The sequence below is a fragment of the Telopea speciosissima genome, chromosome 7 (genome assembly GCF_018873765.1).
Source record: "Telopea speciosissima isolate NSW1024214 ecotype Mountain lineage chromosome 7, Tspe_v1, whole genome shotgun sequence".
NCBI lineage: Eukaryota > Viridiplantae > Streptophyta > Magnoliopsida > Proteales > Proteaceae > Telopea > Telopea speciosissima.
The window spans coordinates 46,752,371-47,040,728 of NC_057922.1; the positions used below are offsets into that span (position 1 = coordinate 46,752,371).

Here is a 288,358-nt window from a genome sequence, read left to right on the forward strand (position 1 = left end):
TGAGAGTTTTTTATAGAACCTGGCAGAGTTCTTGTTTGCAAAAGAAACCACGGTGAGTTTCTCCTTCAATCTCGACGAATTGAGGGTTATTTTTGATCGATTTCATCGATCATTCTTCTAGTGTGCTTGATCAGTCGCTCCATAATTGTTTCTTTGATCAGCGCTTCCAACAAGGCTGCTTTTCCTCCCTCATTCCTTTTATTTTTATAAATATTTTTTCTATTTTAAACATATTTTCTCAATTCCTTCCCCAAAATTCCTAATATGACATTTGGTAAAATAGGTACCCTAACTCTTTCTCTTTCAAGGACCATTCTGCTTTTAAGGAAGATGCTTTCCCCCAAAAATCTTTAAAGGAATCCAATTGTGATTTGGATTCTAAATCCGAAATCTAGAATTGAAGAATTCGATGCAAATATTTAGAAGATTCTGAAAAACAACTAACGCTAAATAGAAGTAATGAGCGAACAGCAACTGAAACCAAGTAACAGGAAAGAAATCAGGAAATCCAAAAAAACATTGATGTATATATATGATCCGTTATAATATTCCCTCAAATTTGTTTCATTCTATTCAAAATTTAAATATCTATCTTTTAACTATATAGAATGAGATCAATATTTATTTTTATAATAGTATTCAACAAATCATTAAATTTCAGGTGATGTGTCAATTTATTTCCAATTTTATTATTGTATCTGCCATGAACTATTCTTTGTTTTTCAATTATAGATAGAATAGAGTTTCCAGACATGTTTCTCTACCTCCAATATTTTATCAAGCACAATAATTGAGTTTGGTATATAAGGCCTTCCTTCTCCATAAACTATTCATAAACATTTTGGATTTCAATGAAGAATTCTTGACATTAGATTCTTTAGGTAACAATTCATGTCACTCTTTTTTTTTATTTTCCTCCAATTTTTTATATTAGTAAATAGTTACTTTTATTGCTCTTTATAATGTTCTATCAAATGCGTAAGTATAAGAGAAATTGCTTATTTGTAAATCAAGAAAATGCATATGATAGTTGGGACCTATTTCATTGATATTTCATAAAAATATTTACATGGGTATATTATTTCTCTTCTCATTTTTTATTTTATTAGTAAGAAAGATATTCATTAAGCGAACAAATATAGAAACAAGCTAAGTTATTATTAGGTGTACAATAACCAAAAAGGAAGATGTTTCGTCAACAAAAACAATCTACCCAAATTAAAAACAAACCATAACCACCTACTTATAGCGGCGGTAAAAAATTACCGGTTCTTATAGCAGCTGTAAAACGTTACCACTGCTAAATTACTTAGCAAAAAAATAAAAATCACTGGGAAGAGATTTATATGTAGAATATTTTTGAGGCGGTAAATATTACCGCTGCTATAACATATTAAAGCGATAATAGTAGAACCACTGGGACTGTTTGGTGGTTGTAGAATATTACCCCCATGATTGAGGAATCAGTATCGGATCAGCTGATTCATATTGATATTGGTACAGGCTGATACCGATTCTTGGCCGATCCCAAATCAGTGGATAGGTAAGGACCAAGGGTCAAAAGGATAATAAACTCCATTTTTAATGAAAATCAGTGGTAAATCCATCTGATCTTGACCAATCCAGATTGGTATCAAACGAGACCAACACCGATTCAAATTAGTAATGGCTGAGACTAAGACCGATAATGGTAACTAAATCCCTTATTACCACCCTTACATGTTCCCAGCAGCAGCGGTAAAAACAAACTTCCCTTAAAACTTTCATATTATAATTTTAGTATATGAGTTTTGGAGGCGGTAAAAAATTATCACCGCTAAATTTCATACTCAGTAGTTGTAATATCATATGGCTTCGTTATCGTCTGATATCTTGCTTCTTTTGTCTGTTGTGAGTGTTTCTCTCCCCTACTGATGGCTATGACAAAGGTGTGGGAAAGTAACTGGCTTTTTTGTTGATGTTTCTGGCTTTCCAGTCTGTAATTGTATGTTTCTGTTTCTTCTTTTTATACAAATGATCTTTTAGCGAAAAATATCATGTGGCCTCTACCATTTTTAGCCATGTGGAGGTCTCATTTCTAAAACTGAGCCATGGTTGGGTATGCACTCCTGTTTATTAACCACATGTTAAAGTCATGGTCATATCCCTATCATGCCATCAAGCAAGTTGAGACTTTTATGCTTGTATTTTTAATAGCCGAAGTGAAGTTACCTTAAAACTTTCAAAGCTGAGATGCCCATCATTTTTCAACATTGATATATCTATGTAAGAGAATTCGATAGGAAATATCTAGTAAGATTTAAGACAAAAACTACTCTCTAGCTAGAGATTTTTATGTATAAAATGAGATTTAACATTCCTAAATTATAACACATTTTTCAAGTCAAGTAGTTATTTAGAGATGCATCACATTATCAGAGGCATCTTGGCCTAAGTAATGAATGCTCATAATTAGCCTATCAAGTAGCCTGATTCAATACTGCAAGATAGCTTTGTAGGTGTAGCCCACTGTGAAGAAGATATACAAGCAATGGTTGGATACTCTCTAGAGCTAGACCACACTATACTAGGTGAAATGTCGTATTAAAGTTTAGGCATCACACTAACCACCAAAACCCATCATAGCCCTCAGTTTTTTTGGGTTCGGTCAAAGAATGGCCCTCTTATTACAAAACAGGCCTAACAATGGGCTGGGTTTGCCCATGAACCTCATGATGTAAAACATGTGTTATTAATATGAAATGGACTAATTCATGCTATTCATCTTATTTGTGGCATTTTTTTTTTGTTAACTATTTGAAGCATTTAATCATCATCCTATGTAGTGTACAATTAGTGCATGATGGTCTTTCATTTTGCCTACTACCTTGATAAAGAGTCTTTCTTTATTCTCATTCAATATATTTTTATTCAGGAATTTATTGTAAGAGTAGAAATGTTCCAAAACATGGCAAATGCATTACTAGAGAAGAGATGGAGGATTACTATTTCCAAAGGGTTAAGAAGCACGAATAAAAAAAATGGAAAGCTATACAATCGGATCAATGATTTACCAGGTGTGTTACATGAGTTTCACTCATGTAACATAGGATTTGAATGGGGCAGTGTGGTGGTTACGCCATGTATGTCATGGTAAGTATTGTCTTAAAATTCCTACCTTTATTGTTTGTGAATCAGGTCTACCTTTGGATATATTCAAGTGTCGGCATTTATATTATGTGGTAGTCTAGAGTAAAACTTAATTTAATTGGTTTCTCATTTATAATTTCTGGTTTGTTTGACAAATGGATTATTAGTTTATATGATAGATTGTTCAAAATTTCTTCCTTAAAACCATGTTATTGACTTTTGTCTCTTCCATCCAATTTAGTTTTCTAAATACATGATTTTTGTTCATTGTAAGTCAACCAAAGAGCCACTTGTTTAGCAGTGGTTGGAGTACATTAATTTGTCAGCTCCAAGAGGCTTGTTACAGGAGATTCTTTTATTTTTATTAGGTTCTCTATCAAGCAGCTTGATTGTTTCAAAAGTCACAAGGAATTTGCTTGGGTTTTCATAATGTCTTAGTACATACTATGTTGGTCCATGGTTGGATTCATGTTTCTTGCTTGTTTTGCAGAGGTGAAAATGAGGAACTTCGGGTTGGGGTTCGTGGGGCTCACAAAAGCGTGTACAATGTGTCTGGATCTATAATTAATGTCTGTACACAGCATGCAACTGGGTGTACTAGCCACTGCTTCTCAGACCATGTTCACTGTCTATTACCGACCTAGGTAAGTAATAACTATGCTATGATTGGACTTTGATTTTTTTAGCATGCAGTTTTACTTTCAAGCTCATATGTATTAGATATTATCTGACTAATACACTTTTATTCATATTTTCAACAGGACAAGTCCTTTTGAATTCATAATTCCTTATGATCAATGCATGAAATCAAGCAAAGCCCCCTATTCAGTGGGCATGAGGTTCTGAATGAAGTTTGAAGGTGAAGAAGATAGTTCAGAATAGAGGTGAGGAAAACTATTTCATTATGGATATGAATAAAAAAAGTTAGAAGGTCGTGGAATCCGAACTCGACACTGAAGAAGGTGGAAGTGGAATCTGTCCCCATATGGGTGTGCCTCCTTGGGCTTCCTTTTCATCTCTGGACCCCTTCTGGATTAAGTTTGATCCGCAATGCGTTAAGAGTTCTATTGCACTCCAATGGTATTACACTGCCAAAAGACCGCCTATCTTATACACGTATGTGTGTGGTGATTAAAGCATCAATGGTGCTTCCAGAATCTATCGCCGTTTGTCCTGAAGGGTGTTTTAGTTTTGAGCAAGAAATCAATCATGAGTGGGTGCCTTCAAAGTGTGATACTCGTTGTTCCTTCAGGCACACTAAGTTGCAGACTTGCAGTGAAGCAAGGCCTCTACTGCTCCTCTGCCTCACCGCCCATCTCCTAGATATGTTAGGAGAAAGCCATCCGGACCCTCTCCACCCCCTAATGCTTCTGGTGACTACATTGCAGGTGGGAGCTGGGCGGTGACTTTTTTTCATTTCTCATTTATAATTTAGTTTATATGATAGATAAATCACTATTTCTTGTTTAAAACCTTGTTATTGACTTCTGACTCTTCCATCCGCCTTGGTCTTCTAAATATATGCTTTCTATTCATTTGTAGGTCAACCGAAGCGCCACTTGTTTACCACTGGTTGGAGTACATTTCTCAGCCCATAGAGGCTTCTTACAAGGATGCTTTTATTTTTATGAGGTTCTCTATCAAGCAGCTTGATTACTTCAAAGATAAATACCCAAATAGACCTTTCTATTTGAAAGCATTCCTGTTTTCTCCTCACAATCATTTCTTCATTTTACATTCCTCACATTAATCTATTGTTGGGGGTAAGATGTCTTTTATTCCGTCGCTTGGAATTACAGGTTGATTCTGAAGGGCCATTAAGAGGCCTACGGCCTTGAGGAAATTTTTTTTTGAGAGCTATATGGATATTTCAGTAAAATTCCTGTATAAGGTTTCGCTATTAATTTGTAACGAGGGTTCTTTCTCTATAATGCAATCTGAGAAAGGTGTGAGGATGAGAGGCTGTAACCCTATTCTCCATTGATGGTGAAATAGATATCATCTCACCGTGGATGTAGGCAATCTTGTCGAACCACGTAAATCCGTGTTTACTATTGTCTGATTGTTGTTTGCGATTTCCATTCTTTTCTGTATCGTGTTAGGTTCTTGTTTTCTACATCGATTATTGGTGGCATCGAAAATGGCCTAATGAATATTTCTTTTTCATAATCTATCATTTCTTTTGTTGTTCCTTTTTGTAAGCTTTTAAATTCTGATCCAGTTAGATGCCAACCTACCCGCCCGTTGGAGGAAATTAGCATCTACACCTTTTATAGCTAGAAATTTGTCCTAGTAGTTGTTACATTTCTTAGCTTGTCCTCACTTTCCAAAAAATTCCTTATCTAAGTGAGACAATTATGCCTTGTGGCCATTTACTGCCCTCTTATGACAGAGATTTCTTAATCATAAATTCATGAGGATACATGTTGAGGTGGCACAATTGGATCTACTCCATGCGCACAAACAATCCACCTAGCTATTGCATAAGCAGGAACAAGCCAAACTGTTAAACCTACCCCAAACTGACTGGAACTTTGCTTGAAAGATATGAGCCTGAGACCAACCACCCAAGCACATTGTGATGTGTCATCCATGTGGTTGAATTCAGTGGAGAACTTCCAAGTATGTCATCCATCATACCTGTGAAGAGATGGGTTGCAGACCCATGCAGCTGCTCAACCCACAGCCTGATGTACAGCTCTAACTCCAGGAAATCTCTCTCTCTGACAAGTACATGGGGGCCATGCCCATTCAAATGTTCATTTTACCTTGGAGATGGTATTGGTGAGGTGCCCAAGTGGAAGCCTTAACCCATTGTGCAAGGCCACAGCAAAATCAACAAGGATCCATTCTTTGGGCGATGCACTGGGCGATTGACCCAAACACCCAGAGTATCTGAAACTTGTATTTTGGACTCCAAACAACTGGTAACAATGCATACAGCTTGTAAACACCCCCTAGAGGTAGATGGGAATTTTAGAAACCATTACCCATCTCTGGAACCAAGTGGACCCTACCTATGCAGCTGGAATGGTCCAGAATGCAGTTAAAAATGCATTTTTTAAGGAGGGACAGCATGGCCAAATAGGCCTTAAGACCATAAGGACTATAAATAGGAGGGCCCAGCCTCTTATTTCATTCCTACTGTTCCTACAGCAAAGAGAAAGAAAGAAAGAGAGAGAGAAGGAAGAAAGGAGTAGAGGATTGGAATTGGGAGTAGATTTTAACACCTCCATAGCTTGAAGGTAATATGATGTAGCTCATATCACTGCTGTCCATTTAATGCTACACTTGATTCATATGGCTATAAGTGGAGTTTCTAGCTAGTAATGCTAAGAACAACATCTAGCTACTTAGGGGAGCTTTGGATCATGCATGCATGTACATTGCATGCATGATCTTGCCATTAAAATGGGATTTGGAAGCTGTTACTGTGTAGGAAATAGAAGTCAGTCTTAGAGATGAGCTAAACCATAGAGTTATACTTAGATCATCCAGTGTAAGCTTGGATCTTTGCATGCATATGATTTTCTTCATGTCTTAGCTTAAAACCAAGCCTGTTTTAGGTGAACACATGTGATCCATGCTTTACATGGAGTAAATTTTGAATTCAGAGCCTGAGCATAGCCATGGCAGGACATTCTTTGGATGTCAGAATCCAACCCAACTCCCAAATGGATAACCAAACCTTGAAACCCTTAAACCTAGTTCATTTAGCTCCATTTTAGGGTCATAATCCCCTTGAGGACATCCATGATCGAAATCTTGGCCAAACCAACAGCCAAATCCAAGTTTTGGAGCCAAAACTCGTGTTTAACAAGCACTGGGCGATTGACCCAAACACCCAGTCAAACGCCCAGTGGTGTTGATTGGGCTCAGATCTATTTCCAGCCTTTTGGACCTTCACCAACAGGTCTAGAACAGTTTGGAGAGAATGAAAATGACCTGTAAACCCTACCCCATTGGTCCTTGCTGTTATCCACACCTTGGATGCTCAAGTGGAACCCACAGAGCCAGGAACCCACGCAGAGACTAGCCCAACATGAACAGGGAACCTCGGTGTTATTTTATGGGATTGATGGGGCCATGCATAGGCAAACCTCGCTGTAAAAATACATAAGAAATGAACTCTGCATCTCTGGATGATGCACTGGGAGTTTGACCTGAAGGCCCAGTGTAAGTCCCAGAGAATTATAAATAATACTTGTGTGTTCAAGCTGAGTCCAACTAAACCTAGACCAACCCTAGGACATTAATATACTTTTGAACTTTGTTTGACATACTTTAATAATCTGATTAACTTAGGTTTTGACCGCGAGCTCGAGGTGCAGTGTCAGATACTGGCCAGGACTGAGCTGGCTGCAGTTCAAGCGGGACCAGTGCAAGGTGAGTGGAATTACACCATGTGTGTAAATATAACATGACCAATAAGTCATGAAAATTACAACAACAATGTTTATTGTCTTCAATTACTTAAATTGCTTTATGTTCTGTCTAAATGTTGAATTCTTGTCTGATGAACATTGAGAATGGATAATGATGCTTGTACGTGGAACTTCTAGATTAAATGTCGTAGCCGGCTTAGAAATGAGGCATGTGATAACTCGTAGAATTGGGCTAGAGTATCATCACCTGTGCTACGAACCCTTGCCAACAGAGGTTAAGGTGTTGGATGTCTGTGGGAGTACCTATATAAAAGAGAAAAAGAAATAGAATTATGTTACACCGAAAAGGTGATTTTGTGGCTGAATGCCAGAAAAAGAAAATGTTATACCGGAATGGTGATGGGTGACTTCACAGACTAATCCCAGAGGGCTGGTCGGGCTGACCTTGGTAATTGATGCGGGAGCTGACTGGTCCTCTCTGACAACTCAATGGGTGTATCGTGGGAAGGGGTTAAAAGCCCGCACTAGGGATACATGTATTGGGGACTGTAGTAGTACTTTTGCCTGCCTTAGTTGTGATGTTAGATGGGTAATTAATAAAATGGACTGCATTGCATGTAGGACTCATTTGGTTGTGCTTGCATGTGCATGCATGGTTATATTTCATTCACAGGCTCGGTGGAGCTCACACTCTTGTATATGTCTTTTAGTTAGATGATCTTGCAGGTGGATGTTTCGATAGCGGGGAGGCTCATCTCGAGCAGGAGGCCCATGCTTATTATGACTGTGTGGATTTGGACCCGGTCAGAGGTCATTCCTCTGGTGCGGGTGTTTTCAATGATTGTGGATGATGACCCATGATGGGCGGGTAGCTAACTTTTCTTCTAACCTTGGGATTCTTTTGTTGTAGATAGGAATCTACTAACCAATCCCCTTTTATATATTTTTAAATGGGGCTCAGGTTATCTTGCCCTTTTGTTATTTTTGTAGAGCTTTGGTTGGAAGAGTTGGGACTGCAGGTGTATGTTAAGAGAGAGAGAGAGAGTAGGAACAAAAACACTATTGTAAATATTTATTTTGATGTTTAATGTAAATATTAGCTTCTGCAACACTCTGTGTTTCTATCTTATTCATTGTTGTCGGTGTGTGTGTGTTCGTGAATGGTATTAACAGCTTCTGGATCCTTAGGATTTGGCAGATTGCTACTGTGCAATTCGGGTCACCTACCTAATCCTCCCAGGGGATGGTTTGGGGTGTGACACAAACCCATCAATAATAGCCATGAAATAGTTGTGTGGGAGGGCTAGTTACATGGTTTAATGGGTGTCTATCGGATTGAGGCAATGAATCTGTTGTTGGGTAACCTAGAGGGGGGTGAATAGGTTACCACTAGTGGATTTTGCCTCTTTTTCGATTGGTTGCACACTTATATTAAATATAAAAAGCAGAAGTAAATGAGGCACAAGATTTATAGTGGTTCGGCTAACTTAGCCTACATCCACTCCTCTCAACCTTGAGAGAATTCCACTAGTATTTCCCTTTCAATACAATAGGTGGGGAAATGACACCTTTACAACTCTTTTTAACAGGATAAGAGGATCCTTACAATCTTAGTTCCAGGACAAGAGTATCCTTTCAATCTCTTAAGGATGAGAGGGTCCTTGTACTAATCTAAGTACAGTCTAGATTAATACAACAATGCTTTATCAAATCAAAAGCATAAACAAGTAAATACAATAGAGGTTTGGTATAAATACCTATCAAAGAGTAGTGACACTTTTACCCTTTGAGTGATGGTGCTCAATGATATGAATGAGAGTGATGCACCTTGAGTCTCCTAGATAACTCTCCTTGATGGCATGAGTTGGAGAGAGTGGAGAGTTAAGAGCTTGGTAATATCTCTTTGAAGAGCTTGAATTGAATAACTTAGCTCAATGACAAATTCTCACTTTTGTACTTTCTCAAATGTACAATGCACTTTTTCTATCAAAGGATGTATTTTGTTCCTTGTTTGGATGGGTTTTATAAAGCCAAAAGTTGGAGTTTGTTTGTTCTCCAACGGATATAAAACGGCCATATTTTTAGACTGTCGGTCGACCTATAAAAGTTGTCGGTCGACCATCAAAGAACTAGCCGTTGAAAACTAGCCGTTAAGGCCAAGTTTGGGCTGTAGGTCGATTGTCGGTCGACCTATGGATCGACCTACAAGTGTCGGTCGACCGATAGATCTGTCGGTTGCAACCGACAGACTACTGGAAACAGGTCTGTGTCTTTTATATTCTGTAGGTCGACCGACAGAGTCTGTAGGTCGACCGATAGACATTTCTCCTATTTTTTGATTGTCTGTCAAGGGAATTTTTGGTCCAGCTTGCTTGGGGACTTCATAGGTTTTTCTCTAACACTTTAATGGCCATGTTTCTTGAGTCTAGGGCATGGGAATGAGTCCCTCCTAGGGTCTCTTACATGTGAATGCAATGTGTGTGTAATGTGATATGCACATGTAATGAAATGTGTTCTAATGCACTTGAATCTTCTTGGAGAGTCTTTGTCTTGGCTTCCTTTAGAAGATGTTCCTCAATCTTCAAATTTCTTCTTTTCCTTAACTCTTCTGTTGTGAGCTCCGTTGATCAAGTCTTTCCTGGATGCTTGATGCTCCCAACGTCTGACTATGAAGTTTGCTTAAAGATTGGAATATTAGTATTAATCTTAATGTTTGTTATCATCAAAATTAGTTTATGGAGGAATGTGTTTTTCAACAATCTCCCCCTTTTTGATGATGACAAACATGTGATTCAAAATATGCAATTTAAGATAAATATATGCATTATTCATGTGGGCATGTAACTCAAGATGAATTTGTATTATCATACATCATGATTCAAGGTATGCATTATCACATAATATGAATATTTGAATCATAATAACTTCTCCCCCTTTTGTCAACACAAAAAGGAGGTGTAGAGCATGAACAAGCACAAACAATCTTAGGGTGGCTCCCCTAAGCGATCTTGTAACCATGAGCAAACAAAAACAATCTTAGGGTGGCTCCCCCTAAGAAAATGACTTCCTGCATGGTTAGAAGAACAGAGAGCAAATAATATGAAGCCCAATAAAGTGTTAATTGTAAAAGCATCACATACTTCAAAATAGAAGTTCCATGGTTTAAAAGTATGCCATAAAAGTACATATCAAAAGTTCTAATAGAAAGTCAACTATCTCTACTGGGGAGGAGGAGGAAAGAAATGCAGATTGAGACGCTGTAAGATCACTTGGTTCTCCTGTTGGATGCGAAGAATCTCTGCTTGATCTTTGTGGAGAGAGGTGAAGTGATCATCAAAGCCCTTCAGGCGGGTGTCAAGTTGTTGGCGAAAACTTGAAAATTCTTCTCTGGTGACATAGTCCCTCGAGGGTTCACCAACATAGTCTTCATCCTCACCGTCGTCCTCTTCTTGTGTACTCGTCACACTGTGACATGTTGGGTAGCTCGCTTCCTTCGGGCTTGGTGTGAGGGAGGAGCCGCAAAAAATCCCAGCTTCATCTTCTTGATGGTGGATGAGTCGATGTCAATCATCTTTGGGTCAATGAATTCCCCAGAGAGATCCACTTCATGGAACTTAAGGATGGCGCTTATGAGTCTCGCCATATGGAAGGTTTCCCCTATAATGAGGTCTCGCACAGTATTCCATGGTCTTCATAATCACATATGGAAGATTGATAGGATTGGCAGTGACAAGACACCAAGTAATGTAGGCTTGAAAGGGATTGACTTGGTCTCTATGGCCTCCTTTGGGCAAGATGTTGTAGCTGACAATGAAGCTGATCATCCTGGGTAGTTCATGAAGTTTTATAGCTTTAACAGTTGGTTAAAACCCAACATAGTCTTTCATGATGGCACCATAAACTTCATCAACATTCATAAAGGTTTTGGCATCCCCTTTGGGAGGAAGATAGCTCATATCTCCTACAGTGGGAATTCCCATGATCTCTCCTAGATCTTCATAAGTGAACATGATGGGAACACCCTTTACTAGGGATGTGATGGCAAGCCTATCATCCACCATTTGGGTTCTCAGATTACAGTAAAAGTGTCTAGCAAGGTCAGGATAGCAGGGATCAACATAAACTAAAGTATTTTCCCAACCCAAATAGTTGAAATATTCTTCAATGTCATATTCAAGAAATTGAGAAACTCTTATGTTCTTTCCTTGTCAACCTTTCTCTTCTCAAATCTTCCCCGAGAATGGAAGCTTCTTCCGAGATGAAGAGAGACTTGTCATATGCTCGCGAGCTCTCTCCAACTTTGGCTTTCTTCTTTGGTTGCTTGCCCTTGCTTTGTTTTGGAGCCATTTGAAACCTAGGGCTTTAGAGAATAGAGAGAAATGGAGATTTTTGGGTTGGAAGTGGGTAGATTGTGTAGGAAGAGTGATTTGGGGCTTGGATTTGGTGAAATCTCAAGGGTTTTTTGCAGGGTTTTGCCTTGGAGTTCAGAGAAAAAGGGTTTTGGAGAGGAGAGGTCTCGAACATAAGAGGAGAGAAATGAAAAAATTCTCTCGGTTTATGTTTAAAAACGAAATTTTTCCGTGTCGGTCGACCTACACGAGTCTCGTGTCGACCGACAGTCAAAAACAGGATTAATGGGATTTTAGCCTGAATTCTCTAACAACCTGATTTTTGGGCTTTTTGAGGATTTCACTTTACTCAAAAGGGTTGCAAATCCCGAGTTCTCTCCTCAAATAGCAGAATCTCTCTTCACTTAATGGCTTGGTGAGTATGTCTGCAAGTTGTTTTTCAGTTTCAATGTATTTTAGAACAATTTCCCCTTTTTGAACTGTGTCTCTAAGAAAGTGATGCCTAATATCAATATGTTTGGCTCTTGAATGGAGAATGGGATTTTTGCTTAAATTGATTGCACTTGTATTGTCGCAATTAATTGGAGATGAACTAAAATGTATCCCATAGTCCATGAGAGTTTGCCTCATCCAAAGGACTTGGGCACAACACCGCCGCCGCAATGTACTGGCCAGTGAGTGGAAAGAGCAACAGAGTTTTGTTTCTTGCTAAACCATGAAACTAAGCAAGATCCTAAGAAGTGACATGTGCCACTTGTACTCTTGCGATCAAGATGGCACCCTGCAAAGTCGGCATCCGAAAAGCTTATTAAATCAAAATTTTGGTTCATTGGGTACCATAATCCTACATTTGTAGTACCTTTAAGATATTTAAAGATCCTTTTAACGGCACTAAAGTGGGATTGCATTGGGTTGGCTTAGAATCTAGCACAAGCACACACGCTAAACATGATGTCTGGCCTACTAGCGGTGAGATATAGAAGGCTGCCAATCATGCCTCTATAGCGTGTAGGGTCTATGGGAGTACCTTCCTCATCTTTAGATAGCTTTAGAGAGGTGCTCATGGGGGTGCTAGATGACTTTTGACCATCAAAATCAAATTTCTTGAGAAGTTCTTTAGTGTATTTAGTTTGACATATAAAGATTCCATTTTTGGTTTGCTTAATTTGAAGTCCTAAGAAAAAATTAAGTTCACCCATCAAACTCATTTCAAATTCATCACTCATGCATTTGCTAAATTCAACACAAAGATTTTCATTTGTGGATCCAAATATAATATCATCAACATATATTTGCACGATAATAGAGTCTTTTCCTTTATGTTTCACAAACAAGGTTGTATCAACCTTACCCATTTGAAATCCACTTTGGATTAGGAATTCACTCAATCTCTCATACCAAGCTCTAGGAGCTTGTTTGAGTCCATAGAGAGCTTTGTTAAGTTTGAAGACATGATCCGGATATTGTGTATCCTCAAATCCGGGAGGTTGTGCAACATATACTTCCTCCATGATAAAGCCATTTAAAAAAGCACTTTTGACATCCATTTGACATAGCTTAAAATTTTTATGACATGCAAAAGCAAGTAGCATTCTAATAGATTCCAGTCTTGCTACCGGTGCATAAGTTTCATCAAAATCTATCCCTTCTTGTTGATTATATCCTTTGGCAACTAATCTAGCCTTGTTTCTAATGATTGATCCATCTTCATCAAGTTTGTTTCTAAACACCCATTTGGCTCCTATAATAGAATGATTCTTGGGTTTTGGGACAAGCTCCCAAACATTGTTTCTTTCAAATTGATGGAGCTCTTCTTGCATAGCTACTATCCAATCACTATCTTCCAATGCTTCTTTTATATTTTTAGGTTCAATTTTGGATATGAAAGCAACATTGTTGCAAATGTCTTGAGTTTTAGATCTAGTTTGGATTCCTTTGTTTAAGTCTCCAATGACATGATCCAAGGGATGGTCTTTCCAAGGTCTAACCTCTTTGGGTAGATCCTTTGGTTGGTTTTCGGGTTCTCTTAGAGAGAGATTTTCTATGTTCTCCCTAATCTCAACAAGTGTATCATCATCATCAACCAATGGCTTGTTTCTATCTTTAGGAAGAGATTCATCAAATTTTATATTCATTGATTCTTCAATAATCAAGCTTTTCTTATTGAAGACTCTATAGGCTCGACTATTTGAAGAGTATCCAAGGAAAATGCCATCATCGGCTTTAGCATCAAATTTTCCTAAGTTATCCTTAGTATTCAATATAGCATATACACCCAAACACTTTAAAGTAATCAACTTTAGGTAGTTTATTATGATAGAGTTCATAGGGTGTTTTGAGTAATATAGGTCTAATTAATACACGATTGAACACATAGCAAGCCGTATTGACCGCTTCGGCCCAAAAATATTTTGGAAGAGAGTATTCATTTATCATTGTTCTAGCGGTCTCTTGGAGTGATCTATTCTTTCTTTCAACCACCCCATTGGATTGAGGTGTTCTAGGAGCGGAGAAGTTGTGGGTTATGCCTTGTTTACTGCAATAACTCCCAAATTGATTGAGATTGTCAAATTCTCCTCCATGATCACTTCTAATGGTTGTTATGAGATATCCCTTTTGGTTTTGTATTCTCTTACATAGAGATGCAAATTCATCAAAGGCTTCATTTTTATGTTTTAAAAATAGAGTCCATGTGAAGCGAGAGAAATCATCAACTATTACAAAGGTGTATCTTGAACCGCCTAGGCTAGGTGTAGTAATAGGTCCAAACAAGTCCAAGTGTAGTAGTTCTAAGGGTCTAGTGGTAGACACTTCATTTTTTGATTTATGAGATACCTTGGTTTGTTTTCCTCTTTGACAAGCATCACATACATGGTCTTTTCCAAATTTGAGTTTGGGTAAGTTTCTAACTAAATTCTTAGATGCAATGGTCTTAATCACTTTTACATTCACATGTCCTAGTTTCCTATGCCATAGGTAGGGATCAACATCATTTGTCACAAGACATGTATTACTAGAATTTGCTTCATCCAATAAGCAGATATAGATATTATGTTTCCTAATTCCCTTCAAGATAGTCTTATTATTTGAATTTTTTACTAAGCAATGAGAGGTTTTGAAAATGACACTATATCCTATATTACACAGTTGACTCACACTAAGCAAATTATACTTTAAATTGTCAACTAGGCATACATTGGATATGATTGTACCTCCAATGGTGATTTCACCGATGCCAATGATTTTTCCTTTGCTATTGTCCCCAAATGTCACCATTCCTCCATTGTACTTGTTTAGCTTGGTGAATAGATTGGGGTTGGCCGTCATATGCTTGGAGCATCCACTATCAATATACCATTCAATTGCTTCACTGCTCTTCAAGCATACCTACAAAAGCAATCAATTATATGTTGGTCCCCATAATCTCATGGGTCCATTGAGGTTAGGATCGATCATACCCTTAGGTATCCAAGCTCTTCTGAAATTTTGACTTTGTATTGTAGGTGTGATAGATGTAGGTTTTCGATGTCCATATGATCTTTGGGTTCTTCTTGGCCCTTGAAATTCATAGTGTCTATATGGAATATAGTAATTTTGTGATGTGTAAGACTTATTGTTGATGTAGGCCCTTTGGTGATCATAGGGCCTAGTGTATGTGTTTGGTCTATAGTGATTTTGAGGTCTTTGGGGTGCATATGGCATATATGAAGCATTTTGCCTATATGGTTGAAATGGCTTAGGCTTGGGATATTGTCTTTACGGCCGTTGGGGCACAAATTCTCTTTGAGGTTTGTTGGTCCTCTTTTGAGAAGTATAGTAGAATGCATGATGCTTCCTTTTTGTATCCGGTTCTTTATATATCACCTTACCATCAATATAAGCACCGATGCAAGTTTCATGTCCGGGTAAATGACATTTTTCACATACAATGGGATGTGAGGTTTGGCCTTGGTTTGATTTTCTCCATCTTGGAGTTCTCATCTTTTCCTTTCCTTTGGCTTGATGTGGTCTTTTACCATCATAGCCTAGACCTTCTTTATTATGAGGTCCCTTTTGTGGATTTCCTAATAATGTATCTAAGGTCTTTTGGCCCTTAGTAAAGGTGTGCAATGTGGAAGTTAGATTCTTATTTTCTTCTTCTAGGTTGTGTGCATGTGACGTCAACTCATCAATTTTGTGTAGAAGATTGGCTACTTCTTTTTCTAAGGCCTTTTTAGAAGCTTCCTCTTGGAGACTTACATTATAAAGTTCTTCAAAGGCCTCTTGAAGTTCTTCATATTCTAAATCATCATTGCAAATTGACAATGAGCTATGATAGGGAGAGTTTACCTCGTCATCATCATTATTGTGAGCCATTAGTGCCAAGTTGACGGTCTCTTCATCGGATTCATTATTTTCTTCTTCACTATCACTTGAATCCCATGATATCTCGGCGGTGCAAGCCTTTTTCTTTCTGCTTTCCTTTCCTTTTAGCTTAGGGCACTCGGTTTTGAAGTGTCCAGGCTTTCTACATTCATAACACACAATGTCCTTGTTAGTATTGAAGGGTTTTGTGTATGTTTTACCTTTGTTTTCTTTTGATGGTTGTCCTTTGTAGAATCTTCCTCCTCTCTTTCTTAGGAATTTTTGGAACTTCCTTGTGATTAGAGAGATTTCTTTCTCTATATCCTCTTCATCGCTTTCTTCTTCTTCGGATTCGCAAGAGGTCTTGAGTGCGATGGGCTTTCTCCTTGGTTCTTTTACTTCTATGACTTTATCATCTTCAAGGAGTTCAACTTCATGGGTTTGTAGAGTTCCCATCAATTCATCCATGTGTAGAGCCTCTAGATCTTTTGCTTGTTTGATGGCGGTCACCATTGGTCTCCACTTGGAGGGTAGCGATCTCAAGATCTTCCTTACATTCTCCGCTTTGGTGTATTCCTTTCCTAAGCTTTTCAACTTGTTAACAATGTTAGTAAATCTAGTAAACATGTTAGAAATACTTTCATCATCAAGCATTTTAAACAATTCATATTCATGAACAAGTTTGTCAATCTTGAGTTGTTTAACTTGTGATGTTCCTTCATAGGTAACCACAAGAGTATCAAACATCTCCTTAGCTGTGTTACACATACTAGTTCTATTGAACTCTTTTTCACTAAGGGCACATTGTAGAAATGCAATAGCTTTGTAGTTTTGTTGTATGTGTGTTTTATCCGATGGTGTCCATTCGGATTTCTCCTTAGGTACAATTCTTCCTCCTACTTCTTTTGTGATTTGGAAGGGACCTTCCTCAATCACAGTCCACACATCAATATCATGAGCACACACATAATTTTTGAACCTACACTTCCAGTAGGCAAATCCTTCACCATCAAAGTATGGTGGCCTAGAAGTGTTGAGCCCCTCAATTTGGTGTGTAGATGATGATGATGCCATTGATCGTTTTTAGCACAATATAAAGACAATATGGTCTTAGTTTTGAGCTCCCGCTCTGATACCAATTGTTGGGTAACCTAGAGGGGGGTGAATAGGTTACCACTAGTGGATTTTGCCTCTTTTTTGATTGGTTGCACACTTATATTAAATATAAAAAGCAGAAGTAAATGAGGCACAAGATTTATAGTGGTTCGGCTAACTTAGCCTACATCCACTCCTCTCAACCTTGAGAGAATTCCACTAGTATTTCCCTTTCAATACAATAGGTGGGGAAATGACACCTTTACAACTCTTTTTAACAGGATAAGAGGATCCTTACAATCTTAGTTCCAGGACAAGAGTATCCTTTCAATCTCTTAAGGATGAGAGGGTCCTTGTACTAATCTAAGTACAGTCTAGATTAATACAACAATGCTTTATCAAATCAAAAGCATAAACAAGTAAATACAATAGAGGTTTGGTATAAATACCTATCAAAGAGTAGTGACACTTTTACCCTTTGAGTGATGGTGCTCAATGATATGAATGAGAGTGATGCACCTTGAGTCTCCTAGATAACTCTCCTTGATGGCATGAGTTGGAGAGAGTGGAGAGTTAAGAGCTTGGTAATATCTCTTTGAAGAGCTTGAATTGAATAACTTAGCTCAATGACAAATTCTCACTTTTGTACTTTCTCAAATGTACAATGCACTTTTTCTATCAAAGGATGTATTTTGTTCCTTGTTTGGATGGGTTTTATAAAGCCAAAAGTTGGAGTTTGTTTGTTCTCCAACGGATATAAAACGGCCATATTTTTAGACTGTCGGTCGACCTATAAAAGTTGTCGGTCGACCATCAAAGAACTAGCCGTTGAAAACTAGCCGTTAAGGCCAAGTTTGGGCTGTAGGTCGATTGTCGGTCGACCTATGGATCGACCTACAAGTGTCGGTCGACCGATAGATCTGTCGGTTGCAACCGACAGACTACTGGAAACAGGTCTGTGTCTTTTATATTCTGTAGGTCGACCGACAGAGTCTGTAGGTCGACCGATAGACATTTCTCCTATTTTCTGATTGTCTGTCAAGGGAATTTTTGGTCCAGCTTGCTTGGGGACTTCATAGGTTTTTCTCTAACACTTTAATGGCCATGTTTCTTGAGTCTAGGGCATGGGAATGAGTCCCTCCTAGGGTCTCTTACATGTGAATGCAATGTGTGTGTAATGTGATATGCACATGTAATGAAATGTGTTCTAATGCACTTGAATCTTCTTGGAGAGTCTTTGTCTTGGCTTCCTTTAGAAGATGTTCCTCAATCTTCAAATTTCTTCTTTTCCTTAACTCTTCTGTTGTGAGCTCCGTTGATCAAGTCTTTCCTGGATGCTTGATGCTCCCAACGTCTGACTATGAAGTTTGCTTAAAGATTGGAATATTAGTATTAATCTTAATGTTTGTTATCATCAAAATTAGTTTATGGAGGAATATGTTTTCCAACATCTGTTCTTCACTCCCTCAATGTCAAGAAGTTGGTTTTAATTTCAGCCTTTAAGAAAATTGATTATTAGACAAAACGTTTGGGTATCACAAACACAAGTGAAAGTACAAAGAAAATACATAATTATGGTTCACAAATTTAATAATGTTTATGGATTTGGTCTATTGTTGATGATCCCCTAGGTAAACTTGTTCAAATAAATGAAGGTCAAAACAGATAACTTAGGCCAGTTTAGACAAAATGTTTTGGTATCACAAACACTAGTGAAAGCACAAAGAAAAGACATGATTGTGGTTTTTTTAATTTAATAATGTTTATGGATTTGGTATATTTTTTATGATCCCCTAAGCAAACTTGTTCAAATAAATCAAGGACAAACAAATAACTTAGGCCAGTTTACTTTTGTTGTTGCATGTGTCATTAACTCTTTTACAATAGTAACTCTAAATATATACCTCAATGGAACAATAATTTATCTCTGATTTTCACTTAACTTGAAGCATGTTGTGAAAAGCTTACTAACTCACATGGGATCATTGCGCCAAAGCACTGTGTTGTGCCATTATGGATTTTGGTTTCAAAAAGAATTGGCTAGTCGGAAATTAAATCTGTTTTCCTTTCACGTGAGGTGAGTGTATGGTTTCAGCCAAGCTGCTTCGTCAAGATAACACGGGCGTGGGGGCAGTGAGAATAGGAAGAAGGTATCGGGACTCTCTATAGGCAACTCTCCAACCTCCCCCCCCCCAGGGGACACGTCTGAGGATGGGACCCTCTGCAAGTGGTAGGCCAGCTTTTGTGCAACCCCAACCCATTATTGTTGAGGGTTCTCTGGCTGTGGAGGGAGGTGTGTTCCCAGAACCCACAGTGGGGGTAAATGTTCAGCATCTAGAGGGCTCGCCCGGGGCAGCTTGTCAGTCTTTGACTCTTTAGTCTGCTGGTTTGGGTGACGGGGGTCAACCACGTACTTGGACGTCTCTCTTCGGGGTCCCTCCATCTGCTCAGGAGGGTATGCCTCTCCACTTTTCTCAACCAGCCCCTGAGGATGGACTCCCGATCGTCCACTGCTCTGCTAGTGTTATTAATGAAGAACTACATGTTAGTGGCGGCGAAAGCGATGGGATTCTCATGTAATCACAAAATTTTATGAGCATGCAAAGATCTCAATACACACATTAATGTACTAACCTCAAGGGGAGAGCAAGATCACCTAGAACACTCAAATGGTGTGTTCCTCCAAAGGAATGCAACACTTGAAGAAGATCTCCCAAGCTTACTTCACCTCCAATGGCCAATAGTGCTTGAGGAAGAAGAAGACTCTCTTTTTCTCTCTCTAAGCTCTCTCACAATTTTGTGCAAATTGTTCTAATGATTTTTTCTCTATCATCATCAATCATCTTTGGCCTTATGTCTCCTTATATATAGAGAGACCTAATTGAGGAGATGGCAAACCCATGGTCTAGATCTAACCAAGTGGTGTGATCCTACAGGGTATAGCCCATAAGATTATCCTATATTGCACATAAGGACAAAACTTATCCAAAATTATAGTAAAGGTCGATCCTCCCAGGGCGTAACCTGAAAAACCCCTTGCGGTAGGTAATTTTATTACATTTTCTCCCCACACTACTAACACCTATAATGGGCCATTGCAACCATGGAATAAATGTCACCGCCACAATTCCGGTCCATTATAATTTATCACGAGAGTATGGAGGACTTTGATTGGCCATAAAACTCTTTGAAAACTCTTTTCCAAAATACATTTAATTTAGTATTAATAAAATAAAATACTCTTTGCAAACACTTTACAAAATACAAAGGCCTTGGATTTGGCACAATCAAATCCGTTCACTCTCTTTTTGGTGTTCTCCCTTTACGGGTAGTGGAAACTTTATTGAGCATCACATCCATAACTATTTACATTGTGCACACCGAGCAGTCGATACATAGTCAATCCTTTCGGTAGACATCAACCATTGACACACCACAAATGTATAGAACATAAATAAAATGCCAAGTGTCTCTCAAGTACAGAGAAATTAACTACCGGAGATATCCGTTGCAACTACAACTTGACGGTGAATAATTCGGGAATCCCCGTGGATCATGTTCAACATGAAATGTGCCTATATTTACATTTTGGTCCAATCACTATTATACGAATGTAAAATATAGCAACCATAGAACAGATTGCCCAAATCTATCCGTAGTTGTGAACAAAAACGGTTTGAATTGGGCAGATGCAATATACAGTTATAATAAGCACATAATTAAACAAAACTAAATTAATTAATTTAATCAAATTAAATTGGGTTTGATGGACACATAAACGTTACATCCAACACTACACTACTGGAGCAATGCTTGTGTAGGTTTCTTTGTGGAACGAAGGCCAAGCTTTGATTTCATCAAACCCTCTCTCCTTAGGATTTGTAAGGTTCAAAGGCACATTGATATTAAGCTTGTTGATTGCGGAATACTTGTTTTCTAGTTTTAAAATGAGAAAGATAAACTCTCAGTCTTAGAGGGGGGCCTTGGACCCTTGCGAGTAGGCTGCTCATAGTAAGGCCTTGGGATCCTTCTTTACCGATGAAGAAGGTGGAGTTCACTTGGGTTCCAGTTTGGGTGAGACTTCTGGCTCTACCTTCCCATTTTTGGACATCGACAGCCTTGACCTTGATTGGAAGCGCAATCGGCATCTCCAAATACTCAGATATATACACTCTGTCTATCTACCCGGAAGGAGGAACCAAGTTCGAGCAAGAAATATAGTATGAATGGATGCCCCTAAATGCACTGTGTGTTGCACCTTTGGTCATGGTTCCAACCAGTGTGCTAAATCAGCAGCAGCTTGGTCCCCCCATCATCATGCCATCACCTTGGGTGGACGGAGAGAGCTCAGCCATCCAAGGCCTTCCTCTAGCCACGATCATCAACTGGGTAGTATCCCTCCATTTTTGGTGATGAGAGATTCACAGGGAACTATTGGGGAAGGAGACTTGCCTGTTGGAGGAAACGCCCGCCAAACCTCCCCAGTCTCCCCTCTGACAGGCGCTAACCCCAATTCTTTCCTCCTTCATGATCCATCGTCAATAGCCAAGGACATGCCGCTGAAGTCTTTCCTTTCTAAGGGGGTAGTTGGTCTATCCGTTGCTTCAACCAACCAGGTTGCCCCCTTGAGTTCGTTGCATGGGAGTAGGTTGGCGACGTGTCGCACTATGATGTGGTTCAAAATATACCCATGTGCCCATGCCTCTTCCTCCAAGTGATCCATCTGCTTCTGGGAAAACAATCGAGAAGGTAAGCTTGCCTTTTTTCGGTCCTGAAATAGAACATGATCCTATAGGCAATTGTGGGGAAATCAACCTGATTGTTGACCTTGGGTCTGTGGGGCCCTCTGTGTTGGGTTCCCAGGGAGCTTCATATCCCGCCCCAGCTTCTATGATTATTGCGACCAGTGCAGCTCTCCCTCCATCATTTGAAACTGTCCAAAGTTATGTTCAAAGCACCATTGAAGGTGCTACCTTGAGCAACGATGACAATGCTGAGGGTACTGCTATGTGAGGTCTAGCAGGAAATTACAGTAAGTAGGTAAAGAAGAAGAAGGAAAAGAAAGGAAAGAAAAATGGGTCGGGTGTTTGTAGAAAAAGCTCGAGAGTACGCAAGCCTCATCCTCTGAGATGGGATCTAGGAGCTCCTGAGGTCGGGGTCAAAACTAGGGAAGTAAAAGACTCCTCTCGGCTGAATAATTTGGTGATCTTAGGTTATGTTTCGTCAATTGCAGAAGATCGAGATGTTGCCAGTCCGTTTCATAGAGACTTAGGTGATGAAGGAGATGTGGGATCTGAGGGTGGTTTTTTGGATTGTTGTTCTCCTGTGGGGGACCTAGGGTACGACCCTGTCATCGATACTCTGCAAGGAGATGGGTGGTTCCTCCCATTCCTCCCTACAATCCTAATGGGAACAAAGTCAACTTTAGAATTAGGTGAATGGCTAGTTGGGACTGACCTTGTCCTTTAGTTCCACTTTGGGTGGTTTTTCTTTAGTTTGATTTGGCTGTTAGTCCATTGTTTCATTGTGGAGCTTTCTCCTTGAATTTTTGTTTTCCACCTTGTTCTTTCTCTTTTTATTTTTGGGGGAGCAAGTTTCTTTGTTCTTCGTTTAATATAATTTTTATTACCAATAGAAAAAAGAATTGGCTAGTCTTTTATCGAAAGAGTTTCTAATTGAGGGCACTTAGTACTGATGCAGCCCAAGGGTATCATATTGCTACGCAAGAACCTTAAAGGAGGTCAGCCTGTATCAAGGCCCAAAGCTAAGTCAAGACCAAAAACCAACCCTATTCATGGCCGGCCCCCAACCAGCTCCAAATATCCAGTCCAAGCAAGCCTAGGCAACTCCCATGTATGTGGGTGGCTTTCTTCAACGTTTACACTTCCCCATGCCTTGCACCTTTTCCCATGTTTTCTTGCATGGAGTATTTTCTTTCTTCCTTGGGGATTGCATCAAGGTCCTAGAGATTGCATTTCTTCCTTGGGTATTGCATCAAGGTCTTAGATTGCATCTAGCCATTCAGGCTTGCAACAAGAAGCCTATTTTTAGTTTTCTATTTTGTTGGTTTATTTTTTTCTCTTTGTCATTAGTCCTCCACAAGTTTCTCACAAATCTAAAACATAGTATAGACCACTTAAACTACTACACTTAGACTTGTTAGGACCTATCACCACAGCTATTCTAAGTGGGAAGCATTAAATATTTGTGATTGTGGATGATTATTCATGATATACATGGACATTGTTCTTAAAACATAAAATGAGGCCTTTGATAAATATGTATCTCTTTACAAGAGGATAAAAAATAAAAAATGATATTTAATAACAACCTGAAGGAGTATTCATGAAGGTGAGTTTGACAACCTTAATAAATTGGAAAATATTGTAATGAACAATGCATAACTCACAACTTCTCCACTCCTAAATCTCCTCAATCTAATGGGATTGTTGAAAGAAAAAAAAGATCAATAAAAGAGATCGCTAGGACCATGTTTAATGAATATTCACTACCTAAATACTTTTGGGCCGAAGCGGTTAACATAGCCTGTTATGTTCTAAACCGTGTCTTGATTAGAAAATTTCTATTAAAGACACTGTATGAACTTTATCGTGGTAAAATACCTAAAGTTGATTACTTCCAAATATTTGGTTGTAAATATTCTATTCTTAAAGCATTGATTTCATGAAGTTAATATGGTGGTTGATACTCTCTCAAAACAAGGAGCAAGAATGCAAAGCCCTGCTAATTGGTTGTACTACCTGTAAGGTACAACACCGATGCGATGCAGATCGGTCTCCACCCCCTTTTGCGGGGGTGGACGTCCCGCAACTGGTCTCATCGGAGGTTGGTCTTCGTTTAGCGACTCAATGAGTAAGGGAGAGTGTGCAGGATGCACAATCTGACAAAGAAAGTAAAATAAATAAAAGGAAGGGAGTCGCCACCTAGGTTGTGAAGAGCTTAGAACCCTGAAAGGGTAGCCCAAATGCTGGTGAAAGGATAGGGATATGGTTGATTCCATATGATCTTGTCAGAGTATGGGTAAGAGGTCAGGATACAGAGATGGGAAGCTTTACGCATCCCACTCTGCCCTGGATGAGCCTTTCTTTGTGCTAGATGCTGGGACTCGTAGATTCTATCAAATTAAGGTACCATATAACAAACATGCAAGGTTGATCTATGACCAGAATATCATGCATCACAAAGAACACACTATATGGAAAACACACTTGAATTGGTTACTTTAATGGCCTAAAACATATTTGAACATCACCATTGATTAATAGATCACTAAATACGTTAGCAAAGTGCATATAAGATTTTCCAAATATCTCAAATGCAAACAGGAATGAAATGGCATTAATTACAAAAATGTCCTGGAGGGCAAAAGGATAGAAAATGTTTAAGTCATATTTGAACATCACCATTGACTAAAACATGACTAAATATATTAACAAAATGCGTTTTAGGTATTCCAAATAGCTAAAATGCACGCAAGCATGAAATGACTATAATTACCAGAATGCCCTAGAGGGCAAAGGGGTAGAAAATGTCAATAAGTCATATTTGAAAATCATCATTGATTAAAACATGACTAAATATATTAATAGTGTATGTAAGATATTCCAAATATCTAAAATGCACACAAGCATGAAATGACAATAATTATCTAAATGCCCTTGAGTGCAAAAGGGTAGAAAATGCCAATAAAGCCATATTTGAACATAACCATTGCTTAAAACATGACTACATTTATTAAAAGCATGTATGTGAGTTATTCCAATTATCTAAAAATGCAAACTAGCATGGAATGACAAAATTACCAAAATTACCCTAGAGGGCAGAATTGTAGAAAATTCCAATAAAGTCATATTTGAACATCTCCATTGATTAAAACATAACTAGATACATTAACAACATGTATGTGAGATATTCCAAATATCTAAAATAAAAACAAGCATGAAATGACGACAATTGCCAAAATGCCCCTGGAGGGCAAAAAGGTAGAAAATGCATGGAAATGAAGTCTTATGCCTCAAAATATGTTTATTAATTTCAAAAGAATTTGTTACAATTAGTAGGAGTCCCTACAGGGTCCTAAACAAATTTTGGCTACACAATAAGCAAAATGCCCTCTAAGGGAATAATGGTAAAAAGTGTTAATAAGGACACTCAGGGGTGTTGTTGGGATCAAAAGTGTTGTTGATCAACTTAATATGATCAGACATACCAAATAGTGTTACTGGAATGAGATTTTGGGCCTATACTTGGTAAATTATTGAAATGTACCTGAAGGGAAAAAATGCAACAAATGCAAACAAAACCATATTTGGACATCACCATTGATTAAAAACACGATTAGATGCATTAATTATATGCATGAAATGACGTTTCGGGCCTGGCAAAGGGGATCGAACGTATTTCTAGAAAATGGGTACCATGACGACACGGGGATCGACAGGGTTTTAGGAAAACATAACTGCGTAAGGGCCAAAAAACTGAAATTCTATAATCACTAGAATGTGTAAAATAAGGCAGTAAGATTTTGACGATGCTAGAGTCATTAATTCTACAACGCAATAATGGCTGAAGGTGGGCACAACCTACAACCATCAGTCAGATCGTTAGTTAAAATAATGTACACACACATCACTAAACCTCGGAAAGCAGTAATGCCCGATGGTAAACACCCTAAAATGACTAAATATGCCAAATAGTGATAATGGTTGGCCATTTTGGGTTCTTACTGAGTAATTTACCAAAAACACCCCTAAAAGGCAAGAATAATATTTTATGTGAAGTTATGAGGCATGACGAACACTTACATGCATGGAAACTACATGAAATATCTTAAGAAGCATCAACATATGCAATAACAAGGCCACTTTAATGACCTACATTATGCCAGACTTGAAATGAAGTAAGGAGATGGAAATACCTGGATACGAACTTTAACAAGTGTTAAAAAGGAGAACTTTCATCCAGAGATTTCGGTAGAGCTTCTGCTCTATCAGACAAGGTTCGCTGATAAAATCCGGGCAGAAACCTCGGTTTATCAAATGAAATTTTGTTGATGAAATTCGAGCAGAACCTCCGCATATCGATAGAACTTTGGTGATGATCCGGTAGAACCTTAGCTTTTCTGGTGCACCTTTTTTACGGCAATCGGACAGAAACCCAAATCGAGTGGAGGGGGAAGGACTATTTCTCTCTCTCTTGAACGACTAGACCTCCTAAAAATATAGGATTTAGAAGTGGATTATTCAACCACTTCAAATCTCTAATTTGGAATTTTCTATTTTCTGCAGATTTAGGACTACGAGGGACTAATCGAGGGACTTTTCAGAGAATAACGGGATATCGGGGTATCGAAAACATATCGATAGAAGTTACAACCACTAAGGGATAAAGGTTTTCGAAAACCTCACTGGAATCAAAGCTCTGGAGAAAGAAAACTTTTGTTTTCAAAAAGGAAATCCATCCGGAGAAAGAAAATCTAGGTTTTCAAAAGGAAAAAAACCTTTCTAGAGAGAAAAGTTTGATTTTCTAAAGAAAAAACACTTCTGGAGAAAGAATTTCGATTTTCTAAAATGGAGTCGTTCCCTGGAGAAGTGAACCTTTGAATTTATCAAAATCAATCCACCTTCAAAGGTGAAGAGGGGGTATTTATAGGGTAGAATTTTTAGGATTTTTTAGATTTCTTGAGATTTTTTTGAGATATTTTCACCTTGCATTAAATACAAAGTTCGGTGATGGTTCCACGGGTCGGTGGACTTTCAAAGAGAGCCCTGGGTCCCCCTTTAGGTCCCAAAATCCTCCAATGCAGCCCGAAAGTGCCGATTTTGACTGTTTTGGACCATTTCACACCCGAGTATCAGATTTTGACGTGTAATATACTGTTGAAATAGTATTCCTAGGCACTATCCAATGGTATAAGTATTGACCAAATTGTAGGTCAAAACAATATTTCTATTTTCAAAACAAAGACTAACCCTAATTTGGTGTCGGGGGAATTCCTAGTAGTCCTTTTAATCATTGTCACCCTTGGCTAGCACTGAATATATAGAACTTAGAAATACTTGTCAGAATCTTATCGGAGTCATAGTGGGTAGGTTAGGTGGTCAATTCTTTCTTGAGAGAGATATTTCGTGAATCCACATCCAGTTGTCATCATTGCCAGGGGATGAAAAAATTTGTGTTCGTCATGGGGAACTCTACCATGTCTTCTTCAACATACTTGGGAACAAGTTACACATCATTTCTCTAGTATTCTTTATTCTATACTATTCTAGGATTCTATGTGGTTTTCTTTTAAGGTTTCTGTCAAACCTGAAATGGATGTGAAATGATACTATTATCTTTATTGAAAAAAAGAATTATGCAATACTAGAAGGGCAAAAAAATAGAGTTACAAACTATTTAACACCTGGAGAGGTGTCAATGAGATATCACTTGATTAAACAAAGAATTTTTTATTAAAAAAAAACTGCACTATCTTTCGGGTTCAGTCATCACGCATTCCAAGTAATAAAGGGTTGGCTTCGCAGGTTCTGTGATCTCCACCGTTCCATCAAGCATCTTGGTCACTTTCCCCATTGATGGCCTCTGTTCGGGCTGATCTTGTAGGCACCACATTGCAGTCTTCACCATCCGATCCACCAACTCAAAGTGAACCTCACTCTCATAACAATGATTGATCCGTCTATCCAAAAGATCTACCACGTTCCTCTCTTCATACACCTTCTCAAATGCCCATCTCGGAAAATACCATTCCTCACTCCCATTCAATGACGATTGACGGAACTCAAAGTTCCTAATACCACTCACAATCTCTAATAACACCATTCCAAAGCTATACACATCAGCTTTTGCAGTGATTGGTTGCTCCCTTGTCACCCACTCTGGTGCCAAGTATCCCCGTGTGCCGTGAATTCGTGACATGGCCACCTTGTCTTCCTTCTTTGTCAGCTTCGATAGCCCAAAATCTGATACCTTGGGACAAAAATCATCTCCGAGAAGGATGTTCTCTGGTTTAATGTCACAATGGAGAACCCACTCAAGACATTCCTCGTGAAGATATGCAATCGCCCTTGCAATACCAAGGGCAATCCTGTATCTTACGTTCCAATCCAGTAATGGCCTCAATGGGGTATCCACTGTAAGATTACTATTGCTATTGCTGCTGCTCTTTCCCTGACCTGATGACTCTGTAATTGCAGGTGAGTAGGCAGGGAATAAGTATTTGGCAAGAGACCCATTTGGGATATACTCATATACCAACATTCTATGATCCTTCTCAACACAGAAACCCCAAATTCGGACTAGGTTGAGGTGGTGCATTCGAGCAATAATTATGATCTCACCCCAAAATTCTGTCTCTCCACCGGTGACTTTCTTAAGGCACTTCACAGCAATGCTCCGGTGATCGGATAGTTCGCCTTTATATACAATCCCAAATCCACCTTGCCCAATAATGTTAGAGAAGTTATTTGTGGCAGCTTTGAGCTCGGCATAGCTGAATCTTTTTGGGCCTCCAGAGGGTAGGAGTTCAAGGCCTAGCGTCCATGCCATGTCTTGGTATTTGAGGTATTTCTTAACGAAAGCCCAAACAGAGAGGCAAAGAACGATAAGCTCCATAGAGAAGACGGTGGAGAGGATGGCAATGTTCCTAGCTGTGGTTTTAGAGTGGTTAGGTGGTAGAGGAAGACTAATAAGAGTAGAACAGATTGTGTTCACCTTGGTTGTCATGCCTGTGAAGTTGCTGGAAATATTTGTTTCTGAATTGGAGATTCGAAGAAACGTTGTGAGCCTCGTCACTGGAGACCAATAGCCATACAGGAGACGTTCATGTTGGACACAGAATTTCTTTCCATTGAATTTGACTGAATAGGCAACGCAACTTGGGTTGGCTAAACATCCATTCTTGCAGGAAGTGAAATTGGGAGCTTGAAGGTCTCCCTCGTTTGGGCCACCAGTGAAGTTAACGAAATCCAGCCTTAGAAATTTGCTGTCCTTTTGCATTAGTGGAATTCTCCTTTCGCAGATTTGCTCACCACCAACCCCTGTTCGCACTTCAAATCCCAACGAGCAAACACAGAAAGTAGAATTGGAACCATCGGTCATACATATGTAATTTGGACCACAGGTGCCATGAATGCTACAAAGTTCTTGTATTGCTTGCCAAACAATCATCCAGTTTCCTGAACGAGAACGGAGACTATAAACTCTCAGGTTCCCATCGTTATCAAGAGTCAATCGGCGCAACCGAACCGATCCAAGATCAGCCATAATATATGAAGAGGCAATATTTTTCATGGTGAGAGTCCCACTAGAGTACAGAATGCCAATCGGAGTGATTGTGGTGTAAACATTGGATGAATTGAAAACTAAGTCTTGATTGTTTCTAAACATGTACTTTCCATTCTTTGAGACTAGGGTTGTGCCATCGATGGTCTGGTTGCATAGAATTGTATCGGTTGGATAGCTGAAGCTGCTCCAATTGCCAAACACCAAGTTACCATCTTCGCCGAGGACTAGTTTAGTCTGTTTAGGATCTCCGAACGCCGTCGGTTGCCATAGATTGTTTCCAGTTGAATCGTTGAGTTGGAGAATGCCGGCGGGTGTGATGACAAGACAGGAAGATTGGTTTACTGGTGAAGTACTAGTGCCATTAAGTGACCAGATAATGGTTTTATCAAGGCCTTTTAGGAACCAAATGGCGAAGATGTAGAGGTCTGGAGAGGTGGGTAATGGTCGGAATCCAGCAGCAAAGGTTGAGTTAGTGGATACAAGGGTTTGATTCATGGATGGTGACCATGGCAAGTCAAAGGTGGAAAAGGAAGAGAGCTTCTGTTCTTCTTTTTGTTTTTGAGCTGTTAATGGTGAGACGTAACAGATTAGAAGGGAGAGAAAGGAGAGAGACAACATGGCCACTGGTTTCTTCATTCTCTCTTTGTTAAGACTGAAGAATTACAACTGGAATTTGGGATTATATAAGCCGTGGATTGAGCAGAAAACCGTTGACTTCAGAAAGAAGTCCTGGCAAATCCATGGCCAAGTTCTTTGTTGCCTTGACCTTTTCACCAGATTGGACCGAGGACTGAGACCAAAAAGCCGTCAGTCATGGGTGTTTTTTCAGTGGAAATATGGTGAGAGTGAAGGGGGGAAAAATTTGGTTGCAGGCATGTTCCTACTGCCACCAATCATAGGGGTAAGTTTGAAATAATCCCTTTCACCTTTGGGTTCACAAATACCAGGAACATGGCGAATAATTATCAACTCCAATTGGCGGCCAACTCCAATTCCTCTAATAGGGGGGGAGTGGATCCCATCTTGGGCAGTGTTCTCAGGTTGGGGATAGAATGGTCATTTCCACCTCCATGTGAGGAATTGGAGGAATTGGAGGGGACAACGATTCGGAACATAGTTGCAACCCAGGCAACAGTCAATTTTTGTCTGAGTCAAGGGTATTTAATGTTAATGCATGCATGAAAGTGCGTGTTATGCATGTACTTGAACAGGTTTTTTTTTTTTTTTTTTTTTGGGTAAATAAAAACGTCTATTCATGAAAGCAAGCATAGCTCGTAGTTGCCTAATTATAAGATTCCATTAATCACAGCGTGGATAGAGGCCAAACCGTCTTACTCAAAATGTACAAGGTTTTCCTGGCTAAAGAATCAGCTAAAAAGTTGCTCTCTCAAGAAATAAAATGGAAACTACATTCCAAAAAATATGTGGAAATATGTGAACATGCTGAGATTATGTTGAATGTAGGAATGATGTAGGGATACTAAAAAATAGTAGTCATTGCTAATCTATCGTCAAACACGCCCCGATTATATATTGCATACATGAACGAGCTGAGAATGCATTGAAGGCAAGTACATGTAGATTTAAGTATACATACACACACATCCACAAATATATTCACATGCAAAAATATACATAAATGAATAGAAAAAAAAAATAACTAGTTTAGTATTTTTCCTTCCTATTCTAAGAATGTTTGGAGGTTTTATTAGTACTTATAAACATCTAACTGTGCTCGTCCGACCAACAAATGCTTGAGGCCACTGCAAAAGTTGTCTTGTTGTATACTATTCTTTTTGTACAACTAAACATTTTGTATGATATTTATCTTGCATATCATTTTATATATAAAGGCATGCTACCAGTCGTGTCTATCACCTTCATTTAATAACTAGTTTAGTATTTTTGATCTAGTTTTATATTTTTTTTTTTATCCTGGTTATTTCAAGTACTTGTGCCGCACATCGGCATGCCCAATCATTTCTCTCGTGTAATTCATATTTTCATTTGTGGTCATATGGCGGCAAGGCTGGGGAAGAGAGTCTAAAATCAAGGCAATACTAACAAGGTGGCAAGACGCTCACCTAGGTGTCCAAGGTGCCCAAGGCGATCAAGGAGCTTGGACACTTTGATGACGCTATGTTAGTGGCTATACTAATGAAATGACTAAAATTGGAAGGGTGATGCGTCAATTTTGATGGTTGGATAAATAGGGAATGGCGTAGAACTCTGGATTGTCCATATTTCATGACGGTCTGGCTTACCCAGAATTGAAGGATGGGAAGTAAAGCTAAGATAGAGAAAATTTAATAACTATATCAAAATAGATCAGATGGGGTTCAAAATGCAATCCCAAGGTTATTTTAACAAGTAAAGCAGGTCAGCAAAGTTTGGTTCAAATTCAACGGCTAGATCTCCAGATATGGAGCAATCTTACTTGAGCTAGGAGACTTGAAAGTAACTCAGAACAGTAGACTCGACCAGGGAGTTTCAGAACTCAGATCAGACATAAAATCGGGATCCAAACTAATGATTAATCAGTAAACAGTAATCAAATTCAGCAGAAGAATGATTCAGTTCAGAACAGAAAAAAATAAGATTTTGAAAGAAATAGAATTGAGCTAGGATACCAGAATTTGATTTGATTTTTAGAGTTCTAGAACAGAATTTAATTCTGAACCAAAAGATAATTTACAGGCAAACACCCATAGCTTTAGTCCATCCCTTGCATTTCTTATAATTAATATTTAATAATTACAACTGGCTCCTTGGAAGACTGTCCTGAATCAGCTGTAGTACCTTATTATTTTTTTTTTCCCTTAGTCCATCTCTTTCTTTTGACTATGAAAGTCCTTTCAAGAATTCTAGATGCTTACAGAGATATTGATCTCTTCAAAGGTGTAAAGGTTGCAAGACACGGTCCCAGAAATTTCTCATCTCTTTTTTGTAGAGAACACATTTATTTTTTCAGGGCAAGTGAAGAAGACTTTTTGACCATTAAATCAATTTTGGGTCTTTTCTCTGATATTACTGGTCAAGAAGTAAATTTTTCAAAAAGTGAGATGTTTTTTAACAAGAATGTGAACTATGCTCTATCCTCCAAATGAAGGAAATGACCTATGATTCTCTTTATTTGGGCACAAAATTATACCACTCACGATCAAAATGCAAAGATTTGAGCTTTCATTTTAATAGGGTAAGGTCTAAACTCTCTTTCTGGAAAGCTAATTTTCTCTCATTTGTTAGTCGTAGAATTTTAATACAATCTGTCTTAGCATCCACTCCATATTATCTTATGTCTTGTTTCCTTTTTCCTCTGAAAAATTGCAAAGATTTGGATTCTATTTATCTTAAATTTTGGAATAATGATTCAAAGGAAAATAAAAAATGCCACCTCATTGGATGGGACAAAATTTGTCAACCCATTCAATCTGGAGGACTTGGTCTTAGGAAATCGTTCACCCATAAAAAAGGTCCTTATCCTAAAATAGAATTGGAGACTCATCACCAAGACTTCATTTATCTGGGCTAAAGTTTAGAAAGCCAAATATTTTCCTATAACCTCAATTTATACTCTAAAACAATTTCTAAAAGAGGTTCTTAGACTTGGAACAGCATAGTTGCTGTCTTAACTGACTTGAAAAAAATGGTTATTCGACAAGTGGGAAATGGTAGGGGTACTTCTTGTTGGCATGACCCTTGGATTCCTTCTTTCCCAGGTAACATCCCCAAAATCACTAATCATGCTTTGTGTTTTAACACTATCAGTGATTTCGTGGTCAATGCTCATTGTAATTATGAAGCTCTTCTTTCATGCTTCTCTACTCTTACCATCAATGACATTCTTAAAATTCATATTTCAGAATCTAAGGAACTGTGGAGATGTTCCCTATCACAGAAGGGAACATTCTCAACCAAACTCGCAGCCAAGTTCATTACCACAACTAATCATCCCAGCCCCATAATATCCAAATGGTGGCAATTTTTTTGGAAAATTAATATTCATTTGAGATTTAAAATTTTCTTTTGGCGTGTCTTACATGTAGGAATTTCTGTCAGAGCTTCTATCTCAAACTAGATGCCCGTCAAGCCTACATGTGTTTTATGTGGTTCTAACATCATGTGATTGGACTAAGCGTATCTGGGCATCTGGTCCCCTCGGATTGAAAACTGAGCATCTCTCCAGCCCCTCATTTACTCATCTATGTGCCTCCATCCTTTGTTCTAAAGTCTTTGACAAACAATCTTTGATTTGTTCTTTTTCAGTTTTAATGGTTACGTGTTATTTCATATGGAATGTAAGAAAAAGGTTATTCTAGGTACTTTTAAGGCTAACCCGGTGCTGGTCCTCGGAGACGTTCTGAGATGGCTTCATGATATGAGCATTCATCCCCCTTCCAACTCATTTTTTGTACAAATATCACCAACTTGCACACACACCCCAATCTTACTTCAATATATACTAATCTTGATATGCAACTTCCTGGCTTAATTTGTGCAGGCATATGTGAACCAGACCTTAGAATAACAAGTTAAATTTTTTACATTTTGATAGATAACCAGAATGTTCTAATAGATGCAAATAGACTATCAACAACAGATGAAAAGGAGGCTGAGCTCTTTGGACTGATCCAAGGTTGGAATTGTGCTTTGAAGGAAAACATTAGCATCAAACAAATTTGGTGTTTCAGTAGAGAACTTTTTGATCTCCTTCATCGCCGTCTTTTACTTGCATACCCTGGAACATAATTAATAGTTATTTTGAACTAGTGGATGCAACTGCTACCTTTACTTCTGTGGATATTAAGTATTGCAACTATGAGGAATCTCCTCCATATCACAACTCTGTCAATCCTTTGTTTTAGTAATTTTTCTTTACCATCAAACCAAAAAAGTCAACACTTTACCAAAAAAACAAAAAACCAAAAAACAAAAATATCAAGGTGGAGATTGTTGGGGTTTGATATTTCTTGAATTTTTCGGATCCATATAATTAATATTGGACTTGTATTTGTAATTGGGTTGGGTTTTAAGTCCATTACATGTACAAGATTAGAATTATAATTGTATGGGGATTATGGTTTTTAAGTTTCCTTATATATTGTTTCCATGGGAAAAACCTAAATACAAGTAAGGGCATATCGCATTGGTGAGGTGAAGAGTGGTGTAGAGAAATTTTTTTGATTTAATGAAAAATCTTTGGTTCTCTCAGGTGGATGAAGGCATTCATGCCGAACCACATTAAATTCCCCATGTTGTATGTGATTAATTGCTTGGTTTCTTCCTTATGGTTGTGCATTCGTCCTTAACAGTATATCCAAGCAATGAATGTGATCTGAGCCCAAAATTTGTTGGGTTTGATGTCTTTCATCTAGACTAGTAGATGAGTTTGTTTTAATAGTCTGATTGATCGAGTGGTTCATTAGTGTCTTCTAATGAGAAGGTGGAGAGTTACCAATGTAGAGTCATCCAAGGAGGTGGACTCCCCCAAGTGAGTGAAGTCTTCTGAGAAAGCGGAAGAGAGTTTTCAAAGTGAGTTGGAGTCTCCAACAAAGTGGAAGAGGTAGAGTCTCCCAGGGAGTGGAATATATGAAGTCTTCAAAGTGATCGGAGTCTTCAAGAAGATGGAGTCTTCCAAGAGGCAAAATTTTCAAGAGATTGGAGTCTTCCAAGGGTGAAATAGGATTCTTATAAAAGGAGAGAAGTATCTACCGTGATGAGTAATGAGAATTCAAGAACTGAGGATCCAAGTGAGAGTTCAAGGGGTACACAAGGACGAAGTGAGGATCCAAATAATGATAAGCCAATGCAAAAAGAATGAGAGGAGACACAATGGTGTACAAGGGGTCTTAGGTTTGGGTATCAAGTAATGTTGCTTTCCCCAACAAAATCTGTCTCCTAAAAACATTATTAAGACATTTTAATTCAATGTATCAATTGTATTGGAGGGTCCAACCCAAAACCTCAAGGCATTAGGTAGAGAGAACTCCTTAAATATATGAAGGCACCAAGGATCTGAACGAATTGATGTAGGAATAACTCTGTAACTCCCAACATCTCAACAGGCTAGATAGGCAAGTTGCTTCAATTCCCAAACACCAAGTTACCATCTTCAACTAAGAATTAGTGCACTAGTGTTGTGATTTCCGAAGGTAGTGAGCTCCCATTCATGGAGATTTAGAAGAGAGCTTCTGCAGCCTTTTTTGTTGGACTATTCATGGAGAGGGATCTAGGGGTAGGAAAGACAAAATGAGTAAGAGGAGGATGGTGAAAGACTTAGCCAGATTCAAAAGTTTTCTCTCCTTTCTGTGGTTTAGAAGAAGCTGGAAATGAAGATGTGGTTGCCATCAGAGGGCTTTAGTCATAGCAAAAGTTGGTGTTGATGTACTCTCCCAAAATATGTTCAGAGTAATCACCTACCGAGGAAATAGAATCAAATGACGAGGCAGGGCATTTTGGTGCATCAAAGGACACGATTTAGGACTCCCATGCTAGTATGTCTGTCCTTGGATTCTAGAGTTCATTTTTGAGGTGGGAATGCAAATGGAGTTCAATTTTGTGATGGAATTGACCAAATAGCGTAGTGGATTAAGATTGGGTACGATAATTTTGCATTCGAATTCAAGGGGAATTAAACAAATAGCCATGGGAATAATAGGGTTACCTTACAACCGCAATTGAAGTTTCTCACTTCGTAATGATAGGGATTGATTCGTTTAACTCCTTGAACCTTCAATCCAATGCATATTGCAAAGTGCTCTTCACCAAGATAGGGATTTAAAAGACCCCCCACACACACAAAGGAGGGAAAGAGAGGAGAGAGAGCATTCGACCAAGGAGGGAGGAAGCTCCAAAGTTCGTTAGAGCCTCTCCTCCTCTCTTTCTTTTTATATGAAAGCCCTACTAGGGCTTGGCTTCTTCACGATGTTTAGTTTCCTAAACTGAACCTGACCTTGGTTGCTTCATAGCGTTTAGTTTCTAAACTGAACCTGCCACTTTAGTGAGAGATTGGATTCCGCAATAATGTATATGTTCACCTTTTCAGATTTTCTCAACCCTGCAACCCAACACCCACGCTTCATTCCCCTCCCCCCCTCCCCACCCCCACACACAAAAAAAAACATGTTTTCTTGTCCTACATGTAATGTAAAGGCAACCATAGTCTAACATGACAAATTTCTGAAAAAACTCAATCAAACACCAACATTTGATAAAATTTTCAAAATTTTCTGTCCCACAGCTCATGTGAAGGCAGCCAGAAAGCCCCACAGGACACAATTTTGAAAATCTAAGTATCTTTGTTTTCCAACTTGAGTATCTTCCCCCTTCAGAGGGATTCTGCTTCTTTTTTTTTTTTTTTTTTTTTTTGGGGGGGGGGGGGGTGTGGGGGGCTCCATACTATAATCTATAGTTTTTTCATGTAGTTTTGCCTTTGGGAAACCACTAATCTTAGAGTACCAACTGTTTGGGAAATGCATCGATGAGTACCAAGTAGTAAGGTACCATGGTATGAAATAGATCATTCCAACAAATTCACAAGATACTGTTATGATAGGTAATCCTGTGTCCATTGCTGGCAAAAGGATGGGGCTTTATTTTTTTAATATAATCTAGGAGTACAATTCATTAAATTAGGTCAGATCATGGATGTCAAATGCAAAATATTAAAGTTCCCTAACTCTGTATAATCCATATGCCCCTTTATAGAATGTTTTTTCCTTTCTAAGCATGCCCTCCAACCTCAAGAATAACTACTTTCTGATGAACAAAGCAATGTCTCTTATTTCAGGTACCAAAAAGAAACAAAGTTGTATATTAGCATACACTCAACTTGGACAATCAATATAACTACATCCAGAAAACCTAAGTGTACAAAAAAGGGTACTAATTCATACTTTTGTTTTGTTAGATCCTGGTGGCAAGAATGGCTCCCACCATCCAAACTCATACTTTGGATATGGTGCTACCCAATTTTCAGGCTTCTCAAACTCCAAATTAGCAGGGGTTGAGGCTAAAGCTTCTTCTAGACTATCAGCTTCATAACTTTCTGTTAATACTCTGTCCAGTCTCAACTTCATAAACCTGTCAATCTCAATAATACAAGAAGCTGCTTAGAATTATGCATGCTGGATGGGGTTCAAGTCCAAACATGAAATGTTACTCCAGTGATCTACTATACAGAGAAGATATTTTTTCATGGAATAGGTATTCCCAAAAGAGGCTCATTTACAGCCTTGTGGGTTTTAATAATGCATTAAATCCTCAATACACTTGACAATCAAATTGTTGTAAGGGGAAAAACATGCATTCAGTCATACATAACATTAACAAATTGAACACAGTAATCATGATGAGGATTGATCTCTATGGATGAGAGGAACTTGCCAACAAGTAAGTTGAAAAAGGGGAAGCTAAAAAATCTCTAGTGTTGGTACTGAAATTATGATCACTTTGTCACTCAGCAGGTTTCAATTTCTTATGAAATGAGTTTGAAGCAGCTGTATAAGAAATCGATAGACTAGAAATAAGATTCACTTCAAGAATAGTTTTTGTGAGAACACTGTTAAGGAGGGACTGGTAAATGGCTCCTTAAAGAATTTCCAGATCATGTAATGGCATTAGCTTGTTTTCTGCAGCTTTAAGTTGTCTATTCCTCTTATGTCAGGATACAAGCATATGAAAGGGCATTGAAAACTAGAATGCAAAAGTTAAGTTTCTTACGTGATCCATGGGCCATTGGTTGAAACCAGAGCAACAGCTGGTCTCTTCAGTCTCTTGCTGATATTTGGAAATTTATCTAAGAATTTTGGTTCAATCACAAGCCAAAAGTCTTGCTCCTTGTTGCGTTCACCATAGTAGCGAAGCCTCTCAAACAACAGCTCCTTGAAATGCTCTTCTTCATCAAGCATGAATTTTGCATTTGCAACAACAAAAAAATATTTCTTTGTTTGTTCCTGCAGAAAAAAGAGAAAAGTAAATGATGTGCACAAAATTTTTTTTTTTTTTTTTTTTTTTTTTGTGGGTACAGATGCACAAATTTACTGAAATCAAATGATGGTTAGTGATAAATTAGGAGAGGTGCTAATCTGACACCCTTATAATAAGATTTTATAAACTAATAACTCACACTATCTTTTAATATCTAAAAAACTGACATGGTATGATGCAACATGACTAATATTTTCTAATTCTTCACTAAATAATAATACCTTAAAGGAACTTGAATATTATATTAGACACCTGAATGCAACTTAACACTTTAATACAGCTATCTAACTTAACACTGTAAATACAACTATCTGCCTATGTCATATTTGGTTGTTTAAATACTTAAACCAAGGTATCTACAAACCCGCGCATGAAATACTTCACTTCTAGATATAGAAGGTGGATAAGAAATGAAAGCAATTCAATAAAACACAGCTTAATTCTCATATTCTTTTTGCTGATAAGCAGCCTGATCCCCCCATCACCTCTCACCCTTCATTCCAGTTGGTTCAAGTGGCTACAAATGTGATGGATTAGTTAGCATATATCTAATGGTCGTTCCAATCTAGAGTTGAAATTTCAATTTGAATTGGTGTCAACATTTCCAGAGAACATCAAATTTTTGCAAGTTGATAAATGTGCCTTCCAGTATTCAACTTGATGATTACACAGAGGGAACTGCTAGAGAGCATGAGAAAGGAGATACCTATAAAAGAAAAGATCACCATGATCTATAAACAATTTTAACTACAAAGGATTGAAACTTATCCAAGCCTGAAAGAAAGGGAAAGAGAAACACAGAAGCTTGACCTTTTTCAATAACCAGACTATGCAATTGTTTGACACTTAATTCTTGGTATGAAAAGCACAAGACTGGAGTTCTGGTGGTATCAGTTCTTTCCTTACAGAGTGATCTCTTGCAAAATTGCATATTCTGTTGGTATAAAAGATCTCTAACTACAGAGGAACTGCAAAATTACCCGAGTCCTTCCGACTTTCAAAGTTGTCCCTCCCTCAATTCATAATGCACCAAGTAAACATGACCTAACAATCATAACCTTCACCCGTAATACATTCACTGTGGGGAATTCAAGCTATTTATCTAGGTTCTGGATTGACAAATAAAATAGCCAGTACCCTGACAAAGAGATCAATAGTGAAAGCAAGTCATGTTTAGTATGAATATAATATTCACAAACTCATTGATGGACAAAGAATTTAATCCAGTGACTCTTTCTGGGTACGATATCAATCTCATGCTGTAATCTGGAAACAATATCTTAGTTGAAGATTAAGTTGGTTGCCCTGTAACATACATGTAAAGATATTAACTTAGACTACTTGAACTCAGGATCCAATACAGAGATATCATTTTTTTTTCTTGATTATTACTAAAACCCAGAAGGGTAAATAATTTGAAAAGGAATTCCACTGAACCAGTTCCATTTGGAAAATATGCAAATAAAGTTCAATGGTAAGAATTTCAATTGAAGAAGATCAACACATTTTGATAGTCAGATAGTAACAAATTCATCATTAAGGGAGTACAGAAATGGGCCACTCCAAAAAAACTAGAACATCTCTTCCTCATTTTATCTATAAAACAATATTTAGAAAGATAAGGGCACTGGGAAGGAATCCATCAAAAAACATGAAAGAACAATTATTAGACTAGAAAGAAGGCGGGTGGAAGTGTTTGAATACATACATCAGTTTTGCCTGCCTCTTGTTCAGTTAAGCCGGAGGTTGTCTGGGCCACAAGAGGGACTAGAGTCGCTGGAGAGAACTTGTTTGTGAGAGAAAACCAGGAAGGATGTGAAAAAGGCGAAGAAGAAAGGTGGAGTTTCGTGGGTTTCGAAGGAAGAGAGAGAAATGGGTATGACGTTTTAGGGGTGAAGAGGGTCGGGAAAGAAGTAAGGCAGCCCTCTGCCATTGATAGGGGCTTGAAGAGAGAGATCGCTACAATTGACATGGTTGGGGCCTTCGAGGGAAAAAGGAGAGCGAGATAAGAGGGTAGGAAAGGGGAGGGGTTTACACTTCCTTGAGATGCTTTTACTGTAATTGTTATTGGTTGACTACTGCCATTCCAGCATGACGTGTCGCAAAGGATACGATTTCTTATTTCTGCGCCACCTTATCCAATTATTGCCTCTGCATTAAACCCGGTGGGCATATGGCAGTCCATGGTTTGAAAAAACGGTATTGGATCAAGCGTATAAGGTAGATCCGTAACAATATCGGCCTTGGTACCTGCCCCGCTGCCCCATTTTGTGTCAGTGAAATGGTTCTATTGAAATTAAATACTCAACTCAAGTTAACTCAATCTTAACCCAACTAAATAATAGATCTCTACCCTCGAATTAATTCTATTCAAAGACATATTTTTGTTAGGGTAAATTACAGGTCATCCCCTAGTTTTTAAACGAAACTCAGATCACCCCTTAGTTTTTGAAAAAACTCAAATCACCCCCTGGTTTTTAAACGAAACTCAGATCACCCCCTGATTTTTGAAAAAACTCAAATGACCCCTGGTTTAGACCCCAATATGACAAATTAGTCCCTACCGTTAGTTTTATGCTGTTAATTGATGATATCAACTAGTTAAATAAATTTAAATCCCTAAACTATCCTCGACCAATGTTGAAGATGAAGGCAGGTTAGTATTGTAAATTTAATTCTAATGTTTTAGCACAAGGGTAAAATAGTCTTTTTACACCAATAACTAACAGCAGACTAACACCGTTACTGTAGAGGCCCTTTGATGGACTTCTGAGTGAAATATGTGATGTCAAATGATGAGAGCAAGAGCATAAGTTGCCACCTGGCAGTCCTTCCTGATAGTGTCGGCAAGGGGGGTTGTTCGCCTTAACTACTTAAGTACCAAAGGCTGCTTTCGGTTGGTTTCATAAGGGGGCTGTTCACTACAAGCTATCAGTGCTGTCTTAGATTGAACGACAATAAGATAAGTTGGGGTGATTTGAGTTTTTTCAAAAACCAGGGGGTGATCTGATTTTCATTTGAAAATCAGGGGGTGATGTGTAATTTATAAGGCCTAAGGTATGCATGTCTTTGCTCACCACTTTTTTTAAAGTTATTTTACGTCTATCCTGGCTTTTTAGCTCTTTTAATATAAATCAAATCATTACCCGGTACTAAAACATCTAAAGGCCTCTGTTGGACATTGTCATGCCAATTCAAACAATTTTCTCTCAACTTATTAGGGGTTCAAGTTTGGCCATGTCGGCCCAAGCCCGCCCTGAGCCCGAACAAGGCCTGGATTGTGATACCCTGGCCTTGAGGGTGAGTCAAGGTCGAAAATTTCTGGCGCTGATTCAAGGCCAAGCCGGGCCAGGGTTGTTCTTTCTTCTTCTTCTTCTCCTCGGCCTAACCCAATGGCCCCAACCCATGCATCTCCCTTTTCCTTTCCTTAAAAGAGTTGAACCAGAAATTCATATTTTATCCTCAAGTGCCCATGCATAAAGTTGAAGGTTAGGGATGTCAATTGGTTTGGTTCTGGGCTATCGATCTGGTTCCTTAACGGTTCTAGCCCTAAGGATTATGACCAAAATCGAACCAATAAGCTAATCGGTTCCAAACTTAAGATCCAGAACCATTAACTAATGGGTTGGCTGGTTCCGGTTCCTAAATGGTTCCAAGCAGTCCAACACTTAAAAAAATCTCCTAACACATCCTACATGTATTTAATAATATTATATAAGACATTAATTTCTATCACATGAGATATGTTCTTTTTTTTATTTTTTGTCTCAAATCAACTAGTCTATATTACTTCTTGTTTTGTATTAATTAATAAGTAGGAACACCACCACCCTCATAAGTTAGGATTATTTTAAGGTATGTTCTTAAGTTAGCATTCCCAAATGGACCATTAAATTTACTGTCAAATCTTTAGTAAAATAGTATATGAGACAAATAATACAAGCTAAAATTGAAAGACTAAAAAAATAAAGGGTTTGGCCTTAGCTCTCATGATCTTTTTTTATGAAAAAAAATAAGTTAATTAATGATGAAAAATATATCTACATTGTTCTCCTGAAAAACAAAAGAAGACCTTTTTTTCCAAGGCTAGATTAGCAATATTAGTAACTAAACCCGATAAAAATGAGTCTTTGTTTACACAAAATGAAATCCTTACACCAATATCAATTATCTTTAGAAAAAAGACAGACAAGAGGCTTCGACCATGCTGTTTGAGTTGGAGCGGTAAGAAAGTCTGGAAGCGCCGTGTCGATACACCAAACTTCTTTCACCGTCAATCCCAACTGATTAGCATGTTCGAGACCTCTCACTATGCTAATGACTTCAAGTTCCAAAAAATGGTGAGTAGTTAGGTATCGTACAACAACCAAAATGAATTTCCCACCTAACAAAATGCAATATGTCCAACTTGAAGAGTTTAATCCTATATTAAAAATTCCTGTGCAAATCAAAATAGGAAAATTTATCAATGGTAAACGTTTAAGGTAAGAAAAAGTCATAGCCTTTTAAAAGGCACAATTACAACACATTGGGATGAAATGGGGGGTGGGTGATACACAAATCACGAATCCAACATTCAATATTCATCTAAGTTTTGACTGGATCAGGTTTATTTAGCCTTCAAGCTACCTTGTTTACGATGTTCCAAATAAATTAGCAAGTAATAACCAAAAACATCAAAGAACCTAAACAGGTTTATTTTTAGCTCTCATGACCTTGAGTCTTAAGAATTATATAATATATAAGGTTAGGATGTGAATTTGTTCCAGTTACAGACTCAACGGCTCCTCATTGGTAGATCCAGAATCAGACCAATAAATTATCAATAGATCCAAAACCGAACCAATAAACTATTGGATGGGTTAATGGGCCGGTTCCTGTCCGGTTCCTGATTCTAGTCCAAAATTGATACCCTTACTGAAAGCTGAGGTTGACAATGAACTATATCACGGGTGTTCATCGTTTAGTAGCTTTTAATTTCAATTTTAACAGTTCCTATTGAATTCTAATATGATATCCCAAAACCTATGATATTCTATATGTATTTCTAGTCCCAAGAGTGGGCATGAGGTGCGTAGATCTTTTAAGCAAATGTTTGAGTGTCAATACTTTTTCACTTGTAATTAGTACATCCTTTATTTGAGTTAGTAGGTTTTAATCAACCAACAAATCTTGAGGCTTAGCCATTTCAGAAGGTCCACATAAGTGCTTTTTATGTCTAAGATTATTCACTGTTAGAGCTAATACGGATAAACCTGACCCCAACCCTGAAGGCGAGGTCAGAGTTAGATTTTCCAAGCCATGAGTCAGGGTTAGGTCAAGCCTCGGCCCAACTAAGGGGACTCAGGATTGAGCTGGGGTACGTTTTAAAAAACTCGGCCCAATCCGACCCCCCCTCCCTTTTTTGATGAAAATAACAATAATATATTACTTAAAAACAATATACCAATCCGACCCTTTACAGCTTTATAACTTGTCATGAAAGTTGTTTGAGGTGACATGATCATGTACAATGGAGACCTTTAGATGCTCCAATGTTGAGGATAAAGTTGTTTAAAAATGATTTATATTTTATTATTAAAATTAAAAGGCAAAACCATCCAATTCGGTATGCCGATGCATATCCCGATACCATTTTTAAAACCATGGTAAGTGCAGTGATTCCACTATGACTTCGCAGCATTAGGCATCATGGAATGCTAGAGGGAAAAAAAACAAACTATATTGATTTATTTATGAGAGTGAATTTCTAAATGATATAACCACTATGACTTTGCAGCATCAGGCATCATGTAACGCTAGGGGGAAAAAACAAACTATATTGATTTATTTATGAGAGTGAATTTCTAATTGATGTTTAAATATGGATTCTTTAAAAGGAACACGAAGTTTTCTCAAGTGGTAGGTTGGATTGGACTACAATTTCGGGAATAAGAAGAGCTCTCCGGCTCACATTCAAGCTTTGAAGTTTGAACCAAGACAAAGTCGGCCAAGTGATAAAGTAAAAATTTGAGAAATCCTAGATTATGTGAGGGTGGATTCTAATGCATAAGTGGCACAACAAACAACTTCGTCTTGGAAGGGAAATAAAGGAAGTGTGGTGAAATCATATTAATGCTAAAGTGATTTTTTTTTTTTTAAATCATTCTCTCATATGATTGTGTAACTAACTCAAATTTGATATTAAATTTTACTTTAATTTGTAATCAAATTTTTTTAAAAAAATTTGCATCTAACAATATAAATAAAAAGGGAGGGGATCGTTGGTAGACTACGTGACCCCTACACCAATGTGAGGGCTAATGAGTGTACGGGCATACAACAGAGGGGATTTTTCATTTCACCTTTCTTAAGTCTGGACGCAATCACCACGCAGCCTGTGTTAAGAAAACAACACCCAGAAATAGCGATTTGCAGAAGAAATACGAAAAACAGAGAAGAACAAAAACACACAAACACAGGATTTACTTGATTCACCCCCAAGATGGGAAGCTAAAAGTCCACGGTTGAGCAACAGAACGAATTTCACTATGTCTATGAAAATGTTACAAATAGGGGTGTCAATAAAGCCTGGCTAGCCCGAACCCGCCCTGAGCCCGGCCCGGGCCCGACCCTGATTTTTCAACCCCGAGGCCGGGTATTAATTATAAGTATATAATATTACATATATATATATATATATATATATATATATATATATATATATATATATATATATATATATATATATATTATACTTAATATAAGTATTTTCTTAACAAAAAAAAAAAAACAGAAGAGAATTGTAGAGAGATAACTACTTGCTTTGTCATCATCATGAAGTGGGAACCCATAAAAAGAGTAGATCATCTACTATTTTGATCAGGGCCATAAAAAGAGTCACTGACATGATTTTTATTTAGTTGTAGCCCATATAAGCTTCCAGGCCTATTGAGGGGACACTGTTACAATTGTAGAGAGAGAGAGTCTATACACGCGTCGTTTTTTTCAACATATTTATTAGCTATCCCATAGGTTGAGATCCTATGTTACAAAAACATGGTCTAATGAGACACGTGGACGGTGCCATAAATCAGGACCAACCCGACCCGGACCGACCCTGTCAGGGTCGGGTCAGGGTTGAGAGTTTCTTGACCCTGACAGGGTCGGGTTAGGGTCAGGGTCAGGGTTAAGGCCTCTAGGATCGGATCAGGGTTTAGGGCAGGCCCGGCCCAACCCGACCCATTGACACCCCTAGTTACAAACCCTCAGATTTCACTCTCACCCTCTCAAAGAGATAAGGACACTTTATAGAAGAGCCCTAACCCAAGAAAATACAGAAATACCCCTGGACCCAAAAATTGCCAAACCGAATAGGGTCGGACCAAAACATAACATATGTCAAAAGACATTGTTTCGAAGGTCTCGACGAGCACAACACAACTCAAAAAGGCAATGATGTAACCGCTTTTTAGGCAGTCCGAGCTCGTTTCGAAGCCGAAATGGCCCTCTGAAGATCCTCAAAATCACTTTCTGGACCGAAATCAGGCTTCACCAATAATAGTCTGGTAGCCAACAAGCGACCGGCACGTGGCAGGAACTTATCAAGTAACCCACTAGAAGAACAACCTGACACGTGTCACGAAGCTTGCCTTGGGGGGCAAGCAACCGATTTAGGGCACGACTCAAAGAGCAATTAAAACCAACAGCGCATAAGAGAAGATTTCGTTCCCCACTAGGGAACATCCCCCCTCATTAAGGGGGAATAACCAACTCCACTCCACCACGCGTCAGGCAATGGAGGGAAGGAAGACTCTCAACCACCTCGATAATTGTGCCAGGTATAAAAGGGAAGAGGATACCTAGGTGCGGGATTCTGAATTTTATATACTGCTCTCCGTTACCCCTTCTCTGACTATTCATCTGTGTGTCAGACTGACTTTGGCATCGGAGAGTCAATCTTCGGAGTCCGCTCTGAGTCTCTTCTTTGTCTTTTTCGACCTTGCAGGTCGAACATTTCACCAGGAAGCTTTTCGATGACAACAGATTGGCGCCCACCATGGGGTCCTGAGAGAGAGTAAGATGAACTGAACACAATGGTGAACACAAGGAACAAAGGAAAATCCACCCGCAGAAAGGACCTAGCCGAGCGAAGCCAACACAACCCGCGCTTGAAACCTAGGGTCTAGCGCACTAACTCACCAACGCGCAGAAAGGACCTAGTCGAGCGAAGCCAACACAACCCGCGATTGAAACCAAGTGTCCAGCACACTCGCTCACCAACGTCGCGTGACTTCAATCCGGCTAGAGGATCACAGAGCCACGCCTCTGCGCGACTAGGTAGAGATCAAGGTCGGGCTGGACAATAGCAGAATCAGCTCGACCTTTAGGCCCCTATTACTCAAGAGCAATTCCTGGCCCTCTAGGAAGAACTCTAAAAAATCGCCTAGGCACTCCAGCAGGCAGCCCTGATTAACGCTCGCAACAAAATCTTGGCCTCATCCAATGCCTATAGCACAAGATGACCCCAGTAAACACAATAGCTCGGGGGTTAGGCAATTCGGAGCAAGACCCTCATCATCGACAATGGCGCAAACGCCAAAAGCAGGATGATGGAAACCAGGAAGTACATTTGAAGTCGACTCCCGTCAACCCCCGAGGCAAAGCTCCCGCCAAGGATGACCTTGGTAAGCAGATGAAGGAACTACAAGAACAATTTAACAAGGTCTTGCTTAAGTAAGCTGAAGTCGAGAAACCTGTTTTCTTTGGTACGACGACGCTTAAAGATGAGATCATAAATGTTCGATTCCCCAAAGAGTTAAAGATGCCAATGTTGGACAACTACAACGGCACAACGGATCCGGTGCAGCACCTGGAGGGATTCAACTCCCTCATGGCCCTTTGTGGGGCTGCAGACCCCATCATGCGTAGAGCCTTACCCACGACCCTGAGGAAGGCAGCAAGGATGTGGTTCAATCATTTGGAAGCTAAGTTGATTAAGGTTTTGGAGAGCTCAACACGGCATTTATCACAACCTTCATCAGCAGTCGAAGCTACAAGAAAACACCAGTGAACTTAACCACGGTGAAGCAGAGGACTGGCGAGTCTCTCAGGTCATACCTCAATAGATTCAACCAGGTGAAACTAGAGGTTGAAGACTTAGACCAGGCGGTCGATCCGCTCTGTGGGAAAAGGCCAGATCATTATCCCCAAGGACACAGAGAGCTATGCTGGAGGGAATGTGATACAACTGACAAAGGGACAGCAGATCGGAGGAAGTCAAGGAGCTATGGTAACGTCTGATCCTAGTGGCCCCCGTAGTAGGGACAGATGTCCCGGAATCATTCTCATCGGAGTGACCATCTGAATCTAGGCTCGAGACAGAATGGAAGAGGCTGGTAGCTCCCTTTCCCTCATCACTGAGTATAGGTCTAGGGGAAGACAAAGGGGGGAGGGTATCCACATCCGACTCGGATGAAGATGACGTAGACCCGCTGACACCAGATCCTCCACAAGTATGGTCCAAATCAGAGCTACTCGACATAGCAATAGAAGGGGAAGACTTACTCGAATAAGAGCTCCCGAACACCAAGACACCCGGCAATGAATCGGACTACACATGCAAGGAAGAGCAAGTTTAAGTCAACATTCAAAAAAAAAAAAAAAAAGGGAAGATATAAAAGAGAGAAGAAGATAATCACCGAAAGCACGTGACGCGCGGGGAACACGAGGGGACGAGACGCGGGCGAGCATGAGCAAACTAGGCACGCGGGCGAACACAAGCGGGCGAGCAAGTGCGGGCAAGGCACTCGGGTAAGCACAAAGCACTCGGGCGAGCACCAACGGAAGAGACACAGGCGAGCATGTGCAGGTGAGCACGAAGTGGGCGAGCACGAAGTGGCGAGCACGAGCATGCAGGCAAACACGAGCGGGTGAGGCACGCAGGCGAGCACGAGGCACGCGGGCAAGCACGAAGTGAGAGAGCACGTGCAGGCGAACAAGAAGTGCACCGCACGCAGGCGGGCACAAGCAGGCGAGTGCGAGTGAACAAGCATGAGTGGGCAAGCATGCCACGAGCGAGCGAACATGCCCATGAGCACGCGGATGAGCGAACGAGTAGGCAATGCAGGGCGACAAGCCATGGAGACCAGCACAAGTTGAGCACCAAAGGCAACTAGGCAAAGCCCCAAGCATAGGCAAAAAAGAAAAGCAACTTCTCTCAAAGAAGAGAAAAGACAAACACTTGGGGGGCAAAGAAAAAAGACTTAGCAAAAAAGGGAAGATGGGTAGAGCTCCAAGGAAGAGAGAGAGTGAGGAATAAGTGAAAACCAAGAAAATGAGGGGAGAGAATGAGGAGAAGGGTAAAAGCAAAAAGTGGAGAGAAGAAAGAGAAAAGGTGGACAAAAAAAAAAAAAAGACTAAAAGGTATAGGTGGGGGGATTTGAACCCCTCACCTCTCCCACTTACTAAGAAGGGAAGAGGCCATCTACTCCCAAAAACAAAGTCCACCCAACGGTCACAGATGCTATTCTCTTGAGCAGTCCATTCCAAGAGAGTGGGGGGCAAGTGATAAACCAGAAATATAAGGGCCAATCCCGAGAGGACACGTGTCCTGACCCGAAGAGAAGGCCAGCTCAAGCCCAGCCACGACAGAACCAGTTCGGTAGACCAAGAGGAATAGGACCCAAGAGGCCACCCCAAAGGCCAAGTCTACCATGCATGCCACGGGGTCCAACCATGACATCATCGGCAAGATCTACATTATCCTATCACTAAATGATCGGGAGGTATACCAAAAGGAGTGTTATTCCCAAAGAAGTACAAATCTAATCAAACTCAACACGAGAAGAGGACGTTTAGGGAACCTCTTCCCTACTAGGACTTTACATCTTACAAGAAGCTATTTCAAGTACAACTCTACTATGAGATAGATCCTTCCGCAAAGGATAGTTATCATCAACTGAGACTCTCCACACCGCTATACACAATTATAAATACTCAGGTATTCCAATCCATTATTCATCTTGAATTCCAGTGATTCATCTGTTGCTGAGAGAGATCTAACTTATTCATCGGAGAGTCCTAGGCCGAAACCACACCGGTTCTCCATTGTCCCTGACGTCTTTTTACAGGTTGCGGCACCCAAAAAACCTACCGGAGATTTCTTGACGCAACAAGTGGTGCTACGTTTGTAGCAAAGGTGAGTGGTGGATAACAAGTACTACGAGTCCTGGTGACATTGGGTTGAAGAGACCGATAGCTGTCGGCAACAACGGAGGTGGCTGTGGATTGAAAAGGCAATTACGGTTGGCAGCAGCGGAGGTGGTTCCGCATGTTGGTACGTCGTCGATTCACATGGGAAGACAGGTGGTATGGAACATGATTTGCTGGCGGAGAAAGGGCGAGATTGGACATTTGGGCAATGAGTGGACTGGGGGAAAGTTGATTTACAGGCATCAAGTTATTAAGGGAAGGTATTCATTCCCCTCTCTTTAATCGGAAGTGTGAGGAGCATCTTAAAATCTTCATTGATTCTTGGAGAGGTTTTGAACTAGTTTAATCTGTGGGAGCAAGGTATTGAACCGGACATGCTAAACTATTTATTCCGCGGATCAAAAATCAACAGAATCAAGAAATGAGTGGAACCAAACATAGCATTACTGCCCTAATCCTAGGCCACATTTCATGGTCATAGCCAACCATGTAGTCATTAAAGTGACCCTTTTGACAAATGATTAGTTGTGAAATTCATCCTTGGCCATCAGAGAATCAGATGGCAACAGTTACAATTGACATTATACGCACCCACAATCACTCTATCCAAGACACTGCCATCATTTGAAATCCCCAGCATACTCTATATAAACCAGATAGTAATGGTGACGACCCTAGGTTGTGGTTTTACTCAGACCACTGCAACTCCTGAAGAAATGGAAAGATTTGGTTCGGATTGGCCAAGCCAACTTAAAAGACACGAGAATTGTTCCCAAATTATTAATCTTGCTGCAGGTTCAATTACAAAATCATGAACTTTGGCAGTAGATGCCAGACTCGTCACAATTTATACATCACAAAGAAAATTTTCTTTACAATGTGGGCAACCTTAAAAACTAGAGAGAGAGATTGCATAATTAAACAACCTCCCTGAATCATACATTACATTATACACCAAATCAGGAACTTGTGTCAATGGCTGCTCCGCTTACTTTAGGTAATTAACTACAAAATCTGGGGATAAGCCAGTACATTCCTGGACATTTGGGACCATAGAAATTAAGAGGAAAAAAAATATTTACTCAAGCAACTATGACAAAAAAAATGCCAAATGAACTATACCATAAGCAATTGTAAAAGGGATCAGGTCTTGTGATAAGACTGCACCAGTGGCACCCTTGGGGGATTCATAAATATATGAACCAGACAGAAAGCCCAGCACTGCAATTCCATGTTCATTTTCGATGCCTTCGTTTTGGTTCAGCTCTCTGCCTCTTCTCATCCTCCCACTCTCTTTCATAAATCCTAAAACAAGGTGGTTAAGGACAACTCAGGCTGTACATGATTAGCTGCAAAATGGAACTGAACAGGCAAATAACATAGGACTTCCATACGAATAAGAAGACACCACACAAAAACTCAACAGGAAAATAACAGCAAAATATAATTATCTTGAGGATACTGATCATCCCGACGGGTAATCTTGCTGGTAGCTTCTTTTCCATGAACCCTTGGCATTGGTTCCCCCAAGTAGCCTGACCTTGGGGCCATGGCCCCTTTCTTGTCTCCTCGTTCTCTTCCATCATATGACTGTGACATACCAAGAGCAAGAGGTGGTGGTGGAACGGCCAAAGGATAATCACCAGCTTCCCCAGATGATAGGTGATCCCTTTTAAGTTTCCGTCTTTTGGATGCTGCATTTGCATCCACGTCGTCCTTCATGAGGTTTACTTTGTCCTTCTCCCTCTCCTCCACCTAAAAATAACATAAAGAAAAGGGTCAGCTAATCCCCCTAATAGGAATCAAACCAAGATTAAGGGGCCCATTCAAAAGTCAAAATCAGTAGAAAGCTGTCTTAACACGACTCCCCATATCATGAACAGGTCTTTTTTTTCTTCCGGTATTTTAAGAAAGAAGTATTAATTGCTAGTATAACTATGAACAGTACCACATCAGTAGTCATGCAAATTACAAAATGGTATTTAACAAGCAAACAAAAACCTAATGCAGCTCAACAGCTGTACAAGACAAAAACCTAATGCAGCTCAACAGCTGTACAAGAAAGTAATCCGTCCAGTACATCTATCAAAATTGTATCCATCATACATCACATACCCAAGGACAAGGTGAAGGGCGACATTTTAAAAATTAAGATCATGTCATAAAGACAGCCAATTGTTATTAAAGTGCATAAAAAGCAGTAAAAATCCATATATCAGCATTGGTCCAAACTGTCCGAGAAGAAATGATATTCCAGTCTTTTAAATCTTTCTTGTCATCTGTCACACACACACACACACATTATAAAAACAAGCAATGTGTTGCTTTGGACAGGTTAAATTGCAGTTGCAGACAACCGGACAATAGAGGAAGTCAATCAAGACAACTAGTGATGCAAGGATATTTTAAGTCGGGTTTTAGTCAATATATTCCAACCAATTAATAATGCTGGAATGCATTTCACAGACCAGAAATGACAAATCTATTCAACAGTGTTTAAACCGCCCATGATTCCCTAGGTTCTGGTTTCCATTAGTCAACATGATCAATAGAAAGGTCATCTTCAGCCCAATTGAGAACTTGACCAATGACAGATTGCAAAGCTGAATCAATGCAATCCATTTCAGAAGTCCAATGGTTCAACCTATGATGAGCTATAATTTCCTTCCGCAGACTTCAGCAACCATTTTTCTGTCAAAACTTTCAAGATTGATACATTTCTTTATTTTACAACATTGGCCAGCACCTTTGATCTTCGGGTCTCTTGACAGTACGATCCTTGCTCAGACAGATAAGACCATTGCAGGACAATACAGTCCTTATTCACCTCCAGGATCACCACTGTCTACCTTTGCTGTCAAAACTTTCAAGATTGATACATTTTTTTTATTTTACAACATTTCCAATGCCTAACCAAGTAACCAATAATGGAACATAAATAAGAAACTTCTAATCAATATCGGGATACTTGCTAATGAGAATTATTTTTTTCTGATCCACTTGGATCTAAGAATTTTCCATAAGAGTATAGATGGGCTATTAACATATTCAATGTGCACACCCAGAATCACCAGCATGCAGCCAGAAATCAAGTGAGCAAAACAGTGAGGCATGTATCAATGACGAAGCAGGGAAAATAGATGACAAATAGGAATGTGTACAGGTTAAAACATACTGCATGAGTATATTCCACTCACCAATATAGTTCATTGTGATATTGATGTGATTCATCTCGAAGTGGGAGATTCATTCCTGAGGTATCAAAAAACCAGATTTTTTTTTACGTTTTTGCCATTGGTCTTTACCAATCCACCGATACGGGATTGTCCAGGAATCGGTATCGATCAATCTGGCCGATCCGATACGGATCCCAATACCGATTACTAAATCCCTGGATATGACTCCTTCGGTGCAGATGCATTTTTACCACGATAGGAACGAACAAGCATGTGATGAAATGCATGACAAATATTTCAGATTTTTCTTCTTTTTATTAGGTTTTTTGACAGGTGTTGTAATATGGGTTCGAGGGTATTTTTGTCATAGGGGTATTTCAGTCCTTGTACGTATTCTAGAATATTTCTACACTCATTATAAATAAAGTGGGGCTGTGATCATAAAGACACAAGCCATTATTCATATTCTCAACATGGCATCAAAGCTAGGATCCACATTGAGATCCTAACCCTAATGCCTACCATCACGAAACCCTAGCTTTTTTTGCTTTCTCCTTCCTCTTCTTGATTTTTGTGCAACCAGCCACCACCACAACCTCTCCCACCCCACGGTCTTGCCGTTAGCACCTCCAGCCACTGCCAGCTTCCGCCGCCCCTGTCTCTTCATCTCGGTCTTGCCGCCAGTGCCTCCAGCCACCGCCACCGCCACCACCATTGCTCCCTTTTTCTCTCGGTCGTGACTTTGGTTGCTGCCGCCTTCCTCTCTTCACCCTTGGTGGTGAGTTATCTCCCACCAAGGGATGTTATCCCTATCGGCATGTTTTAAATCCCTCTTTGTTGGGATTTGTTGATGTGTCTCTCAGGATCTCTTGGGAGTGTTGATGATCTGTTGAAGCTTTTACTTGACCAGCAACTATGATTGATTCTGACATCTTCACCGCATCTACTGGACATGAAGGGTCTACTCAGAGTGATTTCCTTCCATTCCCAGCCAGATCCATTAAATTAAATGTGAGCAATTATTTGATGTGGTCACGATCCTGCTTTCTGGCTATTGGTTTTTGTGGTCTCTCTGGTTATATCACAGGAACGGTTGTTAAGCCTACCGATGTTGGTCCTGCTCAAGATAAATGGATGACATATAATTTTCTCTTGATGTTCTACCTCAACTCCATGGATCCTGAAATTGCTAGGGGATATCTTCTTCTTGATACTGCTGCCAAAATTTGGATGACTGCCAAGGATACTTATTCCCAAGTTGGTAATGTTGTCTAATGCTATGAACTTTGCCAAAAAATAGATGCTACCAAGCAACAGGAATTATCTCTTTCTCAATATTATTCCAAGTTGTGTAGCATGTTATGGGTCCTTTACTGCTACCTACAATGTTGATGCTGGTGCATTCAAAAAATAGAAGATGGTCTTTGTGTATTCGATTTCCTTGCTGGTCTCAACATTGAGTTTGACCAGATTTGGGCTCATGTCCTGAATTGGGATCCATTCCCTAAACTTGAGCAGGCTTATGTCATGGTACAATCAGAGGACAATTGTCGCAATGCCATGGTCCACCCAGTTACTCAAGACCGATCAACACTCTTCTCTAGATCACAGAGTTCATCACATGGGGTTCCTTCTCGTGGTACTGGTAACCGCTCCATTCCTGATTGTGTTCCTGTGAAGTGTGATTTTTGTGGCAAGAAATGACACACCAAAGACAAGTGTTGGAAATTACATGGGCTTCCCACTGATACTCGGGGACGTGGGCAAGGTCATCCTTTTTCAGCCAGAGCTAATCAAACTTCTTTTGAGGACACTGCTTCGGACCAGTCTTTTTCTCAGGAGGAACTTCAGCATCTTCATTTGATGACTCAGCTTGACACCACTTCTTCAGCAACAACTTTTGCTGCCTCTGCTACCTCCGTTTCAGGGACTTCTACTCCTGCTTCATCTTTATCCACACCAGGTATTTCTTTTAGTGGCAAATGTACCTCAGTCATGTTCACCTCTTCGACAATTGACTCAAGTGCCACTGACCACATGATAGGTTCTTCTACTCTATTTAAAAACTTTCCGTTGTTAGGTAACAATAAAGTCCGTGTGGCTGATGGTTCTTTTTCCTCCGTTTCTGGGAAGGGCACCATTAAGTGCACTCCTTGTTGTGTCTTTTGTCTGTCTTGCATGTTCCAAAATTCTCTATTAATTTATTATCTATTAGTAGTCTTACTCGAGATTTGAACTACAAAGTATCATTCTTTGCTACCCATTGTATTTTTCAGGACTTGGAAACGGGTAGTACAATTGGCAAAGGTAAAGTGGTTGGTGGTCTCTACATGCTCGATTGTTTTCCATCAGCCCCATCAGCTTTGGTCTCTCAGGCTCCTCTCCCCGACTCTTCAGCATCAGCTTTGGCCGAACTAGACAGGTGCCATCGTGGTTTAGGCCATCCTCCTCTAGGAGTTTTATCTACCTTACTTCCTAGTTTAATAAAGAGTTGTAATCCAAACCATTTTTTCTTGTGATGCTTGCATTTTTGCAAAGAAAACGAGCCTTTTATCCGGTTTCAGATGGTAGAAGTTTAATTATATTTGGTTTAATTCACTCTAATAAGTGGGGCCCTGCCCGTTGTGTCTCTACCTCTGGTTACCGGTGGTTTGTCACCTTTATTGATTGTTTTAATCGTACTACTTGGGCTTACCTTATGCACCAAAAGAGTGATGTTTTTCCCTACTTCCAATTGTTTAACAAAATGGTTCAGACTCAGTTTGATGCTCAAGTAAAAATATTTCGGATGGACAATGGGAAGGAATACATGGACAGATCTTTTCAAACCTACTTGTCTATTCATGGGATAATACACCAGACATCTTGTGTGGACACTCTAGCCCAGAATGGTGTAGCCGAACGGAAGAATTGTCACGTCTTGGAAGTGGATAGATCTCTTATGTTCATAATGGCTGTTCCTCCTCGTTTTTGGGGTGATGCCGTACTTTCTGCTGCATCTCATAAATCGGCTGCCTTCCAGGATGCTCACAGCTCGCTGCCCTCTTGATGTTCTATTGGGCTCTTCTTCATTTGAGGTGCCTCCTAAGGTATGTGGTTGTGTTGTCTTCGCTCGCAATCATCATGTCCATGGGAAGTTTGATCCCAAGGGTCTTCACTGCATTTTTTTGGTATACTCTACTACCCAGAAAAGGTATAAGTGTTATCACACGCCTAAACGGAAGTTATTTTTCACCATGGATGTCAGTTTCAGGTGTCTGAGGCATATTTGTTCACCCTTGGACCTCTTCAGGGGGAGCCTGTGAGTGAAGAGGTGCCCCTTATTGCGCCATTGGTGGATGTGCATGTACCTACAGTGGAAGACCCATCCATAGAACTTGAGGACAGGGCAAGAGCAAGAGCAGCCTTTGATTCAAGGGAGCTTGGGGAGCCCAATACCTTGAAGACATTTTCTCGAGGAATGTGGCATAAAAGAACCATCACCATTGCCCCTACTCAATCGGCACAACCTGTTCCAAGTTCTCCTTCTGGTGAGCTTGCTTCTGATCCTAGTCTTGACTTACCAATTGCTATTTGCAAGCCAAGAAGAACCTGTACCCAACATCCCATCTCTCTCCAACGTTGTTTCATATAATTCTCTTTCTCCTTCTTTCTATGCCTTTGTTTCCTCCTTGACCTCTGTTTCTATTCCTAACACCTAGCAGGAGGCATTAGCTCTTTCGAGGTGAAAAGAAGCAATTAATGAAGAAATGAGTGCCTGGGAAAAAATGACACTTGGGAATTGGTGACACTTCCACCAAGAAAGAAACTTATAGGCTGTAAATGGGTTTTTGCTGTCAAATAGAAGGCTGATGGATCGGTGGAAAGATACAAGGCTAGGTTGGGTGCTAGAGGCTTTACCCATACCCATGGTACAAAATTTCGTGAAATTTCGCTGATATATCCGTGAATTTTGGAAATTTCGGTAGTGCCGAGACGAAATGTGAAAACGAAACGAAAAAAGTACATATTTCGACGATATTTCGAGACATTTCGAAACATTTCGGTATGTCACCGAAATATGGTGTATGCCACTTAAAGGGTCAAGTGACCCATGCTATAAATACTATATCTCACAAGTCTCGGAGACCTGCAGAGACCTCCATAACTCTATTTTGCTTCTGTTTTTGCTTTCTTCTACTCTTCCAACTTGGATCCAAGCATTATTCTTCTTCATTTTCGACGGATTGTCGCCGGAAACACGTCGGAGCTTCATACAAGCTCATCCTCCAAGGATTTTTCACTTCTTATGAGTTTTAATTAGTTTGTTTAAATTTCTTGTCTTTGACTGCCTAATCAATGTGTATTTAACTATTTATACATTAAGGTCAGCGACCGTATATTGTCAATCAAGGGTGCAAGCCCAAAACACCACTTTGAGTTCATTTTTTTGCAATATGAAGGTTTAAATGTGTTTATTTAGCTTAAATAAGGGTGTCCATGAAATATCAAGCCTAGATATGGCCAAAAACCCACCGAGATGGACTGCCGAAATATTGCAGAAAAAATGCAATATTTCGGCAAAATTTCGACATATTTCGGATATCTCGGAAGGCCCGAGATACCGAGATACCGATATATCGCGAAATTTTATACCTTGCCCATACCTATGGGAGTGATTATCAAGAAACATTGCCCCAATAGCAAAGATGAATACTATTAGGGTAATTATTTCCTATGTTGTTAACCAAGGATGGGATCTTCAACAACTTGATGTAAAAAATGCTTTCCTCCATGGGGAACTAGAAGATGAATTATACATGGAAAACCCTCACGGCTTTGCTGCCCCAGATACACAGGGAAAGGTGTGTCGCCTGAAGAAAGCTTTATATGGCCTGAAACAGTCTGCTAGAACATGGTTTGGTCGTTAGCCTTGGTGTCTTTTGGATATAAACAAAGCAATGTTGATCATCCTTTGTTTATCAAGAAGACGGGCCAACACATTAAAGTATTGATTGTCTATATGGCATAGTTATCAAGGCGTCACCCATGGCATCCAAGCGGAAATCTGGGGGTATGGCAATGGGGCGCCTTATGGTATGTAAGAAAGGCAACCGCCTTGGTCACCAAGGCGTCTCCTAGGCAACCAAGGCGGCGCCTTAGGACGCCTTGTGAGCAAGGCAGTCACTTTTTGGTGTTTTTTTTTTATATTTTTGTTTTTTAACCTTTTTTATGTACTTTAAGTTATTCTAATTGAAAATATGTCATTGGTTGTACATTTTTGGTTCCATGCTGTGAGAAGCATGGAATCATATGTTAAACTTAAAAAAAAAAAAACCAAAACCTAAATACCAATGCCAAACTCGATTCACCTAATCACCTTCATGGGACATTATACCAAAATCAAAAATAAAAAAACGAAAGAGAAAAGAAGAAGCATAGTGGCGACTTGCAGCGACTCCGACAGAGCTCAGCTCAGACCTTAGTCCTTCAAGGCTTCGACTCCTTCTCAGTCCTCTCTCTCAATCCCCATCCTCCACCGGCGTCCGGCGAGGCGGCAACTTGCAGCGACTCTATCAGAGCTCAAACCTCAGTCCTTCGACTCCTTCTCAAGTTCTCAGTCCTCCCTCTCAGTCTCCATCCTCCACCAGTGTCCGGTGAGGCTAATTATAAGTACCGTGTTTTTTTTTTCCCTTTTTCCTTCTAAAATCTAAACTCCTTTCCCCTTTTTAAGTTCTAACTTCTAACCTCTCCTCTCCACCGATACCCCCATCTCGAGCATCCACCCCCACCGGCGAGAGAAGCAGCCTCCACCCCCACTGGCGACATCTCCAGCCTTGTAAGTATTGTGCTTCTTCTTTTTTTCCCTTCTTTTTTCCTTTGAAACCTAAACCCCTTCTAACCGCTCCACCCTCTATCGACATCTCCAACCTTGTATGTTCTTTTGTTTGTTTCTAAAGAGGACTGTGGAGTAACAAACAGTTCCTTTAACTTCATTCAATCTTGTCTTTCTTTCTTTTCCTCCTTTTTCTTTACAGAATTGAATGATTTCTTTATTGGACTAAAATGAAGTAATCACAAGACCAGAACTTGTAAATATTTCATATTTATGAATGGTTTTGAACTTTTGATTGGGCCGCTCTCTTGGCTGCATTTGGATGGACTTAGGAGAGAGGTCTTTTCGTTTCGTTTTATCTTTCCCTCTTTTCCGCGTAGGTCTTTAAGGTGTTTGTAGATATACCCTACCCTTAGCCGACATGTCATGATTATGCTATTTTGCAATTCCTTGATTATGTACTTCAATTCTTTCATATTTATTTAGGATACAAGTAGAATTATATAAAAATTAATATGCTATTTATGCCTAATAAAATGGTTATATAAAAAAAAGAACACTAGAACGCCTTGTTCGCCAAGGTGACGCCTTGAGGCCGCCCTATCGCCAAGGCGCTTAGGAAGGCCCTCAAACGCCATGGTCGCCTTGCCGCCTTGATAACTATGCTATGTGGATGACATAGTAATCACTGGGAGCGATACTGATGAAATAGGCAAACTAAACTCTTGTTTGGGGACAGAATTTGAAGTTAAGGAACTAGGAAAGCTCGATATTTTCTTGGGATCGAAGTTGCTCATTCAACTCAAGGCACCTCTCTCTCTCAAAGAAATTATATTCTTGATCTATTGTCCGCCACTGAAATGTTGGGATGTAACCCTGCTAATACACCATTAAACCGAATACTCATTTAAGGAGCAAGAATGGAGAGCCAGTGGATAGGGGCAGCTATCAAAGACTGGTTGGGCGACTGATATATCTATCCCACACATGGCCAGATATAGCCTTTGCAGTGAGTGTAGTTAGCCAATATATGCATGATCCTTATTCTACTCATCTGCAGGCAGCGTATAGGATCTTGAGGTATTGGAAGTCTTCTCCTAAAAAGGGCATACTTTTTTTCCTCAGAATCATCTACGAGTTGAGGCTTTCGCTGATGCTAACTGGATAGGGTGTCCAGATGACAGGAGATCTACGTTAGGCTATTGCACTTTTGTTGGAGGTAACTTGGATACTTGACGCAGCAAGAAGCAAGCTCTTGTTGCTCGATCCAATGCTGAAGCAGAGTTTCGGGCCATGGCTATGGCCCATGGAATATGTGAACTTCTTTGGCTCCAAGGACTTCTTCAAGACTTATGTGTTACTGCTGATCTGCCTATGCACCTTTATTGTGATAGTAAATCAGCAATAAGTATTGCACATAATCCAGTTCAACTTGATCGCACCAAGCACACTGAGATTGATCTTCACTTCATCAAGGAGAAGTTAGAACAAGGAGTCATTTGTGTGCCTTTTATCCAGTCTATTGAGCAGTTATCTGAGGGTATTTTTGTCATAGGGGTATTTCAGTCCTTGTACCTATTCTAGAATGTTTCTTACATATTCTAGAATGTTTCCACACTCATTATAAATAAAGTGGGGCTATAATCATAAAGACACAAGCCATAATTCATATTCTCAACAATAACCAACATTGTAAGGAGGGCAGAACTTGAGTAAAATAAAGCCTGAAAGTCTGGCAGAACTTGAATGATCCCAAACCTTCAGTTGTGAAATACTTGAGGAACAATGTAGACACTCTGATACAAATAAAGTCGCAGGAAATCAAAAAGTTCAGCGATCAGGCATCACCAAAGCAAAAAAATACAAATGTACTGATTATTCTATGAACATCAGGAACTTAAAATGTCAAATTATTGTTACATGTTTACACAAGTAGGATAGCCAATTAACCAAAATAGAAAGTAAACTCGAACACTGAAGTTCATGAGCTTGCACTGAAATATCTATAGGAAAATTCCTAATTGGGAAGTGAGAACAACAAACGTTTCAATGTGACTGGTTCACACTATTCAAAGATGTCCCATTCACTTCCACAGGTTTGGGGAGTGAAACGCATGTAAATAATCCTAGATCTCAGAGAGAAGTGCTATAGATATCTCTTGTAGTGGGCGGCCTATAATACTTTCCCAACATATATATTAATAGAATTGCTGCTATCTATGCAAAACCACACACACACACAAAAAGTGGCAAAGTATCATAGCATACCTTCACTGATGGACCATCCCGTTCATCCCGTTTTCTCTCTCGAAATTCAACTTCTCTTCTATGCTTCGCATCATCCTGCGAAACCAACAAATTTTCCTCTGAGCGTCTCCGTTCTTTTTCTTCATGTCTAGGAGAGAGCCTCTGAATGTGTCTGGTATTACTGACCCTTCTGTCAGCATCTTCATCTCTTCGATTAGCATTAACAGATTGGGGAACTACATTAGGAGGTAGTGGTGGTGGTGGGGGCAAGCTTTGTCCATGAAAACGATCATCAGCATGTGACTTTTCAGAAGATGTCTCGCTGTACCGAGATTTACTACGGTCATCTTTAGTTCTGTCATCCTTACCTTTGTCAGGTATCCTATCAGAATTTCTTTCAGCCCCTCTGTCCTGTGCTCTTTCAACTGAACGCTCTCTCCCATATCTTTCCATTGACCTATCCCTTGACTTTTCGGCTAAAATATCATCTCCACGCAACTTATCAGGGCGTTCCAATCTTTCTCTGTGGTCTCTATCGTGCCTGTCACTTCCCTTATCTTTGGGTCTATCCAAAAGTTTATCTGTAGCCCTACCAAGAATTTGTTCATCAGTTCCAGTCTTGTCAACATCTGCAAGATGAGACTTGTCAGCTAACCGTACATCTCCAGACCTCTCTTTGTCAGAGAATCGAACATCAACCTCTAAGTCTTTCCCTTCTCCATCACCTTTCCTCCGCTTGTTTGTTCTCTCCTGTTCTTCAGCTGGACTAGGTCTTTTTTGTTGCTTCTCTGCAGACTTTGATGCAATGGAAGGATCATCACGGAGGGGAGAGTGAACAGGTCGAGTCGAGAAAGGCCTTGTTACTTCTGAAACTTCATTTTCGTCTGCATCTTTTCCAGAAGGCCCCCTCAAGTCAGAAGATTTAACAGAACCACTCTCTATCTTTGGCATATTACCATGCATATCCATGGACATTTTCCCAGATGCAGTTGAACCTTTAGCGGAAAGTGGAACAGTGGTACCATTGGTTGCAGCTGCAGAAGAAGCAATGGCCACACCAATTTGCCTAACTTCAGATGGATGCACAGAGAAATCTCTCTCACTAGTGGAAGAAGAACCAGCAATTCTGCCGACAGCTTTTCCAGATTTATTTTCATCTTTTGCAAGCTCCTGTTTTGGTTGCTTCGAAAGAGATCCAGCAGCTGCCCGTTTTAGTGTCGGTCTCAACTGCCAAGAGAGATAGATACACACTGTATTTTCAGATTGCCTCCAATACTTTGAAGCCGAGAGAAATTAAACATTCAATTATATGCAAGCTTATATGTAAAAGGATATGGTCCTTTGTGTATCATTCTCAAGTCCAAGCACTTTTACAAAAACATTCAAAGTCGCATAAAACAGAGAAACAAAAGGAGTTCATGCTGTCACCATAAAGTGGAAGAGTCCTGCAGGAGTTCAAATTAGTAATAACACCACAAAATGTTATTATATGCTTAAGAAAATATTCCTATTTTACAATAAACACAAGACAAACACATTAGGTAGAATCTACAAAATCTGAAGTTTTTAATAGACACAACAAATATTCGCAAAGAGTATGCAGTACAGTTCAGATGAAAGGGCATATTGACCAATACTTACAATACAGAGATAGGTCATTGATTTTTATGCTTGGGGCTCTGCAATTTCTGAATTCAGGCTGTCAGATGATAAAGCATAAAGACACACTCTGGTTAATTAAAGTCAGTTTGTCTGATATCACAAGGATCGGCAACAAGGTCGCACAGATCATCTATCTTTCATATACTTTCCTATACCATACAAGTGATTAGCATGCATCAGACATGTCTTTAGTCTGTCATGGACAACAATTACAAACGCCGTAAAGGCATTTAATTAGGCAGACTTATACTGCCCCATGAGAAATTCATGACACCAGCGACTGCTCATATTCCATTTGTAACAACTGTAAATCTGTAAATATGTATTTATCCCAATATTCCATTTTGTAACAACTATGAGTCTTCTCCCCTTGAAAGAGGTGGAACGCTAGTTTTGCTTTAGTAAAAGGAATGAATTGCAAATAATGAGAGGACCACAGAAAATCTACAGCTACAGTAAATCCTTTCCTTCGATGATATCATTGCCCACATCCCCACTTGCTCCATAAGACTTTTGGACAGCAAACGGTTAAAGCATTTCAAAAGGGATGTCAAACTGGTCACACTTTAAATGCCATCAAAGATAAAATAAGAATTATGATGCACTCAATTCAAGCTACAGCAAGTAGAATTTTCAGACAAAATTGAAAATCCAGGTCTTCAGGGTTCTAAACTTCCATATCATTAGTTCAAAGACCTTTCATATGCCAGTGTTTGGGCAGACATCAGGTAGGGTAGGTCGGGTAATGGACTAACAAACCAATATCCTCCTAGGCGGATAAGAACTCTTTAGCCTTTCCCTCTAGGGTTGGTATTCCACAACTTGGCAAGTAAACATGCAAGTTATTGTTTAATGATTTTTTCAATTATTTTCCTAACAAATATACAAATATTTACCAGTACATACAATACACTACACTATTCACTTCTAAAACTAAATAAACAGCAACAAAAAGAAACCCAAAATATACCACCTATAACACTATAACACTATCTACTAATTATAATATATATATATATCTGTGTGTGTGTGTGCGCGCGTGTGCATGCGTGTGTGTGTGTGTAGCACTATCTTACTATGCCCTACCTGTTTAAATAACCGGAATAAAATCATTACCCTTACCCTAGCCGTTTCGGTTAAACGGAATGAAACCATTACTCTTACCTCCAAATGAGGGTCAGGTAAACATGGCAGTGAGCTTTGATGAGCACAGACTCATTCATGCATAACAACTACACTAGTTACAGTTCATCATGAAATTTGGACTTTATTATATTACCTCATTCTAAAGCCAATTTTGAACTTGCTGCTTGAAAGCTTACAGAAACTTCACTTTGAGAGATGTTTGATCAGCCTCTGTGCATGTGCATAGATGCAAACTTCTTTTAAAGGAATGCTCCTACAATGGGAGCTCCCAGGACTTATTATGATCCTGCTGATTTTATCCACCCAAGAAGACAGGGAAGTTTCCTACTTTAAGGCAAGGGTATAAAGGAAGGAAATGGGTATTGGATTGGTAACCTACTGAAACTGACAATACTGAGCCAACTCGGCATGGTATCGTCCGGATTGGTCCAAACTCGGGTACAATTGTAACATTGCCTGCTTCAACCGAGTCTTGAGGATCTGAGTGTCAATTGGGATTGGTCCTTGCTGATACGGTCGATACCATACAAATCCTTCAATCCATGCTCCAAGCACTTTCCTATGGGAGAACAAACAGTGAATTCATACATAAAAAGTAAACTATGAACATCTCCTTGTTAAATTTGGAATACATGTTCCCTCATTTTAGCACCAGTTCTGGAACTTGCTCAAAACTCTAAAAAGCGTAGTTCGAGAACTCGTGAAATCTCGCCGAGTTTCTCGGTTTTTGGAAAAGCCGAGACGAGACTGCCTGCGAGACTCAAAAGTGCAATATCTCAGATCTCGGTTTCGACCCAGTATTTTAACCCACCTACCACTTAAATACCTTACCTAACTGGACAAAACTCGACATATCTCGGTGAGATCTCGGCGAGATCTCGGATCTCGGGTTGACCCAAAGTTGAGGCTTTGAGTTGGGAAAAAAATGCACCAACTCGGCGAGATCTCGACTCGTCTCGGTTTTTCCAAGAGCCGAGTTGGTACCCAGACCCGAGTTTTAGTACCTTGCTAAAAAGTTCACATAGGCATTAGTAATTCAACAGAAAATTTTTGAAATAACAATGCTTAAGTGAAACTATTGACCATAGAAATAGCCACAATTAAATATTTTACAACACTTGACTCAAAACAACCAAAGACTGATTAAAATCACTCAGATCCAAGTAGTGTCTCATTTAATTTTAACGTCTGGTAAACCAAATCAGGAGCAAGCTCCATATTCCAGGCCAAAATCTGAATGTATCCCAACATCTGAAACAAAACCACCCTCTGTGTGCCCTTTATTAGTAAAGGGCAAGCACTTGGGTGGAGTAAAGCTGATTGTAGAGCACCATTGCACTAACGCACGCACTGCAGTTTTTCAGCTAGGGTAAGGGAGACATGGTTACTATCTAAGTAGCGCAGCACATCTGTGTTTCGGGCCGGCCATAGGTTCGAATCCTGCCACCTTTCTTGTAGATCATCGTGTGGTTACCGGATGATGGGAATAACGAAGCAGAAATTTTTAAATGAGCATGAAATGTCAATAAATGAATTGTCTCAATATTCATTATTTTTGGGTGTTTTCGTTGCATTCACTTGGAGTATCTACCCTTATATTCTTTATATGAAAAGGATCCAATTAGATATGACTATCAAACCTAGATTCCCAATCTGGTCCCACAAGCAAGCCAATATGCCAGGCTAAAGCAGCCCATTCATAATTAAGTTTGTAACATGATAAAAATTATCAATATGAATCTCATTAAATCTTGGATCTGACTTTTCTGTTTCATCAACTAGTAAAGCAGCTCAATTCACCTCAACTAGTACAGCATCTATTGGAAAATTTCAAACAAAGTAGTAGTAGCAACAACAACCCTTGTCCAGTATGGAGACTATACATACTGGGTATGCCCGTGCACTGGGTACACCCTTTTCAGTATGGAGACTATACAAGGACCTATTTATAGCATAGTTGTCACGGCGTCATGGCAATCCAAATCGGTGGAGGGGTGTCTGATCGATATATCGACACGTCGCCCGCCATGGTGATCATGGCAGAATTGTAATTAAATCCAAAGTTGAATGGCAAACTAGTAGATAAATCAAGACTTATAAGAGCAATGGCAGAATTGTAATTAATCTGAAGTTGTAAAGGAGTGGCAGAACTGTAATTTAATGGAGTTAAAGAGAAAACTGAATGGGTTAAACAGAACAGCAATAGAGAATACAAGGGGTTTTATATAAATAATATAAGCTGTCCTTACTTGCAATTTTAAAGACTTAATGTCTTCTTCAACCTTGCAATAACACGATAGAAAGAGAGGCAGAGAGGCGGTGAACTGGAGTAGTTCCAGCAGAGGAAACTCCTTATGAAGACGATTCTCCCTGCAATTTCTGGAACAAAATCGCAGCACCAAGGTCTGCCGATCCCAACGAGAAATACCCCCAAAATTCCACTGGCAACCGAATGGTGAGATCTGAAATCAGATCTGATGGATGTCTTAGTTGCAGGTTACTAAACCAAGGCTAAAATAGGAGATTTAGGGAAGCAGGGAGTGGGTCTAAGGTTGGGGAAGAAACAAAAAATTAGAGAAGAAATCATCGAAGAGGGAAAGAGAGGCAGGAAGAAGAAATCGAAGAGGGAAAGAGAGACAGGACGCCATGGCGTAGGTCGATATGCACAGACCTCCAGTGCCAGGACGCCATGGCGATGACATGGCGACCATAGTTGTCATGGCGTCGCCATGGCGACGCCATGGCGTCTGGCTGGAGAGGGCTGCATGGCGACCTACGCCATGGCGACCCTCTTTGATTTCTTCTTCCCGACTCTCTTTCCCTCTTCGATTTCTTCTTCCTGTCTTCGATTTCTTCTTCCCTCTTCGATTTCTTCTTTCCCTCTTCAATTTCTTTCGATTTCTTCTTCCCTGTCTTCTTTCCCTCTTCGATTTCTTCTTCCTGTCTTCTTTCCCTCTTCGATTTCTTTCGATTTCTTCTTTCCCTCTTCGATTTCTTCTTCGATTTCTGAATTTTCTTCTTAAAACTTGAGAAACAATAGAGAAAAAATAAAACATGGCTTGAGTATACATCTATTAACACATTAAAAATAGAGAAAATAAAAAATAAAACATGGTCGACATGCTCGCCATGGCAACGCCATGGCGGGCGACATGTCGATATATCGACGTGACACCCCTCCACCGACTTGGATCGCCGTGACGCCGTGACAACTATGATGGCGACGCCATGACAACTATGATTTATAGCCTGCAGGTCTATCAGAACGAAATATTTTACCGGTATCCATGCACAAAAGGCATAAAGTACATTGTTCTACCCCGGGCCTAAGCTTCCGCAATTCAAATATATTAGATTTTTAGACGCACTGCTATTCATGTTCAACTAAGGCAGGAACAATTGAGATGTTCCATTATGCAAAAACAGCCAAGCAAAAATAGTAGTTTCACTTCACCAAACCAATATAAAATAAACGAAGTTCACTAATACAGCATAACATGTGACTGGAAAGAGACACACCTCAGATTCAGCAGTTTTCAGACCACCTTTCACCATGTTTTCATCTGATGTACCTTTCGCAGGCTCATCTGTATGGTTTTGAGTTTCATTTGCTTTGGATGATCCAGCTTGTCCAGAACCTGAAGGCATAATTGATTGAGTATCTAACCCATTTACTAATGCACCTTTCGATTTAACTTGTCCTGAATCATGTTTCACAAATGTAATGCTTTCTGCCCGCTCAAGCCTCCCGTCTACCGGTTTTGTCCGCAGCATCTGCTCCTTGATAATATTTCCTGTGTCTGGAAGCTGGGTTGCAGCGGTATTCCTCGGCCCAACTGTCTCAGCTTGAGAAAGATTAAGAGCAGAACCATTGGAACCAGTTACTAAGTTACCAGCTGCAGATTTTGTAGCAGGTAATGGTGCTGGTTTCAAATCAACATGCCCCATGCTAAATTCCTCCTCAGAAACCCATGAACTCTGAAAATTTTGAAGGGATGTATAGTAAATCTGTAAAATTGTTTCCACTCTAGAATATTTTAACTAGAATTTCATAAACGACAAGAAAGAGAGAGAGAGAGAGAGAGAGAGAGAAAGAAAGAAGAGGCTATTTTCTTCATCCTTAAAATTACCTTCCGGGCAGCCAAAGCTGCAGCGACACCTGCAGCCAATACCTTGAGATCCTCTCTCTCGTCCCCTTTAATTTTAACCACCTATATTGAGAAGAAGAAGAAATTAGACAATTGATGACAAAGTCATGTCCTCATTGAATGAGTGAGTAGGGCATCCTTAATTAGAGAACCTACTCAAGAAATAGTGCTTATATTAACAGGTTGCAGTCCCCACCTAGACCTCCCCGTGACCCCAGTTTTGGCAGGACAACAAACTCATGGAAATTAAAATCATGCAGCAAGAAATTAGACAGGTATCCCTTACCCGCTTCTCAAGATTAATTCCGCTCTTTCTAGTAACTGGAAAAACACCCGAAATTTTTGTCAACATTATAAGAGCATTACGGATCTCCATGTATTCAGTGGATTCCAAGCACTGAATGAGCAAGCGCGTAATTCGTCCGCTCCATTTCCAGTGTACCTTTGAAGAAGTAAAGTAAAAGAATCTTATCCAGCAAGCTCTTATGCATAATGAAACCAAATCTGTTTAACTCACAGAATGCATCATAACAGCTACAGCATTACAATATTATTAATTTAAGTCAAGAACTTAAAGCCTTCAGTCTAAATAGCAGAAACATCATTGCTTAGAGTATTTCTGGATGACAGACCCTTGACATCCGAGCCCATGTGTGGGACAATATTCAACAAAGATTTCCAGGAGTCAGCCATTTGTAGGAATCAAGTAGAACCAAGGAGAAGCTAATAGAAAAATAAAACCCATGCAGCCAACAGGATCATAGTCGTCACGGCATCTAGGCGACCTAAGATGCTGGAGAGGGTCCAAAATCAAGGCAACACCAACTAGGCACCTGGACGCCTAGGCGGCACCTTGACAACTATGAACTGTATATCAAAGGCCTCTCTTACTGTATGAGGTTAGTTCCAAGAAGCCAGAGCTTTCATCCAATGAGCCCCTAAGAAAATCTGGATCAAGTTGCAAATATCTAAATTCAGCAATAAACAAAGGTGTTAAGTATGTGTCTCAATTAGATAGTGTTAAGTGTGTATCTCGATTAGAATATTTCTTATTCTAATCGAGATACCTTCCTGTCCCTTTTCCTATTGTAATTGTGTTTATATTTTTTATTCCTAGTAGGAATAGGAATCCTCTCTATGTAATTCTGGTTTAGTATAAATAAAGACATTGTGGGGGGCGACTGCAAGTTCGATCCAACATCTCTAGTCAGTCCCCTTTTCCCTCCTTCATCTCCTTTCTCTCCCATCACTCTTGGTTCTCTAGTTCCATCATTCTACCATTGTCACAAAAGGCCTATAAGCGAATAGCTGAGACAACAGAAAGTTACTACCCATTACTCAAGAACTCAGATCAACAGATTTTCAAATTTCCAGGAGACATAAAACATCATGTATTGTGATTAGCAATAAAACTGACAGATTTTTACAGGAGGGAAAAATCATTATCATTGTCGTCGAGGCCTCATCCCAACTACTAGCAGTCAATCACAAAAGTCTTACTTTTCTCTCTTTTATGATCATCTAGAATCCACAGCCAAAAGCTTTTTATGGAAAATTTTTGGATCTGGTGGTTGAATGAGTCGATTAAATTTCTTTATTGGATATCCATTATCTATGTAGCTATATTTTTTCGTATAAGTCTCCCATTATGCCCCAAAAAAATCTCAATTATTAGTCTATTAGGGGGTGCATGGATCCTGATTTAGGTCTCTAAAAGTCTCTAGGAGAGTTCAACTTGAAATTGAAGAGTATTATTTAAAGGGTTTTAGTATTTTTAAAAAAATATATATATATATATATATTCCATTTCAATTTCCAAACAGTACTCAGGCCTGTTCATTTTGTTTTTCCATTTCCCAGTTTTGACTTCTCCATCCTACATCAGTCTAGGAGCTTCTGTTGCTTGGAAGGATGCCTTAACCAAGCTCGCTCTAACATTTAGTCTAATTAGTGGTAATATCAACGTGTAAACTAAAAAGGAGACATGAAGCATTCCCCAAGCTATCAATGATCATTCAACATTCACTAAAGCATGAATTCATGATCAAGAAAGTGTTCATTCTAATTACCATGATTATAGGACTTAGTTAGATTGATTTTTCTAATTTTAACCAGCTTAAAGACTAGTTAAGCTGCAATAAGGTAGACCATAAAAACATACAACCATATATGAGTTTAAAACAAAAGGGTGCTTGCCTAGGTCAAAATCTGGCCGAGGCAAGTGCAATCCTTGCCAATTCTGGAGGGCCTTGACAGCTATGCCCAAATGCTGTTCCCATCCCAATCACAGAAGATGCCAACCATCTAGTCGTATAAGACAGGTTTATTGTTTATTAGGTCAATGTTCACGTGGCTACCAATAGAAAGTAAATACCCTCAGAGAGCATCCCACATGTTGTCTTACGATAGTAAGATCTGTTTTTAGAAATCTTAACCTCTGGGCTCCAGAAATCACACACTCTTGTGGACAAGGAACAAATATTCACTATTAATTCAACTAAGCCTTATCCCACCAGAATGAGGTTGTAGCATCAAGCATGTTTCATCATTCAACTATATTTAAAGTCATATTTGTTGTTAATCCTGAATCCAGTAACTATATAGATAACGTTTCCTCTGGATTGGCAAAGTGCCAAATTTAGTGATACATCTCAACCCTCAGGCTTACCATGTTTTGAATCTTTCCCTTGTATTTTGAGCAGTCCAAATATTTTCAAATAAAAGAGGGGGGGAGTCCCAACCAAAATCTAGATTTGTTTTTAGTGTATGGTGAAGTCAACTTTCACTCGAACTTGATTTGGAAAATACTTCACCAACTTGCCAAGATTTCTACTTGGAAAATACTATCAGCAACTGCCCAAGATAAATATAAGTCACACTATTAAGTTTGAGTTTGTAATACATCTTAAGTTTTAGCGAGAGAGAGAGAGAGAAGAACCAGTTGTAAACAGCCTGGGGGGGGGGGGGGGGAAGGGGGACTCAGCACATGATCTTTCATGCATCTTGGTGGCAAAAGACTCACCTTAATAAACTGGCTATATGTTACTCGCTGACTGTTCGGGTATCTATAATAGACAGCAAAGCCTGGCATATTTCCACACTCACGTTCATATATCGATTCATCACTCTGAAAAATAAAGTATTTTCCAATATTAGTGAGGGAAGCAAAGACTAATTAGGTGAAGCATATTCATCATCAACTTGGCAACAGGAAAGAATTGAGAACATAGTAGAATCAGATAAAAGGAGTACCTTCCAATGGTATGCCATTTTTAGTGTCTCATACAAAAACCTCCCTAGTCTACCAGCTTCATATTCGGTGCAACAGCAGATCATAGGTTGTAAGGTCTTACATATGAGAACATCAATATGATTAACTGTGTTAAAAAATGGAGTTCCAAGAGAATGTAAGGTATGTACAAATTCAGCACAGTAAACCGCATCTGGCATGCTGAAAATACAGCGTGGGAAAATACAGCGCTGAAGAAACTCCATGTTAATTTTCAAAGTATCTGGGCACGAACTCAGCCATTTATCCTTTTCACGTGCAAGCCTCTGACGAACAGATGCAACATTTTCCTCATGCTTTTGCAGTTCAGCAGTCAAGCGATCTAGAGATTCCTGGATTCTTTCTTTGTCTTTCTTCCGTTTAATGATAGCTGAATTTGAATTATCAGAAAGCTCTTCTAGGGCTTTCAGAGAAGCTTGCTGCTTAGCTATCTCAGATTCATAACGGTTCCGAGGAACATGGAGGTCATAGAGTGTGAGCCCCCAAAATGTAGCATAGAGATCAGGGGAGAGGCTGTTCCAAGCTTTTGAAGGTAAAATTGTTCTAACTGTTACAAGAAGATCAGACCACCTGTATAATAAAAAGATTTGGCCTATCATAATTAAGAAACAGATATAAGCATTAAAAAGCCCCAAAAAATGTATAAGAAAGTACAGATATTTGAAAAATATGTGCATCCCTTTCCATGCAATGTTTACACCTACAATTAAAACCAGATCATTAACGCAGAGTAGATTATTACATGGTAAGCTTCTGAGAACCAAGATCCAGGACCAAATTAGCAGATGAGATTGAGGATTCAGACTCCTGGTCTGCAATTGATGTGTTTGACTCTTCAATATCATCAGAAGGCCAGCAGACATCAGAACCACTTGAACACTTGAAAAGCCTCATCACAGGCCGGTATATTAGAAAGGCGACCTGAAGCAGTAAAATGTCGTTAATGTTGTTACGGGTATTATTCAGCATTCCTTGGCATATGTGTTGAAGTATTAGTGCAATGAATATGGATGTAACTTAGGCCGCCCATGAGAAATTTAACCTTGAATATTATCTACAACCAGCCAGAGGCTTGGCCCTATTCAAAACTCATGAATTGCTCAACCCACCTGGCCTAAATTGTAGCCCTAGCTACGAAGACTATGCATCAAAGACAAAACTCACTGCTAATCTCCATTCATATTTGAATGAAACTTGACAGAGATGTGGTACATGAAATTAAAATCTTCATTCAAATCACCCAATTCTTCTTTTTTCCAATGGTCAAATGACCGAAGTGTTCCAATTTCAACAGGGACCAAAACAGAAATATTCAGTTACTCAAAATGGAATTTTTTCATACAAGAGTTAAAAACTTTCAACCCAAATTACGAAAATTCCAAGTGAAATCCCTGAAATATTTCAGTTCTGACCATGAGAAAATCCAGCCCAAGTCAAAATGTAATTGCATGATCTGACAATAGGTACAACAACAAATATGAAATTACAAAAAAAATAAATAAATAAAACCAACAAAGCCAGGTAGCAGGTTTTTGAGTCAGCAGAACAAAAACAATAGATAATCACTATACCTCCGGCTCAAGATGGTATTTATGGACAAGATCATCAAGAGATGGGATCAGCTGAGCATAGTTTATAGCTGGTGTTATTGCACTATAAAGGAATTCCACATATTGAAGAAGTGTCCCATGGCATCTATCAAACTGTTCACTGACCATCTTAATGTATGGTGCGTCCGCATTTATGATGACCCTGAAGTGCATTGAACCATTATAGCCAATTACTTCCATAGGTATACCATTGTTGCAGCAATCAACCAAGAGTACTTGATAAACACACACACACACACACACAAAAACACGAAAGAGAGAGAGAGAGGAATGTCAACGTCTAACTCACACAGAGGGATGTTGAGCTATGAGCAACAGCAGAGGAATGGCCAACTTAGGTTCTTCCTTTGGGAGCAATGCGTCTCTCAGCCTATTAGTCGATTTAATCAGTGCCTGCAAGATCTCTTAAACTATAAAAAACTTTTCCACTTGGCTATTAGATAGTATGCTCAGAAACCCTTGTGATCAAATCTCTCAGGTCTACATACCAAGGGAGGCAGCTTTATATAGGCTGTGAGATCAATTTTCAGTCGACAAAAAAAATGGCATTCTACTGAGATACAAAAAAGCTACTATTGCAACAAAAAAACACAAATTCTTGCTCCTAGCCTTGTACATTGTTAGAACATAATCTCCATGGGGTTCATTTCACTATGCTTACATCAAAACAAAAAACAATATTGATAATAAGAACTTTTCGTCAGTGAACATGAATAAAATTTTAAAATGGTCGAGCCTTGGCGCAACGGTTAAGTTGCGCTATTGCACCCAGCAAGTTGCGGGTTCAAAACATGAAAACCGCCTCTCCGCGAAGCGGGGGTAAGGCTGCGTACAATTGCCCCTCCCAGACCCTGCAGTAGCGGGAACCTCATGCACTGGGATGCTCTTTTTGATCGCATAAGAAGACAAATCTTGAAAGCACTATGTTTCAGATTTATGCATCATCACAAGAAGCAAGGATTGAAAGTATGATCTAACCATCATTCTCCTAAGATAAATATCACACAGACAAAATGCGCCTCTTCTGATGATTTGACCATGCTAGCCTTTTAGATCATCCATAATAAAAACCCAAACAACTATCTTGATTTTGATGCTCATAAGACTAACAGAAGCCAACTTTGACCTAAAGTGAAAAGTTTATGATCACTCCTTTCCCAACTACCCATATAAACAGAAGGAAAAAGGAAAATTTTCAGGAACCTCATTAAGCAAAAATGGCCTTTAAACAATTAAACTTACTAATATATGCAGTCCATTTGAAAACTGGTCAAACTATGCACTTCAAAGTTCATAATTAGCAAACTATGAATATGAGAACCTGCAATAATAATGCAGGTTCTCAATTTTATAAAATGGGGCTTTACATGAAACTTGGAAAGTAAAATTACTAAACAATACCATACAAGGCGAGACTTACACTCCTCGTATACAAGGTATCAAGTATCGATATGTATTAACTGTGTCGACCCCATTAGTATTGAATTTGGGCCTGTACGAGTGTACGACACACCACTGAAACATGGGAGAAAAATAAGAATACATATGTATCGAATTGTATCGACCAGTATCAGGTCTTACCCAATATGGGTCAATACACAACCACTATATAGAAACATAGTGCAAACATTGCTATTCCTGATTTTGGCGCAAGTTTTGGACTGAGAAGAATTTCTCATTTCTCAATCGATTCTCCTTAGATCAGCCTAAGAATTTGTGGGTTGGATCTCTACCCTAGGGCAACCTAGGGTGTAGAATTTGAGTGGAAAGACTAACTAAGCTAGGATGGTATCTGAATTGAGTTCAAGACCTGAGTTTGCTATTACCACCAGGTTGTGATTCTATTTATTATCATTAATGATTGGTTACTGTTTAGGGCTTCGATGGATTGAACCTAAAACAACTAAGAGTGGAGAAGCCATTCTTAACTTTTGAAGTTGACTGGTTAAGAATTGAGTGTACTGGACTGAATCGAAGGAGGTTGGGTTTCACTTCTGGTTAGAGTTCTATGACCAGTTGTTTTGGTTGCAGAATTTCATTTATTTGCAATAAAGGACAGAATATATATTAATTTAAAAGCCAACTTACTGACATCTCCTTATAAATCATCCCTTATTTTGAAGTTTTATTTCAGGAAGCCCTTCTTCTTTATGAATAGTTATTTAATCACCCTAGATTCTGTTCTACTTTTCTCAAGGGTCCAGACTTAAAAGTTAATGACATAATGGCCACAGGTTTTGTGTTATCTGTTTTATAGCTCCTTTTTAACCTCCGCTTGGAAATTCTATATAAAATACTTCTTTTATTTTTTGGCTACTTTCTAGAAATTAAAAAACACAAACTTAAGGAAAATATTACATTTCCATGTTTAGGCATATGATAATTGATTGAAAATTATATGCTCAGAGTCTTGCAGGGACTCATGAATTGGGTGGGTTCCAGAAATAGTTGAAAATTTTTGACTTCTATATTTTTCCTACAAATTTAGATAATTAGAAATGGGGGAGGATCTACATGCAGCCTGCATGTATTGGGATCTCCCATGCCAAGCCAATGGACACAAGGGAGGGAGTGCCTCACGAATCATATACAGGGGGCCCACATAGTCAGGAAGGAGAGGGTGTGTACCACTGACAGTGTTTACATCACATTCACTTAAAAAATTGATCTAGGGTAAATTTTTGGGCTCTAATTTTTAAATAAACATGTCAATAGATAATTTCTGATGTTCATGATTGATTTGTGACTGTTTAATTGTTCCCTTGCATTTTTATGTACTGTTTGAATATATAAAAAAATAAATATGGACTTTAGGGTTTTGTTATATCTCCAAATGATCTGACATTGAAAGAAACATGCCAATTAACACGTTTATAGTTCATGTGGTAAGTAAGATTGTCATGCCATTGTGAAAGGAATTCGATTCCTCTTAACTCATAGCAACATGTTTTAGTGATGATATATCATTGTTTATTGTTTAGTTATGGTGTATTATGCTTAAAAACACTACTTCCATGTGTATCTTAAGCATATCAAACATCTCTTAGCGTCTCTCCAATACATTCCCAATATATCTCTTAATATCACCTTCCCAATACACTGCCAAATACCATTACTTTTTTTTTTTTTTTGACGAGTCCCGATACCAATACTTGATACCTTCCTTGCACATAATTTTTCCCATCTTGCCCTTTCAAAGATGAAATGGAGGATCTCCACTTTTAATGCGAATCTTTATTGCATTAATGCAATAGCAAGCCCAATTGATATAATCAAGAACCTACATTGTACTGTGGGCCCTACATTACTAATCCAAGAGCAATCAATTCTCCTTTGAGAGAAAATGGAGGACCAGCATTGTTAATGTGGGTTCTCATTTGATTAACGTAAGCCCCAATTTATAAAATGGAGGGCCCACACTCATATAGCAGGTTCTCAGTTTGCATAATTTCCTAATTGCACTATCCAAAGAGCATAGTTTCGTATGTAAAATGAGCAGCCAAAGTAAGACACTCTGGGAGCCATATTCCTAATTTATGTAAGCCTCCCACAAAAAAAGAAGATTTCAAGGATCTAGCCTCCTTTTTAAAATGTGAAACTCATGCAGACGATTCAAAGAAACTGCAGAAGGATAACTAGAATTCTCAACCCCCCCCCCCCCCAAAAAATAAAAATAAAAACTATATGAAAAATATGAAAAAAAGATAGTTGGCTTCTGCATCGTTAAAATTATTAAATGGAAGTGGTAACTTAGACACTTAAATGGCATATAATTTCGTAAAATATGTAAATGAGCTGCCGATGTAAGTCAGTCTGAGAGCCATCTTCCTTAATCATGTAATTCCCCCAAAAAAAGATTCCAAGGATCTTTTCAAAATGGAAGTCATGCAGAAAATGATAGTTGCCTTCTGCAACATTGAAATTATTAAATTGAAGTGGTAACTTAGACACTTAAATGGCATTCTACCAGCTTCCCCTCCCCCTTTTCTTATAGAATAACAAAATTTTATTAGGCATGAGGTCCAAAAACTGTATACAGGGTATACAAATATTAACAATCCACATAACCCCACAACAGCAAACCCTTGTCCTAATACAAAATCGTCATGCCAGGTTTTGAAGCATAAAACACTAAAACAATCAAAAGTGTGGCAAATTGATGGTAGGTGCAATTTTCGACTTTCTAATGGCGTTTTTCTTAAATCTAAAAATTCCATAAATCTTAATATGCTAAAACATAGTTAAAAACTAAAAGTGCAGTAAAATATTCATTTGTTTTGATATCTAAAAAAATATTTTCATTCAGAGCGATTTTTACAACATTCGCACAGACCATATAAGGTTCGACCGGAACATAACTCCTTCGATATAAATCAACTTTAAGCAATCTTGGATTTGTTGGAAAGCTGGTTTTGTGCTCTACCTAATATAAAAAGTCTGGTGTAAAGAAAAATCATTTGATCAATCAAATTTCTTAGAGAACAAGAACATTTCCTCTAAATAGAGAGCATGTTAATTACTTATTGATAAGATCATATTTTCTAAGAACAGTATAAACCAAATGTGAGACTAGATATACCTGTAAATGACCAATTCAAGGAGCATATAAACCAAATGTATGTTTTGATTGTTTCAAACTTCTAATGGCTTGCCTCTTCAGTTCTGCTGTCATCTATTTCAATGCTGATTTTTGATGACTTGATGTGACTTAATGTTTATTTTTGAGGATTTGAGGTGGATTAATTTTGATTTTTGATGATATAAGGCACATATTGTAGCATACTAAATAATGGTAGAAAAGAGGGGAAATAAAAAATAAAACTTTTGCGCCTTGTCGCCTAATCGCTTAGACACCCCTCGACCGCCCTAGGTCGCCTTGCCACCTTGACAACTATGCTTGGTAGCATGTGCATGTGAAGAAATCTGTTTTTTTTAATATAAAAAAAAAAAGAATTCAACTACGGCATTTGAAGATGAAGACTCTGCCCAGAATACAACATCAGACATTGGTTCAAGGACTGTCTAAGGAGGTGGACTCCATAGTCCATGCACACAAAATCTGTCATATCCACCATACTATATCTCCTAAACCCTGTTCCAAATCCCTAAAACCTTATCTTAAGCCTAACCAAGGTTTTAAGTATCCTTCATACCCGCTGATACTAACCAATATGATACCTAATAAAATTTTGGAATTAGTACATGTAAGAAACCTCATCCTTTATATATAATCAATTGAATGAACTTGTCTCGTTGTACTTTTTTCTCCTCTTTTATACATGATAGATTTTACATATTAATTAGCTTTAGTGTTTTATGCTTCAAAATTGCAATTTTGTATATCCTAAGAATTTCCATACGTTTCTTGGCTATTTCCATAAATATCTCTAGCGTATCTTGCGTCTTTCCGATGCAATACGCGATACCAATGCTTTAAACCTTGAGCCTAACTAGCTATTGTGCACCTACATGTATTGATGTACCTCGTACCTGCAAATAGCTAGTCTGGACTTGCAGCAAATTGTCAGAAAAAACTCAATTATTATTAAAAATGATCTGTTTTTTTCTCTACTCCCATAATTAAGCTGCGTGAGCCTGATAAACAAACCAGTAAAGATATAATTTCCTCACTCTAGTTTCAACAAGGGAACTTCTACTTGTCCCTATACCTAGTGCCGTTTAAAAGTGACCTCATACTTAATAACCTATCACATGGCAGTACATGGGTCGGTGCATGTGATAAAGCACCTTCGAACGTCCTACTGGTCAAGTTACAAGCCAAAGCCGTTAAGGAAGTTCTCTTAAAAGTGGGTAGACTAGAGCCTCCTAAAATGGTGACTATACCCTTTCACTATTATGGAATCTAATACCACAAATCCTAGATTTGCCATTGTTGGCGCTCATAAGGATCCCTAATTCCCTGTTTTCTCCTATCACCACCAACGTGAGCCACACCATTGAAATACGACGAGAAACCACTTTGCCCCTTGCCTCACCACATAGATATCCCTTTCCATTAATGCTTCAAATTTCATCAAATTCTGACAACCTCACACTTTCTTCACCTATGCAAGAAACCATAGTTTTGATCCAATGTCAGTCTTCTTGGGATAATTACAGGCATTAGGGTTTGGATGTCAATTCTGTGGGTTCCATCATAGTAATCAAGGGGGAAGGCGACCATGGCGTTTTAGAGGGTCAAAAATCAAGCCGACACCGCCATGGCGGGAAGGCGCCCGTCTAGGCGCACAAGGCGACCAAGGAGCCTGGACTCCTAGGCAATGCCTTGATAACTATGGGTTCCATAATCCTAGGCTCCTTGATGCAGATTCATCTCCAAAATAGGCTTGTTTTATTAGGAATAAGTCTTGGGTTGGGTCCTATAATGTTGGACATTTGGTCCCATGGTTTTCAATGTAATAGGTCACTTTTATAGACCTAAAGTAGGGGTACATAGGTTGCATACGGCATTAGCTTCTATACTTAGTCTATTTTCATGTTTTATGGTTTTAAATTGAACTGGTCCAAAATTAGTTTGAACCAGTGGTTAAATTTAAGTGACTTGAGTCACCTTTCTATTATTTACTTTCATTATAAGTTGGGTACAAACCTCTCCATGAATTTGAGAGAGGTTGTGAAGTGTAATTAGAGTCGGCTAGGAGCTTTTACACTCCTAGGCTGATTAGGAAATGGCTTATGGCCACTATAAATAAAGGTAATTCAGTGGAGAGGTTTCTCACCTCTGAATTTTTGAAAATCTGCTATGCTGCTCTGCAATTATGTTTCTTCTTTGAAGAATTGCTTTGTGTTTGATCAAAGCTGGTGGGATTGGTGTTCGATCCAATCAATACCCCGCGGTGTGAAGCCCAGGCGGTTCTATTGAAGCTCTATTCAAGTTTTCAGTCCAAGATCTGATTTTTATTCAAGTTTCAGTTCGAGATTAAATTTTTATTCACGTTTTTCCAGCAAAACAAGTTGCTGCCTGGACAATTCTGCAACTACAAGTAAGTTGGAAGCATCGCCATCCCCATCCTTCTTCTCCTAATCCTCTACAATCCCAACCCCAGCTATCCCCCTTTTTAATTTTTCACTTTTACTACACCAACCATTGAACCAGACCTGGCTACTCATCCACGAAACTCCAAATTCAGACCACATACTCCTCCACCATCAAGCTCCACTTGATCCTGTGCCCAGCCACCATCTCCCATTAAAACCCTAACATCCCACCTTCTCAAATCAAAACCCAAACCCTAATTTCTGCCCAGCCCAAACCAACCGTCAGAACAATCTACAAATCGAACCGATTATCCTCATACCCTCCTAAGAAAACCATTCAAGTTTGGTTAACTTCTGTCCAGCCAAACCATAGAAATCCATCTTTTCCTCTTTTCCAAAACCCAAAACCCTAACCCTAACTTGCTGCGTATTCACGTTTACACACTTCCATCCATCAAAACATCTCAGGACTTTCACTGATAGACTCCCCACCTTAACTTGACGTAACCCATACATCAAACCATAGTTCAAGAACTCGCGTCGCCCAGTTTCTCGGTTTTTGGAAAAGCCGAGACGAGACTGCCTACGAGTCTCAAAAGTTCAATATCTCGGCGAGATCTCGGATCTCAGTTGGATCTCGGTTTCGACCCATTATTTTAACCCACCTACCACTTAACTACCTTACCTGATTGGACAAAACTCGACACATTTCGGCAAGATCTCGATGAGATATCGGCGAGATCTCGGATCTCGGGTCCAGATCTCGGGTTGACCCAAAGTGGAGGCTTCGAGTTGAAAAAAAAAAAAATACACCAACTCGGCGAGATCTCGCCGAGATCTCGACTCGTCTCGGTTTTTCCAAGAGTCGAGTTGGTACCGAGACCCGAGTTTGAGTACCTTGCATCAAACCCTAACCCTATTTTCACCAAAACCCCTATTTTTGGTCCTCTACCAATCTAGGACTACATTACTCCCAGCCGAGAATAGCAAGGTAAGAAAGACTACACTCGACTGGAAGTTATAGAGGAGCATCATCATTCACAAAGTGATCACAGGATTATTCCCAAACACCCCCAAAGATAAAAGTATTGCAAGTCCTCAGCAAGCACCTTGTTATTCCTCGTTATCCCAAAAGAGGTAGCTTGATAACGTAGCGTCTCACTCCCTGCCATTGCATCCAGCTGCTCCTCTGTCATGTTTTCGGTGTACTGGACATTTGCCATTTGTTGTATAAGCTCCTGTATCACTCATGCAGCTTAGAAGGTATAAAATATCTAATCTTTCATAATGACACACCAAAATGGAAGAACTTAACATGCAAAATACCTGCAAGAGGACAAGCTCAATCCCCTGCCCCTTTTTCAATTGATTCACAAGATACTGGAACAGTCCCCTCAGTTCCATTGAGGGATACTTCTTACACCTGCAACATGACAATGGCTTCAGTAGTTGATTTGAGATGCAAATGCAGTTATGTCAAAAGAACCATCCTGATCCATATATTTAAATTAATTACCTGTTCGACAAAATCCATATGAACAAACAAACCAGAGTATGTTAAACTTCTCCACAAATGTAACATTTGCAACCACCTCTAACAGGTATCAACCTATAATGGTGTAATTCAATATGCTCCACAAAACCAATTTAATGAGATTCAGGAAGTTATCATGGCACCAAGGTGAGCCAAGGCGAATGTCCAGCCACCATGGTGCCTAGCAGATGTTGTTCTGTGAAGACTTATACTTCAAAGTCCGCCCAACTCTGCTGAAATACAATATTGTTTATTTACTGCACTACATCTTGGAGGATGTAGCCCTACCATATCCAGGTAACTTCTGTCACTGGTGTATCCAAATTAAATCTTGTCTAGTGCACTAAGATCTAGAGGATGTCACAAGCTGGAAATTGTTTCTTGAATAAAATCTTTTATCCCCTCTCCCTAGACCTGGGATTGTTAGATATTGTCTAAACCGGGCCTGAAAATAAAATTGGCATCACCATTTTTATTTTCTATTTTTCTTTTTTTTGGGTGGGGCAATATCTAATGTACAGCTAGGATTCAACTATCCCATCCCCAGGCAGGATCACAATACAATTCCAAAATAGGTACTGATTTCAGATTTCAGACATGTAACAGTATACAAGCTTGACTCAATCAGTAGATAACATACTCATATCAGCCCCTTTGACTTCCCACAACACCCAACATATAAAGGGAACAACTCCAACTAATAGGTACATAAGGCTGCAGCCTTTAACCTCTAACGCAGACTCAAAATAGAGGCAAAACTTCAGAAAATACTCTTGTAATTAATTAACACAGCAACAACCAATGGATAGGGGAGATATTACCATCGAAAAGAAGGATTGTTGGTAAGAATCAGACCTCCAAAGAGCAGCCAGCTAATGGCTGATTATGTAGTTATTGAACTTTCAAAATCTAGCATACAATAGCAGAACTCCAATATCAGCCACAGCAGTGATCCAAAGACACCCAAAGTTTGGTCAAGTGTAGGTCTCTATGTGGGGACCTTTCGCTCCAAATATCACTCAATTCCAATGGATGGATTTTGAGATATAGGTCCTTGAAGTTGCAGCAGTGATAACTTGAAGAACAAGTCACCCACAGGTAATGATTGACAGAATTTTAATCTCTCAGATCTGAGATCAGAACACACTCCAAAGCCGGTCAAGAAGGGCTCTCTATGGGTAGAATCTAACCCCAAAATATCAGCAACAATATCTCCTTAGTTGCAGAGATATAGCAGCACCAAAGTCCGAGAGAAAACAAAACCGCAGATGAGGTTATCTCTCTTCTATAAATAGCAACCATTGACAGCACTTGGGGGCTTCAATGGTGATGATCAGCAACTTAATGGAGCTCGGTTGGTCAATAATATAAGCAGCAGCTGAGATCTGAATGGAGAATCAGAAATCAATAGAAGAAGGGGATAGATAGGGGGAATAGGGTGGCTCGAGCCTCTCACTCTCTCCTAGGCATCTCACCTACTCAAAAAGCCTCTCACCTCACTGCATCTCACAACAACCATGGCTAAACAACCAAGCTTTTCATTCTTCTAATCGTTGGGGAAACTCTAAGGTCTCAGTTACATAAATAATGCTCATGGCTAGAGCCAAAAAGGAAAGTAACAAAAAATAGAAAGTGTCTAAAAAGTCTCTCACAAGGAAATAATTGAGACTTGATCCCTAAGTAATAAAAGTCTAACTTAGACTATAACCATAAAAGGAAACAAGGACTGAAATAAAAGTAGAAACTATGGCTAGAAAATAGAAAATAGATCCAACTATGAAAATAGAAACTAAGGAAATTAGAAAGTAGTTATTGTCTGAAAAGAATCTCAGCAACCCTCCTATAAGCCAGCTGTACAGGTGGTCCCCACAAGTTCTTCTAGGCCTCCTACCGGAAGGAAGTATTACAGCCAAGATATCGATGCTGGACCCCACACGATCTGATAAGAATTTATCTCCTTAAGCTTCTGATCAAGAGGCATAATGCTGCCTTGACATGATGGGTCGATGAGCTTAACTAAACTCATAATATGGGCTAAACAAGAACCAGCCTTGGCGCCCAATCGATGTACCACTGCTGCATCACTATCAACCATCTAATCATAAAGCAATGACTCTGCACATGTGCTTTCTTTGCTAAAATCGCATCGAGTAATATGTCTTACATGTAAAGGATTATGTACTAGTCACTCAGTATTTCCTTCCCTACCTACATTAAGAATATCTCCACACCATCAGCCATCGTCGAATGCACTGCACTTCAAGAGAGATAAATGAATTGAGTTGATAACTCTATTTGGGATTCCACAGGTGATTAGGTGTTCCCATAAAGATACTTTAACTTATAAATTGTGGGTGGCTACGTAAGCTAGAGAACAGGGAGCCGAGTAAAGTAAGAAATGCAAGAATTTTCCCAGATGAATTTGCTCCAGCCTCTAGGGGGATTCTACAGGTAGAGGATTAGTTGTTTCCATGGTCTCCGACTCTGGAAGAAGTTTTAGGTGTATGATTTCAGAACCATGGTCAGATTGGGGAAATGCAAGTAGAGGAGCACTTGGTCCGACTCTGGAAGAATTTTTAGGTGTATGATTTTGGAGCCATGGTAAGACTGGGGAAGTGCAAGTAGAGGAGCTCTCTCCTTTTTTTACTACTATCGATCCCCTTTTCTCTCTTCACCTTACCACCTCATCAATTTCTATGTTTTGGATATTTTATTACTATTTTTTTATCCTGAAATTAATTTATGAAATCTGATAGCTATTCATTGAAATTTTGACCTACAGTTGATATCAGATTTATTCAAATCTGACCTTCAGATCTGGAATATTCCTTCAAATATTTTCTAACTGTTAAATCTAAAGATACATCTAGCCGTCAGATCAGGATCCCTGCCAATACATTAGTGGGCCCATTACTTGCAGGCCAGTGAGAAAAGTCAGATCTGAAAAATCCAGCATCACACACATAAAAATGAAAGGTTTTAAACAAGTACCCAGCATCCATAGAAAAGAAAACTTGAGAACGGAACTTTGGTACCAATTAGATCGGCATTAACGATCAAAAGTTTTTTTTTTGGGTGAATATTAACGATCAAAAGTTAATTACCAAAGCATCTGAATTATGCAAAATTAACTACATTCTGAGCAATAGATGATGAAAACAGCAGATCTAATAAAGGGAAAATGCAGCTACTAAAGGGAGCAAACAACTGAACAGCGATAATTCAGATTATTTACTAAACGTAATATGATTTAGAACAAAATACTGCAAGTAAGAAAATGAAACATACAGGTGGCCCCAAAAGGAAGCCAAAGATTGAAGCCAATCTGATACATTAAGGCCATCATCTTTTAGTTTCTCACGTCCCACTTGCGCCAAGCGCTCGATCACAACATATTCCAAAACATCGTACTCAAGCTGCAACGACATATTTCAATGAGTCATGAGACCAACAAAACTACAACAATAATGGCATTAATGAAGTTAACTAGAATAATTTTACTACTCTTTACCTATCTACATACAACCATAGTAAGTAAAATCGGGAACAAGAAAAAAACTGTGGGAAATGTTCAGCATTCTTTGTTTTAATTAGATAAAGTAAAACAATCTAGTGGATGTGCACACAAACACGCATAAATACATGAATAAAAATAATACATAAAGCCCATGTTTTAAATGTCCAAGACAGCGGGAAAAAATTCCAAAGTAATTCTTACACATAACGTTGTGGTTCTTAGACATTAATTACCTAGTTATACATATAATTACAACTAACCGCTTTCCAGTAACAACAATTTTGCTTACCTAACCAGGTTGACAACTGGTACGGAGAGAGTGTTAGGGATCCAAAGCCAGCCAACCCAGACCGTTGGAGGCGGCCAGGACGCAAGGCAACACCAACAAGGTGCATAGGCAATCAAGGCAGCTGGATACTTAGGTGATGCCTTGACAACTATGGCCCCCATGTTTTGGTTCAAACCTTGTGCACAATTGCAAAACCTTGACTCACATATTTTACACTATAGGCCCCCATACGCTGTCCAATAGCCTTTTTACCATCCCTTTTGCTTGCTTTAATCAAGCCTTAATGTAGTCGAGCTATGATTAAGAATAAACTACATTACTTCAGTTATATAAACCATTGCATGAGATTTCAAAGCTGTAACATCATTTCTTCATGAGACATACAGTATGTCTTCCCTGAATGCTTTAAGGTGTCTAGTAATGGCTCTGTGACTGTAATTGGACAACACATTCTACTCATGGCTCTGTTCCTTCCAAGGCTGATGGCACTGTCCTTAGGCAGGTTGTTAACTTTTCAATCTTTTTTGGGTTTGTGTAAGGAACAAAAATTGTTGAAGCTAGAGAGAGAGAGACAGAGACTTCCTAGGATCTGCAAGTACATCAAGCATGACCATATACTGGAATATCATACAGAGAGGGAGTGTTAGCGAAAAGAGCATTAAATGCCCATGGCACAACAGGCACGGATACGATCTTACCTGTTACAGGTACCACATTCCTAAATGGATGGACCCTGCTGTAACAGTAGATCCCCATGGCTGCAGTCTGCACAAGCATATAATGCTCATATGCCTAGCACATGCAGAAAGATTTTAATGGGATTAATTGAAGGGCCATCTAAGCATCTAAGAGGACTTCAAATCCATCTTGTGAGAATAATGTGTCTATGACCTTAACTGTCTGCTTGCTTCATGTGAAGTTGATATGGTTGCATTATATCATTATATGCACAAGGATTTGCACTAAATAAATTTGAATTGTTCATTCCATTAAAAAAAAAAAAGAACGCCATTCAATTCACCTCCAGTATTCCCAAATCACCCACTCGCATGGAAATCTTAGCCTCCTACAAGTATAAGAAACTTCGAGTATTGAATTCCACTGATCTTTGAGACCAAAACCCAGCCTAGAACTTAGGTTTTTCTTTAGGGGGAGGGGGGCAACAGAGCAGCCAAATATGTCACCACGAGCCTGCAGATCAAGCCATCCAAGACCATTGACAACCCCATGACCTAAATAAGCAAGCATAACGATACTAGGCTTTAAACTCTTTAATTATCACAAGACCATCAATCCCCTGTGCACAGGACTGCTCCAGCTAGAGCAAAGATGGACAGAAAAGATAAATTACCCAGCCAAAGTCAAATTTAGAACATCTAGGAGTCTAATACTTTTAAGATGAAACAACAGCCCTTCGCAGACTGTAGTAAGGATAACTAACTCTCCCTTCTTCAACTCTGAGTTCCCAAATCAAATATCCATTTCATTATTCTTGCAGCCTATTGGTTGTCCCCTGAGTAAAATCTTAAATCATCAAACAAAACACAAAGCAACACCAATGAAAGTTCAAACATTAATTCATGGAATACATATTTTACACTAGTAGCTCATCTCTAAGCTTTACATCCTACACTAACCATCAATTGCTGAAAAGGAGTAAGAGGCTATGCTTGTTAATCCATGGGCATTATCCGGTGCCTTAGGAGGGCCAGAAACGACAGGATCTTCAATAATTAACACAATCTCACAGATGGGCTTAACAGACCCCTGAATTGCATTTCGTGAATAACTCCGGAATTTCGTCTCAGTGGATTAATGTATATTGTTGGGGTACTTGTGTGTATACAATCTTTTCACCAGGGTGGGGGGCTGTACTGCACATTGTTTTGCCATTGAACCCCTTATCTTTATTTCAATTCATTTACTAAATCTTTTCTATGGACTTAAGGAACAAACAAATCACAAGGTAGCTCTCCTCTTAGATTCTTTATTCAAAGTGTTAAGTGAGAGAAATGGAAGGATAAAATCAGACCAAAACTCCACAGGGAAAACCAAAACCCATAATTCCAAATTACAGTTACTCACAAGGTTCTAAATTAAAATTTCACAATAGTATTTCGCTTTCAACAGAAACCAAAGGGTAATGCAAGTCGAATTAAAGGGAGTACCATATTTAGGCGAAACATCTCGTCGAAATGACCGGAACTTTGTACCGTATAAGTCGTTTTGGCGAAATGGTGCATTGCTTTTACATAAAAGCAGCATTTAGAGATATTTCAACGAATTTCATAGAAATTCTACGACTTTCACCCTATTTCGACCAGAATCACTTAGAAACCCAGACTTTTGACCAAAACCCTTCTATTTGCTGCTGAATCCAGGCTTGGTGGTGAATTCAGGGGCATCCACTTCAACCTTTTGGTGGATTTTAGCAACATTTATGCAAATTTTCCCAAATTTTAATTTGAAAGTAAAGCCCCAATTGGTTCGATTTCTTCAAATTTCATGTGTTTAGAAGCTGGAGGGCTTGAATTACATGATTAGCAGTAGTTAATCACTATACTAACATCTAATTTCAAGTGTCTAACATGAATTTGATAGGTAGATGAAATTTGGGATTTTCTTGAAATGATTTTTTGCAAAATTAGGGTAAATATATACAATGGGAAAAGGATGCGGGTAGGTGGGGCCACAAGACTGGTGTCTGGTGGCATCTGGCTGGTAGGTTCAAGGGTGTGATGAAATTCCCAAGTGTCCATGGTGAGGTACAAAAGTACATGACTGCCCTTATGAAGGGTAATATACAGAGGAGGTTGAAGAAGGCGGCGAGGAATGAGTTTAATGAGGCAATATGATGCAGATTCATCACCAAAATAGGCTTGTTTTAGTAGGAATAAATCTAGGGTTGGGTTCTATACATGTTGGCCTCTGATCCCATGGGTTTTCTATGTAATAGGCCACTTTTATGGGCCCAAAATATGGGTAATTAGGTTGCATACGGGATTAGTTGTTTAAGTTCCATACTTAGTTTTATTTTGGTTTTTTGTTCATAAATTGAACCGGTTCAACGAAAAGTTCAATTTAAGTTATTTTAGTAGTTTTCTTTAAGTGTTTAAGAGGGCTGGATTAGGACTCTGTTTTGAGTCAATTTCAGTTTCCTAGTCAGTTTAAGTTACCTAATAGGTTAAGGATTGGGTTAGGCCTTTCCTTTTTAGTGTAAGAGTCTATTTTTGAGTCTTTTATATAAGGTTGTAAGGGGCAGGCAAGTATTGAACACAAATTTTGATATTAATGAAAAACTTTTGCTGCTCTTCTTCTCCATTGAAGATTTTTGTCTTGTGTTTGATCAAGGCTGGTGGGATCGGTGTTTGATCCGATTGAAACCTGGCGGTGGGAAGCCCAGGTGGTTCGCTGGTGGGATTGGTGTTTGATCCAATCAACACCTTGCGGTGTGAAGCCCGGGTGGTTCTATTGAAGCTCTATTCAAGTTTTTTGTCCAAGATCTGACTTTTATTCAAGTTTCAGTTCAAGAATCAATTTTTATTCAAGTTTTTCCAACAAACAAGTTGCTGCCTGGACAATTCTGCAACTACAAGTAAGTTGGAAGATTCCCTATCCCCATCCTTCTTCTCCTAATCCTCTACAACCCCATCCCTAACTTTCCCCTTTCTATTTTTCAATTTTCATTACTCTCAATTCTGTCCAGAAACACTCAACCATCAGAAACCCACCAAACTGCAGAAATAGCATCCACTGCCTATCCCCTACACTCGATCCATACTTCTGCCCCTTTCCATCCATCAAAACCCTAGATCCTCCATCTCCAAATTAAAACCCAAAACCCTAAATTACCCATAGACCAAACTAGCCATCAGTTCTGCCCCAAAATTGGATCGAACATCCCTCTTCCCTAAAGGGAAACTCAATCCAAAGGAAACCCCTATACCTCCACTCTAAACCCTAGATCCCCTCACTTTACACTTTACAAAACCCCAAACCCTAAACTTAACTTGCTGCCTATCCCATCTAACCTACTTCCAACCACTAAAACAACTTGAGACCTTCCCTGATAGACTCCCTTACACTTGCCTAGCATAACCAACACATCAAACCCTAACCCTAATTTTTCCCTAAAACCCTATTTTGACCTTTTCAAATTACCTGTTCCCAACAGATCCTGGTTTACTGGCTCCTAGTTGGTCTCCTACCAATCTAAGACTACGATACAATGCTAGAGAAAAAACTAGCTACACAGGAGGAATATGATAGTGATAAGCGTATGTCTGGTGATGTGGCGACAGCAGGAGAGGAGAGAAAGAAACGATGGGTTAAGGCTGTGAGCAAGTTACACATTGGCAAGAGCATGAAAGAACCATAGAGTTCAGGGGAGGAGTTGGTTCCTCTAGACCAGCTGTACCAGAGGTTGGTGGTAGTAGTTCAGCTTTTGAATAGGGCAGGATTCGGGGAGGAAGAAGTACATGCAAACGGAATTTCCTTAAACGATCACAGGGTGTCCGGGGAGTCCCAACTCCCAACAGACGAGGATGTCATTCATATCACTAAACAGGATACTCCCATTTTCATACAGCCGAATGCCAACAGAAGAGGTTGAAGCACATGTGGTTTCAGGTAAAGTGGGTGACGCCATGTCGAAGTTATTCTTCTACCATAGTATCCCAGCTGATGCCACTCAGGGACCATACAACAAGACATGCTACACACTATAGGGAATCTGGCTCAAGAGTAAAACTTTAAAAGGCCCACTGCCTATGACTTAATGAAAGTTTATTTGCCCACGCAAAGAGACGAGCTCGCACAATACATACGGAACTTGAAGCCGTTGCGATCATCACTATTGTGTGACTGTGATGTGTGATGATTGGACTGGACTCACAAGACGGTCCATCATCAACTTCATGGTCTATTGCGATGGTAGGACCATGGTTCGGAGGTCAACGGATGCATCCAAGGAGAGGAAGCTTGCAAGATACATTCACAAGATGCTGAAGGAGGTCGTCGATGAGGTTGATAAGGAATGTGATCAAGGGGTTACCGACAACGGTAGTAACATCAAGAAGGTCAGAGAGAGACAAATGCACAACAACCGGTACCGCTTGTTCTAGACTCTATGCACAGCCCACTGCATCGACCTCATGCTGAAGACATGGAGAAGCATGGTACGAAATGTGGTTGAGAGGGCAAGAAAAGTGACCACATTTGTATACAACCATGGATATGTCCTACACAAGGAACTAAAACTCAGAACTCGACCAGGTTTTGATCTTGGGAAAAACTGAGTTGTCTCGAAATATCTCGAGATCTCGGTCGAGTTGGTGCATTTTTTTTTTATCAACTCCAAACCTGGTTTCAGTGGGTTTTAGACCTAGTTAGGTCTAAAACTTGGTACTCAGCTTATTTCAGGCCATTTAAACACAATGGTACTATCAGATTTTGCAAAAACAAAGTCCAAATAGGAGTTTCACTTAGTGCGAAACTAGGACAGACAGACACTTATACCAGAAACCAGGATAGACATTTATTTATGCCTAATATCATTTAAGTACATGTTTCTTTTACTTAAAGATATTATTCATAAATAAGCAAATACCCCCCTATTTGAATCCAACAAAAATAGTTAAAAATCAAATTCCAAAAGGAAAAAAACTCAACCCCCCAGTTAGGAACGCATACGTTTTCATGTTGTGCGTGCTAACTAGGGTGTTGACTTTTTTTCCTTTTAGAATTTGACTTTTAACTAATTTTATTGGATTCAAATAGGGGGGTACTTGCTTATTTATGAATAATATCTTAAGTAAATGTTTCAAATACAGAAACATTTACTTAAATGATATTAGGCATAAATCAGTGCCTGTACTGGTTTTTGGCATAAATAAGTGTTTGTATACCAATTTTTGCATAGATAGGTGTCTGTATACCAAGACTTCCCACCGAGATCTCGAGATCTGGCACTCATATAAAGGAGTTTAGGTCGAGATCTCGCTCGAGTTATTGTAGTTTTATGTTTCGGATGCCATTTCGTCTCGAGCCTTGGAAAAATCGAGATCTTGCGAGATTTAGTTCTATGGTCCTACAATTGTTGAAGAGACAGTATGGTGGGGATTTGGTGAGACCCAGCTTAACTTGATTCATCACAAACTACTTTGCCATAAAGATCTTCGAAACAAAGATGGTTGGACTTAGGTCAATGTTTATGTCCGAGGAATGGTTTAGTTGGAGGGAGCTAGATTGATGCAAGTGCACTACCTTGGACCAAACTGGGTCCAGATTGAGTTTTTGGAATTTAGTAGGATTTTAGGAATTTATGTTATTTGGGGAAATAATGTCTTTTAGTTTATTTTATTCTGTCAGCTACGTAGGATATTTGGTTTCCCAATTCCTTCTTAGTTTCCTCTTTGAGTTGTTTCCATTTTAGTTAGGTTTCTATTTTTATGCAAGACTCTCCCCTATATATGCATTGTAATATGGTAGCCGAGCAGAGGTTTGAATATTGAAAGTTGAAATTGATAGAATGCTCAACAGAGTGCTTGTGCATGTGTGTCCCTTCTCCTCTCTCCCCCCGCTACCCTGATTCTTCCCAGTTCCCCCTCTTCTTCCCTACTAGCCCTCCACCACAGATGCTCCAAGAGGTAGAGCAGCCCAGTCAACAATATCCAGACATGTTCTGGAAAGATCTGAAGAAGGTCGTTATGACACTAGAGCCAGTGGTGAAGGTGTTAAAGATGGTTGACTCAATAGAAGAAGCTGACCTTGCCACACTTATATGTTGTGGTGGAGTTGATGAAGGAGCACGTGCAGGCAGCGGCACCACATGCTACCAAGCAGAATCTTCACATTATACAAGACTGCTGGAAGAAGAAACTTATGCATCCATTGCATGAGGCTGATGAGTTTTTTCTTTTTCTTTTTTGGGAGAAAGAACACTACCTGGGCGCGTGCGATGCGCTGCCCCTGCGCCCAGACGAGGGCAGGCAAAATGACCGCCACACCCCCATGGAAAGGCGGAATTTCACGGGGGCACGGCGGTTATTTCCCCACCCCTATGTCTGGGCGCAGGGACAGCACACTGCACACACCCAAGTAGCGTTCTCATTCCCTTCTTTTTTTTAACAAAATCTAACTATAGCCAACTTACGTTACATTTAGAATCTCATTACGTGTTGGCAACTTTTCCTATCATTTCCATCTTATTATCTCAATCACAAATACCCATACAAACACAAACTTGGGATGAACCAAGATTTCATTGATGCAGTGGAAGATGTGGTGACAAAGCTGGAGCCAAACCCATCAGTACAAGCAAGTTGCAGCAATGAAGTGAGACTTGTACTTTCTTAAGTACATGGAAAGGCATCTAATTACAATTTGATATTGATCCTAAGTTCCTAACATTAGCAATCCTTGGATGGATATAAATAAATAAAAAAAATCCGATATGCGACTAGATCTTTTGGTCGCGCAACTGCAAGGTCTGGTCGGGAAACTCCTGCTCCTGGTAGGTTCATCACCTTAATTTATTAGTTCAATATAAGTATGTACCAACTACCAACTACCAAGTACCAGCACTTAACAAGAATAACCTTAATGCACTAAGGCAGGTGAATGGTGGGCTCTACATGGGAGAGACACACCTAATTTGAGGAAGATAGCATTGAAGATGCTCTAACAGACATGTTCTGCAACCAGATGTGAACATAACTGGAGTACATTTTCCCTTATCCACTCCAAAAGTGGGAATCAATTGGGTCACGAATGGCTTCAAAAGTTGATGTATGTGCACTACATAGTTGTCAAGGCATCACCTAGGTAACCGCTTTGGCATCCAGGCACCTTGACAACTAGTGTCGCCTTGGTCGCGTAGCGGGCATTTTGGTCGCCTTGCGTCCAAGGCCCCCCCCCCAACGCCTTGGGTCGCCTAGACACCGTAACAACTATGGTGTACTATAACAAGAGACTAAAGATGCAGCACATATATATGGGCATGGACAACGACAACGACCCAAACAAGCTCACCAACATCTTCCAGGAGGATATAGAAGAGGAAGATCCCCTCTACAAGTGGATGGAGCGAGGTACCCGTGTATTGGATGAGGGTAGGATAGGCCCAACACCGAGACTGCAGAGCAGATGCGTGTTGATGTCAACGTGTTCATGTCACACGAGGCCCAGGTTCACTCACAGAAACCATGGCCTTTTCAATCCCACCCTTGCTTGGGAGTTGATGAGAAAGATGTCAATTAATCTACAACCATCGCTAGAGTCACTCGCACACCGTCTGCATCAGATGATGATGGTGTCCATTGATCCACTTTTAGATGGAGGTGATATCCAAGAGGAGGAGAGGAAGAGGAACATCATAAAAGGACCGATGAGCCATCTGATTCATAGGGGAGACTCAGTTAGATCATGCCACACAAGATCCCAACCACAGTGCATTTGGTCCTCATAGAGGCTACTTGAGAGATCTGCGCCTTCAAACCATTCCAGATGTCTGACACTCTTGGAGGCTTGAGTATTAAGGAGAGTAGTGGATATAATGCGTATGGGCAATGGCGTCATAGTTTTTAAGGTGTCACCTAGACACCACCTAGGCATCTAAGCACTTTCTTAGGTCCAAGGCGACAACACACCTTATTCACACTTCACGAGTTTACATTGATTATGTTTCTTGCTTTGTTTTTTGATAAATATGGTTATATCATATGTTGAATTTCTCATATTAGGTAATTACTAGCATAATTGTATCATATTGCATTGCATTAATATAGCTTCTATGTTGCATATAAGCAAAAGTATATAAATCATTGCCATATACATATAGTCATATACTGCATACCTTGGCAGACGCCTTGTCGCCTAGACACCCCTCCAACTCCTTGGGTACCCTAGGTGCACCTCCAACTATAAATGTCAAGCATCCTCCTTCGCCCAAGATAGCTTCAGTTCAAATTTTAGTGTATATGGTGGGTACAGTAGATACAATTAGTATAGCGGTGTCTCTTCATTCCCCCACTAAGTCTGAGGGTCAGTCATGAAGTGGGTCCTCTTTTGTGGAAAGCATCTTCTCATACCCAGCCCCCCAACCATATATGCCCAATACAACAATGAGCTACGATGGGTAGACATATGCACCTTCACAGCCAAATGATCTATACCCTAAGCTGGATTATCATGCATATGTTGAAGATTCCACCTATAGGGCTGTTGATATGGATTTCGAGCCCTTTTTTAAGGCAGAGGACGAACCTGAGCATAGGTTCCGTCAGTTCCAGGGCAGCCTAGTGATTTTGACCCTCCCTGTAATAGTATATGGTATTGAGTTCTAGGGTTGTAAACTTGTAACGTATTGTACTTATTGTCTACGATGATACTTTCTGACAATGTATAGTGGGTTTGAAACCTTAAATGGTTTCACACTTTAATAACTATGGAATGCTTTCTAATTTTATGGTTATTCATTCCTAATGCTTATTTCAATTGCTTTAATTCCACAAGTGTTCTATGCCTAAATTATATGCAGAATAGGTTATAAAAGGGAAAGGGTATAGTATGCTATGCTATACAATATAAACATAGGGTCCGAAATCAAACTACCACTTTGGCTGTTTGCTTTTCTAATCTAATGATTCAGACATTTGTATTCATTCCAAAACATAGTTATCAACACGGCAAGGCGACCATGGCGTTTTAGAGGGTCCAAAAGCAAGGTGACACCATCAAGCGGCAAGGTGACCGCCTTGTTGACGCCATAGTTGCCAAGGCGGCAAGGCAACCTAAGGCGGGGGAGGGGTGCCTAAGCGCTTAGGCAACAAGGCACCCGCCAAGGCGCCTAAGTGTTATTTTTTACTTCCCATCTTTTCTAACATTATTTAGTATGCTACATATATGTACCTCATATCATCAAAAATCAACATTAAGCCACATCAAGTCATAAAAAATCTATATTAACCAACATCAAGTCATCAAAAATCAACATTAAGTCACATTAAGTAATCAAAAATCAATATTAAGCCACATACAGTCATCAAAAATGAACATAGGACTAGAAGACAACAGAACTGAAGAAGCTAGCTATTGGAAGTTTGAAAAAATCAAAACATACATTTGGTTTATACTATTCCTAGAAATATCATCTTATCAATAAGTAATTAAACTGTTCTCGATTTAGAGAAATGTTCTTGTTCTCTAAGAAGTTTGACTGATCAAGTGATTTTATTTTTACATGAGATGTTTTGTATTAGGTAGAACACAAAACCAGCTTTCCAACCAGTCCAAGATCTCTTAAATCAGATTTATATTGAAGGAGTTATGTTCCAGTCAAACCTTATTTGGTGTGCGCAAATGCTGTCAAAATCGCTCTGAATGAAATTTTTTTTTAAATATCAAAACAAATGAATATTTTACCGCACTTGGTTTTTTAGCAATGTTTTACCATATTATGATTTATGGAATTTTTAGGTTTGAGAAAAAACTCAGCATTAGAAAGTTGAAAATTTCACCTACCGCTATAAATCCAGTTTTTGTCTTGAACTGAGGGCTTGACTTTTTATCCTTTTGGATTTTGAATTTTTTACTATTTTTATTGGATTAAAAAAGGGGGTGTTCGCTTATTTATGAATAATATTTTAAGTTTGAAATGATATTTGGCATAAATAAGTGCCAGAACCTGGTCCAATACCAATTAAACTAGTGCAAGGCGCCCTACACTATGGCGGCAGTCGCCTAGGCCCCTACAGATCAGCCTGGACGCCTAAGCAACGCCTTGATAACTATGTGCCTAAGTAGGCACCCACTGAAGTTTCAGGGCAAAATTACACTATTTGAACACCAAAATGGACATTTCTCTCTTTTCAGCCGAAATGGACCATATTTCGGGGCCAGTTCATTGAAACATTTCAGCTTTGGGCCTTGGCAAAATGGTCTGTTTCACCAAAATTTCAAACCTACCTTACACAAATTATTATGCACATCTTTTACAATATAGCAGCCATAGTAGATAAAAAGAAGCAAGAAGCAGATGGATTAAATCCCTTCAGTCACAAAAAACAGTGAAAGTAAAATGAGCGTCTACTGTGCACACATCAATTCAGTACCAAATAACAATCATAGGAAAATAAAGGAATGATAAATGTACCTATTATAATAACATTTCTAATGGTATGGTGTTATCTACAACAACAGTGATGGAAAGATCAGAAGGGTTAAATTTCTGTTGGACCAGCTTTGGCAAGGAGTTCAAGATGTGTAAGTGTAATAGTGACTTGTTTTTCAGCTGTTAATAATTATGGTAATTATTTATTGTCATCAGATTCTGAGTAACTTCATATGTAGCTTAAAATACAATTAATCAACTATGTACACCAGGGCTGCACCTAAAAAAAGTTATGAAATCACAGCAATATCGGAAAAGAAAATCACACACCTGCGTTAAATATTTAAATGCATCCACAACTGGAGTGATCATATCCCTGTAAGCTTCAATCTGTACAAAGTCCAAACCACGATGCCATTTTTTTTTAGTAGAATTACTAGGAGTACAGTTGCAGCAACTCATAGATAAAGAATATACCTGGTGAACAATTGTTCTAAGTACAGTCATAGGATTGGCATGGGCTAGTTTCGCCACCATTCGACCCAGCTGTTTCAAGTTTTCCTTTGCAAGCCGTTTCAAGATTCTTCTTGTATCCAACTGTAGGTTCATAAGGTACAGCCGTACAGATAAGGTACACATAAACCATAAAGTGTGAACGGACGAGAGAAAGACGAAGTTTCAAATGAGATTGAAGTACCTTCGCTGTCTGCCTGGCAACTAAAACCATAGGAATCCGCTCATCTTCTTTCTCCCATTCACCATACAAACGATATCGTACCTAAAGCACAAAATTAATCAAGCTAGTTCGTCAACAATACACATAGATATCAAATGGTGAAACAAACAGTGGTAGTGTAATCCATACCTCGTAAGGGAGGAGACTCATTACTTCCCATATCTCTTGTCCAACTGCAGGATTTGCAGGTATCAACTGCAATGAAGGAAGTAAACACGTCCCCAGGGCTTCCTCAACCCTCATCCGAGCTTCCTTTAAGTGCAAGCGAGGATCTCGACTCCCCCTGTCACCACAGAGAGTAGCTCCTCCACCAGCAACAAGCTCCACTGCTGATAGATAGTAGCCTCTTAATACTCTACAGACCTTCCCATTAAAAACCAAGAAAACACACTCAATATAAGCACATAGAATAACATGATTTAAAGGCAAACAGTGGCACAAGAACAATTCAAAAACTCAAATGAAAATTCAATACACCTTCTGCAGCAGTATAGCGTCACGGTGGAGATAAGGACCAGCGGAAGCAAGCATTTGGAAAAGTTCAGCAGGAAGATCGATAAAAGATTTCTGGACCGGTGCATCTGTCTCCATGTTATCAGGAGCAGATCCGGATGAAAACCCAAAACTCTGAAGGTGTGTCTGACGGATAATGCTGTATGCTGAAGAGATCGCCTTCTCAATCACCCTACTCGCATTTAACAACATTATTTCAAAATGCTTTCAGAAATATATAAGTGGTACTATACAAAAGGAATAAAGGATGTTTGGACCCTAGAGGGGGAAACTATGTTTCTAGGACTTTACATTGCAATCTTTTGATGGGTGCCTTGCCCAACCTTTTTCAATTGAATTTTTTCTTTGATCACTACTCATTGAATTGACACCTTATCGTTCTTATATATCCCAAAAAGATAAAGGAACAAAGGCAGCATCAATTTCTAAAAGCATGGTAGTGCATATAAACAACAATTACCCCAACCGGTCACGGCTGAAAATGCAAAATTAATTATTTGAAGATTACCTAAATATGCCCTCACAAATCTGTATATGAGCCACAGGATTAAGTGGAGAGAGACGATCAAACAACATTTGAGCATGATACCTGAAATCAAGTAAAGAGGCCTATAATATACAAAGTTGAGACAAAACAACTTTAAGTGCATCAATTCTTATCTAATAAAAACTTGAATTACTTGGTTATACTACTGCTGAAAACATGAACCATTGATTATACTACTGCTGATAACATGAACCAACGACTCACAGCACACAAACAAAAACCATTGGCAAATCCAAATGGGACCTGTTGGTCCAAAACAAGGATAAAGGAAAAGCAGTGCTTGGCAAGTGGCCCTGAATATTATGTGGAAGATGTGTAATGTAATACTGGTTTAGGAAACTATAACAGTACCAAAACAGAATCTAATCTCAGAGATAAAATTCCAGAATAGGGAGAACAGTCATATAATCAAATCAAATGGTGTGATGAGATCAAAACTCAGGTCGAGTTCTGTTCTCAAGGTAGAGAACCCTTGCTGAAAATATCAAACTTGATCCAATGGTTGGACCTATAATTATTGAACCATCCTAGCAATGCTAGGAGAAGGGTATAATAGACAAACCACAAGTCAGTTTAGTAATTAGAAAACAGAATTATAATATTGATCAATCTTTCCGGCAGGTAGGCAAGTATTGGCATGTGAGCTCAAGTTCAAGGCTTGCAAAGTTGACTACATGTAACTACTAAGAAACCTTTGCAAGTGATAAAGCAGCAAGGAAGTGAGTAGGACAGGGATTCAAGTAAAGAATCTGTGGAAAGCCCACAATTGTCTACAGTGAGTCATGACTGAATCCAAGTCGAGCAACGAGAGGAGCGAGAGCAAAATCCTTATCATGGAGAGAACGAGCCTGCGAGTGAGTAGAAAGAGTGACCCATAAAAACTCATATTATAATGTAACTCTCAGGCTCTCAGCAATATCAGTCCGACAGAATAGGTACTCGACTCCAGCAATTAAATCAATTCTGGAACAAAGGGGCAGAATCAGTAGATATTAATAACTCCAGATCCGAATCAGAAGGAGGGTAAAGGTAAGAGCACCCAGGCTTCCCGCCGCAAGGTGTTTGGATGGATCAAACAACAGCCGACCTTGATCACACACAAGGAAAGAGCATACCACTATAGGCAGCAAAGCAAAGACAGCTTTTCGTTAATCAAAATCCGTGTCCAATGCTAGACCTCTTACAAACTTATATAGAATTTAGAAAACTCAAACACAGACTCAAACACTAAAAAAGAAAGGCCTAACCCAATCCTTAACTAATTAGGAAACATAAATTGACTAGGAAAGTGACTCAAAACAGGACTGGATTTAAAGAATCCTAATCCAGCCTAACTAAAACATTTAACAACTAAAAGAAAGAAATAAAGACACTTAATTAACTAATCCCGTATGCGTAGTCTCTACCCATATTATACGCCCATTGAAGTGGCCCATTACAAAGAAAAAAACACATGGGATCAAAGGCCCAACACATAAATAACCCAACCCAAAGCTTATTTCTAATAAAATAAGCCTAATGGGTGATTAACTGCATCAATGTGACTTTTTGGCGAAGGGTCACCATAAAAAAGTATAGCACATGCAATTTGAATGGGATAACAGAAAGGTAGATATGTCAAGGGGCAAAAGCGGTTTGTCTCCCAAGTTCCAACAAATTTCAAACAGGATTCTGAAAGGGGGGACTGGTCCTAGAAGGATGAATGTGTAAAAGTTGGCCAGCCATGTGACCAATGCCCTGATCTCTACTCAGGACCCATGGTAACGTAAAATTAATGTTTGAAGAGCTAAAAGGGGAATGCAGTACCAAATTTTTAATAGGCCTATTCAATGGGTTAAACGAATGTTCATACTCACAATTTCTGAACTGCTGCTAGGTGGGAAAACACATCCTATATTGTAAAATTACTCCATAAATCATTGATAAATAAATTTCTCATAACAATATAACATACAAAAGAAAAGAGGGAAAAACTAGAGGAATGCCAGTCCCGCTTTCATTGCTTCAATGGTAGCTTTAGATCAGGTCTTAGCAGTATACAACTTGAAGAAAATATTTCCAAAGGAGTGACTGACAGATACGCAATGTAAGTCATATATCACATGGAAGGGATTCAGATACTGATTTCTACATCATATGATAGCACCAAGTTTTTGAAGCTACTACTGATGTAGATAAGTCACCTAAAGGGTATTTTATTGGAAATAAGCTTTGGGTTGGGTCATATATGTATTGGGACTTTGATCCCATGGGTTTACTTTGTAATCGGACAATTTAATGGGCCTAAAATATGGGTAGAAAGCAAGAAAACGGGATTTACTTCATTATTTTAGTTAAGAATTCTATTTTGAGTATGTTTTCTTTATTATTTCACTTTTTTAGTCAATTTAGGTTACCTTATTAGTTTATGTTGGAACCGCTTCCTCTAAAAGGCTGACCTTGTAGGAAAGGGAGGAAACAATATGTATATCATATAGGAGCTCTAACACGGCGGACTATCCAAAGGGGGACACGGGTGGATAAATAATTTTTTCCAACACCTGCCCGCTCCCAGGGGGACTCGATATTGTGACCCCTGCTTGCTCTGATACCATGTTGGAACCGCTTCCTCTAAAAGGCCAACCTTGTAGGAAAGGGAGAAAACAATATGTATATCATACAAGAAGCTCTAACACGGCGGACTATCCAAAGGGGTACACGGGTGGATAAATAATTTTTTTCAACACCTGCCCGCTCCCAGGGGAACTCGATACTGTAAGATTGGGTTAGGCATTTCCTTTTTAGTGTCTAAGTCCATTTTTGAGTCTTCTATATAAGTTTGTAAGGGAGGCCAGCATTGTACACAAATTTGATTAATGAATATTGGTTTGAGCCTTTGTGAAAATCCCGAGGTAGGATGGGTGAGATGCCCAGGGCGAGATAGCCGACCCCAACCTTCCCCCATCCCCTTCGATCGGTTCTTGATTCCAAACCCTAATTTCAATCAAATTGAGTTCAAGAGTGCTACAAGCTGCTGGGATTTCTTTCAACTGATTGTCACATTGATTTCTAGAAGATTACTACATCAAGATCATTGCATTGGTTTCTTCTATTGGGGAGTTCAACTTAATTCTTCAAGAGATTATTCAACTTGATGCAAACCTGGGTTGGAATAACCCTTATCGGGTTGCCTGTGGGTCCGCCCGGTTATCACACAACTCAACAATTGAACGAAATGGCAAAAGGTGTAAACAACCAGAATTTCACAGGCTTAATTAGGAAGGCAACTAAGGAAGGACTTAAAAGGGATTATAACTTATTGTGTAGGGACAGATTTGGAAGCAAAACAAAATTAAAGGATAGAGGGCATTAATGACAATATGAGAGGGTAAAATTGGAAAGTGAGGTAAAGAGAATAAAAGAAAGAAGTGGGACAGCACGTTTGATGAAGAAAAGGTATTTTTGGTAACTAATGAAAATGGGTTTAATAAGGAATCGAGAAACAAGGGGAAAAGTGTCTTCTTCAATCCCCAATTCCCAACTTGCACAATAAACCAGCAGACCTCAAAGGAGAGATCTCCATCGATAGTACTCCATTAGTTTTCAGATTTGAATGGCAGGTGGACAATGGACAGGCCTCTCAAATGCAACAAAGATTCAGTCAAACAGTAAGTGAAGAGAGGAGGTTTTCCTTCTGTAATCAGATCAGGTTGGAACCTGTAGTTTCAGGTCTGAAAGTTGAATGCAAACTCACGATAGCAGAGGGCTATCGGATCTGGGCTGGGGAGGTTGAACCGCCTTAAGGTGGGGAATCTCAACCCTAAAGCCTGAGGAACAAGAGCTTGAAAGGGAGGAGATCGAACCAGAATTTATGGGTCTGCTACTACCATCCAGAACAGAGCAGCAGAAAATTCGTTGAAGATGAAGAAGAGAGAGAGAGAAGAAATCGCACAGAAAATGCGGGGGCGCTACACAGCCTCCATTGGCTCCACAAACGTGAAACTCCAACTCAAATAAATTCATTCATTCAAATTTGCTTCCATCGTTGGATTACATCTCTATTTATAAGACCCAGAAAATAAACTCCTAATTGCTTACTAAAACTGAAAATTAAATTCCTAAATCAACTCTACTATTGACTAGCCTATTAAAACTAAAGTATGGAAAGTACTCTACCACTAAGTAGTCTATTTAAAATAAAAGATTACAAGATAAAATCCCAACTAAAAAACCTCCAAGAAATTAAATATCCTACTGGACCTAAAAACCCATGGACCCAGTTCATCTTCACATGGATACCCAAATGGGTTTGGGTCGGTCCAAGACAGTGCACCTGCATCACAACCTCAATTGCAGCTTCAACAGGTCACTGATTTGAAGGATTCTATTATTTATTTCTCTTGTTCACTTGTGGTTACCAATTTGTTATTGGATTGATCTTTTGGTGGGAAACGTTCTTCATTTTAGATAATGAAACCATTCCATTGCTACCAACCCAAAGAAATACGATCTCTTTGAGATATATGGTTCATGCCTCTTTCTCCTAAGACTCCAGAGTTTTTTCTATTTGATCCTGCCTGGGATTAGACCTATTCAGGTTCTAGTCTTACATTAACTACTCTCCAAAGCTGCATTCTTCTCTTTACATCTACCATATGACATACTAAAAGAGTGGGTCCCGTAGAGATTCTTAAATTGACCAATCTATAATATTAGGCAGGATACTTAAGTACATAGAAAAATGAAGTGAACTCTTTACATAATTCATTACCAATTAACTCAGAAAAAGAAAATCTACACAATGATGCAAATCACGGAAAACATCTACAACAGTGGCTATGCACAAAAAATGAAAAATGCTGTTTACCAGTCATCCACTGAAAGTAATCCACTAAGCAATCCCAAACTTTGATTGTTTTCCATCTCAGGGGAGCGTTCTTTGACAGCTTCACTTTCCATGTCCAAGGCAGCAAAAAGATCGATTGTAACATCCCCTTGTTTCTCATCATCCATCAAATCCTTCCCAGTAGCGGCAAGATTTATTTTTCCAATTTTGTTAGCCTGCATAACAGTTGAGAGTTGAAACAATACATTCCCAAAACTTGTATAAGCATCAGTCAAATTAGCAGAGCACATTCTGGGAATTGTCTTGTATGGAACCATCTCGGTGACACTGAAGATGAGAGAGAACACATTCTGCAAGTTCATTTGGTTGATATACCTCATCAAACCGCTTCACTGAAAATGCATCATAATTCTCAAATGCCTCCTCATCCTTTGGAAGCAGGTGTGCATATCTGAAATGAATAAGTTATTACATAATGACAACTTCATCTAGTTCATTTAAAGAAGCAATATTGAGCAGGTCGTGAATCAGATAATCAATAACTTGGCAATACAAAACCTTAACAAATTACCAATAACAAAATAAAAGGAAACATATGGAACAGTGTGCTAAAAGAAAGATGCAGATTTAGAAAGGGCAAAGAATTACAAGAGAAGAAGAAATCGTTAGGAGTAGTATAACTCTGATGCCCCAAAACAAATGGTGTGACAGAACAAATCAAATAGTTATCCTTAGAGAAACTTGCCCACACCTCTCACACTACAAACAATGCTTACATATTTTGCATAACATTCAACAGAAAAACCAGCATAAAATATCAAAAGAAAACCGAACGCTTAAAAAAAAACAGGTTATTTTGGATAGAAGAGCAGCAATGGTTTGCATATACACTTGCACAAGGGCAGATAGAGAATAAAAATATAGATCTTCATAGATAGATACCCATATACAAAGTACATAAAAATGATGGAATGGTTACATTATATGCTCCTCCCATAAACTGGACATCATTCTGTTCTCAGAAGCTGGATTTGATGTTCTTTAAACACTCTGAGAATAAAATCCCAATCCAAGAGACCAGCGACCACAAGCAGACAAATCTTTGGAAGGAGGGAAAAGAAACCACTGAAACCATGGATTTCCTTAGAGCATCTTCCACAAGATGCAACATTAACAGCTAGAACAAACAGTGCACCCCAGATGTAAAATTTCCTACGTACCTCCAGCCGTACTCTTGCTACTTTGAACACTCCCAAATAGCATCGACCAACATAATGAAGGCCCAGAAGGAGAATTCATGTATCAGAATACATTTTGTTAATTATTTTAAGATTTTATTGTAGACTTCTGAGAATTCATTGTGGAGGCCTAGAAGAAGAATTTTATGCAGCCCTATCTGCCACCTTTATGCGGGTTCAACATAAAGTTTCAAAGGCTCTTTGTTTCTTCCTCCTAGTATGCTCCAATACTGTCACTGGGAAGAAATACCATAATTCCCATCTTGTCCTGCCCATTCAAATACTTCCATGGATCCTAAACATTTCTGAATGAGACACAGAACCCGATGATCTCTTGAAGAATGCAGGCCCATGTAACCACTCTATATCAACGCTAAATAAGTAGCAAAAACTAGATTGGGAGGGAGCTTTAAGCTGCAGACACTTCCATCCTGCTCAAGGGAACCTTTCTAAAGCTGAAGTAAAAGCAACAATCTGCTGAACTTCCCTATCATTCGGATTCCTCCCAACCGCAGGAGACAAGAAACAGCTGGACCTCATAATCTCATATATGATAAAATGCAACCACATTTGCGAGATAGCATCACTGATACAAGTGATAGAAAATGAGCATAAATTCTTCACACAGAAGTCTTTCAAAAAACACCACTAATCCTTCCAAAACAGGATTTTCCTTCTACTTCCCACTTCATATAGGTGTCATTGACGGACTCTCTTTAGCCAGTATGCCTCTTCAAAAGTGGGACTGATGATTATCATTGCAAGACCTTCCCAAATGTTTAGTGGCCCATATTTACCAGGCAGGACTTTCCTCCAGACTTTTATGTTTCTAACCCCGTATCTCAAAATCCACCAGGATAGAAAGGCCTAATTCCAAGAAATCATTTTCTTCGGACACACCCCTCACTCAGACTTAGGATAGGATACATTGTTTCAATCAACCAAGTGGAATTCCCGCTTCCCCTTGCAATCATTCCAAAGGAAGACCCATTGAATTGGACCATCTTTTTTTTCTTTGGCCAGAAAGGAATGGTAGGAAGAGAAAAATATGTTGGAAACTTGCTAGAGGAGGCTTTTGAAAGTGTGATCTTACATTTTTCACACATAAAATTCTGTAATGATGATGCTAACAGAATTTCCACTCACTAAGGAGAATACATGCATGCGCATGCTCACGCGCACAGACACACAGACCAGTCTTCTGAAACGAGTGATCCAAAAAAAAAAGCATCAAGTGTTCTCTAAGTTACTCCTCCAAGGAAAAAAGAAAACTTGGCACCAGAGTACTCCAATACATACTAACATGAAATTATGTAAGATTTTCTAGCACTTGTCAATTAGCAGAGTTCATTGTCTAATTAAAGTACTAATATATATGCTTATGTATTCTTTATCCAGACATCTCTCTTGCACTCAAAAAAAGCATATATATTGTTCCTCAGGTATTGCTTACACCATAGCATATACGCTATAGACAACACTCCTTCTCGCATAACAGTTTTAATAGATGAAAAACATTTAAAGTTGACAAAGATATAATAGTCAAAACAAAGGATGGTGTTTCTATTTTCAATTTGATTAGGCGCTCCTCTCTTTCCCTCTCCCACTCTGCAAGCCGTCAATCTCTCACAAAACTAAGCACCTTTCCAAAGTCTAATGCCGCTCCAGATGATGTGATAGTTCAAGACAAGATGCACCACATGCTTCAGATACTGATCAAACGGAAAGAAGTGATGGAGCTAACATATCGTCACTAAGGATATTTGGAACTCGCCTTTAGTGCAAAAAATGTTTTCAGCACCATCAAATGTAAAACACTAAACTGATACAATTCCCAGTCAGGCTAGAAGCTGGCTGCTAGGTGCAACCCATTATCAGAGAGTAGTGAATAACAAATTGTTGCTGATGTTATTCACTCAGGCACTCCATTTACTGATTCACTGCAAAATTATTGATCAATGACTCTTGCCACTGAGTTCCTAAACATTCCTCACTTGGGAGCTGAAACCTTTATGAAAAGCATTTCCTCCAATTACTGCGGACTAGGCAATTTGAACAAAGAGCACAGAAATCTCTTAATCAGCGTTAACCTACAAACATCCAGAGCTTCATTCTGACAGAAACCCATGGTCAACTTCAGTTACCTTCAGTAGCTGTCAGCCCTTCTCTTGCGTACCATAAGGTAAACCCATCAGAAAAATCATAGAAATTGGATTAAGGCATCAGTAGTGTCCAACAGCTAGCCATAATCAAAGCTGCACCAGCCTCAATTCAATTAATCATATATATTCTATTTGTTAACCCCATAGTATCCTTCCAAAATACAAATGCATTCATCTCAAAATCTTAGGCAATCATTACCATAATCAGCATGAATCATACCCAAGGATGTATTACTCGAATTTCTGTCAACTACATAATGCAAGTGCTTTCAAATCTCCTTCCAAGAAGATTTCTGCAGAGTCCCATCTTCTCCAATATAGCCCTCAAATGAATTATTCATGGAAAGACATTTTTTTATGAAGAAAAATTACAAACCTTAAATTTCAATTGAGTACCAATACAGAACCATAGGCACACAATTAGACTTCCATCTCCATATCTAGCCATTCATTAATGGTATTCATGCCTCAGTATCTTCTCACAACAAAGCAAACAACAGTCCACAGACCACAATCCAAACAAGTCCAACAAGCTGGCTCATACGAATACAGAGCAACAGATCAGAAGCTAAATTCCATCTTCAGGTACCCACTTGCAAAGTGTGTAATAACCAAGGAAGACCGAGTATTATACAGAGCATAATACAACTGCTAGTGGTAAAGTTCTCAAGAAGAGAGAGCATTCATTATCATGATACAAACACTCCTAGTGCAAATAACAATAAATGCAAACTGGAATTTCTCCTTGCCATAGACATCCCACATCAACAATCAGCATCAGTGCTAAGTAAAAAACATGCTCAGATGATTATTGAGAGAGAGATAACTTACATGCTATCAAGATCAATGAACTCCTCTTTCACCAACATTGCTGCAAGCCGATAAAGCCCAAAAGGCACAGGACTATTCACATCCATCCTCTGATAATATTGAAATTTAAACCCCAGCACTTGAGAAGCATGGGACTGTAAGAAATGAGATAAATAAGAAAAAGCTAAATTGCTCAAGAACATAACACAGACATTAGCTGCTTATTCAAATTCTAATAGAATATACCTCCTTACCTTGGGAAATATAGGTATCAGGTCAAGGAAGACATTGTTATTGGGCTGAAGTTCAAAACACTCCATAACCTGATGCATCACCAAAAAAAATAATAATATCACAACCAGTAAATGAGAATTTAAAGAACATTAATCTTTGATTAGCTAAATGATTCACAATCATAATTACTACTGCTTTGGTTGTAAACAATTCAAATTGTCTACTAATAAAATATATTAGACCCACCAGAATATTTAGGGAAATAAAAACTACTTACAATATCAAAGACACGATTTGGATCCAGATCAAAGTGCCCAATTAATGACTGAAAAAGTTACATCAAGAAAATAAGCAACCATTGCAACAGATTAAAATAAACATTTCACATTGGCAAAAATACAACAATAAGGTCAGACCTTAATTATGCTGATAGTTGCAGTCGACACATTTTGAGTTGAAGATTCAGAACCGCTTTGACAGAGAAGTGTAACCTACAAAATCCACTGAAAGTGAATAGCAGGAAGGAAAGCTGATGATCACTAGAAAAAACACAAAAAAAATAAAAACAAAAACAAAAACAGAAAAGTTTATTACAAGGAATAATCAATCCTGCTCTTGTTGCCTAGTATCTAAGGTTTCATTGTGTCACTCATCAGATTTAATTAGGAAGTAGAAATTGAATCTCATAGCCATTGATGAATCAACTTTGTACACATACTAAAAAAATTTAAAGAAATCCAAAGATAAGTGTACCAGTTTGGCATAACCCTCACTCTCTTCCCGGAGAAGGTTAAATTTTGTCTGCTGATAAAGAAGGCGGGTGTTTACTCTGACCTGCAATTCACAAAATAATAGAAAAACAAAGAACATAAATTACATGTACACCGATTTATGTATGCTCCATTATGAGAAAGAGGTGCATGTGCATTTTTCTTGAAGATATGACTCTCATCACATAGGATTCTGACTACTATCTATGAGGCATGAGCATCATGTTTTTCCATGTTTATTTGTCAATCCACAAAATAAAATATGGTAAACAAGGCCTTCAGAGTAGACTTTTATGTTTGTTACACCATCTATTTTCAAACATCAAGGAGAATTTAGTGTGTTCCTTGTACTCCAAAGAATATTCAAGTGATCCCACCTTCTTTTTTTTTGCTAAACAGTAATCCCATTTGTTACTCGCACAATAGATTGATACATCATAAGCGAATCCTATATCTATATCTTCTACCAGTAAGAAACTCAAGAACCTCAAACAATACGCATAACTATAAGCATACCAATGCGATCTGTGTCAACTCTGACCAGAGTACATGTAAATCATAGTATCAGTCCATCTTGGTGAACATTATGAGTTACAACAGAAAATTTAAGATGTCCGGCTACAAAGAGTTCTAATATGTTTACCTCTTTCGCCTTCAAATCCTGAGCCTTTATCTTGATCATTTCAGCCTCCCACAGGAATTCTTCCTACAACATTGTAAGAAACAAAAATAAGATCTACATAAGGCAAACAAAATTCATGCTTTATTAACCAACAGCCAATGGTAGAAGAATTGTCTACAGAAATACTAAAGTTACCTCACAACGCTCCTGGAAAAGCCTCAATGGAACTAAAGCAGACTCCACCAGCCACTTCGCCTGAAGTAGTTCAAAAAACAGGAGAAATAAACGAATATCAGAGGTAAAATCATAGTTCAAAATCTCGCCGAGATCTCGGAAATCTCGGTAAACTCGAGCTAGTTGAGAGTTGAGACGAGATAGCATACGAAACACAAAAATGTCAAATCTCGAAAATTTCAACCGAGATTTCGAATATTTCGAGAAATCTTGGTGAAATCTCTAACTTTTCGAGAATCTCGACCTCCTCAGTACTCATAGTCATAGTATTGTATTGTTGGGAGTTGGGAATTGGGAGTTAGGAGTTAAGAGTTAAGAATTGAGTTTTTTGTTTTTTTTTTCAATTTGAACCTTTAAATATGTTTATTAAGCCTAAAACAAGTTTACCTTAAAGTTTCGGAGCCAACTATGGCCATATGCCCACTGAAACATTAAAAAAAAAATGCACTGTCTCGCCGAGAAAACTCGACCTGGCCGAGACCGAGTTTTAGAACCTTGGGTAAAATACAAACACAAAAACTCACATCACAATGTACAATCGAAACTTAAAAGTATAACCAATCAAAAGGACAGAAGATTAAATGGTAATAAATAAATCAAGAATCACAAGGAGCCTTCAAAGGACTCATCTCAATCATTTATCACCATCCAGGCCAATTTATACAGTTCCCTCCCTGAATAAATACACAAGATTATATGCCATCTAAAAACAAGAAATGATGACTCTTGGGGTTATGTTCATTCAAGAGAACTACTCTCTTACTAAAAACATAAATTCATACCACAAAGTCTTTAAAAAAATTTATACAAAGAAATAGAAAAAAGTCCCATTACAACCATATATTAAGCCACAGTTGCAATGCCTTGGGCAGACTCCAATGGTCCTACCCAAACTCAGACCTAAAATACTTGGACTTTGAACTAGTAGCATTACTTCTAAATCTCAACGAAATTTTGGTGAAATCTCACTTTTTCGCTAATTTCAAGCCTACAGAAACAAAATGGTAGGCAAAACAGGCATGCACTGTTGTGATTGGTATTTCGCTAGTTTCGGTGAAATTTCGGTATGTTTTGTATCGTTTCGGCGAAACGCCACAAGAGATGAGGCAGGATGTATTATCCTTCAAGAGATCACAGAGTACAAGGGCACCTCCACCTCCAGTACCACCATACAGGACCCCGTACTAGAGCAGGATCCCGACATCTACAGGAAAAAAGGCAACAAGCATAGATCGAGAACTCGCGAGATCTCGAGAATCTCGACCCAAACTCCTTTATATGAGTGCCAGATCTCAAGATCTCGGTGGGGAATCTTGGTATACAGACACTCATTTATGCCAGAAATCAGGACAGACACTTATTTATGCCTAATATCATTTAAGTAAATGTTTTTATATTTCATTTACTTAAGATATTATTCATAAATAAGCAAATACCCCCCTATTTAAATCCAATAAAAATAGTTAAAAAATAAAATTCCAAAAGGAAAAAAGTCAATAAGTGTTTGTCTTGTGTCTGTCCTGGTTTTTGGCATAAGTGTTTTGCCTGGTCTCCCACTAAGTGAAACTCCTATTTGGACTTTGTTTTTGAAAAATCTGATAATGTCATTGTGTTTAAATGGCCTGAAATAGGCTGAGTACCAAGTTTCAGACCCAAACTAGGACTAAAACCCATTAAAACCAGGTTTCGAGTTGGAAAAAAAAATGCACCAACTCAACCAAGATCTCGGTTTTTCCCAGGGTTGTGTTCCGAGTTTTAGTACCTTGGCAACAAGCAGCATCAATTGAAAGGGATGTGGAGTAATCAATAATGTGAGGAGGATGGTTGGGGAGGCTGTGTCTAAGTGGTTCTTATTCTAGAGCATCCTAGCACACACCACTACGGTGCCCTATTATCAAACAATTCTAGATGTGGTTGTTGAGGCTGACACAGGGGCCAAGGGGCCCATCGCATATGTGGTGATGAATGTGTACTATCCCCAGCAGAAAAAGGAGTTCCCAGAGTATATAGATGACCTAAAGGGGATGTGGGAGAGCTACAGGGTGACAATTATGTGTAATGGTTGGACTGGACCCACGAGAAAGTCCATCATCAACTTTATGGGTTACTGTGACGAGAAGATAATAAAAAACCAACAACAACACAGCCTTATCCCAACTAAATGGGGTTGGCTACATGGATCCTTGCAAAGACAAAAAATTAATAATAAAAGTAGAAATGAAAGGAACACAACGACTATAGCCACAGCTCAGTCTCATACAAATTAATTGGGTCGAATACACAGATCCTTGCCCTCCAATCAGCTCTATTCAACGGCATACTTGAAATAAGACCTAGACTATGCATGTCTTTCCACACATCTCCTATGATGATTTTAGGCCTGCCCCTAGCTCTTCTAGTACCCTCAATCTGAGTCAAGTCACCATTTCGAATTGGAGCATCCAAAGGCCTCCATTGAACATGGCCATGCCACCGCAGACGACTTTCTCGAAGCTTATCTTGAAATGGGGCTGCCTCCAAATCATCTCTAATATGATCATTCTTTATTTTATCCTTCCTGGTTTTGCCACTCATCCATCTCAACATCCTCATCTCCTCTACACTTAGCTTATCTACATGACACTTCTTAACTGCCCCACACTCTGCGCCATACATCATAGCCGGTCTGAAGACTGTCCTGTAAAATTTTCCTTTAAGCTTTAAAAGAACATAACACTCCGGATGTACCTCTCTACTTCACCCATCCTACTTTAATTCTTTATAAGACATCATCTTCTATATCAACTTCCTTATTGTGACGGAAGGATTGTATTCCTAAAATTTGTGGATGCATCCAAAAAGAAAAATGACGCAAAATATATTTATAAGTTGTTAAAAGAGGTGGTTCAGGTGGTAGGAGTGGAAAACGTTGTCCAAGAAGTTGATGAATAACAGTAAGTACGGGCACTTCTGGACCCATTGTGCAGCCCATTGCATTGACTTCATGTTGAAGGAAATGGGGAAGATAAAATTGGCGCAGAGTGTGGTTAAGAGAGCTAGACAGGTGAGCACCTTTGTCTACAACCATGGGTTTGCACTGAACCTTTTGAGGGAGAAATGTGGGGGGGAGGGGGGGGACTTGGCCAGGCTTGACGGCGCTACACAAACTACATTGCACTAAAGAGCTTTGAGGCGAAGAAGGCCAGACTCAAATCTATGTTTGCATCTGAAGAATGGTTTGGGAGGAGGGAGTCGAATTCCTGTGGTAGTAGGGCAATACAAGCAACCATTTCATCTGAGGAGTTTTAGCACCACCAGAGTAAGGTGGTGAAAGTTTTGGACCTAGTGGTCAAAGTCCTGATGATGTTAGACTCTGCTTTCAAGCCCACCATGCCACACTTGTATGTTGTTGTGAACATAATGAATGACCACGTCTACAATGCGATGCCACCTGGCAGCAAGACCTTCCTCAAGATTATCAAGGATCGTTGGGAGCTTCAACTAGGCATCCATTGCATGAGGTTGGTAAGTATTTTCTTTTATGTACCTAATTCACATTGCATTTTATAATTTATAGAATGTATTACAACACAATGACAATATCTATATGTCAATTTTCAACATACTATTTAAACCCCAAGATCAATATAACCATAGACTTGGGTTGAATCCGGATCTTCTAGAAGTAGTATAGCAATTGGTTGCCAAGTTTGAGCCCCGTGATACAAAACAGTTTATTTGCAACAATGAGGTTACTTTTGTAATTCATTAGAAGTATAATAAGTAATTCAATTTTGATGATGGTAAGCAATTCAAAACTGTCTGTGGGGAGTTTTGCAGACCCCACCTCAGTAGCTGGCCGGAAAAATGTTGATCTTGGTATGCAATTCAATATCTTATGAATGTGTTTAATCCTGTATTAAAACTTGTGAAATGCAAATAACAGTCTTATTGTTGTAATGCAACTGAATGGTGGGTGTTGTATGCAGGTGCGGCACAAGAATTGAGGAAGATAGCAATCAAGGTGCTCGCCTAGACATATTCTACCTCCGGCTTCAAGCAAAATTGGAATACGTTTTCGCTCATCCACTCAAAGAGGCAGAACCAATTGGGTTCCCAACATCTGGCTGATGTGGTGTATGTGCACTACAATATGAGGCTGAAGATGCAACACATAAGCTTGGGTACGGAGAACGACAGGAACCAGATCGAGCTTACCAACATTTTCTAGTTGGAGTCAGATGAGGAGGATCCCTTGGTGGAGTGGGCGAGGAATAGAGGTGAGCCGGTGATGGATCAGGCTGGGGGTAGGCCTGACCCCATATTAATGTTTTAGGTCTCGGTTTCGCCACTGGTTTAGCCAGGCCACAAAACCGAGATCTCGGCGAGATCATGTAATTTTTTTCCTAAACTCGATGGTAGGTTTCGGTGGCCATATGGCCAAGATAGGGGGCTGAAACTGGACATTCCCCCTATTTAGGCCTTCTAAACACAGTGGAACCCTTAGTTTTTACAAATTCAAACCCAAAATGTTACTTTGACTACGGACCCTAAGTTGGTAGTCTACAAGTTTAGATCATGTTTCTATGAAAAATATAGTTTTTGAGATGAATAGTTACCTTAGGTTTTTGAGATGCAGCTTGGAGGAGATTAGCAACTTCAATCTTCAATCTTCAATCTTCAATCTTCAATCTTCAATCTTTCAATGAATCAAGCTTTGATGAGGTGTTCAAGGTACTAAAACTCGGGTCTCGGTACCAACTCGGCCCTTGTAAAAACCGAGTCGAGTCGAGATCACGGCGAGATCGCCGAGTTGGTGCATTTTTTTTTTCCGACTCAAAGCCTCTACTCAGTGGGTTTTAGACCTAGTTTGGGTCTGAAACTTGGTATTCAGCCTATTTTAGGCCATTTAAACACAATGGCACTATCAGATTTTGCAAAAACAAAGTCCAAATATGAGTTTCAATTCGGACCATAGGTTGGTAGGCGATGACATACTAAAATACCCTACTCCACACATAATTTAGTAATAGAAAGCAAGCAAAACATTCAATTAATAGCTAAACAACTTAAATAAGAATTAGAAATGTTAAAGTGATACATCAAACTGTTTAACAGTGTTACAACTATCATCACATAAAATGACTTTTAATCAAGTATTCAGTCCCCGCTAGTGTCACATAGTCTTCCCATGACATAGTGTTGTTGTAATGTTGCATATAGTGCTCCACAGCAAGCATATAAGAGTTATGTCGAGTTAGGTAAGTAAATACATAGTAGATGGGTCATTTCCAAAGGTCAACCCGAGATCTCGCCGAGATATGTCGAGTTCTGTTGAGTTAGGTAAGTAAATACATAATAGATGGATCATTTCCATGGGCCAACCCGAGATCCAAGATTTTGCCAAGATCCCGCCGAGATCTTGTATTATTTTGTGTCGTAACCCATCTCGTCTCAGTTTCTCAAAAAACCAAGAAACTCGTTGAGATCTCATGGAGGTGTTGGAGGTGTGATTTGTCAAAAAAAATGAAAAAAATGACCTAAAGATGGAGTTTCCCCTTCACAGAGGCGAGACAGGCGAGAGTGAGTCGAGATCTCGTCGAGTTATGGAGTATTATGAGCTTTCTGGTTCTATCGAGTCGAACCGAAACGAGAAATAGCTTGAGATCTCAGCGAGATACTGAGATCTCGAGCGAGATAATGACATATTTGTGTATCGCATGGCGTTTCGTCCACTTAGATGGTCAGACTCGTGTACCGTCACCATCTACTCATGGAGCTGATAGCAACGACGATGATGATGGTTGTGGCGACAACAATGATGGTGATGATGGTGACGGAGGTGGTGATAGATATGGAGGACTTCGAGAGGAGTATGACGAGGCAGAGAAGGTGCGGCAGCCGTAGCCAATTCGATTCACTAAGGAGACCCAGTGAGATCATGCCACACACGATATGGACCACAGTGCACATCCATCCTCCTCACATGCAAGCTACACGAGAGGGTCTCTTCGTCGGTTCCGACCAGATGAGCAAGCTGATTGTATGGGCATTGATAGCTTCTCTAGCACTCTTGGAGGAATGGGTAGAAATAAACTGAAACAGAAATTAAAAACTAATGGAGAATTGCTGTATCTTTCAATTCCATAGTCTGATGGGTTTCAGACTTGGGTCGAAGGCAGTAGCAAGGGGATTGGTTCAATACTCAAAACTTAGATTATTCTGATGACTTGATTCACAGAAATCAGACTAATGGAATGTTAAATATCGCAGGCATGTAATAGTGCAGGAAAAAACTATTAATACCTGATAATATGCCAGGGCAATGAAGAACAGTAGCTGGGTATCGCTGGACAGAATATCAGTTGAAAAACAAACAGAAAAAAGAAGGGGGGAAGTATTGACCAGGCTTCACCACCGTAGGCCAAGGAAGAGGCCTTCGCCACCCAATAACCTATTGCTTCACCACAACAGGGTTGCCACTACTTCACCATAGAAGCACAAACTCTCACAAGAGCCATTCTTTCCAATCACCAAAACCGATGGGGATGTCTCCCCTTTCTTTTATTTATAATAAAGTAAGAAATTACAAAACTGCACTTCTCCATGCGTGGGAGAGTGCTGGACAATATTAGTAACTAAAATGCTATTAAATGACAGAAAATCTTCTTCCTAAACTTGAAAACTAAAACTACAAACTAACTGTCATTACAAAGAAGTAGAAAGTAACAAAATAAAAATTAAGAAAGTTGAAAGATCTCAGCAGCCACTCCATAATGCCACTGTCCAGGTGGGGCCCATAGCTGTAAAAGGACCACAAAGATCTTAGAATATCTCTCTTCCACACAAGGCAGCATCCCAACTTCAGAATGACTATGCAATGGCCAGAAAGGGTCCCACCAGATCTGGAAAATCTCACACTGATTATTCTCCACGAAGGGGCCCTATGGGGCCCACTAAATCTGACAGAATCTCCTCCTCAACACTGCTGTTTGATAGCTATTTGGGGCAGAAAATAGCTGGACCAGTGGGGTTAAATATACCCATCACATGGGCCCAAAATGGGCTGCCTAGGAGTTAAACTGGGGTTCTTGTACTGCATCAGTTAAAAGAGAAGGAAATATCATGGGGAAGGAAGAAGTCAATGTCGTCTTCAACCTTGGACAACCTGCATTGGCATCAACCAGAAGTCTACAAGGGTTGAATCTCCTTCATCAGCACTCCGATGGGGCTGAGGTTTTAGGGAAAGCTCTACACACCTCAGTCCTATAACACCCAAGTGGTAACCCAGCAAAGTAAGCATTAGAATCATCAAAGAACAGTTCTTGAAATTGCTCCTCGCAGTAGAATACGAACCAGTCTCAGTTGCAGGTATCAAAACCAAGACGAAAGGAGATTTGGACTTGGGTCTGGTAGGGCTTTAATCGCCAATGGCAAGGTTTCATAAATTCCCAACTCTAGAACTGATGTAGTAGTTGTTAGGGAGTTCAATCAATCCTTTGTAGATCTGTTGGTCCCAAGGTTCAAAACTCGGTTTTAACCGTGGTTTCGACCAGCCAGAAACCGAGATATGGTCGAAACCAGAGAGTTTTTCCCAGCCAACTTGAGGTGGTGGTTTCGAGGACCAGAAATGGTTTTTTTTATACGATTTTTTCTATACAACCTATTTTTGACATTTGAAACACAACACATGAACTATTTTCATCAAAAAAAAAAACCCACAATGGTACTTGTGGTTTTTTACCCAAGTTTACCAATGTACGCTAAATGATCAGGCACAGTGTACACTAGCCATACTAAGTTCACATATAGTTAAAGTTAAGGGTGTCAATTGGGTACGGAACCGGGTATTCGGTTTGGATCCGGTTCGGTTCCAATCAGTGACAGTGGGATCCAGATCTGGACCAAGTCCCAGAACGGTTCTAGAATTGAATACTCTATCCGTTCCTGGACGGTTCCTGTTCAGATATGGTTACAATCCGGTTCTTGTATTTGGTTCTTATCTGCCGGTTACTATATCCAATTTAAATTTGGTTATCCACTCAATTGACACCCTTAGTCTGCAGCAGATTCTTTGTTTGCAATTTGCTGACCCCAGGGAAGATGAAGCGGTAAAGACTAAAGAGAAAGAAGTGAGAATTGAAGGGTTAAGTTAACCATGTAACCGTCAATTAGAGTCTTTTAAACCTAATAAAATATTAGGGTTTTATGTTAATTTTTAAGGCGGGTATTTGGTCCGGATCCGGATAGATCCGCCTGATAGATGGGTAGATCTGGATCCTATCCGAACCAAATTATAAAGACATTTTCAGATCCAGGACTTAACCATATTAAATTCGGTCCGGATCGGAACCGGGTATTCGGTACAGATCCGGATACGGTACTTGGTTACTGATTACTCATTGACACCCTTAGTTAAAGTACAAGAACACTATTACCTTTGAGCTTGAAGGTTCAAACACTCTACTAGGAAGGTTGATGCAGCTTGTAGATGCAAAAAACAGCGAAGCACTGCGGAGAAATCCAAAGATTTGAGCAAAAATGGGACTCCCTGTGCTGTGTCAAAACTTGTGAAACAGAAGGGTCTTGGTCGAAACTTGCGAAAAATGGCAAGTTTCAATCAAAAGTTGGGATTTATAAAGGGTGGTTCAAGTTGGGTCGAAACCCTGGAATTTTTAAAGTTGCATGCCATCTCACCTCGATTTCTTGCGAAACCGAGATGATCTATGGTTGGTACGACAGTAACAGAGTTCGAATGGAAACAAGGGCAGTAAGGAAAAGAAAATAGAGAAGAACAAGAAATAAATTGGAAGACAGTATAGAGGTTCACATCTGATAAGAAGAGAACCAGCGAAGCTCCCCAGCCGTAAGAGGTAAACCAACATTAAAATTATTTCATTCTTCAAAATCTGAGAATCGTTGGCTTACATATGTGTGTATAAAGAGGATAAAAGGGACTCCTGACTAGACTCTACAACTGAAATTGGAATTCTAAACAGGAAAAAAAAATCCTACCGTAAGATAGGGAAGAGTTCATCCTAAACTAAAACTCTTCAACATAATTTGAAAAGGTGTGAAACTGTTACCAGAGTTTCCCACCTATACAACCAACTAATAAATAAACAAATAAAAGATAAGCCCAAGACTAAACTCAACGTGTAACCGCATCAGGGGGTTACATGTAAATATTAGACTTTGGTCTTTTAAAATGTAATTTTTAAGGGGAGTAAGATGTAAAATAAGCAACTTCGATCTTTTAATATGTAATTTTTAGGAGGTGTTAGATGTAAAAGTAAAAGAAACAGAATGAAGAAGAAGAAGATCAGGGCAAGCAGCAGAGAAGGGTTCCGCTTCCGTAGTCTTGGAAGCCACTTGTCTCAGATCCTCTTTATACATGTATGATTTCATGCATCAAGCTGTACCAAAGCTGTATACACACACCTATACAACAGTTAGAAAAGGCATTAATTACATAAAAATAAGGTCCACTCAGCAACAAGGAACAAGCACGCCTTGTCGCATAGGCGACACCTTGACAACAATGGAAACACATTGCCAAGATCTCAATTGGAGTGCACTCAACTACTCTTCATAATCAGAACGCAACAATGTCTCCAACTTAACTCTCCTCTCGATAAACAATGAAAGGTTGATCTGTTCGCAATTCTATGTTTATAACTACCACTTACACAGTTGCACCAAATTGTGGTCAATCCAACATTTCTTCGAGCTTCAAATTCAGTTACGAGATCCTCTAATTTTCAGGTATGCTGTACCAAATAACTCAGAAAGCATGCCAATCTAGACCGACATGAATACCTCCAAACTTGACTCACTATGGACAAACATGATTTCACAGAGAACTTGCTACCGAACTTATAATAATGACGGAATGACCTGACCACTTTCTGCATTTTCTGCAAATGGAGGCATACCCATATGGCAATACATGCTCTACACCTGCTGTACAGACTGACTCAGTAAAGAAACTTCTTTTCCTTTACACCAACTCAAAAGGGGGTTTTGGGGGGGGGGGGGGGGGAGCTTCATTACTTGGTCAATAACAATCAGCTGGACTCTGATCCAGCAGTCCTGAAATATTCTACTAAAAAGTTCTTATAACGTATCACTTACTAATTTAAGAAATTAATTACTAGTCCCATTCAAATTTGAATAAGATGTACTCTCTCTTTGAGTTTGATCAATTAACAGCACAATGTTAGAATATTCTTTCCTTTAATTAACTTAAGCTTTTCGAACACAGGTTATAACTTTCATCGTACTGTGATCTCCAAATCGCAACTGTTCTAAAAATCTCAAAAGGTGCTGAGTTGTAATCCTATTCTAAGGATTCTAGTGGTTCCGGAGAATCCAGCTACAAGAGAACCAGGAACGGAGAGATATAATTCTTATTGTCTCCCGACTTTCCCTCTGAAACAATTGGGGGGGATTCTATTACCTTCTTGACTGGGTGTTACCGAAAAAAACTTTCTTTTTTCAATTTTTACAAAAAAGCTATTGTATTATCTATCCAACCTCAATCCAATATTGATTGAATGAATGTCTGATTACTCAGTCCAGATTGTCTTATAGACATCAGTTTCAGGTTTCACTTGGGACTAATCATCTTTAAGGGACATCACAGAATTAACAAGTTGAAGCAAATATTATAGATTATTCAAGTATTCAACCTAAACCCAAAAAAGAATTTCACAAGACCATCACTTCCATAACCCAAAGAGAAAGACAAGTAGTCACAGATGCATAAGATAGGATCCAATACTTCATTAAGGGCCACAAAGAACTGAGCATTCATTAGATAAAGAGCACCAAGAATACAAAAATAGAAATAGAAATGTTAAAGATTCAGAAACTCAAGTGATGAACGAATGTTTAGAGGACCTGAATGTTTTTGGTTTCAAATGTTCATCTTGCCACATGTTTTTTGCATAGGAAAAAATAAGAATTGATCATTACCATATTTCTATGTAAATATAAAAAACAAAAAAAAAATTACATGATAATGATTACAGGATAAGCTAAAGTCCATGAAAGTTAAAAACCTACCATTTTAATGAGGCGACCACGTTGTTCTCCAGACATTGTAATCTGCAAAGAAGGATTACTAACAGAGATAAGTGAAAATGCTTTCTTTAAAAAAGCTTTTTGTACTATGAAATAGAAAAAATATTATATGAGAAGGCAAGTCATCAATGCTCCATATGAAAGAAAAGACGAACGAAGGCCAAGCAAAGAAACAACATAAAGTAGAAAAGCTAGAGAAATAAGATGCCAGAATTCTCATCCAGGCTCTCCCACAATATATATTCTCATTTCCACATCCCCGTACATAAAGTCAGTTAAACAGACTATGAACCACAACTCCTCAGTCAAAATATAGGACTCTGTACTATGAAGACAAATTGAAGAGAACCAATAAATGGAACTGTGAATAGACTGTGAGGTGTCAACAGATTCTCAGACCTTTCATCAACCTATTGTAACTTAATTCTCACCCTACCATTCCATCATTATATGCACTCCCTTGGCACCCCACCATCACCCATTGGAAGTCCCATAACATGATGATTTTTTACCCTATCATTCCACCATTATGCTCATTTCCTTGCACCCCACCAAGAACCTTTGCAATCTCACACCCTGCGTCAGACCTTAAGGAAGAGTGGTTCTAGCAATCACAAGACTGGCCTTAGATTTGATAAGAGACTGAATTTCAATAAGAATATTGTAGGAAACTTGTAGCAATAGTACAAGTTGGGCTTCTAGTAGGGGAAACATGCATGTGAGTGATGACAGTGAGTGGAGAGTGCATGCACAAGCGCACGCAGCATGTGAGTGTCTGTATGTGTGTGTGTGTGTGTGTGTGTGTGTGTGTGAGACACAGAGAGAGAGAGAGAGAGAGAGAGAGAGAGAGACCCATGGAGTTTAAGCGATGATTGATCTCAAGTATGAAAATCTAATTTTACCTCATTGGTTAATTCAATTGTTGACTAATGAAAAGACGAGTCAAACCCCCCATCCCCCAAATAACAGATTCTGTTAAGAGTGAGAAACACCCTGAGAGAAGGATGTACAGAAGGCTTTACTATGCCATACAAGTCCACACAGAAAAAATACAACCACCATACAAAAAAATTTATATACGCAATAGAAAAAGGATAATTTTATTAAGCTATCAGAAATATATCAAGAGTGATCTTTCCTTTACAACATAGCATTTACAAATAAATATCTTGATAAATCAAAAGTCCAATCTTTCCAACAAGGCAACCCGCTCACCCCCAAGAATCCAATAGTTGCAGTCTTGCGGGAGCCTAATCAAGGAAAAAAGGCCCATTATCAGCAAATATCCTTGAAATGTCTCTCACTTTGCCTCCAAAAGTTCTGTTATTACCTCCTTCCATGAGTCCCAAGCAATTGGGAAATGAAGTAAACACCACAAACTTCTGCCTTTGCATTTAATTGTAACAAAGGCAACTTCATAAACATATTTTCCAACTCCTTCGGTTGTATCCAAGCTCTTCCAAACAGCTCCTAGCAGTTCTTCCAGATGATGTCAGCAACGCCACAATTGATAAATGAGAGAAGTACAGTCTCTTCATCATATAAGCAAAGCACACCAACTAGCTCCTCCAAAATAAGTAGAAGGGGAGAGGCTTTATGCTTTCATAGACCTCGAAAACAAAAGGATTTTAAAGCCACTAAATCCATCATGTAATTGAGTAAATTGCTACATTCTGGTGTATTATTTTAACCACTTGGACAGTTGTCCTGTTTCAAACATAAGGGTGGTCCATTAAAGAGGAAAATGACCAAGTAAGAAAGGCTCATTATTTCCTCTAGCATATAATCCTTTCCACCCTTGATCCTCGTGTGTTCTTTGCTGAGCTCAATAGCAAAAAGGCATTTGGAACTCAATCGGTGGCCGTCAATGTAATAACTCAAATATAAAAGCTTTTGCGGATTTGGACACGAGAAATCCAAGCAGCTATACACTGGCTTCATTTCTTCCTCAAACCTTTCCATGCCATAACCTTTACTGCATATCGTAGCTAAACTTAAACTCCGCCAACTTTATGAATCCAAGGTCTTCTTATTTTGCACAGCTACCGCTTCACAACCAATTGGCATTCTTAAACGACTCAATATCATAGACTGACAACGTTAAACAGTAATACGCAATGAGACAACACACAGTTTAAACCATTTGAATTCCGCATGCAGGAAAGCCGGATATGGTTTGAGAAAAGCACTCACATCTTGAGCCATTTGGGAGACGATATCAACAAAATTTGAACCCAATTCTTCATTGGATACTTCATCAGCAAACTCGACTGAATCCAACGCTGCTTTACACTTCTGGAAGGGTAATTCTCCTCGCACCTAGCAAAACACTCCCATGATAAATGCATACAGAAAAGAAGAAAAAAAAAAAAAGCTGAAGCTTCAAAATACAATAAAAACACAAACCGGCTTTCTATTATTCATCCAAAAAGAAAAGGCAGGGTTTCTATAGAAGAAAGAACAAACCATAGTCCAACAGATTTCATAGAGAAACCGAGCCACTGGCACCGGAGTCTGAACTTTGAAATTGCTGTTCCCATTCTTCCACTCCCGAAGACACTCTTCTGTGAGATATTTACAATCAATAAGAGGAAGAGACATCTTCACGAACAAGGTGAAACCCTAGTGCCGAACGATTCCTAATTAGTGTTCTTCAAAGACGCTGCTGAGCTCGAGTTTTGGAACAAAACTTCGAAATCTCCATTAATAGAGAGAAAAGGGTTAGGGTTTCACGGAGAAAACCAATTATGGATTTGCAGAAGGGTGAGTATTCTTCTTCTTCTGGTTTTTATTATTGTTTGGGTTTATTAGACCCGGCAGCGTGAGAAATTGAGAGAAGGTGGAGGAGGTAAAGGAAAAGAATGCACCCCTGGAATTTAGGTAAATTATCATATCTTTGTTAGGGAAAATGATTCCCACGCCGGCATTGTGGGGATCTTTTCCCATGCCTTTTCACACCCTACCCATGTGGTTCATCCACAATTATACTTTTTCTCCTGTCTACTCTGATCATCTTAACACCCTCGTTGACAAAATCGTTTTCCCATGATCGGTGTGGCGTGTGAGATTTTTCTCAGAGTGGGGCGTAGGAAACTCACTATCCATTGTTTTTTGGGTTTTTTATAATTACCATCCCAAAATCTTTTCTATCTATTATTACCCCCTAAAAACTTTCAAACAATTATTACCCCCCTCTGATGCATACTAACCACTAACTGACCCCCACCATTACATTTCCGTAACTATAGGGGTTAGTAGTGATAGTGTGCCATTGTCACAAATTTTTTAGGACCATAATGCCCTTTTGGGGTGGTAATTGAAAGAAGAAAAAAAAAACCCATCACCGTCCTTCTCCTCCTCCTCCTTCTTCTCCTTCTTCTCCTCCAAAACCCACGCATTGTAACGTTGAGTGAGAGAGATGTGGAGATTCAGAGCTGGTGCTCTTCTCTTCAGATGTTCAAGCCGTTTAGCTCCTTCGCTTCAAAACGTGGTACCATTGAAAGCCCCAATTGTAATTCGATTTGCATCTCCACATTTCTCAAATTGGGTCTCCAAAACCAAACCCCTTTATCAAAGCCCTAGGTTTTTCTCTCTTGATTCAGCATCTAATAGTCCTGATTCAAGTGACGAAGCTCATGATTCATTAGGTGCTTCTTCAACTACAGAAAGAGATGGTGTTCTTAATGAAAAAACTGGTTTTGTTTCGCAGGATTCAGAGTCTTCTTCAGTCCTTTTTGCAAAGAAGGCTAGTTTTATTTCTCATGCATTGGATGCTTCGTCGGAAATCTACGAAAATGCTACCGATAAAGAGGTTGTTCAAGGTGAAGACCAAGGCTTTTCATCGTGTGAGACTGCTGATGGTGATGATCGAGTGAGCAGTTTGGCCTCAGAAGAATCTATAGAAGAAACCATGGCTGAAATACCCGAGATTGATCTGGAACAACTCGAGAATGTTGTATCTGTTCTTGAAAGTGCTTTGGAGGAGCCTTTAGAATCAAGCCTGGAGAAGATGGACTTGACGGTAAATGAGGAGTTCGTTGTCAGGGTACTCCAGACGCCACTTATAGTGGGTGAGAATTTAATTGGGTGTTTCAAATAGGCCTGGAAAAAACCTGAATTTTCTATCAGTCCAAGGTTTTTGATTTTGGTTTGATGGCAGCCACATTTTGGGGTTGCAGAGGAGGAAGAGGAGGAAGAAGAAAAAGGAGAAGAAGGAGGAGGAGGAGAAGGACGATGATGGGTTTTTTTTTTTTTTTTTTTTTACAATTACCACCCCAGGCATTTTGGTCTTAGAAAATTCGTGACAACAGCACACTGTCACAACTAACCCCCACCGTTACAAAAATGTAACGGTAGGGGTCAGGTAGTGGTTAGTATGTATCAGAGGGGGGTAACAGTTGTTTGAAAGTTTTTGGGAGGGTAATAGTAGATAGTAAAGATTTTGGGATGGTAATTGTAAAAAACCCTTGTTTTTTTTGTGAAAGTGTAATCACACAAACCACACACCAATCCCAAAAGGTCTACTACCCATTGTTATTAGGTTACAGTGTGTGAAAAGGCATGGGAAAGGATACCTAGCATACGAGAAAGTGTCCCAAGGGACTTACGCACCAGAGATCTATTGCAGTATTAATCTGTGTTGTTTTTTTTATGGAAGGAAAAATTTAAGGGGAAATGTTCTCTACATTGGGGGTGCAGGATGCGTCCAGACATATGGGGTGGGCAAAATGACCGCCCCTCCCTCTTGAATGGCCGAAATGATTGGCACGTCCTACCCCATGTGTCTGGGCACAGCCTAGGCACTGTTGGCTCCCAAGCAGAGAACATCGCCCCAAAATTTAATTAAACGAAATAAAAGACTTATAATATTGTTCATACCGTATTTATTATTATTATTATTTTTTACTTCTTGCCTAGTTAGCTAAATTATGAAATCGTTGGATAACCGATCTATCCTTTTTAATAACAATTACATGATTTAAGAAATGAAAAACTTTTTAGGGACAAAAGTGAATGAAAATAATTTGTAATGTCATATCGATAAGCAAAAATCCTCCAGGGCCAAGATGGAGAATGTTTGCTTGTCTGCATGAGACATTCTACTTATTCCTGCAAGTCTACCCATATTCTATTCCTTTACAGTGCTCCCTCGATTCCTTGTTCGACTCCTCTTGCCTCGACCTCTTTTGGGCTTTTCCTATCAACCAAAATCTATGTTGGGCTTCTATAAATTTATCGATCATGTAAAAACCCAAGAAAATAACATCAAAAGGACCTAAATGATCAAACCCAAGAAAGTAGGTCATTTAACTTAGAAAAATGTCTAAGACAGTGGAGAACAGTCTTTCGTAAACAAAGACAAAAGGCTAAACTTAAATGGTAAATCCTTTGAAGTTCTAAGTCATCTCGGATGGACTACTCAGCTTTAAAATTCTAAGTTTGCAGAAGCACATGATGGTCTTCTATGTGAGCTTTTGTGTATGTTCGAGAGTAATGAGACTAAGTCATATCAAGACGGACGATCCAGCGGTCTTAAGTGACTTGTTTTTGTCTATGTCCGAGAGTAACAATTTGAGTCCATACTGCCATGGTATTCCATGCAATAATATTTAATGTTGGGTGGTTAAGTTTTGAGTGAGCTTTGACTAACTATTAATGAATCACTTACACTCTAACTACTTGAGTGAAACTCTGAAAAATTTTCATAGCTAGTTTTTCCTGGATATACAAGGTTGATTTAAACCATATGAATGAAAACTTAGTTTGACTCTAATAGCTAGTTTGTTGACCCCAATAGCTAGTTTGTTTTAATATAAATAGGTGGAGTTACTTGATTTCATATAACAATACAAGAACAACAAAAGCAGTTGTGTACAAGCTTAAATCGATCCATCATCTTGAGAAGTTGTTTTGTTTGGCTATAATGTTTACAATATCTTGAAAGGGTTGTGAACAAGAGCTGTAACAAGTTTTACATCCAAAGCAGTGCATCTTTTGTTGATCATTTGAGCTTCAAAGTGTCTATAGTTACATGCTTCAAAGAATAAGCCATTATGTAGCATTGAAGTACCTTGTGTACTTAAAGAAGGGAATTCTTGACATGTGTGGTCAGGGGGGAAATCTTGGCTTGTGTGGCTCAGGTATTAAATTTGAGGGACTATGATTGAGTGTAGAAGGGCATGATTTCTGCCCAAAAAGTGGATCTATAGTGGAGTACATCCTTAGTTTGTGATCAAGGTAATCGACATAGGATCATTTGGGTCTAAACTCTAAACCACTCTAAAAATGGTTGTGTGCATTTTGTCTCTCTCCTTCTCTCTTCATCTCCCTCAATCTTCTCCTTGCATACACTTTTATCTTGAGCACTTGATAATATTTCACATGGCATTTAACATGCTTGTTTATCCAAACTCTAACACACACACACACAATTATATTTTATTTATTTCATATTCTTCTTATATGTATCAACATTCTAATATTTTAATCTTATTAATGTTCTTACAAAATAACGTACTTAGAATATTTTTTGCCTTGAATCAATAAGGATTTCACCTCGAATAGCGCTTCTTTTCGCTTTGCCGAACGAAATCTCCGATCAAGAAGTAGCTTTCGCACCAGTGATCAAATTCTTACTCTCAATCCCGCTCGACATCAACACTTTGCCTCTTGCTGGCCTATATTTTATTTACTTCTTCTGATGGTCCCCATCTCCATCTAATGCCGCTTCAGGGTAGTAAAGGGAAGGACTCAATGAGTCGCTGATTAAGCGTCAAGCGGCCTGTACAACCTTCCCTGCTATTGGTAGTCTGCTCCTGACGACAGAAAACTCGCCTTCTCGTGACACTCCTTCGGAGCCTCATTTACGATTCTTGGATCCGCTAGCACAGAAGGGGAAACCTTATCGAAGTAGATTTCAAGAAAGGCGCGATAGCAGCTCATGCTGAGCAAGATCATGTGTAAACGTCATCATCTCCTAATCATTGTTTGCCAAATCTAGAGAGAGAAAAATGCATGAGGGGATTATCCTTTTGACCCCCTCAGAAACAAATCAATACCTCTAAAGGGATGGGAAAGCACTATGTTGAAATTAATGATTTATCAAAGACTGATACCCAACAAAAAGGAAAGACATTCCCAAGATGACATTGAAGCTTGCTCACTTAAAAAAAGAAGGGGGGGGGGGGGAAGAGAGACACCAAGCTCTTTCTAGTAATCATCTTAAAGCCTGTGAGTCTGGTTTTGAGGATTAAACATTTCATTCTCTGTCTTTATTCTTCTTCTTTTGTACTTCATCATTGCTAATGATCATTCATTGTCGAATTAAAATGTCTAGTCATTTATGAAATTATTCATCACTAACCCCTTCAACATGGACTATAGGTAATTTTAAAGGTTTTATTGCTTCACGACTTGAGAGAAGGTTTGCTCCAATCCCTTGTTCAAGTTTTATATTTATCAACAAAAAGAGTTATCAATATTTTATTACAGAAAACAAGTACATGAAATGTTCTTAGGTTTCAGCCTAAGTTTGCCTTACTTCTCTTTCAAACTTCGCAAAATTCTAGTGAGAGATTTGCAATGGCTTCTATTTCTCCTCCCCTTTCTTTTGAATTCTGATTTTTTCAGGGCTCCAAAGTCCAGCAAGGAGAGTTTCGAATGTCTATTTTTTTATTCACATTTTGTTTCAGAAACTCCCAACTTTATTGCTAAGACACTGTATTAGTTATCTCATGCTCAAACCACCAATCTCAAATTCACTTGTAGGAATTTTATCTACTAATATTACGTGTCATGTGCTAAAATTGACTGGGCTTAGTGTAGGTATCTTTGAAATGCCTTCATTTCAAGGTTTTCTTTCTTTTCTTTTAATTGAATTTCTAGTTTTAAACTTTTCCCAAGTCATTTTAGAAACTCTGTTTGATTGGATGCTTTCTTAGCAATTTGTGGAGAGAAACCTTACAGCAGTAAAGGAGTGGTTCATTGCTGAAATAATATTCTGCCTTTCTTTAGGTTACATTGGAGTATCATGCCTCATTAACTCTATAATACATTTGGACCATGTTTTGAAAAGAGTTTAGAAATGGTTGATCCATTCCAATGTAAAAATTAGTATGCGCAGTGGGATTGATGGATTAGATAACTTATGTCTAATTAAAGATTTATCGAAGAGACTGTGGGCATAATCCTTTAGTGGTTGACCTTTTTCTTACAGTGGCCATATTGCCATGATCCTATAGTGTTGACCTCCATAATCCTATAGTGGTGGTCTTTTTCTCTTGGGTCTTATAACATATCTCGTACTCACTCATGCCATGGTAGATTCCTCATGGTTGGAGCCGATTCTAGTGTTTAATTACATGTGCTACTATTATGGACAGTCTAGAGTTTCTTCTTTGCTTTGTGGTAAATTTTGGTTCCATTGTACTTTGGATAAGTTCCATATCAAGATGTCACTAAACATATCAGCCCTATGCAGTTGCAAAGAAATTTCAAATTGTAAGCGCGGATTGGTAACAATTTAACAGTACTTAAAAGAACCTAATATGTAAAATACCAACTTCTAAGTAACTTTTGAAGTAAACTCTTTTTGAATGGTTGTTATCTACCAGAAAGGAAAACCCTGTGTGGTGTTTGTTTTTTTCACACTTGACCTTAGAAATGAGATGTTCCTCTGGTCATTATAATGTGTTTCCCTTGGTGAGCTAACTAAAAGTGTACTTCATAATCAAATCTTTTTTTTTTCTCGCAGGAATGGCTGAACCAGCATACACTGTTGCATCCGATAGCGAAACATCTGGGGAGGACAAGCCATCGTCTGCTTATACTGAAATTGCTACCAGAATTGATATTGGAACTTCACAATGTAATGTTGCAGCATGGAATGGATCTGAAGTTCAACTCCTTAAGAATACTAGAGACCAGACGCGGTAATGCGTTCCTACGTCCCTTTCAAAGACGAGATCCCTTCGGGAGGTATCAGTGACCATGTTGCTCTCAGTGAGTACGAAATATTCTCAGGTTCTGCAATCTTCAATATTAAATTATGCAAATGATTCGTTGTGTATTTTGACTATTTTAAAGTTCTGATTCATTGTACTTCATCTCAATTTACACCTTACCTGTAACTTTTATATTCTTTATTGATATATCTTACCCTCTCTTCGTGGCATTCTGATTGAGTTTCCTATTGAAACTCAATCTCTTAACCAAGACAACCCTATCCCATGTAATCACATATAATATAGAATCCCACACAATCTCCAGCTTATATGGCAAGTGTATCGGACTAGGGTTCCCACGTTCTCTTCTTGTAAACTATTGTATATATTGTCTCCTTGAGACTATACTGAAATCAATGAATGAATACACAATTTAAGTTAATTTCTGAAAACTCTAATGTGATTATAATGTATAAGGAAAATTCTATAATAGCCTGCGAGTTATTTCAATATTTTTTCAACAAATTTGACACTTTTAGTCTCACAAATTGATTTTATGTACTTTAGTTTCTACTATCAATCAACTTTTAGGATGGGATTTTTTGTTGAGCCTCTATTGTGTATATATTTGCATGTAAAAATCTATTCTTATAAATTTTCTGCCCTATTTGTTTGTTGCATTGCAACTAAAGATTAAAGTTAGGTGGTTAATGTGATTGTGGGACTATAAAAATAAAATGGCCCTTTTTTATCATTGTTGTTCTCATTATTTATTTTTTTCACAAGGATAGTGATTTTTGTCAATGAAACAACAAACAGAAAATAAAGAGAACATCTATTAGGATAATTCTAATAATTATACGTAGCAGTTGGAATAAGAAAAAAAATAATAATCAAATTAGACAAAATTTACTACTAAACTAAAGTTATTAGTAGAAGTGTAACTTCTATTTCAAAACTCAAAAGCCATAGAGTACTTAAAACTGAAGTTATTAGTAGAAATGTAACATCCATTCCAAAACTCAAAAGACATAGATTACTAAAGCTACATTCTAAATCCTAAAAACACTAATATAAGAGGAAACAATAGAACCAATCCATAAATTTCCATCATTTTCTTGTGCTTCACTGGTAGCCTCCAATCTGCTTCCATCATTACCCACAAACACCTCTATAACCATCCCATTTTCATCTAACTTCATGGCTTGAAAATACGTGATGGACGGAATTTGTGGGAGTGGCATGAAACGTGGTCCTCCTTGAAAAGGGTTCACTGCTACCCAAAATTCTCCTCTTGCATTCCTTTTGATGTTGTCTGGTTGTCTTGGGAGTTGGATGAAGACATCCTTGGTTGTAGCTTTGGGACCTTTAAGCCAGTATCTCAGGACTCTACTGGTAGTCGTCTCAGTGACAAGGACAAATATATCATCATGACTTACAACGACTCCATTTGGGAATGCAAGGCCCCCAAGCAGCACTGTCACGATTCTGGTGCTTGGGTCATATTTTAATAGTCTCCCTGTTAGGTCGCCACTAAGGATTATAGCTGCATATTCACTACAAAATGTACATGATGAACAAAAACGTTATTATATATTAGTTCCATAACATTAAAGGACTTGACAATTGGGGGGGAGGGGAGAAGAAATCATTATAATAATAATTATAGTAGGTGAACAAAAGAAAATTTTGTTACCTTTTATGAAATCTAGTACTACTATCTGTGAAATAAATAATCCTAGTGTTTTGGTCGATGTCCAATCCATTAGCAAATAAAAAGGGAACACCGTTAACACCAGCAACAAGTTGAGTTGCAAATCCACCATTAGGTCCCACCGCCAAAAGGCCAAACTTGGAGTCTACTATATATAACTCGCATGTGATGTTATTGAACTCCAATCCCAGTGGCTTTCCACAATAGGGTTTCAATTGTTGGTTATTAGAACCATCACAACAAGTTACTCAACTTGAATGAAGAAAAAAAAAAAAAAAAGAAGAAAATTTGTAAGTTCAATATTAGATAAAACTAGAATAAAAAATTGACAAAGAACAATTCTAGCCCCCTCCTAATCTGACAATTGTTCAAAACAATAAGAGCTAGAAGTGTATGTGAAAACAGCATGTGATGTTATTAAACTCCAATCCCAGTGGCCTTCCACAATAGAGTTCCAATCGTGGGTTATTAGAACCATCACATAAGTTACTCAACCTGAATGAAGAAAAAAAATAAAAATTATAAGTTCAATATTAGATAAAATTAGAATAAAAAATTGACAAAAAACAACTCCAGCCCCCTCTTAATCCGACAATTGTTCAGAACAACAAGAGCTAGAAGTGTACGTGAAAAAAGTATGTGATGTTATTGAACTCCAATCCAAGTGGCCTTCCACAATAGGGTTCCAATCGTAGATTATTAAAATCATTACACAAGTTACTCAACCTGAATGAAGAAAAAATAAAAAATAAAAAAGAAAATTTGTAAGTTCAATATTAGATAAAACTAGAATAAAAAATTGACAAAGAACAACTCCAGTCCCCTCCTAATTCGACAATTGTTCAAAACAACAAGAGCTAGAAGTGTATGTGAAAAAAGCATGTGATGTTATTGAAATCCAATCCTAGTGGCCTTTCACAATAGGGTTCTAATCGTGAGTTATTATAACCATCACACAAGTTGCTCAACCTGGATGAAGAAAGACAAAAAAAAAATAAAATTTGTAAGTTCAATATTAGATAAAATTAGAATAAAAAATTGACAAAGAACAACTCCAGCCCCTTCTTAATCCGATAATTGTTCAAAACAACAAGAGCTAGAAGTGTACGTGAAAAAAACATGTGATGTTATTGAACTCCAATTCCAGTGGCCTTCCACAATAGGGTTCCAATCGTGGGTTATTAGAACCATCACACAAGTTACTCAACCTGAATGAAGGGAAAAAAAAATATTTATAAGTTCAATATTAGATAAAACTAGAATAAAAATTAACAAAGAACAACTCCAGCCCCCTCCTAAACCGACAATTGTTCAAAATAACAAGAGCTAGAAGTGTACGTGAAAAAAGCATGTGATGTTATTGAACTCCAATCCCAGTGGCCTTCCACAATAGGGTTTCAATCGTGGGTTATTAGAACCATCACACAAGTTACTTAACCTGAATGAAGAATAAAAAAAAACAAAAAAGAAAATTGTAAGTTCAATATTAGATAAAACTAGAATAAAAAATTAATAAAGAACAACTCCAGCCCCCTCCTAATCCGACAATTGTTCAAAACAACAAGAGCTAGAAGTGTACATGAAAAAAACATGTGATGTTATTGAACTCCAATTCCTGTGATCTTCCATAATAGGGTTTCAATCGTGGGTTATTAGAACCATTACACAAGTTACTCAACCTGAATGAAGAAAAAAAATAATAAAATAAAATTTGTAAGTTCAATATTAGATAAAACTAGAATAAAAAATTGACAAAGGACAACTCCAGGCCCCTCCTAATTCGGTAATTATTCAAAACAACAAGAGCTAGAAGTATATATAAAAAAAGCATTTATAGTGAACAGAGAATTAGTCATTCTGAGCTGCTGCAGCTGAATCAAACTCTGAAGTGGATCCTATTTCTGGCTATCAACTAAACAAGGAGGCAAAGCACTGCAGTCTCCAACTAAGGAACATAAATGCAGTGGCTTGTACTTAAGCTGGTGGGCCTAATCAAACAACTATTATTACTTTGTTGAGAATGCTTGGGTTAACGTCCAACAGTGATCGAAAATATTATTGTGAGAGACACATGTGGCTTGTTAGTTTGGTGGACATGTGTACACAAGTATTATAGAACGCCAACATGACTTTCACCAGTATTGGTGGTGGTCGTATTTAGTAGATAAAAGAGATTGATTGTCTCTGGTCATACAAATCAGGTATAGACCACGACTTGACAACTAATACAAGCCTTCCCAGGTCATCAATGACCAGACGAATGGAAATGAGTAATTGGAGTCTAGCTGGGGGAGGCGCACGGAGCAGAAGTTTCAAGGTGGTAAGCGGAGTTCACGATGTTAGCTCTCAACGCTGCGCCTTGATTGGAGTTCACTGAGCTTCAGACTTCCATGCCTTCCTTGCAGATAGGCTCTTAATTCTACGTTGCATTACCTTTTCTCTCAATCTTACCTCCTCATTTCATTGGCTGGTGCACCCTTCTTCCAGTATCCTTCTTTCGCATACTTCCCAGGCTGACTGTCTTTGTTAGAGTTTTGGTTTCTTCTAAGGCACGGTGGAGATTTCTTTTCAGAGAAGGCTTTCAGGGGATTGCTCACTTCATATATAGTAGCTTTCCTCAAGATTTCTTTTATGTTATGTGGTCTTCCTTTGGATTTTAAACCAATGCTGTGATCCAATCATACCTTTGCATTTATGAAGCCTGGTTACTTCTATATCTCTTATGGTCTTCGTGAAGGCAAGTTCTGGGATATCACTAGGGTTTTATACTCTCACCCTACCATTTATCATCATTTCACCTTTGCTAGCCCCTTCCCCTCACATCATGAGCTCTACACTCTTTTTGTCTCGGAACTTATCCATTTCACTGAATCCTCGCCATACATCGTCTATATATTTAGCCTTGAAGATTTGGTTGTCATACCATCCTTTACCCCTGTAATGCTTCTGGTAATTGTAAGTGTGCTTGTGGTAGCTTTGAGTTTTACAACTGCAATTTTCATGGCTTCCAACTCTTCTCAGCCCTCGGTTTCATCTTTTGTTTTTGGAGAAAGTTCTGGAACAAGTGAGTTCGTGAAGTCTTTAGCAGAGGAGTTTACAGCAAAATTGGAATCTCCTGGAGTACGAATTCCTTCTTTGGATGGGCCTGAGCATGCCTTGCAGCAAGCCAAAAGGATTTTCCAGTTTTTCATCATCGGATGGGTTCTCGACAAGGTTCGAGTCTTAGCATTGGAACTTAAAGCCATGTTCAACAGAGCTGGTCATTTGAGAGCTGTGAAGATAGAAAAAATTCATCTCATTAAAAAAGCTCATGATCGGTTTATTATCAAACTGAAAAGCCTACGTGACATGCATGCATTACTTTTCTCTCAGCCTTGGATTTGCCTTGGGCATTTGGTGGTCTTACAGCGTAGGGATCCTTATGTGCCAGCGAAAGAGGTGGTCTTCACCATGGTAGTCTTATGGGCTCAGGTTGAGAACTTGAATTGGAAGTATTATAGCAAAGACATCTTAACAGCCATTTTCAGTCAAGTTGGGTGATGCATTGACTTGGAGACCCCCTTAGGTACTATTTCATCTTCAAATTGCCCTGCAGCTTGTATCATAGTACCCATACCACATTCATTGATATCGACAGTTCAAGTAAATTTGGGACCAGGGAATCCTTCCACAGTTACCATATCTTATGAGAATAGGCCTGAAATCATATGCTCTAATTGTAACCAGCAGGGGCATGTTGATAAAGACTGTCCGTTTAAGTGGAGAATGGAATTCCTGCAGGCTGCAACAGCTACAAGTAAGAATTGGAGGCAGTCTTTGATCCCGAAGGATGCTATCCCACCTCGACGTGCTAGCTTACTGGTGGAAATTTGCAGGGTTTATGATGAGTTTTTCCTACATGAGCCCGAGGTGGATCTTAGTAAGAGTGAAGGTAGAGGTACTGCTGAAGCAAGAGAACAGTCTACAACCTATTATCAGAAACGCCGTGTGGAGCTGTTGAAGGCGATAATTAACATGGCCCACACTTTTGGACTAGAGCTTCCTCTGACCTCAGCCAGTACTAAAAAGATTATGATGGACCTTATCCGAGGCTGGACTCCCATTATTCCCACTCAACCAATTTCCACTCATACGAGATTTAATCAGCCTCGACAAGGGCCTATATCAGTTCCACAGGTCTTGCGTCATCCTACCACTGTGCAGCTGCAAGAACTTCCCATTTGTGAATCTGGTTCTTTGGCATGCATACCTGCGACAGCACTTCAGAACTCTGGCAGCAGGTGGGTTCTCAAACCCATTACCCCTTCCCCTTAAGGGGTTCCTTTTTCAAGAGGGAGTGGAAGTTTGGAACCAGTCTCTTTGCCACCTAAGAAGCGCCCAGCTCCATCAACTGAGGAAGATCCTCTTGCCCTCCAACTGTGTACCACAGGTTGTGGAGATTTGCCCAAAAGAGCTAAGGTGGAGCAAGGTGACGCTTCACAGAAAGATTCTGAGGCTATGGTGGCTGGCTAGATGCAGCCACCCAGAGAAAAATGAAGATTATTGCTTTGAATTGTCGCGGGGTTGGCTCCCCTACGACAAAGAGGGAAATTCGCCAGTTAGTGTACAAACATAAACCTTCAGTGTGTTTTTTGGTTGAGATGAAACAGTCTAGCACGTCTCTCAGCAGTCTTTGTCGTTCGTTTTCTTTTAGTCATTTTGCTGTTTCTGCTGCTGTAAATGGGGCTGGTGGTCTTCTTCTTATGTGGAATCAGAATGTACAATGTACGGTCATATGGCAAACAGCTTGCTGTATCCATGTAGATATGATGCTCTTAGAATTGAATCAGAAATGGACTATCACTTTTGTGTATCTCAGTTGTCATGAGCAGTTACGTACACAACAGTTTCATTCTCTCAATAGTTTGGCTCCCTTTATCACCAATCCGTGGTTGCTAACTGGAGATTGGAATGCATATCTAAGCAGGGAAGATAAAGTGGGGGGCAGACCCATTACACATGCTCAAGTAAGTCCATTTTCAGATTTTGTTAATCATTCATGCTTGGATAAAATTAATATTAATGGGTCTCGGAGCACTTGGTCTAATTCCTAACTGGGTGATCGAAGAATAGAAGCTACTCTTGATAGGTTTCTTTCTAATTTCAATTGGTTTCAACTTTTCCCTAATGTTTCTGTGCTTACTGAAATTATTGCTTCATTTGATCATAAAGCCTTGATTTTACAAACCCACCCCAGCATAAATAGGCAGCCTAAACCTTTCAGGTTTGACACAAGAAGGTTTGATGCCTTGTGGCTGATAGAGCCCAGTTTCTTGGATGTGGTTGCTTCGAATTGGAATCACCATGATCACAAAGGTTCTCCGTCCTACAGATTTTGTTCAAAACTTAGAAATTTGCAATCCTCTCTCAATCATTGGAACAGGCATCAAATAGGGAATATCTTTTACAAAATGGAGGAAGCTAAGGATGTTTTAAGGAGCCTGTATAATATTCAAATTCAGTTTCGAGACAATCAGTGGTTCCAGACTGAGCAGCAGACGATCTCCTATATTAAAAAATTGGCACATCAAGAGGAATTGCTCTGGCATCAAAAGTCTAGAATTAATTGGAATCAGAATGGTGATCGCAATACTAAGTTTTTCCATCTCACGGTTACTAGTGAAGTGGATATGGGGGTAGCCTTCAATGACTTCTATAGGAATTTGTATACAACTTCAAATCCTCTACTAAATGACAATTATTTGGAGGCTATAAGAGGACTAGTTACCCCAGATGATAACCACTCTCTAAAGAGACCGATCACAGATGAAGAGATATTTGCAACAGTCAAAGCAATGCCTTCCAATAAAGCTCCAGGACCGGATGGATTTTCTGGAATGTTCTATCAGAGAGCATGGCAAGTGGTGGGAGCTGAACTCACTGATTGCATAAGGAGGTTCTTTAATGAAGGAAGCTTCACACTGTAATTGAATCATACCTTTATTACTCTCATCCCTAAGGTGGATAATCCCTCCTCAGTTACTGAATACAGACCGTACACGATCATTTCTAGAATCATTGTCAACCGGCTCCATCCAATTCTCAAGAAAATCATTTCCTTCAATCAGAAGGGTTTCATCAAGGGACGCCACATTCAAGATAATGTCCTGATTTGCCATGAACTCTTCCATAAGATCAAGAATGTAAGAAGAGGCTCTAAGGGATTTTTCTCTCTTAAGGTAGACATGCAGAAGCTTATGACCGCGGAGTTTTTTAAGGCAAGTTCTTCAGGAATACGGGTTTGATCAAGAGCGGATCAGCAGAGTTATGGTCTGTGTTGAGAATACTCAACTTAGTATTCTTCTTAATGGCACCCCTCTTCCCTTTATCAAGCCAACTAGAGGACTTAGACAAGAAGACCCTCTCTCTTCATATCTGTTCGTCCTCTGTGTAGAAGTCTTGTCAACTAAGCTGACTGATGAGCACATTTATGTGTGAAATCTTAGGGCATAAAACATATATTTTACCACATTGAATAGAGTTACTCGGTGCTTTCTTGTGCTTTTCAGGGTTTAGGTGAATTATTGTAAAAATGGAGGAGATGATGCTAAGGAGATGTTTTTAAGATTTTTAGAGGTGTTAATAGTATGGATGCTTAGCCCATCGAGTCAGCTTCGCAACGATTCAAACGGTACTTGATTCCGAGTTGAAACGAAGAAGTTATGGCCATTTTCGTAACGATGCGCGAAAGTGGTCTGTAGGGGTTTATTTATAATTATTAACAGTCAGACGGAGACAAAGTGAAGCGGAAGTTCGGATTTCAGAGGCCTTAATGCAATTATCAGAAGTTACTTTACTGTACCCGAAAGATTCCATTTGGAAGGCTCTGGACAATCCAACTTCAACTTGAGATATCTTGGGCTCCCTAACTCCGATTTGGAAGAAATTTGGGTCTATTTTGGGTGATTTTCACAAGGAACACAATGGTGAGGCCTATATAAGCACCCCATGCTCCACGTTTTCTGAAGGACAGAATGGGTATTTTATTTATTCTTAAAGGAATCCTAGTCATCACCTTTACTCTCTCTCTCCTCCAACTTCTCAATGGCACTTCTGGAATTCTACTTGGGATAGATTTATATTTTCTCATCTATGGAAGGTTGAAAAATCAAAGATGCTTTGATTTTATTGCTTGGAGAAGATATCTACAAAGAAAAGGAAGCACTTGTTAGAATTGGAAGTTTATTTTTCTAGAAATAGAAGGTCTATGTAAACAATCTTCTCTTCTTCTTTTTCTATTTTTTTTTCTTTTTTTTTAGGATTCAAGGCATTGTAAAAGAGGAAAGAGAAGAGAATATTCTCTTTTCTTAGGGAATATTTCTCCTACACTTCCATCTTCTCTCTTCTCCTCTCTTCCACCTATAAATACCCCCTACCTCTCTTTTAAAAATTGCTCATTCACTTAGTGAAATTTCTTCTCTTCTTCTCCTTCTAATTTTTGATTTTTGACTTTTCTCAGTTCTAGTTTGCTTTTATGATTTTTAGTTAATGGTTATAATAGCTTTAGTTTATGCTTTGATTTCAATTTAAGTCTTCAATTGGGTTGTAATTTCTTAATTCTAGTTTAGGTTTTAAGCCTTCTAGTCTAAGTTCTTAAGTTGATGACAAGACTTGAAGATTTAGAAGAGGAGGCCATGGTAAGTTTATGCAAGTATTCAAGCTTTTCAATTACATTCATGCAAGCACATCCAGGTTTTACTACCTAAACTCTCAATCTCATTCTCGATCTGCTCTGTCTCTCTCTATCTTCTTCTTCTTCCCCCTCTATTTCTTTTATTTTAATTTTATATGGTTGTGGTTTATGGATGCATTTTTATTCCCTTATTTCTTTTTATGTGGTTAGTATGTGTGGCTGCATTTTTATTCCTTTCAATTCGCTTTAATTTGATAGGTTAGATGCTCATGTGTTAGGACGCTGATTTAATCCCTTAATTTTGTTAGATGCTTATGAGTTAGGATGCATTGATTTTCGTTAGTTTAATTAGTTTAATTTAACACTTTAATTTGGTTAACTTTGCATTACTTTTAAGTTAGTTAAATAGAGTGGCGTATATCTCCTCGTGTTCGACCCGTAGCTACGATTGACCCATACGCTTGCGGTTTTATTTTAACTCAAACACTGACATTAGCTCAAGAAAATCAAGATATAAAAGGATTGCAACTTTGTTGAGGAAGTGAGAAGATTGATTATATGGCCTTTGCAGATGACCTAATCTTTTTTGGAGAGGCGACCATGAATGAAGCCCGGAGATTGAATGGCATAGTTCAGGAGTATTGCAGGTTCTCAGGGCAAGCATTGAACATTAACAAGTCCAGGGCACAATTTAGCCTAAATGTCAGCTCTGCACTGAAGCGACAACTAAGGGAGTATTTTCAAATCACCCTTATAGCTTCCCTGGATTCCTATCTTGGAATTCCTTACACTACAGGCAAGCTCTCTAAAGCCCAGTGTTCAACTCTTCTTTCCCAGGTGAATGGCAAACTGCAGCACTGGAAAGCTCAATACCTGAGTCCAGCGGGTAAGTTTGTATTGATTCAATCCACATTATCAGCTATGCCCCAATATACCATGTCGTGTTTTAAGCTCCCATCATCCATCCACAAAGCCCTAGATTCGGCCAGTAAAGGTTTCTACTGGTCTAATAGTAGCACCTCCTCTGTCCCAACCATATCTTGGTCAACCATTTGTTTACCTAAAAGATGTGGAGGTTTAAACATCAAGTTGTCGGCCCCAATGAACCAAGCCTTGTTAGCCAAAAAAGCCTGGGATCTGCTCTTTCCTTCTTCGTCCCTCTGGACATCCCTCATGAAGAGTAAATATTTTCCATCAACTCATTTCTTAAGTGCCCCTTGCCCCCAATCCTCCTCATGGGGCTGGAAATCTGTGTGCTCAGCTCGTGATCTTCTCAAGAAGGGGATATTTCATCTATTAGGGAATGGCTGCTCTATCAACCCTTAGACGGATTACTGGATCCTTAATAGCCCCCCTCTCTTGGCCCCTCTACCGATTCATCCATTAGCTCCCCTATCAGTAAATCAGCTCATTGACTCTACATCTATGACATGGAAGAGGGAATCAGTTTTTCAATGGTGGCCCCCTGATACGGCTCTCAGAATATTGGCCATACCCATTCCCACTTTCCCTCATGATGATCGAATTGTTTGGATTGGGACCTCCTCGGGTAGTTTTACTGTGGCCTTAGCCTACAAGCTGGCAGTTGAGAGCAATTAGACACCTTAAAATTCGATATGGCTTAAAGTGCGGCATCTTCCAACCATTCCCAAAACACAGCACCTGATTTGGAAAATCCTCCTTTAGAAGTTACCCCTCCCAGATCTCCTTAACCAGAGAGGTTTCAACCTCAACCCAGATTGCATGTTGTGTCTGGAGCATCAACAGAGTGCCAACCATTCCTTACCTGTCCAAGAGGACAAGAACTATGGGCCTCACTGGGATTGCTTGATTTCTTTCCCAATCAAGAGATTCATGCTGGTGTCATAGCAACTATGAGGCAATTTAGCACCGACAATAGAGACAAAACGCTCAAGGCAGCACTATTTTGCAGTTTGCTGTGGATTTTATGGAAAGCATATTGGGGACTTATTTTTCGGAATGAGCAGATTGATTTCAACTCACTCAAATTAGGCGCAATCAGGCAAGCTAAGGAGCAACTGCAATGTTGTGTGGATTCTCGACCAAGGGCCCCAAGAGGGGTAAGATGGCTCACTTCACCTCAAGGAACTGTGAAGTTTAATGTTGACAGAGCGAGCAGCGGTAATCCGGGCAATGCAGGAATTGGAGGAGTCTGTAGAGATCACTCCTCACATTTTCTTTGTGGTTTTGCTCAAGGAATAGGAAGGAATTATGCCATTGTAGCTAAAGCATTAGCAGTCCGGAAAGCTTTACAAATGGCTATAAGCTCGAGATTCAACAGAGTTATCATTGAAAGCGATAATTGGCTGGTTATCCATCTACTAAACAACCCTACTGTTGATCCTCCCTGGCGTATTGTGTCTATTATTGAGGATTGTCACAAGTTAGTCTTCAATCTACAACACATCTCATTCCTTCATGCTTTCAGAGAAGCGAACTTGGTCGCTGATTGTTTGGCCAAGGTTGGCTCTTCTTTGCAGGAGGATTTCACTTAGCTTTCACCCCCTGCTTGTATCTCTTTTTAGTTGTTTTTTGATGGGTCTGGAACCTTGTTCTAGCGTTAATAAAGCTTCTTATCAAAAAAAAAAAAAAAGAAAGACCACGACTCTCTACCTATTAAGTAATGATCAGATAGATCGGATCACAATTTAATTGGTCGCCAAAGAATAAGTGGCCTTTCTCTGTTGGCCGGGAAAGGGATTCTCTTTTTTTCTTTTTCAATATTTTCATGGCTTACGTAGTTTTGTAATGCAAATATACAAATAATATTTGATATGATCCTCAATATATAAACAGAGAACCGTCCTCGAGAACCTTTTTTGGTTTTTCTGTTTTTTTTTTTTAAGTGAAAAGGTGAGAATCTCCATCCATGGGAGCCCCATGAGTGCATACACTTTGCTTCCTATAATCGTGAGGTTAGGTTCTAGTGTTTGGGAATTTATTAGGGTGATCGAGGTCTAATCTAACTCCTTATCAGTAATAGAATATTTCATTCACATCTTAACAGTCTCAATGAGACAAATATATATACAGGAATCATACAAATCGAGGGAACCCTAGGATATCACGGTTTTTATACAAGTCGAGATTGCATAGGAATCTATATTTTATGTGAATGGGTTTCCAATAATACACGTGAGTGGGTTGCCTTGGGTAGAGGTGATTGAGTTTGAATGGGAAACTCAATCAGAACAGCGTGGAAGGATAATGTATATCAATACACCCCCTCAAGGTGGAGTGTCAGCTTGGTGGACCTTCATCTTGTCACTAAGGAATTGAAAACGATTGGTGGAGAGACCCTTGGTAAGCGCATCGGCGATCTGATTGGCTATGGAAATAAACTGAACAGAGAGCTGGCAATTGGCAACCCATTTCTGACGAAGTGGAAATCGATCTCAATGTGCTTAGTGCGGGCGTCGAAGACAGGATTGGTGGACAAGTAAGTGGCGCTGATGTTGTCACACCACAGCATCGGGGGACCTTTGAGAGGGAACCCAATCTCCTTGAAGAGCGCCTCTAACTAAATTAACTCTGCAGATGCATCAACAAGAGCTTTATACTCAGATTCAGTAGAGCTATAAGCTACAGTTTCTACTTGCGAGAGTTCTAAGAGATCAAATTAGGGCCCAAAAATATCGCATAAGCTCCCATGGAGCGATGATCAGACCCACTGCTGGCCCAGTCAGCATCAGAGAACTCCTGGAGAGAATGAGCGGAGGAGCGTTGAAGCAGTAGACCATGAGTCGTGGTAACCCGTAAATAGCGAAGAATGTATTTGACCATAGCCCAGTGAGAATCAATAAGGGCATGCATAAACTGGTAGACCCGATTAACAGAAAATGCCACATTAGGCTGAGTCAGGGTCACATACTGAAGGGCACCCACAATAGACCGATATCGAGTAGGATCATCCATAAGAGCACCCCCTGAGTCCGATGGGGGAGAAGTAGCCATAGGAGTAGAAATAGGTTTGCAGTCGCGCATACCAGCGCTGTTACACCCGCACCCCAAATATCCCCATGTACCCCGGGGCAATCCAGACCTTACCCAATGAGAATTGCCCAGTGGCTATGGTCAACACTAATGGCCTTGAACTGGAAATACCATAAAAAGAACCCCCTCGAAGTTTTGGAAATGTGGGCCAAAGCCCCACCGGAGTCACGAATGGACTCACCTGAACTGAATCTGCTTGAGGATCCGCCAATGCTGTCATCAACATTTTTGGGTTATTTTCCTGTGGGACCCACATCCTCATGTCCCGGACACCCTAATTGAATCTTAGGACCATGTGAACCCCTACCCTTGCCATGGATTGGTTATTTGGACCATGAAGTGGGGCCCACAAAGCCTAACCTAAGGAATTAATGGGTTTTATACACCCTAGCCTAAACCAAACAAGACCAAAGGGCCAATAGGTCTAAGTGAGGCTTGGACCCTACCCAAACAGACCCTAACTACCTAAATGGACCTAAGGGCCATGACTTGGACCAAACATGGCCTAATGCCTACCCCAAAACCCATTTTAAAGCCTAAAGACCGAACCACATCCTAAAGACCCCTAACCAAACACACCCTAAGGTCCCTTCTACCCCCTTAAAACTAAAAGAAACCCTTTTATTCCCTTATCTCTCCCCCTCCACAAAACCATGGAGGAGAAGAGACAAGAGAAGAAGAAGGAGGAGGAAGAAAGAGGGAGGAAGTAGGAGTGGAAGAGGAATGAGAGGGGAAGGGAAGAAGATGGGAGCTATGCCAAAATGGCTGGCTGACCCACATCTTCTCCTCTTGCTGACCGGGCCAAGAAGGAAGAAGAAGGTGAAGGAGAAGAGATGGAAAGGAAGGGAGGAGAGCATGAAGGCTCACCTAGCCTTGGACTCCACCGCTCCATTGGAGGACCACACCAAGGTAAACTCCTCAAACTTGGTTCTCCCATTTTTCCCTTTGATTTTGGTACATTCCTTAAGCTTGGACTGACCTAGAGTCCATTGGGACTCAAAGGTGGAGCTCTAATAGAGCTGACCTAGGTTTGGTTTAACCCCCTTGGTGCTGCTATTGCAGCCATTATTGGAGAACTTGGGTTTTAGACTTTGAAACCCATCTCTTTGGACCAAATTGAGACCCAACCTTGTAGGATCTTGGATCCATGAGCTTCAGCCTAGGTTCTAGTGACCCTAGGAATGCTTAGACACCCCTCCCCTGTTTCTGAGATGCTAAGGAGCTCCAAGCTCCAAGCTGGAGCTGAAACTCCTTGAAATCTCGGAAGAGACTGTCGGCAGACGAACGACCAGATCCATCTATCGTGGTACCACCCGTCAGTCCACCCAGTATAAATCCTGTGTGTTGACCTAAGTGGACGAAGGCACGGATTCACTCTGTTTGCCTCCGCCCGAAGCTTGTTGCTCTCTAGTCTGTCTCAGGAAATCGAACGGATGCAGGGGCGGACCCAAGAAGCACATCCGCCCGTGGATCCGTTCGCTTTTATGGTTGTCCCAGGTGTCGAATGGATCAACGATCGGATTCAACTAAGAAGATCCGCTCGTGGGTCCGCCCGCTCTGACTTAACCTTTTGGCCTGAACAGAGTCAGCGGGGGATTCACCTCTGCTGAGACCGCCCGTGAGTCCGCTCGTGCTGTCTTGGTTGAAACTTGGTTTTAACCATTGGGGCCTAGCATGGGACTCCTCTATACCTGTTTTAATGCCTTCTTGTGTATGTTTAGGTTGGTACACCGGTGAGATTCATGTGAACCACACCGGATGACACCCGATGCCCGGGGAGATTCATTCCAATCACGCCCGGTGACACCTATGCCTGGTGAGTGGGTTCTGGGTGACTTCATTGGGTTTGAATATTTTATAATTATTAATATTAAGCATGCTATGATATATTTATAAGCATGGTGTGCATTGCATTTTATTCAATTGTGAACTGTTGAGAACGTTATAGTATGCTCACCCTGATATCGGGTTACGATGTCGGGTGTGCCTGTATCGGAACCCCAATTTATTCAATTATGAAAACTGCTATATGTCATCCTGAACTGTATGTGTCGTGCCGTGCTGGTACCCGGGTACTAGATGGAATGGGATGTTGATGCACCCGAAATATCTCACGGGACGATAGGCCCTACATATAGTATATCTGTTGCTAGGATGCCTGTTTCCTTTATGCTACGACCCTTGCCAACAAGGGTTTATGTGTTGGATAGTCTGAGCACCTGCGGTCTGTGGAGGTGGGAGAGGCCAGGGTAGGGGTAGTGATGGCTATCGGGGTTTACCACTGGGTGGTCATGATGGCTTCTACCAGCGCAGGTCCCTTCATGATAATTGAGGACTCACTGGGGTGATAGGATAAGTGACCCTCAGTGTTTTCCAAGTTATCATAGTAGCATATACTTGACCGATAGAATTATGTGTTAGGTGAAAAATGAATCTAACATTAGCATGTATCATTCTATTTGATATTGATTGTGTGATGTGTGCGTATTCCCCTTTGCTCCCTCACTAGCTAGTGTAGCTAACCCCGTTGTACAACCACTTTTTAGTTATATGCAGATAGTTTCTTAACAAGCATACTTGAATGCGAATCAAGTGGAGTTGATGACCGTGGCTTGGATGTAGATGTACACCCAAGAATTTGTGCCCTTGGGGCAATTGTTTATATATCTAGTTTCTGTATTCCTTCCATAATCATGTATGAACTGTATGTTTAATTATTAGGAGAGATTGAATGGTTACGAACACTGCTATTGTACAATGTGTTATGATTAGAGAATCGATGCTCTATAATTTCACATGATTTAATTTAATTTCGCTTTCGCTAACTCTGCATCTGGAATGGTTTATTCCTTTTTGTACGTTTCTTTCTGTCTTTATATGGTGATGACAGGGTGGACTGTGGCTCGGGACACTGTATCTGCGATCTTGGTAGGTGTTGGGATGATGTGTAATTATCCTAGTCATACCTCTATGTGACAATATATCTTACATCGGGATAGGGGCGTGACAAGCACGATCAAGCAGATCCTTGATATAGCGACTCTGACAGAGAAGAACACCCTTCGAATGCTATAGAAACTCAATGCCCAAGAAAAAGCTAAGAGGGCCAAGATTTTTAATGGAGAATTCGGCTGCCAATTTGGAGATTAGGGCAGTAGTCTGACTCGGGCTGTTACTAGTGACAATGATAGCATCAACATAAATGAGAACATAAATCAGCAGTGAGTCCTTGCAATAAATAAAGAGAGACGGGTCTGTACAAGAAGCCTGAAAGCCCAACTTAAGTATGAAATAAGTGAGGCGATGAAACCATGCCTGTGGGGCCTGCTTAAGACCATACAATGAACGATGCAACCTGCAAACATGATCAGGTTTAGAGGAGTCCTCAAAGCTAGGGGGCTGAACCATGTACACTTCCTCGGAAAGAACACCATGGAGAAAGGCATTGTGCACATCTAACTGATGAATCACCCAACCTTGAGAGATAGCAATAGCAAGAATAGAGCGTATAGTGGTGGGCTTGACCACAGGGCTGAAAGTGTTAGTATAATCCAAGCCCTCTAATTGGTGGAAGCCCTTTGCAACCAACAAAGCTTTGTAGTGCTCAAGAGAACCATCCGACTTACGCTTGATCCTGTAAACCCATTTGCAACCAACCAAATTCATGTGAGGAGAACGAGGAACCAAAGACCATGTCTCGTTAGTAAGTAATGCATTAAACTCATCAGGCATCGCTGCCCGCCACTCAGGGAATTTACGAGCCTGTGAAAAGCAGGTGGGCTCAATAGGTGAAGGGGTCGTAGTTGTCACGCCCCTATCTTGATGTAAGATATTTTACCACATAGGGGTATGACTGAGACAATCACACATCATCCCAACACCTACCAAGATCGCAGATACAGTGTCCCGAGCCACAGTCTACCCTGTCATCACATATTGATAACAGAAAGGAACGTACAAAAAGGAATAAACCTTTCCAGATACATAGTTAGCGAAAGCGAAATTAAATTAAATCATGTGAAATTATAGAGCATCGGTTCTCTAATAATAACACATATTACAGTTCTAACACAAGTAACCATTCATTACTCTTCCTCTAATAAACATATAGTTTATACATAAATGTGGAATGAAGACAAAAAATCAAATAATAAATGATTGCCCCAAGGGCACCAATCTTGGTTGTACGTCTACATCCAAGTCGCACTCACCGGCTCCACTTGATGCGCATCCAACAGTGCTCATCCAAGTGGTACCTCCTGCATAATCAACTAAAAAGGGGTTGCACAACGGGGTTAGCTACACTAGCTAGTGAGGGAGCAAAGGGGAATGCGCACACATCACACAATCAATATCAAACAGAATGATGCATGCTAATGTTAGATTCATTTTCCACCTAACACACAATTCTATCGGTCAAGTATATGCTACTGTGATAACTCTAGAAACACTGAGGGTCACTTATCCTATCGCCCCAGTGAGTCCTCAATTATCATGAAGGGACCTGCTCCGGTAGAAGCCATCATGACCACCCAGTGGCAAACCCCGATAGCCATCACTACCCCTGCCCTGGCCTCTCCCACCTCCACAGACCACAGGTGCTCAGACTATCCAACAAATAAACCCCTGTTGGCAAGGGTCGCAGCATAAGGGAATAAGCATCCTAGCCGCAGATATACTATATGCAGGGTCCTATCGTCCCTAGAGGTATTCCGGGTGCATCAACGTCCCATTCCATCTAGTACCCGGGTACCAGCATGGCACGACACATATAGTTCAGGATGACATACAACAGTTTTCATAATTAAATAAATTAGGGTTCCGATACCGGCACACCTAGCACCATAGCCCGATACAATGGTGAGCATACCATCATGTTCATTAACAGATCACAATTGAATAAAATGCAATACATAGCATGCTTATAGTTATACAATAGCATGCTTAAGATTATCAAATATATTAATACAAACCCAACAAAGTCACCCAGAACCCACTCACCAGGCATAGGTGTCACCGGGCGTGATTGGCATGAATCTCCCCGGGCATCGGGTGTCATCCGGCGTGGTTCACATGAATCTCACCGGTGCACCAACCTAACATACAAAAGAAAGCATTAAAATAGGTATAGAAGGGTCCCATGCTAGGCCCCAATGGTTAAAACCAAGTTTCAACCAAGATAGCACGAGCGGACTCACGGGCGGTCTCAGCAGAGGTGAGTTCGTCCCTGACTCCGTTTAGGCCAAAAGGTCAAGTCAGAGCGAGCGGACCCACGAGCGAAAATACTTGAGTTCGGTGGTTGATCCGTTCTACACCTGAGATAATTATAAAAGGGAGCGGATCCACGGGCGGATCTGCTTCTTAGGTCCGCCCCTGCATCTGTTAGATTTCCTGAGACAGACTCGAGAGCAACAGACTTTGGGCGGAGGCAAACAGAGTGAATCTGTGCCTTCGTCCACTCAGGCCAACACACAGGGTTTACACTGGGAAGACTGACGGGCGGTACCACAATAGATGGATCCGATCGTTCGTCCGTCGGTAGTCTCTTTCGAGATTTCAAGGAGTTTCAGCTCCAGCTTGGAGCTTGGAGCTCCTTAGCATTTCAGGAACAGGGGAGGGGTGTCTAAGCATTCCTAGGGTCACTAGAACCTAGGCTTGAGCTCATGGATTCAAGATCCACAAGGTTGGGTCTCAATTAAGGTCCAAGGGTTAGGTTTCAAGGTCCAAAACCAGGGATTCAACAACCATGGCTGCAATTGTAGCACCAAGGGGTTCAAACCATACCTAGGTCAGCTCCATTAGAGCTCCAACTAGGGACCAAGCTCTACCTTAAGTCCCAATGGAACTCTAGGTCAGTCCAAGCTTAAGGTATGTACCAAAATCAAAGGGAAAAAGGGGAGAACCTGGTTTGAGGAGCTGACCTTAGTGAGATCCTCCCATGGAGGGGTGGAGTCCAAGGTTAGGTGAGCCTTCATGCTCTCCTCCCTTCCTTTCCATCTCTTCTCCTTCACCTTCTTCTTCCTTCTTGGTCCGATCAACAAGAGGCGGAGATGTGGGGTAGCCAGCCATTTTGGCATAGCTCCCATCTTCTTCCCTTCCCCTCTCATTCCTCTTTCACTCCTACTTCCTCCCTCTTTCTTCCTCCTCCTTCTTCTTCTCTTGTCTCTTCTCCTCCACGGTTTTGGGGAGGGGAAGAGATAAGGGAATAAAAGGGTTTCTTTTAGTTTTAAGGGGGGTAGAAGGGTCCTTAGGGTGTGTTTGGTTAGGGGTCTTAGAATGTAGTTTGGTCCTTAGGCTTTAAATGGGTTTTGGGCTAGGCAGTAGGCCATGTTTGGTCCAAGTTATGGCCCTTAGGTCCATTTAGGTAGTTAGGGTCTGTTTGGGTAGGGTCCAAGTCTCACGTAGACCTATTAACCTTTAGGTCTTGTTTGGTTTAGGCTAGGGTGTATAAAACCTATTATTCACCTAATTAAGCCTTGTGGGCCCACTTCATGGCCCACTCCACCAAGCAATGGTGAGGGCAGGGGTCCATATGGTCCAAAGGTTCAATTAGGGCGTCCGAGACACGGGGATGTGGGTCCCACAGGAAAATAACCCAAAAAGGCTAATGACAGCACGAGCGGATTCAGTAAGAATGAGTCCGTTCGTGACTCTGGTGCTGCTATTATGGCCCATACTTCAAGGAAAGTTACAGGGCTTTGGCCCACACTTCCAAAATTTTGAGGGGATTCTTTCTATGGTATTTCTAGTTCAAGGTTATCAGGGTTGACCATAGCCATAAGGCATTACCCTTTGGGTAAGGTCTGGATTGCCCCGGGGTATAGGGGATATTTGGGGTGCGGGTGTAACAGTAGTGGTGGCCAATGCATGGGAGGTGGGAGGGGGAGGGATGGGCTGGGTGGAGTTATAGAGATCCACCAAGTAGCGTATGCGGCTAGGCGGGGAAGGAGAAGGGGATAGGGCATTGGGAGAATCAGCCGGGGTTAAAGGGGGAGCGGGCAACATGGGAAGGGCCACCGTGGGAGGGGTGGAGGGTGGAGGGGGCAGGGGAGGGGGAAGGCGTGGATGGGGGAGGTGCATGGCCCTAATTGGGTGTAGGTGTGGGAACCCGATTTGGGAGGCAGCCCCAAAGGACCAAAGGGGAGGGGACCGAAGGGGATTAAAAGAAGGAGAGTAAAAAGGAAATACCGTCTCATCAAACCGAACATGACGAGCTATATACATGCGTTGAGCAGCGAGATCAAAACAACGGTAACCTGTGTGGGAGGGACTGTAGCCAAGGAAAACATAAGGTTTAGAGCGAAAATCCAATTTATGAGTAATATACGAGCGGAGGAGGGGAAAGCACAAACAACCAAATATGCGTAAGGAGTAGTAAGGGTGTTTGTGGCTAATGAGCTGGTAAGGGGAAACACGATGTGACGCTTAGATGACATACGGTTAATGAGATAAACAGCCTTGTCAAAGGTGAAATGCCAATAGTGGAGGGGAACCGAGGCATGAGCAAGAAGGGTAAGGCCGGTCTCAACAATGTGACGATGATGGCGTTCCATAAACCCTTATTGTTCATGGGTGTGAGGGCATGACAAATGATGAGAAACACCACACTTGGAGAAAAAGGCAGGGAGAGTGCGATATTCGCCACCCTAATCAGTCTGAACAACCTTGATTTTGCGAGAAAATTGACGTTCAACAAAAGCTTGAAACGATACAAACGTGTGAAACACATCAGATTTTTTTTGCCAAAGGAAAGAACCAAATATAATTTGTATTATCATCAACAAAAAGAACAAAGTACTTATGACCATCCTTGGAAAAAGTAGGGGAAGGACCCCATACATCACTGTGAATAAGATCTAAAGGGAAAAGACTACGACTATGTGTTTCACGCAAAGTAAGACGACTGGCCTTGCCCAATTGGCATGGCGAACAAACAGACTACAGATGTGTGGACTGACACGGCATGTTATTTTTTTAACCATAAAGCAAAGGAGACTCTCATGAGGGTGACCAAGGCGGTGATGCCAAACATCGAGGGAGGTGCGTTCAGCAACAAAAACTGCAAGAGGAGAAGGGGATGGGGAAGAGTGCAATGTATATAGCCCATCTTTACTCGATCCGGAGAGAAGAATTTCCTTGGACACTTGATCCTTCACAAAAAAATGAGAGGGGTGAAATTCAAAATAAACATGATTATCAATGCAAAATTGTTGAACAGATAATAAGGATATTGTAATGGAAGGCACATACAATATATTATGTAAAGATAAAGGGCGAGAGGAAGAGTGAGAGGGTAAAGATGTCTGACCAGTATGCAATATGGGAAGGCCCTTACCGTTGCTGACATGGAATTGGTCCCGACCAGTGTAGCTATCAACGAAGGAGAGGGAGAGTAGGTCAGTTGTAACATGGTGTGTGGCACCTATATCAGGGTACCACGTTAGGGCTGAAGAGGGAGGGTGCGGTGGTGTAGGGAGAAGAGGGGATTAGGGTTTGAAGATGGTGGAAGGTAATATGGGAATGGAGGGTAATGGCTAGCGTGGGCAGCATAGTGGGCATGGGGTTGAGGAGGGTACGGGTTGGGGGGTGGGTGATGATATAAACACCTCTCAACAGAGTGATTGGTACGCTTACATTGGGTACAAAAAAGGTGACCACCACGGCCACGTCCACCACGGCCTCCACGACCCCCACGGCCACGGCTGCCACGACCCAAAGAAGGGCCCATGTCAGAAGAGGAATTTGCATTGGATTGGGCAGTGTTTGTAGTGGGAGCAGCAATCATTATGGGAACCTCAGTAACATGTAACTTCTAAAAAGCCTTCATGCTCTCATGGCTGAGCAAAAGGCCACTCAATTCTGTATAAGTGGGAGGGATCCGTTGTGCAAGGATTGAGGGGACGATGTCCTGTAGATCAGCGCGGAGAGAATGAAGCACATAAATATTGAAATCAACAGTAGACAGAGGCTTCCCTGCAGCAGCCAATTCATCAGCTAACAACTTTGCACGTTGAAGATACAAAGCAACAGATTCTTCAGGAAGTTGTTGAAGAGTCTGAAGAGTCATATTCAAGGACAATAGGCTTGTAGAAGAAGTAGATCCGAAGTCCTCTTGTAGGGCATTCCAAATATCACAACTAGTATCCTTATCGAGAACCAAAGAGAGCACACTCTCAGATAAGGTGGAAAGGAGGAGGCTGACGATGGCCGAGTCTTGCTGCTACCATGAGGAGCTGTCGGCAGCAAGGGTAGGGCATACGCAGGAACCATCAACGTAGGAGAAAAGCTTCTGGCCTTTGAGATAGGCCGTGAGTTGTTTGCGCCAAAGGAGGAAGTTTGTAGCAGTGAGTTTGAGGGAGATAAAGTGATGTGCGCCGAAAGGAAGAGGGGCCACGGTAGAGGTGTCGCCCATTGCTAGAAGTAGATGAAGAGAGGAGGATAAACCCTAGGGTTCAAGAGAACACCAAGAACGAGAGAGGTTGTGGCCGTTAGGCGACTGATACCATATCAGTAATAGAATATTTCATTCACACCTTAACAGTCTCAATGAGACAAATATACATACATGAATTATACAAACCGAGGGAACCCTAGGAGATCATGGTTTCTATACAAGTTGAGATTGCATAGGACTCTATATTTTATGTGAATGGGTTTCCAATAATACACGTGAGTGGGTTGCCTTGGGTAGAGGTGATTGAGTTTGAATGGGAAACTCAAACAGAACAGCGTGGAAGGATAATGTATATCAATACTCCTTAATTTGGGCCATTCTTTTCTCTAGTCTACCAATAGATGAAGAGAAGTTTCTTATTTCTTGTTGGTTTAGGCCTTAATTAATAGGGTGCTTAAGGGAATCACATACCATCATCACTTAATATAGCAGGCCTCTAGCCTCTTTTTTTTTGGTAAACAAAGTCTTTATTAATAGAAGACATGCAAACTCATGGTAACGAGGAGAGACACATCTCAAGCAACCATGGAGTGGAAATGGGCCAGTCAGTCGTGCATGTTAACGACAAAGCCCTCTAGCCAAGGAGTCAGCGACGCTGTTAATCTCCCGTGGAACATAAGTGAAAGTACCAGTTACAAAGAAATAAGATAGTTGAATGATATCTTCAATAATCACTCGAATCAGTAAAGGAGAAGTTCCTCCACCATCCCTAATGTATGTAACCAGATTTATATTGTCAGACCCAACCATGACTCACGCATACCTAGTTGAAATCATCTCCAACAATGCCAATCGAATTGCAGTAGCCTCACCAACCAAAACATCAGAAAAAGAAAATGGATCTGATATTGCAACCATTAGCGCTCCACTGTGATCTCTACAAATGAATCCAATCCTTGATTTGCTGGAATCCATAGACAAACTGGCATCACAGTTGCATTTTACATAACCTGCAGGTGGCACTATCCATTGTTGAGGTAATGATACAGTTGATAAAGGAGTAGTATCAACAGTAGTTTAAATATCAACGAATTCTTGGAATGCTTTAACCGTTGCAGAAATTACTTCATTTGGTTGCCATATTTAATGCCCAAACACCAGATCATTACGTGATAACCATAAAAACCAACAAACAAAGTTGCACAAGGTTATCAATGATCGGGATTCCTTCTTCCCCAAGATAGAGAATGATTTCCAACTTAAAATCCAATCTAAAAGAGAAGGATTACCACTCAACGAAGAGGTTGAGCCAGGTGAGCAACCAAACCATACCACTCGGGCATATGAACAGCCCAATAGTAGATGTGAAATTGTTTCACATTCACCACAACGACCACATAACGGATCAGCAGCGATATTATGCCGAGTTAGAGCATCTCCTGTTGCAAGTCCACAAGCACAAACCCGCCATAGAAACTGTTGGATCTTGGGTAAAGTTCTACAATTCTAGATGATTTTCCATACATCAGCGGGAACCATACTCCAGTCATGTATCCTTGAATCAGATGCAGCAGATAAACGATGAGCAGACTCCCTATTTGAAAGGAGATGATAAGCACTCCAAACAGAGAAAACACCATTTCGACTCCCCATCCATTCCAATTTATCAGGTTGTGGAAAAATTGACAGGTTGATCTTCTTTATTGCACCAATATCAGCATCATTAAAATAGATTGACAGTATATCATTGCGCCAAGTTCTACTTGATTCATCAATAAGGTCTGCAACCTTTGAAGGGCAAGCCTCTAGCCTCATTCATAATTTTTTACTATTTTCTACCTCCTAATTAAATCTTGATTATACCGTCGTTACATGCAATGCTTAATACTTTCTAGAATTTGGTTTTATTTGTCGGGAATCTCATACCCTGGTATATCTTTCTCTTTGCTGATTCCTAGAGTCATAAGCTCAGTAGTTGCACTTTACTCAATCAATATGGTAGGACTAAATACTTCAATATTGGTTATGACATTAACTCCATTAACTCTCTCAACTGGCCGCAAGAAACCATAATGCCAGTGAAAGGCAATTCATTAATTCCTTTACCACCCAATGCACCCACGGGTACCTCGATTAGAATTCGCCCATCTATTAATTAAGAATAATGTAATCAACAAGATCAAACAAAACAAAATAATCTCTCCCTGGTGAAGACGAGGAGATGGAGTTGGGCGAAGAAATTTACAACCACCACCGGTTATCTTACTAGAACCCACGAGCTGTATTAATCAGAATATATATATATATATATCCTATAAAAGTACATACTCCACATTTTTTTTTATCCAAATGTACGTGCTTTACATTTTTTTTGTCCAATTTTTCAGATACCCAAAATACCCTTGAATTCAGTTTCAACCTCTTTTTCCCACGCGCGAACAGACGCATCCCACACAAAAGATGCCACACCTCCCTCTTTTTCTCTCGGACTCTTCCGAGTCTTCCCACTATCCCTCTCATACGCGAGAATGCAGTTCGTTCTGTCTCTCTCTTATCCCCTCTTCCGTCCCTTATTCTCTCCCTCCCACTCTCTCATCATGCTTTCAAACGAAAGATCTCGCAATGTTGGTTGCTCCTTTTTCTTCTTATTCAATGTCCTCTGCAGATGTTGTGTTAGGATGCTTCGTTGGTGGCATGGGTGACCAATGACCAAGTAGAGAGTTTGAGTCAATACAGCAAGATTATTGAATCAAATGTTTGTTCTTTCTTTTTTTGGTGAATGAATCAAATGTCTGTTCTTATGCGGCTTTATCTTCGTAGAGACGAAGATGGGATCAGACCGATTCGGCCTTACTTCTCTTCTTGGTTTTCACTGATATTGGATGGCTTCCTTGCTCTGTACTACCTGTCTCTTTGTTTTCTAATTGATCACCAGAAACGGTATTTTTCTCTTTCGTCGTCCAGGAGACGAGGATAGATCGGTTTGATAGAGGCTTTTTTGATATTCTTATTATCTTGGGGCATTTGATTACATAATGATTTGGTCCTTCTTTCTCTTCATCTTCGTTGTGCATTCAAATATCCAAGAGAAACGGCTCCACGAAAGTTGTTGCAGTGATGAGTCAATTCTATCTTACAATTGACTTTTTTTTCCTTTGAATTCTCGAATCAGAAATTGAGGGTTTGGGAGCATGAAAAGATTGTAATTTCCTTATTATTATATATTCACAACTCACAAGTGACGATCATCGTAATGTGGATATCTTGAGGGATTTCTTGGAGGAGTAAAACATCAAGTACTTCTACAAGGTGCGTTTCTCTCTTCCAGATTTGATTCGTTATCAGTCTTTCCCATGTCTTAATATTGCATTGAATTTATTATCAATCTTGCAAACTAACCCAGATTATAAAAGATTTTGCTATTTTGCCCTTGCCCAAGAAGGTTTCTGTCTTGAGGTTGCAGTTGAATCATAACTTCATAAAAATTCCACAAATGACAGATCCTCTGTTATTTACCCAAAATCCCTCTCATATTGGATTGGAGATTTTAGGTGATTGGAATTCAGAGGTTCCGAATATGTAAAAATGAGAAACATTATTCACATTCGTCGATAGAGAATCACCTATGATTGATAGCTTTATTGATTCACCAGAAGTTGTTGTGATCATACAAATTTGCTTAAATGACATGATGATGCATGATTGAGAAGAATACTATTCATGCTAACTCATTTTCTTTATTGCTCTATAGATTTATCCATGGATGTTGATCTTCTCTGTTTAATTGGTCATCCTACTCTCAAATTAGCCCCAACGAAGATAAGAATTTTTCATGGCTATTGATTGAATCAGCATATCAATTCTCTATACTTTTTTCCATTTTCTGTTGCTCATGTCTTGCATAAGTACAGTGTTACACATTTATGCCATAAACATGGTGAAGTTGCTATTACTCCCTAATTATGTTTCTTGCTTGTACTTGTACCTGCCCTTTCCTTCAGAATTTATAAAAATCTACTGAGTATTCTAGGTTTTAGATTGTTGATATGCTATGAATATCTCTCTCTCTCTCTCTCTCTCTCTCTCTCTCTCTCTCACTCACACACACACACAGAGTTTCAGATTTGACAAATTTTAAAGCACTACATTTGTGTTGATTGGGGAAGTTGATATTCAATATTTGTGATGAATTTCCTGGATTGACTTACTTTTGCTACTTAACAGACAACTAAATCAGCATAATGTTTTACTCCAACAAACAAGAGAGGTACAAACAGAGAAATGGGAAAAAAGGTTTCAGTTTCCATTCTCAGCTATTTGCTTCATTCCCAAATCCAGTCATTCAGATGTCTTAGGTCTTCTCTGGCTGCAAAGAAGTAAGTTTGGAGCTTGAATGCCATGCTTACTGTTCTTTTCCACTGTCCAATCATACAGAAATAGAATCAAGGATTCCTTACACGGCTTCAACTTTCCAAGCTTCTTCCAAACCCCGTAGATTCCATGAATATCTGGCAAAATAGTGTCAAGTACTTGATATTCATTGTAGGCCTCATAAATTTTAGTGTTTTTTTAATAAAATATTAGTGTTTTTTTAATTAAAAATTAGTGTTTTCAAAAACACAAATATATCACTTTTTTTTTTTGGACTTAAATGTGATCAATTAGGTGAACACCAATTAATATCAATGTTTCTCCTAATATACTGAAAGTGAGCTCAAATAGTTATTGTGGTGCATCATCATTGAGCTTCGGTTGAGTGAAATCATTTGCCTCAGTAAATAGTGGATTATTTACTTAACTAATGTTTTTTGTTTCATTCTCTAGGTAATTTATTAAGAGACTGAGCTTGGAGAGTGTAAAGTGGTATTTGACAAGTAACGCAATATGCCTTACAACACAGTTCTATATTCATTTTAAACCCCTTGATGATTTTATTTGGTTTATATGTGGAGCTTAGAGAGGAATTGATGGCCTTCAGAAAGTCCCTTTAGACCATTAAGTAGATAGGACTGGAAATGAATCAGTTGGTAGGTTAAGAAGGAAAGAATAATCAGAGTCTCAGAAGTTAGTATTAAGTCTTCCCCCATCTTGCCCATCTGTCTGCCTATATTTGTTTTTCTCCCCACAAATTCTTTGGCCCATTAGCTGAGAAGATGAACTATGTTGTGTTGCCATTCTTTTTGGGTGATGTCAGGGAAAAATTAAATTACACTAAGATTTAACCCTTGTATACAGTTCTAGATTAGATCACCATATTTTTTTCTCAAACACTTCTCATTCTATTAATCTTCAACTTGCATTACCCTGTTAGAGTTTATTAGCTATGCCGAGGGCTAATATGTTCAAGAGAAGCAAATATCTTCCTTCCAGCTTAATGTCACAGATGCCATTTTGAAAGTGTTTTTCCTTTACTAGTTCCTTGCTGGATTGATTGAGGGAGCATGCTACTGGAGTTCTTGCAGGCTTAATGAAAAGTGGAGATGAATACCTAGCGAGGGACTTCTGTGATAGAGAAATTCATAGAGGCACTTTCCATTCAAAAGCAAAGGAAAAAGTTGAATTCTGTGATTTGTAAAACTTCAATTATCTATATTTGTATGGATATATGTGGAGATGCTGGTGTGGTTCTGTACTGAGGGTTGCAATACACACAGGAGCAATGGAAAACGGAATGAGTTTATTTGTAAACAGGAGCTTATGTCACTGTTGAAGAAAATGGGATTTCACTTGTGCCAATTGTGTATGTCAATTTGTTCTTGATTATTATAGGTATTAGCCAACTTAATTTTAATCTTCTTTTTTGTCATCCCAAGTGTGTCTGCGAATTTGTTCTTGATCAACACTATCATTAGCTGCTTCTATATGGATACCTTTCCCAGTTCTACCAAAGAGGGCTAGCACCTCTGTGACATATTGGCATATTGTTGTATTGCATATTTGCACTTTCTATATAGCATTGATTGTACAAGTAGCAACTAAGTTGTGATTTCTTTCTCTTCCCATTCCGTTCTTGATTATTAAAATTTTCCTCTGCTCCGAAGGACTCAACCTCGTATCTTTTGGGTACTTTTCAGTTTCTCTTCTTCATGCTGATGTCTCATCTATTTAGCGTCATTTCTTCAAATCACTCTCTTTTCTCTTGCTTGCTTTGCTCCTGTCCTTAAGAAGCAGCATTATTCTAGACTTTGCTGTGTTTTTCAATCTTTTAATTTTTTAATATTTGACCTCATTTTGAGTTAGTTTTGCTCAAAATGAGAAACAATTTAAAATTTTTTTTCTTATCGTTGAAGTGTTTTTAGGCCTTTTTGTGCTCGGGAATCACAATATGTCAAAAGCAGGAGCATTGGATCTGGCTTCTGGAGTTGGCGGAAATATTAAGAAGAAAAAAGTTATTTCTGCTGTTGGTCAGTATATTCTCTTCTTCCTTTTTCTGGTTCTCTCTTTTGTCGTAGGATTCATAATGCATGTTCATGTTTTCTTCTACTTTTCTTTTGAGCAAATGAATTAGTTCAAGCTGGGCATTGAAGTTGATGAACGTTTATGAAGGGTCTACTTTTTTCTTTGAATAGAAAACTCTTGGAAGATCTGATCTTGAAATTCCTTACGACATTCTATGATCCGAAGAATCTTGGAATGTCTCTCTATGAGATCTTGCCTTGTATGCTGCAAGATGATTTCATTCTTGTACTCTTCCTATAACCGCCTCTTCCATTTGAACATTGTTAAATATTCTTCTTGCTTGACCGATTTGCATTAAGTCTTATTGGTTTTGTTGTGACTGCTTTTTGCAAGGAACATTGTTTATTTTACCTCACTTTCTATGGTTTTGGCTTCAATCTGGATTGTCATTTCTTTTCCTTTGATAATGAAGCCTAATGCAAGAAAGGAAAAATGAAAAAGGTAAACCAGTATCACGGACTGTCATTGCTTTTCCTTACTATGGTTTGGATTGTCATGCTTAATCTGGATTGCCATTGTTTTTCCTTTGCTTTTCCTTTCTATGGTTGCAGAAACAGACACCTTACAACAAATGGAATTTTTAGTAGGTAATGGAATTCTTGTGGTTTTCACATTGCAAGCCTCATTCAAGTTACACTCACTGTAGACTTTCTCATTAGAAAGCACATCTCTGTACCATGTTTGTCTATTCTTCTTGAATGCAACAAAAATCTGGATCATTCAATCATACATTGCGACTTTCTTTTTCAGGTTTGTTCAAATTCATTAATTGCTTTTGGGATCTGCTGGGTGATGCTTGTTGGGCTTGAATAAGTGTTAGGTTACTAGGTGACTAAGATCAGGAGCCAAGAAGGTGTGTTGTCCTGGAAGACATAAACCTGATCTTATCATTTGGAGTCCTAGAGGAAAAAATCAGTTTGCTTTTGGCCACCAATACATGCTTATAGGATCTCACAAGGGTCACAAAGCCTCTTGCTTTTGGGCCTCATTGTATGGACTTTAAAAACTTACACAATTACAGATGCATAAGGGTTACATAATTTCTCTACTGTTTCTTAATTGACAAAAAAATTCCTTAAATTCCTTAACAGAGTGTGCTAAACCATGTAGGACTCTTGCCTGGTTTTACACTTCTTTTGTTTCTTCAATGGGGTGAGGGGATCAGAACTCTTATCATTGTTGAGGGGTGGTACTAGGATGTGTATTGGCTTATGACGGAGAACTTCAAATTATTTATAAGACAAAGATACAAACCCAGTTTCCTTTTTACAGGACACTAGATTGTCAAATTCTATCAAATAACGAGGAGGGGCTAATCTGCATGGTTTGTTCTATTGCCTTTCTATTGGTTTGTACATCTCTAGCAAGACTTTGGTAACAATTTATTGTGTTTTGCATGCTGAAGCATCCCAAAAGAGAAAAAAAATTAATTAATCAGATTATTTTTATTTTTTTGGATTAAAGTGCAAGTCCATAACAGAATATAGCATATTTTAATAATCATTAAGTATGTGTATAAGACGATTCTAATTTTGGTTTCCTGATCTCATCATGCTAGATTGAAAACCTGTACATCTTACATGGCTGAGAATTGTTCATCACACTATTGCAAATTTTAACAATTCTTGGATGTTTTATCTGATGGATTGACTTTCCTTGGTCCACCTATCAAGTTGCTTTAATTCAATATGACAGAACACCAGGTATAGGTCTATAAAAGTATAATAGAAAGCATTACACTTACTTCCAATAATGATGCGTTGTCACAAGATAGATCTGAGCATATTTACATTGTTTTGGGGTTTTTTGTTTTCAAGCATCTGTACCAAGTTTTTGGGGAATTTTGCTATATTTTGAATGTAATAAATAGTTGTTCATGTCTGTTCAAGATTATGATTAGTTGTTCATGTCTCTGTTCAAAATTATGATTATCGTGTAACTCTCTAGGAATCAATAGAGAAGGTAATCCATCGTGCTATTTTCATAGACATGGTCAAATTACTTAATAAGTTGTTATTTGTGGAAGACTCTTCGACCTTGCCCTTACTTTCGCAACTTGAACATGTGACCAATTGGTCACAATGGAGCAAGACTCTTCGACCTTAAACCTGCTTTTGCAACTTGAACTTGTAAAGTGATGGCTTCCTTTTGATTAATATGGCTAGGAATCTAGATTTAGAATGATGCAAGGGCTGCCGTGATTCATTCTAATAATTGTGATTGGTTGCAGTTAACAAGAGATTATGTTGTTTGTCTTGATATGTACATTCAGCATTTGGTGTCTTTATGGAGAATAAGATTGCAATTTATGAGCGGGAGGAGTTTAATTTTTGGACCATGCTTCACCATATCAAATCGCCCAACCATCGTATCCTCCACTTCTATGGAAACTCAGCTAGAACTCCTAAACTGTTAATTGATAAACAATTTAAAACGGCAAAGAAGGGCAATGCTCACTAACAGTCTTCCCTCCATTCTTGCAACTAAAACCATAAATTGCACCTCAATTTGTACTCCCAAATAGTCCTTGTTAATATGATGCTTGTAAGCTTTCTCTCTAATGTCCTTACAAAGTAAATATGGATAGCTAGCAAATGATTTAATCAAAGTATATGGACATTTTAGAAAGCTTTGTTGAATAAACTGCCAGGATGCACAAATATTGACCAATTGTTATTTTCTTTCCCCACAATTCTCTCTCTCTCTCTCATACACACACATACATATTTTTGTCCATGTGCATTTGCACGTGCATGTTTACTAGTATATATATATATAGTTTAAGGGAATTACGTGTATATTGAAGAGACAGAGAATTGCGTCCAACCATACTCAGCGCCTTCCCATCTCAAGACTCGACCATCAGAAACGTCAGCATAAGGTTCACGACCTTCATAATCGAAGGCAAGGCTTTCAGGACCTGAAGCTATTTCAATTGGAATTGAAAGTGCAGATGAAGAACCAATGAACATTACTGTGCAGATAGTAAAAAGAACTAAAAACCAGAATCTAATAACCGCGTCCATTTGGGATGTCAAGACTGGCCGCTGCGTTCATTTTATTCATGCCCATTCCGAGCCCGTCACTTCCGTTCATTTTATCAGGGACAGCTCCATCATCGTTTCTGGCAGCCATGACGGCTCCTGCAAGATCTGGGATGCTGCCACTGGTTCTTGCCTGAAGACCCTCATCGATGATAAGGTCCCTCCTTCGCCAAGTTTTCCCCTAATGGCAAATTCATTCTCGTCGCTACGCTCGACGATACTCTTGTAAGCCTTGTCTATTTGGTTATCTGTAGTTTTAGTTCGTTCAATCATTCATTTCAGCATCTGGGTCTGACGAATTGGTGCCTTATTTTTCTTTTTTGCATTGCAGAAACTTTGGAACTACTCGACGGGGAAGTTTTTGAAAATCTACACTGGTCATGTCAATAGAGTTTATTGCATAACTTCTACGTTTTCAGTCACGAATGGGAAGTACATGGTTAGTGGATCGGAGGATCATTGTATCTACTTGTGGGATCTGCAAGGGAAGAATATGATTCAGAAACTAGAAGGCCACACTGATACCGTCATCTCCGTGTCATGCCACCCCACTGAGAACAAGATTGCTTCTGCTGGCCTAGACAATGATAGAACTATTAGGATATGGGTTCAAGATTAATGAAACTAATTACGGGCCAGATGTATTCAACACACAAATGCTAGTACCTGGGTTAGCTCAGTTTCTTTTCTTGTACTTATGTACATTTCATTCAATTTTCAATTAGAAATTTCTATTGTGAGAGTATTTCAATCAGAATTGATTCATTGGATTTACATGGCTTGGACTTTCCCTTGATTGAATTCCATCCGTATTAACTGCAACCTTCGAATTGTACTTATTATCCAACAGAATGTGAGGCATTGGCATTTTCTAATGCTATTTCAGCTCTACAAGCCCAACTACGTCTTTACCATTCCATAGATCAATTAAGAGGAAGCATATTTGGAGCCATTGTTCTTAAATGTATTGCCCAAATCTCCATAACTTCGTCCTTCCCAAAATTCAAACCTATAATCCTGATTCTTCCTTGTTTTACCCTCTTGACCTAAGAATCATTCTTTAGAGTTCTAAAAGCTCTTTCCCCTTCTTTTTCTCTCATTTCTCCTGAATCAACTTATATCCATAGGCATTTTTTAGTGCCCATGGGTTCTAATACCTAAATGTTTAACAAATTATCGTCTGTATAAAACTTAACAATGTCCAAATTATTCATGCTCCCTTTATTTTTTGTCTACTGAATTGGTGAATGGATGCATGCTGAACGCAGAGTCTTCCCCCCCCCCTCCCCTCCCCCCTCCTCTCCCCCCTCCTTCCTCAAATTAACTACCTGGCTTAGCTGGGTGGTTAGTTTCTCATATTTAATCAATACCTTACTTTTCGCCTACTAGAAGTATTATGTGCGAACTTTTTAATATCTGTTGGCTTAAGTGCTTAACCACCTCATATTTGATCAATACCTACTAGAAGTATATGTCCCAACTTTTAAATATCTGTTGGCAGACAGTTGTGCGCTGTGATATACTTTATGTGATGCATGAATGTCTGGGTTGTTCCCTAAGTTTGATCTATACAACTTAAGGGATAAAATGGGGGCGCCCTGCATTATACATGCCCCATTACATTCCTCTCTCATCTCTTTTAATTTAATGTGTGGGCTCCTTGTATACGGTTTCTAATCCACTGAATTTCTTTTCTCTCTCTCTGACGTGTATGATGCCTATATCCACGTACCCCCTGTATATGATTTGTAATCCAACAAAATCCATCCTTCTCCTTTGTGTACCATGCCTCTCCATACAGGTTGCGTGCACATCTCCTCACCCATAACAGTAGTATAGGTCCGGTTCCTTAGCTAAGTTTTCTCCCAATGGCAAATTCATTCTTGTAACCACGCTCGACTACTCTTGTAAGCCTTTTTTATTTGGTTATCTGCAGCTTTAATTCAATTCAGTATATGGATCTGACGAATTGGTTCCCTTTTTGTTTCATTTTCTGCTTTGTAGAAAATTTGGAACTACGCGACAGGGAAGTTTTTGAAAATCTACACTGGCCATGTCAATATACTGTACTGCATAACCTCTACGTTTTCCATCACGAATGTGAAGTCCATAGTTAGTGGATCGGATGATTATTGTATCCACTTGTGGGATCTGCAAGGGAAGAATATGATTCAGAAACTAGGACACACTGATACCGTCATGTCCGTGTCATGCGACCCCACTGAGAACAAGATTGCTTCTACTGGCCTAGACATTGATAGAACTATTAGGATATGGGTTCAAGATTATTGAAACTATTACAGGTCAGACGTATTCAACACACAAATTCTAGTACCCGGTTTAGTTTAGTTTCGTTGTTTGTACTTATGTACATTTTTGAATAAATATTTCATTCAATATTTTTAATTAGAAAATTTTTATGAGAATATATTTCAATTAGAATTGGTTCCTTGGATTTATATGGCTTGGGATTTCCCTTGATTGGATTCCATCTGTTTTAACTTTTCAATCAATTGCAATCCCTCTTTTCTGTATCTTCCTTCCCTTATCTCTTCGCCTTGCTTCTCATACGTAAAATAATCTGTCTGGACTTTGGACAGCCCTGTCTTCTGTTTTCTCCCCCTTTGGTCTAAGTCAATACCCCTTCAATTATCAATAATCTCCAGCATTGTTGCTTCAAGTCTTTAAAATTTTTATCTATTTTGGTTATTCTTGTGTAGTTGAGCCTAGTTGAGCCGTCTGGGATTTGGGGCAATGTACCTAGAGCTTCTTCTAATGACCACGACTATTTATTTACCATTCCATAGTCCAATGAAGAGGAAGGCTGATTTGGAGATATTGTTCTTTGATAAATTACCCAACTCTCCATGACTTAGTCCTTGCCAAAACTCAACCTAGAGTCCTCATTCTTTTGATGGGTGTGGCAGATTGGCCTCAAGCCCTCAACCTTGCCCCTACCTCCTTTTCGCCTTGTTTTTTCCCTCTTAACCTAAGAATCCATAGACATTTTTTATTTTATTGATCCTGTGTTCTAATACCTAGATGTTTTAACAATTTATAGTCTGTATAAAACCTAAAAATGTCCAAGCTATTCGTGTTCCCTTTATTTTCTGTCACCTTCATGTTGAAAGCTCAGTCGTTTTTTCTCCATCTACTATTCTGGCTTAGCTGGGTGGTTGGCTTGCCATCTTTGATGAGTACCTTTCATCTGAATAATCTCCCAATGCATCGAGCTCCTCTATAGCGAGCCCAGTGCCCAGGGAATGCCCAGGGGGCATCCAACGGCTGGGCTGTACTCCCTAGTGAGGGGTTCGATCCATGTCCCAACTCTTTAAATATCTGAATGCAGAAAGTCGTGCACTGCCATAAATTCTTTTTTGTAGGAAAAGAAATATATTTATTGAAGAAAGAAATATCAGTACATACAACTTTCTCCTGGTGCATTTGGGTGCTACAGCCATGTCATTAACAGCCTCAATACAAGTACGGGTTTGCTTACAAAGATGTATAAATAAAAAAGGATTTCAAAATATTCTTGATGTCCCATAGAGTAGTAAAAATTTCCCATGTTCATTTCTGTGAAGACTGGGTGAGCCATTGCATAATATTGATACAACCAGTCCGTATGTTGAATGGAGCGTCTCCCAATGATCTTATTTGTTGTAGTCCGAGGAGCAATCCTTTTGCTTCAGCCTCCAGTTGTTCCTGCATGGCCGGCCAAAATCCGAACAAGCACATACAAATTCTTTTTATAGATAAACAATAACAGCCCAACCAGCCTCTCCTGTGTCTTTCGCAAAATTGCCATCACAAATGAGGGTCTAGGTGTCCGACTGTGTTAGATGTAAAAACTCCCAAATTGAAGAAGGGATGACAGGTTTAGGTTCATGGTGATAAAGACCCAAATCCGCAATCCATCTATTCACATTTCTCATGCCAGCATTTGGATTGGGGGAGGGGTGTGCGAAACCCAATAATGGTTCTGTCCAGTTTAAACAACAGGTAATAGAGAAGACAGATGAGAAAAAGTTCTTACCAGGTACTTACCTGGGTTGGGAAAGAGAATCTGAGAGAAGAGGTGATTGAGGATAGATGAGCCTTAGAGGTGCTCTGTCCGTAAACCAAGCGACCCTGCTGCCTATATATGTTTAGAGAAATCACAAGAAAAGAATACATGCCATGGAGTTTCACATTGCAGTCCACAAAGGACACACTGATCAGGGATATTTAGGAATCGATATAAAGCACTAGGGGTGGCAAGATCTTCACGAAGAAGTTTTCAAAGGAACGTCTAGAATTTTGGGCGTAATTTGAGTGTTCAAATTACACTCCAAAGGGCCTTGTAAGGCTGCGTTTGGTAACGGTCGGAACGGCATTTTTTACTGTTCTTCCGTTCTTTGAGAACAAAAAAACATAAAATCCTGTTTGGTTTATCTGTTTGTTTTATTGGTCTTTTATAACGAACCGGGGGAATCATCACTCAAAGAACATTCTTTACAGACTGTCTCAGAGACGGTCTGTAAAGAACGAGAACGACAATCATCGCGCAAACTCGTGAAAACCCGTGATTTCTTGAAAGAAGCCAAAGCTTCCTTGCGACCAACTGAGGAAGAGAAGGGGAAGAGAAGGAGCAGAGGAAGATAATCTACCTGCAACTATGGCCTTGAAGGTAAGACCATGATCTCATCTCTCTCTCGCTTCCTCTCTCTGTCTCTCTCTCTCTCTCTCTCCTTCTCACTCTCTCAGTCTCGCTCTCTCCCTCTCTCAGTCATCCCTGTTGTGTGAAGATCTGACAATTTCAGCATTTTTTCAACCATTGTGTCTCAGGGATCCACTGTGATTGGAAGGATTCACCGAAAAGGTATGGACTTTAGGGATTTCTTGAGCAAAGTTGATTTTTAGGAATGGATTTGTTGTTTCCTACTGTTATTTCCGGTTCGTTTTTAGGTATGGATGTTACGGGTTTTAGGGATCTATCTCTATCTATCTCTTTGTTTATGATTGATTTTTTTAGCACATTACAATGTTTAGGTATTGATTTTTTCGTATACCTAAATCTATGCCTCTCTCTGTCTCTGTTTTAGGTATAGATTTTAGGGATTTTTTATGATCTTAGTGTAAACTTTTTATGGATTTTGTATGATCTGTTTTAGGATATGATTCATGAAGTATTCTGAATTTTTTTTGATTAATGGATACTTGGAATGATAGCAGCCTCAAGGAGTTTTGGGTGGTTTTCAAATACTATGGTGACCAAGTTCTTCAGCATATTGTGAAGAAACCATAGTGAAGAAGGTATTAGGGACTGGGAAGATGATCTTTGGTGCTGGTGGAGAATGTGATTCTGGTTTTATGCTTCTCTCTGTCTGTGTTTTAGGTATAGATTTTAAGGATTTTTTCTGCTCTTTTTGGGTATATTTTTGATGGATTTTGTATGATCCAAGGTTTTAGGATAGGATTGATGGGGTCTTGGGAATTTTTATTTATTAATGGGTACTTGGATTCTGTAAAAACCGAAGCAACCTTGGATTAATATCAAATAGGGAAGAACTGATTATACCAAACATCATTTTCGTTCTGAACAGCGTTCTTGAGACCGTTACCAAACGCTCATTTTTGGTCTCAGAACGCCGTTCCAGACCAGAAACACCAAAGAACGTTTCTAGTCAAGAACGAGCGTTCTTTGTTCAGACTGTTACCAAACACAGCCTAAGGGTACGATTGAGTAGGGGAAGGAGAGGTGGAGGGAAGGAGATGACAGTTACCTAGCCCCCACTTTAGTGGTGAGGATTCCTGATTTTGTAAATGGACAAAAAAGAAAATCCTCATGAGGGTGGTTTGTCAACAGAATTTTAAGAATTTGGAGGACTGTGGTGGATGGAAAGATAGAAAGGATGAAAGAGGAATTCCATCTCCGCCCACACAAAGTTCTGAGACTGATTGGTATGGTGGACATTGGTGTAGCGGAGGTTGAAATGTATGTAAAATCAGTAAGGGTAGAAAAATTCAGACTAAAAGCAACTTTCAGATATTCGAAGGAAAGGCTTCTCCTGAGAATATCTCTTGAGGATAAGTTTTTCGTTCTTGTGTTTGTGTACAACTTGGATCCATAACACGGGCCAAAGGAGAAAATTTTCATCCTCTGATCGTGTCAAGTTTCACTCCATTGTTATTTCATCTCTCAATTTAAAGGTTATAATTGGGAAAATGTAACTTGAATGGCAGCCAAGTAAAGGAATGGTTTAGAATGACCTGAAGAGTAATTTCATATCCTGACACTTCTAACTTTGAAACTCTAGTAGTTTATCTTTAAATTCTAGGATACTGAGGATCAAGAGAGTAAGATGTTTACTTTCTCCACCACTCTACTCTGGATACCGAGGAACAAAGAGTAAGAGGTTCACTTTCCCTTGCAGAATGTCCAACACAGAGCACAGGCAAAGACCCTAAAGCCTACCCTCAGGACTAATCACTTCACAGGTACTAGTTAGATTGAGGGCTTATTTAGGGAAAATATTCCATAATATCTGTTGCTTATGAGGAACTCCAAGTCCCTCATGACTATCATCATTTTCATTCTATTCAATACCAAAAAGAAGGCATTCAGGAAAATTACATACATGTTAAGCTACAACTTCAGGTAGGTAGATGGTTAAATACTTCAATTATCCAGTACATTCAAGTTCACAGTGTAATTTACAGAAATGAAGGAAGAATGACAACTAATTTTACTGCAGTCGTTTGATGGATCATGGCCTCTTTCTTACACTAAATGTATCCTTTATACCGCTAGTCACCTTTTTCCGCCGTGCAGCTATCATATCTGAATATGCCTGTAAAAGAAAATTTCTGTATTATTGCTTTTTTCAAGGAAAATAGCTTCCAAAAGGGATGGCAAAAGCATATTAGATGTCAAATTTGTTCAATCAAAAACAGAAGAAGAGAAAGGCAACAATCTCTTACACATTTCAATATACACTCCCCACTCCACCAAAAAAAAAAATATACACTCCCCACAACTCATTTCGTCGTTTTCCCGAATGATGCAAGCAAGCAAGCTATGTCTAACCTTCTTTAATCAAATTGTCATCCAAGCTGAATCCTTTAGTGCTAATCATGAATGGCTGCTAAAACAAAAGCCAACATGGTTGTTTATCTTCTTACAGTATATATTTTGCAACCATCAGCTTGCATGTGCACATCAAGTTTTGGGATATTAGGAATCTTGTCTTGGATTTCTAGGAGTATTCTTCTTCTTCCTCTTTTCTTTCTTAAAGACTTATATTGTATGGGGTAGTTGTAGCAATGTGGATGTTAGTCACAATTTAGCTGATTCAGCACTTCGACCTAGAGGACAACAGATGCACCGAATCATGGTCACAGAATTTCTGGGGTTTCAACATCTAAGTTCACAATGTCACAACATGTGTTTGTTGTGTACACATACCATATCCTTGAAATGATTTTCCTTTTAAGACTCTTTGGGCAAATGAGCTTGTGTTAATCCTGGTCTTCTGCATCGACTCTGGAGACCCCATTTTCCCTCCCCTTTTATCAATTCTGTTGTAGCCTCTGTTGGATTTTCTCCCCAGGGCCTTAGTTCTGGGGCATAAATTAATAAAGGCTTCTATTTGAATAAACGTGTGGGGAATATGAACAATCATGATTCATCTTGTTACTATACTATCACAGATCTGTTGATACATCTATCATTTTCAAATGTTGATCTCTTCTTCAATATTTTCCCCACCCTATGGAATATTAACAATTCAACTTTCGTCCTAAAGCATAACTGAAGTCCCAATAAAATAGAACATCATTGTGGAAGCAAATGAAAACTACTGTGAAACTCTAAATTCCAATTTCAAGCACAAGATTCACTTCTTAGCTCGTATTCGTCAACCCATAAAAAAGATAGCCTCCATCTTTCTATGACTCTATAAGGGTTTGTTTAAAAAATATCCAATCCAGGAGGTTCTATGGAAAAACCATCATCTCTTTTTATTGGTAATCGATTGCGAAATCATTATCAGGTGGATATTATTACAATAATGAAAGCAGTGATATAGCCCAGCAAAGGAGTGAATCTCATACCTTGGGGTAAGCATATAGAAAGATGTACCACCAGGCGCTAATCAAAGAGAGAACAACTGTGGTGAGCACCACCGAATGCCAGATTACCCAGCTAAGAGCAACACTGATGCACTAGTAAGCATTATTGTCCATTGCTGACACCTACCAGAAAAATGGAGTAGGTGAGACGGACGAAATAGCAAGGCAGATGGAGAATTTTTTTTTTTTTGATTGCTATTGCAGGTGAACTCTAAACTGAGTTTTCCATTGTATGCAATAAAATGCAACAGAGTGGCTAACCTTTTGAACTTACGGTTTAAGTGACCAAAAGATGCTTAGAAGATTGACTAAGTGTGTGATTGGAGGACTAGAAGAAGAAGAAGAAGGTGAAAGTGGGATTCGATCCCAGATGTTTAGAAGATTCAGACTTAGAATTTCATATGGAAATGGGTTTCCGGTAAACGAAATTGAATTCTAAAGAAATCAAGAAACCCAACTGTTTTTTCCCCCCCAAATCCCCTAACAGAATTAAGTAAAGCAACAAAACCGAAAGCCTTCCAGTTTCAGGCAATACCAGAAGCACCATCCGATGCCACAACGACTACAATGCAAAACTCCCAATTCAGATTTGGAAAACACAAAAAGAATCCAAACAGAAGTACTAAAAAGCAAGGCGGAAGTTACCGCCTTATCCCCATTTGGCCAAGGTACTCGGGCAGGGGTAAGGCGGTAACTTCCGCCTTGCTTATGTGTGGCGCACGGTAGTACCGGGCAGGGTGGAAGTAGAGGATGTGAACTCATCAAAGTCTATCTTCATTAGCTAGGATTTTCATCCTCTGCAAGTGCACCACACTTAAGAATCCAATGGTAAAAACATGGGCAGTAGCATCTTTTAGGATCAAAATCGTTTGCAATTCATAATCTGGCGAGGCACCAGCGGAGCACCCTTTAGTGATCGACACCTGGCAAAAAAGAATCCAACGGTTCTAATTGTTTCCTTAATTTTCACCCCATATTACCCACTAACAGACCCAATTTGAGGGATTACTCGCCCCAGCTGGAAGGAAATGGGTATTGTCGCCTGAAATCAGGATTTAAAATGGAAAAAAAAAAAAAAGATTTCCCTCCCTCTTTCCTGTCTCTCTAAAAATCCCAGGCATCGGTAATTTTTTCTCTGGTCTCTCTCTCGACATAGAACCTAGCTCTCGAGAGAAGTGCGTTGGACCTCTCTATCAAGGGACTCTGCAACAAGGTAATTTCTACTTCATCTTTTTGGTGCAAATAGGAGTTTATTTCTCTTGAGTCCTTAACGCATCTAAAAAGGGTGAATGCTTCCACTCCATTAATTAATCCATTCGGTCACTCTCACTGCAATAGTATATAATTCATATATAGAGTATCTACAAAGGGAAAGCTCCTCGATTTGCATAGCCAACCCTCTGTTCCCTAGAACTAGATTCATCTTCATTGATTGAAGAATCAGATGTGCTGATGTCCCTCCTCAATTCCCACTATTGCTGAAACTTCTGCTTGTGACCCATTGTGGGAATGCAAATTCGCATCAATCTTAGAGCTTTTTAGAAAAATGAACCAAAACGCAGATGCCGTGAAATACAAGTACGCGATACATTCAACCTCCAGGAGACTCTGATAGGAGGTAATTAGGTCGCTTGAAAGAGGGAAACCAGTGGATCAAGAAAGTAGAATATGAACAGCTCCTTGAACACATTGTGATACGAAAGGTGAACTATAAATTGCAATGGATTTTCTTCTTCCTGCAAATTATATGTGAACATAAGAATTAGGCTAAAATTCAATCAATCCACAACCAATTTGTTCAGCAAAAAGAATCGATTTGAAGAGTCAAAACATTTGGAAGGAAAATTTTAACCAGAGAAAAATCAAGTTTTGCAATAACAATTTACAACATACAAAACCCCTCCCTCCTCCACTGCCAATCCATCAGCCCCAGAGATAAAAAAAAAACAAAAGAACAAGAAGAGGAAAAAACTTACAGATTTCAATTTCTTAATCAGATAAAGAAGCTAATATATGAACATTACCTGTTCCTCTCATCAATATCAAAGAGATAAAGGAGAAAAACTGATAAAACACAGTTTCCCACAAAGAAAGATTATCATAGAACACTAAAGGACTACACAAACAAAGAAACACATACAATGCAGGCTCGCCTTAATTCTTATGGAGTGTCCACTAAAGGACTACACAAACAAAGAAACAAACTCTGCTTTTTCGGTTGGGAAACATTTCATAAACATCATTGGGTGTTATGAGTCAAGAGAGAGAGACCAGAGAGAGGAAATAACCGAATGCCTGGGATTTTTCGAGAGAGAGGAAAGAGGGAGGGAAATCTTTTTATTTAATTTTTTCTATTTTAAATCCTGATTTCAGGCGACGATACCCATTTCCTTCCAGCTCAGGCGGGTAATCCCTTACATCGGGTCTGCTAGTGGGTAATATGGGGTGAAAGTTAAGGAAACGATTAGAGCCGTTGGATTCTTTTTCGCCAAGTGTCGATCATTGAAGGGCGCTCCGCCAGTGCCCCGCTAGATTATATAATATATATATATAATATTCAAATCCAAATATATATATATATATAATATTCAAACCCAACAAAGTCACCCAGAACCCACTCACCAAACATCGGGTATCATTCGACATGGTTGACATGAATCTCACCGGTGCACCAACCTAAACATACAAAAGAAATCATTAAGGCATGTATAGGAGGGTCCCATGCTAGGCCCCCAAGGTTAAACTCAAGTTTCAACCCAAACAGCACCAGCGGACTCACGGACGGTTTCAGCAGAGGTGAGTCCATCCTTGACTCCATTCAGGCCAAAAGCTAAAGACAGAGCGAGCGAACCCATGGGCAAAACTTCTGACTTGGATCCATTCAAGTTCTAAGACACACCCGAGAGTGAGCGGACCCATTGGCGGATGTGCTTCCTTAGTCCGCCCCTGCATCCGTTTGATCCCTGAGACATGCCCGAGAGTGAATTGCCCCCGGGCGGATGCAACAGACTTGAGTGCGTTCCTTCATCCGTTCAGGTCATTTCACAGGGTTTATACTGGGCGGACTGACAGGCAGTACCACGATTGGTGGATCCGGTCGTTCGTCCGCCGACAGTCTCTTCTAAGATTTCAAAGTGTTTCTTCTCAGCTTGAAGCTTGGAGCACACTTCAGGGTCATGGAGGGGGTGTTTAAGCCTCCCTAGGGTCACTAGAACCTAGGGTCACCTCATGGATCCAAGATCCAACAAGGGTTTGGTCTCAACTTGGTCCAAGGGTTGGGTTTCAAGGTCCAAAACAAAGATTCACCAACAATGGCTGCAAAGCAGCCTATGGGAACCATTCCTAGAGCTAGGTTAGCACCATTAGAGCTCCCAATTAGGGCCAAGCATCACCTTGAGTCTTAAATGGAACCCTAGGTTAGCTAAAACTCAAGATTCCAAAACAATTAAGGAAAACAGAGAGGGAGAAATGGAAATATCACTTACCACCAATAGGGGGCAAGATCCAAGGCTAGGTGAGCCCCCTTGCTCTACTCCCTTCAACCATCCCCTCCATCTCTTCTCCTTCACCTTCTTCTTCCCCCTTTGTCCAGTCAGCAAGAGAAGGAGATGTGGGGGCAGCCAACCATCTTGGTATGGCTTCCATCCTCTTCCTTTCCCCTCTCATTCCTCTCCTACTTCTACTTCTTCTTCTTCCTTCCTCCTTCTCCTTCTTCTCTTGTCTCTTCTCCTTCACGGTTTGCTTGGGAGGGGGAGAGATAAGAGAACAAGGATTCTCTTATCCTTTTAAGGATAGAAGGGGCCTTAGGTCTTGTTTGGTTAGGTGCCCTTAGAATATAATTGACCCCTTAGGCTTTAAATGGGTTTTGGTTTGGTCTTACGGCTTGTTTGGTCCAAGTCATAGACCCTTAGGTCCATTTAGTTAGTTAGGGTCTGTTTGGGTTGCACCCTAAGTCCATAGGACTTAATTGTCCTCTAGGGTCTGTTTAGTTTAGGTTTAGGATATAAAACCCATCATTCCTTTAAATTAGGCTTTGTGGGCCCACTTTTATGGCCCACTCAACCAATTAAAGGTAAGGGCAGGGGTCCACATGGTCCAAAGGTTCAATTAGGATGTCCGGGATACAGGGTGTGGGTCCCACAGGAAAATTTACCAAAAGGACAAGTAATAGCACGGGTGGATCCTCGAGTGGATTTAGTACGAGTGAGTCCGTTCATGACTCCGGTGCTGCTGTCAAGGCCCAAACTTCAAGAAAAATTATGGGGCTTTGACCCACACTTTCAGGTCTTCAAGGGGATAGTTATAATAATATTTTAAGTTCAAGGTCATTAATGTTGATCATTACCACCTAGGCATTATCCTGTGGGCAAGGTCTAAATTACCCCGGGGCATAGGGGTATATTTGGGGTGCGGGTGTAACACATAGAATGGTACTTGATGAGCCACAATACATCGGCCAACCGGTGTATAACACATGGCGTGATTGAGGTCGAGCCGAACCGTTTGGTCTGGAGGAAAAAGATGGTCATGCGACGCTCAAATCCTCAACAACCGAGAATGAGGCCAAGCATCGCGAGCTCGGCGTCATAGTTGAGGTCACCAAGGCTGACAACTTGGCCGAGCTCCCCAGGGTCGGCAACACAGTAGAGTCCTCCAGGGCCGACATCATAGCCTAGCCCTTATGGGTCGGCAACGGATTGGAGCCCCACGTGGTCGGGCGATGAGGTCAATGTCCCCATTTGCTCGGATTGATCGAGTAGGAACCGACACCCGAGCTCGAGCCCCGAGCCGAGCTCTGATTAGTTGGATCAAGAAGCCACATCGGACATCCCGACATTCGTGAGATACGCCCGCTCACTCAGAGCAGATCACCCTCCAAAAATGGAACCGTATCGTATTCGAATGAGGACTCTTACCAAGTAAAGAGTCCGCGTCCAATTACGACTCTGCTAGACAGACTCCTACCTAAAATTAAACTCTTACCAATCAAGGACTCTTCTTTGTCACCCTATTCTCATCCTATAAATACTCAGGTACGGAGCTCAAATGCTCATCTCACTTTTCACTAAGTTGAACCGCTCTTGCTTTGGAGACTTGACTTGAAAGTCGGAGAGCACTTGGTCGGAGCCACACCAACTCTCTTGTGCTAACTTGGTTTTTGCAGGCTTATCCGTTGGCGAATTGGGTGGTGGAGGTTTTCACACGAAACAGATTTAGCGTTGTCAGTGGGAACGACGTCTACAAAGCATAGTCATTTCTACCAATCGGATGAGCAAGAACAATGGTGCGTACGAGATCGAGTCAGCAAGGTACCGTCTCCAGGGGAGAGGAAACACAGACTGACAGGGGAGTAGAAACGCGCTTCCGCCTAAAATCTTGCACCAGGGGCACGAGGAGGAGAAAGTCGACGCGGCGCAATGGCGAAGGTTCAAATCGACCCCTCCAGGGGATGGTCGCACGCTGAACCGATGGTGGTTGGCGTTAACTTGCCGCCTCTGTCTCCCATACAAGAAGGTCTTGATCTGGAGGCTCCTGCCAATAATCGTCGATTCATGGACCTTCAACTACAAATGGTTCACACCAATGAGACATTGCGCACATCGTAGCTCAACTGGCCCAGGGGGAACTTGGGTCAGCCGTCGGTGTCGCCATTGCCACGTGCGCCCGTCGACGCCCCGTTGATCGCCGATAACCAAGCCCAAGGTGAGCCGAGTCGCGCAGCATCCCCTCGACCACTACGCCGACTCCCCTCTAGGCAGAGGGACCTTAACTCTATTACAATTTACCCAAAAAAAAAAAAAATAAAACAATATCTTTTTTTTTTTTTAAAAATTCGAACTCCCCCTCCATGGCCGAACACGAGGGATGACAATGGCCAAGCCGGATCTAAGGCAAGCGAGGACCTTGACCCGACAGCCTCGGTATCAAGGAGGTTAATTTTCTCGTGTCGATTGGGAAAAAATAGTGTACTCCAAGGGCACCGAGACCATCTGGAGGACCCCCAAAGGAATAACACACAACCAGAAGAGTCATGTCATAGTCACTCACACCGAAGGGACCAACAACGAAGTCCTCGAAGAGTTTTCAGCTGGGAGAACGACCGAGCCAAGCGTAATGACCGTGCAGAACGTAATAATAATTTGGCCAAACGCGATGACCGAGGTCAAGGATCCAATCGATCACAGAAGGTTGAGTGCGACGACCAACCCCAGGAAATCAAAGTAGAGCGGTGGCTGTGAGAGCTCGATGAAAAGCTTAAAGGGATGAAAAAGCACACAGTGGGGGATGCGTACTCAATGTTGGGGCAACACCCGTATCCCCCCGAGATCATGAACGCACCACTATTATTGGGGTTCGAACCTCCCTCCTTTGATAGGTATGACAGGACGATCGAACCTATCGATCACGTCAACTATTTCAACTCCTTAATGACCATGTATGGAGGGTCAGAAATAGTTTCCTGCCACGCATTCTCGGCCTCCCTTAAGGGCGCGACCACTTCTTGGTTTTCGTGGCTGAGGCCGAACTCCATCACAAATTTCTTCGAACTCTGTAAAGCGTTTGGAACGCGCTTCCAGAGTAGTATAAAGCACAAGAAGACAACAGTCAATCTCTTGAGTGTGAAGCAGAAGCCTGACGAGTCTATCCGAGCCTTTGTCTCCCGTTTTAATAAAGAATCCTTGGACATTAAGGATTTGAATGAAGCTGCGGTCCACACTGTGATGAGCAATGGTCTCTTGGACATGGACCTCATCAAGGATTTGGCTCGAAAACCTACCAAAAATATGGTCGAACTCCTGGAGAGGTGCAACGAATTCGATAAAATGGCTGAGGTGCTCCAATCCCAGAAAGCAACCGAAAGCAAGAGGCGAGAAGAAGAGGTCGGCGATAGAGATGATCGCAAGAAGGAAAAGCGAACCAAGACTGACCGCCGACCCCAGAGGACTGACCAAGCCCAAAGTCCAGAGTACACCCCTTTGAACACGTCTCGCAAGGAATATTTGATGTCGGTCCAGGATGAGAGGTACATATGCCGACCTCGGCCAATGTAAGCGGGGACTTCTAGAAACCTGAATAAGTATTGTCAATTTCACAAGGACATTGACCACGACACTGAAGGTTGCTTCCAGTTGAAGAGAGAAATTGAAGAGTTGATAAAAGCCAGACATTTAAAGCGGTATGTGAAAGGGGGTCGAGACGAGTGGGGAGGTAGGCAAAATAAAAACCATGATTGAAGAAGGGATGAGCCGAGGTGAGATGACCCGAGGGCAGAGTGCGGGAAGACCGAGCCCGACCCAAAAAGAAAGACGAGGGTTCGGAGTTGACTGGGGTCAAAGGGCACCAATATATACCATCCTCAGAGGTCCCGGACAGGAGTCAACGAGAAAACCTAAGGCCAATGCGTGGTTTGTAGCGGTAGCGGAGATGCCGAACAAGAGAGCGAGGACTGAGACAATGATCTCCTTCACCGACGCCGACCTCGAAGGTATAAGCTTACCTCATGATGATGCTTTGGTGGTGCAGGTAGAGATCATGAAAAGACCCATTCACCGGGTATTGATAGATACGGGGGCATCGATGGATCTGATGTCCCTTGACGCATATTGACAATTCGGCTTGGGCGATGATGTCCTCAAACCTGAAGGGACCTCCATACATGGGTTCTCAAGAGCATCGACAATGGTTAAGGGCTCGATCGAGTTGACAGTTACAATTGGGTAAGAATTGCGTCAAGCAACCGTTAAGGTCAAGTTCATGGTGGTGAGGTCAATAGTGGCCTTTAACGCCATACTCGGTCATCCGACCCTCACCACCCTCCGAGCCATCATTTCACCAATTCACCTCAAGATGAAGTTCCTGATAGAGAATGGAATTGACAAAATATGAGGCATTCAAAAGAAAGCCAGAGAATGCTATGCGACGTTCGTCAAGTAGAACAAAGGCAACGTCCAATGGATGGCTTTGTGTGTAGAAGATCTCCGAGAAGACCAATGAGATGAGTTGACCAAGTGACGGGGAAACTGGTGGTGATTGTAGATAGAGCATCTTGCTCTGATACCAAGCTTTGTCACACCCCGGAACCACCCCCTGGGAGGATCCGATGGTTGACCTGAATACCCGAAGTATTCAAACACCTTTAGGATCCAGACGTAGTAAATACACATCACATGCATAAAAGTTTGTAATATAACTAAAGTTTCATTAACAGAATGCGCTCTAAGTTAATATTTACATATGGTTCCAGCCGTATTATTTTCTTCCCATTCCCTACATTCAGTTACATCATATAAACAATTCCCCAAAAGGAAAAACGTAACCTAACTAGTATTTACAATGGATTTAACAAAAGAATGTAAGGAATATAAAAAAGAAATAGAAAGGTTGGTCTTCATCATTAGTCCCTATTCTCCAGGGACACCCTGATTGTCCGCATGATAGGGGTCACACCCCTCTGGGTCCAGATTAGCATGCTCACAATTGTCATAATCCTCCGCCTCGAAATTATCCTCTCCGCCACCTTAATATCCACCTGAAGGATCATCTAAAAGAAAGAATTTTCACAGAGATGAGCTCCACTGAGCCCAGCAAGTAAAAGATAAACCACACACATTTTGCATATGCAAAGAAAAACCTAAATGCATGAATTCAATTTTATTATTAATTTTACCTATAAAATATTCTAAGTCACTAAGTCTATGCTATGCCAATAACTTGGGAAACATTCTCGGTTTCTTTCCACTTCCTTAAGACGTAACCTCAATTATTATATGGAGCCCACACCGAGCATAATACCCCAGATCCCACTTGAACCCCATCCTAGTGTATCACCATAATCCTCAGTGACAGTGAGCTATGATTACCCAACACCTGAACCCTTGCTGGTAATGGTTGTAGCACCAAGGAATGACATTCCTAACCATATGCAAACTAAGTGGCATAGTACAAGGTATACAATGCTCCCGCATCCCATACTACGGCACACCATATCTCTCATTTCCAAGCCGACTATGACATCTATTCTATCACAATTATTCACATTTCAAGCCATTCCACATCGCATCAACACAATTTCATATCCATAAACCATAAGCCATCAGCCAATAGATCATTCTCAAATAAAGATAGCGTTCATACATATGCATGTTTCCTAACAAACAATATAAATGAAGTAAACATTCCCAAAATTAATTCAAGTCTATCTCCACTTACCTTGTATACTTGCGTTTGTGTAGCTAAGTTGATTTTAGAGTTGGTTACCAATAGGTTCGATGGCTAAAGTGCTTTGTCCTATGATTAATAAGCCATACATACATGTTAGAAGGTGTTTAAGTACAGGTGGGTCCTAGGTTTGCCTTAGGGTTAGGTTGGATTAAGTCTAAGACTTAAACATGAGTTTGTTTGCAACTCAGGTCACTGATGTAGTCAACCGGGACATCAACTAGAGTGGTACAGTAGGTATTTTGACTGAGACCACCATCACTGGTCGATGAAGTAGTCAACTGGGACAGTGATATGAGATTTTGCAGCAAGAAAACCCAGATCAAAACAGAGGTTTTGGAAGGGGTTTTTGGGTGGATTTCTATAATTTGATCATGGGATGATGTTTGCTTGACCCAAACCTTGAATTGGAACCATGAATCGGTCAAAAGACACTGAGAATTGGGGATTTGAAGATGGGTACAACCATGTATACATATAAATCGATTTTGATCAAATCAAATCAAACATGCATAAGTTTGGATGATCAAATCCCCAAATAGGGTAGAATCTGTGCATAATTCAAAGCTTAATAGAGATTTTAATCAAGTAATAACATGGGGTTAAACATGCATGTAAGGATTTTGGGATTTATGAGTCAATCTCAAGTAGGGGTGCAAGTTTGGCCCTGTTGGCCTGAACCCGCCCTGAGCCCGAACAGGGCTTGGTCTAAAGATTGCTAGCCCTGAGGGTGGGTTAGGGTCAGAAATGCCTGGCCCTGAGTCAGGGTCGGGTTGGGTCCGGGTTGAGGCTTCGGGCTCAGCCCGACCTTGATTTTGGCCCTGATTTTTTGCCCTGATTATTGTCCCTGATTTTGGCCCTGATTTTGGCTCTGATTTTGACCCTGATCTTGGCCCTGAACTTGACCCTGATCTTGGCCTTGATCTTGACCCTGATCTTGACTCTGATCTTGGCCCTGATCTTTGCCCCTGATGATGACCCTGATCTTGACCCTGATCTAGACCTTGATTTTGAACTTGATTATGTATAATGCTAATATGATATTATATTATATAAGAAATTATTAATGTCCAAACAAATAACAACTAACAAGGGTTCATAAATTAGACTTTTAAGTACATTATATATATTATATAATCTATAATCAGGATTGGGAAGGATTAATGTGTAAATTCATTGAACAAATAAAAGGCTAAGAGAGTGAGTGACTGAGAGGTATTAGAGGTCTGAAGGGGACACAAGAAAAAATTTGACCTCTTAAGTACAAATGCAAAGCAACATCACAATGCAAAGCAAAAACCAAATTAATTAATTCTTAGATGGAGACAATTATTCCAACATGATGCAAAATATTTTGTGCAAAAAAAAAAAAGCTAAATAAAAAAGAAGCAAATCTCCACATTCAAGGGAGTACTCTTTAGTCTTTCCCATTTGAAGAATTGTTGAGTCAAAATTTGGCATCTTTTGTATGCGATATATCTTGAAATGTTTGCTTATTGTTGGAGATATTATATTTATGAAACTTTTTAAATGTGAAAACTAGATACTTATTAACTGTTGACAAGTAGGTTTGATATTAATTAGCTTTGTCGTGAGTAATGGGATAAAATTTGCAGTTGGAGCGAGTGTCATTGTTAGTATTTGCTATTATGTTGGTCATTCATTTGACAGCAACAACATTTTTTGTTGGAAATTTTCATTATTTGATTGTTATAGTTATAGTTATAGTTATAAAAGTATTAGCAGTTGGAGTTTGGTTTACTTTCATTAAATTTGTTTTTTTATACCAGTTAACAGGTAATGCATGTTGTTATTTGATAATGAAAATTTTATAACTTTATATCATAAAATGAGAGAGTGCTACCTGCTTATGTGAAAGCATGCGTGGTCATGGCTTATAGATATAGTCTATTTGCACTCTATACAATGAAAGCATATAGTCTATCAGGGTCAGGGTTAGGGTCAGGGTTAGGGTCACGGTCAGGGCCAGGGCCAGGCTTATAGATATAGTTTGTTTGCACTCTATACAATGAAAGCATATAGTCTATCAGGGTCAGGGTCAAGGTCAGGGTCAGGGTTATGGTCAAGGTCAGGGTCAGGGTCAGGGTCAGGGTCAGGGCCAGGACCAGGGTCAGGGTCAGGGTTAGGGTCAGGGCCAGGGCCAGGGTCAGGGCCAGGGTCAGGGTCAGGGTCAGGGTCAGGGCCAGGGTCAGGGTCAGGGCCAGGGTCAGGGCCAATCAGGGCAGGCTAGGGCTGGGCCTGGCCCGTCAGGGTCAGAGTCAGGGTCAAGGTTTTTAGGCCTTGAGTAAGGGTCAGGGCGGGTCTGGGCAGTGCTAAGGGGACTCAGGGTTGGGCTAGGGTTTTAAAAGCCTGACCCAACCCGACCCTATTGCAGCCCTAATCTCAAGTATAGAAGAAAGAATTTAATTAATTACTTATCTTGAAACAGAATCTGTGCTAAGTAATAGAATTTGGTGCAATTTGGTTTCAATTGCATCAATTGGAAACATGTAGAAGATTTAGATGATCAATTCATCACCCAAAATAGAATCTTGGCTGGATTTCAAGACAAGAGAATAGGTTAGAGAGGTAGAGTTAATGTTAGGTTAGGGATTACCTTCAAGAGATGAGGTTAGATGTAAGTCGATGGAGGTATCCAAGGTTTTACTCTTCTCCTTCTTCCTTTTCTCTTCTTCTTTTCTTCTCTCTTTTCTCTTCTTCTTTTCTCTCCTTCCTCAAACGATTTCAACAGTAATGGCCTCAGCTTTAGGTTTTGTTTATAGAGGAATAGCTTTAGGGTCTGTTTGGTTAGAGGTATAAGTTATCCAAACTGATTTTTAAGTCGAATTTCACATACATGGGTTGATACGTGGGTCCCGCATACCCACATTGTTGGGGAAACATTCTAACTAGATAATTAGGACGCGGCGGCAAGATCCCCTACTCAAGACACTGGGCCCGCATACCAAAAGTAGAGATTTGTCATGACAGCAGCACTGGTTGATGAAGTAGTTGACCATTTCCAACTGCCAGTGTGTGCTGTCCTTGCTGTCTTTGTGTTGGGACACCTCGGGTATTGGTGTCGCCATGTATTAACACATTCTCGACAATATTTACATGTCCAAAATACCCAAAACATGGTTAGGGTTACATACCAAGAATTGTACATTTATTTGTGGACTTTGCAATTACATGGGGGGGTATCCGTCGTTTTGTTGGCATGTGACATGTTGCCGTATAGATTCCTTCATCATCAACCTGTTCGAACACCCAACCAACATTCCATAACGTACTCGATACTACGACTTTGGGTTCCGGATCTACATTTGGATTCGAGTTGAAAATAAGCTAAACTGTAGCAGATTGGGTATTCGTAAGGCCTCTGTTAACAACTCGACTTTGATCCTCAAACTGGGATGGCGATTAATCTTTGAACCTTCTGCTCTATGGGCAAAAGTTCTTAAGGCTAAATACTTCCCTCACAATTCTATCTTTAGCCCTAAGACCTTGACTAAACGAGGATCCTGGACTTGGAACAATATAGCCAATTGTATTCCTTCTCTTAAGCGTATCTCTTTCAGAATCATTGGTAATGGTAAGGATTCTGCTTTCTGGGATGACCCTTGGGTCCCATCCATTAAAGATTTTTCAATTCCTATTTCTCTCAATGCAAATCTTTGACAAGACAAGGTAAGTCATTTATGTTTTTCAATGTTTTGGGATATCTCTTCATTGTCTTCTTGCTTTCCAACTAATTTTGTTCATGAAATCTGTAATATTCCGGTTTCAATAATGAGGATTGTTGGTGGTGTACCTTGGCTAGAGATGGACAATTCTCCACTAAACGTGCTGCTAATTTTATTACTCTTAGTAATTTTTAGTTACAGACTGGCAATACCAAGTGGTGGAATTACTTTTGGAAATTTCCGATTCATCCTAAAGTAAAAATTTTTTTTTGGTGTATCTTAAATGCAGGAATCCCAACCAGAGAAACTCTTTCGAAATGGATTTTAGTCAATCCAAATCATGTCATTTGTGTACATTTTGTGGAATCTATATGGCATATTTTACTTTCTTGTAGTTGGGCCAAACATATCTGGGTTGCAGGCCCTTTGGGCTTGCGAACTGAGTTTTTCTCCTCTTCATCTCTGGATAATTTTTGCACTAATTTCCTAATTCACAAATCCGTTAGTCAACAGGATCTAATTTGGTTCTTCTCTGTTTTTATCATCACCTGTTATTTTATTTGGGAAAATCGAAACAAGGTTTTGTTCGAAAAAGATAAGGCTGACCCCTTGAAAACTATGTTTTTAATTAACCGTTGGATTTCTGATCTCAAAATTTCACCATTATATCATCCCAGGATCCTAACCTATATTCTGGGAATTGAATTTGTTCTCAGATTAGGGTTAATAATCTACCTCATACTAACTATCCTATCTTACTATGAGGAATCTTTTAACCAACCATAGACTCTTCTGCCTGGGTTTTTGCATTATACTATAGGGTATTGTAATTTTGGCACCTGCAGGATATATGACAACAAACCATGTTCTGGAGCCAGAGGTGATGGCTATTATCAAATGTATTGAGCAAGCAACAACAATGAAGCTTCATTTGAAGGAAATTCGGATTTCCAACAAAGCCTTGCTCGATTTTGTGCCTAGACCTCTCAAAGACGCTTGGCCGTGGCTCATTCCCCCCTTATGTCTTCATCTTAACACCCTTGTACAGGATGATACTACTTTGTTGTTGAATATGGATACTTCTATAATTTTTTGGTTGACTGATATTGCTTACCAGACAGTTGTCGGTCATAGGTTTATTAATTACCCAAAGGACAATGTATATTTATCTTCTCATTAATATATTTTCTTATTATTCATAAGAAAAAAAAAAAAACGAGGCTGAAATTTTATGAACAAAACCTAAGGTCTCTTGCTCAAACATAGTTGGTCACATGACAAAACAAAGCATTGAACAATTTTGAGACTATTAAGGAGGGGCTTGGACATACATGACAAGGTTTGTCTTTGAATGGGGGGGTTAATAATTGAATTTGAATATAAAATCTAAGATATAGTTAGGGATGTAAACGGATCGAATTCGGTCGGATAGTGGCATTATCATATTCCTATCCGATTATATTCGGACGGATTCGGATAATATCCTATCGGTTTTCGGACAGATTCAGATAATTTCCGGATAGTGATTTTTTAAATACAGATTCTCCTAAATGGATATGAAAACAGATCGAATACGAATTTTTGACTTTCCATTGACATCTTTACCTCTTTTATGATGAGGCTTAGGGTTGAGACTTGAGAGTTCAGCAACTACCCTTTCTTGTACTCTTTTATTTTAATAGATATGTGATTCCATGTATCACATTGCATAAAACAATATATATAAACCAATAGCAAATCTAGAAAAAGAATCACATTATCTTAACTTATAAATTTATAAAAATAAGATAACAAAATCCAATAAAGTAACTTAAAAGGATAGACAAATACAGAGATATATTTCAGATATTTTATTATCATGGAATTGCTAAACGAATCGGATAATAATCGGTTGGATATGGGGATTATCATATTCGTATCCGATTAGTTTCGAACGGATTCGAATTCTCCTAAACGGATATGAACGCGGATCGAATACGGATTTTCGAATATCCATTTACATCCCTAGATATAGTTATCTAGGAGACTAGGCAACTAGGGATGTTGGAGGGGCACCTAAGTGGAGATGTCGACACCTGACAATTGCTACATCCAACGGTCTGATCTCATTGATATGGGCCGTTGGATGCAACAGTTGCCATGTGTCGACATCTCCACCTAGCATTGCCATACTGCCATACTTTAAGGAATTGGTGAGGATAATTTTCCTCAACATGCTCTGCCTAGGCACACTCTAGGCATGCAATATACGTAAAATGAGATACTTATGCTAGTAATGACCTAATATGAGAAAACCAGCATATAATATAAGGGATGATGTTCTCTGTGCCGCAGCGGAGCCTGTGCCTAGACACATAGATTTGCCATTCAGGGGGGCAGGGTGGTCATTTCACCCACCCCATGTGTTTGGGCGCAGCCTACGCCCCAGTACAGAAAACATTTTCCCTAAACAAGAACAAAATATTAATATAAAGATATCTGTCCACGTTCTCTGTGGGGGAGCGTGGCCTTTACGCACATGCGGGGCTAATGATCAATACTTAATCCAATTAAATGGAATTGCCACATTACCTTTCCATTGAACAAAATTAGGATTATGAACAGCATATCCAATTTCTACCCAAAAAAAAAGAAAAAGAACAGCATATCCAATTTGGCCGACATGGAAAACTGTTGCCTAAATGAAATCTTCATCCTCACTTGCCATGTATGCCCAATTCTTCGTTCTTAAGCAACGCTAGCAGCAAACTGCAGTAGCAAATAGAGAGTTGGCAAATAGAGAGTCAGACACCAGACAAGCATTAACAAGAGAAGGGAAAAAGGATAAAAGAAAAAAGAACCACCAACGACCGTTTTAACACAGGCCACCTTGGAGTAAAAGCCGAAGAAGTTTGATTTTAGTCTTCTGAGAGAGAGAGAGAGAGAGAGAGAGAGAGAGAGAGAGAGAGAGAGAATGGCCTTGCAGTGGCTCATATTGACATACGTGGTGGCAGCTGAAGCAGCAGTAGCAATTCTGCTGACCCTTCCAGCTCCCAATGTCTTGAAATCTCGCATCGTCTCCCTCGTTTCGCTCATCCTCCAACCTGCCATTTGCATCGTTCCGTTCGCCGCTTTTCAGCTCTTAGGTTCTTTTTCCTTGACCCTCCTGGGTTTTATCTCCTAATTAGGATTTGGCAATCATCAGAGCTTCCGTTTTTTTCTCTTAATTCGGTTGGTTTTGGGCGTGATCCCTTGCAGACATCTATTGGAAGAACGAACATCGGCTGATGTGCACATCTGAGATCTGCACCGCCACCGAGAGGGACCGGTTCGAGAAAGCTGTAAGTCAATTTGATTCTCTTGTTCTTTATGTTTTAAAAATTTCGGGATTATCTGCATGGTGTTTGATCTGAAAGCTATCGTTAAGTATTGCTTTGCTTACCTTTGACGTAGAAATACGGTTTTGTGTTAATCACTGAAGCCTAAAGGGTTTCATGTCAGCTGGTCCTTTACCTGTGAGGCCACTTTGCAGGATAATGGGGAGTGTTCTCCAAAGGGCTAGCCGATGGGCTGGCTGGTCTCTTAGGCATTGGCGATTTTCTAATTAACAGTGCAGCTTATGCAAAGCTGAACCCGATCATAAGCAATTGAATTTCGTGATGTTGTCTAACCAGATAACATATTGGGATTATTGTAAATCAGGCTGTTGAATTCCATAAGCGCTTGAAGCAAATCTAGGTGCCTGACTTGCTGAAGAAGCTCACATTGGGAGTACACATTATTTTGATGTGCTTCCTACTTCGTGCTCACATTTTATACCAATTTATGGTTTAAAATATTATCGTATCGGAAGGGTGATTTTAAGAGACGCGTCATATCGAATTGGAAATACGTATCGTACGCTACAGAAACGTATGGAGATAGTCAAAATACACATGGAAATAAGAGAAGGACAAAGGAGATTCATAATAGGTTAAGGTTAGGAAGTTCAAGCTAGATATTGTAATGGTTATAAGCCAACTCATGTTGATGCTTCAAAGAATGATTCTAGAATCCGATTGAATAGAAGACGCGAATGATTGGTTTACATTATGGAAAAACAACATGTATATGTGGAAATCCACTCTTTGGAGCAAAAAACTTAATAAGCAATATATTACATGTATCATGCCCAAACACTAAAATGGAGAACAACGTATAACGAGACAAGAAACTTTCATTGATTTGAGTACAAATCTTTGCAAATGATCAAGTTTGATGGCATCAACTAACTTAGTTTTACCTAAATCTGTTGATTTATAGCACAAAATAGGATTAAAAATCATGATTTAAATTTTCAACACAAAGATCATGTTTTTTTGAAACCTACCTTTTTCTGTGAACACACCTTCAATCTCTGAGCTCAAAAATAAAATCATAGTATGTTAATCACATGGGCCTTTAATGGCCATATCAACATGTATTGGTTGGTATTGACCGTATTGGTATGTATTGAGCCGTATCGGCCAATATGTATTGATACCTACAGTTTGTATTGATACTCTCATAGAACCCTTTAACGTATTTATCGCAAGTATCGGTATGTATCATATCGGACTGTATTGGCCAATATAATACAATACCAACCGAGACACCATTTTCTAAAAAAAAAAAAAAAGATACTTATCGGTATGTGTTGTATTTGTACCGAACGATACCTATACGTATTGGTCCATATCGTATCGTATCGTATCGTATCGGCCGATTGTTTAAACCATGGTTTAAACTGTCGCACAGTAAGTAACCTACTTGCTCGGGGTATATGGTCTTTATATCCAACATTCTAACTTGTGACTGACTAGAAGTATAAAATGATAATTTTCTGATCTCAAGATCATAGTCTTCACCCTTCTTTCTTTCTCTTATATATTTATCTTTCTGATCCACAAGAAATTCAACCTCCTTCATTGGAAGAACTAGGATTTAATGAATTTAGGCCATGTAGTGCCCTTATAATTCTAGGTTTAGCTCTGTAACTTGGATTTCCTGTTGTCAAGTGTGATAACCTGCATTTTAAAATTAGGAATTATTATATCCTCTCTGCCAAGTCCATGAGCTAGTTTTGCAACCCCCCCTCTCCCCCCCCCCCCCCAAAAAAAAAAAAAAAAAAGAAAAGAGAGCTAGGTCCTGGAAATATCCCCAATTATTGCTTAGGGGGTTGGTGGGTAATCTTGCCTCCCCCCCTCCCCCAAATAGATTGTTTACTAACTGGTGCCCAATGAATTGGCGCACTAAGAGGAATGGAAGCCTGACCTCTAAGGGAAGCTCTAAGAACATGTGTTGATCCATCCATCCCCATTGATGACATGATACAATCTTGATTTGCTTGCCTCCACATCTTGTAGACTCTTCCATATGACAGCTTCCCTATGTCGCCTTTGTTGAACTGGTGCTAATGCTGATATGCAGAGGAACATATCATGCGTAGAGACATGAGGACATGCTAAATACACATTACGGGGATGCAAAAAATTACCTGGATCTAAATGAGAGAAAACATAGATGAAGGTTAAAGAGAATGTCTAAAGTACATGAAGAAGCTATAATAATACTTGACATGTAGATGAAAACAACTATCCATAGATGATCACAACGTCATAATATTAGGAGTAGGATGGCTGAAGTGGAGAGGTGCATCAAGTGTGGTATGTGATCGATGGATTCCTTTAAAGTTTAAAGGAAAATTTTACAGAACAGTCATAAGACTGGCTATGATGCTTGGCGCGGAGTGTTGGGCAGTTAAGAAGCGTCATATAGATAAGCTAAGTGTAGCGGAGATGAGGATATTGAGATAGATGAGTGGCAAAACCAGGAAGGATAAAATAGGGAATGAACATATTAGAACTGGTTTGGGAGTAGCCCCGATTCAACATAAGCTATGAGAAAGTCGCCTGAGGTGGTATGGCCATGTTCAATAGAGACCGCCACCGGATGCTCCAGTTCGGAGGAGTGACTTGATTCAGATTGAAGGTACTAAAAGAGCTAGCGGCAGCCCTAAAATGATCCTAGGAGAAGTGGTGAGGAAAGACATGCATAGTTTAGGTCTTGTTTCTAATATGACGTCGAATAGAGCTGATTGGAAGTCAAGGATCCGTGTAGCCGACTCCAGTTAGTTTGTTGTGGACTGATTTGTAGTTGTGCTTGTTGTGTTCCCTTTCCTTTAATCTTATTATTCATTTTTTTTCTTATCCTCATAAGGATCTGTGTAGCCGACCCCGTTTGGTTGGGATAAGGCTGAGTTGTTGTTGTTGCATGTTTGGTGGCCCTTGATACATTCTTATTGGCTAACTAGTGCATAGAGTATGAGGAGGAAGATATAAAACATCATAATATCACTAGTGGAAATTTTGTTTGCTGCTTGGCCCTATTTGGTGTAGCTCAGATATGCCGATTTGGGAGGGATATACCATGTCATTGACCTATTCTAAAGGAATAAATGGGTAATATATTATGGATTAGACTGGAAGGCTTCTTATATGGTACAGGCCATTATTTTGAACCACACGGCTTTCAAACCTCTGAGAGAGCCTGTTTGTTGTTAGGTGTAGTTCTTTGCTCAACAAACCGAAGAATCTCATACAATTAGAGGCACTTGAATATGCTTTTTTCACGTGTTCTCATCCGAAATTAGAGGCACCTGAATCTCAACCCATTTATCCCTACTTATTACTGAAGACAAAATTCAAGACCCAGCCCATGATCCAATTAAAGAAAATCCCATTGGGCTGCCTGTATCACTCAGTTTGGATCATGGGAGCAAGGTACTAAAACTCGGGTCTCGGTACCAACTCGACTCTTGGAAAAACCGAGACGAGTCGAGATCTCGTAGAGTTGGTGCATTTTTTTTTTTTTTCAACTCGAAGCCTCAACTTTGGGTCAACCCGAGATCTGGACCCGAGATCCGAGATCTCGCCGAGATATGTCTAGTTTTGTCCAATTAGGTAAGGTATTTAAGTGGTAGGTGGGTTAAAATAATGGGTCGAAACCGAGATCCAACCGACATCTGAGATCTCACCGAGATCTCGCCGAGATATTGCACTTTTGAGACTCGTAGGTAGTCTCGTCTCTGCTTTTCCAAAAACCGAGAAACTCGGCGAGATCTCTCGAGTTCTCGAACTATGCATGGGAGTCCAAACAACTGGTAGATGGTAAAGTTTTGCATGTAATTTGGTAATGGACTAATTGTTGGTAGTCGAGCTAGTGGATTAGATTCCCATGAGAGCTTGTTCTCTTTTTTGTTTTGTTTTGAGAGCAACTGATTCTAGCATCGTGTTATAAATCAGAGTCCATTAGTTTGGGTGGAGATCTAGATTCCTGTTGAATGTGGGAATTGAAGCATAATGCATGGCAACACAGGTTACCCTACTATATCTATAATCTAATACAAAAAAGTGCAGTTCCTGGTTTTTTGGACTCCTACAATCCAAACTGAGACTTAACATGGAGCATTCATGATTCAGGAGCATCTCAATCCCCAAAAGTTGTCAAGCCATTATTTGGATCTATTTCTGTCACCTATATTTTTGGGTTAGTTTTTGGAGGGTGAAAACATGTTCAATTGGCATGATTTAGGTGCCATTTGGAAACTTATCGAGTTAGCTTTAGAATAAAACTAAGATCTTGCACATTGGAGCTGTCTTGAGAAAGTTATGGCCATCTTACTGAAGGGGTATAATGCTGTGATGAGAGTGCTACTTTAAAATAAATCAATAGGAAAATCTAGCTTTGTTTTTTATTTTCTACACTTGGGGAGCAATCAAGAGGGGTTGCTAAATCTATAGTTGGAGTCTAAATTGTATGTTTATGTTGTTGGTCACAAAGGTAGAAAGTCGTTCATATTTAGGTCCCTTTTTATACCCAAAGAATTCTGGTAAGATACACTATTGTGGTTAGTCCTGATCTAGGAAGTATGCCTGTCTTGACTTGAAACCCACGACTAATATAATTGATTTTTTAAAGCAGTTTTCTCCTGCTTATGGAATTGTTTGCTGTGGCTAAGGTATCTTCTTATTCTCCTCCCTCTCTATTATCCTTCTTCTATTTTTCTTATTCTATTGTGTTTCTGTTCTTTTCTGTTCAGATCAGATTAACTATCAGACCTATAGAAGATAGATAATATGGATACCAGAGCAAGAACAGATCAGAAACAGAGGGAGAATGATATTTCTGACCAGATAACGAAACAAAAAACAGGGAAACAAACTATAAGATTAAATCTGGTTCAGCCTGACTGGTTTTGAGTGCTGAGAATTTGAATCTGGTTGAACTGCATGGTTCATTACACCCATTGGAGTGTCTCAACCAGAATTTGTTGGATTTCTGATTCAAGGGTTTGAAAGTTGTATGTTTTCCCTGTCAAAGCCCTAAATCTGATTTTCTGAGATTTCAGAATTTTCTGGTTATTTTCTGCTGCCTATTCTTCTTATCATATGAACCTTACTTCTCTTTAATTAGGACCGTTATGTGCAGGTTATTTACGGTCTTTTGATCCCTGCCTACATTAATTCACTATTTATACTCCTAAAGTGAAAAAGAAAGTTAAGTACTAATGCAACAAAGTACTTGCTACCTGACAAAAAATTCTAAATGTAATTACATATAACACACTCCCCCCCAACCCAAAAAAAAAAAAAAAAAAGAAAAAATTAAAAAGGGGGGAGGGATAGTGTTACATTGTTACCACTGTGTTAAAAATTGAAATTTGCAAAGACTAGAAGGGCATTTAGATGGACATATATACTGGTTTATACATTTTGTGGGCGCATGTGAAAAGAATGTTACACTGTCTATAAAATTCAATATAAAAGAATTGATATGGATGTGGAGGAGCTGGGTCATATCTGAGTGCAGCTTGGGTTCATGTACGAGAACCTGAGCATACGCCCCTGAGCCGAACTCCTCATATCTCACACCAATAACCATGTTATGTTTCTCTAACAGAATAACATGGGGTAAAATGAAAGATCCAGGCCATTTCAGAAATGATTCTTCTTCTTTTTTAATGGAGGTCACCTGAGGCTCAGTCCTCGTAGGCTCTTAACTGGTGCATTTGGAACTATTAACTCTCTTGTTTGATCATGAGGGCTATTTATAACAGTTTCGGGTTTTAAATTTTCTTTTGAGGCTGGATTTAAAGTTTGGTGTTTTCTGTTTTTTTGTTTTGTTTTGGGTGAAACAGTGTACCCTCCCTTTTACTCTTTATCACTCAAAAGAGTATTTGCTAATTGGGAATCTTGGCAGGGTGGGAACACACACCAAAACAGATGTGAGGTCTAACAATGCCTTGCTCAGTGTGATCATCCACCATTTCATTTGCACTTGTTGATTTCCATTGAAATTTAAAACTCACTTGACTTGCAAGATGTCATGTAGCCTTATTAATTGAGTATAAAGCCACAGCTCCCCTCTCAAATCTGATTTCCATTTAATTAGGTTTGGCCAAAAATCTATTGTAATTTTAACCAAATCTAACCTCGCAACCTCAATACCAAGTAGAAGAAACCCAACTCAGCAACTCCCATTGAGCTGTTTTGTCATCTTCGCCTTTAAACTTTGATTGTTCCTGCAAAAACTATTTCTGGGGCTGGGTTGGATCCTGATGCATATCTGCTTCAAACTGGATGTATTGATGCAGGTCCGTTCATATATATATTGTGACAATATCAGAATATGAAACCAACAATCAAAGAATGAAGAAGAGATTGAGGAAGAAGAGAGGGGAGGCTGCTAGAGAATCTAACAACCGATAGCTAGCCTCCTCCTCTACCATAGAAGCTTTCCTATTCAGACTAGGAAGTCAGAATAGCAAGTAAATAAGAAGTAAACAACTAAACGTAGATTCCTAGACTAACTATGAAAGGAGAAATAAAGGAAACAAAAGCAATCCACGATAGAGAGGAGTACACATAGAATCACCCCACGGTTTAACACTCCCCCTCAAGTTGGAGCATACGGATCACCCATGCGCAGCTTGGAACAGCCTTCCGGAATGTAGTGCCAAATAGTGGTTTGGTAAACAAATCGCCAAGATGATCAGTAGAGGAGACAAACGGAGTAGCAATTAGTTTCTTCATGATTGCACCCCTCAAAAAGTGACCATCAACTTCATTATTTTTGGTTCTCTCATGAAACACTGGGTTGTTGGCAATGTAGATAGCTACTTGATTATCACAAAACTTCTCCATGGGCTTAGCAATTGGAAAGCCGTATTCTTGAAGCAACGATTTCAAGCACATAAGCTCGGCTGTAGTATGAGCCATGGCTCAATACTCAGCCTTAGCACTACTTCTAGCAACCGTTGTTTATTTCTTGCTTCTCCAAGTGACTAGATTTCCACTAGCAGATGTACAATATCCTGTGGTCGACCGACAATCACCATCAACACTAGCCCAATTAGCATTAGAACACCCTATCAGATCAATATTATGATGAGGACGAGAAGCGAGCCCCTTCCCTGGAGCCCCCTTCAGATACTTTAAAATGCGACAGATGGCCTTCCAGTGTACCTGCTTTGGTGATTGCATGAATTGACTAATGATACTACCAACAAAAGAAATGTCTGGATGAGTAACATTCAAGTAAATTAGCTTCCCTACAAGCCTTCTATACGATGCACATTTTCGAATTCATCATCATCACTTGCCCCAAACTTCTGATGTGGGTCCATATGAGTGTCAATAGGCTTAGCAGCCAGCATACCAGTCATAGATGGTCTAACACATACTTTCTCTGTGATAGACTAGTTCATTTCTTGCCTTGTAGAACTTCAATATCTGAGAGTGCTCAAATATTTCATTTGAAACTGTTGATGAAGATGAGATTTCACCTCAACAAAACCAGCAACTTCATCTCTAGAGATGATAATATAATCAACATAGACAACTAAACAACCACCTTAGAGCCCTGGCGCCGTACAAACACTGAGTGGTTAGAATAACATTGTGAGAACCCACAACGAGTAATAATAGAACTGACCGTCAAACCAGGCTCTGGGGTACTGTTTCAATCCATATATGGCCTTGTGAAGTTTGCAGACTTTGTCAGAATTCTCCCCTTGAGCAACATACTCGGGAGGTTGCTCCATAAAAACTTCCTACTGCAGATCACCACACAAGAATGCATTCTTGATGTCCATTTGATACAGAGGCAAATCTAAATTCACAGCCAAAGATATTAGTACATGAACCAAGGTTTAAAGTATTTGGTATTGTATCAAAAAAGTGATTTTAAGAGACATCATGTCGTATCGGAGAGACGCAAGATACACAAAAGATAAACATGGAAATGGTTAGGATACATGCGAAATACAGTTTGAAGCATAAAACACTATAAACTCTAAATAAGTAATATGCAAAATATATCACGGATAAAGAGGAGAACAAAGTATGGCGAGACAAGTGCATTCAATTGATTATGTATAAAGGATGAAGTTTCTTACTTGTACTATTACAAAGAATGTCATTTTCAGTTTGGGAAATGTTTAGGATTTAGATACACACCTCATTGCGAGGAAAAAAAAAAAAACTAGTTTGATGCAATCATTCAGGTTGTTTTTCACTCACTGATCCATTGCAAAAAAAAGGCACTAAAAATCAATATTTGAGCAAAAAAATTCAAAGTTTTGATAGAAAACTGTTCTTGTGCAAATCTGATTTCCATCCTTGATTGCAGATTGTTTAATTACCAAATTATGATGAAATCAACTCTATTAGAGTTGCTTTTTCCAATAGAAACGATAAATCAAGTTGATTTTGCCAAAACAAACTTGATTACAATGCCTTACATGAGCTCGTGGTGTGGTCTCTCTTGGCTAACCAAGTTGTTCAACAAGATTATGACCATGGTTTAAAGTATTGGTACGTATTGTATCAGTCGATACCTTTCTGTTTCAGTCCGTATCGATACGATACATACCGATACATCTTTTTCTTTTTTTTTTTTTTAATTTAAAACTGGACTGTCTCAGATTGTATCGAAATGTATCGGCTGATACGGGCCGATACGATATGACCGATTCATATCGATACCATCGATACGTCCGGTAAAGGGTTATGTGGGTGGTTTAATACATATCGATATGTATCGGCCGATACGGCTTGATACTTCTTGATACATACCGATACCATCGATACATTCCATAAAAAAGCCTTTTTCACTCAAAAACTCAATTTAGTCTCAACCAAGAGTCTAGACTCTTGCATTTAATCTTGGTTTTCCCTCTTTTGGACTAAAAAACAAATCAAGGAGTGCTATAACATCATCCTTTGCATCATCCAATACTCTTCATGGCTATAGACGATTACAACATGTAAGAAACCTCATCTTTTATAACAATTTCAATTTAATGCGCTTGTTTGGTTATACATTATTCTCCATTTTAGTGTTTATTCATGATACTTGTTATATATTGCTTATTTATATTGTTTTTGTTCCAAAAGTGTATTTCCATGTGTATCTTGACCATTTCTATGCGTATCAATAGTGTTCGATACGTATCTCCGATACGATGTCTCTTAAAATCACCCGACCGATACGACCCGATACCGTTACTTTAAACCTTGATTATGACCACTAGGAAAATGCCAGATGAATGGAGGAGAAGCATTGTGGTCCCAATTATAAAACAAAGGAGTTATTCAGAACTGTAATAACTATAGAGGCATAAAGTTGATGAGTCATACGATGAAGTTGGGAGAGGGTTATTGAAACCCACTTGAGAAAGGAGACTACTATTTCGGAAAACCAATTCGGATTTATGCCAGGAAGATCCTCGATGGAGGCAATTTTCCTTCTTATGAGACTCATGGAAAGATATAGAGAGGGCAAGAAGGATCTCCATATGATCTTTATAGACCTAGAAAAAGCCTACGACAGAGTCTCTAGAGAGCTAATCTGGAATATCCTGTAGAAGAGAAGAGTGTCATGCAAATACGTTGACATAATTTAAGATACGTATGCTGATGTAGTGACTAGCGTTAGAATGGTGGGAGACCAAGGCAATGAATTCCCAATCTCAATTGGGTTACATTAGGGATCAGCCTTAACCCTTATTTGTTTGCACTTATCATGAACGACTTAACCATAGGTATACAAGATGGGGTCCCATGGTGTATGATCTTTGCAGATAATATTGTATTGGTAGATGAGACAAAAGCAGGGATTAACGCCAAAGTGGAACTATGGAGATCAACCTTGTAATCAAAAGGTTTGAAGATAAGTAGGACTAAGACCTAATATATGGTGTGTAACTTTAGCTACTTGGGGATAGATAATGAGGTGGTGAATATTGGTGAGAGGGAGAGCCCGCAAAGTGATCAATTTAGATATCTGGGATCAATTGTAAATAAGGAGGTCAACATAGAAGACGACGTTGCGCAAAGGATTAAAATAGGGTGGATGAAGTGAAGAGGGGCGTCTGGAGTTCTGTGTGATTGGCGTATCCCTTTAAAACTTGAAGGAAAATTTTATAGGACTATCAATATACTAACTATGATGTACGGTGCGGGATGCTGGGCTGTGAAGAAGTGTCATATAAATAAACTTCGTGTTGCAGAGATGAGGATGTTGAGATGGATGTGTGGGAAAACTAGGAAGGATAAAGTAAGGAATGACCATATTAGAGTTGGGTTGGGAGTAGCTCTGATCCATGATAAACTTAGAGAGAGTCGTTTGAGGTAGCATGGCCATGTTCAACAGAGGCCTCCGGATGCCCTGGTCTGGAGGAATGACCTGATTCAGATTGAGGGGAATCAAAAGTGCTAGGGGCAGGCCTAAGATATCCATAGGAGAAGTGGTGAAGAAAGACATGCTTAGCTTAGGCCTTGTTCTTGGTATGACTTCAAATAGAGCTGATTGGAGAGCAAAGACCCATGTGGTCGATCCCTTTTATTTGGACTATGATGTTTTGATGCGTTTGTTGTATTACACTCCACTTTTGAAACCTAGAGCAGAATGTTGGGCAGTTAAGAAGCAGTACGTAGCTAAAAAGGGTCGATGCCCTAGAGTTTGTGTCGATGTTGTATGCCACATCCCTTTACTTCTATTTTTTTTTAATATTTTATCTGTACTTGGATCCATGTAGCCGACCCCATTAAGTTGGGATAAAGCTGAGTTGTTGTTGCTGCCTAATAGGAGCTCTTGGTAAGCATTTTTAGTCATTGATCGAGTTATATAGTTTATAAGAGATGTGTCTAGTGTATCGATAAGTATCAACCATATCGGGTCACATTTCAACCCTATACAGTTGGTATTTTTTTAGGTGTCGTATCGGTGCCGTGTCGTATCGGTACCCTAAAAATAAGACACGTATCAGTTAGTGTCGACAAATACTTTAAGATACATGAAACCTTGACATGAACAGAATTTAAATGAGCCACATGAGAAAAAGTCTCAAAATAATCCACTCCATATGTCTGAGTATACCCCTTTGTTCTACCAGTCGAGTCTTGAGGTGCTCAACAAAACCGTCTGGATTGTATTTGATGGTGTACCCAGCAATACCGTACAACATCTTTTCCCAGGGGCAAATCCACAAGAGTCCATGTTTGGCGGGATAATAAAGCATCCATCTATGTCTCCTTAGCCCTTTTATAACTAGGATGAGACAAAGCCTCATGATGATTTTGCAGAATAGAGTTAGTAGACAAAGAAAAAGCAAGATGAAGATATGGAGAAGGAAGATTAGAAATAGACTCATAATTCTCTATAGGATAGGCAATCATGGATTTTTGATTACAGAAACGGTTATCTTTCCGTAGAGAAACTGGTAAGTCAGCAAGAAGCCAGGAACATCAGTACCAGGATCAGACTGTATGGTGGGCTGAGAGTGAACCGAACCTGTAGTGGAGGGCAAGGATCCATGTAGCCGACCCCATTTAGTTGGGATAAGGCTGAGTAGTTGTTGGAGGCTTAGTAGGAATGGAAGGTGCTTCAAATGGCATGGACACAAGAAAAGGAGCAGGAGCATTTTTCAACAAGTGCCGTCGGTGGAGAGGTAGAGGAAGAGTAGTACAATGTATTCTCAAAAAAAGGTACATCAGCACTCACAAAATGTTTATGAGTAACAGGATCATAAAATCAGAATTTCTTTTGAGTTCTAGAATAACCATGAAAAATGCATTTGACAGCCTGAGGAGATAACTTATTAATGTGAAGTTGCAAGATACGAACTAAACATACACAACCAAAAACTCAGGGTGGAACATTAAAAAGAGAATCAATAGGATATAAAATAGACAAATGTATTTGGTTTTCAAGAATTGAAGAAGGCATCCTGTCATAAGAAAACAAGCAGTGAGAATACCATCGCACCAAAAAATGCTTTGGGACATGCATATGCAATATAAGAGACCGAGTAACTTCCAACAAATGTCTATTTTTACATTCAGCCACCCATTCTGTTGAGGTGTATATGAACAGCTTGTTTGATGAATCATACCATTAGCAAGACAAAAATCAGAAATCTGATGCTGAGTATACTCGAGAGCATTATCAGAGCAGAAAATTTTAATGGAAACATTAATCTGGCTTTTTATTTCCTGCTGAAAAATTTTAAAAATATTCAGAAATTCAGATCAATCTTTCAACATATATACGCAAATTAAGTGCAAATGATCATCCACAAAACTGACAAAATAAGAAAAGCCTAATTTATTATGGACACAACAAGGACCTCAAATGTCAGAATGACCTAATGAAAATAAAGATGGAATTCCTAGACACACAACGGGAGGGAAATGGTGACTGGTGATGTTTCCCCATTTCACATGCTTCACATTTAAGGCTGGAGATGGACTTGCAACTTGGAACCATAAACTGAAGCTTTGATAAAGATAAATGAGCCATACAAAGATGCCAATGAAGAGGAGAAGATCCACTTGTAGCAGTAGTAGCTGTAGACGGTCCAGTGCCATCCAGGTAGTAAACTCCAACCTGCTCAAGCACTCCACCAATTGTCCTCCCTATCTGAAGGTTCTGAAGGATACAATAAGAAAGGATAGAAAGTAACACAACAGTTAAGTGTTTTAGTGAGTTGACTAACATATAAAAGACTCGATGGTAAACGAGGAACATGAATGACTGATGACAAGGTCATGGATGACGTGGGTGGCACTGTACCATGATCTGTCACCCTTGTGGAAGGAACCATCAACAAGGATGACTGGTGAACAATTTTGAACTTCAAACAAAGAAGAGAATAGACTGGACTTACCAGTCATATAGGAGGATGCATTAGAATCACCTGAGTTACCTGAGTGTCTGGCTGTGGAGTTGGAGGTAGATGACTTAAGTTGTAGAAGGTGCCTAAGAATTTGGTTATAATCATCCCGAGGCACAAACACAGTGGAAGATGTCCCAGATGCCGATGCAAGAGTTGTATCACTTGGAGTTACTCTCTCAATAGAGTTATCACTCATGGCAGTGTTGACTAACTTATTGGCCCAGTCAGGTCGGCCATGTTTAGCCCGAAAAATATCAGCAGTGTGATTTGGCTTGCCACAGAAGGTACAATGTCAAGAAGATTTGTCAAATTGCTGTCCACCTGTACCATGCCCACCGATCCACGACCACGACCTCTCCATTGGCCATGGCCTTTGCTAGGAATACCAGAACCACGTCCTCGGTTAGTAATAAAAACTGACCCTTCCTTAAGAGAAGGAGAAGGATCAACCCTGGATGGAGTAGATATGCGTTGAAGACGAGAGAATGTCTCATTGATGGAATGCACTTTCTCACCAGCAAGAAGTTGACTCTTGACTGACTGGTAGTCAGAATGTAGACCGGTTGAAAATTTAGCAACTTGGAACTCAGCCCGCTGAAGCTTTAACTGCTCCAGATTAGGAGTAAGAGGTTGGTGAACCTGAAGTTCTTCAATAATGCCCTTGTAGCTGCTGAAGTATCCATTCAATGACTTATCACCCTGCCTTTGAAATTAAATAATTTCTCGTACAACTCGTAAGTCCAAGAAATATTTTTCTCCTGAGAGAAACTTTCCCTCAAATCGTTCCACACTCCTTTTGCAGTAGTATGAAACATGACATTAGCAGCAATGGTAGGTTCAATTCTATTCCACAACCATATCTTGAGTGTGGAATTCTCACACATCCAGTCTTCATATGCTGGTAGAGGAGCAGAATCTTTAGAATCAACAGAAGGGGAATCATCAGTAAGATATTTGATCTTCCCTTTAGCATGGATGTAGAAAAGGACTGCTTGAGACCATACATGTAGTTAGATACACCATTAAACTTGATGTTGGTGATCTGAATATGAGCATTATCCACGGGAACCTCCTTTGGATCAGCCATCATGCAAACCGGCAACAAAGGAATCCAAGGAAGCATCCAAAAATAGATAACCCAAGTTGTAGGAATCAGATGTCCAGAACCCACTTCAATAGTAGTAATGTTACCAAAAGGCAAAAGTAGTCAATGGTGATGAGACAGTAGCCGGCAGCAAGATGTCCCAAAACAGAGCAACACACACCCAAATTTGGATGACTTCAATAACTGACAATCAGTAGGTCAGAAAAACTTAAAATTTGGATTGAAGTAGGTACTTCGATAGGGGAATAATATCCCAAAATCTCAGTCTGATCAGAATTAATTTCATAAACACTAGGTCTGATTTTTGACCTAAAAACAGAGTACCCACATGTATGAGGGAGAACACTGAGTGTGGAAAATCAAATCAGTGGATTGTCCCAATTTTTGGATCAATTCTGCTTCTAGATTAGGGTAATATAACCTCTGAAAAAATTCAGCAACATCAGGTGGCAGATCAGAAACTAATTGGAGACATCACGAACATGAAGAGAACTTCCTGAATCCGAAACCGCAGACACCGTAAGTGTGAAATCTGATATCTGGATCAACAACACTTCATGAGCATAACAGTAGGAGTGGTAGAGTGCCCTAGTTTTGCTTCACATCATCGATAACTAGGGCAAGTAACAAGTATATAGGCCGCACAGGTTGCTGCAACCAGAAATCAACACAGATCTGTAATAGACTTTCAAACCAGCGATGGAAGGACGAAGATTACTGGTTAGTATGACCTGAAATCATGTGACAATATCAGAATATCAAACCAGCAATCAAAGAGTGAAGAAGAGTTGGAGGAAGAATAGATGGGAGCTGCTAGAGAGTCTAACGACCGATAGCTAGCCTCCTTCTCTACCATTATATTTATAGTGTTGCTGATCACAATAAAAGCTTTCCTTTTCAGACTAGGAAAGCAGAATAGCAAGTAAATAAGAAGTAAACAACTAAACATAGATTCCTAGACTAACTAGAAAAGAAGAAATAAAGGAAACAAAATAAATCCACGATAGAGGGACTCCCCCTATTGTGGTACACATAGAATCACCCCACGGTTTAACACACACACACCGTGGGGTTAAATGTCTGAATGAAACCTCTGTAGGTGTAAAAAAAACATGTAACCTAAACTTTATTTTAACCTCTTGATTCTCTTTGACAAGCTGACCCCATTTCTAATTGGGGTAGGCACGTAATTTGATTATTGGACCGCAAGTTCTACCCAAATTAGTGGAATTGTACAATTCAAGGGTAGAGCTGTAAATTTGACTGCATCACTCAGGGTTTAAAGTATTGGTATCAGGTATCGTATCGGTTGGGCGATTTTAAGAGACGTATCGTATTGTATCGAAGATACTTATCGATTGGTGCATAAACGTATGAAAATGATCAAAATACACATGCAAATACATTTTTGGACACAAAAAATAATATAAACAAGCAATATATGTCATATATCATGCATATACACTAAGAATTGTGAATAATGTATAACCAGACAAGTGCGGCACTTCTAAATTGTTATAAAAGATGAGCTTTCTTACATGCAGAGTCACTCTATTGCCATGAAGAATGTCGGGGTGGATCAAACTCATGTCTATAAGGGTCTTCAAGAATAAGAGCAACTAGGATGATGTTGTGTACTGACCGAACATAAGCACAATACTGACCTTTAAGGAAGCCATTTTTGGTTTTGGTTGAAAAATGGTGGATTTGAGTTCAAATCTTTGCAAATGTATACAAAGCATGCATCTAATAGTTAGTTGAACCTATTCTCCTTGAATCATAGCCAAAAAAAAAAAAAGAAAAAAAAAAGGAACTAAAATGCAGGATTTGAAGCAAAAGATCAAGTTTTTTTGAAAAAAAACCTACCTTTTCCCTTTCAAGTGTTGAGTATGTCTTGTATTCCAAGGATTCGAGTGTAATGTGGATCCGACCCGACCCGATATATTTTGTGGCACAACCCGAAGGTAGAAAAAGTTGAGATTTGGGGGTTCTGGTTCATGTTTGGTGTAAAATATGAAAAAAGGCCATCACTTCCATTCCAACTAAGTAACACTCCCCATGACCGGGGACAGAGCGGGGAAGCGTGGCTGCTGCTCATTGTCAACTCCAGTGGTGAAATGGAGATTGAAGGTAGTGAGGAGGAGCACCAGCAGGAAATCCGGTGCAAGATAAGATGAAATCTCACCAGAGATGACACAATGCACCCAATATGCATTTCCGATCAATGTCCAAGTTGCCCCACATAACGGTAAACAGCGAACTCTTTTGGAGATGATGATGATGGGACTCTTCTTAAGCCCTTATTTGTTTGTGAAAGAACTGTAGGGGGTCAAGGTAGTGAATTCCCAATTACAATTGGGTTACATCAAAGATCAGCCTTAAGCCTTTATTTGTTTGCGCTTATTATGGATGATTGAACTAGAGACATTCAAGATGAGGTTCCTTAGTGTATGCTTTTAGCTGATGATATTGTTTTGGTAGATGAGATAAATGCAGGGATTGACGCCAAGTTGAAATTATGGAGATCAACAAAGACGGAGTATATGGTGTGTAACTTTAGTTACAGTAGGATGGTAAATGAGGTGGTGAATATTGATGAAAGGGAGATCCCACAAATTGATTATTTTAGGTATTTGGGCTCACTCATAAGTCATAAATAAATAAGGTGATATAGAGGATGATGTTGCTCATAGAATTAAAATAGGATGGATGAAGTGGAAGGGTACGTCCAGAGTGTTGGGTGATCGTGTATTCCTTTAAAGCTTAAAGGAAAATTTTATAGGACTATCATACGACCAGCTATGATGTATGATGCGGTAATTTGGGTAGTTAAGAAACTTTAAATAGATAAACTAAGTGTAGCGGAGATGGGATGTTGAGATGGATCTGTGGCAAAAGTTGGAAGGATAAGGTAAGGAATGACCATATTAGAGTTGATTTGGGAGTAGCTCTGATACAAGATAAACTATGAGAAAGTTGTTTGAGGTGGCATGGCCATGTGCGACGGAGACCTTGGGATACTCCAGTATAGAGGAGTGACTTGATTGAGATTGAAGGAGCTAAAAGAGCCAGGGGCAGGCCTAAATTAACCATAGGAGAAAGTGGTGAGGAAAGACATGCGTAGCTTAGGACTTGTATCATATATGACTTCAAATAGAGCTGATTGGAGAGCAAGGATCCATGTTGCCGAACAGTTCAACTTGTTCACCCTTAGCACTCCATGTTCTGAGGGCCGTAACTTGGAACAGGGAACACATAGCTGGGATTTTGCCGGAGAAGGAACTTTCTACTCACTTTAGTTATTTACTTGGAGGCTTGATTCTGTTTACTTTCAGAGACTCCATGGCCCTCTCCGGATGCCCCCCCCCCCTCCTCTCCCCCGGAACAAGATAGATTAAAATCAATTTTTTTTGAATTCGTTTGGTTGGATCTTTGATTTGATTATCTTCTTGGTAAATTGACCGAATTTTCATCCCATGGTGAATAAATAGGAAATCGCTGGAGGGTGGACTGAAGACAAACGTTAGGGTTTTAACACGGACTTTGCTGTTCATTTGAAGTTTTCTTTTTTTTCCTCGTATTTGCATAGAAATTTCAAAAACTGAAGAGCTATAGAGGGTGGTAAGACTGCAACTAGTAGACTTTAGCAGAGCTCCAAGTTTTGGCCACTTTAGTACTTATGCCTAAGTTGCGATAAAGAGCTACATGATCTCCTTGGTGACATCACTAGTTTTTCTTCTATCAATAAGTTGCAGAAAATTGAGTTTTCTGATTTGTGAGAAACAGGAGAACTTGAGATTCATTTATCTAGGCTTTCAGGAAGGAAAACCAGGGGGGGGGATTTTAGGAACGAAATATCCTAAAATCCCCCGCGGTTTGTCTGTGTAACATATGATATGGTTTATACATTTATTTTATAACAAAAATTGATGTAATATATGTGTGAATAATAATTTGTGAGGCTTTTATCCAATAAAAAAATGTCAGAAATGTTTAACTTAATCAGATCTGGATATGGATCTCCTAGTGCAAGTCTGTCAGATTATTAATCTGATTAACAAACAGTTTTGAATATAGATCCACTAAGATTTACTCCAACTTCTCCAAGGACTTTTTTCGTAGGCCATCCTTCTAAACCTCTTTGATTTTTTTTGCTTTCCTTTAAAGGGTTCGTTGGTTGAAATTTCAGTCAACAACTGTTTGATATGTGTTAAAGTTGTGTCGATATGGGTGTATTGGGTTAGCATGTAACAATATAAATCCTAATAAACCAGCAGTAATACAAAGCAAGAAGAAGAAGAAGAAGAAGAAGTATATATATATATATATATATATATATATATATAAACCTTCCTATCTTAGTTACAATAGAACACTACAACAGGAAACTATCCTAGTAACAATAGGAAGATAACAAAGGCAATATATATAAACCTTCCTGTCCTAGTTACAATAGTACACTACAACAGGAAACTATCCTAGTAACAATAGGAAGATAACTAAGGCAACAAACCATCTAAATAGCAGGTCCACAACCTACCGCAAGTAACCCAATACACCCATATTGACACAACTTTAATAGTATGTTTATATATCTATATCTATATATATATATCTTTATAACAAAATTGATGTAATATATGTATGTAAATAATAATTTGTGACGCTTCTATCCATTAAAAAATGTCAAAAAATTTTAACTCAATCAGGTCTGGATATGGATCTCCTAGTGAAAGTCCGTCCAATTATTAATCTGATTAACAAATAGTTTTGAATATGGATCCACTAAGATTTACTCCAACTTGTCCAAGCACTTTTTCCTAGGCCATCCTCTAAACCTCTTGATAATTCTTGCTTTCCTTTAAAGAGTTCCTTGGTTGAAATTTCAGTCAACTACTGTTTGAAAGAGTTCCAAAATTTGTGTTCTTGTGGTTGACTATTAGATGATATTTTAAGTTGCCGTGACAGTTGCTAGCTCCTTGTTTTGAACTTGGTTATTGAATTTGACTTAAACTATTGCTCGATTCTTGTCTTGGCTAAAGTTCCTGCCCAATTTGTTCCATGTGTGGAAAGTTCATAGACTAATCTCCATATGTATAGTTGAACTGGACTATCCTGGGTTATAAATCAGCTATATATGATTAAATGAAGAAATATATTACCGAGGCCATGCTTTCATGGTGAAAATTAATTGGGTTTATCAACTGTTAGCTCCTAAATATTATCCTTTTTATGTATTAGTACATTTGAGAAATTATATCCTCGATAATGCAAACACAGAGGTGCTTACTAAAAAAAAATTATTAGAAACTTGGAAAACTTAGTTTCATGCTTTCTCCTTATCTAATGATGTTTATCCCTATGAATTTGGGTTTCTTGTTTATTTCTTGTATGTATAATTGCACAAATTTTATTAGAAGTTTAGAATCGATCTTGATGGAAAGAGAGGTGGTGTCATTATAATTGGTGGCTGGTTTAATGGTTCCTAAAACAATGAGTGTGGTACGTTTGGTGGAGTTTCACCCTCTCATTTTCCAGCCTTTTTATACCTTGATTTCTTAAATTCCAAGGAAGAGTTGAGTACTCTTTTTTATGTCTTCAAACCTCCACTATTTTCATACTTAGGAATTTATGTTTTCCAACTTATCTTTGTGAATGCAACCTCACCCTAGTGCGTCTATTTCATGTGTTAAATTCGGGCTTGAAATGGTGGATATCTAAATCAGAAAATGCTGTTCAGAATCCTAATAGACCTGATTTGGATCCTTGTTCAGCTCCCTTATTTGACCCAAGACCTGAATTCATGGTTTAATATGGGTTTGGCTTGGATATTCATGTTTTGGTATCTATGCTTTCTCTATGGTCATATACGCAAGGATCTGGAACTGAGCAAGATCTACCACCAATTACCAATGCTTGATCTAGATTATATCAGATGCTGACTGTGACTAACCTTATTTTTATATTTCTGGTCAACGGATCTCATTGAAGATCCAGAGCCTGTGAAATGGATATGGATCAGACTGAGTTGAAATTTGTGTCTTGCATTTGGTGTTCCAAGACACTTAAAGGTAGTCAGTGTTGACCAGGTTGGCTCTTATTTGACCTAATATTCCAGCTCAGATGTTTCATGGGTGGAATAGGGTTCATCCTAGGGTATTAGCAAAACCCTGAACATATCTCTTTAAGCCATCAGTTTTAAGGCTTATAAGACGGAGATGTCTCTGTGAGGTTTTCTAGGGTCTCCGAGAGGGGGGAAGGGAGAGGGGAGGTAACAGCAGTAAGCAGCGAAACAAACCCTTGTTTCGCGGCTCAGGTTTGAGTGTGTGACCTTTGCACTTGGCATACTCTTTTGGTTTGTAATAATAAATTGTCTCATCTCATCCGTGGATATAGTTGAGTTTGCCGAATCACATTAAGCCTTGGTTTGTCTGCGCTTGATTTTAGTTATGGTATTATTGTTCATCTTGATTCAATTGTATCAGGGATACATTTCCCAGTGCCACAGATTCAATGATCTGTGGTAATATTATTATTCTTATTTAGCTCAATCTTTCTTTCAGAACTTCACACATAAGATGTGACCACCATATTAGCTGTCAAGGGGTTGATTGGTTGGAGATTTTATATGGTTTACTGACAAGTTTTGACTATAGTGGAGTGTTTGCTTCTTCTACTTCACTTTAATTTGCAAATTTATGGATCATTTTGAGACCTCATTTCCCCTAAAATGGCTACCTTATGATTCTTGTGTGGGCTGTGGTGTTGTGCAGGTCTACAAATCTCAAGGGAATGTTATTCTTTGTACAGCTGCATGCCTCCTTTACTGGTATTTGTTGAATGCATTGAGCTTATCTTACATTCTCACTACTGTTAATGTTATATTTATGTGGTATTTATGTTAGGAGACATATATTTGATTCTGGTGTAGGTATGTGCACCGCTTCTGTAAATACTACCAGGAGATCCAGAGATTGGAGGGAGTTGTGAAGAGGTACAAGGAACAGTAGTTTGCTGTGCCATAGCTTCTTTTGAATGAGTTGGGGGATAGTTTTTGTACTCTTGTTATTACTACTTTGTAGACTCTTATGTGGAGGCAATTGTGATGCCATGGGACTTCATCTTTTGCTGCAATCAACTCCATAGGTACTTGTACAATGCTGAGAATCATCGATGGATATGGGATCTTAAAGGAAAATGGGAAAAATGATCTCAAACTGGATAATTTTTATAATCTCAAACTGAAATTAAATCCAATTGGTTCAATTTTATACGGTTTTTACTCGGTTTTTCATTATTCAGTTTCGTTCGGTTTAAATGGAATGACTTACTGAAACAACCTCATGAAGATATAGTCCAACAACCTTTCAACCCATTTTGCATACCAAGGTCTAATTAAATTCATTTCAATTATTACGAAACCTTACAAAGACATCATTAAATACTATAAATATCAAACATCTGCAAAATATTTCTTATCTAATTATCAATTATTGAAGTGTTAAACCCTCCAAAACGATCAGAAGTGTAAAATTGTAGAAGAGAAGTGAGGAGAGTCGATAGTCAAAGATGGAGGCAGAAGAGACAGAAAGGAAAATTGAAATCTTAGAACTCACGTTTTATAATTTTTTAGGGTTTAGTATGATTTAGGTTTGGTTTTGGTTCAGCTTATGTGGGTTACACTATTTGGTTTTCGGGTCAATTCAAACCGACAATTTTTAGCCTAAAAACAGAACCCAATGAAATTTCAATTTCCAAAACCAGATTTGAAAGAATTTTTAGATTCGATTTTACGTGGCCAGTTTCAGTTACAATTCTAAATTGACACCCTTACTGTGATTAGACGAACGACTTTTGCCAAATTAGAAGTAATAATCACACATGTTATTTCAAACTTTTTTCATGTTACCTGGACAAGCGCCCTTACTCAAATGAGAAGCGATTATATCACCTAGAATTGGTCTCTATTGATTCCGATTTTGCCGGAATCAAATGGGAATCAGTCAAAAGTGGCCGGAATCGGCCTGGATCTTGGAAAAAAACCCAATTTTTTGAATAGAAAATAAGATTGAATCGAAAATCAGATTCAGCTGATTCTAAACCAATACGACCGATTCTACACCTCTTACAGTCTATCCTTCACCTACCCTCATTTTATCCATCCGTTTTTCAAAGTTCAAAGTTTCAAAACAACCAAATGGTTTGCTGTTGAATTCCGATTGGTAGGGAATTCTCTCAATTCTTGTGTGTCCACGTTAACTGTTAAATCATTTTAGTAGTAGAAAAAGAAGAAATGCTCTACCAAAAACAAAAACAAAAAATAAAAAAAAAAAAAAAAAAAAAAAAGAAAGAAAGAATTAAAGAAAGAAAGAGAAGAAATGAATTCTTAAGTTTCTCTAACTTTTTTCCAAAAAATAAAAGTTTCTGTAACTTTGAAATTTTTTTTTTGGGTAAAGATTTCTATAACTTTGAATAACGTTTGATCATATGAGTGTTACATAAAAAATAAAAAAAGAAAAGAAAAGAAGAAAAGTAGATGATGAGGCCGGTAGATACGCAAATGGATAAAGCTGTGAGACTGAGAATGTTTCCTAAGTCTTCTAGGGTTGAAAGTTTCAACTGATGAGAGATTGGATTAGACAGGGATGGATGAATGGGTCAAGCAATGGAATATTTGGCTGCACGCACACATGTGATGTGACGTGTGTCGCCCTACCTTTGTTTTGGGATATCCAGATAATGTGCCAATCAAGTAAGAATAAGTCAATTCCCCCACTTCATGGGGCTTTGATGATCAAGATAGGCCATCTTAGACAGAGGGATCATTGTGAAATCTTCTGCTATTATAAAAAAGGTTTTTTTTTTCTTATTTTTTGGTTTAAATTTTTTTATAATATATGGAACAATGTTCCAATACAGTCGGAATACAGGAGGTTAAGAGAGGGGGGGGGGGATTAAGCCATAAAAGATGGTCTTGAACAATAGTATCTAGTGAAGATAAACAGTCAGCCACACAATTGCCTTCTCTTAAAATATACCTGAAAAGGATGACCTCAAAAAATAAAGTTAATTGATTACAATCGACCATAATCGGTTTACTTAGTGCACGATGTTATCATCATTTTAGGGTTTATGAAAGGTCATAATATACACAGTCTTACCCTTGCTTTGCAGAGAGACTGTTTCTCATTCCTTGAAATCCTTATTGTCACTCTGAGGTCTGCCCTCTAACGTTATTGGCATTTAGTTTGATACAAGGTCACAATTCCATGCCACACCATCTTAGTTTCTCAAATTATATTTTAGCCCTTGACAAGTGCGAAAGTAGAATGAATTCCACCCGAAAAAGAAAAAGAAGAAAGGAAAAAAGAAGTACGTGCCCTTGTATAGATTCTGATATACCTTTCACATATTAAATAGTGGGGTCCACATTCTTTCTCTTGACCATGTGGACCCTATATGGATGATACCATTCTCCATTATTGGTGTAACATACAAATTTCTTCTTACACTGACATCATGGAAACCACTCCCTCAAAGAAAATTTATAAAAATCCTACTAGCTTCTAGTAATGTAGAATGATTTGAAACTAATTTTTCAATCTTTCCCTATATTTATTTTGAGATGATATTTAAGTAGTTAGAGGAGTTTACTATATAACAAAGAATTTTCTTTTGTTTATGACCGAGTCAGATTTAAATATAATAAGAGAAAAGAACTCTATCCAAGAGTGTGGTTTACGCTAGCACTCCCATGAGTCTACTCATATGAAAAGACATCTATGCCCCCTTATTTTGAGGAGAGAGAGAGAGAGAGAGAGAGCGCTGACGTAGGCTACACTCCCGGACAAAAAATCTACTTCCCATATCATAATTAGACTTCCCCTTTCCTTAAAATGTTTATTTTGTAATTTTGGAAACCAAATACCATTGGATCAAATTTGGTTATAGAGCAGTCAAGCAACTGGGAAAAATGGCTAATTAAGACACAAACATATAAACAATTAGGGTCAGAAATGAGCACATGATTCTTATTCATCGATGGCATATGCATTATTCTAATGACTTGTGGCCCAGGCTAAGAGGCCAATTCTGTCCTATTCGGCTCATGAGGTGGTTGATTTGAATTTGGATATGAATTGGATCGTTGTTTTCGTGTGTCTTCATAATAACTTTTGTGTGACTCACGTAATTAATACTCATTATAATATGTCAATAGATTCAGTTTTTTTTCTTATTTTTGGGTGGTTACGGTCAGGGTTACACTAAGGCTACGTTTGGTGATGGTCTTGAATCCGTTCTTGGTCAGGAATATTCTTTGGCGTTTTTGGTTTGAAATAGCGTTCTGTATATGAAAATGGTAGTTTGGTAATGATCTGAAGAACGTTTTCGGATCAATAATAGAACAAAAACGTCATTTGGTAAAATCTGTTATTTCAAATTTAATATTAATTACAATAATGCTATTGCCATCCATATTAAGACAAAAAAATACATGTCAAGGTTTTTTTTTTTCCTTCTTACCAACCAAGCATAAATTAAAATATCTCATAAATTACCAACCTTAACATAAATTAAACAATTTGGATCCTCTACGGTCGAGCTGCCCGGTAAGACTGTGCTGCCAAGACACGGTGAGGCAGGCAATGACTGCCTTACCCCCACTTGGGCAAGGTGCTCGGGTAGGGGTAAGGTGGTCATTGCGCACCTCACCATGTCTTGGTAACACGGCCTTGCCGGGTAGCTCGACAGTAGAGGATCTGGAGGGCTGCTGTTCTCTGTGCCGCAACACAGCCTGCACCGAGACACATGGGCCTGCCATTTAAAGGGGTAGGGTGCTTATTTCACCCAACCCCATGTGTCTGGACGCAGCCTGTGCCCTCGGCACAGAGTACATTTGACGTAAATTAAAATATCTCATAAATTACCAACCTTAACAGAAATTAAAATATCTCTCTTACCAACCTTAACATAATCAAAATATATCAAATTATAGTTAATTAATTAAAACTGAAACTACAACTTTAACAATCTAAAACTTGTTTTAATCTTCATCTTTCTTCAAGTCTAACTTAGTAAGACCTTCAAGGATGTCTTTGAACATCTTGGTTTGATTATTTGAGGATGTCATTGCACTCTTCAAATAACTTTTCAGAAAATCCGATGACGGCGTAGTGGATATAACTGTTGAGCCTGAGGGACAAACCCTTGAGACATCAGTCTGTTGGCTAAAAGATGAAGTCACACCCTCTTCTTTCCATTGAAAAAATCTACAACCGCGATTATCACTCTGTAAATTCATGTAAGTTACAAGATTCATCTATAATATATAAATCAATCAATAAATAGGTAAAATAAACAAAAACAAAAAAATTGCATGGCTGATCAAACTCCAGTCGAATTGGGACAACACCAAAATGAACGTTCACAAATTTTTTTTCTCTTCGTTGTTGCTGTTCTAACTTTACATTGTCCTTTTGCACATGCACACTACTTCAGTTGGTTCATCCAAAGAAAAAATGAACATTCCCTAGGACATCTAAAGTAATCCCTTCCTCTATTATTGTTTGAACTAGATGTCTATATCATACATTTCATTCCACAATTCTCGTATGTTGCAATAGAATGTACATTTATATTAGTAGACATTTGCACATTGAATATGAATGAAAATAAAATACAATGTATTGATGACAATGAATATGACAATTAGATTGCACTTTGAAAAGTTACACATTAAATCTGATAATACGATTTCACATAACTACAAATTTCTTGGATAAAAAGGCTGCATATATACCACCCATAGTCTAGAAGTTTGTCATAAAAAAACCAAAATAAGTTATAGAAAATACCCATAGAATGTTCATACACAAACAAAGAAGCCCATACAAGTCAAAGCTCTGTCATCCTATGATTTCTAGCCAACATATTTGTAATGTTTCTCCACATGTGATTCATAATTCATACGCTGTCTCTCTGACTGAGAGTAGACATAGATGCTACATACGGCTCGTGTTCAGGATTTAGTTCATCTATTACTTCATCGTTGTCATTACTTAATGCAACAAATTCTACGTCCGCAATTTATTCATCACGGATGTAATTATGCAATCCACAAGAGGTCATCATAATGTATGTCTAGACTCTAAAACTGTAAGAAGGCATATGTCTTAATATTGTAAATCTAATTTTTAGAACGCTCAATTACATTCCTTAGTGAGGAATACTTGTAGTTAAACAACTCTTTAGCAGTCTTTGGGTTTCTTCCACCTTGGTAGTTGAGATATGATACCTCTCACCTCGAAATGGGGTCAAGTACCCAACTTGACTTGCATACCCAGAGTCTACAACATAATATTTTCCTACACATACAAACCATTGTGAAATAAAAAGTTAACAATTCAATCCCTTCCTACCAATTGATTTAATAAATCAGTAAGATTAAATGAGTTTTTTACCTTCAAGTGGGTGTGGAAAATATAAACTGGGATTTCTCCTTGCATGGCCAAATACACGACAATCATTAGCACTGCCATCCCAATCTGCATAGACATACGTGAATCACATATGAAAAGAATGTGCACACATCATGTTTTGTGTGATAATGTCCTCGTAATTTTTGTAATGTGTTTGGTTTCCCTAAGACACTATGACACTAATATGACTACCATTGATTGCTCCAATGCAATCCTAAAAATAAACAGAATAGCATAAGCTTGTCATATTAAAAAAAAAATTAAAAAAAATTGAATTGAAATTTTTGTATTGATTGCATATCACCTTACAATAATGATAAATTTTGGTTTTGAACAGATCTTTGTAGAAATTGAATTGAAATTTGGTAGTCTGATATTTTCCTTGTCAATTTTTCCATGACCATTAGTACCCTCTTGAAGATACGACTAATAGTATCTCCAGAATGTTGAAACCTCTCTTGAATACTTCGATTACGGAGACCCTTTCCCACCATCAGCATAAATATGACAATTTGTTCATCCACTTTTAAATATCGAGTGTCTGTCAACCAATTTCTATTTTCTATGTACCATTAGTGTATATAGATTTTGGAAGACATGTATTTTCATGCAGAACTCATGAAAGCAATGATCTGCATGACCACTCAAAAGCTCATTGACCATTAGTGATCCTGGATCTCTACCATCCCTATAAGGTTCTCTGGTGTATAAGTTTTGTATGGAAAATAATCATGCGGCTATTATAATGATGTCATCCTCATTACTAGATGAATCATTACTGAACTGGTGTATTATTGCCATGACTGCTACATATCCACAACAATACATAAAGTTTAGATGTAACCCAGATTAAACCATCAACATAATTACTTATCACAAACATAGATAAAAAAAAGCCCTAAACAACATAGAAATACATTAACCATATAGTAATAGGACTACTGTCAAACACCCAAATAAATTGTTCAACATTATCCCACAGAAGCAACAAATTGTTCCAAACAACCAAATCGAATCAAACAAAATACAAATTGTAGCATCATATCACCCAAATTAAACACAACATAACTAAATCCAAGTTTAAATCATAACAACACATTATTCTAACTCCTCCAATAGCCACATCCTCTTCTTAGGCCTACAACCAATGAATGTCTCCCTCCATGCAGTTGATTCTCTAATTTGTTTTAAGGCCCTTAGGTACATGTTCTTAGATATATCAGGTATTTCATCAGGGACACATGTATATGCCAAAGTACTAGTGTCGATAGATTAAGCTATGGGAGTCACTGATGTGCTAAAGTTAGAAGCTAAAGATGTAGTCTCATTACTTGCAGATGCCTTCTCTATCTTTAGCTGACACAACTTCCTAATAGAAGATAAAGCATTTGAGATATCAGTGGACATACTTCGCTTCCTTTTAGCTGTTAGAGTTCCATCTTGTTTATGGCTTGCATTTTGTCTCTCTTCCTCAACCTCATCGACTTGTATGTTATCTAAACCTGTGTGAGTGGGGTTGATTGGTGTAACTACTTGCTTATCAACCTCTAGATCTTCAAGTCTAGGATTCACCCATTCTAGTCCGAAACTAGTCCACCATCTCCACAGGCATAAGAATCTCCAAATATAATTTGGAGTTTAGGCCAATGTGACAAGCTTGACTCTTAAACTTTTTCTATCCTGAATTTGCCTATATACAATATAAGATACTATATTAGACATGTACTACACAATTACCAAAATAAGACAAAAAATAATAGTTTAAATTAAATCAAGAAAGACAATAGTACAATATTTACCGTTATAGCTCTGTCCTAAACACTGTCATCGTCAACAGTAACTGTGTTGGTGATTGAGTTCCATCCAAACCCCGTAGTTTGAAGCAATGATTTGAAACTACCATAGTCTATCCCCATCTTGTAGAACTTGTTCCTTATATGTTCCCTATTGAACTCCCTACCAAGCGTGGCTTCTAACCGGGTATGAATGTCATCCTACCCATTTTTGTAAAGAACGTTCTTTTCACCAAAAATCCGTCCGATTCGCTCTTAAAGACCAAAAAAAGACCAAAGAACGTTCTTGAAACCGTTACCAAACATAGCTTAAGCCTGGTACCATGGCTAGACTTTGCTCAATAGGGTATTTTGGAAGACATTATTGGTGGAGTTGGTTGGTGGTTTGCCGGTAGAGTGTAGACTCCTAGGAGGTCACATGTTCGATTTTCTTATCTTCACCTTGTGCCATAAGACAACCCTTTCTTTCTCTCCCCCACTTTCCCCCTCTCTCTCTAGTAGCAAATTTTTATGGCGGCAGTTAGATATGTAGACTAGAAAAAAAAAATATGAAAAACTACTCACATCCTATACACCTCAATTTTAGCCCCCCCAAAAAAAATCTTTATGTTTGAATGTTGAAATATTGTATACAATATGTACTTATTCACATTATAAATTTTTTGTGGACAAGAGAACATTTCTTGATTGTGTGGCCCCTATGCCAACACAGGACCAATAGGAGCATGTGTGCAAGTATAACAGGGTTGAGATGTAAGTCTTTGCATGTCTAGGCACTAGGGCACACAACTAGATAGCGTTATTTTTCCCTTATTTTGTATATGTTGTATATATGTATACATTAAAATTAGAGAGGGAGGAAGTGCCTAAGTCCCCCCCCCCTTTTTTGGTAAGGGATAATTTTACTGAGGATAAGCATGTGTATAAGTAATGGCTTTAGCCAGACAAAGTCTATGAAGCCAGGGAATGGAGTCTGGCCAATCTGTCCTACACATGACGGACATTGCCTTCCAAGCCAAGGCGCAACATAATTCAAAGCTCGTGAAATACAACTAAATGGAATACATTAAAAAGAAGCACATAGTAGCTGCACATCTTGCAGAACTGTGACTGAATCTAGCGATGGGAGTTTGCTTGAGCCTCAAAGAAATGCAATAACCTCCCCATTATCTAAATACTTGGCGATTAGTGTAGCCCTCTGCTAGTGTATGGGATAACGCACATCTTATAGCCAACGCTTCACCCTACAATGGTGTATGAAAATGATGGGATAAAGAAATTGCTTGCACTTTCCTACCCCAACTGGTCCTTGAAGATAAAACCCAGTCCGCCCTTAGAGGTTCCTCATGGTAAGGCCACATCACAATTGACTTTGTAAAACCCTGTTGGTGGTGGCTTCCACTTAGCGGTTGTAGACTGACTTTGTGCACTCATAGCTAGTCTTGAAGAGTGACTTCTTGTGGGTGTGGAAGAGAATTCCAGATAAACTTTTTTGGCCATAGCAATAACCTCTTCAAGGCTCTAGGTCTTTCAGTTAAAGACCTGATTGTTCTGAGCACGCCAAAGAGACCAACATATGAAGGACGCTCGAAATAGAGACTAGGTTGCTATCCGTTTATCACTTCGAAAGAGATCATCCCAACTACTTAACCACTCAAACATTACAGGAGTTTGAATAGCCAGTGGCGAGTAAGATAGCTGGCTGCCAAAGCACATCACTTTTGTGAAGGGTAACCAAGTATAAGATGATCCGTAGTTTCATCAACATCAAGGTAACAACTTTGAGATATGGATTCAACCTGAATTTTACGGGAATGTAAGCTATCACCTGTAGCAAGGCCTTCTGCACAACAACATCTCCATAAGAAGGATTTGAGCTTTGATAAAGTTGAGATGGACATGATATGTTTCTACACCAAATCAGGGACTTGTTCCCAATGATGGAGATGTGAGGTTGAAGCTCCCATTATTGGTGCTGAATGTGCTATATTTGGCAACAAATTATAGGGCGATTTAATAGAGAAAGAGCCATTTTGGCAATGCCCCATATCTGCTTGTTAATGAATGAGATAGAGTCAATTGGATTTTTAGGATAGCATCGTGAACCTCCGGGGTGAACAACTCCTACAGTAGATCCATCCTCCAAGAGTGGGATATTGGATCGATCAGTTCAAACACAAGCAATATCCCACAATCAGGAAGTTGGAGCTAGTGAATTTTGAAACGGGGAAGAGATGGGACCCATGGGTCAGACCATAGTTGGATGGATTCTCCATTTCCAACTTGCCATATCAATCCCGCCTTCATAGTATTTCCTCCCTCTAATAGACTGCTCCAACCCCAAGAAGGATTATTTCCCAATCTTGCCTCAAGAAAATTCATAGAAGAGAAATAAATAGAGTTTAGGAATCAGACCCAGTGAGAATCAGGAGACGACCAGAGCCTCCAAGCTGCCTTCGCTAATAATTCCTAGTTCTGCAGTCTAGAATCTCAAAATCCTAGACCTCCTTTCTCCTTTGATTTATAAAGTCTAGTCTAGGAAATCCAGTGGATTTTAGGTCCTGAATTAGACTCGCCCCATTAACAATTAGGACCCGCCTTATGTCATCATTATACAATGCCAAAAATTTGAAGTGAAGCATTGTATAGTTGGACATTTGAGAAATCGTTGATATGAGTAGAACCTCCTTACCTGCATGATAGACATTTCTCGTTCCAGCCGTTTTACTTGTTGAGTGTGCGCTCACATCTTGAAATAAATGTTTCTTGGATGCTCCAAATACAGTCGAAAAACCCAAGTACTTGGACGGGCCCTCACCATATGGAACTTTAAGTACTCATGAGAACCACCTTTGGAATTTGACATGTGTATTTAGGTTGAAGACGAGGCTTGATTTTACAAATTAATTGACTGACCGGTTGTCACACCTCAAACCACCCCCTGGGAGGATTTAGGCAAGTGATTGGATATCCTACGACATCCGCCAATCCCCAAGGATCAAGAAGCAGTACTTACACGTGACAAACCACACAATGAGGGTAAAAAGATAGTAAGAGAATATCAGAGTGCAACGGATGATCAAACTACCCACAGATGATTTATATCATCAATAATACAATCCCAAATACCTATGTTATACCATATACATATCCATTTATATCCAATAAGCACATTATCTTAGTAATACACTTCTTGAAAGAAAGAAACTTAAATAATAACAAAATCGTCGCTAAGCAATGAGCTGAGGAAGATCTACAATTCCATCAACAGCTTCCTCGCCCATTGGTAAACCTGTACCTGTAAAATCAACTAAAAAAAAATATACAAGAGTGTGAGCTCCACCGAGCCCGTGAATGAAATATAAACCATGCATGCACATGCAAGCACAACCAAATGAGTCCTACATGAGGTGCAGTTCATTTTATTTATTAGCCACCTAACATTACAACTAAGGCAGGTTAGTGCTACTATAATCCCCAATACATGTATCCCTGGTGCGGGCTTGGTTATCCCTTCCCGTGATACACCCATTGAGTTGTTGGAGAAGACTAGTTGGCTCCCGCATATTCCTAGGTCAGCCCGACCAGCCCTCTGTGATTAACTTGTGGGGCAACCATTAGTATTTAGCTCAATTCTTTTTCCTTTTTAATTGTGGCATAAAGCTCGGCATATAGCTCCTGACATTAATTGTGGCATAAAGCCCGGCATATAGCTCCTGACATTAATTGTGGCTTAAAGCCCGATATATAGCTCCTGACTTTAATCATGGCGTAAAGCCCGACATATAGCCCTTGACATTAATTGTGGCTTAAAGCCCGGCGTATAGCTCCTGACATTAATTGTGGTTCCCACAGGCATCCAACACCTGAACCCCTGTTGGTAAGGGTGCGCAGCACGGATGATGAAACTCTAGCCCCATGTCTATATGGCATCGTATGAATCAGGTGGTGTCAACTGTATCCCATAATACGTGCTACCACATGCCTCATTTTCAAGCCGACTACGGCATCTAATCTAGCAATTTCACATACAAGCATTATCATATATTTCTAATGTTCATCAGATAAGATTCAGAATTCAAATAAGAATATAAAACAATTTAAAATAATTAAAGACAGTAAATATTGTTGTTATTGTCATGACCCATCAGTTATGTTACACTTACATTCATGGTGTAATTCCACTCACCTTGGTTTGATCCTACCGGTTCAGTTGTTTGTTCAGTTCCGGCCGGTATCTGGCTGTGCACCTCAAGCACGGAATCAAATCTTAAAGTAATAAATTAGAAATGTGTTATTTTAATTATTCACACTATTTTGGATAACCTAGTGTTGGTCTAGGCTCATTGGTCTGACTCGGAGCTCAGTCCGAGATCACTTGGAATTCTCTGGGCCTTGTACTGGGCTTTAGGCCTATGTCCCAGTGCATCACCCGAAGAATGTGGCTTAGGGTCAATATGGTATTTTACCATTGTAGTACATGTTCCTAGGTCACAATAGTTTTACATCACAGTCCCTAGGTCAGCAGTGCTGCAAGACCAACACAGACAAGGTTTCCAAGCCCTGCGGGGCCCACTCGGGTACCTAAGGTGTTCATAATTATGAACAGATGTGAGGAGGGGTATTTTGGTCATTTTCCACCTCCTTACACTATTTATAGTCCATATGTGGAGGTCCCCAAACTTGAATTTGCAAAACGGTCCACTTTAATTCTCTGGGTGATGTCTCTGGGTGATGTGTGCATCACCCAGTGCTATCGCCCAGAGAATTTATATGCAGAATTTGTTTGGATTGAAATGAAATTTCAGTCTATTTAGAGACATAATTGGCTCATCGTTCCTTCTAAGAAAATGAATCTCTATGAATCTAGTTTCTACCAAAACTAGAATCAAAGAAAATGAAGATTGGATTATGAAGATATATTATTTTTATTATACAAAGGTCAATCTGTCAAGATAGCAGGATCCAATTTTGACAGCAGCTTGTAACAAAGTTTTAACTAATTTAGAGACATAACTAGGTAATGGTGTCTTCTAACAAAATGTATCCCTATGAGTCTATTTTCTAACAAAACTGGAATCCAGACAAGCAGAGTTCAGACGGTGAAGTTATATTATTTTAATTAAGAGAAGGTCAATCTGCAGAGTAGTAGAATTTGATATTTATGTTGGAATTTAACATGCATGTATGGATCTATGGCTCTATCCTTCTTTTCATGTTCTAAGCATATGTTTTGGTACAAATTAAGCTATATTCATGGCTGGAACTGAGGTCTAAACAATTCTGGGTTTGCAAGAATGTGGATGAAGAGCAATAGCATAGAATCTATGGCATGCATTCAAGGATCCATGGTTCTATCCTACAAATCATGGCTTACATTCATAGTTTAGCATGATGGTTAGCCAAATCATGGCTGGAACTTAAGTTCAGGTAGTTTTCAAGTTTGATAAGAAGGTAAGAGGTAGGAGGGAGAGGTTATGCAAGAGGATCATGCATCCTAGTTACCAATCTAAGCATTTCATACATGGTAGCATGCAAGGTAGGAGTTTGGGTTAAATTCTGTAATTGTTTTCCCCAAAACAGAATTTTATAAGGAAGATTTATGAGATGAGAAGGTTGGATTTTAGTGGTGCTTACCTTGGGTCTTGAGAGCAAGAGGTGAGCAAGGCTCCTTCTTCTTCTTCTTCGCTTTCTCTTTCTCTCCTTCCTCTCTTCTTTTCTTTCTTCTTCTCTTTCTCTTCTTTATTTAGTATCTTGGGTAGGGGTGTAAATGAATAGCCGAAATCCGTTTCTGTATCCGTGTCCGTATCCGTTTAGCACTATCCGAATCCGTTCGAAAGCTAAACGAATGCGGATACGGATAGGTTATAGCTATCCGAAAAGCTATATTTACATGTAAACGGATAAAATATCCGATCCATATCCGTGTCCGTATCCGTTTAGCACTATCCGAATCCATCCGATAGCTAATCGGATGCGGATGCGGATATAGCACTATCCGAGCCGAATTCAATCCGTTTACAGCCCTAATCTTGGGTACCCACCTAAATGTGTAAGGACATGAATGTCCCCATACTTTAAATGAAAAGTCTCTAAGTCCTAAACCTATGAAATTCCAGTCCTACCCTTCCTTGCCTCCATTTTCCACCAATAGGGATTAGTCTTTTTCTTTGATTAAGGTACCTTTATAAAGTGAAAAGACTTGATTACCCATTAGTCTTATGTTTTATTTCAATTATATCTAGTCTATCCCAACTTGCCACCTATTTATTAATTTGATTTCTTAATTCTCACCAATAGGATCCTTCCACATGGAATGCCATGTGTCCTCCAACTATTGTATGCATGTTCAACATGCAACATATGTCACTGCTTGAGTGTGCCACGAGGCTACCACTTTAGGTGGGCCCCCCCCGTACATATTTGTTTTAAAAATTGACTTTCTACCTCACCACATGTCTTTTATTAAACTTATTTAAACTTTTATGTATATATGTAAAAGTATACATGGGTGGGCATTTGAACCTACAACCTCCCTCTTAAATAGCCAAAGTAACAACCAGTTGAGCTAAGACCTTAATTTGCTATCTTTTGAAGAATAAATTAGTTTATCCTTTTGTTCCTACTGTTTTGTTCAAAATTTTGTCTAGGAAACTTAGAATTGACTTTCGTCAGTTGTATAGGTTTCGTTTTAAGGTTCTTCTCAATAATTTATTGATCCTAAGAATTATTTCACGTTGTCAAAACTTAATTTTTCATGAATTGGTATAATTACCCTTATGCCCCTATATTAAAATATAAGTTGTTTTATTGTTTACCGATCACTAGGTTAGATCGGTGATGCACTAGTTGGCAACCAAAGTTAATGGGGAAAATTTTAAAACAAAGATGCGGGCATTACATTACGTTATTTTTCTCGACCATTCGCTCAACGCTCCACAAGGTACTGGTGCCATTGACCTCGGGTTGTAGACCTTCAACAAAATTTTAAATTAGCCCGTATTTTTGGGCACGGGTTTTACACCGGTTGCTTTACAGAGGTCAAGGCACTGCTTGAGAGCAGTAACTTCTTGGAACTTCACCTATGTGAAGAGGAGACAATTGTCTATAAAAAGGCCCCCTATGTCGAATTTGAATGCAGTAACTTCTTAGAGCTTCACTTGTTCCTTCGCATTCTAGATAACTGCGGTTAGTGCCTGAGAGCACATGATAAAAATCGTAGGGGAAATAAGATCTCCCTGCCTAATACCACGAGATGGGATAATAGAACCCTTTATACAGCCATTAAAAAGTAGATTATATGACATAGAATTGATACAAGTCATCATTAAGTCTAGCCATTGGACCCATTTTGAGGAGCATACCTTCTACAAAGTGCCATTCCAACCAATCGTAAGCCTTCCACACGTCCAGCTTTAGTGCAAGAAACTTTGATTTCCCTTTCTTGTGCTTCTTGATGTAGTGAAATAGTTCATGGGCCACCATCACATTGTCATAGATAAGACACTTAGGGATGAATGTTGATTGAGTGGGTGCTATAAGATGATGTAAAGCTCCATGCATTCGATCTGCTACAAGCTTTGTGATCACCTTGAAAATGACATTGCAGAGGTTGATTAGGCGAAACTGATCAGCAGTTTCTGGATGGCTCACTTTGGAGATGAGACATATTAGGGTACGATTTAAATTCGATGGATGATGTCCTATTGCAAAGAAATCAACAACTAAGCTAAAAAGCTCGTCATTCACCATGTCCTAGAAGCGCTGAAAATAAACATGTGGGAACCCGTCATGCCCAGGGGACTTCAGAAGTGATATTGCAGAGAGATCCAGTCGAACTTCCTCCATAGTAGGCACCTGATATGGAGAGTCATTGAGAGCGTCGGAAACAACAGGTTGTACCATATCAAGAACTTGGGAGAGGGATTTGTTGTCGATAGGATGTGATGCATATAGAGTCCAAAGATGAGAGCACAAAATAACAGAAACCTCAGTTTCGGACGAAGACCACTCACCATTAGGCATTCTCAGCCTCAATATATTATTATGCTGACATCGTTGAATATTTGAGAGATGGAAAAAGTTATGTTCTTGTCTCCACATTGCAACCAATCACCCTTTAATTTTTGCCGCCACATTTCTTCTTCCTTCTCCAACTTAAGCTCAAGCAATTGTTGGTTCTCAAATTCATGTTGTTGTGAGAATTTAGAAGGTGGGAGACCCTGAATATATTCAAGATAGGCTTTGAGAAGCCTAATGTTCTCCTGCATATTGTCAAATATTTCTTTATTCTATCGTTTGATCATTACTACTTAGCTACAATGAAACTTCTCTATCACTCTTTAAGCTGGCGAGCCTGTGGGGGAAATCACCTAATCTTTTGCAGCTGCATTTTGACAATCATTGTGTTTCAGCCACATTGATTCAAATTGAAAGGGTTTGCAACCCTTAGAACAACCGTGGAAGGTATCGAGCACAATTAGATAATGATCAGATGCCATTGCAGGTTTCACAAAAACCAATGTTTCAGGGAATAACCATTGCCACTCCAGATTACATAAAGCACGATCCAGGCAAATTCATATATTTTTATGACCCGATCTTTTATCATTCCGTGTGAACATAGGACCATTAAAGCCTAGATCAAGAAAATTACAAGAATTTATGAACTGCCTGAAGATATCACAGTCCCGCAAAACCTCTAGCTTTTTGCTATGAAGAGAGATAGGAGTTGAAGTCACCAAAGCATAGCCATCTTCCTTGTCTCGCCCCTCCAAATGCTAAGATCGAATCCCGTACAAGCTGTCGTCAATGCCGTAATGGATCGACATAGGTACAAGTGAGATAGAAGGGAGGTGTGTCTATAGTAGTAACCTCAACATCAATATACCTGGAGCTGGATGAAATGACATTTATGGTAATAGTATCCTTTCATAGAAGTGCAATTGCACCCGAAGCTTCTTCTGGTGCAATAGTGAAACTAGATTCCAAATTAACCTTTCTACAAAACTTCTCAATACATCTTTTTTGGCATTTCATTTCCAGAAGATATACGACATCTTGATGATCCCTCTTGAGGAGATGATGAAAGGAACATGATGTCGAATTGCTCCCCATTCCTTGACGGTTTCACACTAATAGTTTCATTGCGGCCTGTGGGGCTGTTGCACCCCAACCACCACGGGGATTTGCCCTAAAAAATGTGGCAGAAAAGAATCCTAGTCCAGAGCAGTCATCATCGTGTCCTCTGGGGTACAGATGCTTCCTCAACCATGCGTGGCCATTTAGGTAGTTGGATCATGGATGGGTTGTGGGGAGTTCAATGATTCATGCGGAGGTGGATGGGAGATAATGGGGTTTTGTGCAATAGAGGTTTGGATAAGAGGGAGTGATGGTTGTTGCAGGTGTGAAAGGGAGAAACCTCTAAAGATGGGGGAGAAGAATGCTCAGAGCATTAGAGAGGTCTGGGGTCTATGGAGATTGTGGAGATAATTCATGATATTGGTAGTTAGTTCAGGATGGAACTATGGTGAAGAGGTGGTTGGGGGCGTGTGGGAGGGTGATGCTGGCATGGGAAGATAATGGCTAAGAGGTATAGCTATAGTGAGAAACTCAAAGGAGTACGACATAATCTAGTGGATGTATTAGTGTTGTGTGTGTGGGGGGTCAGATCTTGGGTTACGTGGCTGGTAATTATGGAATGGGTCGGGGCTATTACACTATTTGAACATGGCTGTGGAGGTAATGGGCTGGTGGTGGGTTGAGGTGGTTGACCCAAGATAGTTAGTGGACGGTTGGGACTCAAAACCCTTTGTCCATGTGTCTCGGGGTAGTGGTGGTGGTGAATGGTGGCTGGACTGTAGAGTGGTGGTGAATTGTGTAGCATCAAGGCTAAGAATGGTGGTTGTTTTTATCAACTGAGAGATCTTCTCTCTCCCTATTTTCTCTCCAACTACCATGCACTTACCATTCTCAGCATTATCACATATGACAATTCCTTGGATATGAAGGCTTACCATTCACAACGTTATCACATGTGGTACTTCCTTGGATATGAAGACTTACCATTCATAGCGTTATCACATGTGATAATATCTTTTGTAATACCTAATTTCCTATTCTGTATTATTCTCTAGGATCTCATAAGATCACAGTGTAATCTCTTGTATATAACACTCTACTATTATTGTAGAGATGATTAAGGTTAATAAAATATGATTGAGTTCTATCATGGTATTCAGAGCTAGATGCTCAAACGAGCTCCCCTTCCCTACTAATTCTTCTTTTCTCCCCTCCAACGATTGGACTTCTTGGCCGACCAAAGCAGCTCCATTGTCAATTCCACCGCCCCTCTCCTAACCTCCATCGCACCCCCCACCTGGCTCGGGTGCCCATCATTTTCTCTCAATCAAACTAAACTTTACCAATTACATCTATTGGAAGACGCAGGTTGTACCTTACCTGATCGGACAATGCCTTTATGACTATGTTACTGGTGATAAACCATGCTCCGATGATCCTAAGAAAGCAGCAGAATGGCGTGTTCAAGATGCCGCCATCATGAGTCTCATTATCACCTCTCTTGACAAAGATGCTCTACCACTGGCTGTTGGCCGTCTAAGCAGCAAAGAGATCTAGGACGCCCTCACGGTAGCCTTCAGCAATCCCAATACCCCGCGCCTACTCGCCCTCAACTTTGCACTTTAAAACTTGGTGCATAAGCATGATGAAACCATTTCTCAATTCCTCCATCAAGCAAAGGAACTTTTCGATGAACTGGCTCCCACCGGAAAGCCGCTCCCCACAGAGGACTTCAACATTCACATCTTCCTGTCTTTAAGAGAAGAGTATCAATCGTTCGTTCCTACCATAATGTATATCGCCAGCCGCCGCTATCTTACTCTGAACTTCATGGGCTCCTCATGAGTCATGAATCTCTCATCACCTCACGACGTGCAACAGTTGATCCATCTGCCGCGGCTTCAGCCAATCTCACCCAGCATGGCCGCGGCTCTGGCTCTTTCTCTGCTGGTCGAGGCACCCCTAGAGGCAGGGGTCGTGGTCATGGTTTTGGACGATTCAATGCATATGCGGACAACCCTTGCACCATATGTGGCTGCACCAACCATCAGGCTCCTTCATGCTATTATTGCCAATAATCTTCCAACAGCAATCACCAACCACCACTTCTCCTTACCCCCTTGCCCTCCTCCCCTTACCCATCAACCCAACCCACCGCATACTACACCCACAACCCTCAACCCTCCATCCATAACCCTCCCCCCTCCATCGTCCCTCCACAACAGCCCCACGTCCCTGCCCATTGGATTCCTGATACAGGTGCCACTCACCACGCCATCCCTGATCTCCAATCTTTCACTTCATATGATCTATACGTAGGTACCAATCAGCTACAAGTAGGTAATAATAATGGTCTACCCATCGAAAACATTGATTCTGTATCTCTTCCCTCTTTTAATCATTCTTTTTTACTTTCTGATGTTCATCATGTCCCCTCCCTAACTAACTCTTTACTTTCTGTTCAAAAATTTTGTCGTGATAACCATGTATTCTTTGAGTTTCACTCCTCCTTTTTTCTTGTGAAGGATCTGGTTACCAAGGCGATTCTCTTTTCCGGACGCAGTAAGGATGGTTTATATACCATGTCCACTGCCTCTCCTCCTTCTGCAAACTTGGTGTCTGCTTTTTCCTATGATCGTTGGCACCATCGTTTGGAACACCCACATGATTGTGTTCTTCGTCTCATGGTTCCGGATCAGCGTTTTCCACGGACTCCTCACCTCTGCTCTGCTTGTCAAATGGGCAAGCCCATCGTTTATCTTTAACTAAAAGTGTTTCTCGTAGTAATTTTCCTTTAGATTTAATTTTCAGTGATGAATGGAGACCTCATCCAACTGCCTCTTCTAAAGGCCACCGTTATTTTTTAATTTTTGTTGATGATTTTAGCAAGTTCATTTGGTTTTATCCCTTGAAATTAAAATTTGATGTATTTCCTAGTTTCATTAAATTTAAAGCCTTAGTGGAAAAACAATTTTCATGTCCTATCAAGGCCATCCAAACTGATTGGAGCGGTGAATTCTGTTCCCTCTCCTCCTTTTTTGCCACCCATGGCATCCAACACCGTGTCTCCTGCCCGCACACTCATGAACAATAGGGCTCTGTTGAAAGATGCCATCGGCACATTGCCGAAATAGGTTTCACCCTACTTTCTCATGGATCTGTTCCTCCTATTTACTGGAATTATGCCTTTGAGACTGTGGTTTACTTAATCAACCGTATGCCCTCTCCTGTTACTGGGAATATTTCCCCCTATCAGCTAGTGACCCAATAGGCTCTCGAGTACTCTTTCCTCCGTGTCTTTGGCTGCCTCGATTTTCCTTGGCTTAGGCCTTACCACACAAGATGGAGCCTAGATCTTCTCCTTGTGTTTTTCTAGGATATAGTCCATCACATGTAGGTTACCGCTGTATGGATCTCCTCACCCATCGCATATACATTTCCTGCCATGTTCGGTTTAATGAGGATGTACTCCCATTTTCTCAACAAGCATCACCCCCCACTGCTCCTTGGGCCATGGCACCCAACATTGCGGGACCTCCACCTCACACAACCCCACCTCCCCACCATGACCTTCCCTTACCTGCCCAAACCCCTACATCACCCCTTCCCCCCTCAGCTAACCCTACCACTCCCCCCACGGCCACCTCTCCTCCCTCCATGGCTCCTTTGGAATCCCCCCAAGCCCTCCAATAAAAACCAGGTCTCTTCTTGACCTCTATGCTGACCCCACCACCTTACCCCAACCCAACGCCCACCACACCACTCCTACCACTGTCGACCTCACCTTTGAGCCCACCTGCTTTTCATAGGCTAATAAATTCCCTCACTGGCGACAGGCGATGGCTGATGAGTTTAATGCCTTGTTACACAATGGCACTTGGTCACTTATGTCCTATCAAGCATCCATGAATCTAGTTGGCTGCAAGTTGGTCTATAGGGTCAAACGCAAGACTGATGGCTCCATTGAGCGACATAAAGCCTGTCTTGTGGCAGAGGGCTTCCACCAACAACTGGGATTAGATTACAATGAAACATTTAACCCTGTCATCAAACCAACCACCATTCGTACCGTTCTATCCCTAGCAGTTTCTAATGGATGGTCGGTCCAACAGTTGGATGTTCAGAACGCCTTCTTACATGGCGTACTTGATGAGGTGGTTTACATGTCTCAACCACAGGGTTTTATTAATGCCAACCTACCCAATCATGTGTGCCATCTTCACAAATCCCTTTATGGGCTTAAACAGTCCTCGCGGGCTTGGTTCCATAGGTTATCGGAGTACTTGGTCTCCTCTGGTTTTCGGTCATCGCAAACCAACACATCTCTATTTATTTATAAGTATGGGCCCACTACCACTTACATCCTGGTTTATGTTGATGACATTTTGGTTACAGGTAACTAGGGCACACATATCACATATCTTCTTTCCAAGCTGGCCAAAGAATTCTCCATCAAGGATCTCGGACCTCTCAGCTTCTTCCTTGGTGTCGAGACTATATATCAACCGGGTGGAGTTTTTCTATCACAGTCCCGGTACATACCTGATCTATTACAGCGTGCTGGCATGACAGATTGTGAACCCCTCTCCACTCCCATGGCCACCACACCATCAACATCTGCTTTAGGGGGTGTTCTCATGATCGACCCCACTTTGTATCAGTCAATCGTTGGCACTCTACAGTATATCACACTCACGCGCCCTGATGTCTCTTTCTCCGTCAATCGGGTTTGCCAATATATGCATGCCCCTACCGAGGATCACTGGACTATGGTCAAACGTATCCTACGGTATTTTAAGGGTACTCATGATCATGGGGTTTTTTTTACTAAATCCAACAACACCCAATTATAAGCGTTCTCTGATGCTGACTGGGCCTGTGACAGCTCGGATAAAAAATCCACGGGTGGTTATGCTATCTATATGGGTCCTAATTTAATCTCTTGGACCTCGAAGAAACAGAAGACCGTGGCCCGATCCTCAACTGAGTCTGAGTATAAGGCTGTGGCTGATGCGTGTGCTGAGCTAACTTGGCTACGTTCCTTATTTGGTGAACTTGGAATCCCTGTTACAACATCTCATATCCTCTGGTGCGACAACATTGGGGCCACCTACTTATCGGTGAATCCTGTCTTCCATGCTTGCACAAAGCACGTGGAGATCAACTTTCACTTCGTTTGTGACAAGGTCGCTGCCCGAGAACTACAGGTCCAATTCATCTCAACCAATGATCAGGTCGCCGATGTATTCACTAAAGCATTTAGCACCACTCGATTCAATTTTCTCCGTGACAAGCTGCAGATTCGGCCGATCAAATCCCCACGTACCTTGAGGGGGTGTATCAACCGAGAGATCTTCTGTCTCCCTATTTTCTCTCCAACTACCATGCACTTACCATTCTCAGCGTCTTCACATGTGGCAATTCCTTGGATATGAAGACTTACCATTCACAGTGTTATCATATGTGGCACTTCCTTGGATATGAAGACTTACTATTCACAGCGTTATCACATGTGATAATATCTTTTGTAAAACCTAATTTCCTATTGTGTATTGTTCTCTAGGATCTCATAAGATCACAGTGTAATCTCTTGTATATAATACTCTACTATTATTGTAAAGATAATTAAGGTTAATGAAAATATTATTGAGTTTTATCAGTTTCAAGTAGCCTTGAATTTGGTGTCGGGCAGTGGTGGTGTGTTTGGAACGGAACTTTTGACACGGAAATAATGGACATGAAGAGTTTGGTATACAATGGTGTGAAGAATAGTGGGCTTGTTCATCATCCAACAAAGAACGACAACACTGCTCATCGTGGCCAAGAAAGCCATAGTAATAATAACAAAATAGAGGTAAGCGAGTTCATACTAGATATCTACAACATGCTTCTCACCATTACGACGCCTGACTTGTATGGAGGGCTTCAAAGCTTTCATAATATCCAAGGTGATTCGAGTACGATTAAAATGCAGTCTCTTACCTGAACGAACACTGGATATGCACATCACCTTTGAGGTAGAACCCATTCTCTGAAAAAGATGAGCAACAAGTTGTAGGTCATGAAGTTCATCTGATAGGGAATGCATCTGAATCCAAATGTCTTGTCTCATTGAGCTGCCAGTCCTTAGTCGACTTCCATCGCTCCAAGACAATGAGATTATCGACAACCGACCAAGGAGTGTCATTGAGAACATGGCTGAGATCCATTTGGTACTAGAAGCGGAAGAGATACATATGACGAGACAATGGAGATACAATCACCAATGCACTGTTGTTCTATGCCGAAAGCAAGGCTTCAGTTACTGCTGGCATTCGATAAGGCTTCCCAGCTAGTATGAAACCTGCTAGTGATAAAGAAGCACAATGTGATAGCCTTTCCTCAATGTCATTATCAATATCAAAGATACTCTCATCATCAAAAAATACTTCTCTGATTTCAGGGGGTGAGGATGGCGGTGGATCATAGACAACGCTGGAGGAAGTATGGATTCAAAGGAAATTAGTTTTCACGCCAGGGCGGAGAAGGAAGCACACTATTCAACAGAGAGTTGTATTTACATGCCTAAGCCCCTTGGACTGGAAGGTATTGCCTTAGTTACTTTCTAAAATTGATGAGTTCTAAAGCATGTCTCATTGGGTTTAGGTATGTTGGGGATGCTGAAATTATTTGTAAGTCTTGGTTAAAATGTTCAAGTAAGCAGAATCAATAGCGATTGGCATTAGTCGATTTTGATTTTCTTCTAGAATCGATTGGAGTCAACCTAAATCTTATAGATTTAGTATGGATCAGCGGATTCAAATAAGTGGGAATCAGGAAGCCAATATCATACAACCCGTTTGAAACAATGCTCAACTCATTCCTGCTGGGGTTGGGAAACAACTCTCTTTCGATGTGAACACCTTATGTATTCGATATGTGCAAGAGCAACAAGAACAAAAATAAAAGAAAAAGGAAAAAAGAAACAATCACACAAGAAACATGAGATTTATGTGGTTAGACAATATTGCTTACATCAGCGGAGTGATTCGATCTTCCTCTAAGAATAAGAGGAAAAAAAAAGTAGTATAACCTCGCAATTTGTCTCACGAACTCAAGTTTCTTGTACACCTTTTCTCTCTTCCCTTTTCTCACTTGGTTACTTGCTCACCTCCTCTTTCTCTCTTGGCACCTCTCCTCTTCTTGGTTCTCACTCTTTTTTTCTTTTCTTCTCGCTTCTCTACACTCCATATTCTACCTTGTTGCTTTCCCTCTCCTTAGAAAAACCCATTAACTTTCTCTCTCCTTAGAGAAGTCGCACCACACACTTCTTTCAAAGTGTCTCTTGGAAGACTTCACCTTGTTTAATGTTTTCAACCATCAACCACTTCCAATTACTTGAAAGACCCAAACCTTCTTGTGAAAACTCCACTCTTCCACTTGATGACTCGTCACCTCCTATTCAAATAGACAACCCAAACTAGACCATTGAAACCAACCCATCAACCGGTCTAGATAAAAACCACCAAACCCTACAAAACCTATCCTTTATCCTGTTTGATAAACCTCTATGGGATATACCAATTTTACAAGAAAACTGAGGTAGAAACTAGGGTGTTGAAGTAGGCAATTATGTTTTTTTAAACCTAGATCCACTCTGATCACGATTTCAAAAATTAGAATTGGATCAGTCATTTTGGTTGGATTTTGCCCTGAGGACAACCTTGATTCCTTTAGTTCTAGAACGGTCAATTCACACTCTGTTTCTAGGGTTCTATCAGAATCTAACTAATTCTTATCGATTCTCGACAGTCTTGAAACAAATTCGATTGGATCCGATTCTTATCCTGATTCCAAATTTAATATTGGAAAAAAGAACCCTAGCTGGCAGTATAGTGCCTGCGCTCCATACACAAAGGGAGACAAATTAACAATCCCGCCCCATGAATGCGAAAAATCCCGCCATGTTGATGCTCCTGTGTGAGCTGTGATTGGCCCTTGCATCAGTACAAGGGCCACGCTGCCAAGCAAAGAACCCTCTTCCAGGATTAGTTTAATACTTTAACTTGCTCCTATGACATCCTTAGCCATTATTGTCCATTGATATCCAGATGATGTGGTCCAATCATAACGAGCGATCCTCTCAGCAGTTTTGATATGGATTATTGGATTTGACAAAAAATATAAAATAAATTAATCCGAGGGATCCTCTTCCTACATGGTAACGTCCCTACTGAATCTCACACCGTCCATGAGGTATGATACTATCTTTGGAGTACATGGTATTGGCCAATTAAGTAAAAGAGTTGGCTTAAGACTTTCGAATTTTATATAAGGGTCAGCAAATTAGTCCGATCAAGCATGGAAGCCACTGGATTTTACTGGTCCCACCAAAAACATAAAAGAATCTGAGATCTTGACGGTACGGATTTTAAAAGGCGGAAAAGTTGACCAGTCAAATAAAATGTTGGTAAGAGGCCAACCAAGAAGTTAGAACTTAAAATATCTGTAGTCAAATACAAATGGTCAGGAAAACAGCAGTCATTGGTCAAATACGTGATGTAGATCGGATGGTTAGGATGAATTTTAAATCAGGACATAATGGGACCAATTGGAACTTATTTCCATACTTTCCAGCTAAGAATATGAACGCACACCGCCGTATTTTGTACAATGTACTGAATGTACTAGGAATTTTTGTTTTTTGGGTAAAAACAATGTATTAGGATTGACCAGTTGGTCTCATGGTTTGAGAAGTCGGTATCGAATTGGCCCAGTATCGGTGGATATCGATATCAATATGGACAAGGGGGTAAAAAAGTAAAAAAAAAATCTGACTTTTTGAAGAATATAGCTGTAAAAATAGACCGATCTAGATTGATATTGGATTGGTATTGACAGAGACAGTTACTGATACCAATTACTTAAACCCTGGTTGGTCTTGATTGTGCACTAATTGATACTGCACATCTAAGGCCGATCAATTATGTAATCGGTCTTCAAAACTGTAACTGAGATCAATAACCGGTCGGTCGGTCGGTCGGTTTCAGTTGGTTTTCATCTTTTTGGCTAATCAATATTAATCAAACCTTATTTCCTTAATCGGTTTGAGTTTTGATAAGGTTGTTATTAGGTGTTTAATCTATCGGTTTATCAGGTTAAACAGGTTAGATTGAGACTAATAGATTATTCAAAATGTTGTACAACCCAAAATTGAAGCCGAACTTGTAGTAAAAAACCGGTTCATTTTCAGCTTTACTCAGTTAGGCTCGGCCGGATTTGACGATGGGGGCTAAATTTGAGACCCATATTTGGGAGAACCGAGGAGTGAAAAATCCCATTTCCTTTGCATTATTTTCTTTTTCAGTACTATTGTTTAAAGGGAATAGAATGCTACCTGGTCGTGCGCCTTGCATGGCGACAATGTCTAGAAACAGAAACCGTCTTGGATGACCGAGTAGTGTTCTTTCTCCCATTGTTTAATTAACATTAGAATAAATATTTATCCTTTTCTTTTGTTTATGAAATAGTTATATCAATAATTAACCACATGGAAAATAATTTCCTACTTATTTCCATAATTTTCATGAGATTAACTTTTGATTGGATCATATCAGACTATTTTGCCCATATTTTTTTAGAAAAATGATTTTTGAATGATTTTGCCCTTACCATGGACCGTTACATCGATATAGTATCGATAAAGAGATAATGTTGATACAAATCGATCAATACGACTGATCCGATACCGATATTTGAAACCATGATATGTAACATATGAAATAGAATGACAAAAAAATATTTGAGTTCATTGGGAAAATTCTTCTCTCCCACCTGCTTATTAGAGTTGATATGCAAATATATAGAGCACGGATTGGGAAATGTTTACTTAGAATATGTATCTTGTGATGTTGTCAAGAAGACCAATCATTTGGCAATGGATGTCTTTAGGGTTGCTTTGTTTCATGTTTGGTGGTTTTAATCGTCTCTATTTCTTATATATTTTCTTTTTTATGACTATAATTTCTCGACTGTTGATTTTTTTTAATAAATTTTTTATTTCTTAACTCAAAAAGAAACAAAGAAAATATTAGATGATTGATGACCGTGGAAAAGGCAAGGTAAGGGAGACTACAATTGGTGTTTGATTAAACTTTGAATTGGAGGATGTTCTCCTATATCCGAACATCATACATCATAGTTAGGGCCTGCATGATAACATTTCTCATTCTCTATTTCTCTGTATTTTTGTTATTGGAAACAAAAAAATAAGAGAAATTCATTTGCTAATACCCGTTCATTTTTTATTCTTGGAAATGAAGCAGGACAAAAAAGTTGCTAAGAAATAGAAAAAATGAAGTTCCAATTTGAACCTTCTGTCCTAGAAATAAAAGGAAGAAATAAAGGGGAGGGGGAATTGCTCTTTAATGATCGAGCACGTGGTTAATTTGATGGGCAAAGCAGTAATTTCATGTTCAAAATAAAATACCACCTCTAATGCAACTTCAATCACCACCACCACCACCTCCACCACTACTACCATCTCTACCTCCACCTCCACCGTTGCCACCACCACCGTTACCACCGCCACCACCAGCACCACCACCACCACCGTTACCACCGCCACCACCAGCACCACTACCACCACCATTACCACCATCGCCACCGCCACTGCCACTGCCACTGCCACTGCCACCGCCACCGCCACCACCACCACTACCATCACCACCACCACCTCCACCTCCACCGCCGCCGCCACCAACACCACCACCACCACCTCCACCGCCATCACCTCCACCACCACCTCCACCAAATTTTTTGGGTATTAATAGTATTTCTGAAATTTTATAGAAGTTCTAGAAACATAAATGATTGTGCATAACAAACGCGTTTCTATTTCTTTTCTGACCAAGAAATAGAAATTATTATGCATTACCAAACGTGTTTCTTTGCCCAAAAATTTGGCCTAGTAACAGAAATACAAAAAGTCAATTCTGGAATAGAAACAAGACGACCCAAAAACAGAATTGTTATCATGCAGGCCCTTACTAACTCAAATTTCTATTAGGATGAGGGTTTCCCACACTGCTAGTGGAGGAAGAAATCTACACACTACACCAATGACTGTCTTAAAAATGTATCATCTGGGGATGTGTTCTCGGTCCTTGTGAGCATGGCCCCTGTGCCAGCACAAGGACCAGTGAAAGTGCACGGGCAAGAATCAATAGGGGCAGAAATCCTCCTTTCAATGGGGAGGGGGAGGAGCAGTCATTTCACCCCATCCCGTTTGTCTGGGCATAAGAGCCATGCTTTCTAACAGAGTCCTTTTTCCATATCATTTATATGGGGTTTTGATAAAAATAGGTTGAACGAATCCATTTCATGATTTCAACACTTCTTTTGCTATGTTAGGCTTGGAAAAAACAATAATATATCATTTTAAATTATGGTAATAAGAACGTTGTCCGGTTGCATTGCCCCTACACCAGTACGAGGCCAGTGAGGGAACAGGGAAGGGCATTTATTAGGGGAGGTCTTTCAGTTTAGAGAGAGACGTTGGTCATTTTAAAGGGTTGTGTCTAGGCATAGAGGCCACGCAATTAAATTATGGGGACAATAACGCTATCTGATCACGTGCAACACATGGCTCCTGTGCTTAGACACAGAACTATGCAAAATAACAGTTGTACCCTCAGGGCTGCACACAACCTGAGAAGCGTTCTCTTATCCTTAAATTATTTATGGGAGTAATATTTGCATATGTGACCTCATCTTCGGCTGGTCTCCTTGAAACCATAATCTAAAGGAAGATATCATATTTTAAATTCATCGGAAGTCTTGATTCTAGAGGCACATTGCCAATAATCTAGGTTGTTTAATAATGTAAGTTATGGTGGAAAGTTACTTCTTAGACAAAGCAATTTAAAGAGAAAATCTAGATATGAAAAAATGAATTAAATATATGTTATTCTAGAATTTAGAACCAAAACTTCTCAGGCTTGGAAAAGTATCAGACATGCATATTCTGCTCTTTTCTATGGAAGTTAATAGGTAGCTAATTCTAAAGGGTTGCCCAGGTGACCAGGTCCTGGAGTTTCTGGTTAAAAATATGGGGCGCTGTTCTCTGTGTTGCAGCGTAGCTTGCGCCCAGGCACATGGGAGTGGGTGCAATGACCACCCTGCCCCTCTGCACAAGCTGCCCATGTGCCTGGGCGAAATAAAAGATTAGAATAATCTCAAGTACTTAAAAATCTCTATTAGGACGGACCTCGATGCAACGGTAAGATTGTTACATTACGATCTAGTACATAGGTTTGAGTCAGTTTATTTGTGAAGCATGGGGTAAGGCTGCATACATTATGACCCTCCCCAAATCTCATAGTGGTGGGAGCCCGTGCACTGATACATCTGTTTTTTTTTTTTACTTAAAAATTTCTATTACATAATGGACAAAGACTTACCCTTTTAATTTGAAAGAAGAATAAATAATAAGAGAGAAAAGAGCAAGGGGCAATTTGCCGCTAAAAAATTTCACAACTATTTTTCGAAGTAATTTATGCCAATCTTTGTCGAATACTTTAGTATTATCTTTTAGGGAGAAAGAACACCATTCAGTCATGTGATGTAGCGTGTCTTGCGCCTAGACATAGTCGGGCATGAAATGACCACCCCACCCCCATGGAAAGGCAGGGGTGTCGGTCATTACGGGTCCGACTATGTCTAGGCACAGGTACACGTCACAACACATGACCGGATGTGTTGCGTCAAGAAATCGTCGAGCGGTCCTGCGAGTGCCGTCACCCGCAAGTGGATCAAGGGGTCAACAGAGAGAACCAGTGTGGTTCCGGCCTAGGGCTCTCCGATGCCAAAGTTAGATCTCCTGGGGCAAACAGATGAATAGTGATTATTCAATATGAGTTTTGATGTCCCTTGATGGGGTTGTGTACCTTGCCTTTTATAGTAGTGTATGGCGGTGTGGAGAGTCCCAGTTTGATGGCGATTATGCCGTTGAGTGGATAGAGGCCCTGGGTAACGGGGCTCTATCCTGATTGACCATCTCCCCGCGGGAGGGAGTGTCCTAGTGGTATCAAGATCCTTGGTGGATAGATACCCGCGTGTGGTGATAACGTCATTGGTGCTTGAATCCGTCTGGGTGACATGACTTCTAAGCGGTGGCCTAGAGTCCTGGTGGTGACATGAGTCTGTAGCGATACGATCGGGTCATAGGTGAGTAGCCCCCACCTCACGTCTGTGCCCACGATGCTGTGCCTGGATGCAGGCCGTGCCTGGGTGTGGCCACGCCTTGGTGAGGTCACGCCTGAGTGGTGGCCGTGCCTGGGTGCAGGCCGCGCCTGGGTGAGGCCGCGCCTGGGTGTGGCCGCGTGGGTGGGGCCGCGCCTGGGTGAGAGGCTGCCTAGGTGTGGCCGCGCCTAGGTGAGGCCGCGCTCGAGTGGTGGCCGTGCCTGGGTGCTGGGACCCCAGTTCGTTTCCCTTGATTCTGGAGCGGATCGCCCTGTGACACGTGGCGACCGCTGATTGGCCCGGTGAATATTGGATGTATCAGGATGGAATTCCTTTTCCCTATCTTTCACGGAGCATTTGAAATTAGGATCAATTTTCCTTTCACCCAAGGCAAAGAGAAAACGTCTTAAGCCACAAAGTCTCACCTTTGAGTTGGACAAAGAGAAAGGTGTTTAAAGAGTTAATGGTGAAACTCACCAACTTAAGAGTTCAATCTAGGTCACATCATGGTGGATGAAGAGATTCTTATAACAATAATTTTTTTTTTTTGAAATTATAAAAAAGAAAAATATTAAAAAAATAGTGTGAGATGGTGTAAAGTACCCTGCTTGCTCAAAGAACCATCTCCCCCTCTCCCTTACAAAAAGTTGCTTCCAGATTTGATGGCTAATCCCCATTTAGGAAAGAGAAATGAAACCCGTTGTGTCATGAATAACTTCTAAGTCTTTGGTTCGATTTCAATTCATACTAACACCCCTTTGGTCCTAATCAAAACCGAATACCCGGAACTGAATCAATTGACAACCTTATACGTGTGGAGCAAGTAATATGATAGGTTTTAACCACATAGGTAACGGGACTTATCTAAAAGAACCAACACTCAAAGGGCCGGCAAGATGGATCCTCATCAATGGGTTTTACAGTTTTACATGGGTTGGATCAAACCCACACACATGGTATGACCGGCAGGCTCACACCCAATTCTAGCAAATACATACAAATTGTATAAGATTAATGGGAATGGTTTGTTTATACAAAGTTTCAAATTGATGCGCTCACACAAGGTAAAAAGGAGTACTGCATTGTTAATTTGAGTTTTTTCCTCAAGAGGGAAGATGATGCAAGTGCAGTACCTTGAACCAACCTAAACCCATTTAGGTATCCAAATAGAAATGAATCAGGTCCATGGCCACTCTGGGTTTTTAGATCTAGTAGGATATTCGTAGTTTATTTATTTTGGGTCTCTTATAGAGCTTGAGTATGAGTCGTACGAGTCTATTGTGATTTTCTTTATTATTTAGAATTATATTGAGTCATTTTTAAAGTCTGTTCAGTTTTAGATTTCGATTAGGATTATGGGTTGTTTGAATCTTTAAATACATGGGTGTAACTAGCAAGGTTAGATTGAATAGAATGGAATAGTTGAGTTGCGGTTTGAATAGCCTGTGTAGCTGTGTGTGTGCACATACTATTCTCCCCCCTTCTTCTTTCTATGTGATCCCTTCTCTCCCCTACAACTCTGAGAACCTATTCTCAGATTTTCCCCTCTCTTTCACCAATCCTCCACTGGATCGTGATCCTCTACTGTCGAGCTGCCCGGAAGGACCGTGCAGCCTAGACATAGTGAGGCACGCAATGACTGCCTTACCCCCACTCGGGCAAGGCATTTGGGCAGGGGTAAGGCGATCACTGCACGCCTCATTGTGTCCGGGCTGCAAGATCCTGCCGGGCAGCTCGGCAGTAGAGGATCTGGATTGATCCTCCTCTAGAAGGGGGGACACATAATTAATTAGGTTTAAGGGTAACTTGTGAGTAAATAGAATTTTGAGCATGTAAGAAAGTGCAAATGATAGTGGGAGACCTTACAAAGCATCCCATTTTTGGAAAATTATATTTGGCAGAGGGTTCTTTGAGCAAGCGGCATTGATAAGCTCATCTATGAGATCTGGTAACGATATCATATATTGGAGGGCAGCAAAGATATATCATATAAAGAGGAGAGAGACTGACACATAGGTGCTAGTGTCATCAAACAACATCAGGGATGCCATTTGACTGTCCTGTAGTACCCAAGCCTTACATTTGGTGATAGAGATGGATATTTTCCATTTCTCTTTTTCTTTGTGGAAAGCAAAAAGTATAAAACCCAACTGACAATCAAACCTAACACAAAAATTTTCCCTAACTTCTCTACACAAGCCCACGTTTGATATGATGGGAAACAAAAAAAAATGAAACTATGTTTTCTCAAAACAAGTTTTACTAGGAAGCATGTTTTACTCATACCAAATTAAAAAAAAAAAATACTCATAAATATCTTGTATTTTTATATGTTATTTTCTTCACATTTCCTCTAATTGATGGAAAAAGTTTCAAGAAAATTATTACCAAAGAATCCAATGTTCGAGTAGGTACAATATATATTTTGAGCTTCTCTTTCAAGAGCTAAGGCTCTTGTGAAGTATATTTTCCCAACCTAGCTAGTCTAACAAACAAAATGAAAAAGAAGAAAGAAAGAATGATTGACCAACTGAGATCACATGTTTGGGCAAAAACTAAAGGTGTACGTCTACTTCATCTAGTGGAGCCAAACAAAGCCAGTCACTAGTTTTGGCCTTACAATTGTGAACACATATACATATAATTAGCCTACTTAGATTATTGAGGCCAAAGCTTTATGGTGTGCTAGCTTTGTAGAGTGATATTGGTCAATATTAGACACTAGCTAGAAGTCTAGAATTGTTTGAATGGAACTGAATAGTCTTTAAATTTATCTGTGTTAGAGGAGATATTCTCTCTGGTTCAACTAGAAGTTCTATTATGAAAGCAACAAGTGCTCAAGAGGTCATATTCACCAATGAATTGTAGTTTTATAATATTTCTCATCATTATAGGATCTTTAGAATAGAATGCTCACCATTTTCTTCACCAAAAAGTAGGCCTATACACTCCTTTTAAGTTGTAATTATAGACAACATTTTCTTACGTATATATACATATTTAAAAAAAAATTATGCGGTAATTGCCATGTGATGTGATGCTTCTTAATGTCCCTAGTTAAAATGGAAAAAATTTCTCTGCAGTGTCTTATTCTTGTGGTGCACTGCAGTAAGGGCTTAAGTTCTCGACACGTGAAAGTTACGACATCCAACGGTGTTGAGCTCGAGAAGAAAAAAATAAAAAATTGTCTTGCATCGAGTTCACACTGTTGGATGAAGCTTCTTCCACATGTCGAGTTCTCAGGCCTGCACGATAGTGCACGGTAAGATACCCGCGCACAAGGACCATTAATAGCTTTGTTACATTATCCCACACACCATTCCCTAAAAAAGGGTCATGTACTTTGACAAAGATGTTGTGATCTTGTTCTGAGGAAGATAGGTGGGGACAGCTATTGGTCCTAGCTAAAGAAATTAATAAGTAACCTTCAATGATAATCCACTTAGATGTGTTTAATATATTCATAAAGACTGAATCTAAATGTGATGTACCAAATCTAAGGATTCTTGGATGGCCTGTTACTGTACAACATATAAAATGTTAAATTCTTTATAATAAGCTTTTTTTTTTTTTAGGTTTTATAATAAGCTTTGTTATATATGTTGTCCTTTGAAATGTTTCAATTTTGGGTACCTTATATAATTTATGGAAAAGTCTTCTTTTACCTTCACCCACCATTATGATCTTATCGATGTTCTCACTCTTATTGACTAATGTCCAAAATATTATTTCACTATTCAAGAAGTCTTATCCAAGTGTCTATATATATATATATATATATCTTGCTAACTAGTCCTATAGTCCCTGCACCAGTATTCATAAAGCCAATGAAAAGACGTATAGAGGCATTGATTTTATATATATATATATCTTGCTAACTAGTCCTATAGTCCCTGCACCAGCATGCATAAAGCCAATGAAAAGACGTATAGAGGCATTGATTTGGATATGATTTCGATTTCATTGGGGGCTGAATGGTCTTTTTGCACATAAAGCCATTGATTTACAATTACAATCTAAACCATACTGTTTAATATATTTCAATGGCAAAAGATTTCGTACATGGTCATGTATGGTGCATGATTGTACATGCAACCGTTGGATGGGGATGAGAGATTGTGTATTGTACACGATCATACCCATTCAATGATTGAAAGCATGATCATGCACCATATATGGTAATGTACGAAACCTCTCCCTTATTTTAATATAATAGATGAAAAATAATATTCTAAACCCTATGTTTTATGCAACTTCTATGAATACGTAGAAAAATAATCCGTCTTCGAATATTAAACCACATACTTAACCCAAAAAAAAGGAATATTAAACCACATACCATTGATTTACAATTACAATCTAAACCATACTGTTTCATATATTTCAATGGCAAAAGATTTCGTACATGGTCATGTATGGTGCATGATTGTACATGCAACAGTTGGATGGGGATGAGAGATCGTGTACTGTATACGATCATGCCCATTCAACGATTGAAAGCATGATCATGCACCATATACGGTAATGTACGAAACCTCTCCCCTATTTTAATATAATAGATGAAAAATAATATTCTAAACCCTAAGTTTGATGCTACTTCTATGAATACGTAGAAAAATAATCCGTCTTCGAATATTAAACCACATACTTAACCCAAAAAAAAGGAATATTAAACCACATACCATTGATTTACAATTACAATCTAAACCATACTGTTTCATATATTTCAATGGCAAAAGATTTCGTACATGGTCATGTATGGTGCATGATTGTACATGCAACAGTTGGATGGGGATGAGAGATCGTGTACTGTATACGATCATGCCCATTCAACGATTGAAAGCATGATCATGCACCATATACGGCAATGTACAAAAACTCTCCCCTATTTTAATATAATAGATGAAAAATAATATTCTAAACCCTAAGTTTGATGCTACTTCTAAGAATACGTAGAAAAATAATCCGTCTTCGAATATTAAACCACATACTTTACCCAAAAAAGAGGAATATTAAACCACATACCATGATTCACACTAAACCCATTGTAGATAGTTAGGTTTAGAGATATATATTTTTCTATAGAGGTGGGGTTTGAACCAGGGAAGGGGGAAGGTACCACCCAAGAGATTTGAACTCGAGACCTCCTGAAGAGCATGAACATAAAGCGCACCATGACTCACCAACTACACTCATACCTTACAGAATTAAGATAAAAATAGTCTAATCAGCTATTCAGATATAGTCATTTATGATCATGCGTGCGGTTTTAACGTTTTTGTTCTTAACAGTCAAAACTAAAAAAAATTCAAAATTGGATTTAACGGTCATTACTAATTTCATCCTTGGCACCGTTGTGATTGAGGTGTTTTTTCAGAATTTAAAATTTTAAAATTATAGACTTTTGGTCATGACTTGAGCGGGTCCCTTGAAGAGATATTAATATTGCTCCATATATAGGGATCGGTCCACATGTATTTGTATAGACTATTGTATGGGTGTCAAACTTGACAACTGAAGAGGATTTCATTAATTGTTATTCTGACATCAAAACGATAGAGAAGAGTCTAATATAGATCATACAATAGCTTGGTTGTCAAGAGTTACACTTAGAAAAGGAAACCTAGGAGGAAATGAATACAAAACGATAACAAGATTAACCTAAAGTATCACAATCCAAACCTAAAGATATCATTAAATACACTCCCTCAAGTTTGGAGAGTCGAGGGATCAGATCTTCAACTTGTCTCTTAAAAACTAAAACTGTGTGGAGGAGAGATCTTTTGTCATGATATCTGCTTGTTGGTCAGGAAAAGAGATGAACTAAACAATAAGCTCACGTTTGGTAACCTTTTCACGAACAAAAGAGAATTCTATCTCAACATGCATGGTTTGGAAATGGAATAGTGGATTGGTGGGAGAGATAAGTAGTGCCAATATTGTTGCACCACAAAATTGGAGGCCGTTGTAAAAAAAGACCGTGCAAGCTCGTGAAACAAAGAGCAAAACCAAGTAAGTTCAGCCGATGCATCAGCCAAACCTTTATATTCAGCCTTTGTGGAGGACCTGGAAACAGTCCTTTGTTTTCAAGAGGCCTAACATATCAGATTGTTCCCAAGAAAGATTGCATAACCCCCTCTTGACTTAAGATCATTGGGACTGCCTACTCAGTCGACATCAGAAAAGGCTTGAAGTGTGAGATGTGGGGAGTGCTCAATGAATTAACCATGAGTTTTCGTATGCTTTAGTTAACGAATGATACATTTGACAAGAGACCAATGATCCTCCGTTGGGGCATAAATGAACTGACAAGCTCGATATCCATACGATATTGCTCAATAAAACTATTTTGAGTTTTGTTTTAAGAGTATTGAACATTACCTTGTCTCCCAACCTGACCCTCAAGTCAAGTGCAAAGACTCTTGAGTGGGCTTGTAAAGGCTGTTGTGTCCTGAGAAATTGGTTTGCAAGTAAACTCGGTTGCACCTGTAGAAGGCAAATACTATCTTAAGGAGAGTTACCTATTGGCAAGCCTCAATCTTGTTGTTGCTGTTACCGTTGATGTTCTTGAACATGATCCAAGTGAATATGTTTCAAATACCAACTCTCCTATGTGTGACATTGTTGATTGAAAAATCACTTGCCATAAGATAAGTCTTATTGTATTCTTATAGTGGTATTTATTTCTTACGGATCATGTTCTTAGGGAGAGCAATTCTTTAGCTGACTCTTTAACTAGGAGGGACTTGTCTATTTCGAACAAAAAAATTTGGTCTATTTCTACTCCGTGGTTAATGGATTCTTATAACTCTGCAACTAAGAGCTTTGCTCACATTCATGAATAAACTTCTATTTACCCCAAAAAAGAAAAAAAAAAAAGTTGATGAGCTAACTAATAGTCCTACTCATCTTTCCCTCTTTAGAGGAGTGTTTCTGATTGTGAAGGTCTTCTGTCTCTCAAAAGACTTAATAGTTTCACTGCCATCAGCTTGTGAGGACTGTGTGTTAAGATATAATAGGCCAGTCAAACCATTTGCAATTTTTGTAAAGAACTCCAAAATGGTAGGCAGTAATAGTACTTTAACAAAATAAAATTGAAAAAAAAAAATTAAAGTTTTATGTTTGTTGAAATCAAAGGGAAGAGAGTATTAGTTCTATATGGTGCTTTTCATGCATGTTTCTGGGATCTTATTATTGAAGTTTCGAAAGAAAACCAGAAAAGTAAAGAAAGAAAAAGGCTATCGATCAAATGGGACAGAAGACTTTGAGTAGGTGGGTATATGAAAGAAAAAGGTTACTCATTCCTACCTGCTGGCTAATGGGACCCAACTCAGCCAGAGGGATTTCATTACAAACAAAAAAGAAAAAAACTAAGCCAAGGGCAGATAAACAAGTGCACTACCGACCTTATATCTTTAATATATGATTTTTAATCACATTTTTAACGGGTTTCATCTTAATTACAACAAATTTGATGATCTGTGGAACCTTCATTGCAAAATAAGAGGTCATCTCTTCCATTTCTGAACTAGGAGAACACAACAATTGGAAAGGGTACTATTCATTAAAATTTTTTGTAATGAAAGCTAAGGAAACTATGAGAACGAACGATTGTAACCTTATTCTCTATTGATAGTGAAACAAACCTCATCTTATCGTAGATGTAGATAATCTTATCGAACCACGTAAATCTTTGTATTCATTATGTAATTGCTGTTTACGATTTTCATTCTTTTTATTAAGATTCGTTTTCAACAAATTATTGGTCAATCCAACTCAAATCATGTCCCAAAATTGGCAGTCTCGTATAAGACAACTAGAAGTGTGTAGTTTGGTCGTTACATCATTTATGGTGAATTGAAAAAGATAATGTGGATCAGTTCAACCCCACTTCCCCTCAAAAAAGAAGAAAAAAGACAAAAAGAAGAAAGAGAGGTTGAAGTCTAGCCATCTTCATTTAATTTGGTCTTGGTCCAAGTCTAGTTAGCCTCAGTTTGATTGATTTTAGTCTATATAAATCATATTATTATGCAAGTCTAGCCACTTGGGCTTGGATTTAGTTGATCCTGTGGTTGGGTTTATTAGAGAGTAAAATCAGCTTTATTATCTTTATAGGACTAGGTCTAATTAGGGTTAGTAGCTTGTCTGAGACTCACAGCTAATGCTATATGTGAGGGTGAAGACTACAGGGAGATATTAACAAAAAAACATTTTGGTAAAAGGTTGTTAACTTGGAAAGGGTCTAAGAAGAAGAAGAAAGCATTACCTGTCATATTTAAGAGAACATATAAAAATAGGGCAAGAGATCGTTGTCTAATCGTGAAGCCTCTACACCAGCATGAGAGTCAATGAGAGGGCATTAACATGGATGATTTGTTTGATTTTACATGGGGCGGGGCAATGATTTCACGCTTTCTTGTGTTTGGTCACAGAAACCACCCGGCCAATCTGCGTTTTTTTGTCCATAAAAATATAATGGGCAAGAAATTGCTACTTGGTCGTGTAGCACCTACACCAGCATGGGGCCAATGAGAGTATGCATAAGGGAATCAATATAGATGAGAATTTTGATTTCATGAGAGGCTGGGCAGTAATTTCAAACATTGATGTGTTTAGATGCATGAGCCACGCGACCAAACAACGTTCTTTTTCCCAAATATATTATATAAAAGACAAAGTTTTCCTTCGCCGAGCGATGAACACACTATTCTAGAGTTCACAAACCCCTATAAGGTTTTATTATGTTCCCTAAATAACTCTCCCGATATGCTTCCTCGTGCAACTAAAGTCTCACAATGGGTGGATTCCCATTCCCCTCGGTATGGATAGTAGACCCAAAGTCCAAAGAGGATTAAATTTTGCTTTCAAATTAATGATTGTATAGCTACACAGTATAACCATTAACAAAGGTTCCAGGACTTCACTTCAAGCCACACCCCAAGGTATTACAATCCTCTGCAGTACCTGCGGGGTGGCAGTGCACATCCGGCAGCACAGCAGAGGCCAGGTGGCACACAGGCACAACAGAGGCCATGTGTGCCATGTGTGCCAGCTGGCCTCTGCTGTGCCGTCGGATGTGTACCACCGCCCCACCGGTACTACAGAGGATCCTGGTCCCACCACAAGAGATTTTTATCCTCTCAAGGCTCAGTACACCTGCGTGGCGTATCGGGTGATTTACCACACAATGTGAGATGGGTTTTTATCCTCTCACTCGATGTGCCTTGTAGGTGTACTAGGTAGTGCATCGCACTTGAGATGATAAAGATCCCATCCCAAGAAGTCAAGAACACAGTTTCTGGTAATTAGATTCAATCTCTCTTAGGATTAGGGTTCGGCTAGGATTGCCCTCAACCTTAATCAACCCGAGGAGAATTCTCTAACATTAGAGTCTAAATATGAACTTTAACTGGTAAAAAGTTTTCAATTTCTAATGGGTCCGGTAATTAAGAAAGCTGTGGTCCAAGTCCAAACTAGTTTACCTGCCATTAATAATAGAGAGGATTATTGATTATAAAAAGATACTTTCATTATTATTATTATTATTTTTTCTTCTTTTTTCTGACAAATAACACAAAACATTTATTAGATACAAGAACGTCCAGCAACATGGAAGAGAGCAGCACATAATATAGTCAGGAAGAACAAACCCCCACTCCTCCAGGTAAGAAAAAACAAAGGACACTAGAGTTAATTACCCTTCCTGCCCTATCAGACCCAACTTGTGAATTGGACTAGAAAGAAGTAGTTGTTCACTACTTTTAATTAATAATATTTTCATGCATGGACGACGATGGTCAAAAAAGGAAGCTTTGGATTTGGAAGGTTGGATATGGGGCTAAATTTTGTGGATATACCTCAAGGTTTGATCCCTTGCTCACGTGTCAAAATCCAGCCCATCAGAGTTTGCCAACTGGAAAAATAAAGCTTTGAAATTCCGAGACTATGGTGGGGTGCATCCCAACATGTGGGTTTGCTAAAAATTTATGCAAGGGTTGACATTAATACTTGGTAACGTACTTATATGATTGAATTTGAGTTTGAAATTTGATATAGTCATTCCATACCATATTTGAAATCGCAATATATCACTCAAATTAAGATTCATTTTTCAAACCACCTGTTCAACAAAAGTTTTGACTCGTCGTCAAGATTTGATCAAAGACCGAGATCATTGTTTGTAATCTCAGATCGGATCGGCCGATATTGGCCGAAGCCAATCTTGAATCTTTACCAATCCGATACCGATTCATTGGCACAATCAAAGGGTAAAAAGGTAATAAAAAATAATATTTGTTAAAAAGAAAGGGTAAATCTATCTAATCCAGATCGATATCGGCTGAGATTGATCCCGATCCATTGCCAAATAATAAAACTAGGGGAGAAGGAATGATAATCGGTGTTGTGGCTCGATGTATACTTTCGCCCAGGCACAGTCACGTGCGAAATGACCAGCGCACCCCTGGAAAGGCGGAAAGGACCAGGAGTGCGCTGATCATTTCGCGTGCAACTGTGCCTGGATGGAGGTACACGCCGAGGCACAACACCAGTAAACATTATTTTTCCCTAAAACTAGGGTCTGAAACCTGATTATAAACTTTAAGAGATGGCATGATTGCTGAATTAATCTCCACAAGGTAGTTTCCTTGCAGTCAGTCTATTAACCATAAAAGGATAAAACAAAATAGAAATTAGATGTCTAAATTAACTAATTAAGTGCCATAGTTATATATTGATAATAAAACCTTACAAAACAACCAACACTCTATGGCGCCTAAACCCTTATTGATGTTGCAACCTCTCAACAAGTTCAAGATTTTAAGAAATAGACAAAACACATATATAATTCCCATAACAAAAGTAGATTAAGGCCAATTAAGTTTCTTTTCCTTTTCCCCCCTGAATCTATATATAAAAAATGGGAATTTCCACTAATATTAAAAAGGTTTTCTTAACAATAATTTTTGTACATATACTATTGGAAAATACCACCGGCCAGTCCATAGACTTAATTACTACTGCTTCAAACTTGTAACTATAATTCTCTTTCTTTGAATTCAAAATGGCCTTTTGATCTCCTTGAGGTCCATTGAATCAATACACTCACACTTGTCTCTGTTAAGATTCAACAATTTCAACACCTCACTTGCCTTCTCCTTTGTCTTCTCACCACAACCAACCTGTAATAACAATAAAAGTTTCTGGAAAGCACCCACTTGCAGAGCTTCAACAAGAACACCTCCATCATCTCTCTTTTCATTCTTACAGAGTTTCCAAATAATAGAAACAGAGAACTCAGTTGCCATATCTGATACTCTCAGAATCTTCTTTACTATAACTGGTATTGTTAAAGCATGATTATAAGCTTTCTGTCTTGCTTCTTCACTGTTACAAATCCCATCCAAAACACCTAAAGCTTTCTCACACAAACTCTTCTCTGAGTCTACAAGGATCTCTTCAACTAATAAAGAAACCAAACCCATATCTGCAAATTCTGATCTGATCTTATCAATACCAGTTAAAGTAAGTGATGATGATGATGATGATGATGATGATGATACCATGTAGTAAATAACCATCAAAGAAGCATTAGTGGAAGTTGGACAAATGGGTACTTTGATTAGCTTCAATAATGCTTCTTTACCTCCTTCAATCCTTTCCAAGACACAAACATACTCATTATCCAAAGAAAGAATCTCTTTCATAGCTAAAACCGCGTTTCTCCTCGCAGATAGATCTCCAGATTTCAAGAACCAAACCATGCAACGTAAAGAATCCGGTGAACCTAAAGAAGACCCAGCTTCTGCATCCAGAGGAAACATTAATGTCAATGCCGACAAGATTACCTCCAACACCCCCATGTGTTTCTCCGATGAGACCGCCACCGCGAATGCATTGAAAACAGCGGCCAAAGTGCCTCCGGCGCCGTTCGCTCTGATACAATTCTTGTTGCGTTCACTTTCTTTTCCCTTAACCTGGAGATTCATCACCAAATCCTTGCACTTGGACTCATCTTCACGCCTTGTAGCATCCATAATATCAGATAGGATCTCCATGACCTCGATTGCGGTCACCGGAACTCGAGGAGTAGGAATTCTTTCTATGCCATAAGATCGATTTTCGACACACCAATCTTGTATCATCTTTCTTATGGCGTGATTCGGGATCAGTTCGACACTTCTCAAGGCTTGACTCGTAACGGGGCAAGTGTAATTGCCGGCATCGATCCAAGCTTCGATATTTTCGCGATCATAGGTGATTCCGGTGGATAATGTGACGGGGTCTTTCATTAGGTCTAGTGAAATTGGACACCTGAAGTGGGTAGGGATGGTGACTTCTAAGTCGGAGGGCCGGTGATTCTTGCCGGCTTTTCGCCTTCTCCATGTGGAAATCATGGTTTTTTGGATGAGTTGATGAAGGAGAGATAGAGAGGAGAAGGAATTATGTGTTTGTGAATGAAGTGTGAGAGAGGCCTAGAGGGAAGGAAAGCAATATATATATATAAGAGAGAACAAACAAGTAACACTTCAAATAAGAGACCGAGTAACACTTCAAAGTTCAAACGCGGTTGTTTTAAAAAAGGAAAAAAAAGAAAAGAAGCGTTCAAAATCAAATTGTGTTGAGAAAGAATGGAAGGTAAAGAATTAATAGGGAAATGGTTTGAATATTGACCATGGAAAGTTTGAAAGCGAAAACGGGAACCCAAACTTCAACAGGAGGAAATGGAATTGGTAATAATAGAGATTAGATTAGAAAGCTTCTGTGGCCTCAGGGTTGACATGTTGACCAAAACTCGTCAACAGGGTGGTGGTGTGACTGACTTGGCCTTCTTTCTTAATATTGGAGATGAATTTCTCATATAGTATTATATAATATTGGAGATGAATTTCTTTACAAGGAACGTACCAATGAGGAGGCCGGGATGAAATGATTTCATATATATGAGGGTAGAGAGGTAATTTCATATCAGGATTTAAGAAAAGAGAGAAAGGATGCTAATGTATCCTCCGTAGTTGGTTCGGAGAATTTTCTCTTATAATATGGGAAAAGATTGTCACAATGTTATTGTGTAGTTTGATTTACACGCATTCTTACATCTCACCCCTCATTAAAATCCTCTATTGGATGATTTGGTTTCCCAACCTCTCAGTGTTGGGAAATTGCATTTTGGTATTGACCCCGGATCATCAATTGATTATTGATTATTCGGTAGAGGAGGATCCCCTTCTTAGCCAGATTTGGGTTCTCTGTAGCGCGACACGTTGTGTAGCGCACCATCCGGCGACCCTGCGTACTCGGGCATACAACCCAACACACAGGCAGGGTGTTGGGCTGCATGCCCGAGCAACAGGGCCGTTGGATGTGCGCCACACATTGTGTCGCGCTACAAAGGAGTCCAACGCCTTCTTAGCCTTAGTAGCACTACTATTCTATCTTCACCAAGGTGAAAATTCCAGTATTCCACCACTTAACACTTTGCTATACCTGTTGGGGGCACTCTGATTCTCCGGTCGTTGTTGCGAGGGATGACATGGGATATTCCCTGATCTAGGCCGAATTGTTTCGCCACCCTATTTGGTATGTCCTACACAAAAGCAAATGTTGCTTCTCTTCAGGAGTGACATCGTCGTGATCAACTCTAATACCACTCCACAACCCATGATTGAGTCTGTTCAGATTCGTACACTTTGAGAGTTGGTGTTGTAACCATCCCTTTCTTAGTATGTACCTTTTGAAAAACAAAATTGTTGGAATTTTCAAAATATTTGTGTGGGAATTTTAGTCTCACATCGATTAGGAAAGAAAAGCTCATTGGGTTTATATGTGTTTGTGGTTATTATTATCACATGTTATGCTTAGAAGAGATTGTACGATGCACTTGCGAGCGAGGACGGTGACTGTCCGAGCACGTACGCATGCGCGTGCATGAGGCGCAATGTGGCGCTTTGATGGCGCACTTTGCACTTCGCACGTGGACCACGAATTCTCTCAGTCCAAGATATAAAAATCTCTGATAGCTTCAGTTGTTACTGTCTCTGCAACCAGCAACAGGCTAGCCTGATTTATCTTGAGAGATAGGTTTGCTGCACCCTTTGCAGGAATAGGAGGGTACAAATACTGTCTTAAGGACAGAACGACCTCGTTCGACTCAGGCCATTTTTCGTCCTCTCCTTTTTGTATCAGATTTATAACAAAAATTTTCACGCAATATACTGTACATCTTCTCATAATGGATTTCTTTTACCGAGAGGAATATCATCATATAAAAGTAGGAGAGTCATTTCAAAAGGCAAAGAGAGAGAGAGAGAGAGAGAGAGACGGTGAGCGCCAGCTTGATACCATTTTCCGTATTACCATTAGTATGGCATGAGAGATTCCCTCACAAAGGCCACATGAAAAAAAAAATCCTTTCCCATAGTTTATACCTGTAATAACAATAACAAGTAACAACTGGGCAACTCTCTGACCTTGTCTTTAATTAGTGTTTCTTTTATGAGAAAACTAACGCTTATGTTGTCCCTAACGCGTCGTTAGGCCTTTACACACGCACTGCATGATGTTATTATTTTTCCTTTTAAAGGCTAGCTCGTGCCACTAACTCTTATCAAACATATGGGATGATGGTTATACTGAAATGCAAGCAATGGCATAACTCCTTCAAGAAATTTCTAAATATGAGTTATAGAGAAAACCAAAATAAAAAAATGGCTTGTCTAATATTTGATTAGATGAATAGGCCATGCTTGACCATGGCTATATGACGTTTTCATTTTATGAAACTTCAAATTAATTTATTTAAGGAAAAAATAAGACTACCAGCGTGACATCTACACCTAGACACAGGGAGGGTGAAATGATCACCTCGCCCCCTGTAGATGCCCCACATGCTCTTATTGTGTAGGGGTCATGCAGCCTAGTAGCGATCTCCCTCCCTTTATTTAATTATTTTCAATTTTTATTCAAAGCTGAAATTAAACATTGTAATAAGTTTAGGACCCTCTATGAAAAGAATCCACAATAACCTATCCCAATGCAACAAGAAAACATAATATGATAAATTCAAACATCACCAACAAATTGGTACTTATATTTTTCCTTTCCTAAATGAGATTTATTTTCCAAAAATGTTGATTGTTGATGTTTTAAACTTTGACTGTTAATAGGGTCTATTCACAAGACATCTATTCTATCACTTGGACAAATAATATGTTCATTCCCAGAGTTGGATAGAAAAGACATGGTCAAGGTTAGTCATATGTCAAATTTATACTCTAATTCAATCAAATACCCTCGTGTATTGGCATGCATCCCATGTATGTTCATGCATGTTGTAAATATAACACGGGCCAGGCCCAGTCCAAGCCGCCCACAAGGGGCAGGCCGGACCCGGCCTAACCCGCTTCGCATGGAGACAATCAACCACTTAAGTGGCTGGGTCTCTTCCCCCCTCTTAGGTCGATTCCCAGTGGAAGTCTAAATAAGGGCAGGGGTCTTAGGGTTTTGGATTTAAATAGAAAGCCTGTAACCCTAAAACCATATCATCTGAGAAGCCAAATTCTCACTCTCTCCAGTGTTTTGTGTTCTCTTTGGGATTTCATTTTTTCCTAGGGATTTGTGCTATGTTCTTCTTAGTGGAGAAAACTTTCGAGATATTCGAAGATCATGAAGGAGATCGTTCGAGTTCATGAAGCTTGTAACCAAACTTGTACGAGATCCTCTTCCGCTGTGTTCCCATCTTCATTCAGGTAACACCCTAATAGGTGATGATTTATTTACATTGGCATCAGAGCCATTAGGGTTTTTTGTTCGCTTTTTTCGTTTTGGGAAGAGAGAGGTCTGATTCCTAATGGGGTTTCTTGAGATCTGCAACTAGCGGCGGTGTACGCTGCCATGGCAGTGCATGCACCGCAGCTGGCTGTCGCTGCTGCACAAAGGCCAGCATGCACGCACATCTGCTTGCCCCTGCGCATGCCAATCGCTTGTTGCTGCTGTTCCGTGCATTTGTTGCATGCTTAGTCATGCGTGGATCTAAGTCGTGCACACCTACAAAACCCATGAACTCCAGAGCCTTATTTACTTTGCTGATGCAAAATATAAAAAGAAAAAAACTATAATGTTTTGATGTATTAATTAGATCAATTAGGTTCCACCATAGAGTTTATGTTTCCAACTTAGGTAGAATGCATTAATTAGATCAATCAGGATCTATAATATACTTAATCACCTAACTTAGAGTTAATAATTAGGATTAAGATACTAATTTTTATTAGCCTAATTAGACCCATAGATCTTAACCAAGATAGCTTAAGTCTTTAAAAAATTTAGTTCAATTAGGTGCATAAGATGTATAAACAACAAGTGTGTAGTAAAGAGTTGGGTCTAGGAAGACTAGTCGTTGGTTGGGTGATTGCTGGGTGCCTAATACTTTACCACTTATCCAAAGATCTGGGGTAGACATGCCATTGAGTTTGGAATTAATTTAGTGCCACTCACTCAAAAGAGGGGCACTATTTGAGGGTCCTAGATCCTAAGCTAGGTGGCTACTCCTTTTTTTCATCTTCCCCCCAAGTGCCAATGAGTTTGGAGTTAATTTAGTGCCACTCACTCAAATAGAGGGACACCATTTAAGGGTCTTAGATCCTAAACTAGGTGGCGACTATTTTTTTCCATCTTTCTACCAGGTACACACAACAAATTTTCATCTTGTACACCTACAGAAGGGTACAAGCTTCTCCATTGAATGCTTTCAAGTCTCTCAAGAAGATGTGGCAGGAGTTGAGGGGTTTGACAAATAACACGATCCAGATATATCTTACAGATAACACTCTTCAGGAGATCTTTGGGTTGGTAGATCCAGAAGAATTATGGACAAAGACGGAGAGTAGGTACAAGTCTAGGCTGTTGATAAATCAGATGTTTTTGAAAAACTGTTATATGGACTTTAGTTTTCAGACAGAGCAAAGTTTGAAGTACACTTGGACAAGTTTAACAGGATAATGATGAAATTGTTGGCTATTGCTAATAAGATCAATGAGGAGGACAAAGACTTCTCATGTTGATTATATAGTGACTACATTATTGTTTGGTAAGGATTGTTAAGCCCCCATTCTGGGTAGGAATAAAGTACAATAACATGGGTGACTAGGACGATGTGTGTCATCCCTATAAACTATCAGGATCACGAATGCAGTGTCCCAATACACAGTTGTTAACTAACATTAATTCACATTAACATCAGAGTGTGGAAACAAAAGGAATAAATCATTCCAAAATTAGATCAGTAAATGAGCGGAAGCAATTAAATTAATAGTTACAATATGTTTAACCGGCTATGTGATACAAATAGATCTTAGTACCGTTTATCGATTGACGTACTATGACATAACTACTCAAAATATACGTATAATAGAGAATGTTTATACATGGCTCAAAGCCCAAGAGTAAATCAAAAGAGATAAGTCCCAAGCGCCACTATGGCCCGTAGGCACAGTCGTCGCAACGACATCCATTACCATGCTCCTCAGTCATTGTCTCTGAATCCATGATGCCTATGTCATCATAGCTCGAGGCCAGTGAGATAACCGTCATATGCATCAAAGTCTAAAAAGATGTGTACACAGGGGGTTAGCTCTACTGAGGTAGTGAGGGGATGGGAAAATGCACAAACACACAAGTCACAAATAGTCCATGATGAATGTATATATTAATTGATTTTCTACCTAACACACGGTCTAAGTCAATGGTGTATGATACTATGACAACTCGGGTAAACACCGTGGGTCAGTTGTGTTATCGCTACAGTGAAACCTCAATTGTTACTAGGGGCCCGCATCGGTCGAAGCCACCAAAACCACCCAGAGGCAGACCCTGATGATCAGTGGTCATCCTTGACCTGGTCTTTCATCCCCACAGGTAACAAGGAGCCCTGATCACCCAACACCCAAACCCCTGTTGGTAAGGGTCGTAGCATAAGGGAAATAATACCTAACCACAGATATACTACATGCAATTCCTATCGTCTCGAGAGGTATTCCGGGTGCATCAACGTCTCATACCATCTAGCACCCAGGTACCAGCATGACATAGCACATACAGGGCAATATGATAAGCAATGGAAATATACAAGTAAATTCTGGGATCCCGGCACTGATACCCCAACACCGTAACCCGATAAATGATAAAGCAATTCACGCATCATAAACATAGCATAACATAATTAAGATAATAGTATGCAGATATGCAACATGCTCCATTAGTGATGCAAATATATATATATATATATATATATGTGTGTGTGTGTGTGTGTGTGTGTGTGTGTGTATGTGTGTGTAAATGTTTAAATAGTAATAAACTCATACAAAACCCAAACTCACTCACTTGTTGTCTACGTATCATTCGGTGTGATTGCTAAGGATTGCTTGAGTACACTCTCCCCCGTACTAATTAGATCACCTAGGGATACATGAACATTGTTAGAAGATGTAGGAGGGGTCCCAAGGGGAGTCCCCAAGAGTTAATGTTGAGTATTACAAAATATAGCACGAACGGACTTAGGAACAGAGGTAGGAGCATGAGTCAGCCCCTGGATCTGTCCAGGCATTGGGGCCAAAATACAAGGAACGGATTAACAAACGAAGTCTAGTGCTGGATCCATTCGTGCATCCATTCATTACCCTGAGATTTTCCCGAGGGGAACGAAACTACGGATGGAGTCTATTATTGGATCCGTTCCTCCATCCTTTCATTACCTTGAGACATTCCCGAGGGGAATGGAACTACAAACGGAGTCTATTATTGGGTATGTTCGTCCATCCATTCCTTACCCTAAGACATTCCCGAGGGGAATGGAACTACGGACGGAGGAAACAGGTGAGTCCTTCCATTAGTCCGTCGGGTTATAACACCCAGAATATATGGAATAGATCTACGAACGGAGCCCCGATGCTGGATCCGTTTGTTGATCCGTCCAGGGTTAAACTAGAATTTCGTAGGTTTGTATCTCCCAGCCTTTTTCCTTGGAATCCATCAGCCTCAAGGGCTAGGATAGAGTGTCCTAAACCTTCCTAGGGTCACAATGTTCCCAACCATCCCTTGGTTCTAGGATTCACAAGATATCTAGCTTCCATTGTTCAAATCTAGGGTTTAGAGTTGGTAGGTCATTAGGATGGTAATGGGGTTATCATTTAGGTTTTAATAGACTTGTGAAGGAGGGTGGAGAATCATTAATGAGGCTCAAAGCTTAGTCAAGTTCGAATCTTGGGTTCCCAGTGGAACCCTAGATTAAATCCATTCCTTAGAGAATTTCCCCCAAACCCAAAATAGAATAGAGGGAAAGAATGAGAGATGGGAAGAGAGCCTACCTTGATCAAAGTGGGAGTTACTGCCACCCACCATCAATAGATCAAGCCTTGAACTCCAACCTTCTTCTCCACCTTCCTTCCTCTTCCCAAGCTCAAGCTTCCATGATTTGGTTGGAGTGGTGAAATGAATGAGCCAATAAAGGCCAAGACCCCTATTAACTAAGTTTAAGGCCTTAGGGCCTGTTTGGCTTGGGTCACTTAAGCCATATAATCTATTTAAATAGATTGTTAGGCTTGTGGGCACAACTACATAGCACACACAATACAAGAAACTTAAGAGCGGGGTCCACCATGCCCGGGGACATAGTCATGATGTCCGAGGTACGGAGACGTGGGTCCCACACAAGAAAACATCCAAAAAGCATGAGATAGCACAGTCAGAACATCGAACGGATTCAGCCTTGTGTGTCCATTAGTGAATCTATTCCTGCTGTCAAGGTTGAAAACTCAAAGAAAGTTGTTAGGCTTTGACCCGCACTTCAAGGCTAGTGAGGGGAGGATAAACAAGTGTACTTGATGTTAGTAACTTACCCTTTGATCGTCACGGCGTGTCCCCCATGATTCCGAAGAGTTTTTCCACAGCGATGCTGAGTTCATCTCTGAGAGAAGTGTCCAAATGGGGCGACACTAGGGGTGCCTCCGGTACTTCTCGCTCTTAAGGTTGGTACTAGGAGGGTAGTCGACGAAGTCGTCATCGATGAATTTTCCCCACTGCCGGTTGATGAACCTTTGTTGATGAGCAAACCTATGAAGTGGTCAATGATCTTATAACTGGGCTTGACCAGCAAGGAGAACAGCTCACCGGCATACGTGACAACACCATCTACACGTCACAGATAATAATAAAATATTAGGGTCTCGGGTGCAGGTATAACAAGGATACTCTCAAACTTAACAAGTTAATGGTTACTTTGCAGGTGAATGAGACACGATTGGAAAATAGTGACGATGGAGTGTTAGATGAGGGTAGTACCTTGGTTACAGGTGGTGGTCAGGGAAGAGACAGATCAAGTGAGAGACTGGAGGACTTTGACAATTTCAAGAATCATTCAAAGTCTAAAGGTCGCAAAATAAGTTGTTAATATTGCGAGAGGGAAGGCCATATAAAAAGGAATTGTTCGAAGCGTAAGGAAGATAAAAAGAAGAAGGAAGATAAATCATCCAATGTTGTTGTTGGGTCCTAGAGTGATGATAGAAATGTTTATCTCACTACTTCATCAGATACGAAAACTTTAGAATGAATTTTAGATTCTGGTTGTTCATTTCACAGGTATTTAGTCAGGGATTAGTTTGCTCAATATCATACTTGTGATAATAATACTATAAAAATGACGAATAATACAGAAAGCAAGGTTGATGAGATCAGGACTATACGGATTCTAATGTTTGATAGGATTGTTTGAACTTTGATTGGGGTGAGACATGTACCAATCTAAAGAAGAATCTAATTTTACCGGGAACACTGTACTCGAGAGGTTTCAAATGTTCATCTGAAGGTAGAGACAGATGATTGGGATTTGTAGGGAGTTTTTGAAATAGGTGGAGCTACTGTTGGAACTTGGGAAAGAGGTATGAATGGTCAACAAAGACTGTAGATGGTTCAGACAATGAACTAGTGCAGCAAGTCTAGAATGATGTGAGTATCTTTCACATTGGATTTAGTGAGTGCCAGTGATCTTTCGAAGTGGGTTACAACAGTAGGAGTGGTGGAGTCACATCACATCGTGTGGCAACAAGGAGCTGTACGGGACACCTTGAGTGGGGGTGTGGGCCATGCCAATTGGGTATGGCGAATAGGCAATGACAATGTCTAAGTATGCAGAGTCGACTTCAAAATCAATTTTCTTTAGGGTGGCTTGCAGAATCCAAGCCAAGGTGGAGAATGTAGGGGTTGGGTGTGTCTTATATTCTACGGGAGCACATAATTATTATTGAGTTTGTATTTGCAATTAGGTTGGATTTTGGGTCCATTATATGTATGTGGGTAGAATTGTAATTGTACGAGGATTAGTGTTTTAGGGTTCCTTATATATTCTCTATGATGAAAATCCTAAAAGTAAAAAAGCAAAGATAAAATCACTTTATAAGCTGGAGAGTGGTGTAGAGAGTTTTTCAATTTTATTAAAAAATATATGATTCTCTTGGGTCGATGTAGGTATTCGTGTCAAACCACGTTAAATTGCTAGTATCGTATATGATTGCTTGCTTAGTTTCTTCCTTGGGTTTGTACATTCATCCCCAACACGGAAACAATCCTAGCAAGCACCATATGAAAGGCTGTAGTGTTTGTGCTAGCTTGTGTTTGATACATTACCTCTGGAATAGGGAGCTTATCAAATTCTGATAAGATAGAGGCGTTGAGCCTCCAAGGCATGTTTTCCATGCATAACAATGAATATTTGATTTCTAACCATTAACGTAAAAATATGGAAAATTATATTCTTTTAAAATTGAAAATTTTTATTACTTATTTTGACATAAAATATAAAAAAGATTCAGTTTTTATGCATGACTCTATCGTACATAGTCCTGCCTTCAACCGTTCGATAGAGGAGAGAAGACCAAAAGTGTTATTACTCATACCCCCTCTCCCTCAAGGCAACAGTAGAAGGCTCAACCGTACACAAAACCTTTTGGTATATAAAAATTATTAGAAAATAAAAATTTAGGAGAAAATTCTCTGAGCAAGCAGGGTACTCTTATACCTTCTCACATTGATTATTTTAATTATTAATAATTTTTTAAATAATATAATAATCAATGGGAGGAGACGCTTAGGATCATAGAGACTTTTCCCTATTTATATAAAATATAATTTACATGTAAACTACTATTTCTACAAAAAAAAAAAAAAAAAATTACATTAAGAGAGACTTAAAATCCTGTAATCATACAAGACGGTTTCATTTGTTTCCAAATGTGCTTAATTAATCTTCAATATGGCAGATCCTCTCATAATACTGTCTCTAATCTCACATTTTCACCACGTACATATTATATTTTGACATAGTGGATCTTAAGGTGGGTTTACCAATCTCTACTTGAGAGTTGACACTTGTCACATAGAGTATAGGACTGGTGGACTCTAGAGTCTTAGACCAACCTGCCAAGTACCTATCTTTACTTTTGAAAAAATTCCAAACCCATTAAATGCATTTGCATTGCCTACCTATTCCATCATCTTCTAATAATCTTTGTAAATCATTATTGTCCAATATTCAAACATGGGTTGGTGACTTCAAAACTTCTTGGTTTACCAACAAAAAATGGAAAACTTAAAATTTGTTTGCTCTTTCACCCACCTTTAACCCTGTCCTTGTATGATCATAGTATGTCATCCTCCGTCTGGGTTGGTTTATAATAAAACCCAATGGAAAATTTTTGTTTCATTTTTTACGGTTTCTTATCAGGTTACTATCGGTCTAGTCTTGTTTTTTTTAATTTATTTATCAGATTTGATCTGTTTTTTGGTTTTAGTCCATCCAGTCGGTCGGTTCGGTTTAGTTTTGATTTCTTCTGGTGCCATAAAACCCCAACCCGAACCCAAACAAATAAGAATTTTGTTCGATTCGGTCCAGGCTGAACCGGTCAGTTTTGATTGATCCAATTGTTTCGAGCTAAACTTTGACACCCTATGTGTAATCTCCATAGCCACGTTATGCTATCTGTTGCAGTAGAAAACTGACCAAGCTGACATGGATGATTAATCATGCAGAATCAAGAGATAAAGAGCACAAGAGAGCACCGGAGCGGACTCGTGGGGGACTCTCCGATGCTTAAGTCAGTCCTCAGAGCTACTATATGAATTTGCAAAGTAACAGTGTGAGCGAGTAAAATTATCCGATCCCCTTACCTAGGTGTTTACCTGTGTATTTACAGGGCAAGGTTCTGTTACTTATTGGAAGGCGGTGCTCAAAGTTCTATGATGGTAGGTTGTCTTCTTAAGGAAGGAGAATCCTCAAAGGAGACTGATCTGGTAGAAGATAATCGTGGAGTGCCTTGAAAGGGAAGTCCTGAGATGGTGGAGCTACCCGTTGGAGAAGGAGAAGAATCCTGGTGTAATATGGAATGTTTCCGATCTCGTGGATCAAGTGAAGTACTCGACACTTGTCTTTATGGCTATGTGGTGGTCATTCACGACTAGTTAATAATTATCCATGTCAGATGCCTCCCACTCTTCATTGTTGAATAGGACCGAGGGAGTAAGGTATTTCTCTCCTCCTCAGGTTGAGTATTCGGACGCCAAGGTGGCATTGTCATCCAATATTCTTAGGGCAAATGTTGCTCGGATAGAGGTTGCTTAGGTTGGTGGATACTTTTGAGATTTGTTTGGATGATACAATGTTTGGATATTGTTCAACTTCTCATGATTTCAAGTTAGACTAGCTTAATTGATTCTTCTTCTGCATTTACCTTTGGGGATAATGTTAATGATGATTATGAATCAATCAGTTGGCATGCTAGACTAGGACATATAGGACGAGATAGGATGATCAGGTAAGCTAGAGAAAGCCTCCTTAGCTCTCTCGCAAAGTTTAACCTACCTACATGTGAGCCTTGTCTAGCTGGTAAGGCTCATAGGAGGCCTTTGGGCTAAAGAATGTTGGAGCCACCTACTAAAGGTTGGTCAATAGGCTCTTTAAGGAGCAGATCGGGAGAAACAAGGAGATCTATATGGACGACATGCTTGTCATGAGCCCACGAGCTCAAAATCACATAGCTGACCTTGAAGAGACTTTCTAAGTATTGAGGAAGTACAATATGAAGTTGAACTCGATCAAATGTGCCTTTGGGGTTACCTCAAGCAAGTTTCTCAGTTTCATGGTGTCCAAGCGCAGCATTGATGCCAATCTAGCCAAAATCCAAGCCATACAGGATATGGTCCCATCGAGGAGAGTTAATGAAGTCCAAGAATTGACCGGACAAGTAACTGCACTTGGAAGATTCATATCAAGCTCGGATGACAGATGTTTACCATTCTTCAAATCCCTGAAAGGTGCAAAGAACATCGTGTGGACGGATGCGTGTCAATCATCATTTGACCAGTTGAATGCATATTTAGCTGCCCCACCACTGCTTGTCAAACCAGACCCCTAGAGATGAACTATAATTGTATCTCGTGGTGACCCCAGTAGCGATCAATGCGATGCTTGTGAAAGAAGTAGGAAAGGTCCAAAGGTCTATCTATTACATCAACAAATTAAGTCCTCCTGGACGAGGAGACCAGGTATCTCAACATAGAAAAGCTTGCTTAGCGCTAGTCATGGTAGCTCGGAAGCTCAGGCCTTACTTTCACGTTCATACCATCAACATGATAACCAACCAGCCCCTGAGGAAGATATTGCAGAAGCCTAATGCCTTTGGATAGTTAGTTAGTTGATCAGTGGAATTGGGGGAGTTTGAAATCCGTTACCATCCACAAACAACTATAGCACAAACACTGTCAAACTTTGTGGTAGAATGCACCTTATCCGAAGAATCACCCCAGAAGGAAACCAAAGGGGAAGCTGAACCAACCTAGATTTTGTTTGTGGATGGATCATCCAACAGCAGAGGGAGTGGGGCAGGGCTTATCCTGACCAGACCAGAAGGATTCACCGTCCAGTATGTACTAGGTTTGAATTCCAAGCCTCCAATAATGAAGAAGAGTATGAAGCACTTCTTGTAGGACTCAATCTCGCCAAGGCAATGATGGTCCAGAGATTATTTGTCCATAGTGATTCCTAGCTCGTGGTGAGACAAGTGAAAGGAGAATATGAGGCAAAAGATCCCGTAATGGTGAAATATTTGAGCCAGGTACGTGAAATGGTATTACAGTTCATGCATTTTGAAATACAATAGGTGCCCCAAGCAGAGAATACTTCAGCTAACGCATTATCAAGGTTAGCAACATCAGACTTCCAAGACCTTGGGAGAATTATGTACATAGATATCCTGCCAGAGTCGAGCATAGAAGGTTCCAAGCAAGCCATGCAAATTGATTTGGAGACGTGTTGGATGTATCCTATACTAGCTTACTTACAGGGAGGGATATTACCACCGGACAAAGAAGAAGCAAAAAAGATCAAGGTCAGATCTGCTCGGTTCACCATCATTGAAGGAGTTTTATACAAGAGAGCATCGACGATGTTGTACTTGAAGTGCCTCCGACCATCTGAGGCAGATTATGTTCTTAGAGAGGTATACTCAGGGATATGTGGACAACATCTAGGGAACAGAGCAGTGGCGCATAAAGTCCTATGGCAAGGATATTTTTGGCCATACTTGAACAAAATGATATAGAGTATGTGAAGACATGTGAAAAGTGCCAACACTTTGCTCCAATACCTCACCAGCCTGCAACTCCCTTAACCACAATCTCCAATCCCCTATTCTTTGCAACTTGGGAATGGACATATTGGGATCGTTTCTTGAGATTACTGGTGGGAGAACTTTGTCAGTTAAAACGAGAATGAAAAAAAAAAGGTGCTCGGTACGGATGTGTTTTAAATGTCTCAAGACGTGAACGGAATGGTAAAAAAAACCAGTCAAATTTTTAAAAAATGGCAAAAAAAATGAAAATGGATGGTACGTGTTTTAAACGTCTAAATCTGAATAATATTGTACTAAAAGGCCATATACACCCATGTATTGAGAAATTATTAGTTAACTATGTTTGATCAAAAGTAAAACCTACAATAAATTTAATGCATTTAGCATTTTAAATACTTTTGCGTATGTTTCTCGACGTGTATAGACACTACACATTAAAGAAACCCTACCATTTGAAATAAGAATTTCCTATTTAATCTCCTTATATTCCATTCCTCCCTTGAGATTTGTTCTCCACTCACTTTTGCAACACATTCATGTTGCTATCATGCGCCTCATGCCTTATCTCCTATTTGTTAGGTTTAGTTGAACCAACCATTCTGGGAATGGTTATATTGGTGTGAAGAGAATGAGGAAAGGCGAAGACGACGGAAATTACCATGCCGCTGCTGCTCTGGATCTAGGCTTTAGAGTTTGGGACTCTTGCCAACTCTGGCCGTTGGCAAGCCCTAGAGCCACCGCTGCTGGTAGAGTGGGAGTGTGGGAGGCGGAAATAAGGGAAGAAGAAAGTGAAGTTTCAAGGGCGAAGTGAAAGGGAAATGAGGATTGAAAGCGAGTAAATGGGGTTAAGTAGAATCCCTTTTTTTCATTTTTAAAAAATGGATTTGCATTTAGAACTTATTTTCTAGCCGAACAAGTATTTTCTCGTCTCATTGGGGGCAGTTCGGCAGGATGCATTTAATACGAAAAAATACGAAACGGCCAAATAATACATGTGTTAACTAATAGAGGGGGAGAAAGTTTGTGGTGGTAGTTGTAGACTACTTCACAAAATGGGTTAAAGTTGAAGCTTTAGCAACCATCATAGAGAAGAAGATACGTTAATTCTTCCTCCATTCTGTCATATAGGGTTGCCCCCCACAAATTTCACCCCCAAACACCATATTTGGATTGTGCCTCAATTATAGCAACTATACTCGAACTATTAGATAATAATAGTCAGTGATAACAACATTGTTCCTATCTCTATTACAAAACCATACATGAGACGTCAGCTTCATACGACTCCTCGAAGGCCTCAAATAAATCTAAGGATCACTTCAACATTATCTCGATATCTTAGTAAGGTAAATAGAGTAGAGTAAAGATAGATCGGAGTCTTCTATAATAAAAAAAGTGCTTCCGAATTGATCTCATCTTTCATTTTCAAATTCCAAATTTTCTTTGTTTAGTAATAACTTAATCCTTCAATAAAATACTCGTTCTATCAATATCAATAGAAATTTTGACCCATATCTTTCGATTACATAAAAGAATTAGACTTTAGATTAGTTCATGAATCATAATACGAATTCTATCTCTATTACTATGGATAGAATATGAATAAAAAAAAGTACACACAATCTCTTATTTTTCCTTTTTTCTATTGCAGGAAATTGCATTCCTTTTCCTTGTTCCTATTCTTCTCTCTCAAAAAAGGGGGACTCTAAAAAAAATAAAAGATTACTTCGTTCCTGATAGTCATTTCTTTAATCAATGGATAGGAGGATACTCTGAATCGGGATCATGGGAAACTACTTCTTGATCATTTCTACCAACTTAAAGCCCAATTGGAATTTCTTTTATGTAGTCCCAACTTACATTATCTCTATTACTAATCTTTTGTGTACCTCGGTGTTACAAACCGTCCACTCTTTTTTGTTTGATCACCGGTATGGTAATACATGCAATAGTAAAGACTCCATACATTTTATCTTTTGCAACTGCTTCAAGCCCTGATAATTAATCAATCAATCTTGGGGTATAATACTGCGTTACTTATGTTTACTTCCATCCAACTATTGTACATAGAGAATGAGACTGAGTCTCTTTACTGTGAAATTTTAAGTTGTTTTGTTTCACTCATATAACTATCTACTTAAGTTCATTAACTTGAATGATCAATAAAAAAAATAAAAGTAATCTAGTCAATACATTCAACTGCTTTACTAGAAACCAAAGTCAAAATTCAAATAAAGTTGTAAAAATAAAGTAGAATAGAAATTTAAAATAAAAAATAAATTAAATAAAAGTTTATGTCCCATTGAATCATGCGTAGAGATATTGATAACACACATAGAGTTAATGGTATTTCATAACTAATCAATTGAGCAACAGCTCATAGACTACCCGAAAAAGAATATTTATTATTCGATCCATAGCCTGACATAAGAAGTCCACTAGGAGCAGTACTTGAAATGAAATCCATAAAAAAAAAAAACACCTATATTGAGATCGGCTAGAATAAGATTGTAGACAAAAGGAATTATTGAATAACATATCTAAAGCAACTAGAAAGAGATTCTTTAACCAGAAAGAATTTAGTTCAGATGTAGGATACCTATCCAGAAGTTTTTGCAACTCAATCCTATATGATGGAATCATAAAAGATTTGACTTTTCGAACTCTGTCTGTAACTCACTAGAGGCTTAGGAAACAAAGAGAAGATGTGTACAAATGAGATATCCAATAACAAGAAGAAGGAAAGGGATTAAATAGAAGAACTCCCGAGCATTTGATGATCTCAGATGTGTTCATATAAATGGAATGGGTGACTCATTATTTCAATGAATCATTTCTTCGAACAGAACAAGATTATGGAAATACTTACTAGAAATCTCACTTATTAGATTCCAATGTGGAAGACACCATATTTCTGAGGAATTGGCCATGATATATCTAATCCATGCATAATATCATAAAAATAGATAAAAATTTGTGACTGCTACTTAGTATCGGCTATAGGTCTGGAAAAGAATCTAAAAGGGTGAAATTTAGATATTTGTACCCTATCAAAGTAAGGAACCATGGCATATATGTTTGGAATAGATTCTATTTTGAGAGATTTGAAAAAGCACTATCTCGTTGAAGGTTCTATTTATCTGTTGTTTCTCAACGCATTTCTTTAGACAAAGGCTCCATTTTTTTTCTCTTTTCGGATGATAAATATTTCTCAGAACATAGAGTGTGAATCAAACCCATTTTTGAATTGAAATTGAGATACTGATGCAAGTTCTTCCCTTCTGAATCAGATAGATTCATATCTAAAAGAGGTTGACAATATGTTCTTTCAACATTGTCTATTTGCCCCTCTGTTAGGGGTGTTTCAGAAATGATTGCGATCGAGTAAATAACTCTACGAACGAATGGATCAGATCAAATTAGAAAGTTGAAGGTTTGTACAAGTTATACGTTTTGCCACCACTTTGTGGAAAATAGTTAGGTATGAATATTTTAGATACTTGTGACTTGATTGGCAAAATATTATCTCTCATTTTTTTTACTAAAGCACAAAGAAAATATTTTGTTGAGAATGAAGAAGATATTGAGGAATTGTCCATACACAAGATCATAATTATTGATACATTTAATATCATATATAAATATAGGATACCCAAGAAACTCATCACTGAAAATGGAAAGCAATTTGACAATGTAAAGTTCAAGGATTTTGTAAGGAATGTGGGATTGACCTCTGTAAGTCTTCAGGTGCACATCCAAGGATGACTGGTCCAGCAGAAGCGACAAATGAGACTCTATTAGATGGGATCAAAAAGAGACTAGAAGATGGCAAAGGATTTTGGGCTGAAGAGTTGCAGAACATACTTTGGGCTTATAGGACAACCACATGTTCAGCCATAGGAGAAACTCCATTTATGCTCGCCTTGGGCTGCAACAGAGTTGGGTTTGGTCGGGCTTTATAGAACCCTAGCCCAACCTTGATTCCCCTTAGCTGGGCCCAGGCCTAGGCCCGACCTTGACTTAGGGCCTGAAAAATCCAACCCTGCCAGCCCTCAGGGTCGGGTCGGGCTGACCCTAATTGGCCCTGATCATGGGGAGGGGGAAGGAAATGCATAGGCTGGAATGGGCCGGGAAAAAACTTATCAATTTTATGTAAAATAACACTATAATAAAATGTATTATATCATTTATTATCGTCATATATAATATATTATGTAACAAAATGTGGGTAATGTTTAAAGTTTATAATATATATAGGGGAGAAATTTCTCCCTATATATATTTTATAGTCTAACTTAAAACAAGGTCGGGCTAGGCTTAGCCTAATGTCTCAACCCTGGCCCGACCCGACCCTAACTCAGAGCCAGAAATTTCCAGCCCTGATCCGCTCTCAGGGCCAAATATCTCAACCCAGACCCTATTCGGGCTCAGGGCGGGCTAGGGTGGGTTTGAGCCGACAAAGCCAAACTTGCACCCCTATGCTCACCTATATAACTAAAGACGTGGTATCAGTCGAGATCGGTTAAACTTCACTCAGAGTTCAATATTACAATGAGAAAGCGAATAGCGAAGACCTCAAGGCAAATTTGGACCTATTAGAAGAAGTCAGAGACACTGCTAGGGGCAAAATAGCCATCTACCAACAAAAGGTGGCCAGACATTACAACTCCAGAGTCAAAGATAGAATTTTTGACCCAGATGACCTTGTGCTACGAAGAGCAGAAGCTTCAGAACCAAAGAAAATAGGAAAACTAGCACCAAATTAGGAAGGACGTACCATATAGAATCACCAAAATGGTTGGACTAGGAGCTTACTATTTGTAGATTCTAAGGGCACACATATACAACGGTCCTAGAATTCAAAGAACTTTAGAAGGTTCTATCAGTAAGATTGTGTAGTGTCATAGTGAATAAATTGAACTCCTGCAATTTCAATTTTCAATTTGATTGTCCAATTATTTTTAGCAATTGTTCATGAAGATCGTATGATTCAGCTAAGCAAATAACTAGGAAACTCTAAAAACTTGAGCAAAGAAGTAGGAGGTAGTTGTGAACATCCTCGGTAAGCAACTATGTCCTACTCACACCAAGGTATGGACCAATATCCTCTTTAAAAAGAAATATGAGGTAGTCGTGAACATCTTCGATAAGCAGTCATGTCCTGCACATACCGAGGTAGTAACCAACATCCTCATCAAAAGTCCCAGGTAGTCATACACGTCCTCAGTAAGCAGCGATGCTCTACACACACCAAGGCAACGATCAACATCCTCGGCAATAAATTCACTCCTTTTGGTTGGTAGTAATATCCTGTACACACCAAAGTAGCAACAAATAAGCTCGGGAGATAATCATAAATTGAAAAAGCTAATATGCATGGTGGTGAATAAAGAAGATTGACCCCAAAAGAAAGCAGACCATAGGCAAATGAAGTACAAAATAGTGCAATTCGAATAAGAGACTCCCATGTTTGATTAAACAATGTTCTCAAAGAGAATATACAAAAAATAATACTACTGGGAGTGTCAAGGAACATGACACTCATGTACTCTACTGGGACCAGTCTCTCCGTTCGATGCTCTTGTACAAAAGGGAAGATCTATGCTATCTCAATCGAAGTTGGGCATCTTATTCTTCACCGCCTCATATATGCCAGAGACACCCAATGCATAGGTCTCATCAACAAACTCCCAATGAGCCCTAGAGGCCTTAAATTGCTTCACAGCTAGCTCAACAGTAACATTCTTCTCCTTCTCAAACCACATACACACCGTCTCATTTTATTCTTGAGTGGCAGCGAGCACCTCCTCAAGATCACACTCTCAAAATCTTGCCTCCTCTATGAAAAGGTCAAATCATTTCAGCTCATACTCCAAACTTTCTATTTTCCCCTTCAAGAACTTCACGTATGCCGTACTAGAATCAAGCTTAGTTTGGTATTCTTCAACCAAAGCTTTCAGTTTGACTACGTCCTCAGAAGACACTAACTTGACCTGTAAGGAATAGTCATCAATAAGCAGATAACGCAGCCCAGAATAATGAAACTGAAGTCCAAATGTATAGATAAGTGCAGCCCCTAAGGAGGTTAATCCGAATCCAGGCCCAAGCCCATTTGATCCACTTGAAGAAAAGCCAAGTAGGAACCGAGCACCAAGTGGCTAGGCCACTTTTCATCCCAACAGCCTAGTTCCACCTCAAATGGACTTGGGCCCGGATTCGGGATGACCACCTTAAGGGCTATACTTGTGTATTCACTTGGACTTGGGTTTCATTATTCTGGGCTGCATCAGCAGGTCTATTAATAACTATGAAACAAACATTATTTGAGGGTAAAGAATTAGAGAAAATAGAAGATGAATCCATTACATCCAAATTTATGTACAAAAGTTTTCCAAAATAAAGGGGTGTCATGATCTAAAATTGGTTCCCATAAGCTACATGATCAGTAAATGGTGCAATTTGAATCTCTTGAAGGGCATGGTCGGGGAGCAGCATCATCTGATCAGCAAGAGCGTCTTGAACACCTTGAGCAACATTAGCTCCTTGAGCCGCCTCCGCCTTAGCTTCCGCCAATAGTTGTGACTTAGGCAAATCACTAAAGACAAAGGAAGGGTCAGTCTTCCAGACATGATCTCGGATTTTCTTGAATGCCACTAGATAGGTGTCCTTCACCCTGTCCGTTAGAGCAGTATTGTACTCTTTGGAAGATTTATACTTGGCCATGGCAACTTCTACTACCTTTTGAGCAGCAACCCTCTCATGATGCACCTACTCTTGGAGCTGCTCAAGCATTTTTAGAGCCTTTAGCCGACTCGCTAAGACCCTTCATAGTAATCTGCTCTTCCTTAAGAGCATTCTCAGCCTTGAGCTGTGCTCCTCGGCTGAAGCCTTTTCTAGTTCAGCCAGGCATATATCTTTTTTGACTTCCTCAGTGGCGAGCTCAGCTTCCAGCTTCGCTAAGGAGAGTGCATCCTTCTCCAGGATCAGAGTTTTGTCCTGTCCTTTAGGACCTGCACTTTCTTTTCCAGCTCGCTCAACTTTGCTCGCTACACGGTGCTTTATTGAGCATAATAGTGCATCCGAGCAAGTATCTCCTTAGTATACATTGCTGAATAGAAGTAGAGGAGAAATTACTCAATGAATTTATGCAGGCTAGAAGTAAATGAGTCATAAAATGAGAAAATACTCACTTCCGCTGCACTTGTGTAGGACATGTCATCCAACATAGCCTCGCTGAGACCAAAAGCATAGACTTGATCAAGCTCCACTACACTTGTGTAGGATAGGTCATCCGACATAGCCTCGTTGAGACCAAAAGCGTAGAATTGATCAAGCTAGTGGAACTCTCTCCACCAATAAGTCCTTGGCCACCTGAGCGTTTAATAGGGCAGAATCAGTAATTCTGATCCTCCACAGAGGAATAAAGAGGGGGCAACCTCAAGTTGAGAGGCATTTGCGTTAGCCGCATCCTTTCCCTTATCAGCAGTGGATTAGGGGGGGGCAGTAAGGGGCTGAGGAGAAATAGGAACTAAAGCAGTTGCAACGTCCTCTACAGTGTCCTACCGAGCAGGAGCAGGAAAACTACCAGCGACAAGGACACTAAGGGAGGAAACCTTTCACTACTGCAGACAGAGTTATCCTGCACAGGGGGGACGACCCCCTGGCGATTCTTGTCTCGACCACGGGAGGTGTTCTTTAATATTTTTCTCTAACTAGTCTCCTTTTCAGAGCCTAGGGACTTTGCTCCACCAGTTTCCTTGCTCGGGGCATCATTCTTCTTCTTTGGCTCATTGGTTGGAGGGTTTTTAAAGGCCCAAAATATCATCGCAGTTGAATTGCAGTGCAACAACAAAAGTATAACTAGTTATAAAGCTACAAAAAAACCAAACAACCCCAATGGTTATAGAGGCTCACCAGAGTCCAGTTCGGATTGCATTTTGGAGGACATTTCATCCAATTCCGAAGACAACGCCGGATTGACATCCTCTTCGATTATACTAAGGATTTCTTTATTCTGATCATCCAATTCAGGAAGTCGATTACTGGAGGGGGAACCCTAATGATTCCACTCAGTGTTAAATGGAAAGGGTCGCTCATCTTTTGCCTATATATATTTACCTTTCCACTCGGGCATGGATAAAGGGATCACATCCAGAATGGTGATGTCATTTGACCTACAATGAAAGTAGTACCAACAATGGTTCGCTTTGTTCTCGGTAAACAGAAAACGGTGAATGAACAGGGCCACTAAGGGTCAATGTTTTAACTTAACGCACCAAAGGAGGAAAATGTTAGAATGTTGGAGGTTTTTTATTAGTTTAAACTGGATCTTCTTTTTACTTATATACATAATTCAGCTTGACGGGGAGTGTTGGAATATGTAAACCAGAATATTGTGGGATATTCTGGTCCTTTTGGGCTTGCTTAGTTATTAAGTTATTAGAATTAGACTGCTACTCTTATAGAGTCAGCTAGTTAGGGGTATTTTAGTCATCTTTGTAATTTTTCCTCCTCTATTAATGGAAACTAAGCTATTCTAACTCTTATTCTCTCTTTCTAACTTCTTTCTAACTTATAGATCCAACTCTGATCTAGGTTAGAAAAAAAGAAAAAATTTTTTTTTTTTTCTACAATCGACTTTTCCCTCCTTTTTCACTTTCTCGGCTTCACCTTCTATTTTCTCTTATTCTCATCCTTGTAAAGGGGCAACACTAATAAGAAAAACCTACTCCAATGATTTATTTGCTGCCCTCCTCCCAATCTACCTTTTTTCATTACTTTTTCTATTCGAATTTTGCTGGAACTGTACCTACAACTTGGAGATTTTCAAAACTTTTGGAGATCAGATTCCTCTCACTTAAGAAGGCTGATCCTCCATTGTTGGAGCCTCCTATGCAACCTTTTCCAGCACCTTTCTACCTTCTTCCATCTACTCCCCTTTCTTTTCTTTTCCAGCATTGAATCATCCAATCGATCTCACCTTTTCAAGGTGTTCTAAAAACCTTGACTCCAATCGAATTTAGGGTTACTATTCTCTATTCATGCTGATTTTTTGTGTGTTGCTTTCCTCCATTACAAGGAACATTCGACCTCAATATTGCACCTTTTCAAGTTTTTTTTTTTTGTTTGAAGACCCTACCCGAATCGTTCTCTACTTTTCAGGTTTTTCCAAAACCCTGACACAGGTTGATTATTGGGTTAGGGAGGTTTGCTACTACTGTGGTTTTTTGGAGGTATTTCTACTATCAAGAGAGGCAATCTACTTCAACTTCTCATGGCTTGAAAAAGTACTTTTACCTAAGATAGCTGCTGCCCTATTTTTTCTGCACTTTTTGATGTTTCTCCCTCTTGAAGATCAAGTCTCAAACACTACAAGAGATTGATTGTTTGTATTGGAGATCCATTCAAGCAGCTGAGGATAGCATCTATTACAAGAAATCATCACACTTTGACAAGTCATCATCAATTTTTTGTAGCCCCCTTCCCTACAATCGATCTCAAGTTTTAGGGTGTTTACAAAATCCTAACTATAATCAATCTAAGGGTTAGGGTAGTCCTCTCTTGCTGAATTTTTTAGGAGAGTTTTATCACCATCAGAGGAGTACTTGACCCCAGTTTCAGCATCATTCATGGATTTTTTTTACAAAATTCAGGTTTCTTCCTTATGGTCAATTTCTACAACTATCAACCTCTATTTTTCTGGTTCCTATGTGGCTGGCTGCGTCAATTACTATTGGTTATGTTGAGTTATCTTTCTTCTACTTGCTAGTTCCTTTGAGCTTTACTACATATCTTGCTAGCTCTATTGATTAGCTTATGTACGCATGACTAGTTAACATGTTACTGCTGCCTTTATGAGGACTATTGCTGCCCTGGTCTTGAGACTGAGTATCTTACTATTGGAGATCAAAGTTCTTTCACATTGTTGAAGGGTTGAATCTACTACCCTGGAGATCAGTTTATTTGGGATTACAATAGTTGTTCCATGGTTATTGGTTGCGACTACAAATCTATTCAGTTGTGTGAAGATTTTCTACTGGTTTATATCCAGTTTACTTTGAGAGCTTGATCATAACATAGTACTCTAACTCACGTTTGATCCAAGTTTTTTTGAAGCTTATTACATCAATTTTGCCCAGATATCTTCATCAGTTCTATACAGCATATGGGAGTTTATTGGAGTTTTGCACACTGGTTCTTCCTTGTTTGAAGATTGATCAAGCCTTGAAGATTGGAGTCTTTCCTTCCTTCAAATTAGATCTATTTTTTTATTTAGATCAGATCTGTAAATTAGAGTTTGGTGTTTCTCCCCTGCAAGAGTTTCCATCTAAGAAGTTTGTTTGATCGATTGAAGAAGGTTGAAAATTGATATGGTGCATTGTTTTTTTCTCCATGACTCTTTATCCCACTGCTTCTTCAATTATCCATATCCCATACCATACTTTTGGCATTTACCCATAACCACTTTGAAAGTTTATGGTATACTCTACTTAGCCATTCTTTCCTTCGTCATTCCCATAGCACCTTTGGAAAATTCTGGAATATTATACTTTTGCCATTATCTCTTACATCATCTCTGATATGTCCACGTGTGCTACTACACGTGAGGGGAGAGATTATGTACAGTAACTTGCAGATATTGCAGAAGCAGAACTTACAAGAACATTTGTGGCAAAACATAGAAGATCAATGTTTTCCACCATTGCTATTGGGTATCCTTTGTTATTAGGTTGAGTTTGCCGTAAGGGGGAGATTGAAGTATTGAAGAGTACTGAAGATATTTAGTTGTTGCCTGCCTATTTGAGGATTTACAGTTGGGTTGATTTAGTTGTTTTTGGTGTCTGATTCAGTTTATTCCGCTGTTTGCTGCCTTAGTTTTTCACTTCAAGATTTTGTGTCACTATGACAATCTGAGATACATCACTGGACGGCTATTGAAGATTGGTGATAGCTACCTTTTTTTGGAAGAGATTCCAGTCACGGTTTGCTGATCAAGTTTGCCTAAGTTTTGAAGATCTATTTTTCAAGTTCTTGAAGATTTATTTGGGAGATTCATTCATCTATTAAGCTGGACTCTATTACACCTCTGTTTCTTCCCATTTTGTTTAAGTTGGGCATTAGTGCCTTATATGCACCAACTTGAGGGGGAGTGTTAGAATGTTGGAGTTTTTTTTATTAGTTCAAGCTGGATCTTCTTTTTACTTATATGTATAATTTAGCTTGAGGGGGACTGTTGGAATATGTAAACCAAAATATCATGGGGGTATTCTGGTCCTTTGGGGCTTGCTTAGTTATTATGTTATTAGAATTAGACTGTTGCTCTTATAGAGTCAGCTAGTTAGGGGTATTTTAGTCCTCTTTGTAATTTTCTCTCTATTATAAATAGAGGGCCCCATCAATGGAAACTAAGCTATTCTATTCTCTTATTCTCTCTTTCTAACTCACGGTTCTGCTAACAGAAACTATACACACATCTCCAAGCAAAACAAAGGGGAAGGCCCCTAGAATTAGGGATTCCAACCCTATCAATACTCTTGCCGTTTCTGGATTAGTTGGCCATCAAGGAATCTATACAATCAATTCTATATATATCGTAGTAAGGGCAAGAGGTAAGGGATTTGAATTACTCTTCTGATTTTGAATTCCCATATTGTTCAGAATATTGACTTATTAATCGAAGGATCCTCCTGGAGGCCAGCTCCGACCTTCATTCTCTGGTTTTCAGGTACCAGGATCGCTCATGAGGAAGAAGATTGTTTTTGCCCGAAACATTCCCATATTGTTCTAAATACTAACTTAATCATCAAAGAGTCCCCCCCCCCCGGAGGCCAGCTCCGACCTTCATTCTCTGGTTTTCAAATACCAGGATTGCTCGTGAGGAAGAAGATTGTTTCTCCCAGAAAACACATATTTATATTTCTTTTTTCTTTTTTTTCCAGTGGCAGAAACAAATTTTTTTTTTTCTAGTTTTACCATACAATATTTGGTGATACAAAATTACTCCAAAATCACCGAAACAAAAAAAAAAAAAAGAAAAAAAAGGGGGTTTTATGACTCAGAAACAATATTTTGGAACAGAAACGTTGCATTTTAGACCCTTAGGCTACGTTTGGTAACGTTCTTCGTCAAGAACGAGTGTTTTTCCCCAGAAACGTTTTTGGTTGTTCTTAGTCTGGAACAGTTTTCTTTGTCTGTAATAGACCGTTTAGCAAATCCGTTCCATAATTGTTCTGAAAATAGTTTTGGAACAACTATGGTGTTTGGTAAAACTTGTTCTTATTAATTTACCAATAGTTACAATAATGACATTACCTTCATTCCTATACTAAATAATACTTGTAAAAGCCATTACCTCCTTAACCAACCTTAACATAAAATTACAAAAAATATTTTTTACAAGAAGCAAAAGGGAGAAGAAATTATTTGAATTATCTTGTGTGGATTATTGGCATTACTAATTATGCTATGAATAGTTGAATAAAAAGGACCTTGGTGGATTCAAACCGTCATCCCCTTGGAACATGCTCATGTTTCAAGTGCTCTACCAATTTGAGCTAAAGACCCATGAATTAGAGCTTGGAATTTACAATTAACAATGAGACCTTGCCACAAACCTTGACATTCATGATGTTTTCAAGATGCAATTTAAAAGCTGAAACCAAACTGATTTGCTCTCTGGTTTTGTATTTTGAGCCTTTTAGTTTGTTACCTGGAAACTAATCATACCATAAATCTGGGTGAAATGAAAGATTAAAATAAATTTTGATTGATTGTGGGTGAGGTGTAAAGAAGCCATCAAGGCTTGAAAATCTAAAAGTTACAAAAACTTCAATAGAGAAAGGAGAAGCTGATCCACCATTTGATTTATGGCAACAATGATAATATATTTGGATCAAATGCAACTGGGTCATCTGAACTATGTAATGTGCATTATTGTGGTAGACCCCAAATCAAGTTTGTAAGTATAGGGATTAGATTGGACAGATCAGGATCTGTGGGCAGTGATCTAGCTGAAGCCACATTTCATATTAGAATAGGTTAGGTTCTCCTGTCATGGCAAATTCTCTAATGGAGAGGAATGACTTAAGCAAGTGAGTTTAAATTGATGCTTACTGGCACATTCTAACACAATTTCAACATTTTGTGTATATTATGTCTGAAAGTGTGCAAATAAAGAGATACAACTAGAGCTTAATTCAACTTTTGAGCTGGTTGTAGACAACAGTGACTGTACAATGGTAAGTAAAAGATTAACAAATACAGAAACTGATCCATAGAGTTCAAGGTGTGTGAATCAATCAAAGTTTGCACTCAATACACAGATGAAAACTACTAAGCTAATACCCACATGCAAAATTACAAGTAAAATACAAGTAATATACATCAAACATCCACAGAGAAGTGTGCATTGAAGTGTTTAAATAAAAAATTGTCATTTATGAGCTCCAAACCAAGAAAAGCTCTACTTCTAATTACAATAGCTTCACAAAATCTAGCATTCACACAAAAATTAATCAATTGACATTTCAGCCGATGCCATAATCAAGCCAAAAGATGATGATCCCCATCATCATTGGAATTTGAGCATCAAAGAAATTCTTCTGCTTCAAGTTCTTAATGTCCCTCACCCCCCCCCCCCCAAATCAGTTGCAAACCTCCCATTGCGGTCTATTGGTTGCCCCAGTTCAATGCTGTAAAACTTAATGTTGATGGGGCTTGTAAAGGGAACCCTGGCTTAGGGGGAGGAGGAGGTATCATTTGTGACATTGATGGCCATGTCTTGGCTGCCTTCGCAAACTTTTACTATGAGTGTACTAATTCCATCGTGGAGTTTAGAGCTTTGAGAGATGGCCTGAAACTTTGTACAGAAATGGGTCTTTGGAAGTTTTATGTGAATTCAGACTCTGCTTTGGTGGTTCTGTGCACTGCCATGAAAAAATGCAATACCTAGAAGGGGTGGTATTGGTTCCATGAGATCATTATTCTTATTGAAGCGCTTCAGCCAATAATATCTTTTACCTTCAATGAAAGCAACAGGACGGCGGATTGGTTGGCAAACTATGCATGTGATTGGGCTTCTAATTCCTACTTCAACTTAATAAACATAAGAAACCAAGGATATTTAATTTGAAATTTGTGTGTATATCCATTGATAAGGAGTGTCTAATTTATACAAGAATACATACCAAGATTACAAGGGTCAATCACCCAATATTAGCCCCTAATTTAATCCTATGATTTGAATTTCAAATTAGTTTCCTATGATGGAATCAATTAGCCTAGTCAAAAGATAAGAATGAAAATTCATATGGTAAGACAACTCTCCAATTGACCTTCCTAGGGGTCTTAGACAAATTATTAGGGAGGATGCGGCGGGTCTTCCTGTTGTGCGTAGATAGTTTTGTTTTGCTTATGGGGCTTTGTAAGGTGGTAAAGTACTCTGTTGAGAGGGAGAGTTTGATTTAGCTGTTTCGGGTTGGGGTAAGGCGGGTATGTCCCCCCACCCCCTTGTATCTGTTTCTCTAAATGAGTTGATTTTTAATAAGATCTGAGGGGCCAGCCCGGGTCCCAGCTAATATTCGGGTTTTAAGAAAAAAATCAAAGGAATTCACTTACTCTACTTTTTTTTCCTAAATTGATTATTCTCCTTCCAACTTTACTACATCATCATAAACATGTCAATTTTCTGATCTCAAGAACACAATATGAAAGAGATAGACTTCATATTCATTACCATAATGAGAATAACAAATAAATTAACAGAGGTCATCATACTTAGAAGTGATCCTTCCTTTCAATAGAAACTAGAATGAGAAGAATCCAAATTGAAGAGGTGATGTGTATGAAGTACCAAAACAACAATACTTCATAGCTCTTTTATACAGCTCAATCATGCATTATCTTTGTAAACCTCTATGATTTACATAAGATGGCAAACAGACACAAACAACATTTCACTTCTAGCTTGCCTAGGCACTAACAAGATCTCAGGATTGAATCGAGCAAATTTATATCTAAAAATAAAAATAAGCAAATATAAATCTGAATAACTAAGTAGATGGAAAAAGAAGCTACATTGGCTCAATGGCTACCATAAAACGATGAATCTAGCAAATTTATAATTTTGAAAATAAAAAGAAGCAAATATATATAACCTTAATAACTAGGGAGATGGTTGTGTTTGGTAACAGAAACAAAACAAAGCAACAACTCCCAGACTAGAACGCCTCAACCCAAGCAATATTGATGATGAAAAAAATTCTTGAAACTAGACATGCAATGGGAGCAATTTCGCTCAACTAGAGTGACTTTCTCCAATTGGGCCCAATCATGCACCACTCTAAATCTCAATCGATTCAAATGATTCAAAACTAATAAGCCAATGTCTAGGTTTGCCTGTTCCTATTGGTTATGTATATCCATCAAACCCGATTCGTTTTGGTTCAACCCAATTTACTATGTATTGAACCTTTTATACATTTTTGTTTAATATTATCACATGTGATATAAACTTTTTGAGCATTTTATGTCAACTTAAAATGGCAGTCACGACTAGGGTTTGGGTTGGACATCAATATCATATAGTCGTCACATTAGATATGACTAGACATGGTGATGTCCGGGTACGAATGCGAGTACACATACTAATGTGTATTGACGAAGAATCTACTTGTATCGATTCCCTCATGTATTACTATTGGAATTAGGTATGGGATAGACATATGTTACCGAGACCTTGCACCTAAGAGGGCCTTGTCATTACAAAATGTGAACGCATTCTTTGGTTCATCAATGACTAAAGCTCAAGAGAACTCAAGACGATGTTCTGGGAATGCGGGAACATTTTGTCAGTGACAGAGTTACTCAACATGGTCTCCACTGCCTAATTGGGAAACATCAAAGAAAGTTTGGCTATGGATGGTCGGATGAGAATCAGGATCCAGTACCATTTTAGAAATGGTTTGCAAAACTTATTTTTACATTAAATGATAAATTATATTTATGTGTTTGATTAAAGTTTTTAATTGTGTTTAGCGGATTCCGATCATGTACACAGACATACTAATATGGACATGTACTATGGAATGGGGTTTGGCAATATTGAGATACATGCCCTAGATTCCATAACGATGATATTGTTTAGTGGAGGGTTAAAGCGTAATAAATTATTATTATGTGGGGTAATTCTAAGATTTGTTATTTAATAATTGATATATTTAATTTTAAATGGGTCTGATGCATTTAATTAAAATCCCATTAAAAATTAAATCTTTTAATTATTATTATTTTTTTTTAGATTCTACTTCTTCAAATTAGAAGCCCATCAAGAAAACCCATTAGTTTCAAGTCAAATTTGGAGAAGAGAGAGTGCAAGACTCTCACTGGGATTGGGCATGGGGCTCTTTAGAGCCCAACTATATAAACATAGGGAGGGGGGACGGCTGCCCATGCTTGGCCGAAAATTTCAGTCCCCCCTCCACACAAATTCTCTCTCTCTCTCTCCTCTCTTCTCTCTTGTGCTCTTGTCCTCTTTGAGTGGAGAGCGAATTAGGGTTTGGGAAAACCCTGGTTTTTTTTGTGATTGGATCTTTCAATTCTTCAGAGAAGCTGGTTTTTGACTTGGGAATCTTTGGCTGTATCAAGAAGGTTCAAGAAAGGGTTTCTTGAAGTGCTCATTGGGAGAAGAACCACTATCTGGAGGAGGGGCAACACTTGACGCTCTCCAGGTTAGCGAATCTTGATATTTTTAATTATACATTAAGTTTCTTATATTTGATATTCATGGGATACGAAAGAACACCCAAATCGATCTCTTTCCACCGCACAGTCGGGTATGAGATGGTTCCCTCTTTCCATAGGATGGAAAAGAGATGATCTTTTCTTTTCTTGCCAAACCCTAATTTTTGTGGGACAAGAAAGAGATGGTTTAATAAAAATTTTGTACCAAACCCCATGATGCTTCGTATTGGTTTACCATGGGCAATCATGGAGATGATCCCATGATTACCTCACAGTTCCCATCATAACTCGAATGAGAGGGTGCAAATAGGCATCCAACATTTTAAGGTTTAGAATCTATTTCAGTTCCTAAACCATAAATCGATTTTGCAAAATTGAAGGCAAAGGGTTTCAGTTGTAAGGGTTGCTAAGAGAGAGAGAGAGAGAGAGAGAGAGAGAGAGCACGTACCTTCAACAATGGTGCTCGATGAGGTGGTCTGCAGCAGAACCAGGAAGACGAGTATCGTGAGAGATGTATTCATTTCTATTTGATGAGGTGGGTTGGAGTAGAACCAGGAAGACGAGTACCGTGAGAACTAAATTTGTTTCTGCTCGATGAGGTGGGTTGTAGTAGAACTAGGAAGACGAGTACCGTGAGAGCTGAGTTTCGTGAGGTAGTAGAGTGATAGGTTGGGGATGAGAGAAATTGCATTTAATTGGGATGACTACTCATTTTTGTGCCTTTTAAACATCTCTAACTTGTTTCGTCAAACTCGTTCTAGAGACCAAAAAGTTGCCCAGTTCGTTCTTTAAGAATAAAAAAAATGAACCATTTTGACAAACACAATTTGCCCGTTTTTCCATTCTCGCAGAACGAAAAAAATGGAAAAACTGTTACCAAACGTAGCCTTAGTGACAGAAGTTGCACCCATAATTATTATATTAATTATCCCGGCCTAGACACCCAATAATTACAATTAGATGAGTCCTTAGTGTTGTGCATATAGATCCACGTGATTCACGGTGATAGGTACAAAGAACTGTATCAAATTGTGTCAATATAGGTTTAAAAAAAAAAAATTTGTGTCAATATAGCATTTTTTTTTTGGTTGAAAGAAGATTCATTGAAAACCGTAGTCGCAGTACAAGCGGTGGCCTCTTTCTCACAGAGATTTAGAAGCCACAGAGTGGAAAGCGGCCAATCCATCGGTGACTCAACCGACGGGCCGACCGGGCCAAGGAGTCCGCAACCACATTAGACGACCTTGGAATAAAGCAAAAAAGACAGTCAACAAAAGAACTTTGAAGTGAAGAATATCAAAGCCTGACATCAATTTCATAGTCGAAGCTTCTTGAATTCGGTTGTTGAATCAGGCTTAAGCAATCCGACTCCACCACAATATGAGATAAATGGAGTTTAGCCGCTTGAAGAAGACCCGTTCTAATAGCAAGCGCTTCAGCGTAAAGACTAGAATCACAGGAGGTACCGAAGAAAAAGCATGTATAAGAATCCCCGATGATCCCCGATGATGACCCCTAAACCTCCTTTACCAGAATTTTTAACCCATGCTGCATCACGAGTTAATTTTAAGGAAAGGCTCATTAGGGGAAGTCCAAGAATGGGAGGAAGGAAAATTTCTCTCTTCAACTTCAATAGAGTCGAGTGAGGTTTGCAAACCACCGAAGAGAACTCTTGATGAGCTTTCTCACCATGGAAATAACTTGCTGTGGTGACCATTGCTTATTGTTGAAAATCAAATCGTTACGCGCCTTCCAAATGAACCAAAGTAAGAAAGAGGCCGAGGAGAATCGTTCTTGAGCCAGCTTTTTATCCCTGCTAAAAATAGGATTCCAAGATCGCAACCAATCGCTCATCTTATTGAAAGTAGGCATAGAGGTTAAGTGAGATAAGGATGAGCCAAACCAAACGGCTCTAGCAAAGGGACATGTAAGGAGCGTGTGACCAAGCTTTTCAAACTTTCCCCACATCCGAAGCAAGCCGATTAATAGGAATTTTTCGGCCATGAAACCTTCTCCAACCGCAATTCCTTCGCACAGATCTCCACAAAAAAGCTTGATTTTCGGCTGGGTTTTAGCATTCCATATTCTTTTCCACAATTGATCTGTCATGGACATATGATTCTTATTAGCAACTGATGAAGAGGAGGATTGGTTAGATATCTTAACCTCCTTCCTATTTTTCAGCATGTGATACATGGACTTGACCGAGAAAATGCCTCGACTTCGCTCCACCCCAAACCATCTTATCTTCACTGGGAAACAAGCTCAAGCTAATTTTTAGGATCGCCTCTTATCAGCTGGCAAAAATAAGCATCTAGAAGATCCACCTTCCATGATCCGGTTGGAGCATGAATAAGATCCGAAACTCTCTCAACAAGGCAATCATCCGGTTTTTGGGAGATAACTTTGAAGTTCTTGGCCGAGGGTATCCAATTATCCTCCCATATTGAAATTTTATCACCCTTCCCCACCAACCATAGACCAATGGATAAAGCATCCCTACCTTCAAGGAGACTCCGCCAACCCCACGAAGGTTGATGCCCCGTTTAGCATTTAAAAAATCTCCACTAGGAAAGTAAATATTCTTCATCATCACCGCCCAAAGAGAATCCGGTTTTGAAATCATGCGCCAAGCATTTTAGCAAGTAAAGCTTGGTTGTGAAGATACGGATCTCTAAATCCCAAACCTCCGCATTGCTTTGAATTACACATTCTATTCCAAGAAACCCACCGTAGCTTATGTTTCTGAATTGTCATCCCAAAAATTTTGCAGAGGCCCTTTTAATCTCCTCCGGAGAAGATTTTGGAAGCTTAAAATTTGCACTGCATAATTTGTCATTGGGAGGGCCGCAGATTTCAATAAGACCTCTTTACTCTGCGATAGGAGAGACTTCTTCCACCCTTGCAATTTGGAGATAGTTCTGTCCTTAATATCTTCAAAGAGCAATTTTTGGAAATGCCGAAATCGTGGGAAGACCAAGATATCTAGCCGGACCATCTCCGTAAGGAATCTTAAGCACTCTAGAGAACCATCTTCTAAATTTTGCATGAGTATTTTTGTTGAAGGTAATGCGGACTTCTTAAGATTGATCTCTTGACCGGAAGCTTGACAAGTAAAGATCCGGACATTTCTTCACTTCAATTACCTCTTTAATATGAGCTTTACCAAAGAGAAGACAATCGTCACAAAGAGAAGATGGGAGAAGACATCGCCTCGATTTCTAATTTTAATACCATGAATCTCTCCTTTTGAAATTGCCGCATTAAGGATGGAAGATAAAGCTTGAGCACAAATAATAAAAATAGCTGGAGATAGGGGATCTCCTGTCTAATTCCCCTTGTAGGGATGATATCCCCACATTCCGATCCATTAATCAAAAGAGTATATGAAACCGACTTGATGCAAGACATCACACGTTTTACCCACACTTCCGAGAAACCCAATTTAAGAAACATCCTCTCAATAAAATTCCAATTGACTCTATCATATGCTTTGCGCATATCCAGTTTAATAGCCATGAATTGGGATTGGCTTTTCTTTCTCCTTTTTTTAATAAAATGAAATAGTTCATGAGCTATGAGGATATTATCGGAAATATACCTGCCCGGAACAAAAGCCGATTGGGAGCTATCAATAATAGAGTCCAAGACCATCTTAAGTCTAGTAGCCAATAACTTGGAGATAATCTTCACTACCACCGAGCATAGACTAATAGGACGGAACTTATCTGCAGAGTCAGCATCTTTAGACTTTGGGAAAATGGATCCCTCTCAACTTGGCATAACCGTACCCTGTCAATATAGCATTAAATTTCAAAAGATATTGTTATCTCATGATCTCCCAAAATTTGAGCCGTAAAAGTTCCTAGAGGTTGTTGGCTCCCAAGGAAGAGTTGATGAAGCATTGCTACTTGGGATTGCAATGATGGGCAAGATAGATTCTTTGTTCTTCTTTTTCTTTTTGTCCAAGTTATTGCAACAAATTCTTCTTTCTTCCTGTTCTTATCTTCCAAGCTTGCAAACTTATATAACCTTCAAAAAATTTGTGTTCCCAGACAAAGTTTGGGCAAACCTTTTTTATGGTCTCTCGAAGCCAGTTAGGCTGACACCAACTTTATACATTTGCATCCAGCCCTGGGTACCATTTCGCATTACCTCTCATGAACTTTCCTTCTTTAAGACTCTTTAGGCAGCTCACTGAATTGGAAAGTGAATTCGCATTGCAATTAATTAAACAATTTTTTACCATTAGTCCACTGCATTATTAGGTATTAAATCATCAACCACATTTTTTTTGCTAAAAGGTCATGTATATTAAAGAATCAAAGAAAAATACAAACAAAGACTGGAGATCCAGATACATCAAATGCGAAAATTGCCAATTTAACCTCCCACCTATGGCATTGCCATCATCAGGGGTTCAAACCGTAGACATGCAAAACAGGCTAAGAAAGAGAAAATTGAAAAGAACTATCGTCATCAGAATCTTGGTCTTCCCCGAGCATCAAACCTAAGATCCTCTTCAATAGAAGCTGACCAAGAATCAATCTTGGAGGCCCAACCACTGTTGTCGAACAAACTACGGCAACAACAACTTAGAAACCAAGACCCCCACTGCATCTGAGTCACGATCAATCCAAACTTTAGGGAGACGAAGTTCTTTTGCCTGATCCAACCCTATAAGCAACGTCCTACACTCTGCTTCAAAGTTTGTAGAGACACCAAGGAAGGATAAAAAAGAAGCAATTACTTTGGCGTTAAGAGTCCCTGATAACACCACCAGCACCCGCCTTTCCAGGATTACCAAGCGATCACCCATCAATATTATTTTTAAACTATCCTGGTTGAGGCGGACACCAATAGACATCTAATAAAGATTGAGGTCTGCCATGGGGAACAAGGATCTTCAAATATCTCGCACACAATAGATCCGCAACCGAAGACACCCATCCTTTGAAGTTAGGAGCCAAGTCCCTCAAAGCTTAAATAATCAAGGAAAAAATATGCCCTTGATTCCTAGAGATGATATGCCATCAAACCACCTTGAACTTCTTTCTAGCCAAATAAGATAAGGGACCCAAATAAAATCTGCAAACCGTGCATCTCTGAGGCCCAAAGTCCTTGTTTTTTTTGCAACCACCACCTTCCCAACATAGGGACATTGATCCATTTCTCAAACCAAGCCATGCCAAAAAACTCAATGAAGGATTTCCATATGAAAACTTAAAAATGATACTCCAAAAGAATATGAAAGAAGGATTCTTCTTGCAAAGGGCATAAGTCACATTTTGAAGGCAAACTGACACCCTTTCCCTTAATTTTGTCATCATAGGGAAACTTGTCGTGAAGGAGCCTCCAATCAAAAATAGACTGATAGGGAAGGAGGTAGAAGCCCTAGACCAATTTCGCAGTAGAGACCTAACAGCCTCAAAAATATCCTTAAAAAATATAGAAGACACAAGACGAAAAGTCCCCTGACCATCAAGAATAAAATCTCAAACACTGATACTAATAAAACATAGGGATGACAAAGAAGTCCAATAGTACATGATAAAGTACCATAAAACGAGATACCAAACATAAACGCGAAAATACAAAGAGCGAAATAGAATGTAGAGAGCAGAAATAAAAAGCAAGCTATGAAGCCAAATTCGAAGTGTCTTCTTCAGGTCTTGGTATCCTTCTTAAATAGGCATCGGACTCCAACTGATCCGATAGATGAACAGTGAATTCTGTCGGTGGTCAAAAGGCTCTTTGTGTGCTAGAAGATAAGATAGAATCTTATCACATGCAATTGTCCTGAGCATTTGCTATTTCAAAAAATAGATTCCTTTCAAAAAAAAAGATTCCTTTGTGATCTCAGCACTAGCATTATGGTTCTGTCATATTGTCAATGTTATGCTGAATCACACTGTCGTCACTGTCGGTGGACGAGTAATCAGTTCCTTGTTGTTCTTCAACGAGTATCTTCTCTGCCTCAATGAGTTCTTCTGCTTCTAGAAGGTCATAAGGAACATCTAAATTGATTAGATTTAGGCAGTTGGTGATTAGATTATCTGTTTCTTGGATTTGTTCATCGGTAAACATATAATCAATCTCCAAATTGAAACAAAAAATTCGTCTGCCATCAGTGATTCTAGTGGTAGGATATCTCCATAGTTGTACAGCTTCATGCAGTTCTATAAGAGATCCTCTACACATTGATTCTGGACAAACTTGTCGTGCAAGCTGTAATGCCCTATCGTCTTCGATCTTTGGAGGACCAACAAAATCATTTTCATTAGCACGTCTCAATATCCAAAACTGATATGGTTGAAAGAATTTATCTCTCTGTTTCCATCCAAGAGTTTCAAAAATATCCAAGACAATATAATTTTGAATTCACCAATTTTTTGTGGCATGATAGATCATAGTTTTGATCATCATAGGGAATTCTTTTAAGAGATGGTTATGAGGACAAGTCTGCTAACTAAACCCCACTCAATAGAGTTAATATCCCAAGGGTCATTTTCTTAGTTATAAACAATAATACGGAGATGCTTGAATTGATTTTCAAACATATTTTTATAATATTTTGTTAAAACATTGTTGAACTTGACATAATGCTCTTTTTCGCAGTAATGTGAAATTTGAAAAAAAAAAGTTCGGAAGGAAAGAGTTGTGTGCACTTTTCATACAGACAAATTCTTTTAATCCGATAAAACTCGCGGTTTTGAGAAAATGTGTCCTCATCTAAAAATTTGGAGATTTCAAGAAAAATTTTTATTTTCTCAAAAGTAAAGTCATCGTCCCAATTTGTTTGTTTAACAATTTTGAGAATAAGCTTTTAGAAATCAAGATCTTTTTGGAAATGATTTGCTAATTTGGTTGAAAGCTGACTGAGATGTTTACGAAACAGGTTTTTCTGTTCAGTAACATGTGTCTGCCAAGCTCCATTGATTTCTTTGTAAATTTCACTAGGAAGATTAGGGTTAAAGAAATCTGAAACTGGTTGAATTTCAGTGAATGTGAGAGTATTAGGTGAAGTATTTCCCTGTCTTTGAATGCTCAATTTATTCTGTATTTGTAATGCTTCAACATAGAAAATATCATGCCAGTAGCTTGACCAGGGGTTTTGGGCATATTGGATCTGGGAAACAGGAGTATGAATCATTGGTTGTGACTCAAACGAGAATCCAGGATGGCTACCTATGAAAGCTTGTTGTGGAGGTGAGTCATTGATTATGACACCCCGTCCAGAGTTAAATGGCACAAATGGTAATTGTCCTTTTTTATTCTTTTTTTATTGGATCCAAGGTTGTTTGCCTTTGTCCTTTCCCGTATCCGATGGCGTGTTTGCCATGGCTGGATGTACTATGTTTCCTACTAAAAAAATCAGCAAGAGTATTATTAGTTCCTTTGATAAACTCAATTTCAAAAGGAAATTGACAAATGTAATACCAATTTACTCTTCTTGGATTTTCTTCACGTTTTTTAGCTTTTAAGAAATTTTTAACAGCTTAGTTTTCTGTTCTGATTAGAAATTTTTCAGAAGCTAAATATATTTTAAATCTTTTAATTCCATTTTTTATGGCTAATAATTCTTTTTCATAAAATATATATTTTATTTCATTAGGTTTAAATTTTCCAGAATTGTATCCGCAAACTTCTTCTTGTTTAGGATTTTTATGCGGTTTACATTTTAAAACAGCTCCCCAATGTTCATTAAAAGCATCTGTTTCAAGTATCATATAGTCTCCTGATTTAGAAAAATATATGGATGGTAAATCTGTGATTTCAGATTTAATAGATTTGACTAAGTTAATATTTAAATCAATCCAAGTAAAAGGTTGATTGTTTTTCAACTTTTCTTGTAATGGTTTTTCTTTTTTAGAAAGATTTTTGATAAAATTTCTACCATAATTTAATATTCCCAAAAAAGTTTGTAATTGTTTTTTTTTTTATTTTTATTTTTATTTTTAATTTGTAATTGTTTTTTATCTTGAATATGTTCAGGAAAATCCTTGATTTTGAGAAGGATGTGACCTTGTAATTGGATTCCATCTTGAGTTAGAATTAATCAAAGAAACTCTATTGAAGTTTGTTCTACTTCAATCTTTTTTGGACTAAGAATTATCCCATGCTTTTGAAATATATCAATAATAATTAATAAATGATTTTTGTGTTCTTCCATGGTTTTAGACAAGACCAAAATATCATCTATGTAAACAACACAAAATTTTAGATGGCTAAACAAACTATCCATCCATCTTTGAAAGATTTATGGAGTATTACATAATCCAAATGGCATAACAGTCCATTGGTAATGCTTATAATATGGTGCACTGAATGTAGTCAATGGTTTTGAGTCATCAGTTAAATTTATTTGTCAAAATTCAGATTTACAGTCAAATTTACTGTAAATTTTTGCATCTCTTATTTTATCTATAAGAACATCTTTTCAAGGGATAAAATATCCATAAAAAATTAAATGCTGATTTAAAGCACGATAGTTGATTACCATCCTTACTTTACCTCTCTTAATCTCAGCATTGTTTCATACCATAAAAGCTGGACTTGAGTGTGGACTTGTTGTTTCTTCAATCAGTCCTTCGGATAAGATCAAGTTCTTTTAATTGAAGATCGAATTCTTCAATATCTTGTTTGACATAAAGAAGAGGATTAATCCTGATGACTTTATTAGGATTATTAAGTTTAAGAGAACAAAATCTAGGGTTTTTTGTCCATAATTTTAAAGGATTTTCATCAAAATTCTCTTTTAATTTTGGAAAAAGCCAATGTTGTTCATTGATTTGGCAAATTTGGTGGACCGCAGGAGTTGGTGTAAATCCTGTGTCCCAACGATATTTATGATCCTGATTTAGGGGAATATCTATAATAGTTTGCTTTAAGGTTAAAGAAATCGAATTAATATTTATTGTAACAGGTAAATAATCTTGTATGAAATTATTTCCTAGAATAAGATCTCCATGCATAAAAGGAAAACATAGAATTTTTTGGATTAAAAACTCTTGTTTTTTTAGAATAATAGGAATATTACTAGCTTTATATATAATTGTTGTTGGTTTTCCAGAAACCCCTACAATACTAATGGGTTTTTCTAACTTTACCCATTTTTTCATTGGAATAGCATTCCATCTACAGTAGCATGTTGTTGCTCCTGTATTAATTAAGACATCCAATTTATATGATTTATATTTTGAAAAATAAAAGAAAACAGTGACATATGTATGTCTCTTTTTTCTCTGATGAGTAGAAAAAATAAGTTCTTCATTATCTATAATTACTTGTTTAAACATAACTAATGTGCTGATTTCTTCAACATTATTAATATTTGAAGAATTGCCAGGTTGCCCTGAGTATAGTGGTATTTTACCTAATTTATATCCAACAATATTTGCTGGATCTTTATCTTTTCTTGCAGATAAAGTTCTAGTTAAAGACTTTTTATCTCTTCTATTAAAATAAAGATTTCCTCTTGAAGCTTGAATATCCACGGTGTGGTATTCTAAGGATCTTCGAGGTGGTATTATATCTTTTATAAGTCATTGTTTTGGCAATCTTAAGTCTGTCCAATTAATAAGCCTTGGTTGAATCTCTGTGTCAAATGATTTTGGTTCAAAGACTTCAACAATTCTTTTATCAATTGGGTGTATAGAAGTTTGTGTAACATTTGTTAACTCA

At 39.3% G+C, this 288,358-nt stretch overlaps 7 protein-coding genes, 4 long non-coding RNA genes and 1 pseudogene across 11 annotated transcripts; 5 read left to right on the forward strand and 7 right to left on the reverse strand.

Moving 5' to 3' along the window:
- Positions 1–27,793: 27,793 nt before the first annotated feature.
- On the reverse strand, positions 27,794–30,229 carry LOC122668632 (G-type lectin S-receptor-like serine/threonine-protein kinase At1g34300). The gene has a single exon (XM_043865171.1). The coding sequence runs from the start codon at positions 30,227–30,229 to the stop codon at positions 27,794–27,796; it is 2,436 nt and encodes an 811-aa protein (XP_043721106.1).
- A 7,141-nt stretch (positions 30,230–37,370) lies between these two features.
- Positions 37,371–40,609, reverse strand: LOC122668898. Its single transcript, XM_043865469.1, has 3 exons — positions 40,308–40,609; positions 38,333–38,565; positions 37,371–37,693 (listed from the first exon to the last, which is right to left on the reverse strand). The coding sequence occupies exons 1-3, from the start codon at positions 40,569–40,571 to the stop codon at positions 37,501–37,503; spliced, it is 690 nt and encodes a 229-aa protein (XP_043721404.1). The 5' UTR covers positions 40,572–40,609; the 3' UTR covers positions 37,371–37,500.
- On the forward strand, positions 39,115–60,831 carry LOC122668900. The gene is made up of 3 exons (XR_006333931.1): positions 39,115–39,193; positions 42,822–42,823; positions 60,813–60,831. It is a non-coding gene; the product is annotated as an uncharacterized LOC122668900 (long non-coding RNA).
- On the reverse strand, positions 50,562–122,909 carry LOC122668897 (THO complex subunit 2). Its single transcript, XM_043865468.1, has 32 exons — positions 122,556–122,909; positions 122,283–122,408; positions 120,072–120,113; positions 108,987–109,046; positions 108,813–108,875; positions 108,153–108,233; positions 107,816–107,890; positions 107,677–107,724; positions 107,420–107,488; positions 107,187–107,320; positions 103,331–103,406; positions 102,977–103,170; positions 98,092–98,172; positions 97,548–97,755; positions 97,200–97,433; positions 97,032–97,112; positions 96,812–96,931; positions 96,665–96,724; positions 84,707–84,834; positions 81,211–81,307; positions 80,994–81,122; positions 73,175–73,278; positions 72,847–73,027; positions 72,018–72,196; positions 71,239–71,845; positions 71,009–71,113; positions 68,273–68,428; positions 67,969–68,049; positions 67,358–67,816; positions 61,052–62,257; positions 51,255–51,547; positions 50,562–51,097 (listed from the first exon to the last, which is right to left on the reverse strand). Exons 1-32 carry the CDS (start codon positions 122,688–122,690, stop codon positions 51,028–51,030), a joined length of 5,682 nt encoding a protein of 1,893 aa, XP_043721403.1. The 5' UTR covers positions 122,691–122,909; the 3' UTR covers positions 50,562–51,027.
- On the forward strand, positions 68,868–69,416 carry LOC122668899. Its single transcript, XR_006333930.1, has 2 exons — positions 68,868–68,976; positions 69,279–69,416. It is a non-coding gene; the product is annotated as an uncharacterized LOC122668899 (long non-coding RNA).
- Positions 122,910–130,020: 7,111 nt separating the features above from the next.
- LOC122668633 (protein STRICTOSIDINE SYNTHASE-LIKE 10-like) lies at positions 130,021–133,747 on the reverse strand. The gene is made up of 3 exons (XM_043865172.1): positions 133,669–133,747; positions 130,728–130,890; positions 130,021–130,588 (listed from the first exon to the last, which is right to left on the reverse strand). Exons 1-3 carry the CDS (start codon positions 133,745–133,747, stop codon positions 130,084–130,086), a joined length of 747 nt encoding a protein of 248 aa, XP_043721107.1. The 3' UTR covers positions 130,021–130,083.
- Positions 133,748–142,044: 8,297 nt separating this feature from the next.
- On the reverse strand, positions 142,045–142,422 carry LOC122668634 (uncharacterized mitochondrial protein AtMg00810-like). The gene has a single exon (XM_043865173.1). It carries the CDS (start codon positions 142,420–142,422, stop codon positions 142,045–142,047), a length of 378 nt encoding a protein of 125 aa, XP_043721108.1.
- Positions 142,423–158,150: 15,728 nt separating this feature from the next.
- On the forward strand, positions 158,151–162,016 carry LOC122668635 (annotated as a pseudogene).
- Positions 162,017–176,071: 14,055 nt separating this feature from the next.
- On the reverse strand, positions 176,072–186,433 carry LOC122669939. Its single transcript, XR_006334103.1, has 3 exons — positions 186,279–186,433; positions 178,647–178,650; positions 176,072–176,082 (listed from the first exon to the last, which is right to left on the reverse strand). It is a non-coding gene; the product is annotated as an uncharacterized LOC122669939 (long non-coding RNA).
- LOC122669938 lies at positions 185,228–206,879 on the forward strand. Its single transcript, XM_043866857.1, has 4 exons — positions 185,228–185,470; positions 185,583–185,665; positions 206,461–206,516; positions 206,619–206,879. Exons 1-4 carry the CDS (start codon positions 185,299–185,301, stop codon positions 206,695–206,697), a joined length of 390 nt encoding a protein of 129 aa, XP_043722792.1. The 5' UTR covers positions 185,228–185,298; the 3' UTR covers positions 206,698–206,879.
- LOC122669940 lies at positions 191,053–197,248 on the forward strand. Its single transcript, XR_006334104.1, has 3 exons — positions 191,053–191,196; positions 193,533–193,538; positions 197,210–197,248. It is a non-coding gene; the product is annotated as an uncharacterized LOC122669940 (long non-coding RNA).
- A 40,385-nt stretch (positions 206,880–247,264) lies between the features above and the next one.
- LOC122669380 (U-box domain-containing protein 21-like) lies at positions 247,265–248,678 on the reverse strand. The gene has a single exon (XM_043866132.1). It carries the CDS (start codon positions 248,654–248,656, stop codon positions 247,319–247,321), a length of 1,338 nt encoding a protein of 445 aa, XP_043722067.1. The 5' UTR covers positions 248,657–248,678; the 3' UTR covers positions 247,265–247,318.
- Positions 248,679–288,358: the final 39,680 nt, after the last annotated feature.

Excerpts from the sequence above, each read along its gene's own strand:
- LOC122668632 (XM_043865171.1), bottom strand. The coding sequence starts at position 30,229 with ATGTTGTCTCTCTCCTTTCTCTCCCTTCTAATCTGTTACGTCTCACCA.
- LOC122668634 (XM_043865173.1), bottom strand. The coding sequence starts at position 142,422 with ATGCGCGACTGCAAACCTATTTCTACTCCTATGGCTACTTCTCCCCCA.
- LOC122668897 (XM_043865468.1), bottom strand. The coding sequence starts at position 122,690 with ATGTCTCTTCCTCTTATTGATTGTAAATATCTCACAGAAGAGTGTCTT. Across the intron at positions 107,891-108,152 it reads GTGAGGGTTATGCCAAACTG|GTTACACTTCTCTGTCAAAG; the intron begins GTACACTTATCT and ends TGGATTTTGTAG. Across the intron at positions 72,197-72,846 it reads AATACCATCTTGAGCCGGAG|GTCGCCTTTCTAATATACCG; the intron begins GTATAGTGATTA and ends TTACTGCTTCAG.
- LOC122668898 (XM_043865469.1), bottom strand. The coding sequence starts at position 40,571 with ATGTCAATTGTAGCGATCTCTCTCTTCAAGCCCCTATCAATGGCAGAG. Across the intron at positions 38,566-40,307 it reads AAGAGGCAGGCAAAACTGAT|GAACAAACAAAGAAATATTT; the intron begins GTATGTATTCAA and ends TTTTTTCTGCAG. Across the intron at positions 37,694-38,332 it reads ACCAATGGCCCATGGATCAC|GTTTATGAAGTTGAGACTGG; the intron begins GTAAGAAACTTA and ends TGAGATTGACAG.
- LOC122669380 (XM_043866132.1), bottom strand. The coding sequence starts at position 248,656 with ATGATTTCCACATGGAGAAGGCGAAAAGCCGGCAAGAATCACCGGCCC.
- LOC122669938 (XM_043866857.1), top strand. The coding sequence starts at position 185,299 with ATGGCCTTGCAGTGGCTCATATTGACATACGTGGTGGCAGCTGAAGCA. Across the intron at positions 185,471-185,582 it reads CGCCGCTTTTCAGCTCTTAG|ACATCTATTGGAAGAACGAA; the intron begins GTTCTTTTTCCT and ends GATCCCTTGCAG. Across the intron at positions 206,517-206,618 it reads GCTGCATGCCTCCTTTACTG|GTATGTGCACCGCTTCTGTA; the intron begins GTATTTGTTGAA and ends ATTCTGGTGTAG.
- LOC122668633 (XM_043865172.1), bottom strand. The coding sequence starts at position 133,747 with ATGAAAATTGCAGTTGTAAAACTCAAAGCTACCACAAGCACACTTACA. Across the intron at positions 130,891-133,668 it reads CATTACAGGGGTAAAGGATG|ACTCCAAGTTTGGCCTTTTG; the intron begins GTATGACAACCA and ends TATATATAGTAG. Across the intron at positions 130,589-130,727 it reads AGTACTAGATTTCATAAAAG|TGAATATGCAGCTATAATCC; the intron begins GTAACAAAATTT and ends TACATTTTGTAG.